Source organism: Gallinula chloropus (genome assembly GCF_964237585.1).
Source record: "Gallinula chloropus genome assembly, chromosome: 1".
Classification (NCBI taxonomy): domain Eukaryota; kingdom Metazoa; phylum Chordata; class Aves; order Gruiformes; family Rallidae; genus Gallinula; species Gallinula chloropus.
Window position 1 is genome coordinate 19,584,783 of NC_140085.1, and position 272,521 is coordinate 19,857,303.

The 272,521-nt window shown below is 53.1% G+C and overlaps 18 protein-coding genes and 1 long non-coding RNA gene across 19 annotated transcripts; 9 read left to right on the forward strand and 10 right to left on the reverse strand.

The window, feature by feature from the left end:
• Nucleotides 1-442: 442 nt before the first annotated feature.
• LOC311189185 lies at nt 443-3,857 on the reverse strand. The gene is made up of 3 exons (XR_014617152.1): nt 3,798-3,857; nt 1,184-1,295; nt 443-613 (listed from the first exon to the last, which is right to left on the reverse strand). It is a non-coding gene; the product is annotated as an uncharacterized lncRNA (long non-coding RNA).
• Nucleotides 3,858-14,211: 10,354 nt separating this feature from the next.
• On the forward strand, nt 14,212-36,811 carry CSNK1E (casein kinase 1 epsilon). Its single transcript, XM_084264665.1, has 11 exons — nt 14,212-14,400; nt 18,483-18,570; nt 24,524-24,634; nt 24,783-24,931; nt 25,632-25,860; nt 31,558-31,728; nt 33,250-33,398; nt 33,895-34,087; nt 34,185-34,324; nt 34,704-34,769; nt 35,297-36,811. The coding sequence occupies exons 2-10, from the start codon at nt 18,495-18,497 to the stop codon at nt 34,734-34,736; spliced, it is 1,251 nt and encodes a 416-aa protein (XP_084120791.1). The 5' UTR covers nt 14,212-14,400; nt 18,483-18,494; the 3' UTR covers nt 34,737-34,769; nt 35,297-36,811.
• Nucleotides 36,812-39,189: 2,378 nt separating this feature from the next.
• On the forward strand, nt 39,190-70,307 carry TMEM184B (transmembrane protein 184B). The gene is made up of 10 exons (XM_084262795.1): nt 39,190-39,501; nt 52,596-52,856; nt 55,333-55,498; nt 59,400-59,490; nt 60,011-60,086; nt 63,148-63,239; nt 63,541-63,710; nt 64,870-65,064; nt 65,970-65,993; nt 67,010-70,307. The coding sequence occupies exons 2-10, from the start codon at nt 52,656-52,658 to the stop codon at nt 67,249-67,251; spliced, it is 1,257 nt and encodes a 418-aa protein (XP_084118921.1). The 5' UTR covers nt 39,190-39,501; nt 52,596-52,655; the 3' UTR covers nt 67,252-70,307.
• A 951-nt stretch (nt 70,308-71,258) lies between these two features.
• MAFF (MAF bZIP transcription factor F) lies at nt 71,259-74,584 on the reverse strand. The gene is made up of 3 exons (XM_084262489.1): nt 74,525-74,584; nt 73,429-73,482; nt 71,259-73,344 (listed from the first exon to the last, which is right to left on the reverse strand). Exons 2-3 carry the CDS (start codon nt 73,462-73,464, stop codon nt 72,931-72,933), a joined length of 450 nt encoding a protein of 149 aa, XP_084118615.1. The 5' UTR covers nt 73,465-73,482; nt 74,525-74,584; the 3' UTR covers nt 71,259-72,930.
• A 948-nt stretch (nt 74,585-75,532) lies between these two features.
• PLA2G6 (phospholipase A2 group VI) lies at nt 75,533-90,663 on the forward strand (the record flags this gene model as incomplete). The annotated part of the gene is made up of 16 exons (XM_084271964.1): nt 75,533-75,741; nt 76,238-76,453; nt 77,253-77,433; nt 78,933-79,120; nt 80,246-80,342; nt 81,302-81,484; nt 81,683-81,791; nt 82,386-82,535; nt 84,155-84,245; nt 84,975-85,138; nt 85,632-85,782; nt 85,926-86,062; nt 86,443-86,597; nt 87,503-87,670; nt 88,786-88,859; nt 89,358-90,663. 16 exons carry the CDS (start codon nt 75,533-75,535, stop codon nt 89,497-89,499), a joined length of 2,415 nt encoding a protein of 804 aa, XP_084128090.1. The 3' UTR covers nt 89,500-90,663.
• A 1,346-nt stretch (nt 90,664-92,009) lies between these two features.
• Nucleotides 92,010-103,352, forward strand: BAIAP2L2 (BAR/IMD domain containing adaptor protein 2 like 2; the record flags this gene model as incomplete). The annotated part of the gene is made up of 14 exons (XM_084279052.1): nt 92,010-92,048; nt 93,120-93,195; nt 93,505-93,591; nt 94,588-94,649; nt 95,183-95,254; nt 95,831-95,947; nt 96,336-96,482; nt 96,935-97,087; nt 97,326-97,464; nt 98,241-98,472; nt 99,401-99,472; nt 99,778-99,955; nt 101,711-101,751; nt 102,521-103,352. The coding sequence occupies 14 exons, from the start codon at nt 92,010-92,012 to the stop codon at nt 102,594-102,596; spliced, it is 1,491 nt and encodes a 496-aa protein (XP_084135178.1). The 3' UTR covers nt 102,597-103,352.
• Nucleotides 103,353-108,986: 5,634 nt separating this feature from the next.
• On the forward strand, nt 108,987-113,861 carry SLC16A8 (solute carrier family 16 member 8; the record flags this gene model as incomplete). Its single annotated transcript, XM_084279151.1, has 4 exons — nt 108,987-109,215; nt 109,670-109,813; nt 110,342-111,205; nt 113,428-113,861. 4 exons carry the CDS (start codon nt 108,987-108,989, stop codon nt 113,820-113,822), a joined length of 1,632 nt encoding a protein of 543 aa, XP_084135277.1. The 3' UTR covers nt 113,823-113,861.
• A 3,976-nt stretch (nt 113,862-117,837) lies between these two features.
• PICK1 (protein interacting with PRKCA 1) lies at nt 117,838-127,563 on the reverse strand (the record flags this gene model as incomplete). Its single annotated transcript, XM_084273747.1, has 12 exons — nt 117,838-118,319; nt 119,050-119,194; nt 120,668-120,718; nt 122,037-122,129; nt 122,888-123,021; nt 123,334-123,396; nt 123,504-123,557; nt 123,979-124,068; nt 125,138-125,204; nt 125,327-125,455; nt 125,939-126,050; nt 127,523-127,563. The coding sequence occupies 12 exons, from the start codon at nt 127,561-127,563 to the stop codon at nt 118,075-118,077; spliced, it is 1,224 nt and encodes a 407-aa protein (XP_084129873.1). The 3' UTR covers nt 117,838-118,074.
• A 27,899-nt stretch (nt 127,564-155,462) lies between these two features.
• On the forward strand, nt 155,463-162,933 carry SOX10 (SRY-box transcription factor 10; the record flags this gene model as incomplete). The annotated part of the gene is made up of 3 exons (XM_084279165.1): nt 155,463-156,124; nt 161,689-161,954; nt 162,218-162,933. Exons 1-3 carry the CDS (start codon nt 155,715-155,717, stop codon nt 162,931-162,933), a joined length of 1,392 nt encoding a protein of 463 aa, XP_084135291.1. The 5' UTR covers nt 155,463-155,714.
• A 4,888-nt stretch (nt 162,934-167,821) lies between these two features.
• POLR2F (RNA polymerase II, I and III subunit F) lies at nt 167,822-171,502 on the reverse strand. Its single transcript, XM_084276091.1, has 5 exons — nt 171,461-171,502; nt 171,304-171,373; nt 171,051-171,181; nt 169,277-169,348; nt 167,822-167,999 (listed from the first exon to the last, which is right to left on the reverse strand). Exons 1-5 carry the CDS (start codon nt 171,478-171,480, stop codon nt 167,909-167,911), a joined length of 384 nt encoding a protein of 127 aa, XP_084132217.1. The 5' UTR covers nt 171,481-171,502; the 3' UTR covers nt 167,822-167,908.
• A 143-nt stretch (nt 171,503-171,645) lies between these two features.
• Nucleotides 171,646-174,838, forward strand: LOC311205173 (UPF0193 protein EVG1; the record flags this gene model as incomplete). Its single annotated transcript, XM_084279486.1, has 6 exons — nt 171,646-171,760; nt 172,085-172,147; nt 172,473-172,658; nt 173,130-173,264; nt 174,329-174,429; nt 174,734-174,838. 6 exons carry the CDS (start codon nt 171,646-171,648, stop codon nt 174,836-174,838), a joined length of 705 nt encoding a protein of 234 aa, XP_084135612.1.
• Nucleotides 174,839-175,781: 943 nt separating this feature from the next.
• MICALL1 (MICAL like 1) lies at nt 175,782-196,055 on the reverse strand (the record flags this gene model as incomplete). The annotated part of the gene is made up of 16 exons (XM_084262979.1): nt 175,782-177,628; nt 177,944-177,990; nt 178,325-178,439; nt 178,801-178,874; nt 179,257-179,347; nt 179,678-179,804; nt 180,132-180,266; nt 180,747-181,225; nt 181,564-181,949; nt 182,593-182,656; nt 183,173-183,753; nt 186,067-186,203; nt 186,912-187,015; nt 188,102-188,243; nt 189,708-189,756; nt 195,910-196,055. 16 exons carry the CDS (start codon nt 196,053-196,055, stop codon nt 177,507-177,509), a joined length of 2,799 nt encoding a protein of 932 aa, XP_084119105.1. The 3' UTR covers nt 175,782-177,506.
• Nucleotides 196,056-199,324: 3,269 nt separating this feature from the next.
• Nucleotides 199,325-209,359, reverse strand: EIF3L (eukaryotic translation initiation factor 3 subunit L). The gene is made up of 13 exons (XM_084270500.1): nt 209,287-209,359; nt 209,158-209,206; nt 208,843-209,053; nt 207,596-207,675; nt 207,250-207,311; nt 206,037-206,106; nt 205,330-205,403; nt 204,199-204,370; nt 203,796-203,950; nt 202,850-203,020; nt 201,380-201,877; nt 200,334-200,414; nt 199,325-199,577 (listed from the first exon to the last, which is right to left on the reverse strand). Exons 1-13 carry the CDS (start codon nt 209,317-209,319, stop codon nt 199,539-199,541), a joined length of 1,695 nt encoding a protein of 564 aa, XP_084126626.1. The 5' UTR covers nt 209,320-209,359; the 3' UTR covers nt 199,325-199,538.
• Nucleotides 209,360-209,753: 394 nt separating this feature from the next.
• On the forward strand, nt 209,754-217,859 carry ANKRD54 (ankyrin repeat domain 54; the record flags this gene model as incomplete). Its single annotated transcript, XM_084270600.1, has 8 exons — nt 209,754-210,000; nt 210,410-210,457; nt 213,360-213,458; nt 213,891-213,962; nt 214,363-214,410; nt 214,534-214,658; nt 215,446-215,553; nt 216,176-217,859. 8 exons carry the CDS (start codon nt 209,754-209,756, stop codon nt 216,248-216,250), a joined length of 822 nt encoding a protein of 273 aa, XP_084126726.1. The 3' UTR covers nt 216,251-217,859.
• A 7,336-nt stretch (nt 217,860-225,195) lies between these two features.
• GALR3 (galanin receptor 3) lies at nt 225,196-227,041 on the reverse strand (the record flags this gene model as incomplete). Its single annotated transcript, XM_084266860.1, has 2 exons — nt 225,196-226,084; nt 226,692-227,041. The coding sequence occupies 2 exons, from the start codon at nt 227,039-227,041 to the stop codon at nt 225,196-225,198; spliced, it is 1,239 nt and encodes a 412-aa protein (XP_084122986.1).
• A 2,615-nt stretch (nt 227,042-229,656) lies between these two features.
• LOC311203292 (noggin-like) lies at nt 229,657-230,492 on the forward strand (the record flags this gene model as incomplete). The annotated part of the gene is made up of 1 exon (XM_084277947.1): nt 229,657-230,492. One exon carries the CDS (start codon nt 229,657-229,659, stop codon nt 230,425-230,427), a length of 771 nt encoding a protein of 256 aa, XP_084134073.1. The 3' UTR covers nt 230,428-230,492.
• Nucleotides 230,493-234,004: 3,512 nt separating this feature from the next.
• On the reverse strand, nt 234,005-239,207 carry GCAT (glycine C-acetyltransferase; the record flags this gene model as incomplete). Its single annotated transcript, XM_084279899.1, has 9 exons — nt 234,005-234,336; nt 234,734-234,855; nt 235,273-235,444; nt 235,833-235,915; nt 236,282-236,436; nt 237,030-237,176; nt 237,668-237,769; nt 238,784-238,914; nt 239,006-239,207. The coding sequence occupies 9 exons, from the start codon at nt 239,205-239,207 to the stop codon at nt 234,185-234,187; spliced, it is 1,266 nt and encodes a 421-aa protein (XP_084136025.1). The 3' UTR covers nt 234,005-234,184.
• Nucleotides 239,208-241,497: 2,290 nt separating this feature from the next.
• On the reverse strand, nt 241,498-242,441 carry H1-0 (H1.0 linker histone). Its single transcript, XM_084277516.1, has one exon. It carries the CDS (start codon nt 242,262-242,264, stop codon nt 241,686-241,688), a length of 579 nt encoding a protein of 192 aa, XP_084133642.1. The 5' UTR covers nt 242,265-242,441; the 3' UTR covers nt 241,498-241,685.
• A 5,563-nt stretch (nt 242,442-248,004) lies between these two features.
• TRIOBP (TRIO and F-actin binding protein) lies at nt 248,005-262,020 on the reverse strand. The gene is made up of 14 exons (XM_084273616.1): nt 261,919-262,020; nt 258,073-258,129; nt 257,666-257,782; nt 257,129-257,218; nt 256,357-256,466; nt 255,374-255,920; nt 254,640-254,750; nt 252,554-252,701; nt 252,044-252,155; nt 251,431-251,590; nt 250,955-251,068; nt 250,586-250,672; nt 249,540-249,703; nt 248,005-248,795 (listed from the first exon to the last, which is right to left on the reverse strand). The coding sequence occupies exons 1-13, from the start codon at nt 261,922-261,924 to the stop codon at nt 249,542-249,544; spliced, it is 1,821 nt and encodes a 606-aa protein (XP_084129742.1). The 5' UTR covers nt 261,925-262,020; the 3' UTR covers nt 248,005-248,795; nt 249,540-249,541.
• Between the last annotated feature and the right edge of the window lie 10,501 nt (nt 262,021-272,521).

Here is a 272,521-nt window from a genome sequence, read left to right on the forward strand (position 1 = left end):
ACTCTCCTCCTGTCGGGCACAGAGTTGGGGCAGGAGCTCATGGATCCTGGTGCCTCTTGGCTTTTCCCATGTATGACTTGATAGGCAGCCTCGTTTTTTCACATGGGTCCCTGTCCCACCTCTCTTCCCCACTGCTAATTAACAAAGGCCCTCCTTCCTTTTATTATTTATTTATTTCCCCCAGGGGGAATAAGCAGGGACTGGTATTGACCCGGCTTTTAATACAGCTTTCAGAGCCGGGTGCCTGCCACTGGCCATGGCAGTGGAAACAAACTAATGGACCGAGAGAGAAGGACTCTGTGCGAGGACACGGGCATCCAGGACACAGACTGGGGTGGTGGCTCCCAGGAGAGGGGGAACCCGCATGGGTGGGCACCCCCTCACAGAGGTACAGGATCCCTCAGAGGCAGATGGCAGCGCTTGGCAGAGATTAAGTGCCCACAGCCTGTTAGCTCTTGGGAGGCTCATCTCCACTGCATGAGTAATCAGGGAGCCCAGGCAAGGATGGTGGGGGCAGCTGAGGTGCATCAGGGCCATGGGCGTGCAGAGCTGGGGTGTTGGGGGGTGGCACACAGGCCATCGCTGCCACTCCATGCTTCAGACGGTGTGATTCCTGGTGGGAAAATGGGAAAAGGTTGCAATAAGGCTAAGGTAACAAGTGGCATGTGGCCACAATGGTATCTCAGCTCCCTCTGTGTGTTTGAAGCTGCTGTTCTTTTCCAGCCACAACTGGCATCATGATGGAGCAGAGAGCAAAGCATTGAATAAAACCCAGTTAAACCCTTGGCATTCACAATAAAGTCAGAAGAAAGCTGGCAAGGCCATCACACTGTTAGAGATGAGAGAGTAGAATCCAAGGGAAAGGCAGGGGAAGAAGAAGAGGCCTGAGGGGCCAGAGGGAAGGAGAAGAACAGACAAAGTGCAAGAGAAGGGAGATGCTGGGTAAACCTCCTACCACAGTTGTGCTTATCTTGCCAAAACAGCACATTCCTTGGGCTCGTGTAGCCCATCTGATGGCACAGTACACAACGGTATGGACATCATCTTCCTGTGCCTGCATGCTCAGCTTACAGAGTACTCGTGCCCAAGCACACACTGCACGTACCTATGTGCACACACCACACTGCAGGCATAACCCATCCTACCTCACAGCTTCATCCCACAAGCACCCAATGACACTTACACAAGTACCACGCCACAGCAGCACCTCTCTCAGCCAGCACCGCTCCCTCTGTAGGCTGGGGACTCCTTTATGCAGCCCACAAAAGGCCACCAGGAGAATCCATGTCAGAAGGCTGTACAGAAGATGGGATATTTTCAAGGAGTCTGCAAACTGACTCTTCAAGCTGTAAACACACCCGATATTTTGGCTTTTGCACATGATATGTGGCAGAGAAGACACCTCTGTTGCACATCAGGCCCCAACATCCACTTCTTCCTCCAGGATCTGATGGAGGGACTGTTTCCCTAAGACCTGCCCCTAACCCTGAGGGGCTGGCAGCCTGCTTTTCAGCAGGAAGACACGGCTTCTCTCTTTATCTGACCACAACCTATATTTTTTTCCTGTCTTACTTCTGAACTATTTCCTTGGCGCATTACTGAAAGCTATTCAAACACCAGGAGGATAATGGGGAGAGGAAGGACTTTTTCCCTATGAATAAGATCCAGGCACTGGTTCAGATCCTCCACCCCATGACAACTAACTACGCCTCTGTCACTCTTCCCAGCTTTCCGATGGATGTTGTTGTTGTTGTTTTAAATGACACTTGAGAAACTTGTTCCATGTTTTATTTTTGGTGACACTTTTGGACAACCCTTTTGAAAAGAAACCGTCGTTGGCACCTTTCAACTCACCCAAAACTCGCTCAGCAAAATATTTCGATACACTTTGCAACTAAAAATATTTACAAGAAACACGATGATAATCTCAAACGGGGAGAAAAAAAAGGGGGTTGGATTTCCGTGATCAGGAAATGGTGCTGAAAACGTCCATGCTGCTGAAAACAACATGTTCTTTGCCAAAGAGCTTGGTTTCATCCAGGTTTTGCCCAGGAGTGGAGCAGGGCACAAGGTGCTGCCCCAGCAGCTGTCTACAGGCTTGTGGTATCTGCGTGGCAAAGTGCCTCCTGGGCTTGCTTTGAGCTTTAAGCAGCCCTTCTTTGCCTTTGCAGGGAGGACCTGAGGTCTCTCCCAGCTTTTGGGCAGGCAGCATGAAGTGGCCACGGTCTCAAGCGTCACAAAAAAGGCTCAAAACCAAAATACTGGAGGGGGGGTGGCGGTGTGTGTGTGTGTGTGTGTGTGTGTGTGTGTGTGTGTGTGTGTGTAAATAAGCCTTACCTTCCCAGGCCATTAAGGGCTTGCTCTTGCCTCCGTGAAGTCAATGGGACTTTTGCCATTGCCTGTGGTAAGAGCAGAGCTGGGCCCTAATGGAGCATCACTATTGGAAAACCCCGCGGGCACCGGCCCTGTGCTCGATCCACAGAGCCAGGACGGGCTATTGCTGGCTGCGCAGGAGGGGGAGAGGAGGAGAGGAGGCTGCTGGGACACTGGGAGCAGGGGGCAGCGTGGGGGCAGCTGGGGCAGCCCCCCTGGGGCGGGGGAAGGGGGACAGGGAAGGGATGGGGAGGAAGGGGACCGGCAGCTTGTCGGTGCATCTGCCTGCGGCACGGTATTCCGCTGCCGGGGGATGCCACCACAGGAGGAGCTGAGGAGGTAGCGGGTTCTTGGAGGGGTTACACAGGCTTTTCCTCCTGCTGTGGTCAGCAGGGCGGGGGTCCTGCCCTCCCCGGACTCGGTATGTTCCTGCCGGCGGGATGCAGCGCAGGGAGGCCGAGTGTCAGGGCACAAACCGGAGGAACCCGGCCGTTGCCCGGCCTCAGAGCACCATCTAGAGATGAAAGCAAGACTGGCATCCCAGCAGGTCCCGGCATCCCCGCGGGTCCCCGCAGGCCTCCGCATACCCACAGGTCCCGGCTCCCCGGGCTGGCCCAGAGGGCCACCGCCGGCCCCGCTGCTGGCGTGACACCGCAGGCCTGAGGCTGGGGCTGGCTCCCCGGGCGGTGCCGGGGGTCAAGGCTGCGGGTCGGGGATGGAAAGGTTCGGTCCGGAGGGAAAGCAGGCTCTGAGAGCACAAGCATCCTCTGCCAGCGCCGCACTCAGAACCTGCGGCAAAGCTCAGCCCGCCCGGCAGACCACAGCTTTCACGAGACGGCCACTGGCTTTGGAGGTAGTTCAGCTATCCACCACCTCTTGGGTTTCTTCTTGGAGAGAAGCTTGCAAAGCTGCTCCTGCCCTGGGAAGTCAGGCAGAGGTGATCTAGGTTTGGAGTCAGGCCCTTTTGTTTGCTGCTTTGCTGCCTGCCTGCTCTCCAGATGATGCTTCACAGCCCTGCCCAGTTACCTGTGCTCAATGTATGAGATTTACACCTCTTTTCTCACTATTCGGTCCCTCGGTGCGGCACACACAACTTAGGGCTGTAGCAGGGTGCTGCTGCCTGTCTTCTACCACAAGCAGCTGGCCAGGACTCTCACAGGCTGGAGAGGGGCATTGAAACTACAGGGATGTGGAGAAATGCCCCACTCAACCGTGTCCTTGCCAGCTTGAGGGCTCTAAGGTAGTGGGCTTGAAATGCCCAGAGAGCTCTTCTGGGAACCAACCTTTTCATATTCCTTGGGGACATTAGATAAGGGCAGCCTGGCTTACACATTGTATAGAGACCCAGCTCCTAGGCTTCTTCCAGGTCCTGGGGAAAGCCATTCCAGCAGAGCAGTCAGCAGGCCATCAGTGTATCTGCTTACCTTTGAAGATGTCCCCTGCAGAAAGAGGTGTCCTGCTGGGATAATGCCTCTGCTTCCTGGGCAGCCTGGGCACCCAGACCCCGAGTGACTGGCTGTAAAAGTCAGGTCAGCATGGAAAGAGGAAACACGTGTTGCTAAGAGGAGCCATGTGATTTCACTGCCCTGAAGCCTTCAAAGAAATTCAGGATGGACACAAAACACCGTCCTGAAATAGTCTGTGAGCCACTGGATATTTGAGCTTTAAAAGGGGTTGGTGGGTTGTTTTTTTTTCAGCATCTGAAATTAGCAGGATTATTTTGGTGCTGGCCCCAGATTTTAAATAGCACGTCTTGAAACCTGGGACCTGGTAATATTCGGGTCCTTGGCTGTAGTGCATTGATAGAGTTGTTTGGATGTCCCAGTGCTACCGTCACTGACAGAGTCAGCTGAAGCCCCATACGATACAAAGCCTTGTTGCAGACGCTGTGTGACCAAGAGAGAAGGAGCCTCAAATTGCTCCTGACAGGTGAATAGATGCTCACCCAGCAACAGACTCTGCGTGTCTGTCAGGACCCAACACAGGCCTGTGCACCACTCCTGGGGTACTGAACAGAGGAGGACGAGCCGACGCAGGAACTCCGGAGAAGACTTTGAAGATATATATATAGAGATATATATATCATGACCTGCAGCCTGCATGTGCTTCTCTCAGGGATGAAATAATGAATCAGTTGTAGAGTGGGTGCGAACACATGACAGGTGATGCAGACCTATAGCAGAACACTTGGTACAACACAGAAGGAGCTGATTAAATGTAAGAGACGCTGAGACATCCTTTAGCTGCGAGCTGCTGGGTTACACCATGTGCCTTTTGCTCTCTGGGACAAAGTTTTGTGCTCACTAGCAACCAGGCTGCTTTGAATAGAGAAACTTATGTGACCCATCTAGCGCTGCACGAGGCTGTGGGAGAAGCAGCGGGAAGCTGTGATGAGAAACAGCTCTGGTGCAGAGTGCTGCAACTGCAGGGAGACTGGCTGTACTCGGGGTACCTGGCTGCACTCGGGGTGCCAGGGGTCAGCAACTGGGAACCCTGGAGTGCCCAAGGAACCAGCAGTTCTTGGCAAGCTGGTGGGGGCTGCTGGGACAGAGCAGCCTGAAGTCGCTGGAAGAGGGAAGTCAGGGTGAGAGCAACCAGCAGCGGTTGCAGCAGGGGAGGTACAAGGTGCCTTGGTGGAGATGTGCTGGCTGGATGAAGCTGCATGCTCCCTGCTGCTCTGTGTGAAACAGCTCTCCTGCAGTGCTCAGATCAATTCACTAGCTCAAAATGCATTGTCAGCTGTGATAATTGAAGAGCAGTCTGTGAAAAACACAGGAATTTCTGAGGGATTGTATTGTTTTTATAATTTATCCCATGGAGAATCCTTCAGAGCCCACAAGTCTTCCATGGCCCTATTGTGCTTGCTCCTGCAGTCACAAGAGAAGAGGCAGATCCTGTTCCATAAAGTCTCCAGGGGGCCATAAGCAGCTGAGAGCAAGGCAAAGTGACTTGCCCAAGATCATGAAGAAATCAGTGTCACAAGGAGGAATTTAACCTGTCACCAGGGGTTTAACCTGTTACCTCTCCGCATAGCCAGGCACAGGGATGTTGCGAACAGTAAATGAACTGTAAATGGTTCCTAGAACAGCTGTCTGCCTGTTCTGCATCCCCCACAGCAGTGAGGCCATGACTATTGTGCCATCATGCCTCCTGTACACAACACCCATCACCTTTGCACCACTGCCTATGACCCCCAAATCACCCCTGATAGGCCAACTTGGATACCCTTGGCTCCCAGACATGCAGATGTGGGAACTGGGAGCCACTGGGCTGCAGTGCTTCTCCCAAAATGTCTTACACTGGGCCTTACAGACACAAACTGGTGCTTCTACATCACACCCAGAAGTGAACAGAAGGTCATGGCAGGCTCCACCCAGCATGTGCTGGGGTCCCTGATGAGCAACAGCAAAGCAGGAATGAAAATCCACAACATCAGTCCTTGCAGAGAATGAGTCCTCAGCTGCCTCTCGCCCTTCGCTGTGTGGGACGGGTGGTGAGATGGCCTTTTGTTAATCGGTGCCCTGTGCCTGGCGTTCAGCTGGCGAGGACAGGCTGTCCCTTCCCGAGAAACCCCTTGCATAAGAATTAAAGAGGAGCTGGGCTGAGATGCTGAACTAATCCACCGGGGCATGCTGGGAAGCTGCGTTTTAAGCCATTCTCCCTGCCCTCCCGGCTCACTGTGCGTTGTTTATCTCTCTTGTCCCTCCCACAGCAGTACGTGAATTATCCTGACTGGGCAAGCCAGTTTCATAACCGCCTGCGCCACATCCCGTCCCCCCACACCCCCCCCGAGTCCGCATGGGAGATGCTCATACATGGGAGGCTTTTTAGCTGCCACTGATTTACACCACTGTGAATAACAAGCCCACGCAAACTCCACTCTTCCCCCTCCCACCTGCACAGTATCTGCACGCTGCACACGCATTTCGCTACTCTGGCCCCATGTTTGCTCCCCTGGCACGCACACACTCTGCATGCTCACACTGCCAGCTCCTTGCAAGCGTGCTTTGCACACGTGGGATGCCCAGTGAGCATCAAAACTGCCACACTTGTCACAGGCATTTGGAGATGCTGCCCCGGCTGCCCCCCGTGCCACCGTGTGCTCCTCACCCATCACCTTGTCCTCCTTCAGCTACACCCTTCACATGAGACGCAAACTTGCAGCTCACCTTTGCCACAGACATACGTGTGGCAAATATGTACCTGGCACATGCCAAGCACACAGCACACACAACTGGGCACTGCACATTACATGGTTGTAGGATAGCTCAGGTTGGAAGAGACCTCAGGACAGCTCTAGTCTTTGGCTCAAAGCAGGGTCAGAAAAGAAGTCACACAAGGGCGCTCAGAGCTTTTTCTGATCTTGTAAACCTCGAAAGGTGGAGACTACACAGCCTGTCTTGGCAAATTTTCCCCGTGCTTGATTGTCCTTGGGAACAGAAAGATATTCCCTGTGTTCAAGCTGGACATCTCTTGTTCCAACTTAACCTTGATGTCTCTCATCCTCCCACGGTGCACCGCTGTGAAGAGCTTGGCTCTGTCTTACACCAAGACTCCCAGGTCCTTTCCCACAGAGTTCTTCTCCATTTGGGAGGTCCCCAGCTCATGCCCTGGACAGGGCCTTTTCCTTCCCATGTGCGGTTGCTCTTGCTGGACTCACAATGCTCCTGCAGGCCTGACTCTCCAGCCTGCTTGTGTGCCTGTGAGGCAGCCCTGCTCTCAGGAGCATTGATGTCTTACCCTTCCACCCAGGTGTCATCTGCAAGCCTGGCAGGAGTGTACCCAATCACCTCTTCCAGGTCATCAATAACCATGTTAAACAGGTCCCAGGACAGGCTGGGTACCAGCAGAGTATAACCTGTTCACCACTACCCCCTGAGCCTGATCAGCCAACCAGGTTTTTTACCCATCTGCTTGCCCACCTATTGAGACTGCAACACCCTGACCTGGACGCAGGAACATTGTGTGGAACAGAGTTGAAAGTCTGCCTGAATTAGAGATAAACAACTTCCACTGCTCTGCTCTCCTCTCACCCACATCTCCAGTTGTTTTATCAGAGAAGGCCATCAGCTTGTTCAAGCATAATGTACCTTTGGTAAATCCACACTGACAGTTGCCAGTCACTTTCTCCTCCTTCACATGCCCAGAAAAGTGTTCCAAGTGGACTCACTCCAGGCTCAGATGAGTCTTACCGGCCTGTATTTCCCAGGATCAACCTTTTGTCCTCTTTTGAATACGAATACAGTATTTGCCTTTCTCCAGTTATGGGGGACCTCCTCTGATCTGCACTTCTGTCTCCACCCTCTCCTCCAACCAGCTTCCCAAACATGAGCCATTCCACAGCTGAATTGCCTCTCATCTGACCTGCCCTGTACTTCATTTGGTCTGACCTGCAAACCTTCCTAACAGGGCTGAACATGGCTTCTCAGTTCTCCATTGCTTTGCTGCCACTTCCTAAGAGAGACAGAGGGAAGGCTGTGCCTCTGAGCCCAAGGGTTGTTTCTCTTCTCTTTGGGCTGCACGTCCTCTCGCTAGAAGCTTTGAGAAGCTCACACTGCTTCCAAAAGCCAACCAGTGTCATGCAGAAAGGGAGAGGGGACCAGAGCCTGATCCCATCCCTCCAGGAAGATGGGACATGGATGCCCAAGCTCATGGCTGTACCACAAAACACGAACATGGGGCAAAAGCCCAATGTGGCCATGGGGCCCAAATGGAGAGAGGGACCAGTTCAGAATCTTTTCTCAAAAAACCAGAGATGATTGCAGTTTCTTAGAGGGAGATATGTTGCTTTCAAGGTGAGGAATCCGCAAGACTTATCAAGGCAGAGGTGGTGCCTCCCCTGCATCCCTGAATCTTATCCAGGCTGTTGGGCCAGGTTCTTCCACCACCCCCTAGGCACTCAGATATTTTGGTGCCCAAGGAGCACTCTGAACGCAGGCAAGGAGAACAAGGTGATATGCCTTCAAGCAAGATCCTGTCAATTCAGCCTCCGGTCCAGCTCTCCCCCCAAGCAATCTTTGCCCTGTCCTGTGGTCCTCTGCTGTGTCTGCTCTGGCCTAGCACAGCTCTGAAGGTGCACCTGAAGAGTCCTGTTTGTTTGGGTTTTTTCCACTTGGTTGTCTTCTTTTTTTTTAAACTAAAGCAAGCCAGCGTGGGCGTAATAAAGAGTCAGTTGCAAACTGGCAGAAGCTGGGAATGCCACAAGGATAAAAAAGGTGAAGTGTATGGAAAAAAGCAATAAAGGCCCTTAATTACAGGTGTGGCCAGAAGCGGCTCCTATTATTAAGGCTGAGGACACTTCCCCTTTTAAGACCCTGTTTTCACTTGCTTTTAACTTTGCCAAATTTTCACCAATGGAGCAGAAAATTTCCAGAGAAAACGTCACTTTCTATAGAAAGTGATCACTTCAGCTTGAACTGGGCGCATCTCTTTAGTGCTTTTTGAAAGCATGAGCCCACCACTTGTTTTCCTGAGCTGGAGGAAGTGTGTGTGTAGATACATATATATATATGTATATGTATATACATATATATGTGGCCCAAGGGATGAAAGCTGTAGATCTTCTGGGCTTTCAGGCAAGAGCTTCACCTTGGGTAAGACATGAGTTTTTCTCTCATGGAGGCTGTGTTTTTGCCAGTTCCATGAAACACTGCTGCTCTCCCCCACCAGTGAAGACAAATTATGTGGTTTTGTTAAACATGGGAAGACAACTTGTAGCTTCACAGCTACAAAGACTTCAGCCTCTGCTAACCTGCCCAACCTCCCCCTTTGCTTCCGAGGCCAGAGTTATGGTGTATGGGCTTTCCTACAGAGGAGTAGGGCTGAGGGAAAATGGGAGGGCTTTCCCCTCTACGGCTGCATCCTGCTGCTCTGTGTCAGGCACCAGGCTGAATCCCTCGAAGCTTTCCTCTGCACTGTGCTCCTGGCCACCTCTCTTTTGGCTTCTGGGAAGCCCGGTGGAGGAAAGCCCCTGATTTGAATAAGGAAAGGATGAAACTCAAAGGGAAAGGACCAAAAATCTGGTGAAAAACTAACTGGAAGCTGCTGGGAGATGCCAGAAAGCAAGGCTGGCAGGGGCAGTGAGACAGGGAATGGCAAGGGCAGGGGAGAGGTGATCAGCAGTGGGAGGCGGAGGGGGTTGGGGGAGTGTGGCTGGGCAGGAGGTAAGGCAGGCAACACTCAAACAATTTAAATCATACAATGGTTTCAGTTGGAAAAGACCTTCAAGATTTTGCTTGCCAGACTGGTACTGTTTAGGCAAGAGTCTGGATCCTAGGGTGCAGTGGGGAAGAAGGGCAAGTGAGGTGGGAGGGTGCAATGGCCAAGCCTGAGGAAAGGAAGCCAAAAGTGGGAAAGCTTGGAGGGGGGAGAGGGAGAACAGCTAAATCAGCTTGTGTTTCTGGGACCAGAGAATTCTCCAGTGCCTGAACAACAGTCTTCTCTGAAGTCTTCTTCCCAGCTCCTACTGCTCCCAGATGCTGCCTGACAGCACGTCTCACCTCTTGCCAGCTCTGCTCTGCTCTTCACCGAGGACAACAGGCCGCTATTTCTCATCACACCAAGGCTGGCTGTACAACTGCCCTTCAATGTCCTCATGCATATGAATTACAGTTGAGTCTTTAATTATGTGGCCGCAGATTTATTTTCCACAGGACACCTGCAGCACACAGGTTAGATGGTGCTCTGGATGAGGCTGGGCTGTGTCATGAAGAAGGAAGGCTCTTTGCAAGGACTCAGCATCATATTTATTGTATTTTTTTTCCCCTGAAAGTGTGAAGGGAAAGGAGTGACTCACTGCTGAGACAGTTGTGTGTTGGCCTGGATCCCTGCCCCTGCCCCGGATTTCCTACCTGATGCTGAGCGAGTCAGTCACAGCAACCTTTTCAGAGGTAGCTATTAGCTATGTTTTATTTATTTTGGCATTTGGCATTGTTTTTAAGCCTTGTGCTATCCTGGGATCCTGATGTCTCATTTGCAGGAGTATTTATTGCTCCCTGCTGCATGTGAATGGGGACTTGCACTTGGCTACAGAAAAGGTTTTAAGATGCAGCGCGCTCTGGCAAAAGGCTCAGAGCAGCATCCCCACCTTGCAGGCTGCGTTTCACCTTTCCTCCAAGAACTCTTAAGTCTTGTCTAAAGCGTTACCCCCTTGCTTGGGATGAGTATTGAGAAGGTAAATCTATTATTATTTGGGAAATACTGAAAAACTGGCGTACGTGTCCCATAAAAAAAAAGACCCTGTGAATTTTAATCTGTTTTTTGAGCAGGGGCTGCATGTTCTGAATAAACTGTGAGTTAATTCTTTGAACAATTCTGCTCTGCTCTGTTGCATGTGTCAAGTCCCAGGTACCTACCTCCTTGGGAGCCTCTGCTCTTGAGCTGCAGGTGGAAAATGTGTTTGTTTTTGCTTCTAATCTGTTCTTGTTCTTGCTGGCCTTGCAGAAGTAGAACCTCAGCACAGAGCTGAAGGGGTTTTTCTGCTTTCTTCCTAATTCCTCACACATTCCTAGCATAGGCTAGTGTCTGTGAAGAGGTGGCTTCGGTCCTCAAAGCTGCATGTTCTTTTCTGGATAGTGGGTGGAACAGGATTCTGCTCACTATGGATCAGGCAGAGCTGCCAAATGCAACCTGGCAGTTCTCTGAGGCCTGCTAGGTCACTGGAGCTCAGCTTTCCCACAAGTTTTGCTAGGTGCTATGAATACCATATCATACATGGTGACATTGGAAGGCCATCCAGCAGTGACACCATGAATAAACAGAGCAACTCTAGCCCTTCATCTCCTTTCCTACCCCAGGGAATGACATGGCAGGCAGTGGTGAGGCCGGATGGATGTGCAGTGCAGGCATGCCCCCTTGGATACATCAGCCCACAAGACTCAGCCCAAGACATGTTGCCATGGCTGCTGCAGTGGGGGCACTGGGGACTGCTCAGGACCTTCCTATGTGAACAGGATAGCAGACAAAGGGTCTGCAAGGAGAGTCACACTGTGTAATCCATCTTCTGCTTGCCTGCCTTCAACAGCAGCTCTCCCTGGATCATCTAGGGATGCTGTGGCCATGTCTGAACCCCGTGAAAAGTAGACATGAGTTGTCCCATGTGTAGCTTCCCTGGTTGCTGAGCTAAGGGGATTGGCTGGAGCCACAAATCCCTACCATGCTCTACACCCAAAGATCCTTCCCAGGCAAACCAGTGAGAAGCAATGAGGTGGGCCTCCTGGGGTCTCATCCTGCCATGGGGTTATGAGTGTGGCTGTGGCTCACTACAGAGGCTGGGAGGTTAGATGGCCTTTCAGGTGCCGCAGTTCAAAAAAAGTCTTAATGTGCCTTTGTTGTTGTGTTCTGGAGCCTAATACAGGGCTAGACCTGAGGGATGTTCATTTGGACAGGTGAACAAAGAGGAAAAGATGCTTTGTGGTTACTGATGCACACCGGTTTGGTAACTGGAGAGGAATGGAGATGACCCAGCACAGATTGTGAGCATAGATTCTGCTTGTCCTTCAAATTTTTTCCCTTCCCAATCTAACCCCAACCTCTCTAGTTGGGGTACTGTTGCTTGTGTTATATATGAGACTTATCCTTTTTTAGACACTTGGGCAGAAGTTAGAGCACTGCCCACCCTGATGGAAACAGAGTCCTTGCAGTACTGGATGCTACACACAGAGCCAAAACCAGCAGCCCCTGGCCCAGGCTCCCTCATATAAATCACTCTATAAGAAGAGGTGTAACTAGGCAATGCTTAGAGAGAAGGTGGGTGTTATTAGATCACATGGTTAGCCAGGCTAACAGCACTAAAAGCTTGATTACAATTCAATTAAGGGAATGTTTCTAATTAAAGACTTCTTATTTTAAGCCCTAAATGATTAAAATAAAGGTAGCTGAAGTGTCCGTACACACATTCTGATTTCATCCCCGAGGGCTGTGTCTATGTTCGGAATTTCTTCAAATTCCCTCCCTCTGCTTCAGCCAGCACAGGGAGAAGACCTGGCGTGGCCACCATCCGCTCAGACCCTGCACCCACCTGCCAGACAGCATCACCCCAAATTCTGCTCCTACCTGCCATGCCAAGAGCCAACTCACTTAGGATCTGATTTGGATCCATCCTTCCAGGAGCCCTCTCTGGCAGATCCCACCCTGTATAGGCCTGCCTCTTGCTGCAGCTGTGAGCAGTATTGGGCTTCAGCAAATTCCCTCTTGGCTGATGTGCATGCACCCAGGGTAGGAGGGCAAGCCCTCGGCCAAATTCAGTAGTGGCTGCACACTTTATTACCTACCTTCCCATCTGTTTGCTGTTATGGAAGGTGTGAAACTACAGAGGTTCAGTGGAGCATGTGTAAGGAAATGTCATTACTACCAAAAATCTCAATTAAATTTTAACTTCTCAGAATGGAGATGAAGTTCTGTGATAAAACTAGCCTGGCAGTGAGAGAAGGAAACAGCACTGTTTCCCAAAGGGTCACATAAATGAGGAACTAATCCCAGGTCTTAATGGCCCATCAACTCAGCATGGGTGCTGACTGCCAGTGGGATTCCTGCCAGTGGGATTTGGAGCGTTGTGGACCACCATCTTGGTACAACTCAAAGCAACAACAGCTTTCTGCACCACTCAGCACTGGCAGGGCAGCAACATCAGCCTTTTGGTGCCCACAGCCCATGCTTATGTCGTGTATTTGGAAGTTGACATGGGGGGATTCTGGCCTAGATGCACGCAGGGGCTGGCCTGGTATGGGACTTCTTGAACTCTCTTTCATAAGGCTTATCTCCTCCACCCTCAGCCTGACCACAGAACTGCAGTTCTTGACTTGGTGATGACTATGCTGAAGCAGCTCCTCCCTAATGAGGCATCCTGGTGCCTGCAAAGCTCGGAAGTGCTCTTGCTCCACAGTTCCCACCAGTGTTCCCTTCCCCTTCTCCCTGCACTGGCCTTCAGCCTCCCCTTGTGCTCCTGCTCCCAGAGCTCACAATGGCCCCTCCTTCCTTCTTCCCATCCAGCCTCCCACCACCCACATCCTGGGAGTCCCAAAACACTTTCCCAGCCTGGTCTCTGCTCCTACATCCCCTGTGCGGGTTTGATACTTCCCATTTGCCTCCTGCCCCCCCAGGTCCAGCTGGCTCTTCCTGAGCTGCTCTGGGGCTCACTGCAGCACATGGTGGTCTCCTGGGTCTCAGACACCCCTGGCTTTGCGCCTACCTGCTGGTGGGCACCCAGTGGGCCTCTGTCCATCCATGTTAGGGTTACATATGGGTGCTGACATTCCCCTGGAGTACCAGGTGCTTCACCCAAGGGGTGTCCCCAACTCCAGAGGGGCACGGACTCAGTAGCCCAGACTGTCTCTGTGGGGTTGGGGTGGCTCTGATGCCTCATGGGCCATCTTGTTGCCCCCTTGCCAGGCATCCACTGCCATCACGATGGGACCCTGCACCCTTGAGTGAGGATCCTCAGGTGAATGAGGGCTGATGGTGCCACTTTGGGGATACCCCACTTTCCCCCCCACTGCAGTGGGGTGCCACAGGTGGGCTGTTGCCCTGCTTTCTCCCACAGTGCCCTGCTGAGGAGAAACTTTCAGCGGGGAGCCCGGCGGGCGCTGAGAGGCAATGTCCCCCCAGACACACCCCATGTGTGTGTGGAGGTGGTAGGCCTCCCCCTCGCCGAGGCTGAGGGGGGAGGCCGGGCGGGAAGGCAGTGGGAACAGCGACGGGCGGCGGCGCCTTTAACGGCGGGCGGAGGAGGAGGAGGAGGGCCGGGGCTGCGCTGGGTGACATCAGTGGGTTTGGCTCCGGGGCTCAATGGAAACTGGGTGAGCGCCGGGCTGTGCTGAGCACACGCCGGCTGGAGGGGACGGCGAGCGGGCGGGAGGCGGCAGGCAGCGCCGCGCCGCGCTGAGCCGAACTGAGCTGAGCGAAGGAGGGACGCGCCGGGCACGGCCGCCACCAGCCCTCCCCAATCCTCCGTCATCCTTCCCGCCGCGGCCGCTTGGCCTCCTGACAGCCGGCGGAGCAGCAGCCCCACACGGTCCCCTTCCCGCCAGGGTGGGTATGGGGGGCGCCCGCCTCCATCTTGGGGCGCAAACCCCGGGGGAAAGGCGGCCCCTCCGGCTCTTTGTGTGCTCGGAGGGAGGGGGAGGGGGCGGGGGAGGGGAGAGCAGGGCGCGATGCGCCGGGCTGGGGGGGGCAGCAGGGGACAAAAGCCCCTTTGTGGGGGCGCTGGGAGGGGGTCGCACCCTCAGGGGTGGCGGATTTTTTTTGGGGGGGCTTCCCCTCTGTTCCCCCTTCTCCGCCTGCCGGGGCCCAGCCTGCCGGCGGGTCCGGAACGAGCGAGGAAGGGGTGCAGTGGGTGCTGTGCCGTTCTCGGTGGGGGGCTGCGGGGGTCCTCGGTGGTGGGGGGACGGCCCCCTGGGTGATTTAACTGCCATCCCTCCCGCTTCACTGATGCTCCTTGTCTCCTTCTCCAGCCCCCCTCGTCGTCTCTTTCGGAGGGGTCTGCGTGTGGGGGTGGGGGTCGGCCCTTCCTTTTGTGCGGGGTGGGGGGCGGTAGGGGCGGGGGTCCGCGGCTGGGAAGTGGGGGGGACGGGGACGAGAAGTTTAGCGCCGTTCCCGGGGGTGGCTGGTTTTTGTTGCCTACCCGGAAAAATAACAGCCCGGGTAAGGCTGTCTGCGCGTAGTGCTCTGCCTGTGAGGGGTGGGGGTGTAAGGGACACACAGATATATTTTTATATATATAATTGTTGGGGTTGTTGTTTCCTCCTGTTTTCCTGTTGTGGCTATTTGTTCCTAAAATACAGCCCGAGTGCTCTGTACGTGGGGCTTCTCTCCCCCTATCTTATTTGCTGCTAGATCCTCTCCTTTTTGTAAGTGTGAAAGGGTCTGAGGGGGGGTTGAGGGGTGTTGATGTTTTGTGTTTCAATCAGTGTGATATTCCCCCCCCAACCCCCCCGCGTTTTCCTTCCCATTTTTAAGCCAGTTCAGATTCTTGTTTTGCCAGCCTCTTCCTTTATTCACACACACACAAAAAACCCCAACCCCGTGTAAAGCCTTTATAGGCAAAGCAGTCCCCGCTCCCCACACTTCCACTGAAAGCCACAGCGGTGCTGGGCTTCGCAGCCTCCATTATGGAGCCATGGGTTTCGTTTCGTGTGGCCTTTGCTAGCCCAGGGCATCTTCCCGCTCCTGAGCCCCTCAGGTGGGGCTGAGGTGGCCTTCCCGTGTGTCTCCCCCCAACCCTGAGATGGTCCCTGCGTCTTCGGTCGCCATCGGTGCTGGCACAGCAGAGTGAGATCAACTCTATCGTGTGTTTATATAATGGCCTTTGTGTCTGTATGTGGGTATTTTATATAAAAGGGGATCGGTGCAAAATGGTGTGTGTGGGGAAGCAGCGCTCGTGGCTGGATAGTAATTTTTATTATTTTTATTTATTATTTTTTTTTTAGGCTGTGTAGTATGTTGTAGGTGTCTGTGTAATGTTGGATGTTCACGTATGCAAGTGCTCATGCAGAGCACACGCTTGCTTTGAGGTTGTATGTGTGTTAATCCCTTATGGAAAACTAAATGGTTTAACTAAATGATCGCCCTGCAGCCCCTGGGAATGCTGGAGAGTGCAGGAAGGGTGGCAGGGCTCCGGGGGGGAGGGGGGGGGGTTAAATCAGCTGGGGGGGGTGTGCAGGGCTGCTTGAATTTTATGAATATAATACAGAGAGAGTATTACACATTTCATATATAATAACACGAATTTGATATGTAAATCTTTCTTTCTTCTTGTAATAGTAGACCTGAAGATCAGATGATCAGAGCGGAAGCTGTAGATGGTGGGGGTATGTGTGTGAAGTAGAAGCAAATGTGGTGGATGTTTGAACTCCTGGAGCAGTTGTTGGGGGGTGGGAAGTGTGTGTCCTGCCCACTCCCCTTACCGTGAATCCAGGCTGTTGCTCTGGCTGTCCTCCACCCAGGTTTTCTTCACACACTTGTGTGTGTGGTGGGGGGGAGATAAGGCAAAATGACAGCTGTGTGAGGCCATGATTTTTCACTCCATTATCCTTCCCGCTTCCACCCCCTCACCCCAGAGCATTTTTTAGATTCCCCTTTGGAGCCTGTTGCTTAATCAGCTAGAAGGGCTGCTGCCTTGTTGTTCGAGAAACCCTTCTTAACCTGGCTCCTGCCTGTCCCGGAGGGGTGGGACCCAATTTAGTCTCGGGACTGTGGTGTTGCAGAGCAGTAACCGCTGTGCCCTGATGCAGAGGGAACCCACTGCTGGTTTGGCCGTGCTTGTCACCGCTGGGAGTTGGACTCGAGTGGGAAGTGCTCGGGATTAGCAGGCCTGAGCAAACATGGCCATGAAGGAAGGAGGTTGGAGAGCCGTCTTCCTGACAGTGGTGTGACGAGTTCCTGGGGACACAGACCTTTGATCGTTTATTGGAGTAGGGAGTGTAGGCAAGTCAGATGCATGTTAATGTGGTTATACAGAACAGCAGGCAGCGGATAAAAATCATGTCTGTTTGCTGCGCCCTCACCCAGGTACGCCTGCCTCCTGGTTCGGTTCCCAAGGCTCTGCCTACATTCCTTGTAGTAAGAAAGTCAGAAATAGCCACAGGGTTTTGTAGACTTTACACGCACAGAAACCCACATGCATAAGTAAATAGTAGGTGAGGGGACTCCACCTCCCAGTGTTTTGTATGTGGCTTCTGGTGACTGGAGCTCTGCTTTCAGGGTTCACAATGTCCCCTGAATGCCTTGATAGGATTATTTCCCTGTATGTCTCTGCAGCCCGTCCATTCCTCTTTCTGTAATCCCATCTCCTGGGGCAGGAGGAGCAGTGCTGGGTTTACAGTGTGCCCAGAATCCTGTAGCTGGGATTATTTTGTGTGTGTGTGTGTGCGCTTGTGTCTCACAAGGCTGTTCCTCCTGTCTTTCTGTCAGTGATGCTTCCTTCCCACTGAGCTCCAGCAAGGGAAAGTTCCTCTCACCTACTTGTGAAAACATGATTCATTCCTCACCTTTCCTGTCCCCAACAGGCTCTGTGTCTGCATTTTGTACGCTAATAATGTGGCATTGCATAAATTAGGAGTGTGGCAAATCCCTCTAAAAGGAGCCGCGCTGGCTGTCTCGAAGAGCCACAGTTCCTAGAACAAGTTGGTGGCTGTGGAAGGGGTGAGGGAAAAGGGGCTGTTAAGAGGGGAACTGTGGTAACTGTGTTTGGCCAAGGTGTTTGCAGTAGAAGCTGAGGTTGCCAGGCAGAACAGACTCTGTGGTCGTGGTCCTTCCACCTAGTTGGTGTTCTGTGGAAGGTGAGTAGGCTAAGCCTGGGCATGTCGATGGGGTATAGCAGGTCAAAGGGTTAGCTAATCACCTCAGGTAAAGGGATGAGGAAAGGCCTCAGCTGCTAAACACAAACAGCTGGCACACCTGGGTAGTCAACAGAGAGGCTCAGGTAGACCAAAGGAGGCTGTGATCCCATCAGCAGAAGTGTGTGGAGATAAGCAAATGGTGTTCCTAGTCAGTGTGTGCCTTGCAGGGTTCAGTTCAGAGAGATGTCTCCTCCCTGTCCCCTGTGCCGGCCCCTGCCTAGGGGCAGTGGAGCAGCTTGCTTCTGGCAGTCTGTCTGTCTCTTGCAGCCCTTGGGTCCTGTGCTTCACCGCCACTGGAGGTGCTGGGCTAGGGCTGGGCCAGAGAGTGCTCCTTCTCTCAGTGTTTCTTACGCCTGTCCCTTCTGATGCCTCCTGAGGTTACTGTTTGTCCTGGTGCCAGGTACTGTAGGTTACAAGGAGCAGTACCATCTCGCTTCAATGACAAGTGATCACCCACTGAAACCTTCTCAGGAGGGATTTCCTGCCCCTCTCCCAGTCTCTGAATAAAATGTTGGCAAAAAGATTCAATCCTCCTTCATTACCATAATGGGAATATGGAAAATGTGCTTGAAAGGGTCGTCTTCCTGCAGTGTTTCTAGCTCATGCTGTCCCTGGACATCCAGGAGATCAGGGGATAGAGGCCATGCAAAAAGTGAAGTGTTTCAAGATTGAAAAATTGTACCCAACCTCTGTGGTGAGGTTTTCTCTGTAGCCTTACGTGTTTCACTTCCTGTTTCTGCTCTGACGCTGTGCTTTCTGCACTTCTTTTCTCAGCACAACCGAACCATGGAGCTTCGAGTGGGGAACAAATACCGGCTGGGCAGAAAGATTGGCAGCGGTTCGTTTGGAGACATTTACCTAGGTGAGTGTGAGTCTCTGTCCTTCCACCTGTGAGGTTGTTTTTCTCAGTTGCGTCACTGTTTTTGGGGTTGTTGTTCTTCCTTGTTGATCTTTGTGGACACCATGTGAGGTTGAAAGTGATGGAGGAAAAAAAAAAAGAGCTTCAAGGAGTCCTGGTAGTTGCTACTGGTCTTCTGATGGCAAAGAAAGTTGGATGAGCTCAGCTTTGCCTTGCAGGTGTTAGAGAGACAGCGATGCTTGATCAGACCAATTTAAATTTGGACTATTCAGGCCATATTTGTCATACACCCTGCTTCAGCCTGCTTGCTTCCTTTTCTTGTGTGTGTGTGTGGTTATAAATTCTGTAAAGACTGGGTGGTGGGAAGGGAAGAGATGGGCATTCCTTCAGGGTAGAAGGACTGAAGTTTTGAGAAGATTGGTAGTGGAAGAAGTGGTCCAGTACCTGTGAGAGAGAGGTCTGAGACCAGGAGGTATAGAACAGGTCGGAGAGGCTGTCCTAGTTGAAGTACTGGGGCCCAGATCTGTTAGATTTGTAATATGATTTAATGTCTGGAATGACCTGAGCTGGGAGCTCAGTGAAGAGAGCCCCTGAGACACTGGGCTTCCGCTTACAACGACAGGTCACTCAGGGAGAAGTTCTTCCAAGCCATCATGCTGATTTGTGGATATGTTCCCTGGTGCTTTTCCTGCTGATGTTTTTATTGGCTCAGGCCATGTGGGGCTGGACTGGCGAGACTACCCAGTGGCCTGATCAATCCCTCCATGAGAAATGGTGTGGCTTTACCTGTCATCTAGTTCTCACCACTACCTGCTTAGCTGTAGTCCTGCAGGCCAGCAGAGTGATTGTCCTCTCCCTTCTTGGTGTTTGCACCCTTTGGGTACTTGCAGATGGCTGTTAATTTGCTCAGTTGAGTTGTATTTTGCTTCCCAGTACACAAACTGCTCCTGGCGCTTGCTGCTCCTTCAGTTTTTCCCAGTTTGTCCATCTGCTGAGCGGCTTGGAGCCTACACAGCATTTGAGGTGTGGTGTTTCCAGTGCTGGGCAGCAAAGGGCTACCCTTGAGTGATCTGTAACGTGATGCCTCTGCATAGACTGCTTTGTGTCTCCTTGGCTTTCCCAATCACCAACACTGTATCTGGTTGCAGAATTGGCCTTAGCACACTGTCAGCTGCATTGTAGGAGATCTCTTCTAGGTTTTGCAATGTCTTCCCATCCCTTCCCAAGTTCCTTTAATTGAATGCCTCTAGTTCAGATCACTTTTCCCTGTGTTTGTAAATCACCTTCTGTTTTCCACCTCTGGCTTTTATCTCCAGTTCCCCCTTGTTTTATTATTCTCTCTTGATTAGTGTTGGCAGCCTCTCTTGATTAAATATCCTGTGGGAATCATCAGTAACAGGCTTTGTTGCCACCTTTATCCAGAGCATGAACAAGGGTGACAAATGATGGATCAGGGATCCCGATTCCACAGTGTGCTGCCTTCATTGCAGCCTAGTCCTGTGTGTCACTCTGGCCAGTTAGTGTCTCAAGTGGCAGTGCCTTCGGTTCCCAGGTGCTAGGAGTTGAGGGGTTGGTTATAGCCTGGACACAGTGTTTTCCACTGATGCTGGGACTTTAAGCCTTACAGAGCCTTTCTAGGACAGTAGAAGTTGTCAGGACCTTGCAAAACATATGGGAAGAGTGTGGAGAAAGGAGATACTGAATGGGGAGGCTTCTGCATCACATAACAGGTCATACATCTGTGCAAAGAGGGCCTAGAAAACATGGGCTGTCATGAAAAGGCTGTGCCCACCTTGTCTGTACCAAAACATGAGAGTCAGAGGAAGCCCCAGTGCCAGAGTGTGGTGAGCACAGCAGGATGCCTCCAACTGCTGAGTTCAACCAAGTTACTTGAATGCAGTATCAAAGCCCTTGTGATGTTCATTGAGGTGCAAGCCAGCATGTTTTGAAGCAGTGATAGCGAGACTTCTTGGAGCCTGGGTGACTCCCCAGCCTGGAGGGATCAGGCATGTAGTCTCTGATGGTGCGTCTGGAGGACGCTTGCACTCGTGCTATCCTCTCACGGTCTGCTCTGCAGACAGAGGGACTCACTCACCAGGACTTCTCTCCTGCACCAATTCACCTTGCAGTTGTCTCTCCTGAAAATGGTGTGGAGATGGAGCAGAGACAGACAAGCCCTAGTTGTCTCTGGTTTGTTCCCAGCTTCTCCCTCTCAGGATCTTAGTGTCCTTTGCCCACTCTGTAACCAGTGGGTGCTCTTTTGGGACTTGCTTGTTGGGTCTTCTGTCAGAAGAAAACTCAAGTTTCCACATGGGCACACACAGAGGATGGACTCCTGTTAATCCTCATTTGAGGCTTAAAGCACAATACCTTGCTTCCACGCTGTACCTCAGGGAATGTGTGGTGGAGGCTTCCCCTGGCCTTGGCTCAGCAGGGTGGGAAGTGAGATCCAGCTGCCCTGCCCTTGGCTATCCAGTCCGGCCTCTAAAAATGCCCACTCAGAGGAGCAAAACCCTGTTTGCAGAGGAATTGCTGAGACTTTGGGGCTGTTGCAGGAGAGGTGCTTTGTCAGAGGTGTTGGCCAAGAGGCAGGGCAGGGTTGCTGGATGTGGTAGGGTTGGGACTGGGGCGTGCTGGTGGGCATGCTGGCAGTGGAGAGCTGTTGAGGGCAGGAGCTGGGGACAGTGGGGCAGACAAAGCATGCTGGGACCTGCGCTGGCTGGGGACAGTTCCTGGTGGCAGGCTCCTCCCTTGCTGGGAGGGGAGTGCCTTCCCTTTGTTTCCTGGCCTGTTAACTCTCTCTCTCCCTATCTGACTTCTTCCATCTGTTCCTAGCCCTCCTTTCTTCCCCCGCCAAGCTGTGAAGAGGGGAGTGGGCGTTGGGGAGAGCTGGGGGGGGCCGTGCCTGTTGGTTTGCCCGATGCTCGGGGAGGGTGGTGGTTATTGTATCAGGCATGCGGCGAGGCTTCCGCTCCAAAAAGATCCTGTTTAGCCGGTGACATCCTCTGTCCCCGGGGCTCCGTTTCAAGCAGCTCGTGATGAATGAGTTGAATTTGTGCAGCCCCCACAGCGAAGCGAGACTGGGGGTGGATGTTAGGAATTATCCCCAATCCTACATGCGTCTCTCGAGTGGCTGGAGCTAGGCAAGGCTCTGCTGCGTTTGTCTGAAGCGTGGTGCTTTCCAGTCTGGAGAGGGAGCAAAGAACTGTTGCTTTTGTACTTGTTTTTTTTTTTTAAAGATGGTGGTTAAAGTGTGAAACAAAGGATCAGAGAGACTCCTTCCTGTGAATTCTGCCCTTGCTTGTGGTAGTCTCTGGGTAGATCTCTAGCCAACAAATGGTGGAAGGAGCAATCGGAAGACATATGGGGGTTTGGAGAGGGGGGTGATCCCAAAGTCATTGGTGAGTGACTCCCCTCCCCCATTAGATCAGATTGGTCCTGCTTTTGCTGTTCTACACCACACAGAAAAAGGGTAGTTTCTCCTTTTTCTAAGAGACTAGTAGCTGTGTTGGGGCAGTGGTGAGTGTGGGGCTGAAGGCCGTGGTGATTTTTTTCAGTGGCTTATTCACATTTTGTAGAATCTTTAAGTTTTCATAATGCTTCTTCCCTCCACCCCCTCGGCTTTTTCCTGCTTTGCATGCTCAGAGATAAGACTCCCCGCCTCTGACAGCCTAGGAGATGGATGCATCATCATCATCTTCCTAAACACACAGGGTAATGTGGAGATGAGAACTCATTCATCTTTCCACTGTTCAACTTTGGGAGGGGGGCTGTGTCAGGCTCATTCGAAATGCTAATGCTACTGCTGCCAGAAGTCAGCAAGACTCATCGTGGCTTGTGTGTCAGCAGATGGGCTAGGAGAGGGGAAAAAATCCCCCCAGGGAACTGACAAGAGAGCTGGTGCAGAGGATTTGGAGGAAAGTCTTCACAAAGGCAGGCGAAAGAGAATGCTAGAAAGCACTCTTATCTATTTAGATGTCCTGGGTGTTTTCATGCTGAGTGAGGGCCAGTGACTGAACACTAATTCAAAAGGTGGATACTAGTTCAGGGCCCCTTTCATGGTCTTTTCTTCCTTGTGCTCTTGATGCTTGTAAGAAGGGTCCTGTGGTGGAGTGAAGGGAATGTACAGACTTGTTTTGTTGGCCAGCAGTTTTAAGTGAAAAATGCCAGCATCTTTCCAGAGGTAACCATTGGACAAATGGCTCTAGATCTTGGGATGGCTTTTTCCCTTTCCCGTCTCCTGGCTGTTGAGCAAAAACCCTTATTAAATTCATGCCAGTGCTCCTCCTTCCCCTCCCTCAGAGCACCCTAAATAATTCCTCTCCCTCCTTACTGTTTACAGCTTTCAAATATTTGCAGACTGTTGTCATGTCCCATTCTTCCTCCCCACCCTTCTTAGTTGTATCTCTTGTCTATGCTACGTATTTAGCTCTTTTAATCTTTCTTAGTAAATCAATCCCTCTAGGCCCCGATTGTTTTTGTTCCACTCTTACAAATTCCTAGCAGCTTGTCTGTCTCGACCTGATGCTGTAGTATCCAGATGACATCTTTTTGCTATGAGGCAGCTCTTGGCTGACTTTGTGTACGAGCCAGAACTCTTCAACAGGAGATGGATCCCCTTAGGATCCAGGGGGAGAAAGGGATCTGGTTGTGGGAATGTTTCCTCATTCTTTTTTTGGTCCCTGGCTCTGAAGCTGTGTGTGTGAAAGAAGATGGATGGAAAGATCCGTCTGCAGCTGTCCTTGTGGACTCTGGGAGCCTTAACATGGGGATCAGGAGACACAAGTCAGCTAGACCTACCAAAACCAGCTGTGGGATATCTACAAAACATCACCTTTGACTCCAGCTCATGTTTGGCTTGCACATTATGGAATAGCTTAGTTTATGATGGTGTTCATAAGCTGCTCATGATTAGAGCTGCGCTCTGATTTGTGTTTGAGTGGAACTCTTAATAGTTCCTGATAGGAGGAAGGGCTTCTGTGCATGCGAGACAGGCATGGGAGTGGGGGCAGAGAGAAAGCAAGTCCTGAGTGTCGTTCCCGTGACCTGTGTACAGATCTTCAGTCTTTCCATTTTAGGATGATGTGAAACATCTGGAATCCTCTTTGGTAGTACGAGAGAAAGACCAGCCTGTTTGGCCTTTGACAGTGTGCTTTGGGACCAGAGTGCTGGCTTTCCTGGCTGGCAGCTCAGTTGTTTGCAGAAAGCAGCGCGTGGGGTGGTGGTTTTGTGTCCTCACAGACTATCTAGCAATACCTTCAACAAAGGCGCCTGAGCAGCTTCATTCAGTAATGGGTTCGGTTTATTTCTTCATGCTTCTAATTTAGGATATAACAAATGTTTCTGTGTTGGCAAAAGATAAAGGTATTATTAAAGCCCTCAGGAGAGGGAGAAGCTGAAGGTTTGGGAATTGTCTGTATTGAGCAGGTCAGGGCTGTGGAGAAACCAGAGGTAGCTGGGAATGTTAGCAATGTCTCCTCCTGAACTAATTGTCTCTGTTGAAACGATGTACCTGAGGTAACCAGTAATTTTGCTCAGGAAGAGGTACTCCATATCGCTGCCTGGGGGACTAGCTTGGGTTCAGGGGCTAGGTGTATGATCAGGGACAGCTAAAACTTCCACTCAGTTTAGGTACTGCTGAGACATGCAGGTTGACCTCCCAAAGTCTGGCACTTCTTGACATAACGAGGCAGTTAACACATCGTAGGGCTTTTGTTGCAGCTTGTCTGGAGGATCAGAGCTGGTTTCCTATTCATGTGCCTTCCTCTGGGCTTGCCTTTGCAAATGGTGGTGCTGGAAACTCTGTATGGAGTTGAAGTGGCTGAATATAATTTCTGTCACAGAGGATAAATTTCAGAGCAAATCTTAAGGTCTTGGCATCTGTACAGGTCTTGTTTAAAGTGTTTAGCTTCACTGAATCTCACGCAGTTTTCATTTCACCCTCCTTTCTATGCAGGAGCCAATATTGCAACTGGTGAAGAAGTGGCCATCAAACTGGAATGTGTCAAAACCAAGCATCCTCAGCTCCACATTGAAAGCAAGTTCTACAAGATGATGCAGGGAGGAGGTGAGATGGAGATGGGGGTGTGGTTGAAGAAGGAAATTATTCTGGAGGGCCTTAGAAAAGAAATAATTTGGGTTTGGGTATGATCTTCTCACCAGGGGATGCAGCAGTTTTCCTCTGTTCTGTGGGCTTAATCTCTTTCTTTTCCCAGTGGGTATCCCTTCCATTAAGTGGTGCGGAGCAGAGGGGGACTATAACGTGATGGTGATGGAACTCTTGGGGCCCAGCCTGGAAGATCTCTTCAACTTCTGTTCCCGCAAATTTAGTCTCAAGACAGTTCTGCTCCTGGCAGACCAGATGGTGAGTTTCCTCAGAAGCATTTGTGCCTGCTCTCCTTTTCCATGCCCCCTTTTTGTTTGTTTGTTTGTTTATTTGTTCTCCCCCTCCCATCCCCTTTGCTAAAGAATTGTTATATCCCAGGCTTTTTTCCTTTGGTAGCAAGTAGCTGTTGGGTTTCTATTTCTTGATGAAGCTGAAGGCCTCTGGAGCCCCAGGCATTGCTGGCTTTTTCTGATCTCCTTCCTTCTCCTGCTGCTCACCCAGTGTTAGTGCTGCATGCAGAGATGCTTTTGTCTGCGTAATGAATTATTGGCATTGCTATTTATCTCAACTGCCTATGCCCTGGTTTTAAGACCCTCAGCTGTTCTGGACCCTCTCCTTTCCCAGTCTGGCTGAGTTTGAAAGTTGTCTGGTGTCAATGCTGAAGCTCAAAGTTTCAGGATGTACAAACTTGCTTCCCATCCTTCCCTACGGTGCTAATGGTAACCTCCCCAGATTGAGGGCTGGGCTGGTGTGCAGGGTTGAATTCCATCTCCAGATCCCTCTGCTTCTAGAAGGTGACTTAATGGCTGTCATCTCTCTCATTCTCTGCAAACTGTCCCTTTCCCTGCTTTGACAGGCCAGTGTTCTGGACAGGGTACTGGTTGTAGCAGATGCAATTATGTTCATTTTACTACTTGCTTGACCCACTATTTATTTATTCATTCATTCCTCTCTCCAGATCAGCCGTATTGAATACATTCATTCCAAGAACTTCATCCATCGGGATGTAAAGCCAGACAACTTCCTTATGGGCCTCGGCAAAAAAGGCAACCTGGTGTACATCATTGATTTTGGTTTGGCCAAGAAGTACCGAGACGCCCGGACCCACCAGCACATCCCTTACCGGGAAAACAAGAATCTGACTGGCACAGCCCGTTACGCCTCTATCAACACCCACCTGGGAATTGGTGAGCCTGCTGTGGCCCCTTGGTGGGGCTTTCAGGGGGGAGGTGGTGTGTCCCCAGGAGGAGGGGCTCGGGTTCTCTGCCTGGCTCTGCTGCTGACCTGCCTTGAGATGGTGGGCAAACAACCATCAGCGCCTGTGTTCCCTCCCCTGCCTTTTGTGGCACTGGGCTCTGAAGGCAGAAATTGTCTTCTGCTGTGTGTGTGTGCTGCTCAGTACAGTGGGGCCCAATTTCAGCAGGAAGGCTGTGACCTCCCTGACGTTACTGCTGCTAAACTCTGCCTTGCACAGAGTTTTGCAGGGTGATTAGATGCCTCTCAAGGAGATGTTTGCAGGCACCGAGCCTTTGGAGTTACCTACAATTGGAAGCTCTCTTCCAGACTCCAGAGTGCCTTCCTCAGTGATTACTCCGTAGCGCTGAGAGCTGGAGGATACAGGCCCACTGCATTATGGTCATTGCCCACCACTGAGGACAGGGACAACCATGTGCTGGAAATAATAGAAGAAACTGAAACTGGAGGAGGCTTCCTGCTACCTGGACATTGAGGTTTTGTGATTGAGAATATGCTGTCAGAGGTCTTCAAAGTATGTGTGTGTCTTTGAACCACACTGCCCTGTTTACCCTTGGGAGAGATTCAGGGAGGTAGGATTCTGTCCTTAGTGCCTCTTTAGGGATAAAAGAGTGGAAAGGGTGCTGAGAGTTCAGCCATGTCTTGCACTAGTGATGGGCAGCATCCCAGGTTCTGTAGATATCTTGCACAAGTTAGTATCCTCCTAAAGTCACACAAACTCTTGTCCTGAGAGTGGCCCCTTGATGCATAGCACCTTGTTTCTGAGGAACAGAGATGAAAACCTCTTGCAATTTTCTCTTCTGTTCCCTGACCAGATACTTCTCTCTAGTTTGTAACCTCTCACCCCTTCTTGGGCTAAACTTGGTCTGTTCACAGTGTGAGAGTTTCATAATTACCATGGGGTCCATTCTGACTGGCTGACCAGGCTGACCTGGTCCTGTTACTGGTTGCCAAATCCAAGGAGCAGAAGCACTGCAGCTGCCCTGTGGGCAGACCCAGGGAGACAGCTCCTGTGCTCACAGCTCAGTTTGTATCTGGGAGATCATCTCCTGAGATGCATAAGCGAGGAGTTTGAAAATAAGAGTAGGGAACGCAAACCTTTTAAACTAACAACTTCCACAAGATTTTATGTCCTCGTTCTTCCAAGGGATAGCTTTCTGTTCTCCCTTCTTGCAGATAGTTTCTCAGAAATCTGGAGATTTGACCTGCAGAAAATAAAGCAGTTTCCCACTGTCTTCCTTGTTTAATACTGCAACTGTAGGGTGAAAATGCTTTATATTGAAGTGGGGGGTGTTGTGTGTTGAGAGTGGACTGTGATCTCCTGACCTCTTCCATGTAGTAAAAATAGTTCTTGTAGAGCTCTCTGACTTGGTCTTCTGTATTTTGGTTTGACCTGCTTATATATAACTGACTCTCCATTGAATTCTCAGTCAAGATTTCCACAGCCATGGTAACTGCCACGAGGAGACATGCACAAAATAATTCACGCTGCTATGTCTGTCGATTCTTTTGTGTGTGCCCACTCTGTCTGAACTGATCACAGGAGGCTAAAATGTCTGCCTGTGGGGTGGTGGGTGGTTGGGTTGGTTCTCTTTTCTGAAGGACGTTGTTATTCATCTCACCCCAACTTAGCCCTTTACTACTGGCGCTTGTCTTGTCTATCAGGGTGAACAAACAACGTCTGAACACTAATCCAAGGGCGAAACTGCATGTGCCATCGATCTGAGCGCAGCCGTTGCTCCCTTCGTGCCCTTTGCTTGGGGAAAGTCTGGGCGTGTTACTCTGCGCAACAGGTCTCGGGTGTATTATCTCCACGTTGCAGGTAGTTCCCTGAATGGCATAAAGGTTACATGACTTGCCTGGAGGAAAGGGGATGGGGGCGTCAGGGTTGCAGCTGGAGTTCCTGTTTCTCCAGACCTTGCCACAGGGTGTATGACAGACACGTTTGTGAGGTAGCAGCATTGCCATGGGAACCGTCACTCGGAATTTTGTGACTTTTCAGAGACTAAATTCTCTGTCTTAATGTTACATTAATGCAGTTTAGGGAGAGGGAAGGAACCAGGTGCTGGGGTATTGGTGTGACAGGAATAGCAAATGAATAAATGCCTTTATTTGAATGTGCAAGCTCAGGGTTGGGCATTCCGATGTCTGGAGGAAACGCATTCTTTTCCCAGTCACTGGGAGAAAAAGTAGGAGGCGAGATTGGGGAAGGGTTTCCACAGCTGGAGGCTTGCTCTTGGGGGACTTGTTGGACTGTGCAAGCTTTGGTTCATGCATTCCAGTGAGTTTTCACATACTCTGGGGATGAGAGTCCCTTGCACCCTTTGGAGCTTGTAAATTCTGAAATAGATGCCCAGGGGTGCCCAGGAGACAGTCTTGGAAGAAGTCTGGTGGGCTCTGTCTAGATAACAACAGGCTGAGGGCAGGGAGGGAAGCTCCTCCCCAGACATGTGTCCTAGATGGCATCGGTGAAGTTCTTCTGCTTGTCCTGCCCTCTGTCATCCCTTCCAGATTTTTGTGTTTTTAAAGGCTTTTGCTATGCAGTGGGGAGAGAAAGGGGAAGTGTAGTCCCAGTGTGTGCAAAAACAGATCAGTGTGTAATCAGGAAGGCATTGCTTGGTTACGGCTGCTTGCAGCTGGGCTGGCTCCAGTGAAGACAGATGATTTCTACAGAGTCTTGCGTGGAAGCAGCGTTGTTTTTGATAGGACCACGGTGGGGGGAAGCACTGTCTTGGGGGACCAGGGGACACTTCAGGCACAAAGAAAGTTTTGTCATGAACCTTGTGTCCAGTGCAACCAGTCCTCAGTCTCCTGTCTTTGCCCAAGCATGCCTTCCCAGGTAAACTCGCCATCCTGCTACTCATTCCTGACTAAGCTCCTTCTGAGGACCCTGCTTTGGGGAGGGAGTGTGTGACGATGTGGGCTGGCTGGGAACCTCCCTGGGAGTGGGAGGGAACTGGCAGGAGATTGCTTGCAGAGTGGGTTGGGTTTGAGAGGTCATACTGGGTTGTGTGGGAAGGCAACCTTGCGTCTTCTGTGGAAGGGATTCTGTGGGTGAGGGAGGAAAGGATGAGTGTTTCGTAAAAGAGGAGCAGTCCCCCATGTACTGTAGGAGACCTGAGAAGCTGAAATAAAATGGAGAGAGGAAGTGTGCTGTGGCGTCACAGGTCATGACTGTAACCCTGCTTCTGGACTGACTTGCTCTTGGCACACAGTCACGTCACTTGTGTTCCTCTCTGTCTTTTCAAACTGTAAAGGGAGATTTCTTCCCCATGTCCCAGGGATGCTGCAGGAGTTAACCAATGATTGTCAAGTGTCTGAGTGTGGAAAGTGGTGATAATAAATAATGTTTCTTTGGTCTGTAGAGGTGAACTTTTTTCCTAACTCTAATCACTCTGCTCTTACTATAGTCTGCTAAGATGTTGTATACCAACATCCTCAGGATACTAGATAACAAGTTGGGGGGGTGAATAATTGGAGATGTGCAATAGTAACTGAAGATGAAACAAAGAAACAGGATTTAGGAACTGTTGCTCTTCACCATAATCCAAAGTTTGCTTTGGGATCTTCTAGCTAGGGTTACAGGTAGAAGACAGAGGACGTTTTGAGGTAGCACAATGTTTCAAGGTAGCGTGACAACTGTGACCCATCAAGTTCGTGTTTCATGCTCCTCATAGATTTGAATCTCACTGGAATTAAGTGGGCTACAGTGACCACGTGAACCTGAGATACTGGACGTTGGGGATGCAATGCAATCAGACACTTATCATTCAGCATTTTAATAATTAGGTGTTATGCTTGCAGTTGTTTTTCCTTGATGGTGTTGCTGAGTTAAGGCACAGTTAAGGTGTGTTTGCATGCATGTAATAGATACTACTGAGCTGCCCAGTTCGGTTTTGTAACCCCTTTCATTGCCTCTGGTAAGGGCTTGTAGCATCCCCCACTGACTTCAGGCTCCCTAACCTCAAGTCTCTAATTCTGTCCATCCCCAAATCACTAGGACTGTGCCTAAGCATACGTTTGCTGCCTCTCCTGTTCTGGCTGGGGTTGGTGGCTGTGCTTGAAGCTGCTGTGCTTAGTGCAGGTGGAAGTTGTGTGGTGCAGCCTGCACTAAGCAGTGTGGAGTTCAAGTAAGATTTTGGAGGAAAGATCCCATAAAAGACTGATTTGCTCGTTCAGTAGGTTTCTCTGGTTCCTGTGCTGCCTTTTCCCACTCCTCTGAGTGATATCACCACATTCTGGACAGGGAACCCACAGCTACAGGTTTTAAAGCTACAGCATGGCTAAATCAAGGGTTGGCAGATTGCAGGATTGAGGTTACCTTCACCTCCTGTGCTTCCAGGCCCTGGATTTGCATTCTGACTCCATTTCCACATGCCTTCTGTCTTAGGATAGAGGTCACTATCGAATATTGTTTAGTTTTATTTATTTGATATGCATGGTGTGTGATTATGTCCCTCTGAGAGAACATGTATCCCAACCTTAGGCGAAATGCAACGCTCTGGGGTTTCTCTTCCCTGCTCCCTCCGTAGCACCTAAGCGTCCCTCAGCCAGTCATGTAGTTATCTTTGGCAGCAGCCTGATAAGATTAGAAAGCATTAGCCCCTTTAAAGTGGGCAACTTGAGGCAGTGAGTTAGTGAGGTAAAAAAAAAACAAACCAGCTTTTATTTCTGCATGCTTAAAGTGAGATGCTTCAGGGGTCTGCAGGGCTGCTTTCTGCTTCGCTTCTGTGGAGGAACACGGTGCTTATGGCCTTTCATGTGCTTTGACCCAAACTTGAAATGGCTTGGCCATTCTAGAGAACAAGTTCAGTGTGGAATGGTTTTGTTTGGGAAACAATTTTTTTTGTTTTGTTTTGTAAATAAATGTCTGATAGCAGGCCCTTACAGTGCCATAGTAAGGGTGACCCTTATTCTGACCAGAGTTGGTAGTGATGCCAATTACACAGTCATTCCCCATTTGGACTGAAGCCTTCTGGTCAAAGTATATCTCTACTTCTCTATTCATTCTTCTTTCCTTCATAGCTTGAAAAATGCTACCAATCCAGAAAGATCTTTGCACAGTATTACGTTAGGCTTCTCTAAACTATCAACAAAGTGGTTTACTGCAGGAAGAGGTCACTAGTTCCTCATTTCTGCTGTGTGTAAAGAGTATCAGCAGCTTAATAAGAAAATGTGCTTGAAAGGGTTGTGTTGAGCTTACTTCTGTTAGCTCTGTCTTTCTGTGACTACCTCTGTCATGACTAATCCCCAGGGTGAAGTATCATTCTGGGTGGAGAAGTGTAGGTGCCCTTCCCCTGGGACTGTGTCACTGCATCACTTCTCAAGCTGTTGGATTCTTGTGTGAATTAAGGCTTGTCCAAGTGAGGAGGTAGTCAGAGTAATTATTCATTTATGAAGTGGGTTGGGCTGTACAGGGAGAGGAGGGATGCTTTAACTCTTGCAGCGTGAACATGCCCACAGGAATTTCTAGTGCAATGGCTCCTACAAGTTTGCCTACCCATAGAAATCTACCAAAGAAGAGAGAGAAGTTGTTTCTTTTGTTCCGTGTTCACCTCAAAAGCTGTGTGATTGCCAAAGCAGTTTTGGTTGCTGCTCACTCCTTGCCCCTTTGTAACTTCTTCTCGCAGAACAAAGTCGCCGTGATGACCTGGAGAGCCTGGGCTACGTGCTCATGTATTTCAACCTGGGCTCGCTGCCCTGGCAGGGCCTCAAGGCTGCCACCAAGCGCCAAAAGTACGAGAGGATCAGCGAGAAAAAGATGTCAACGCCCATCGAGGTGCTCTGCAAAGGGTACCCTTGTAAGTGCTCTGATCTTGATGGCTGTCTTGTCTGATGGCTCGCTCTCCTGCTGAAACCCCCTGGAGTTTTAAGTCCCCAAGGGTAGTGCCCCGTACCCCCAGACCAGTCTGTGCTGGTGACACCACTGATGAGAAGGATAAGGGACTGGTGGTGATACAGTTCTGGTTCAGAAGTGGGAAATGTGTTGTTTGTGGAGAGTCGAGCCTTGTGTTTGTAAGGGCATGAGAGTGCTGAGAGGGATCTTTAGGACCGCAGAGACAATCTGGAAGGGGGTGGGCCTTGAGGTGAGAAGGTGTGCTATGAGACTAAGTAACAAAGATGATGGCATACTGTGGTGAATCCTAGATGTAACTAGGCAATGAAGTAGCCTTTGTAGGTAGATGTAGTTCTTTGTAGGTAAATGTGGAATAATGTATCTGAGAGGAGAGAGCAGGCTTGATTCTCATGTCATATGCAGAATAGTAGGCTCTGAGTTGAGCAGTGCCCTTCAACAGTGAGCTGTTGCAGTTAGAATACATGGTTCTGTGAAAGTATCAACTTTGCTTTTAGTGGCTACTGAGGAAAGTGGATCAGGTATTTAGAATTACTAGGAAAGAAAAGAAGCTCAGTGTCCATAAAGCTATTGACTGCTTGTACCTTGCATGCCATTCTGCAGCTCTGGTTTATCACAATATTTCAGAAAGGATGTTGCAAAACTGGGCATCAAGAGGGTGATCAGAGGTGAGGGGATTTCTATACAAGCAACAAATTTACTGGAACTTGGAAATGAGATTATTGGAGAGATAAGAAGTCTACACTCTCGCTGTGCCTCCAGAAGCCTGGATGGGAACTGATTATTTGGTGACCCCAGCTCTTGTATTAGAAGAGAAACAAAGGTGGTTCCTGCTAGCTTCAAAACAAAGCGATATGGTTCTTCACACAGCCAGTAGTAGACCTGTGGAACTCGTTCCTGGATGATGTTGTGGATACTTAAAGCTTACAAGAGTTCAAGGAGAGATTGGACATCTGTGTGGAAGAGAGATCCACCGAGGGTTACTAAATAATTAGAAACCACATCCAAATCAGGAAGTTCCAGAGCTGACAGTAGGTGGAAGCTGGGCTGATGTCAGTGAATGTGTCAGACATGCTTGCCCTGGCCTTTCTTATGAGTAGGTGTCTAATTCTAGGTACTGTTTCAGACAGGCTACTGAACTAGGAAGACCTCAGGTGTGAGCTCAGCTTCCCAAAGCTCACTTCCATCTTTTCTTTAGGCCTGCATTCTCACTCCCCTTCAGCAGGCTCTGTGATTCGCTACCTCTTCCTTGGAGAAGCAGCCAGAAAAAAAAGATGCATGAGCACTTCCTCTTGTGTCCGTAGGGATGTGATTGTCTTTGTGGCCAAAGCACTACAACTGTCAGGCTCTGTTTTCATTACACAGCCCTGGTCCAGCACGCTGCTGCTGGAAGGCTGTAGCAGTTCTGTGGTGAGACCAGGGGGGCTGGGTGGTGTTCAATACTCAACTGCTTTTCTGCTCCCTCCAGCTGAGTTCTCGACGTACCTCAACTTTTGCCGCTCACTGAGGTTTGATGACAAACCTGACTACTCGTACTTGCGACAGCTCTTCCGCAACCTCTTCCACCGCCAAGGCTTCTCCTATGACTATGTCTTTGACTGGAACATGCTTAAATTTGTGAGTGTGGGGAAAGGGCCAGAAGGACAGGGGTTGATTCTTATCGCGCGGATGAGAGGAAGGCTGGAAACCACTTGCCATTTGTACTTAGCCATGGTGAGCAGCTTGAGAAAGGGGACCAAGCAGAGTGAAAAGAGGCAGAGTGGTTTGGTGGTGCTGTTGTAGTAGTGACTGTGTCTGATGGAGCACGTGTGTCAACAGATTTGTAGTTCTAGGTAGGTAGAGATAATTTTTCAGGAGAGACACCTATGTCTGAAGGTGGGACACAGATGTGGATTGCAGTAACAGCTGTACTACCACATACTTTCTTCACTCATTCTTCATGTAAGAGAATGAGATCCCCTCTGGGTGGAGTGGAAGATGGTGGGTGGAGAAAATGTTTTGAGGGTGGAGCTCTGCTTTCTTAGCTGATGGAGCACTGTGCGTTTTCTGCCCGGGGCTGCTGCTGTCTCTCCTGCCTGATAACCACACTCCACATGGGGGTTTCTCTCCTCAGGGAGCAGCCCGAAACCCTGAGGATATGGACCGGGAGCGGCGAGAGCATGAGCGAGAAGAGAGGATGGGGCAACTCCGGGGTTCAGCCACACGAGCACTGCCCCCTGGCCCACCTGCTGGAGCCACTGCCAACCGTCTGCGCAATGTCACTGAGCCCTTGGCCTCCACCCCCACCTCCCGAATCCAACAGTCCGGTGAGTGGGGTGGGAGGGCTGGAGGAGGGTGCCATCCCTGTTGTTGGCTGGAAACCAAAACCTATTGACTGATATTCTTGTTTCCCTGCCCTGATAGGAAACACGTCTCCCAGAGCAATCTCAAGAGTGGACAGGGAGCGGAAGGTCAGCATGAGGTTACACCGAGGAGCTCCTGCCAATGTCTCCTCATCTGACCTCACAGGGCGGCAAGAAGTGTCACGGATTTCAGCATCACAGGTGAGTCGCTGCTGTGATGTTCATGGCCTTGGCCTGGATGTTCCAGAAGGACTATGGACCCCACAGCAGTTTTTACCCAACCTGCTGGAGCTGACATGAGCCTAAAGCTTATAGTGTGGTGAGGGGAGTGATACCGAGTTACGGCTTTGCTCTTCAGTTACATATTTTCTGGAAGCCATGCTCCATGCTGTTGTCTTAGCTCTGCTTTGTTTGGCGTAAGCCATCAGCTGGTTGTCTTCCAGACTGCAGTGGTTTGGGGAAGTGGAACAGTAAACTCTCCTGTGGGGCAATATCCTGAGAGAAGCACTCAGCCTCTGTGTTTTGGTGTCCTTTGTGCCTTTTTCTCCCACTCCATCCCTTACCTATCCTTCTTTTGTAGACAAGTGTGCCATTCGATCACCTTGGGAAGTGAGGAGCAATTGCCACTGGACCAGTGTTTGCTTAGGTGAGCTTATCCTTGCACCAGGGCTCCCCCAGGGAGGGAATTGATAACATCAGGGATTAGGTTAAAGCTCTGATGTTGCTGTGGGGGATCTGTACAGTTTCCTTTCCCTTCACGTTACTTTGGGCTGGGGTTTTGGTTTCAGAGGGAAAAGTGTAAGGCTGGCTGCCAAAGCCTTAGGGGAATGGATTATCTTGGGTGTGAAGGTAGCTTCCCTTTCTCCAGCAGGGTAGGGAAGGTGGAGAAGGTGCTGGGCCAGGGAGCCATTTCCTTAGTCCCTGAAGAATACTTTTCTGATAGCATGACAGTGTTGGGGAGGAGGGTGCTGAGCATGAAATGCAGTGTGTGAGAGTTTGCACAGCTATCGAGTGCCTCTTCTAGAGGGAACAACAGTAGCTGGACAAGGGGTGTCAGGAGCATCGAAGAAAGGGCTGATTTGTTTTGATACTCTCTAGTTGGCATTGAAAGTGCTGGGAAGAGCCTTTTCTCTTAATGTCCTCTTCCCTTGTTCTCTTTTTATTTCTTTCCAGTGTCTTCACTGTATTTTTCTTTTAAAAAACAAAAAACCCAAAACCAAACAAAAACCTAAAAAAAAAAGATTTTAAAAAATAAAAAAAGAAAAAAAAAAAACCCACCCCAACAAACCCTGACAGAATTTCTTTTGCCAATGACGAGGAGCCGAGCTGTGCCCCGCGCTGCTGCGAGCCGTGTGAGAGGGCCACCTGCGTCCCCCGGCGTGAGCGCCTCCGAGAAGCCGACGATGCGGGAGCTGCGTGGGAACACCTCCGCTGCCCCCCCACCCTGGCCCTACCATTGCCCCCACTGGCTACCCCCAGCTCCCTCCTGACTCCCTGCTCCTGGTTTTGGTTTCTCTCTATATATTTTTCTCCCCCTCCCGTTACTCTTGGATATCTTCTGCTTTTTCTTCTTGTTCATTTTCAGATCAGATGGTTTCTAGCCATAGAAACTTTAACTTTGCTCTCCTTTTTTTTCTGAGGGCAGGGGATGGGGGAGGGTGGTATTTCATTTAGGTTTTTTTGGTGGGGTTTTATTATTATTTTTTTTTTCAGGAGCCTTGTGGGCCAGGAGGGAATCAGATTCCAGCCGTGTTTGCTGGTAGAAGTCTGATTTTTATTATTATAACAGAATTTATTTTCTCAAGCATTAGATGAATTTTAAGCTGTGAGGGGAATTGTGGCAATGGCCTAATCGTTGACTCGGGCTTCCTTTCCTTGGGTGGCTTCTCTGTGGGTTTTGTGTTGTTTGGGCTGTCAGGAGAAGTGACAGACTTCCCTGATCTGAGTGGTCCTCACGCGCCAAGGGATCTCTACGGAGAGGCACCTGGTCCCATGGAGGATGGGAACGCTGGAGCTGAAATACAGGGAGATAAGAACTCCCTTCCTATCCCTGCAGCGGGGTCTATTTTTCATCTGGCTGTGCGTGTTTTTTCTATTTTTTATTTTTTAATTAAAACTTGTTTTAATTCCTGCGGAGAGAGTGTGGGACTTGAGGAGAAGAGAGGGACACACAGAAACTGGAGTTTGTTCTTTCGGAGCGATGGCTCTTGCTCTCTCCTTCCCTCATGCAACCCCAAGTAAAATCCACCATACATGCACAACCCCTTCCTGCCCTCTCCCCCCGTCTCCCCCCCCTCTCCCCCCCACTTTAGTTGTTTTTAAATATAATTTAGGAATACTCAAGCTGCTTTGTGGCACTTGGGGCTTTGAAACACAATGATCACCACTGCGACCTATGGCCTGTAGCAGACACACTGTCACTGTAGTGTGGAGCCGATGGGTTGTTGGCAGGGCGGGGAGGGTGGGGTTAGTCTCTGTTTTGTTTGTTTTTATCCTTTCTATTTAACACTTTATTTTTCCTCCCTATTTTTTTCCTAATTTATTTACCCCTCTTACTGTCTCTCTCTTTTTTTTAATTAAAGAGCAAAACTTTTTATTACTTTGTAATTTAAAAAAACAAAAAAAAACCTGAAGAACTTTGGGGGGGGATTTTGTACTTTTTTCCTGTGTAAATATTGGACTTTTTTGAGCTTTATCGTGGTTGTTAATTTGAAGTAATAAAGTAGAAAATGATAAAGTGATGCCAGCATCTGTCATTCCTTCTTTCCTTGTCATCCTTGCTGGGAGTGACGCCTTACACGCAGGAAGCGCTGTCTTGTAACCAAAACTGTTCCCGAGTTCCAGGAAAGAGTTTGATCAGAATTACTGGGAAAAAAAGGCACAGGGCTGGAGCGCCTAAAAATAAATCTGAGTTGATCTCTGCAGTCGCATCCTTGGAACAGCCAGAGAGCTTTGTGGAATCCAATTGAGGATCTCGGTTCCTGGATTTGAGCCTCCAGTGTCTTGTGCATCTGGCCTTTAGGAGGAGCGGGATGGGACCTTTCCCCTGTTGCACTCAGCATGACAGGTGGACCCTTGTTTTTGTATTTTCTTGCTTTCTTTTTTATCCTCGATCTTAAATACCAGAGGAAGGGGAAGGAAGAGGGGTCTGAGCAGCAGCCCTGAGCATGTCTCAGCCGTGCTGTGCCTGATGCAAATGTGCTGAACTCCCTTTAAAGTGGCACCTGCTGCTTTGGTACCTGTCGGTGCTCTTTGTTTGGGTTTCTCCTCCTTGGGGTGTCTGACCTGTGGCACTACATCACTACATTTTATTACTGATTTAGAAATAAATCGCTGCTGCTACAGTCACGGTTCCCTGTGTTATGGGGATGAGAGGCCTATTTCTTGTAGGCCGTATATAACTCCTGAAATTGATTTTTAAGGAACTCCTGCTGGGAATAAATGATGGATCTTGGTGACTTTGCAAATTCCTTCCAAGCCTGTTCTGTTTCCCTGATGCATGGGGCTTCCAGCTCCTCCGATAAGAGGCGGGGAGGGGTGTGTGTGTGTGGGGGGGGGTGGCAGGAAGAGAAATTCAGGGGTGTTGAGTGTTGTCCTGTTGCCTCTATCCTGTGTTGGTCCTGCCTCTATTTTGTGTGGTTTTTTAGGGATTTGGTTTGAAATTGGGTTCTTCCCGCCCCACCCTCTTCCCCCTCCTCCCCCCACCCATTCCACATCTTGCTTCCTGGGAGGAAGAGGAGTGCTGCCTCCATAGAAGACAACACCCATCTCCATGCGGTGCCTCCCGGTGGTATGGTGGAGGCAGCAGAGCCCTGGTCTATCTGGGATCAGGACACCTCCCTAGCTTTGGGAGCATTGTTTTAGGAGTGAAATGCTTCGCCTTGTTCCTGTGGGAGAGGGGGTAGCAGGTCTGGGGGTACATATCTCTCTCAAAAGATGAGGGCAAGCGCCCCTTGAAAGGAGGAGAGTCTCAGGTGGGCTATTGGCTGCTTGTGCTCCTTGGTGCGAGTGGTTCACTTGTGTACTAAAAGGCCTGGCTTTGGTGTTTTGTTTGTTTCAGGGTTTTTTTTGGGGGGTGATGTGGTGTTTTTTGTGGGATTTTTTTCTTCAGATCGACGGTCCCTTGTTGTGGCTTGAATGGAGGCCCGGCCCTGCTTTCCACCACCTCCCTGTGCTCCTTCCCACGACGGTTCTGGCCCGGCGGCAGAGGTGGAAACCTGCCTGGAGGCTCCTCCTGCCCTCAACCGGCCGGGGGCGGTGGGTTGGGGAGTCACTGAGGCACAGGCAGCCCTGAGTACCCAGCTGAAGGGAGCGCGGCCAGGGCTGAGGCAGCAGCCCCCGCATTAGCGCGCTGCTGGGCGTCCACGGCTCCCGCTTTCCTCGCCGCGCCGCTGCCTCTTTAAGAGCCGGGCGGTTACGTCACCCCCTATTCCCCCTGCCCCGCCCGCCCGGCGCGAGGAGGGGGCGGGGCGTGCCTTGCCGAGCGCAGGCGCGGAGGGCCGGGGTGGGCCCGGCGTCGCCATGGGCTCCTGAGGCCCTCAGCGCCTCCGCGCCGGTGCCGGCGCCCGCCCGCCCGCGGGGCAGCGGGGCAGGGCCCGACCCGACCCCTCCCCTCCTCACCCCACCGGGCTGGGCCGAGGCGACCGGAGCCGAGGCCCGCCCGCCGGGAGGTAAGACGTGGCGGGGGCGGTTGTGGGCGCGCGGAGCGGGCCCGGGGGGGCCGCGCTGGCGGCGGGGGCGCAGGGGCGCTCGGTGAGGGTCCCGCAAACTCCCCTTACGCTCCGCAGCGGCGGGGCGGGGCGCGACCGCCGCTTCTTGCGCCCCCGCTAATCCCCTCTCCTCCTCCGCCTGTTCCCCGGTGCAGCCCGCGCACGATCCATTCCCCCCCCCTCCCCCCCCCGCTTCTCGCCCCGCGACTGCCGCCGTTCCCCCTCCGCGCACAGCCTGTCCCACCGCGCACACTCCCCCTGCGTGGCCTCCGTGCACACACGCGCACGCACCCCCGGCGCCTTCCCAGCAGCTCCCAGTGCAGCCCCCGCAGTCCTCCCCCCCTCCCGGTATAGCCCACACAGTTCCCCCCCTCCCTCCCCCCGACATCTCCCTGCTGCAGCCCGGCGTCCCACACACGCGTGTCCCCAGCGCAGCCCGTTCCCTCCTTCCCTGCTGTAAGGCTTTTCGGCAGCAACGGGTGGGTGTCACGCCTGCAAGGGCGAGTGTGGCCCCGGGCAGGCTGCCGCCACAGTAGACCCCGGCAGGGCGGTGGGTGCCGGGTTTGCGTTCGCTGTGCCTCCTCTGGTTCAGACAGAAGGACGGACGGACAGACAGGCGCCACATATACGTGCGTGGGAAGGCTGTGGCTGTGTGCTCCTGTATCGCAGGTGGGTTACGATGGGTCTTGTTTGGATGCTCGCGGTGGCTTGAAATTTCAGTTGCTCTGTTAAGGGCTAATTCGGTCTTGGCAACGTGTAGCGGAAGGAGGGCTTTGGAAGAACACGTGTGTGACTGGTTTCTGAGGAATTGTGATCCAGGAAGGGGACTGGAGGGGTTTCAGGGACAGCTCTGTGAAAGCTGCCTGGAACACTGTGAAGCTGTGAAGAATGGGAGGAGGAGGAGCAGTGGGATGTCTGGAGGAAATACTGAAGATGGTTCCTGCTTACAGAAAGTTTGAAACTGTTCTTGCTACATAAGGAACTCGAATAAAAGTAATGATTGAAGACATGGACAGGCTTCCCCAGAGAGAAGACTGTTTATCTCTGTTGAAGAGAAAAATAGAAGGCATTGATCAATAATAGAGCGAAGGCTAACAGGATGAATAGAATGTCTATCTCCTATCCTGCAAGAAAAAGAGAACAATCAATGAAAATGTAATAAAGCATACATCCCGCTGGCAAAGGCTTGTTTGTTTGGTTTTTTAGAACACAACAGTTAACTGTTCCTATGAGTTTGTGTTTCTGGAAGCTACCCTTGAGTATAAGAGTTTAGCAGCTTCCCTAAAAGGAATGGGAGATTTCTCTAGAAATGTTCATGTTATTTAGGTTTCTAATGCTAAAAAGTTTGTATTTTTATGGTACTTTTGGAAAAAATAAGCTCTCCCACTTTTAGGATGTTTCCTAAGGTAGAAACAATAAGGCTTTAGGGAGAGCTTTTCTTGTGGTGAAGGTATTCCACAAAGGCCTACTTCAGGGTTTTTTTCACCATTGTCCCCAGGAAAAATGGGCTTCTAATCTGCTCTGGTCTAGTGGAGCAGTTTTTAAGTCCTTAATACCATCGTTGTTATGGTTGCGCCGCAGACCTTAAGCGGCATGTATGCCTGCAGCAGGTGGCTACCTCTGCATCGGGAGCCAAAGCGATGTGGTCTGGCTGTAAAATGGTTGGGGAAGCACTGCTGCTGGAGTGAGCGTTTCTAACCGCTTCAGCGGTGTGGGGAAATGAGTTTCTTTGTGTCCTGCCCAGGTCTCCACAATCAGTTCGGAGCTCTGAACGGGTTGTGTTTGGAAATGTGGGGCAAAGGGAAGAAGGTCTCTTAATCACTTGGGCATCCTTTGTACTTGTTTGTCAGTCTCCTTGGGACACGTGGCAGTTGGAAGGGGAAGATTCTCAGACATGCACAAGCTGGTCAGAAAATAAAGCTCAGCGTGACTAGGTGGTTTGGCGTAACGAAAGCGTTCTGAGCTGGCTGGTTTCTGGCAATTTGACAGAACCTGGCTAGAAATCCACCTTGTTCTCTGTCAGATAGTTCCCCTGTTTGCTGGTAGTGGGCTGGGAGATGAGTGTTTGCAGTTCTGGGATTAGGGTTCTTCTTGTGGATAAAGGAAGGGTGAGTTGTTTGGGGTGGTGGGATTTTTTCCTAAGTCAGTTAGAAAGTTAATTTAATTATATCTTCTCCCCTCAATGCGAGTCCCTTTCTCTACCCAGTTCTACTGCTGAGTTAAATAAAACATCTGAGAATCAAGATTTGACTTAAGACAACAACCTTTTTATTTCCGCGTGATGGAACTTACCCTTCATCCCTGCTCCCCTCCTGTTTGGAGTCTGTGTTTAATTGGCTTATGTCTGCAGCGATGGAGATGAGCTCTTGCCTGCTCCTGCTAGCAGAAGTGCCCGTTTCCTTTTTTTCCAGCAGCTCAAAGGGTATCTTTGAGCTCTTGCAGCAGAGGCTGGTGGGAGCAGTGAATTTCTCAGGGGACGTTTGTTGCTTGGCCCTGGCTGCTTCAAGAGCCTGGTGTGTTTTTTGAAGAATTGAAGGCTGAGGCAAAATATGAAGTTGCAAATCAGACGTGTTGATTCTGAAGGGCTGCTGCTGTGACCAGTTTTCACAGCGTTTTCAGACTAAAATTGAGGAAGACAAGGTTGTAAAGGAGTGGTGAATGTACAGGTTGGGCTGTCTGCAGAAGCAAGAGAACAGTACAGCCGCAGAGGGAAATTGCTCTTAACCTTTGCACAGTAGAGCTTTCCTCATAGGCAGCCGCTGCTAGCTTTCTGCTTCACAGAGCTGCTGTGTGGCACTGAACAGCCAGTGCTGGGGGCAGGAGCTTCTCTCTGCTTTGGAGCTTGTGACTGATTGCACTCGCCGAGGCCTTGGGAAGTGGAGGTGTAGAGAAGAGCGTGGTGTTTGGGCTTTATGTGCTGACTTGCCTGTCTGTTTGCTTGAAGTGTGTGTGTTGTGTGTGCTGTTGGTCTTTCTTCCCAAAGTCTATGGGGTTTGCTTTCCTGTGGTGGAAGAGCTGTTTCCTGCCAAGGTGCTACACCCTAAGAGAACGCTTGGGACTCTGAAAGCTGTTTCATGCTGTGATAAGATGGATTAAAGCACTTAGTCAACATAACTGTCGAGTATGATAGCATTTGGACTGGAAACACCCTTCTGAAAAAGTGTTTGGTGGTGTTTTGTGAGTTGTTTTTTTAACTTTTCCCCCTGGTCGGACTTCCTTAGGAGAGAGCAACTGGACCTGTGTTCAGAGCAGCAATTCCCCAGGAAGGTTTTGGAGGTGAAAGTCTGCCAGCAAGCTGCAGACACCCTCCAGGAATCTCACCTCAGAGTCTTCCTCCTTCTAGGAAGAGGCAAGGTACTGGAGTACTTGCTTATAGCCAGGTCCTCTCTAGTCTTTCAAAGTCAGCTCAGTCTCTGTGGTGTTTTGGTTTGTGATGGTGTGATGTGTCTGTAAAGGCAACAGAGCAAGCTGTGTCAAGGGAAAATGCAGCGTACAGACAGGAACTGTGCTGTACCTTGGTGTGACCAGGTCGTTTTACCCCCCACACACACTTCCCTCTGGGGCATAATTTACACCAAACCAGAAGAGGAAATAACTTACGTGCCCTACCTGCAGCACTGAATGTCCTCTAACTCATAGAGTACCTGATACATATCTCCCCACCATCAAGTCTGTCTCTGGATTGAAAGGATGGGGATACTGCTGTTATCATCTTACAGTCCCAGTGCCTGGGAGTCTGATGATGCTGAAAGGATCAGCTGTTTGAAAAGGGTGTATCATGGCGAGTGACCAGGAGCATAGGGAGATGTGTCATGGCCTCAGACTTTTTTGTGTCTAACCCAAAAGCGTTCCTCTCTGCCTGGGCGTGTGGTACATCTGGCCCATGATCAACTCTGTGGCAGAAAGGTAAAAAAAAGCTCTCTCTGGTTCAGCAAAGAAAATTACTTGCAACATGTTATCTAGTGCAGCAGTGAGGCTTTGAGATGAAATAATACCTTTAAAAGCTGACCTTGCCAGGCTGTTGTTCCCTCCCCAGGCTGTGAAACATGACATCGATGCTATTGGAGGCTGCTGAGCTGACTGCTTGGGAGCCTGCAGTTGCCTGGTCACCTCCAGTTCAGGTAGAGCCCAGGCAGCAGCAGTGTAAGTAGCTGTGCCCCTGCCCAGGTCACTTAAAACAAACCTGGACAAGCTCGTCACCTGAGGCAGCAGGTTAGGAGAGAGTGAATTTCTCTTCACCACTCATCACATCTTGTCTCCTTGTTGCCAGTTTTGCTGGGAAGGACTGGATAAGTGTTTGGTCCTTGAAGCTCCTTGAAGCTGCTTCTCACATAGGAGCTGGGAGTGACCTTTCTCTTCCAAACTCTTCTGACTTTCAGACTTTTCTTTCCCTCTCCCAATGACTCTGTGTTGGCACTGATTTTATAGCAGAGTTTTAAGCTAGAAATTATTCATATAAATTTCTGTTTGGGCAACTTCACCCAACTGGATAATTTAATGTTACAATCTGTGGGTTGAAGTTTGGGGTTTTGTTCATTTTAAGTACGTACTCTCTCAGGTGTATGCTTGGTGTGCCCCTTTCTCTACAGAGAAAAATATGCATTGCTGTTGCTGACTTCTGGGATAGAGAAGAGGGGTTTCATAATCCCCTTGAACTGTGATTTAGTAGCTGTTGTCATCCACCTGCTCCTAACAGTATCAGCAACATCTCTGCAAACCTCTGTGATCAGCTTCAGGCCCGAGTCAGGAAAAGGTGAGCAGCTTCTAGCTGCTCCTGTGTCATACATAGCCTTGGGCAAGGATTTCCCCCCTGATGCCCTCTCTACTTGCTGTGCTTTAGCCAGCAAGGGTGAGAATGGTGTTTTCCCCCAGCATTCCTCTCTGTCTGTGAGCTTCCAGAGGTAACTTCCTGTAAGGCCAGTGTTGTGTCTGGCTCATTCTTTATCAAGCAGAGCTGGGACACTGATATATCCAGACCTTGGCGTTTTTGTGTGGGGAGGAACTCTCCTCTCCCAGGAGTCCAGGAATTCAAAGCTCCTGATTCTGCTTTTAGAAGTCTGTAGCTGTAGGATTGTTTTTTTTTTTTTGATGGAATAGCAGTGCAGGAGAGAAGTATGGAGGGAGTCAGTGTTGAACAGGAGGAATGAAATTAGGAGTTGATGATTTTGGGAATTAATAAGAGGATGGGTGTATCTTACGTCCAGAGTTAAAAAAAAACCCTAAAAGCCCAAACCAACCCAAAGCTAAACAGTTCAGATGTAATTCTGGCAGTAACAGAACGGCTTCATAGTGAGTGGCTTTGGGTGCTTTGTTGAGAGTCACCGTTTTGACTTCTGCAGTGCTCATCACGGCTGCATATTTGCATGAGAGAATGATTGCTGGGGAAGTCAGATGTGCCATCTCCCTCATGTGCATCACTGCATGGTTTGTGATAAGATGTCTGGCATTTTCCAGCACATTTACTTGCTAAATTTAAGTACAGATCTGATCTGATAGATTCTGTGTGGAGAAGTATGCTCTGGTATCAAAACCCTCTCCCTTCATGTGGGACTGCTACGAGTTCTGTGGCTTTTGATCCTGCTGTGGAGTTTGACTTAGAGTAACCATACACCCTGTGCCAACTTTAAATCTGTTGTTTCCTCCATCTTGGCACTTGGAAGTGGGGAAGGATGAATGCAAGTGCTGGTGGTGAAGTACGTGAGGATTTGGAAAATGAAATGCAAACTTCCGCTGTTGTGCCCTACGCAAGTGTTTACAACACATCCTTTTTCTCATCATCTCCTTCCCCTCTGCTGGTTGCAGAACATCTTTGTAGTCCCTCTGTGTTTCTCTCCTGGGAGCAGAGAGCTTGACTGGTGCATGTGGAATTGGGGCCGCTGGGCATATGGAAAAAGGACACAGGGCATGTGTGCTTGATCCTGCTCTCAAAGGAGAGACTGGAAGGTTGTGGAACATCCCTTCTCCTCCTCTCCCTCCCACTTTCTCTTTTTCCTATCCCCTTCCAAAAAAGGGACTGGATGTTGGATGTTGACCTATAGCAGTGTGGGTCAGTCCACACACATGAAAAAAGAGGAGGATGGGGGAGGAGGGCTGCACGAGTACAGCGAGACAACAGAAATTAATAGAGCAGAAGAAAACTCTGGAAAGAAGAGTGCACAGTTCAGGGTAAAAGGGTTTTATTGTTGATTCCAAGTTTTTAAATGGAGACAGGAAGCTGCTGTCTGACTGTATGGGTTAGCAAAATGGATGGGGGCTGTGTAAGCTGGAAGTGGAGAAGATTTTTGTGGTGTTCCCAGTGTTTAATTTCCTTAAAACAAGAAAAGAAGCTGCGTGGCCTTGTTGAAGGTTGAATTGTTTGTGCGTGCGGTGTGCTCTTACGTGCGCGTAGGCGTCGGATCATCTCTTGAATATGGCTTAGTGGGTGTGTACATCATTGCCCTGCAGTTTGGTCCTCTCGGGTGCCCAACTCCTCTACCTTCTGCTTCTGGCTAATGGTCTTCCTGCTCCGCTCATGCTGATGCTACTGGTTTTGTGTGTCTCGGTGACACTTCTCTCTTTGTTTCACTGACTGTACTGACAGCTGTTTAGGAAATTGTGACCAGGCAAAACCTCTTCAGCATTCAGACTGCTTACACCTCTGGAGAAATAACACTGTGAAGAGCTGTATTTGGATCTGAATTTGTTGTGCAGAGAGGGGAGTCATGCGTTCAGCTGGTGCAAACACAGCAGTTGTAGATTCGATCACTGCACGCTTTTGTAAGTCTCGTCCAATGGCCATCTTCTAGCTGAGCATGTTACTGCTCACGTGTGTTTGGGGTTATGTATGGGTGCATGTGTATGAAGGGTGTGCTGTGGGGTGATTGTCACAGACTTGAGGTTAATAAAGCTTTGCCCAGCGTGAAGAGTAAAATCTAACCAGTGTAGCTCATTCAAAGTTGCACGCTGGGTCACGTACTTAACTGACAGGCTGTTTCAGGAATGCTACCAGAGAGCTTAAAAATGCTCTGTTGGGACCTTTCCATGTCTCGCATAGCTAACTTAGCTAGATGCTGCCCCAGAGAGCAAAGGCAAATTAAGAAGTAATAAATTTAAAAGCATTTGATTTTTTTTCTTTAATGGCTATCACTGATTGGAGCTGCACCAGCGGCTCTCTTACTGTGTGGCATTGTGTTACCTTGCCCTGGCTCTCTTCATCCTCCTTTTCCTACTTTTTGCCAGATCAGCTGGTGATGCAGTATATACCTAGCACAATGGAAAGAGCTGATCCCAGTTGGCAATTTTAGGCGTTCTTAGAATTTAAAATCATCTAAAATAAACCTTGAACCATTTTCTTGTGTGTTCTTTTACACCTTATAAGTCTAAGGGCTGTTCTGAAAACCATAAAGCTCCTGCTTTCAGTAAGGTAAAGCTCTGGCTTGTATCCTGTTAGATGCAGAAAATACAGACTTTAAATCACCTGCTACACGGCACTTCTGCTTTGATCTGCTGGGGTCCAGAATAAGGATAATTTAATGGAGAAACTCTTGGGGTAATAAGAAGTGAAAGGGGAGTGGAACATGGTTTTGTGGTATTTTAACAGCAACAAAAATCAGCATGGTGGGTATTTGAAACTCCACTGAGTGTGGTGCAGGTTTTAAGGAGGAGCAGTTTCTTGCCTTGGAGCTTTCTGGGAGAACCTTGCAGCCAGGTCATGCTTGTTTTGTTGGATTGTCTTGTACAGCAGAAGGAGGCTTAGCAGTTAAGACTCTTTCATGGGATAGCTTTGTGTATCATTCTTTGCTCTCTCAGCAGTTTAGAAATGAAATACTTCTAGCCTTGGAGGAGATGATCTATTTTAAAAACACAGATTGTGTTTGCAGATGGCAGAGAACGGCTTCAAAGTCATGTCATTCGGGGTTCCTTTCCTACTGACATCAGGGCAAAGCGCCTGTGCTGTCACCGGGCTGAGCGGGTCTTGCTCTGAGCAGACAGCCCGCTCCTCCTTTAGTAGGCTCTGTGATTGAATACGTGTTCAGAAGTACCCTGTGGGACTGAAGGACCAAGCCCAAACATTTTTCCCCTCCTTTGACACAGCTTTTGTTGTGTCAGAAATGGGAGTTACATGTTTATCTTCAAGCTCCTCCTTGGTGGTGACATTTTCCATGCCTTCATGCAAGCCAAAAATTAAGTGCCACGTCCCTTCTGTTTACTGCTCTGAGTTTAACATGGCAGCTTCTTCCACTGAAAATAGAGACAGAAGGCCTCTGTTTCCAAAAGATACGGGAATGACAATCTGCCTCTGATGGAGAATTACAGTGCTGCTGTTTTTCTGTGGATGCAGGTCCTGCAGACACATCCCCATCAGCTCTGCTCTGGTGTGGGGTTTGTAGCAGAGCCAGTCCCCACACAATTTGGAGCCCCTTCCCTATCACAGAATCTCAGTACTGATGCGTTGTGCCTCTGGGTTTTTATCAGGATAGTTATCTTGGTATTAATAGCACCTACTTTGCTTTATTTTCTTCTCTCCTCCTTGCATTGAGAATAGACTGTGATAGTGCTGAAGCGCCTTTCAGAACTGTTAGGTAAATTTAATCTGATCAGTGTTTAAGTTAATGCTTTACCAGTGCAAGGTCCTTTCTTGCTCTAGTGTGTGGAACTTGTAATAGCATCTGGGCAGTGACACATAACAGCGGGATGGGGTTGTCATCTCTGTCTTTCACATTTGGGGTTGTTAGCTGCAGACCTGAGCAGCGCTCAAAGCTTCATGTACAATCCATACAGGAATTGTTAGGGCTGATCCAAGTTTCCTGTGGAAATACACCTAAACCCACATCCACAAAGTGTTTACCCAGATGTACTTTTCCACATGTGTGTTTTCAGTTTCTAGAGTTTGGTGGTTTTCCTTGGCTCTCTTGTTCTCCTGGTGCTATTTGGGATGTGCTGTATTGTAGGTTACCTCCGGGGGGAGCAAGATAGTCAGCTGGAGATGGGTAGAGCTTCAAGAGTGAAATCTGGAAGTGTTGAAATAGTTTCCTTTGATATATTTAGGAGAGCCCTCTGGAGAAGAAGAATAAGTGTGCAAGTAACATTACTCTCCTTTGAAATGGAAGTGATGAGGTGTAGGTAAAGGAGATGGGCAGAGGAAACAGGAGATGGCAGAAGAGAGAAAACTCTTGTGTGTGTGTTGGGTTAGTCTGGACCGTGTTGTGTTGGTAATTCAGGTTTCTGAATGCCCTTGATTTGCCATATGGTAATGTCAAGTGCCTTCCTCATGGTTTGGTGCCTTGCAGTGCTGGGAGCCGCATGGGCAGAGAACAAAAATGATAGTTGTCCCAAGGACCTTAAACTGCACAAGAAACGAGAGGTATGGCCAGCTGGGAGGAGCACACGGCAAAGACATCATGGCCAGCAGCCTGAGCGTTGTCAGGTCATTGCACAGCTAGAGTAGGAGTGGGACAGTGGAGAGAATAGCGAGGTGGCTATGAAATAGGTTTGTGGCTGTTGGAAAGAACCTTTCCCTGGGGCATGGGAGGAGGCAGGAAGGTGTGTATTGTGGCCCTGACATGGGCTGTGATGGAGGTGGGTGTCCAAGAAACAAGTCTGGAAACACATTCACTGTGCCAGGTAAGAGGGATGCTGCTTACACCAGGGTGCTGGATCTGTAGCTTGCCAAGGCAGCGTGTTCACTGCTGTGATGTGTTCCCAGGGACTACCTTTGCTGGAAGCCTTTCTGAGGATGTGTTGGACTTGCATCCCATTACATGGTGGGGAAAAGGCATCTCAGAAACAAGGCCGGCTAAGGCAGGTGGTTGCTGTAGTCAGTCCTCACGTTGCTGTTTTTGACAAGGCAAAAGAGGAGCAAGTGGACTATGACCTGCTGATAGTGAATGAGCTGAAATCCACTCACCTGGTTAAGGCTCCGATCATCTGTGCTGTTATCTATTTCTTAACTATAGCACAGAGTTTCTCTTTCAGTTTCAGCTCCTTCCATACAGTAGACTTCCATAGTAGTTTTGTGCACTGCCTCTACCTGTCACTAGAAACGGTGTATGGGACTCCAGAGGATTAGAAGGGATAATTTGGAAGGTATGATGTTAATATTGCAGATTTGGGAGTACGTTGTTCCTTTCTGCTTCATTGGTAAGGAGAACGTGCTGCAAACTGATGTTTACACCAGTAAAAAATATAAACTGCCTAAAAAGTTGTCATCATGGGCAGCTCTGAGGAACAGGGGTGTTCTCATGGGTGAGATGGATTGGGGATTGGGGTAGGAGAAGTGGAGCCCTGGTTAAGAAAGTCTGTGTACCTTCTCTCAGAACACAGTGATGGAAAGAGTTAATAATTTCAGTGACTGTGTGAGTTAAAGGGGAGTAGGTGAAGAATGATGAGTCATGATGTCATTAATGGCTGTTGATGTATAATCACAAGGGGGCAGTGTTAAGGTTACGTACACAACTTGAACTTGGAAGTGTCCTTGCTTCTGAACATGTAGCCCTTGACACGTCAGAGTGCTTGTTGATCACTTTTTGCTGCTTCAGCTTCTTTAAAAATGAGTGTGGAGAAGAGTGGGAATTCCCTCTCTGATCTTCAGTTCTGCTGGTGTTACATTTGGGTCTGTGCTGTTGGTGCAGCTTGAGCGTGGAGCTCCAGGTCCCATCCCTTCAGCCACTGGTGGTCTGCAGTGACAATCCTTTACTCCTTGAACTTTAGGAAGGGCTTAGCAGCTTCCTCTCTTGCATAGCTTCCAAAGTGCACTGGGATGTGCAGGATCTCAGCTGGCTGGACTTTATTTAGAGCTTGGTTAACCACAGGTGCATCTGCTCTGATTTCATTTTAGATGTGCCCTTTGTGAGCTGAGAGGAAGCACTCTCAGCACTGTGAGTGCTCAGTTGCTGTAGAAATCCATTTCTTCTCAAAGCAATATAAAATTTGCTACCTTGAGACATCCCTATCCAGCCTTCCTCTCCCTGAAGTTTGTAGGTGTAGTATAGGGGTGTGTGTGTACCCTTTGAAACTCAAAGCTTAGCAGCTATATTTCCTGTACTGAGCAGGACTAGAAAGGAATTACCCCTCAGTACATGCAGTTATGGAAAGCCATAACTCAGACCAGGGATATTTTGGAGAAAGAATGACTGGAAAGAATGAAGAAAAGCCAAATTTAGCGATTATTTAGTAAATTAAACCGTAACAGTTGTGCAGCTCCCTCTGTAGTAAGATAATACCTGCTTAAACAAATCTGGGTATTTCCCAGGATTTGCATTTGTTCTCTTCCCCCTATGGATAAAGCAGAAATGCAGTGGGATGTGGCATAAGTAACATCAGAGGGCTGCACACTGATGGTGCAAACAAGTGTTTTGCAAAAGCATGTGGTGGAGGAGCAGTTTGTGTGCCTTCGTGCACCTGTGGAAATGATTTGCTCGTGGCCATCTGCTTTTACTGGGTGCCTGTTCCTGGATTCATGCTGTGGCTTCAGGTGAAGCACGGCTGGGGCCATTTGTCTGTGGATGTATGATCTGTTTCATGTTCTGCTGTGGCCTGTCACTCAACAACAGACACGTCCTTCCCTGCTGCAGCTGTGAACTCTGGTGATGCATCCTTGACAATCTGCATCGGTGGATAAGGAACTGGGTGGTCAACAGCTCAGTGTCCATGTGGAGATCTGTGGCAAGTGGTGTTCCACAGGGGTCAGCACTGGGACCAGTGCTGTTCGCTGTCTTTGTTGGTGACGTGGACAGTGGGATTGAGTGGATGCTCAGCAAGTTTGCCAACAGTACCAAGCTGCGTGATGAGGTTGACACACTGAGGGAAGGGATGCCATTCAGAGGGACCTTGAGAGGCTGGAGAGATGGGCCCATGCAAACTGCATGAAGTTCAGCAAGGCCAAGTGCAAGGTCCTGCATGTGGGTTGGTGCGATCCCAAGCACAACTACAGGCTGGGCAGAGAATGGGTTGAGAGCAGCCCTGAGGAGAAGGACTTGGGGGTGCTCATTGATGACAAGCTCAACGTGAGCTGGCAGTGTGTGCTAGCAGCTCAGAAGGCCAACTGTGTCCTGAGGCACATCAAGAATAGTGTGGCCAGCAGGTCGAGGGAGGTGATTTGGGCAGAATCACTCCACTCTGGTTTTGTGAAACCCACCTGGAGCACTGCATCCAGCTCTGGGGTCCCCAGTACAGGAAAGATGTAGAGCTGTTGGAGTGAGACCGGAGGAGGCCACAAAGGTAATTGAGGGCCTGGAGCACCTTGCCAGTGAAGACAGGGTGTGAGAGTTGGGCTTGATCAGTCTAGATAAGAGAAGGCTCTGGGGTGACCTAAGTGCAGTGTACTAATACTTAAAGGGGTCCTACAGAAAAGTGGTAGAGGGACTGTTCACCAGGGGATGTAGTGATAGGACAAGGGGCAATGGCTTTAAGCTGGAAGAGGGAAGGTTTAGGTTAGATGTTAGGAAGAAATTATTTATTATGAGGGTGGTGAGGCACTGGAACAGGCTGCCCAGAGACACCCCATCACTGGAGGTGTTTAAGGCCAGGTTACATGGGGCTTTGGGCAACCTGGTTTAGTGAGGATGTCCCTGCCCATGGCAGGATGGGTTTGGAACTAGGTGATCTTTGAGGTCCCTTCCAACTCAAAGCACTCTATGATTCTATGACCTTTCCATAGCTCTTCCCATCAGCTGATTTTAAAAGGCCTGTGTAAGAACTACGTCTCTGCTTTTTTCTTTTTTATAGTTATATAGTATATGGGCATCCCAAAAACTAGTAGGAGGTTATCAGAAAGAGGCATTATTATGGTTTTCCTCTTGGTAACCATATCTTTGCTACAACTGCATCAGAAGCAGCTCTTCTAGTGGATAGAACCAGTGGCTGCTGGCTTGTGATCTTGGTTTAAGTGGAGTATCTACCTCCAGTCCAGAGGTCACATTACAGCCTGCTTACAACCAATTTGAAAATAATAACTCCATTAGGTCTTAGACCTTCAAAAATTTGTTCCATAGATAAAAAACAGTTTTTCATCTAGAAAATGACCAGTGATCATGCTGCTTTGAAATGTTGCATCTCCTTGTGTTCTGGGTGTGTTTTCGTGGGTCAGCTGGCTTTTAAAAGCCATTTGGGTTAAATTCACATAATGTAGAAACCAATGTTAAGTTAGTAGTATTAGTGACAGGCTGGCTAAGTGTACCATGCCATACGATGTTTGATGTAAGCCTCACTTTTGTACTCTCCTTTCTAGCAAGGAGAGCTTTCAGTGCATGTCCTTCCAACGAAGGTGCTTTAGGCTGAGTGTAGTTTTCAGAATGGCAGTAAGAGAGGTGGGGGTTGCTTGCTGGAGGAATAAGAATACCTTTTCTTTCTTCCCTGCTGCGCCATGACACTTTGTGGGGCAGGTTCTTGTTGCCTACTGCTGCTTGTTCTGCTGCCTTGCAGATGAAACCAAAAGACTAAGACTCTGGCTTTGTGTGACAGGGCAGAAGAGCCATTGCTTTTGTGGAAAGTAGAGCTGTGAACTTAGGTGTGCCTGGGTGAACGCTGTGTCCAGCTTGTTCTGAAATAGATTTATTGCAGAAGTTTCATCTTCTTGGGGAGGCTGTGTTGTGAGTCGTGGAGAGGTTTGCTGGTACCGCGTTATTCGTTGCGTCAAGTGGGGTGGCAGTGGCAGACTTATCCAGGTCCTGTTCGTAAAGCATGTGAGCAGCCTGGTGAAAGGCATGTGAGAGGTGCAATGTACTGTTACGCTCCTGAGGCCTTTCAGCTGGGTTCAATTCCTTCTTCGTTCTTTTCTTTGACAGGTCTTGGCCTGTGGGCAGCTCTTTAGCAATCTGAACTGGAACCTCACACCAAAAGGCACCATGATAGTGATGACTGATGTCACTGCAGCCCCCAGATTGGGGTCAACTGCCACCACTCCAGCTGTGGCTCCCAATTTCTCCTGGATGCCAGAGGACGGCAGTCCCACAGCTGTGGAGCAGCCAATATTCCTCATGACCACTGCTGCTCAGGCCATCTCAGGTTTCTTTGTGTGGACAGCTTTGCTCATCACCTGCCATCAGGTAAACACTGTCACTCGTACTTCTCATCCTTTTCTTCTCCCCACACGGAGTAACGTGTGATTCCCTGGCATATCTCTGTCAGATAAAACTGAGTTAATGGGGGTTTGCAGGCTCTGGAGTGGTACCCAGACCTCTTCTTTGGGGTCTGATATATTGTGCTGATGAAGGTGTCAAGTTTTATACAAAGGGCTTGTTTCGCCCAGGTTCAGAGCGTCTCCATAGTATGAATGGAGAGGAAGCAAGCTCTTCACAGCCAGCAGGTGTAAAACATCTGGCCATCTCTCAAGCATTTGCAGAAAGGTGTGTTATCTCAAGCCATCCTTTCCCAGGTCTTGTAGCTGAATCCAGCCATTTTGTTATTGTGTCGGCTGTTAGCTAAATAATCACAGTCATCTGTTGTTTGACATACCTCCTTTGATCTCCTGGGCCAGTGGATTCCACGGGCTGAACTCAGCTGCGGAAAGGAGTAGCAGGAAATGGTTTATTTTCATTTTTTCTCCTCCCCTCTTTCTGGGGCAGGTGCCCTGGGAGCCAGAACAAGTCAAACCCTGCATCCTGTTCTGTACCTCTCTTTCATGCGGTTGTCATGTGAACTGGAAAACACAGTGGGGAAACGCAAGCCCTGTTATTTATCAACCTGTGTTTTGTACCTGTTGGTCTGTAGATTCCAGAGTGATGACTAGGATCCAGAAAACTACAGCCTATTGATGGAATACAGGGGCTAGTGAAGTTCAGAAATGAATTAGTCACCGATGAATAAGAGTAACACCTGCAGTTTCACCGGCTTGGGTAACAATTACAAGTACTGAGGATCCTCCTGTTTCGGAGTGCAAATTGATTGCCTACTGGGGGGCAGGAAGGAATCTTTCCTCTGCAGTGTAGCATTGCACAGTTAGGCATTAATGGCCTTGTCCAAAGAAAGCAGAGGAGGTCAGGGCCAGAGAGGCGCTGTTGATTGAAACACGCTGTTGTCCTGTTACAGGGCAGCAGTCCTGTGCTCTCATAGGCGCACAGGTTGCAGGGCTCTTGTGACATCCCAAGGGCAAAGCTTAGAGTCATCTGAACTCCAGTGTCAGCTGTCCCTGTGCTGGGTGAGGTGTGTCACTGGGATTGTCACTAGGAAAAAATATCCCTAAGGTTTTTTAGCTTATTTTCAACATGTTCTCCTCTGGAAATGGGGCTTTTTTGAGCTCTGTGTGGGATAGGGAGAGGAAACAGAAATGTTTTGAGCCCTTCAGTCGATTTTGACCATATCTGGCCAAGAGGCAGGGAGAGAGGAGCAACAGGCAGCTGTAGAGAGCCAATCCTCTATCTCTTCTGGTGGAGAAGCGAGAGCATTGTGTACGCTTTGCTAGACCTTGGAGAGAGCTCACAGCACTCCCAAATAAATGTAGGGTGAAACATCAGACAAATGCTTGTGCCTCCTAAGGCACCAAAGCGGTCAGTCACAAGGCATGCACATAACAAACTAGCTGTTATTAATCCTAGCAGTTGGGCAGCAGCTCGGCCAGGGCTGTCGTAGGAAGGCCTTGCCTTCGGAGAACATGCCCTCTGCTGGCTCCATGGCCAACAGAGCCTCCCTGTAGCTTGTGCCGAAGCTCTGGCTCTGTTATTAGGCCGTGACAGGAGTGGTGCTCATCTTCAGGGTGTGCTTGCAGTCAGTGTTTGTCCCAGAAGGTGGGTACTCTGTGAAAAAGCATCTTAGGTGTGAGAGTTAATGACGGCTATCAAACTGAGCAGTGGGATTGGGGAGGGTGGAGGCATTGCAGCCCCCTCAGCCAGTGACTTGGGGGGTTGGCATGTGTGCAGGCAGCCAGGCAAAACAACTGGTGTGGCTGCCTGGTTCCTTTGAACGCGGTGCATGAGCTCGGTGCTCGTTTGATGGCTGATGCTTCTTGGCCATGCTGTCACTGATGTGCAGGGTGGCTCTTTCTGAGCAGATGGGCTGTGGCTTCTCAGCTCTTGGCAGTGCTGTGAAGGACTCCCTTAGGTTGTTTCAGGTCTTGAAAGCATCCAGAACTGCCAAGAGAGTGAGAACGTTTGCAGTGAGCATGTGCTTCAGTGTATGCGCCTTCCCTCTTCAGTGAAGAGCAGCCCGCAGTGTTATGAATGTTAACTACTAAACACAGGATAGCAGGAATGTGGGAATGATAATTCGGGAAAAGGGTCTGAACAAAAGAATACGGGCAAGGGGATGATAATAACAGAACATTAATGGCCTGTAAGAAAGTAGATTAGAAATGTTTCTGCTTCCTTTTCCTCCTCCTTCCCCGTCTGCAAACTAAGGGATGCTGTATGGATGCCACAAGATAACTGATGAGGTTTTTTAATGCTTGGCACCTTGAGGCTGCTGGAGGCAATCAAGAGGTGATTTACTGAGTTTGTTTTCCCTGGCCCAGTTGTCTCTGCAGTTCCACTTTCTCCTCTCTACTCCATGTACCGCTGACCCTGGTGTCTCCCCTCTCTGTCCTCACAGATCTACATGCATCTTCGCTGCTACAGCTGCCCCAACGAGCAGCGCTACATTGTTCGGATCCTCTTCATTGTGCCCATTTACGCCTTTGACTCGTGGCTCAGTCTCCTCTTCTTCACCAATGACCAGTACTATGTTTACTTTGGCACAGTGCGGGACTGCTATGAAGGTAAGGAGGGGGAGGTGGGAAGTCTCTGTCCTGAGAAGATTTTTGCTTCTGGCTGAGAACATGGAGAAAGCATCTCTGTCACTTACTGAGACAGAGTTTTACGATGTGCTTGACTGGTTGACCGTGGCTTGCTCACTACCTGAAAAATAGTCATAGGATGGTTTGTGTTGGGAAGGACCTTTATAGATTATCTAGTCCAACTTCACTGCCATGGGCCAGGATATCATATTGCTCAAAGCCATGTCCAACCTGGCCTTCTCCCTTGCTGCCCCGTCCAACCTGGCCTTCTTCCTTTCTGGCTTTTGAGCATGAAAAGAACTGTTGAGCCTTCCCTCCAGAATTCTGTAGAGACCAAGCGTATGATTTTCTTGGGTCCTTTGTTTCAGGAAGGCATAAAGCAAAAAATCTGATTCTAGCTGGGTGTTTAAAGCAAAGCATAGGTTAGTGTTGTGGTTCTTGGAACAACACTTACTTAGCAGCCAGACACTCGCTTTGTCTTGTTTTCCTGGTGCAGTTTGTTAGTGATACTGTTCTTGTGGTCCCATCCCATGGCCACTTGTGTGATCTTGCAGGGTAGCACAGCCACCACATGCTGGCGTTGGTGAGGTGTGAAGTGCTTTGGAGTCCTGCAGGAGAGATGAGTTACTGATTGCTTACTGGTCTGGTTATCTGCTGCAGCTTTTCCATTATCTGCTGCAGATGATACCACCAGCATTTTATGGGAGGGAAACAGTTACTCTACTAATCTGAATTTCCCTCCTGATCTCACCCAGGAAGGAGCCTTCTACCCATCCAGCAGGAGAAACTGCACTTTAGCAGTGTATTATTGAGGACAGTTTATTGCAAAACCCTCATTAAATCTGAACTTGCTGGTGCAGTTGTTTTGGTGAGATCTGCATTGCAGAGAGGTGCCCCTGGCCATGTGAACAAGTTAATCAGATGAAGGGACCAGCAGCCCTCCTTCACATCCACGACAATGCTCTGAGATGCAGCAGCAGATGGTGAACGCACGCACGTGATTCAGAAGGTGTCTTTGTTTGGGCCTGGAGTTTTTTCCTTCCCCTCCCTGCATGCGTGTGTTGGTCTAGCAGGAAGCCTGCTGCTCTGTGAAGCTCCTCTCCTAGCAACAGCCAGCATCCCTCTGTCTCACTTGCTTGGGGAGTTTGCAAACATCCGAGCATCTGCTTGGAAGGCAGCCCATGCTCCAGAGTTCACCTCAGCACACTGGGCTGTACAGAAAGGCTTCAGGCTGAGGTGAAAACACCTTTGGTCAGCAGGTTCTCTCCCCTGCTTTTTCTGGGGACCACTTAAAACCAGCTTTTTTGTTCTCTGCCTTCCCTTCCACAGTGTAATTTCATTTTTGGGAAGGTATTAGGTTTCAAAATGGGGGGAGCTCTGTTAGGGAATGGAGGAGAAGGCCCTGTTAATAACTTTTAAAAGCTGTCTTGGGCCATTTATGGGCTGCATCTCATAGTGTTGGTTAGGATGAGCATATTTTGGCATTGCTTTTTCATGGGACTGCTTCTGTACAAACCTGGGTGTCAGCAGCACTGACACAAGTAGACTCTTTTTTTATGTTGATGTCATGAGCATCAATGTGGATCAGAAATGTGAGAAGAATTCTTTTGCTGGTTTGTTGAGCTTTGATAGTGTCCTGGTTTCAGCTGGGATTGTTAAACTTTCTCCCTAGCAGCTGGTGCAGTGCTGTGGTTTGGATTTAGGATGAGAATAATGTTGATAACACGTGGATGTTTCAGTTGTTTCCAAGCAGTCAAAGACTTTTCAGCTTCTCATACTGTCAGTGAGAAGGTGGAGGTGCCCGAGAAGCCAGGAGGGGACACAGGACAGCTTATCTAACTGACCAAAGTTGATCCAACTGACCACTGCACACCATGTGATGTCATGTCCAGTATATACCTGGGGCAGTTGGCAGGGAGGTTTTGTGGCTCAGGTGCTAGCTGCACATAGGCACTGGGTGGTGAGCAGTTGTGCTGTGCATCACTTGCTTTGTATATTTTTATTCTTATTATCGTTATTAATCGTTATTATTCTTTTTTTGTCAATTAAACAGTCTTCATCTCAACCTATGAGTTTTACCTTTTTCTTTACAATTCTCCCCACCATCCCATTGGCTGTGGCAGGGAGTGAGCGGGTGGTTATATGGCTGTTTTAGCTGTCTGCTGGGTTAAACCAAGACAGCTCTCAAGCTCCCATTTCTTTTGGGGATGGACTGGCAGATAGTTCTCCCTCCTTTTTTTTTTTTCCCCTCTTTTATTTTCTTCTTCTGATGTCATCTCTTCCTTAGTGCTTGTGGAATGGGCAGCTAGTATTGTAATGACCACATCAGAGGGCAGGGGTCACTGGAGGACAATAGGAAGAGCTCAGCTTTTCTTCATCAGGATGCTGGGAGCTGTCAGCTAAGTTGCAGGCAAATTGCAAGCAAAAGAGGTTACCACAGTGATTTAAATACGTTTTCTGCGGTTGGTGTTTTCTGTCCTAATTAAGACTTTCACAAAATCATTGCTGTGTGAACATACCCAACTTTGTTTAATAACAAGGATTATGGATAGAATAACAATATCCCAATTACATGCATAGAAGCAGGTATACCACTGGCTTTTATGTGCTGTAGTATTCTTGCCAGCTAGGTGCATCTACAACCCATAAATATAATGTCTTAAGACTGTGAGTGTTTTGGGGAGGGTTGAGTACCTCTTTTCCAGGGCATAGTTTGGATGCTTGTAGAAGAATTAGACCTGATCTTTGTCTCTGACTTTAGAAGTCCATCCACGTGGGAAAATTGGTCTAATAACTGGCTGCTTGGAGAGGCCATCATCTTAGCACTGTACCTTATTAGGCTTTTGTTCCTATTTCAAAGTTTCTCAAGACTTCTGTTTCCATCCCAAGTCATTTCCTCTTTGTATTACGTCAGTGCTGTGGGCCAAAACCAGGATTTGGGTAGCTGACATTCCAGGGAATGTCCAGGTACAGACTATCTAGAAAATAACATTGAAAGAAGGGTTACGTTGTCTGTCACTTTGCCCAGTGGCAAGTGTAGGGCTACAGTCCTTGCCCTAAAAATCTCACAACTGCATGAGGGTCTGACAGCGATTACTAGAAGTCAAGAGGGTGGCGGGCCGGCAGGGCACCTACAGGCTTACTCCATGCACAGTTAAGTGGGTTTTGGATCCCAGGAGAAGGAAACATGTCTAGTTATGATGAGAGTCCTCCCTCAGTGTCTTCATCTTGGTTCATATGTATTGGCCAAACTGAGCCTTGAGGAGAATTGAAATAGGGATGAGTATCAGCAGCCAGTCTGAGAAGACTCTGTCATCTGTACCGGGCTGCAGGCGAAGGCAGAAGGGGGGTGGTCCAAGGAGTGGCTGTTCAGTATGCAGGAAATTTTGGCCTTCTGAGGAAATGAATCACAGATCCTCAGTTGTTAAAACCCCTCTGTTTCTCCAATTCTTACCTTGGAGAGAGAAACTGGGTTCGTCACCTAAAAGGTTAAATGTGGGAGATAAGATACGGTTGATGGATCCGAGAGAACTTTTCCAAATGATGTAGTACTGGTGTAATGTCCTGGAATAACGCACAGGAACCCGGTAAAGAATGGCATCGTTCAGATGCCAAGTAAAACAGGCTCACCACGGTTTTAAATGGTCCTGTGACCCTTTTGGCATGAGTCATGGAACTGGCCTGAGACCTTGGCCAAACTCCAGTTCGGATGGTCTTGTGAGTGCTGAGGTAGGATGATAAATGCAGTGAAAATAATCTGGAGTGCTTTGAAGGGGAAGATGCTGCGTAAGCAGTCCCTGCTAATGTTTGGTCTGTTGCCTGTACTCTTGGTCCTTGCACCTGTTTTGAAGTTGGTTGTCATTTTACTCTGATGTTTTTGCAGCCTTTGTAATATACAACTTTCTCAGCCTCTGCTATGAGTACTTGGGAGGAGAGAGCTCCATCATGTCTGAGATCAGAGGGAAAACAATTGAGTGAGTATTTGTTTTGCTTACAGCATGACACTCTCTTCATCCTCCTGTGACCATCTATCATGCCTCTCACCCTGCCCCGAAAAACTGTGTCAGGTTGCAAATGCCCACTGGGACTGGGCAGCATGGATGTTGATGGTTTATCAGTACCCTGCTCTGAGACAGATTGGGCTGATCACATCCTCTTAGGCAAGCTGGACTTACCCACATCTTTTCTGGACACCTATCTACTCCTTTGTTTTATTTCTAATTCCCTTCTCCTCCTTTAAATCTTTTCTGTCTTTGGGTGGTTGTGTGTGCTTCTTGTAGGATCTGTTTCTCTCCATGTAGTAGAGGGGAAGTTTGGAATGTGGAGTCAGGTTGTTGTTTTAAACATGTCTCTGAAAGGGTATGGCCATAACTGGTTGGAGAAAGCATTGGTCCAGCAACTTTACTACAGAGAGGTAGACAAAGTGAGTAGGAATCTTGCACTGTAGCCCAGATCTCACTTCTCAACCTTGTCATCTTGTCATGGCTCTTTCAGGTCCAGCTGTGTATATGGGACTTGCTGCCTATGGGGAAAGACCTATTCTATCGGATTCCTGAGGTTCTGCAAACAGGTATGGTCTGGAGGAACTGTGACTGTGCTGTCCTCTAGAAATGAATGAAGTGTGTGTGGGTAGCAGTGGTGCCCTTTGCTGCTGAACTTCTGAGATGAGCACTCCTTTGAGGGGGGTTACAATATCGTTTTGAGAAGCTTCCAGAGAAGGATGCGTGTTTCAGGGTTGGTTTGTTTGCTTGTTTTGAATGATAGTAACATTTTCTACTCAGCCTTGCATCAGGAAGGTCTTGGCAGAAGACCAAATTAATCTCCTGGATCTGATGTTAGCCCTGGGAAGAAATTCTGATTTCCTACATCCTTTCTGGATTGCAGAGGTCACAACTTTAAGAAACTGATGGCTATCTCTTGGTGCAGACACCCCACAGTTGCGTAACAGCCCCCTGAATTCCCAGTGCTGCTGTTGTGGTTTGGAGTTGAGGAGGGGGTGGAGGTTAAGCGTGACACAACGTTTTGTGGGAGGAACAGAATATTGCTCATCATGCGTGTGTGTGTCTGTGCTGAACTGGGTATGTCGAGGTGGGGGGAATGGGGCAGATGGAGACCTCGATACGGCTCCCGTCTGCTCCTCCCAGGTCAGTCACCTCTGGCTGCTGCGAAGCAGCAGGTGGGTTTCACGGCTTCACTCACTCACTGAAACGAACACATCAAGAAGCAGGTCTGGTTCTTTGAAAGGGTTCACAGTAATTCCAGTCACTGGGTCTAGATACCTGCCCTGGCTTCTCTTTCATGTTGTGTCCCACCTGCTGTGTTTTAACATTATGCAAAAACACCAGAGGTACAGTGGAGCCTCGTAGTAATATCCCATGTTAATTTCTACAACATAATCAGCCTTTTTAAAAGGACTGTATCTTTCTTCTCTGTTTCTCTGTATTCTATTTCTTCTTCATGGCTTTCCTGTTTTATCCCTGAGACTTTATTTTCTAAGCTGCTCCCACTGTGCTGTGTCTCCTGTTTCTCTTGGTCTTCATTTGTACACCCCTTGTTTGATTCGATGTGTTGTCTATTCTTTTTGCTCTTAATGATACCTTTTACCTTTTAAATAAGTTGTAAGCAAACATAGCACTCATCAAGAGGCATGAGTGTTGGAGAAGTAATTTCCCTTAGACCTCTTGTTTCTCATGTCCCACAGCCTCAGGCAGTTGGCTCCACGTGGGTTGCACCTGTCTGTGTTTGGGAAGGTTTTCCACAACAATGAAAACTAGAAGCACTTTGGGGGTCGTGGGAAGGATTCTGACTGCTTCCACAAATCCTCAGCTCACTTGGTAACTCAGGCTTAGGTGGCTATTTTCCTTTGGCTTTGCTGCTGTCTGGCAGCAGTTCTTCTAGGCGGGTCTGCCCTCTGCAAACTGCTAACTCTGCTGTGGAAATTGTGAGGGAGGTGTCTTGCAAAGGGATGTTTAAGTGCTTCCGTCCTTCTTGGCTCAAGCTTAAATGTTGCCTTGGTGAGAAATCTTGGGCACTGAGACTCACTTTCTAGTACTTCTAGACTTCCAGGATTGCTGAGGAAGACCTTTCAAGGCTAATTCATGGGAAGATTGGTGCAAAAGGGCAGCAGAGCACATCTCAGTGCTGATCTGTACGGTATCCACCATTGTGATGATCAGGAGGAGGAATAAATTGGGAGGAGCACTTTGCCCATTTTATCCTGGCTCTCAGCATCTCCAGCGCTCCTGTTGCCTCCCAACACCGTGTGCCCATTTTCTGCTCTTTCTACCTCCTTTCATCCTAAAGGAACCTGTAATCATTCCTCCTTTCCACCTTCACCCCCACCCCAAGCTGTTCTCAGGCAAGTGCCTGCTGTGGGTCAGTCTTGTTGCCTGAGGCCCTCCAGCAGTCGGCTGATGTGCTGGTGGCTGTGGTGTAAAATCTGGAGAGTTTGTTTCCTTACAGATGTCTCGATCTAGACTCTGTCTCGCAGATGGGTCACACACCATCCATATGCTTCCTGTGTGTGGTAGCATCTTCTAGGGAAGCAACTAAAAATAGGATGTGGTGGTTTGGATTGCAGGGAAATGGTTAAAACATCCCCAGATTGGAAGGAGGGGAAACTCGGAGGACGCAGTTGTTTACCAATTAGCTTGACCTTTTCCAGTTCACATATTTACAGTGACTCACTAACTGGCATGTGCTGGGGTTTTTAATCTCCTTGAAGTCTTATGACCACTAACAAATTGCTTCGTATCCAAAGCAATTATTCCTGTTTGGTTTTCCCTTCTTTACATACACGGCCCTCCCCACGTGTGCGCAGCTCAGTACCTGCCCAGGCGCTTCCAGGCTCCTTCAGGGAGACCTGATAGACATTTTTGGGGTCACAACCCTCCACTCTCTTAGGACATATCTAGAAACACGACAAATGGGGTGGTTTTGAGAGAGGAATCATCCCGATAGGATTAGTGATTTGTACTGGAAGAATGGATAGAGCTGATCCCAAGTGACACAGAGCCTTTGGGGAGGTTCAGTCAGCATTTTGTAAGTGACAACAGAGCAGCTCTTAGCTTCTGTCTGGCAACACACAGCGCTGTGCAGACAAAATGCCTTCATATGATGGCAGTTCTCAAAGCTCATCCTCAGAGAACTGGCTTCCCCTCCTATCCAGGGGACCTTCTTGCCTAGCTTTATGGTAACTATGGGTCAGAGTTTCCTTCCCTTCCCCAGTATCCCTTTCTTAGACCTGCTGTGTCCATACCGTAGCGCAGTGTGGGGTTTGTTGTTGTTTGTTTGACATGCTGTTACCGTGCGTAAATGTGCTGCAGTGCAGCCTGTGAAAGAGAGCTCTGGAAGAGGGTATCTGATCAGCTTCTAGGAGCAACCTACAGAGACATTTTTCTTCCCATTCTGGACAAGTAGACAGCACACTTCTGAATCTCCTCTATCTCCTTTTTTGGTGCCGTAGTCCTCAAGCACAACTGATGAGCAAATGGCAGGGTCAGTGTCCTTGTTGTGACTGGACTGTGCTACCTTACTTTGTTGTTCCAGTGGATGCTCCATTGTGGTGCTGGTTTGGGAACTTGACCTCCTGCACCTCCTGCCTCCTCATTGCTCCCCTCTTGTTCCTGTAGGCTACCTTGCAGTTCTGTGTGGTGAAGCCCCTCATGGCGATCAGCACAGTCATCCTTCAGGCCTTCGGCAAGTACCAGGATGGTGACTTTGAGTAAGTTTGTTTTTCTAGCACACAAGTCTTGGCTGTCCCTTCTCTGCCTGGCTGTGCTTATGGTCCCTGTGTGTCCTGAGCCACGGGAATAGACAGGGGGGCAACACGTACTTAATATGCATATGAGAAAAGGGCAGGGGTAAGGCTGTGGGTTTCAGGTTTTTCCTACTTTGGTTTAGGAGAGGGAATGGGACAGAGAGACAGGAAAGGAGCAGAGTCTTAGAACTCCCCCATGACAATGGCAAGGGGTAAAAAGATCATGCTGAAAACTCAGGTATTCATACATATCTTCTTTTTTCAGTGTAACCAGTGGCTACCTCTATGTGACGATCATCTACAACATCTCTGTCAGCCTGGCACTGTACGCCCTTTTCCTCTTCTACTTCGCCACACGCGACCTGCTCAGTCCCTATAGTCCAGTCCTCAAGTTCTTCATGGTGAAGTCTGTCATCTTCCTGTCCTTCTGGCAAGGTGAGCTGCCTTTCCCTTCCCTTGGTAGGCACGAAGCTCTCTGTAGGGGCTCAGACATTAGAGTTGATGGAGCAGATGCTGATTAACAGCCAGAATGTCTTTCTGTGTAATTTTTATGTGTTTATAATCTTTCATTGTTTTTCTCTGGGAAACTTGTTTTGCTCGTTTTCACCTTTGTTTCTGTGCTTCTGAATCCCCACTGTCCGTTTGTGTGTGTGCACAAGGTTTGGATGAAGAGTCTTTTGTATTCCTGGAACAATCCTAAAGCACAAGCTGCCAACGTTTTATCTGCACGCTGCCATCTTATTGATTAAAGTGGCACATCTGCAATTTTTCAGGGTTTGGTTTGGTTGTTTTCAGTGTTCTATAAATAAAATTGTAATGGTGTGCCTGTGATTCATGTAAGCAGCAAGCTGGCTGCACGCCATGTGTGCTGCCACAGAGCCACCAGAGCCGAAGGATGTTCAGAATACGTGCGCACGATGCAGAGGCGCATTCAGGAAGCCGAAATTCCACCTGAGCTTCTTACTCACTGGCTCTGAGCGTTTCCCTGGTCAACGCCCTACTTAGGTTTACTGAGCTGCACTTCAAAGGCTAATTGAGTAGGAACTTAGGTGGAATTTAGGCTGTTGGAGTGTGGCCCATCCTCCCTGTCTACAGACAAACTAATAAGCTGTCTGGGTTATCATCTTCAGCCATCTGGTCACACGCTTTCTGCCTTCTCTGGTATTTTTCAGCCACCTGGCTATGGGCAGGGAGAAACATCTTCCTTGGAATGGTGTGTCAAAACCAATTTCCACTTAAATGAAAAGCTGTTTCTTCAGTTTTTGCTCTAGCTAGTGGAAATGCTGAGATCACAGAAATATCTGACTGCCTCTTGCCCTTTGGACTTGCTTGTAGTTCCACAGATTATGCGTCACTTGAGAACAGCAGAGGGTCAGTGTTTGAACATTCTTTGCTTAAACATATTTGTCTCATTCGTTGCTCCTTTCCCTGTTACACAGGTGAGCATAGATGGGTGTATCCAGTGGGCTTTGTTTGTAGCTCCTGTGTTAAACAGGTTTACATCTAGGCTATACAGCAAAGCTCTTTTCCTTCCTTACAGCTAGCATGTGATCATGTTTTCTGCACATTTACCTGAGCTTGTTGCTTTGTTTAGGGATGCTGTTGGCCATCTTGGAAAAGTGCGGTGCCATCCCCAAAATCCACTCTGCCAACGTGTCTGTGGGTGAAGGCACAGTAGCTGCTGGGTATCAGGACTTCATCATTTGCGTGGAGATGTTCTTTGCAGCCGTCGCGCTGCGCCATGCCTTCACGTACAAGGTCTACATGGACAAGAGGCTCGATGCCCAAGGTAGGAAACATGCCAGCGCATACGGCGTGTCTGTTTGGTAGTGAGCCTGGGTGGAGGCTGGTCCTGTGGCAACCAACACACTGATATGACTCCCAACCTGAATGTTTGGAAAACATCACATCCCCTCCTCCGTGGTGTCTGCGCGGAGTCATTGTGCAATGGCTCTGCAGGGCAGAAACCTTGCCTGAATTGCATCGTTCCCTTTTCAGTTCCCCAGTATGCCACCCACGACAGCTTGTTGCAGACCTGAGGGCTGCAAGAAGTTGCATCCTTTTAGTAGAGTGGGTTTGTCCTCCTTCCTGTCTCCCCAAAGGGGAACTCCATTGCTCCAGATTGTGCAACAGACTGAAGGCAGGAGGGACAGTGCCTGTAACATGCTCTGTTTTGAGTCTGGCTCAGGAGGATGAGGCTGTGCTTTGGCAATATGTTTGGCTTGGAGGAGGGTCTTCCCGTAATGACTTTGTGAGGGCTAGGCTCCTAAAAAGCTTGTTCTGGGGAAGAGGGAGGTGGATGTTACCTCTGGGAAAAGGGGATTCTCGTGCTGGGTCTATGCATGAAGTACATTCAGTGTTCTCCAGATAAAGGAGTTCCATCCTGCTCGGGGGGAGTCTGTGCTGAGGTGTGGGAAGACAGAGTAGCCCTTGGTCAGTGGTCACATAGATGATCCCTCCACCTGAGCCAGTCCCAATTTTGGAAAGACACAGCAGGGAAGATCTGTGGGTGTTGAAAGGGTGAAACTGTGGGTCAGTACAGTGGGAGGTGTTTTGGTGGTGGGTCTTGTTCAGTTCTTGTCATTTCCCCTCTCTCTTCTCTCTCTTTTTTTTTTCTTTATTTCTTTCTTTCTCTGTCTCTCTCTCCTCTCCCTTTTATCTCTCCCTTGCTTTGGCCACTGGTCCCTGATGCAGCTGTTCCATCATATGGGCCATACGGTAGGTACAGCATGCTCTGTGTGTTTGTCTCCGTTGGTTGGGATGTTGTTCTGTCCTGCTTCCCAGCCTGCCTGCTGCCTGTTCTGTCCCTTGTGCCCCCTTCCATGTAGGTCGGCTGCCTCACACAGCTGCTTTAGGGTGGTCTGGGTTGCAGGTTGTAAAACTGTCTCATGGCAGTGATGTAACACTTGGTTTCAGAGTGTCTCTGTCAGGACTGTATGAATCTCTCCCCAGAGTTGCCCAGTCTCTCAAAGAAGATGGTTTCTCACCCCAGTCTCCCTTGGCTTTTGCAGTGGCCACAGGTGGTCAGTGTTGTTTGGTGAGCTCATCCCAGGGCTGAGCAGAGCCAGAAGCCCACGCTGGAAGTGGAACTTAGATGCCATGAGAAATGGCAGCTCCTAAAAGGACACACAGCCACTGCCTGTGCTCAGCCCTTGGGTGGGACAGTTTTCCAGCTGTTGCTTCCTTCACAGTATCACTGTGACACCCCTGGGGTGGTTCTGCTTCTGGTACTGCCTGTTCCCCTCCTTTCCCTTGCTTCTCACTTCTATGATTTCTTTCCTGTGGGCACTTTGATACCGCCTGTCCGTCTAATTCCCCATGAATGGGAATGTTGAATGCTACTTCTCCTGTGTTTTTAGAATTCCCTTAGTTTTTTGTCTGCTGAAGCCCTTTAATGGAGCATCTCCCTACCTGACTGCCTTTGTATGGCCCAGCCAGCGCAGGTAGTGTGTCATGTAGATTGTCACTTTGGGTATGTCCCAGTCTCCTGGCGTGTCCCCCGTTTGGTGCTCAGCTGGATTTACTTGGCTATCAGTGGCTGGATTTAGGAGCACTGCTGGTAAAACTTGACACCATGTGTGTGACATTTCCTCAACAGCTGCTAAAGGAAGTCTGTAAAGTAACTTCCACAGGATCTAGGAGTGCATGTTCCCTGTTCTCCTTACCCTCGAGTCAAGGGGTGTGGGGGAAGGCAGCGGTATTCCTCACTTGTCCCTCCCCGTTTTACCCAACAGGGCGCTGTGCTCCCATGAAGAGCATCTCCAGCAGCCTCAAGGAGACCATGAACCCCCACGACATTGTCCAAGATGCGATCCACAACTTCTCCCCAGCCTACCAGCAGTACACCCAGCAGTCCACACTGGAGCATGGTCCACCCTGGCGCAACGGCAGTCACGTTATCTCACGCTCTCACAGCTGCTCGGGTGCCCGTGACAATGAGAAGACCCTCTTGCTGAGCTCTGATGATGAATTCTAGGAGGGGAGACTGCCAGCACAGGCTGGCATTTCCCTCCTTTGGTGGTTTTGGGTTTGTTTTATTTTTTTTTTATTTATTGAAGCAGAAACACTCGAGTCATATCGCTCCCTAGAGAGTGCAGATTGCAGAAATGGGCACTTCTCACTCACTAGCTTTTGTGGGTATGGACACAATGAGCAGTGTGGAGGTGGGGGTGGCCAGGACTCCATCCTCGAACCCGTTCCTTACAGCAACAATGGACTGAAATTAACTGAAGCAAAACTCCAGGGTTTGGAGCTCTGGCCTCCCAGACCTGCTCCGTATGATGTGGAGCATGACTGGCCAGAGCTTGGAGTTGTGGCCAAAAACGTTGTGGGGTTTGTTTTTAATAACTGGACAAGTCGACTGCTCTGTATTCCTCTTCCCAAATGGTTGATGTAGGCACAGTTTTCTCCCCCAGCTCCCTGGTACTAACATCTCCATGATCCTTGGGAAATGGGGTTAGGAAGCAGCGATAAGCATTCCTGAGGGCCAGACCAGAGGCTGGTCTCTCTAGCCATTGCCTTGAATGCTTAGTAAGGAACATCTGCCCCAGGCTCCTAGGCACCTGGTTGCGCAGTCCTGTACTTGAGTGAGCAAGGGGGAAAAGGACAGGACTTTTCTGTTCCTCTGCTCCCTGCATCCCTCCTGCTCCCCATCAAAGCCGATGCTTGTTGAAGCTCAGCAGGGATGGAATTGCTGTCCCACAAGGGTGAGGCTTCCTAATCACCAGGTGGCCGAGCTTCCCATCTCCCCTGCATTCCTGTGGTGAGAAGCATCGCTGGAGCATCTGCCTCCTGTTAAGAAAGCTGAGAACTGGCTGTGATAGGTGCTGGAAGTGTGTAGTGCTCTGACCCTTTCATTCCTCTTTGGGAAAGGAAGATATGTAAACACTAAAAAACTTTACTTCTTTTTTTTCTGTCCCCCACGGACACAGCTGCCTCTCCCAAAGGTGTGGATTGCACCAGGTAGCTGCCAGCACAGGTCCTGGTCTCTCACAGGTAGCTCTCCTGTGCTTGTCCTCTCTGACTTCCCCTGCCAGCTGCATAGGCTTTGCCCTTGGGCTGGAGCATTCAGGGAGGGATGTTGCACTCCCCTCCTTTGGTTTCTTTTTTATCTCCATAGCTGTTCTGGGCCAAACTGGAGCAGACTTGAAACACGCCAGGTTGAAATCGTCCCTCAGTTTCCCAGGCAGCAGTTGCTGCCACACGTTTCACAGACCCCGCAGCAGCTGTGATGCTGTCAAGGGTGGAGCCAGCAGGCATGGGAGTGGGAGAAGCTTCCCCTTGCTTTTAGTGGGTTTTGGATTGGCCCCTGGGTACTTACTGGAGCCAAAATAAAAATGATTCCTCTGTAGGTCTGTCCAGGGACCACAAAATGCCTCTTGCTTGCTTAAAATTGCGTAGAGGGGAGTGGGAGCACACTCAAATGCCACAGATGAGATTCCCCCGAGCAGGAAGCAAAATGGAAGAGGTTGGAGCAAGCTGCTGTGCTCTTGGTGGTAGTTTCTCTCTTCCTGCCCTGCCTGATACCTACTCTGCTGTCAGCAGACCTGTGTGTTTCCAGGTTGCCCCTCATTGCTCTGCTGGGAGAGCTGGGGTCTGGTTTACTGCCTGGAGATGATCTCTCTGCTTGTATCCTTATCTCCATGCTGGCTCATTCACTTTGCTCAGGAGCGACTGTGAGTGAAGGGCACCTCGTTTCCTCAGCACCCCTGCCTGAAGTGGGGGTCAGGCCTGGGGGGAAAAGGGCTTGAAGAGAGGTGGCGTTGCTCCCTGCCATGAGGATGAGGACAGTGGGAGAGGGCAAAGCAGGTGGGAGCAACAGGGCCGACTCTTGAGGGAGCTGTAGGCAGGGTCAGTGGATCCAGCAGCGTCCCTGTAGCTGGATTTCCCTGTTTGTGCACATCCTGCAATGCCCTGCAGTTGGTTACTGCTTTCCCTAAATCTGTTGCTGCTTAATTGGACATGCAGACACTATCTGCCAGGCTTTGTGTGGGCTTGGTGTGAAAGCTTCCCTTTTCTTCATGCGATAAGCCACCCGGAACGCAGGACTGCAGATTGAACAGGCTTTCCTTCCATCTTCCATGGCTTTGATTAATAGTCCTTTAGCACGGGGTATTTACATTGAGCTCCCCCCTCTCTCTTAGGCAAGTGGGGCACGGGACATGATCCCTTCCTCCTCCTCCTTTGCATTTTCAGGCCTTGATGGTGTCCTGGTGTCACTTAATTGGTGGCTGTCTCCAGTCTTCATTGCATTGTGTGGCCGAGGTCTGACATCCCTGGGCTTGCCCTGCTGAACTCAAAGATGATCCAGGCTCGGGGAGGTGTTTTTTTAAAGATTATTCTGAACTATATGCTGCATATATATGCTGTGCAGAGGATCTGGGTATTCTCAAAGCTTCCTGTATGTAGTGGTTTAAAGTATAATCCTTTTGCACTAGCTGCCTTTGGAAAAGCCTGATGAAGAACTAGCGCCCAAACAACAGCCAGCTGCCATGTGTTACAATTTTATATTTATATATATCTATATTTTTAACACCACACAAAATCATCTCTGAGCTTCCTGTTCTCCCTCAACAGGTAAGTGCCAGAGCAAGAACTGGCTCTGAAGCTGCTCTGGCTTGGAGAAACAAATAAGAGACCTGGAGCTTGAGACCGAGGAGGCCAAGGCATCCGTGGTCATGCAGGTCTGCTTGTGGTAGCCCAGGGCCCCAACCAACATGTTGGTTCCAGGAGCAGGCCCTTGGAGCTACTCTCCCTCACCTGCTTCCCCTCTCCTTCCTTCCTTCCTTCCTTTTTGTTTACCATGTAACATACCCATGGGATTTGTTTATTATTTTTCCACCTAGAGTAGTTCTTTGTATATAAACGACTGAAAAAAAAAATGTATGATAAATAAGACAGAGTCACCTAGTTTTGTACCTATCGTGTTGAACTGATGTGAGCTCAGCGATAAGCCGCTCTCTATTTTGGTCTTTGTGACGTTATACTCCGCAGAAATGAGCAAATATGACGACAAATAAAAATATAGAGATAATATAGATTGTACTTCAGCTGCCTCTGCGTGGTGCTGTCTGCGTCACTTCTCCGAACTGCTGGGAGGTTTTGCTCAGCGCTGAGGCTCCGTGGGTCAGCGGGTCTCGGCCGCGTAGTCCTTGGGAAGAACGCTTCACGCTGTCTGCGTAGGCCGGAGCTGACAAGAAGCAGCAGTACAGCAGCCTGGGGACAAGATATGGCTGAGGCCCCAGGGCAGGACCAAAACCTATTTGCCAACATCCTGGAGTAGAAGGGAGTCCTGATCTTGAGGGAGAAAGGGGGCTGCTTTCGCTGGCACAGGGCCCAGCAGCTCAGGGCTTTCCTTCCACACGCGACCTGGGACAGTTTGCAGCAGCAAGAGGGAATGTGGATATTAAACCCAGCCCCACAATGGGAGCGCTGCTGGGAGGCTGGGACCTGCCCTGCTTATCCATTCCACCTCGGTTCCAAGGAAGGGTGGCTTTTCCCTGTGGTGAGGAGGTCAGACCTCACCTCTGGGTAAGGCACCAACCCCGCTTCCTTCCTCTTAACCTACCACCCACAGCCCCAAGCTCCCTGCATTTCTCCTCACTGTTGCCCAGCCTGGCATTGAGGTCACTCAGCAGGGAAGTTTTTTGGTAGAGCTACCCTGATTGAAGCTGCCTCCTCTCCCACAACCCATCTGAGGGTAGCCTGAAGGGACATTTCCTAGCACAAAGTATTATCTTTCCTAGGAAGAACATACTCGGCCCAGCTCCTGAGAAGCAAGTGTATGTGTGGGGGTGATGTTAACCATTAATCTTGGAATAAAATAAACATCTATGTTCTAGAAAGCCATGAGCTGTCCCCATCCTAGCTTTCTGGGGCATGTTCTTGAATATGTCCTGCAGCAAAGCTAGAGGGAACTGGAAAACTTGGTCTCTCTGAGACCCAGCTCTCCTGAAGTTAAAGAATGACCAAAGATACTCTGGCTGTGGAAAAAAAGAACTTGCTTTATTTGTAAAGTCTACAAAATACAGAGGAGTTGGGTAGGACACATACTGTAAGTCAGAAAATAAATAAGTATTTTTTTGCTCTATATAAGTATAAGATAAAATGTGATTTGCATATATAAAATATAAAGTACGGCTCTGTACCAACATCCTGGCTGTGCCGAGAGGCGGAATGGCAAAGAGGACGTGAAAATAACTTATGTTCGTGCAATAAATAAACACAAGAGGAGTTCTGGGGGGTGGGGTGGGGTGGTAACCGCAGTGCCCCTTCCGTGAGCACGGGGCACCTCTCTCCAGGGAGGGGTGGAGGCTGCAGCCGAGGGCGGCTGGCGTGGCAATACCCAGGCAGGGGCAGAAAGGGGGGGAGGAAGGGGAGTGGGGGAGGATCATCTACAGCAGTAGATGCCAAGAGGGATCTGACTCCTGTTACCTGCCCTGTGCTGCCTGTGTTAAGCAAAACCAACTCTTCTCCAGCTTCTCAGCCTGCTGAAGAGCCGGTTGTCCCACACAGGTATCCAAGCTGGAGGAAAAACAAAGGGAGGAGCCTACCTGCCTGCCGGGTGGCTCCCAGGAGCAGGGATGCTCTCCACCCCTGCTTCCAGCCTCCTGCACCTCCACCCCTCTCTCTGCCTCCACAACGCTGACTCTCAGGGCCAGGAGCACCCTTCCCTGGACCTTGTAGGCGGAGGGGCACCAGGGAAGGCTTGGCGGGGCTGTAGGAGCCGGCCTGCACTGCCTGCACCGAGTAAAACTGTTTATCTCTGCTCCAGCTGCCTCCACTTCCTTCCTGCCAGCGCTGCTGCATTTCAGACACCCGGCCAGGCCCAAGTGTCCCATAGGCAGGAAGAGGCGTGAAGGATGTGTGTGATGGAGAGAGATAAAACAGCACCACTGCTTCTCCCCTTTGCATATGACAGCCCAGGCTGACCTGCTCGCATTCCCCAGCTCTCCCATGCCTGAAGGTCCCTCCTCCATCACCTCTGGGCTTCCCCAGTGCTGCAGGCTGCCACAGCACTCTTCCCATTCTGCTCATCCTGACCAGGCACCCTCCTGCTGCCACTTTCTCTTCCCCTCTGACCTGCCACCTTCCCTCACCATCTCCAGCCTCAGAGGCTCCAGCCATGCTGCCACCTGCCTCCCTGCTCCAGCCATGGTCCAAGTTGCAGGGCCAATGCCAACGCCCCTCTCCATCGTATCCCTTCTGCTCCACACCACAAAACCTCTCTCCCCATTTCCCTCCCTGGCACATGCCCCTGGGAATGCCTGGCCCACACTCATCTCCCCTGTGCCCTCCCCCAAAAAACAGAGGCACTCCTGGGGTTTTCCTGCCAGCTTGGAGCCACGGGATGCTTCCCCACTGTAGCGTGCATGGCCTTGCCCTCCTGCCTGCATCCCTCAGGGTGAGGGGTGCCTAGCCAGGGGGGCTGCAGCAGGGGATGGAACAGAATCAGAGGGGAGGGCGCTGCAGGGCTTTGGGGGGCACCAGTGGGGTCCTGTCCTCTGTCCCAGCACCCACACTGTGGCAGCTCTCCCTATATGGAAGATTTCAGGCACAGGTGCCAGTGGGAAGGAGGTCAGGGAGGGTACAGGAAGGATTCGTGGGGGAAGGCACCCCAGGAGGGTCATGCCCAGCCGGGGGACAGAGGCCGACACTAGGAGTAGGCGGCCTGGTTAGCTCCAGACTTGACGATGGTGATGACGCTGGCGGTGGCCACCTTGGCAGACGGCCCGTGGGCAGCCACAGTGCGGGCGAAGCCCTGCAGGGCCTCGTACTTGCCACGGAGGGTGTCGAGCTCCAGGCGCATGGCAGCGTTCTCCCGGGCCAGCTTGTCCACCTCCCACTCCAGCTCCATCTTCTGCTTCTGCAGCTCTTCCTTCTGACAGACGCGCTTCACCCGGCAGCTGGCAGCGTAACCCCGGTTCTTCAGCGTCCGCCGGCGCTGCTTCAGCCTTGCCACCTCCTCCTTGGAGAGGCCCCGCAGGTGATGGTTGAGCTCCCGTACCGACAGCCCCATCAGCTCCTCATCCGACAGCAGCGGCGTGTTCTCCCCCAGCTCCCGCTTCACCTGTCGGAGAAAGGGGCGGTCACCCGGGACCCCCAAAACCACACCCCTGCCTCCCTAACCCCCTCGGGTCCTGACGGTGCTCACCTTCAGGGCCTTGCTGGAGAGCCCGTCCGCAGCCATTCTTGCCTCGCGCTGGCCCTGCCGAGCGGCCAGGAGAAAAGCCGGTTACTGCTGGCCCCCTGCCCGGTGCCCACGTCCCCCCCCCGCCGGCCGCCTGACTCATCCCTACTCCTTTAAAAAAAGTACGTAGCAATAATAATAACGATAATAATAGCATTAATGACTGCAAAAAATAACCACAAAGGGAAGGCTGGGCCTCCCATCCCTCCTTCATCCCACCCCGAGCCGGCCGGGATGCTGCTCTGCCCCGGGGACCCAAAACACCCCAGCTGCCTTGCCCCGGGGACGGGACCCGGGCGAGACCCGCCCGCGGCCGAACAGAAAGTAAAAGCAGCTTCTCCGCGGGCAGGGAGGGGGCGAAGCCGCTCGGCCGGGACCCGCGCGGAGGGGTCGCCGCACCGGCCCCGCACCCGGCGGGTGGGGACACGGCGGCTCCCGGGACAAGGTCCGGCTGCCCGCAAGCGCCGGGAATGAAGGGTCGGGGAGCGCGGGCGGGCGAGAAGCGGCCTCCCCGTGATTCAGCAGCCCGGGGTGGGGGGAAGCCTCCGAAGCGGCGCCTGTCCCCTCACCGGCAGCCGGTCCCTCCCCGTCCCGAGGCTCGGGGAGGGGGGAAGAGGCCGGGAGCCCGGGCTGCAGCCCAGCAGCCTTCCTCCTCCGCCAGCAGAACCCCCTCAGAGGGCGAGGGGGGCCGGGCCGGGCGAGCCCCGCGGGGTGGCGGCGGACTGGAGGGGACGGTGGGGAAGGTGGAGACGGGGCGGCTGGAAGCTGATGCAATCCAGGCCGAGGAGCCGCGCCGGAGCCGGGGAAGCGGCGGCGGCTTCCTCCGGGCGGCGGCCGGGGCTCGGGAGGGAAGCGCGGCCGGGCCCGAACGGGCACACCCACCCCTTCCCCATCCCCATCCCCATCCCGGCCCCGGTCCCCGCGCCCGGCGGCGGCAGAGCGGCCTCCAGCCAGCGCCGGCCCCGCCGCCCCGTCCCCCGGCCGCGCCACGGGAGGCGAAGCCAGAGCGGACGGGGCGTCCCGGCGGGTCTCTTACCCCCCCAGCCCGGCCGGCACTCACCGGGAGGCTGCGCTGATCCCCGCGGGGCCGCTGCCGGCTCGGGCGGCGCCTCCAGCCCCGCTCCCCGATTACTCACCCGCGGATTCTTTTCATTCATAAAAACACAGTCATGCGGTGACGTCACCACCCCGCCCCCCGCCGCCACCACGCAGGGCGGCCCCTGCCCTTAAAGGGGCCGCTGCCCTTAAAGGGGCCGGAACCCCGGCCCCGCCCTACGCGCTGCCAGAGGGTTTAACGCACCGGGGGGGGGGAACTCCGACACGCTGCGAACCCGGCGTGTTCCCGCAGGCGGGAGTACCGCGCGCCCGGGGCACGGCCACACCGGCGGCGGGACGCACGCAGCTCAACGGGGCGCTGCCGCTTTAAGGCGAGCGCCCCTTCACAAAGATGGCGTCCTCCGCGTTTCCGCCCTCCTCAGGGATGGCGGTGGGTGTGACGCAGCGGCGCTCGCGGCGTTCCCCCCGCCCAAATCGCCCCTCCTCGGGCGCGGCGCCGCTGATTGGCCCGTCCCGGGGGGCGGGACGGCGCGGGGGTTTGGCGCGCAGGACGCCGGGGTCCCGTCGTGCTTTGCGGGCGCCGCCGCACCCCGGGCCCGGGTACGCCAAGCCGGGGACCCACCCCCACCCCCGGCCCCGTCCCGCTGGGTCCCGCTCCGCCCCTCGCTCCGCCCCCCGGCTCCTCGCGGCGCGGACCGGCGGCAGCGCGCCGGGGCTGGCTGCACGGGAGGGGGGCGGGGGGTGTCCCTCCGGGGTCGTGGAGCGGAGGGCGGCGTGAGGCACTGAGGGGAAGCGGAGGCCCTTCCGGGAAGGGGCCGCAGGTGCTGGACTCTCCTCCCGCGCCGCGCGTCAGCCCGGCGCCTTTCCGTTCCCCTTTCCCGGCGCCTTTCCGTTCCCCTTTCCCGGCGCCGGGTGCCGAGCTGAGGGACGGGCCGGGCCGGCCAGAGCGGAGCCTGTGTCCAGGTGTCTCTGAGGAGGAGGCGGCGGCTCGGCCGCCCGCACTCGCAGGAGGATGCAGTTCTTCGGCCGGCTGGTGCACACCATCAACAGCGTCACGCAGATCTTCACGAACCCGTACCGGGTGAAGGAAGTGCCGGCTGCCGAGTACGCCGCGCACACCTGTCTGAGGAAGGAAGGCAGGGTGGCCCTGTACAAGAACGGCCCGGCTCGTTCGTGGGATTGCCTGCTGGTGAACCCCCAGAACCCCAGCGTCGCTTTCAGGTAAGTGACAGGCCTTCAGCAGCCGCGGCTGGAAAGTGGAGCTGAAGACCGGGAATCTCTCCTCTGGGGACTGCGGTGCTTCGCGGCTGCGGACACGGGGTGGTTCATCTGCGTTCAATCAGCAGATGTGCTCTTGGGGAGGGGGAGGTCCTTGTGTGTGGGGGGATCCTCTTAAGTTACCATTGCATCGCTGCAAAAACAGCCAGCTGGGAAACAGGGATTTGGGGCAGAACATCCACAGGAGCCTCTGCTCCTACCCATTGCTGCTTTATCATCTGGAGCACAGGATACGGCAGCCTAAATGTTAACGTTCCTTGGGAAGGGAAAATGCCCTCTGCTAGTGAAGCAGGTTCCCATCTTCTCTTGGAACAAGTGTGAGGAGGAATAGGGAAGTCCCCAGTGCTAGTGTCTGGAGAAGAGCTGTTTCTCTCTCAGATATGTGGGCCAGAGGCTGTTTCTTTGAGCAGGACCAACACTGTCTTTGCCTTTCCTTCAGGCTCTTCCAACTTGACAATGAAGCAGATGCCCTGGTGCGTTTTGAGCAGTACGCTGGGCAGCTGCGCCCCTTCTACGAGAGCTCACTCCAGCCTCTGTCGCTGGAGGACCTCCAGCAGCTCAGCGACTGCTTCCGCAACCACCCCACCTGGTCCTCAGCGCACGTTGCGGTGGAAATCGGCCGTCGTGAGAACTTCCGGCACAACCACATTCTGAGGCAAGGGGTTGGGAGGGGTCTCCAGTTGATCTGGTGCTGGGAATGAGCTTGGGGGGTCAGGCTAGGCCAAATTTGGGTATCCTGGCTTGTTGGGCCACAGCAACGGCCAGCTGCTTGAGGGACCTCGACACCTGTGGCAAGGTTGAGTTTGAAAATGCTGGCCTTGGTGTGTCTTGGGACTGACAGATGTGGTAGCAGAGGGGGTCCACTGGCCACTGTGTAAGCATATGGGTGGGCTTTCAGCCTGCCGCTGGGCACGTTAAAGCCTGGAGCGCTGGTGGTTGAGCTAAAGGCTTGAACTGTTGCTAGAGGCGCTCTTAAAAACTTTGTGGAGCTGCTTTTCATAAGGGGTTGTAGCTGACTTAGCCGTGAGAGAGGAGGTGTGGTAGGACCCTCTTTCTGGAAACAGTTTTTTGCCACCAGCTCTTACCCTCTTTCCATAGGGAGGATTGTTTAGGATAGCAGTGTCTAGGGAGGAGTTAAGGGACCAGGGGAGTAAGTGCCGGGTTGCAGACTGTAACCGGTCTCCTGCCTTCATTTGGGCAGGGGGAGCTGCTCCCAGATTGAGGGAGGAAGGGGCTGCCTGTCAGGGAGAGGGTCCATGGCAGGGCTGCTTGGTGGCCCTTAGACTTCTTCCCTGGCAGGAGGCCAGGCTTCCATGAACCGACCTCCTGGTTCACACCAGCTGGGTCTGTTGCAGAAGCGGAAGGTAGCTTTGGATGGTAGTGGCTCCCAGGGCAGCTGCACATCCTTGTCTTCACGGCCCTTCCTTGGCCTCACGATGACTCATCTCTTGCAGATGCGTGAACAGCACGGACAGTGAGGATGGCTGCACCCCCTTGCACCTGGCGTGCCGCAAGGGAGACATGGAGTGCCTGCTGGAGCTGCTGGATTGCCACGCGCGCGTGGACGTCACTGACAGGAACGGGGAGACCGTTTTCCACTATGCTGTGCGAGGGAACAGCCCCCAGATCATTGAGGTGGGAATGAGCTGAAAGCTGGGGGGGGGTGGGACTAGAATGAGTCCTCTATGGGAAATAACTGCATATAGGGGAGGAGAAAGTCAGTTCCCTCTGCTGCAATGTGGAGTTATCCTTAAGATTGACTTCCGCCTTTCTTTCCCCATCACTGGTGCTGTTTCCCGTAAGCAGGCTCCACATTCCAGCCTGTGGTGGAGCAAGGCAATAGCAAGTATCCTCAGAAAGTGCCCTTCTTGCTCTCTGCATCAGGCCTTCATCCCATCGTTCCTCAGAGCCTCGGCTGTCCCTTCTCCAGCTCCTCCCCGCAGGGTATTTGGCTCTGGGCAGACTGTTGCCATGGGGGTGTGTGTTGCCCACAGACTGAAGGACAGTTTGGAGCCGCCCTGGGCTCTCCTAAGCGGCAGCAACAGTTTGAACCGGGCGGCCTTGCACAGGGGAGGGCGATTGTAGCCTCGAGGCAGAGACACTCTGCAGCCGGCGGTGTCCTCGATTGCTGAGTGCTGGGCAGAGTGACAGGGTTCATAAAGGTGTGCGTGGCCTTCCACCGTGGTGGTTCTCAGGTCTGCCTGCTCCCCAGCACCCAGTGCGAGCACAAGACCAGCTCTTTCGTGTGGCTGCACGCCCCGCTTTTGCCCAATACCTGTTGTGACAGCATTCCCTCTGCCTGCCAGGCTGTGCTGGAGTTTCTTAATGTCTGATGGGGGAGAGGTGACTCTCAGGGCTTGCCACGCTGTGAAGCAAGGCAGATAGGACCTTTGTATTAAAAATATGTCCTCTTCCTTTATTTCTCTGATGGCAGCAACTTGGCTTGTTGTTACAGAACTATTCCCGGGTCTGATACATCTCCTGTTTGTTTCTTTTTTTCCTCTGGGTTTCTTGCTAAACCAGAGAATAGAAATCCTAAATTCCCACTTCCCTTGTGTGCACCAGGGCTTGCAGGGTTTCCCCAGCACAGCGGTGGGATATTTGTGTGAAACAAACTGGTCAGCGGGTAACAGGCCTAAAATTTACGGGGAGAATAAGAAAGTTCCTTTAAATGTGTATATTTCAAACAGAATCCTGTTTGTATGTGAAAGCAGTGTTGGAGTTGCTGGGGAGGTTGAGCTCCAGCCTGCTGACCAGCCATGGTAACTGGTGGGTCTGCAGCAGGAGGGGACGGTACTGTTTTCAGTTCGTGCTCTCGTTCCATTGGGCTGAGCGTGGCTGAGGCAGTGGGAGTCGGCTGGGCTGTGTTGTTCAAGGTGGTGCGAGCTCTTTTTTGGCTGAGGGGTGTCTTGGAAGCACCAGGTCGAAAGAAGAGGATAGAGAGAGCAGCAATAAACCCTTTGGAGAGAGAAAACAAGGAGTGCTTCTGTAGCTACTGTGTTGGAAGCAGAGGTGGGGAGGACGGGCAGTAGCATTGTGAGGAATCTGGTGCTCCAGAGTCTGTCCTTGGAGCTCAGGAAGAGAGACGGTGCTCTTCCCTGTCTGTTTGTTTATCTGTTGTCTCCTTTTCCCAGGTCCTGGGCAGAACTCCAACTACTGGCTTGGACCATGTGAGCCATGAAGGGCTGACAGCTCTGCATCTTGCGTGTCAGCTGGGCAAAGAGGACATGGTCCGGTCTCTGCTGAAATGCCGTGCCAGCTGCAGCGTCGTGGGGACGCTGGGCTACCCCATCCACACAGCACTCAAGTTCTCTCAGAAGGGGTAAGTAACTGCTTGAGCTGCTAGAACAGGGCACTGCTGTGTCACTGAGTTGGCAAAAGATTGGGTAAGTGCTGGTGTGGAAAAGAAATACTTTCAAAGGAAAAAAATAGTCATTTTCCCCCAAATTTATCTCTCTGTATTATTTAGTATCAGACATCAAGAGAAAGACACAGTTTGATTTTTTTTTTAAACAAAATGTGAAATACTTTTTCTCAGGAGGAGCTGCGAGAAGACTATTTCCTGATGCTTAAAGAGTATTAATTGCTGTACCTCTGTCTTTGCTGTGGTGCTAATAAGGTCTCATTTCAAAGTGTAGTTATTCCCATCTGCTGTGAGCTGAAAGCACTCCTGACCCGTAAAAACATGCTCTGGATCTGAACCAGAAGAGACACGGTGCTTATGCCCAGTTTTGTTTTCCCTGGAGAAGTTTGATTCTCTTTCTGTGTGCTTTGTAATACTTCATTTTCCTGGCATGAGCTCTATGATTAGGGCTCCTGGGTTAATGCTAGCTGCTGCTAGCTGATTTTTCAGCATTCTGAAAAGTGCTTTTCAACATTCGGAACACGTTCACAAGCCAAAAGTGCACTTGGGTCCAGTGGGGCGCGGTCTCTTGTATGTGTTTTATCTGGTGCTGTCTCAGAGTGGAGAGCAGACGCTTGTTTCCAGAGTTACACCCCCACACTATGTAGGCACTAGTCTGTTCCCAACAGGTGTGGGTTTGCCTCCATAGAGAAGCACACGGATTCTTAATTTTGGCAAGTATTTCATTATTTCCATTTTATCCCCACATTTCCACAGAGAGAGAGGGAGAAGAGAAGAATTTCTCTTGGGATTTTGAGTTTCCAGAAATGCCACATTTGTGTATTCTGGAAGAACCTAAGTGTTGCTCTGTAACTTGGAATTGGGAAGGGATTCTCCTGCTGCTTGTATGCTTCCTGGTACACCCTTCCCGTCTAAAAAGAGCAAAACAAAACTGCAGCTGAGGAAGTTGCAGGTGCTGCAGAGAGCCTGCTGCTGCTGAGGGGTTTCCTGAAAGGCCCGGAGTGGGAGGCAGATGCTAATGTGAGTGGAGGTCTTGAGTCAAGACAGCAGCCACCCATCTCTTTGTCTCCTTTTCTCTGCCAGGTGTGCACAGGCCATCCTCGAGGCAGATGCCAGCCAGGTTCGCTCCAAGGACCCGCGCTATGAAGCCACTCCATTGCACTGGGCAAAGAAGGCAGAGGTAAACAAGACCAGTCCATGGCAAGGACCTGTCCTGCCACCTAGCACCCAGTTACTCCTCCTGCTGCTGACCTCTGCCTTTCCCGAGTGCATGTGCAGAGCCCTGGGAGTGCCGAAGCCCAGCCAGCAGCCCGGTGTTTGATTCTCTTTGCCCTCTGCTGATCAGGGCTGTTTTGCCATGGGGGGACAGAGCAGTAGAGCCTTGCAGTGCTCTACTGCCGGGCTCATCCCTAGTGTGTCATGCTTGGCTGTGAACCTGCCAGCTTGTCCCTTTCCCCTTTTTGTTGGGGAGATTGGAGCAGCGTCACCGCTACCTCTGGGGGGAGCTCTCCTCTCATGACTGACAGTTTCACGGAAGGAAGCAGATTGATGCCTTGAAAGCTCTAGGGGGAGTGTGAGGTAGGCAGAGGGGGGTGGTATGTGCGTTACGGCCTATCTTCTGCCAGGGATGGGCAGATCAGTGGTGTGATAGGCTGTGCCAGAGGACCGGCACGCTGCTCAATGCTGCTCCTTGCGAGCAGAGGTTGTTCCTATGGCAGGACTTTTCTCTTGTGCAGTATCACAACCCCCTCAGAAATGTCCTCTGAAGTTTCAGAGCAGACCTAAATCTGCTTGGCTTATAAAGAGAAGATCAAAATGCAAACTTTCTCCCTCCAGCCAGCAAGGATTCTGGCCTGAGCAGGAACTGCTTTTCCTCCATTTCTCTCAGCCAGTTGCTACACTTGCTTGTAAGTCCCAGAAGGTCCAGCAAGATTGTGAAACCACCACGTAGTTCTCTGGTAAAAGACAGAGAAACCCCATCTCCAGTGCTTGGAACAATGTGGCTGGCATCAGCCAGCCAGCTGTGTCCAGGCTAAGGGTCCTGCCTCTTCCCCTGCTTTGCCTGCCATGAGAACTGGGTTGTTTGAGCACCCGGGCACTTGTCCTCAAGGTCTCTTGTCTCTTCGTGACCCGGCACAGATGACACGGCTCCTGCTTGAGTACGGCTCCGAGGTGAATGTGCCCAGCCGCACAGCTGACATGGCTCTGCACATCGCGGTGAAGAGGGGGCGCTTGGACTGCGCCATGGTGCTGCTGACACACGGCGCCCACACCAACGCCCGGGGTCAGGATGGCAACACGCCGCTGCACCTGGCCATGAAGGTGAGTTGTCTGCAGAGGCTGCTGGGAAGGAGAGAGGATTTTCTTGAAGGATTGAGGCAAGGGCAGGCTCCTTTGAACTTCTCTCTCTTGTCTTTCATGGGGTGATCTCTTGCGGGTGCTTTGGCTAATGAGGAGGGAGATCATGAGAGATCATGTCACCAAGAGGAGCATGGCTCTTGACTGAGCTTTCTCCCCTAGCATGACCACCTGGATATGATCAAGGCGATTGTCGTGTTTGGAGGAGATGTCGAGATCCCAAATGATTTCGGGGAGACACCGGGGCTGTTGGCAGCCAGGAGCAGCAAAGGTGAGGGAGCATGTCAGCAGCTTTACAGGGTGAACCTGGCATCCTGTCTCCCTGTGGTGGCCAAAACAGTGTCCTGTGAAGAGGTGAAAGCACACCGAGCACGGGTGATGCTTCTCTGCCATGCTTTCCCAGCTTCTAGTTGCTCTTAGAGCAGGCATTTCCTGAGCTAGTGGCATAGGCTTTGTATTAATAGCCCTTGATGAATTTCTCCTTTGTGAGACAGAGATGCAAGAGGACATGTTTGCACACACTCTCCTCCTTTCAAGCCACCATGCCTGGTGCTGCAGGCTCGCGGTGGGATGACATGGTGCTGCTGAACCACCCAGGCATAAGCAGACACGGGCAGTTCTTCAGTGGTGAAAAGCACATGGTGTACACGTGTGAAGCTGCACAGTGTTTGGGTGCCCTTGCTGTGCACAAGTCCTGCTGCCTGGTGTCAGGGGAAAGATACCTGGGACATGCTTTCCCCTCCCCCAGGTCATCCCCCAGTTTTTGTGAGGGTTGGGGCTACTGTGGATTCAGCAGAGCCCGTCCCCCTGGGTGTGTGTGCGCTGATTCTCTTTCTGATCTGTGACCTCCCCTTCGTCACCTAAGGTGCGAACCGGAAAGTGCTCTTAGACCTGCTGCAAACTGTAGGGACCGAACGCTGCCACCCACCCAACCCCGACTCCCCAAGCCTGGCACCATCTGCCACCTCCTTCCTGGAAGGCCAAACTTCCTCACGGAGCAGCCTCAACAGCTTAGGTAAAGCCTTCCCAGGCCCTCCCTCACGCTCCTCCTCTCTTGCTTCACAGCACTGTCTCAGATCTCTTCTTCAGATGGGCCGTGCTCTGGGGACTGTCCCTGGCTCTCAGTTCCTGCTGGCTCTGTCCTCGCTCAGCTGGTGCAGGATCCCATCTCCTTTCTGGTTTTCCTGTGTGTGTGCTCTAAACTTTGATTTTATCCACCCAACGCAGCACAGCTCGGTGGGGAGGGATGGGAAGGCTGATTCCCTCACCCCTCTGGAAGAGGCACGGGGCTTAGTTGCCTGCATGCACTTTATCCTCTGGTCATGTACAGAAGGGGAGGCACTTTCTGCTCTGCTTTGAGGATCTCCTGGTGTCATGCTGGGAACAAGGAAATTGGAAGCATTGCTTGTTCAGATCCTGGAGGCCAGCAGCTGGGACAGGGGAGGGATGAAGCCAAAGAATAAGCAACGCTGGTCACAGGGTTTTGGAAGAACCTCCCTTAAGACATGATTGTATCGTAGCTTGTGCTCTTTATTGCCCAGACATTGTGAATAAGCCTGTGGGTACAGTCTAAGGGCTGGGCTTTCCTCCTCTGGAGAGCTTTGGAACTTGGGCAGCAACAGCATGAGGGGTTATGGAGAGGGCAGTGGGTGAGCTGGCTGGGAGGAAGGCTCTGACCCTTGTGAGAGGGAACATGCAGGCAGATCGCAGCCACTTCCCCTCGCTGGTGGTTTTCTTTGCAAAGACCATCCCATGGGACTAGAGGAACCTCTCCCACACCAGACCCTGGGGTATGTCTGTGTCACCGTAAGTCTCACTGCCTGGTGACACCAGGACTTTCTGCTCACCATGGCCTCCCCCCAGTTTCAGCTCTGATGCAGTAACAGAGCAAGGCTTTTTTGTTGCTGTTGTGGACTCTGGCCCTTGAAGAAACTTATTCCTTGTCATCCACAGGCATCTTGTGGTCTGGGTGCTGGTGGAGTATTTAACTTCTCTCCCCATGTTCTTTCTTCTTTTGGTTTCACAGGCTGGCTTCTCACCTAGGCTGGATTGGTGCTCCGCACCCAGGGTGGCCTGGGTGTACATCAGCTGAGGGGTAATGACAAGCCACCTTGTCCCCACAACTCTCCTGCCTAGGTTACCTCACAGGAGTAGATTTAGGTTTTATCTTACAGCTTGCAGTAAACTGCATAGTGGGCACACTGCTAGGCTCTGCCTTCTGTCTCGCTTACTGTCCTCATCATCTGCTTCTACAAATCCTTTGTCTGCCAGCATGTCTCCAGCTGCCTGCTCTAAAGGACGAGGTTTCTCCTCCTTGGTGGAGTTTTATCTGAGAGGGGAACCTGGTGGCTGTGGGTGAGATGGTTGGTGTCTCCTGCAGTGAGCTTTGTCAGCTGGGGAGTTGGTTGTTCTCTGTGTGATTATGGTGGAAATCATTTGCTGCAGGGGTGGGAGGTTTGGGTACCCTGGCCAGACCTGTCGGGGGTGGAGAGAAAGGAGGAAGAGTCACTGAAGGTTTGCTAATTTATTAAAAATGATTTGGTTGACTGCTGTCTCCGAGGCATGTATCAGAGGGTTCAGGTAGCAATGTGGTTTCTAATTCTTTTTCCCTTTTACATGTTCACGGCCTTCTAGGGTACAAGGACCTTCTGTATGTTTCTACGGCACTCGGACAGTTGTTGAAGGCACCAGATGTTGTGGACTCACCCTGTGTGGGTAGAAAAAAGTAAGTGGGGAATAGCTTCTGTCTAGGCTTCCATGCAACTGGAAGATGGAATCTGTGTGTGAATTCTGCCTGCACCCTCAGAGATGACATTATTTACTCTCCATTGATGTTGCCGTTTTTGCCAGAACCTTTTGACAAATCTGTTCCCATAAACGTCCCCCTCCTGTTCCTGCCTGCAGCCCCGGGGCTGCACTGCACCCCGAACTAGCAGGTGAAACTCCTGCTGTGTCCCTCCCTTCTGCTGCTGGGCACAAACCTGCTGGCTTTGGGACTTCCCCATCTCCGCACGCTGCCCTGACGCTCACCCAGCTCCTTTGCCAGGCTGTGCACTGCCCTGGCAGTGCCTGCACCTCGCCTTGCTTGGAGCAGAGGGAGGGCGGCACCGCGGTGCTGCCAGCGGGAGCTCCGGGCTGTCCGCTGGCGGTTCACCGCGCAGCCGGTGTTACCGCCTACGCGGGAACGTGGGCGCGGTCTCGGCCGTGGAGCTCAGAGATGGATGGGTGTAAGAACAAGTGGTGCTGCACCAGCTCTGACAGGTGTCTCTGGCCGTGTCTGATCTGATGTGCACCTGAGGAAACGCCGCTGGGTGTGTTTGTTGGCTGATTACACTGTCCGCAGCGGTGGTCTTGTTACTGGCCTAGTTTCCCATCCCCAGGGCCACGGTGCCACACGGCACGCTGCAATTTGTAAGCTGTCCCCCAGCTCCCAGTCACCTGTGTCTGTCTCCAGTCACGACCGCCTCCTGTGCCTGGATGGAGGAGGGATCCGGGGTCTGGTGCTCATCCAGCTCCTCCTGGCTATCGAAAAGGCTGCGGGCCGCCCTGTTCGTGAGATTTTTGACTGGATCGCGGGGACCAGCACTGGGGGCATCTTGGCCTTGGCTATTGTACATGGTGAGGACAGTGCAAATAACAGGCCTCTGTGGGGTCAAGTGCTGCGCTGTGGGGAGCAGATGTGGGGTGGGGGCTGGCTCTCTGGGGCTCTGCTGAAGGAGGGGAGGGAATATTTGCTAATGAAGAAAGCCTAGGCCTGGCTTTGCGCTTGCTTCTTGCATGAGCTGGCCTTGAGCAGCATTCTGGGTTTTGGGAGGCACGTGGTGGCAGAATGCAGGGTTCTCTTCTCCCTGCTCACTCCATGTGGGGTTTTACTGCAGGGTGATGGGCGCTTCCTGGTAGTGGGAGTCTGTGCTCTGAGCTTGCCCTTCCTCTTTAATCCTTCTCAGTAGTGCTGCTGAGGTCCGAGCAGTTGACTGGCATCCTGGGAAGGGGATGGGATTGGGAGTGACCCCTCCCATCTCCCTCTGGTCCTGGAAGGCCCCAGCTCTGATGTGCTGTTTGTTCTGCTTTCCCTTTCTGCCACCTGCTGCTCCTGCTGTTGCCTCTCCAGGGAAGTCCATGGACTACATGCGCTGCCTGTACTTCCGCATGAAGGACATGGTGTTCCGGGGGTCTCGGCCCTATGAGTCGGAACCCCTGGATGAGTTCTTGAAGAAGGAATTTGGGGAAAACACCAAAATGACAGATGTTCAAAGACCCAAGTAAGTCCTGCCTGGTGCTGTGCTCGTTGATGCTCAGCCTCACCTTAGAGCAGACCTGGAGAGCCATGATGTACTGGCTATTGTAGCCCTAAGCACAGGGTTTTTTCTGTTTACTCTTCACTGTGTCACATCCTCTCCCCCAGGGTTATGGTGACAGGGACGTTGTGCGACCGGCAGCCAGCTGAGCTCCACCTTTTCCGGAATTACCCTATACCAGAGACCAAAACCTCCACTGAATACAAGACAAGTGCATCTTTCAAACCGCTCACACAGCCAGAAGGTAAATGCTGGCATGCAGCCGCCCAGCTGGTTGGAGGGGAGGGGGCCATCCCTCAGAGACAGACTTCCTGTTCTTCCTCCTCTTGCTCTGAAAATTGGGGCGTCCCAATAACGGTTCCTCCCTGTTCTCAACTTGTAGCTTGGTCCTATTGATGGTTCCCTTTTCTCCCCTCTCCTCCCTTGGCTTCTCTTGTGCCAGGAGCAGGAGGTGGGTGGCAAGGGGTCTGATAGAGGAGTCCTGCATACAGCCAGTACCTTTCCCTGGGCTCTCCAGAGTCTCCTGGGACCGCAAGCCCTCCTGCGCTGTGTTGGTGAAGATGGGGGTGCCTCTTGCACACAGGACAGTTGCTGCAGATACTGTATGTGTTCTTCTCCCTCCAGACCAACTTGTATGGCGTGCTGCCCGCAGCAGCGGGGCGGCTCCCACCTATTTCCGCCCGATAGGCCGCTTTTTGGATGGTGGGCTGCTAGCCAACAACCCCACCCTTGATGCCATGGCAGAAATCCACGAGTACAACAAGACGCTGACCAAGAAGGTGAAATCCTGGCCCTGACTGGTCACTGGGGCTTTACTGGCTCTATTGAGCCTCCCTTGAAGGGGAAGAGGGTTTGGGTAAACAAATCAGAAGGGAGTGTGGGGAGGGGGCTGCATGTTGGGAATGGTTGGGAATGGTGGCTCTTCTGACAAGGGTATGAGATGGGCAGGCAGCCCCATCAGCCTGTCCTTGCTACTTTGAGCAAGAGTGATTGAGTTGATGGCAGCGTGTGGCCCTTGGCATGGCTCTTCAGGGCCTTTTTCACAGAATCACAAGGTTGGAAAAGACTTTTGAAGATCATAAAGTCCAACCATTCCCATCCTAAGCTAAAACATATCCCTAAGTACCTCATCAACCCTTTTTTTGAGCGCATCCAGGAAAGGTGACTCAACCACATCCCTGGGCAGCCTGTTCCAGGCCCTGACAACTCTTTCAGTAAAACTTTTTTTCTAATCTAAATCTGCCCTGGCACAGCTTCTTGCCATTTCTGCCCAAAAATAATGGTAGAAGGCAATGGTAGGGCACTCTGCCAGGCAGAAGGGTGAAAGCGGCCTGTGGTGTGGAAAGTTCCTCAGATAACTACTGGCAGCTACTGTTCCCTGTAGTAGGAAAGGGGAGGTGTGTTTCCAAAAGGACTGATAGGAGTGGGACCATTTCACAGCCGTTTGGTCCTAGGACTGGACTCATGATTCCATGGGTTTGGGTGCAGCCAAGGGTGTGTAAGGGACCAAACAGGGCAACTGTTGGAGTCAGGAGGATTGTTCCTGGCAGGGGGGAGGATGGGGGAAGGAAAAGGCTACTTAGCCTTTAGCCTTGGCTTTCAGAGCTTTCCCCAAGACTGCTGAGAGATCCAGGCTCTGCTGTAAGCATTGGTCCTCACAAACAAATGTTCTGTTTGTCCACAGGGTCGGAGGCAGGAAGTAAGAAAACTGGGGTTGGTGGTTTCCCTGGGGACAGGGAAGCCTCCACAGGTCCCAGTGAGCTCTGTGGATGTTTTCCGCCCCTCCAACCCTTGGGAGCTGGCAAAGACTGTCTTTGGGGCCAGGGAGCTTGGCAAGATGGTGGTGGATTGTGTGAGTACTGGGAGAAGGGGGTGGGGGAAGAGCCGTGGAGCTGGGAGGGAGCCAGGGAGGGAGCAAAGGTTTCCAGTCTTTAGCTTCTTCCTTTTGAAGGAAAATTGTATTTCTGTGTAACTGCTCCAACCATGTAGTCCATGTAGTGGGCAACCTGAGATCTGGAGGAGCACAGCCTGCTCCTGGTCAGGTGTTCAAGTGCCAAGGGAGGCGCAGTTCCTGCTGCTGTAAGGAATTATGGTGTGAGAGAGCTGAGGGCTGTTATGCTGGTCAGGAACATTCACAGATGTGAGTCCATGAAACTCAGTATCTTTCTAGGCAACATTTATTACTATCTGAGCAACCTGGACCAAACAAATCACATCTCAGAAGACAGCAGTTCATTTTTCTTTGGAAAAGCTTCGTTATCCCCACTGGGGAAATGAGGAAATGCCAGAGAAGTAGGAGTAGCACTAACAAAAGCAGTAGTTCAGAGCTGTGGTTAGGAGTGTGCAATAGGCAGATGCTCTTGGATGCTTCAGAAAGCAGCTCGTTAAATGTACGTGAAAACGCTCCAGATGAATGAAAGCCAGAAAGATCAGAAAGGTTTTGACTATAATCTTAATTCTGACACTTTATCTCCTCTTAGCTTCCTAAAGCCAGAAAATCCCTGGAGAGGTCCTTTTGCTTTGTTTTATTTCAGTGCTCACAGGGCAGCTGTCCCAGGATAGCCCAGAAGACCTGCAGTAAGCACAGGCTCTGCTAGTACTGGGCTTGGACAGAAACAGAGAGATGAAATCCTCAGGAGGCTGTGATTCAGATCTTCCTGGGGTTTCTTTACGGGACTCCACTTGGTGCTGTGATGGATGGAGGATCTGTAGGGTGCAATTCCTTGTATCCCAGTGATCCAGCAGTACTGTTCTTACATTTAAAAAAAACCCCCAACCAACCACACAACCCAGAGACCCAAACAGAAAGCCAACCCCGCTCTTGATGGTGAGCCTTGCAATCCAGGATGCAGTGGCTCCTGGTTTTCCCTCTGCAGCGTCTGCAAGTTGGACTTTGTTCCCGGGGAGCCTTGTGGGCAGGGGGAGCGCGTGTGGCAGGCTCTGACTGCGTGCCTGTTCCTCCTGCAGTGCACTGACGCAGATGGCCCAGCTGTGGATCGCGCCAGGGCCTGGTGCGAGATGACGGATGTCCCGTATTTCCGGTAGGAGCTTCCTTGCCGCTCTCTGCACAGACTATTTTTAGCCCTCTCACTCCAGACCTGGCTGTGGCATGCGTCATCCCAAATCGTGTCCCCTCCAGCGGCATGCCTGCCCAGACCTGTCCCCCCTGCCCCTTCCTCTCATGCAGCAGTGACATGGCAGAGCTGATGTCGGCTGATGCACCGAGCACACCTTGTCTGGGGTGGTTAGCGGGGGCTCGGGGGATGCTCGAGGTCCTTGGGGGTGCGGATCCTGCCCTGTGCCACCACACACAGCGTGCTCTCAGCCTTGGGTGGTGTGGTGCTGAACTGAGTCTCAGCCTTGAGTGTGGCTGTGGTTGAAGGAGAGGGAAGGTCTCTGCTCCACACGCCTGGTAGATGAAGGGAGGTGAATGCCCAGGATGGTGGGAGCCACTTGGCACGAGTCTTGTGCTCAGCGCGCTCGCTGCCTTGGCGCGCTCGTGCATGCGCCCAGCTGGTGATGCCTCTTGTTGTACGTAGGCTCAGCCCGCAGCTGCACACGGAGGTGATGTTGGATGAGGTGAACGACACCGTGCTGGTGAACGCGCTCTGGGACACTCAGCTCTACATCTACCAGCAGCGGGAGCAGTTTGAGCAGCTGGTGCAGCATCTCTGCCGATGACTGACGCGGAGGTTCCTGTGCAGCACCCTGGTGACAAGGAGCAGTGGGCGCTGAAGCGGCTGGATCTGCCCTTCAACCAAGTTGTTGAGGTGGGGGAGGGGCAACTACTACTACTAACAAGGAATTAATGTTATTTAATAGACAACGGTCCACATACACATGTATTCCAGGGCACTGCCAGGTACTCCCAGGCAGCCGTGACGTGCTGACAGATACCTCTGTACTGCAGCCCAATCTCTGGGGCTGCACTCGGTTTTGCTGCCCTCCTACCTGCCCATACAGCCCTTCCCAAAATGCAGCCCCCCACCTACCTGTCCTGAGCTGTACAGCCCTTCCCAGAACCAAGCCCCCCACCAACCTCTCCTGAGCTGTAGCAGCTGGAGTCCGTCTCCTGTCCGCGCACTGACAAAGCACCATGCACCTTCCTGCATCACAGAATGGGCCGAGGCCAGGGAAAGCTTCAGGGAAAGTCTCAAGGATGACATGGCCTGCTGGGGCTGAGCTGTTTCAGAGGCTGTGGTGTGGGGAAAAGGGATTATTCTTCCTTCAGCACACACAGTTTGAAGAGGAGCAGAAATGCTGCAACTTTCCAGGGTAGATACGGTGCAGAACGTTGTGACTGGCCTTGGAGGAAAAGGGAACCTTTGCTGAGCCAATTGTTTTCTGTAGCACCTTCCCCTTTCTCCTCCAAGACAGGCTGGCAACGCAGGTACTGACTGTGCTCGGGGTGGGAGCAGAGCCCCCCTCCTTTTGTGCCCCCTGATTTGCCAAGCTACTCTTGGCACAAGGACTGAGACATAGGAGCCTGTCTTTAATTGTGGCAAACTCCAGCCGTGGCTTGGTAGAGAGATCATTTCTCTTAGTTCTTAACATGGAATTGGAGTGCTCTGAGATAAGTTCCCACCAAAGAAGCTGACCCTCTGACAATTTGGATTTGCTTTATTGGTTTATTTTTTTGCTGTTGGAAGTTCCACTGTGAATGCTGCTCAGTGTTTCTGCAGTAATTTTTGTGTGTATTTATGAATCTATTTGGAGAAGTTTTGAGGAATAACCTGAAAAACTGAATTCTTTATCACTTGCTTTTGACTGGATGGCCTGCTGTTGTGAACAGTGCTGCTACACAAAACTAACATGACCGAAATAAAGAGAGGTTTGGATTCGGCAGCCTATCGTGGCCTTGTCTCTCGCCATCCTGCAAGGCTCCAGAGGGCTTCTGAGCTTGCAGCCCCCGAGTTTGTTACATGTAAACGGGGATAGGGGGTGACACCTTTTGTTTGGGCTGAAGAGGTGAATGGGCTGTCCCTGCAGCCATCCCTGGGAGCACATGGGGGGTGGGAGAGGCCCGCTGGCCACAGCACTGCACACAGGGCTGGTCAGCTGCAGCCACCACAGATGCTTTGTGCTCGCTCCCATGTGAGAATCCTCTTGGAGCTGGTTTGGCCTAAAAAGGGGAATGCTAAAACCTCTTGGGACATGAGATGGGCTTTGGCTTTGGTGTCCTCAGGTGGTACCCAGACAAAGTAACTGCTGCCGGCCTGCTGGAGCTGGTGCCACTGGTACTCAGGGGACACTGCTGGCAGGAGCCTGGGTGCTCCATCACAAACAGGGCTGAAAAGGGATTATCCACCTTCTGCTCTTCCCTTTCACAAACGAGGGTGTGCAATTAAGGGTTGGAGTTTTCTTAACATGGAGTAAAGGCTTTACTGCATAACGGTGGGGCTTTCCTTCCCATGGGAAAGCACAAGGCTGTGCCTTGGGATGGAGAGAACATGCACTTCTCTGCCCCTGCCTCCCACTCTACCCCTCCATAACCCTGCCCCACGTGCAGGGACTTTCTAGTGATGCTGTGCTCGGGCCACGCGTGCAGGCAGGGAGAAGAGGAGGGTTTGGGCACAAGCTGTGGAGTCCCATTGCAGGGGGGATGCTAAAATCCAGGGGGCTGAGGCCTGGGGTGGGGTAGTAGTGGCAGCGAAGAGGTGAAACCCTTTTTGAGCTTGCTTGACACGTTTGGGGTTTTTTTCCCCCCTCTGCCCTTTGCTGCCACGATCAGAACCTGACAGGGATCTCCTGACACGGGGGAGCCTGTGTGGAGAGGCCTGAAGATGCTCTGCCAGCGCAGCGAGGCCGAGCCAGCGAGCTGTAAGGCGGTTGCTCTGGCAGGTGGCTGGCTCCGCAGGTGTCCGAGCAGGCAGAGCTGGGTACCGAGCCGCAATCAATAATTCAAGGAGGCAGTCACATGCCCTTGCTGGCTGTTGCAGGATTCCTCTCTCTCCAGAGTCCGGTTACTTCCAGAGATCAAGTTCCAGCCTCTTGGCTAGTGAATTATTAAGCTCCAGCAGCGCTCCAGTCCCTTTGTACCACGTCTGTGCCTTCCTGCTGTCCTGACTTGCCACTGACGGGCTCTGTCCATCCAGCCGGCTGTGCAGAAGGAGAGTCCTCTGGGCCAGCGTAGCACCTCGTGCTCTCCTTCACTCCTTGCTTCTGTGTGGGAGAGTGAAGAGGCTCTGGAGATGGACCTGTCCTACAGATCCACCATCTCCATCTATAAGGTGAGTACCAACAGCAGAGGCTGCTCCTGTCTGCTTGGGTGGGAGGAAAAGAGTGGTTTTCTGCCAAGGGCTCCACTGAAGACTGACAGCAAGAGCTAGATACGTCCCTGGGCTGAACTGCAGCAGCTCCTGTGAGATCTGGGCTGTGTTTGAGAGCAGGCAGCTGGCAGTAGAGTGGGGGTGGTGTGGGTCTTAAGGCAGATCCAGGAAGGAACTGGGCAACCAGGGTGATTTGCACACAGAGCATGTTTACGAAGGGTGACGTGCCTTGGTGGCCGGTGGGAAGCTGGAGCTGTCAGCTGTTTTCTCCTTTGCTGGAAAGACCATACTGCTCTCATGGATGCTTCCCTACATACACCCGTGCCACACCAAGGCAGCGAGTGCTGGGAAGAGGAGGAATTGCTTATTCCAGGCTCTGTGCTTCTCTGCTGTAGGCAGTAAGTTCCTTTGATGCATACAGCAGGTAAGAGCGAGAGGCTGGTCTGGTGCAGCCCGTCCCTTCTCTTAGCAAACTGCCAAATCTGGCAGTGCACCAAATCCTGGCCAGAATCATGGAATCACAGGGTTGGAAAAGATCTTTAAGACATCGAGTCCAACCGTTCCTGTCCTGTGCTAAACTGTATCTCTTAAGTATTCCATCTATTTTTTTTTTAAATACATCCAGAGGTGGTGACTCAACCACCTCCCTGGGCAGGAAACAGTCATGTTCACACCTGGATAATAAGTGGTGGGCTTCACCCCAGCAAGCTCAGGGCCGAGGGAAAAGGCTGCTCAGGTCTCATTGCTGTTAGTCCTCTGTCTGCAGCGGGTGTGGGGCCTTGGGAAGAAGCCATTTTTAGGGGACCACTCAGCTCTGCAGCCAGCTGCGTTGTCCTCTGGCATTGCTCAGAGTGGCTGAAGGTCCTGGATTTCTGGGATTCAGGAACATCATCACAGCCATCCTGTGTGGTGGCTGGGAGAGCTCTCTGCATCCCTGCTGCACCCACCCAGAGAGCAGCAGGAGGGTCTCACCCTGCTGAGGTCTCAGAAGCAGGGGGAAGCTGGCGCTAACGTGCTTCTGCCTGGCCACAGAGTATCCTGGAGCAGTTCAACCCTGCGCTGGAGAACCTGGTGTACCTGGGGAACAACTACCTGCGGGCCTTCCATGGTGAGTGGGGTCCCACAGCTACAGGGCTCCAGAACATGCTTCTCATGTCCTGGGCATCTGCTGGGACAAGGCTGCTGGTGTCCCCTCCCCTCCGATGTGTCCTGAGCTGCTCTTAAGCCTTCTGCTCCAGGACCTACTATTGTTGCTAGGCACAGGTGGGGAGAGACGGGGTGTCTTTGCCTGTAGATGAGGTGCCAGGGGGTGGCTGTCCCGTGCCCTGCTTGCTGGGGCTGGTGAGAGGGGAGGCAGTCTGCATCCTTACTTTACCTTACCTTACCTTACCTCCCCTCTGCTCCCCTCTCCTCACAGCACTATCCAAAGCAGCTGAAGTGTATTTTAAGGCAATTGAGAAGATTGGGGAGCAAGCACTGCAGAGTTCTACCTCACACATGCTGGGTAAGGCTCTCACACTCACCATCCTCTGTCTTGTGATGAGTTTTGTCTTCCCACTTGGCTGGTCCCCTTCTAGGTACTGGAGGAAGACACCTTCTCTAGCTGGTGTCTCAGTGTGAGGCCTTGTCCAGGCAGTGAGAGACAAATTTGTTGTGTAGCCTTGGGTATCCCTCAAGGCCCCAGCGCTCTTTCCTGCTGGGGCATCCCCCCTGAGACTTGAACTTTTCATCTTGGAGGCACCATTTTACTCCTCCTTGCAGGTATGAGGGAAAAGCTGGAGAGCATGGTCTGACCACAGCTGATGGGGTGTTGTCTTCCCAGGCCTGCTGCCAGCTGCAATGGCAGCTCAGAGCTGAGGGGCTTACACTCAGCTGCTCAAGTAATTCTGCAGCCTGATGACACCTGCTGAAAGTATGTTCAGGGAACTGCCCTCCTGCTAAATGGTTTAGTAAGCAGCTTCCAGCAGCTGTGTCCCTTCTGTAGAGTCCTACCCCTTCTGCTCCCTGTCACCAGGCTTTTCCTTACCTTCCATAATACCAACGCTGGTGAAGCTGGACTGTGCGCAGCATCAGTGATGGGTTCCAAAGCTGCTTTTCCATAGGACAGCCAGAACCATGCACTGCAGCTGAGGTGCTGCTGGGGTTAGAAATGGGGCTTGCAGGGGCTATAGCAGAGCAGAAACCCAGCACCCAAAGCCTGTGGCAGTGCTGAGGCTGCCAGCTGGCACCTGGGGCTGTACCAGAGTACAGGTCTGGCAGCTTCATGGGCTGGAGCAACCCCGTGCTGGCAGTGCCCGGGGAGTGATGGTGGAGCTGAACCCTGGGGAGGAAGACTACCAGCCCCTCTCAGGGTGCAGAGAGCAGTGTGTTGTGATATCTGTTGGACTTTCACACCCATATATCATCAGCCTGAGTTGCACGCTGCTGGTGGCTGCCTCCTGGGGCACACCAGGAAACAGCCATGGGATTTTTCCACCCTCTCCTGTCTCTTTCCCTGAAGGTGAAATTCTGATGCAGATGTCCGACACGCAGAGACTCCTCAGCTCTGATTTGGAGGTTGTGGTGAGTGGTTTTCCCCAGGGGTGGTGCAGGTTGGGACAAAAGGGACTTCCTTAACCACAGCCTGCCAGCATTTGCCCAATTTTCCCCATCTCTTGCCCTCCCACCAGCCTGCTGGCAGGTCCCTGCTATCCCTGCTGCATGTGACAGAGCTGCCATGCCCAGAGCCTGCCTGGTGGTCAGTGTTCTGTGCCACTGGTGCACTGTCACCACCTCTCCACAACGCCTGGCTCTGAAGATACAGTGAGGCCACCCTCTCTTTCCCTGGGTGGCAGTGGTGGGACAGGAGCAGAGGGGACGCAAGCTCTGCCCAACACTGCTGTTTGCACCCATGATGAAGTCTGAGGGTTACCAGTCGGGTGGGTGCTGAGAGCTGACCCCGAAGCTGCAGGGCTGCTCCATGGTAGCCGTGACGTGCCCATTTCTGTATGGGGTCCCAGTGGCTCCAGGGGGTTGATGAGCCGCCCCTCACTGCAGCGCGTGTAACACCCTGTATGGCAAAGCGACAAGGGTGATGACTCCTTCACCTCTTTCAGGCCCAGACCTTCCACGTGGACCTGCTGCAGCACATGGAGAGGAACAGCAAAATGGATGTACAATTCATCAGTGTGAGTGATGAACTCCCTTCTCAGCCCTTCTCGTTTCCCTCTCCTCTCCACCCCAGGGCTTTTCCTTGAGCACTTCAGGTGTTTCCTTGACTTTCCTCAGCAGGAGTTAGGGGGGCTCATCTTCACCATCATAGACCCCTAGTTTGGCTGATGATGGAGGGCTAAAGAGGGCAGGCTACTGTTTTGTGCTGTGAGACTCACCAAATGCTTTAATGGGGCTGAGAGACTTGGTGTCCCAAAAGCTGAGTTCCCAGCTTCTGTGTGGGTGTGGGTCTTGTGCTGCTGTGGCCGAGCTGGCCATACTGGTGGCTAGTGTCACAGAGAAAGATGGAGACTTGGTCCCAGTGCCAGGGCAGCTGGGTGCCAGTTCTTGTTCCTGAGACCTTGAAGTTCATCAGGACTTTAGGACCTTCCAAAATTAGGAGAAAGGTAAAGAAAGACTTTTATAAAAAGCCCAGGTGAAGTCTGATTTCAGGGGGTCTCAGATGTTCAACGACCCGTTAGAGCAGGACCATTGCTGCATCACAGTGTGACTGGGTCTCTGTGTCCTCACCAAGCCTGATTTCTCCTTGTCAGGAGAGCCAGAAGCAGTATGAGCTGGAGTACCAGCGCAGAATCACCAACCTGGATAAATGCACAGCAGAGCTGTGGAGAATGGAGAGGGCCCGTGATAAAAATGCCCGGGAGATGAAGGTGAGTGGTGATGGCAGGAAGGGGAGTTGGAAAAAGAACCAAATGATTTCTCTGGAGCCAGGGCTCAGCAACCCTGTCCTTCCTTAAAAGCCAGGGGGATGTCCCAAATGTTCAAAGGCAACAGGCTTGTCTGGAAAGGAGGAAACTCCTTTCCTGCAGGCTATGGCTGATTTGTGGTGCTCCTGCCGAGCCCTGTCCTCACTTAGCAAGTCTCAGCATGCAAGGACTTAATCCCTGGCACTCTGCTCATCTCCTCTGCAATGCTCTAGCACTTCAAGTGGGCACTGGGAAGCTGGTAGACATGATGACCTGCTTTAACCCTTCCCTTGCCATGTGTGAACCAGGTTTGCACTGACCCCTTCCAATCCCTCTTTCCCCTGTGGCCCAGGAGAACGTGATGCGCCTGCGCTCGGAGATGCAGGCATTCGTCTCTGAGAGCCAGAGGGAGGCTGAGCTGGAGGAGAAACGCCGCTACCGCTTCCTGGCTGAAAAGCACCAGATGCTTTACAACACCCTCCTTCAGTTTTACAGCAGGGTACAGCCTTGGTGTGCTGGGGAGCGGAGCTAGGACAGCCTGGCTGGAGGTGGGGGCCATGCCGGCAGAAGGGAGCCAGGGCTGAGCCCACCCTTGGGAGATGGCAGTGTCTGTGCATGGGCTGGGCAGGGAACTATTTCATTGCCTGCTGTGGGGTCCAGGCTGAGTGGGCTGGGCTGGGCTGGGAGAGCGTGGCCAGGGGCGAGGATGGTGCCAACATGGGGTTAGTTGGGTCTCTGAGGGGTGGGAGAGGGAAGGGCAATGTAGGCATTCATGGCAGGATCGTGGGGTCTGTGCTGGGGGTGCCATCCTAAAAATTCACTCCTGCAGAGTGATTCCCACAAACGTAGTTGTGGGAGGACCGGCTCCCTGACCTAATGCATGTGGCAGCCCTCGGCTCCCTCTGTAGCTGTTCCACCCTGCCCATCACTGCCTCTTCTCTCTCTCCTCAGGCCCGGGGCATGATCCAGACCAAGGCTCCACAGTGGAAGGAGCAGCTGGAGGCCAGTCGCAACCCCCCAAACAGCCACTCGCAAGGTCTTCTCACAGCCTCTCATGGCCAGGGGTATCCTTCAGGACGGCTCACCCCCACCCACCTTGAGATGGTGAGGAGCCCTTGGCAATGGCAAGGCTGCAGGTGCCTCTTTCATGCTGCAGGGCACCTGCAGCCTTGGCCAGCCACAGTACTTGCTGTGTCCTTATTGGCCAAGATGAAGGGAAGTGTATTTATGGGCTGCAGTGGGGGAATGTGTGGGGTTTGGCTTTCTGAGAGGGACTTGGTATCTCAGAGCATCTCCTGCTTGGTGCAGCCCCTGTGGATTCATCCTCCTTTCTTTCCAGCAGCCCCAGAGACCCCTTGGAGACTTTGGTTCTCCCATGACTGGCAGTAGAGCGAGCATCTTCTCTCCGGAGCCTCCAGAAATGAGACTGTCTCCTCAAGCAGAGCCCTCCAGGCGACCACTGCGGAGGACACCATCAGCCAGTATGATCCATGTCTGGGAGAAACACTGTGGAGAAACACAGTGGTTGGGCCCCACTGGGAACATGATTAAGTTTGGGGAGGGACTACCACTCTATCAGATCACTGGTCCTCAGCCACACCCCTGAGCATGGTAGGAGGACAGTGCATATGGGAGCTGGGACAGGCAAGGCTGAACGAAGCATCAGGTAAACACAACCTCCAGAGCAAAGTCCACCCAGGACAAGGCCAGGTGTCCTGGCTGGCTGTGTGGGGAACGAAACCCCATAGCTGTGCAATTTTTCAAGGCTCCTTGAACCACGAGGGCTGGTTCTTACATTTTGGTGATGCACCTTCCCCTGCACTACCAGATTAAATACTACTGTGCCCTGCAAACCCCAGCCTTGTGTCTCACCTGCTTTTCTGTCCTGAAACATTTCAACTTCAAGTGTTAAAAAAAAAAGAAAAGGCAGGAGGAGAAGAAAATGACTCAAATTTTCAGTTGCTCGAGCAGGGTTGGGAAGAGGGACAGTCATTTAGCAGGCAGTGTCTGTGTCCTGTCCATCTGGCCAAAGAAGACACAGTGCAAAGCAAGTGTTTTCAGCTTGAGGTGATTTTTCTCCTGGTGAGATGAATGGTTTGCCCTTTTCCATGCTACACCTTGCTCCCTGTGCAGAGGAAGGCCATCTACTCCTCTAGGATAACTACCTGGCTGGGGAAGCGCTGGTCCCTTTGAGGCAGTGTGGGTGTTGCAGGAAGATGCTGGACTCCAGCCAGACCTCTCTGATGCCTCCCTGCAGGTTTGCTCCCTACGGGCCGCACATCCCGTTCAGGTTCTTTTGGTGAGGCCAGCAGCAGCAGCAGCAGCGAAGGCAGGAGGAAGGGTGGCATGGTGAGAGTACAGGCTATCGTGCCCCACACAACCGGCACCAACCGGACCCTCCTACGGTTTGACCCCGGGGATGTCATCACGGTGCTGAAGCCGGACGCCCAGAACGGCTGGTTGTACGGCAAGCTGGAGAGCTCATCCACGTAGGTGACTGGTGCTGCGAACTGGCCTGCTGCATGCTTGTCGGGTCTGGAGCTGGGAGGCTGAAGCCCTCCCTTCCTGCGTTGGCCCTGGACACCGTGTCTCACCCACCATCTGGGTGGGACATCACCATGTCCCCAGCCATACGCTGTGCCTTTAGCATGGATGCTCTCTAAGTGGAGAAGATGTGGCGGGGCAAGTGTGAGTGTGCATCAGCTTGCCTGAGAAAGCTCCAGGGGGCTGGGGGTGGAAGGGCCAGGGATGTGGTGGCCCCCTCCCCGCTTGCATGACTGAGTGACCCCTGTTATGGGACCCAGCTCAGGGCTGTGAACTACTGGAGTTACCTGAGAGGCCTGGCATTTCTCAGCTGCCACCACAGCCTCCAGCACAGTCAGGGCATGGAAACTGCTGCACCCTGCACTTACTGAATTACTCCCTGTGGTGTTGCTGGCCAGCACCTGCGTGCAAAGCCTGCCCGGTCCACAGGGCATCCCCGCACCAGGCTCTGCAGCACAGCTCCCACTCAGGTGTGAGATAAGCAAGAGCGGTGCCTTTCTTTTGGGGGGGTTTTCTGGGGTGGAGCTGCTTTGCCCTGAGGAGAAAGGATTACTGCAGCTTCTTTGTGTGCTGGCCTTGGCTTCCTTGTGATTGTGCTGAGGGCGTCTGTTCCTGGATTGCTCCAGCATTCCTTCCGGGAACAGGGATTTTGCACGGCCTCTGAGATAAGCGAGTCCTGCCCCAAGCTCAAAGACCATCTTGCAATAACCCCATGCGCCACCAAGGCATGAAAGATGTGCAGAAAGCTTGTCACGTGTGGATGATGTGTTGATGTGTGGGATGGGTGTAGACCAAGGGTGCTGGGCAGCTGGATCTGAAGAACCACAAACCATGGCTGCCTGGAGCTAATTAATCTCTGTTCCTGTGCCCTAGGTGTGGCTGGTTCCCTGAAGCTTATGTCAAGCCTCTGGAGAATGCTAGAGAGGTGGAGGAGCCAACCACCAGGTAACAGGAGAGCATTTGGCCAGGCGGGAGCCGGAGCAGCTCCTCATAGGTCACAAACACCAGTGGGCTACCTGTTTGGGGTGTGCCCCATGGAGAGCTGCAGTGCTCCTATGCTGGACCATCTGCTGAGAGCCTTGCTGTGCCCTGAGCAGCAGTCTCACCCTAGGTGGCTCTCCTAACTTGTGCAGTATCTTCTCCAAGGAGTTTGTAACTGGGCCAGTCCAGTTTTCCCCAAAGACATCCCACAGATACATATTGTGGCTGTTCCTTCTTCTTTCACCTCACTGTCTTCTCCTCTTGCTTAGGTCCTTCCCACTGCGAAGCAGTCACAGTATGGATGACATCCTGGACCGTCCCAGCACTCCCTCCAGCAATTACTGGCCTGCTGCTGCCCAGCCCAGTTTGCCGAACCCACCTCCCCTCCCAGTGGGTGTTATCAGTCACCAGAGTGGGGTGGCCACCCCAGTCAATTCTGTCTCCAAGGTGAGTGTGGGAGCAGTGACCAGGGTGTATGTGGAGTGAGCCACATCCTTCTAGCAGTGCTGACTTTCATCCTCCAAGGCATGCCTTTTCTGCATTGGCCTCTTGAGAAACACCTTCCACATGTTGGTCTCTGATCTCCTCTCTTCCTGAGCTAAGGGGTTTTGTTAGCACTGGCCTTTGTCACCCAGTCTGTTCCCATGTCACCATGTCCTGGTGGCCCCTGCCACCAGGGGCCTTGTGTGTGCAGATCCTTAGTGCCTGGCTTCCCTCCGTTGAGGGACTGCTTTTCTGCCACTGCCCTTGTCATTTCTCTCTCTTTTTGCTCACCAGGGGCCCTTCAGTTCAGTCCTTTCCTCCATGACCTCCCAGCCTGATTTCTGGTGGCTCCAGGGCAACACCTCTTTCTGCTAATAGTAGGACCATGGAGTGATCAGGCTGGGCTGAGGGTGGGTGACCAGCTAACAGAGATGCCATCCTTCTTCTCCCTTCAGAGAATGGAGAGGAGTTTTGTAGGGCTCTTCTTGTCAGTTCAGGCAAGGATTGGGTTAAAGTCACATCTGGGTAGAGGAAAGGCTAGGGACAAAGGCTGAGGGTGCAGCCATTTTGGAGAGCTTTAGGGTGAGTTCTGTTAAGCCCATGGTTATGGCTCCACTTACCCACTGCTTCCAGCTGTGGGGAATTGTTGAGAATAGTTTAAGATGAGGGCCTGGGAGAGGGAAGGGCAGTGCTGCCTGTGGGGCATTTACTTGCTCAGTCACAGGAAGCTGGGAAACCTCATTTCTGGTCTCTGGTTCCAGGCCAGTGCGCAGTTCCAAGCAACCAGATGGCTCAAAGGGCTGAAAAAGTAACATTTAATTACTCTTTTTTCCCTTCATGTCCTGCCCTGTGGTTTCAGGGAGCCTCAGGCTGCACAAGGGAACAGGCCCTGCAGCCTCCCTCCCCATTCGGGTTTCCATCTGGTCCCAAGTTTAAGGTGGAAGGATAGACCTGGAATTGAGTAATGAAGCATGCTGAACACTTTGAGTACCATGGCAGAGAAACTGAGCCTCGTTGGAAGTCTGGAAAATCTCAGCCTTGCTCTAAACTTCTGCCCAAGACATCCTCCAGTTGAGCCAGCAGCAAACAGGTGCCTGTTTGACTCCCCAGCCAGAGCAGATAGCCACAGATGGCTTTCTAAGGGCTGCCACCAGCTACAGAAACTGATGTACTTCAGCAGGACAGATGTCACTGATCCTTTGTTATCTGCTGGCCACAGATAGGACAGGGACCACAGGGTGGTTGGCTCCACATTTAAGCAGAATCTGCTGTAGGGCAGAGTGCAACACTACAGCTCTTGAGGGTGATAAATTCCTTGCCAGGGTGTGTGGGCAATGTGAGGGGGCATCTCTGGCTGTGCTGGCAGGGTGCAGTGTAGCTCACTGTTGCTGTTTGCTGTGCTCTTCAGACATTACGCTTTGGGGGCCTGAGGCTTCTCCGTTCTTCCTGGAGACAACGGGAGGTGTGCTAGGGGAACAGGGAACCTGAGCTGTAGGACAGCCCCCACCACAGAAATCAGGGTGTCATCTACAGTGATGACTTATGCAAAGTCTGAATGAATGAGGAGTCGGTGCCCCATTACTAGGGCTTGGGCTTCTAATTCACTCCAGGGTTTTGTAAAATCTTCCTCCGTGTGTGCGGTGTCTCCTGCCCCACTTTTGTCTCAGCATTCCCCTCCCCACCCCACGCTGCTCACTGCTGCCTTTCTTTTCACTGCAGAAATCGGGAGTGTTTGACCAGCCCCCTGCACTCTTCCCACGGTGAGTGAGGTGTGGAGCTGTGCTCTGGAATCCTCAGATGGGGGAGGGGGGCATTAGTATAATGCAGGTATTATGTAATCTTTTGGTTTATCAAATGGGGGAGGAATGGAGAAATGTCTGGAGGAAAGCAATGCACAACCCATCTTCCAGGGCAGGAGATGGGCCCACAGAGGTGGGTTATTCTGGCTAACTGGGAGGGTTCTCTCCTACCTCTGGTAATATGAGTTAGAACCTGAGCACGCTGAGCAGATGGCCAGGCTTGTGTGCTCCTTCTAATCCGTCCTGGAAGAACCACAATAGCAGCTCACAGCCTGAGCATGGAGCTACATGATCTGTGCAGCTCTGCTTGCTTGGAAAGAGCTGAGGGATGTGGCTTTTAGCTTTGATGAGTCAGGTCTCGGGAGATGAGACATGCCATAAATCCTCGCTTTCCTTTCCCCTGTAGCCAGGTTGGTGTCTCCATGTTTCTGCCATGGTGCTGTGGCCTCTGCTCCCAGGCTTCTTGTTTGGAGTGTCAGGGGCCACAAGTGTAGAGTGCTATCACACAGGACAGCCTTATGCTAGTGTCCCTTTGTCACCTGATGGAAGAGGGAGGGTGAGATGCCCTGTGGAGAGCCCCGGGGAACCTGCAGCAGGATGTGATAAGGAGAGAGAAAACATGCTCAGCAGAAACCTTGTCCATACAGGTGGCTGTGTGGCATGACTAAATAGCCTTTTGTCAGCGAGTCCCTCATTTCCTCATGGCTGCCCGTTTCCTTTCTCCTTCCAGAGGTACCAACCCCTTTGCTACAGTCAAGCTGCGTCCCACAGTCACCAACGACCGCTCAGCACCCATCATCCGATGAAGTGGGGCTGCGGATGGTGGAGAATTTCACTGGGAAGGGGGAGACATACAAGTGATGGGCTGCGACCCCCAGCTGAGCAGCAACCTAGTGCTGCCACTCACCTTTCCCCTCCCTCCCCTCCGGGCCGTGGGGACTCACCTCGCCTGGCTATCTGGCGTGCTTTAGCCCATAGCAGATCCTTGCTGCTTTCTTTGGATTGCCCCCTGCCCCCCCCCCTGCCCTTACCCCCCGCCGCCGTGTGATGTTCCTGTACTTAAGTGGGAGAAGTCTGGTGTGTTATGGATGCTGGTGGCCTAGGAGAGGGGATGCTGCAGTCTGGGAGACGGAGGGACAGATGGGTTAGATCACCTGCAGCATGGGGCAGTGCTAGCAGGATGAGGAGGGTGAAGCCTTGCTAAGCCCTACTGTGGGCAGAGAATGACACTCGCCGAACAATCCCTTTGCAACCTGAAAATCGAACCCCAAAGGGAGGAGGCCATGAGAAGGCTTCCAGGGATGTGGTCCCAGCCCATGGGGTCTGCAGCTCTCTGCCCTCAGCCCCCTTGGGCATTTGTCCATTTGTAGCAGCATCTGCCCCTTCTCACCCCCAGCGCAGCCCCTTCCCTTGCTGGGCAGCTCTGGGGCAAGGTGGGGGCAGGTGCCAGTGCCCAGCGCTGCTGCCCTGCTCCTTCGCCTGTTGTCCTGTGGAAAAATAATTTGGTTTGTTTTGTTTGTAAATAAAATGAAGAGTGCCACTTCCCAGTGGCTGAGACATCACCTTGGTCAGAGGATGCATGGGGGGAAGATGTGGGGACCCTGACAGCACTGGGGCCATGATGGCTGCCTGTGGTTGGGTGTTGAGTGCCATGGCTCTGGTGAGGGCCCAGGGTCTCAGGGCAGACATGGAGGGTACCAGGAGGGCTGTGTGACCCACTGCCAGCCACCCTCGTCCCCCCCAGCCATCCTGCCACTGGAGGGCAGCAAGCCCCCATCTCCTGCCTGCCATGCCGGACAGGGATGGCCAGGGAGGACAAGGACTGGTGGCCATCTTCTCTCCCAGGCTGGGAGCCCTGGGGGTGCCCCGGGGCTGCTCGGTATGTGTGGGGGACAGACTCCCCTGGGGTCTGTGGGTGCCCCACCATCCTGGCCCCACTATCCGGGCCCAAAGGGAGAGGCGGCAAGGGAGGGACGTGAGCAACAGCCAGGGCTTTAGCCGATTAGCCTTATTAATAGAAATTAAACCCCAGCTGCGAGTGCTGCAAAGCCCCCGCAGCCCCCCCGCCCAGCCGCCAGGAAGGTGCAGCAGTGGGGGTTGAGGGGCTTTGGGGATTTACAGCCTGGGCCTTTCCCTCCCTACTCCCTGAAATCTCACCTGGGGTGGACTCCATCCCCCTCCCTGGAAGTTAAACAGGTTCACCTCCAGAGGAGCCAGAGACTGGCCCATCCCCTGTGCCCACCAGACGCCCTTCTGGGTGGACCCACTGAGGGGGTTTGTTCTGGGGGGGTTGGGTTAGTGAGCTGCTGGGGTGGGCTGGGTCTGGTCCTTTGAGCTACAGACAGCAGTGAGAAGACAACAGACAGTCCACCTCATCTTCCCTCTCTGCTTGGGCACATGCCCTGCAGAGCCATGCCCGTGCTTCTCTGTCCTGGCCAGAGGCCGAGGAAGCAGTGGGGGTGGGGTGTGAGGGCATCAAAAGCAGCCCCTTCTCCCATAGTGAAGAGTGGACCTATGCCTTCCTCCTCCATTGCCCTCCTCACTGGCATCATCCCTCCTGGCTGGGTCCTTCAACAGCACCCCCGCCCTCACCCTGATTCCTTCTGCCTCGGTCTCCAAATCTGCCCCCTGCCAGCCTGCCCCACTCTGCTGGGGGAACGTTGAGGAGCCCCTAGGCAGCAGGATTACCGGGGGATTCGGGCCGTGGCAGGCAGCCACCTCCTCCCCATTGGCTGGGAAAGCCTCTTAAAAGTGGAGAAGTGCTTTCTGCCCGCTCAGCACCCGCTGGTCTCTGCAGACCTGAAACCATAAGCAGCTGCTGACCCACATCCACACTGGGAGTGCCGTGGGGCACTACCTGCATCCGCAGGAGGCAAAGAGGTCCCCCATGCGGAGCATCCCCCTGGATCAGCCACGGGCAGCTTTCCTGGGCAGCACTGGAGCTGGAGAAAACAGGTTGAGAGAGGAATTAGCTCTCTAGAGAGGACATAGTTGCCCCAAAAGAAGGAGCAGGACACAAGAGACTGCTTAGCAGGTGCTGGGTTCCTGCAGGCATCACCCGGCTGACGGTGTGCCCACCATGGAGCAAAGAGCCAGCAGAACAATCTAACCGGGTGCCCTCATCCGGAGCCGGGAAGTGCCAGCTGGAGGGAGAAGAGAGTGCTGTGGACGGGTCTGCTCAGTCCTCGGAGGCTCAGCTCGTGCTCAGGAGGTCGTCACTTCACTGTGCAGGTCAGTGGCACGGAGGGATGCTTGTGTCCTGGCACCAGCTGCCAACAGGACAGCTCATCCCAGGCCTGTACTTGTTTAATTCTCTAACAAATTCTTTCCCAGGTGTTGTCAGTGGGCTGGGGAGGCTGGTGGCACCAGTCATGGCCCTTGCATTTAATAAACAGACAGCCCCCCTACTCCCCATCTGTACCGTGTGGAGGCACTAGGAGCCATCCTAGCATTGGTGTGGACCCTCCTGGACGCGTAACACCTGGCACAGCAGGGCTGAGCTGGGTGTCATCCAGCACCAGCTGCTCTGTGCTCTGTGTGCGTCCAAAGTCTGGTAGGCACGGCTGAACCTGCTGCAGCCTTCACCCTCCCAGACTGGGCTTGTGACTTCTGATATCAGCACAGGTCTTCTCCTGGTGCTCACTTGCAGTTGCCACTGCAGCCGTGCCTGCTCCTGGTTCACCTGGGTGTGACGCACGGGGAAGGGCAGGTGCCCATGCTGATGAGCTTTTAGGTGCATGTGAACTCACTAGTGGTATTTTTACCTGTGAATAAAGCTCCTTAGCTGAGGAGAAAATAATAGCAAGCTGTAGAGCATGTGGAGGCAGATGAAGGGTACATGGTGTGTCCACTGCATGCAGCCATGAGCAGAAGCACTGCTGTACGTGCCGTGGTGTTAGGAACAAGGCAGCTCTGTACTGCCTGGCTCAGAGCTAGGATAAATCTCCACCAGAGCTGTGCTGTAACATACCAGCCTTGGAGACATCTCTGCAGTTGAGTTCCTCTGGTGTGCTTCATGTTTTACAGCCAACAGTTAGCTGCAAGTCCCTTCAAGCCTTGCTGTACTGTTATGTAGCACCAAGCAAGCGGCTCCTGCAGATGTACCCATCCAGCCCAGGCTCAACCAGTACCAATGGATATTTGTCTTACATGCTGTTCAAAATCAGGCACTGTTGTTTCATCAGTGATAGGTGATGCTACAGAAATCTCCAGTGAGTGTGCCACAGATGGACAAATGCTTTCTTGCTAGGAAGCTGGAGGCAAAAAACAGATGGTGTGCTGGTTTGATTGATGCTTTTGATTTGTGGTGCAAAATGAGAAGATGAAAAGTGAGGCTGGGAGAGGGGCTTGGATGAAAAGGCTCAGCGTGTGTTTGGTGTCAGTTGCTCTTGTTTGAGGTAGCTCTGTGCAGCAGATGGTGCCGTGGTGGAGCACAGGCAGTGATGGAGAAACTGTTGTGCTTTTACAGTGGGTCACCTTTTGCACAGCTGTACCTAGCTTGTCAGTCAGGGGAAGGTGGGAAAGGAGCAGCAGACGGGTAAGGGCAGAGGCTGAATATGAGCCAGCAGTGTGCTCGGGCAGCCAAGAAGGCCAATGGCATCTTGGCTTGTATCAAAAACAGTGTGGCCAGTAGGTCTAGGGAGGTATTTGTGCCCCTGTACTCGGCATTGGTGAGGCCACACCTTGAGTACTGTGTGCAGTTCTGGGCTCTCCACCATAAGAAGGACATTGAGGTCCTTGAGCAAGTGCAGAGAAGGGCAACCAGGCTGGTGAAGGGGCTGGAGGGCAAATCCTATGAGGAGCGGCTGAGGGAGCCTGGAGAAGAGGAGGCTGAGGGGAGACCTTATCACCACCTACAACTACCTGAAGGGAGGTTGTAGAGAGGTGGGCGATGGTCTCTTCAGCCAGGTGACAGGAGATAGAACAAGGGGCAATGGCATGAAGCTGTGCCAGTGCAGGTTTAGATTGGATATTGAAAAAAATTTTTTACTGGAATCATTGTCAGGGCCTGGAACAGGCTGCCCAGGGAGGGGGGTTGAGTCACCATCCCTGGATGTGTTCAAAAAAAGGGTTGATGAGGTACTTAGGAGTATGGTTTAGCATAGGATGGGAATGGTTGGACTTGATGATCTTCAAAGGTCTCTTCCAACCTTGAGATTCTGTGAAGTCTGCTCAGTCTATCCAGACACCACCAGAAAGGGTGTGAGGGCAGGGAGGTGTCTCCAGAAGGTGTAACAAATCTTTCTTCCTTGCCCTGATTCTTTGCTTTGAAAACTTCTTTGTAGGACCCTGTTCCCAGTTCATACCTCTGGCTCCAAGACCTGGCTGGGGTGGCGAGGCTGTGCCGGCCTCAGTGGTTCAGCCTGGGACCTGTTAGGATATGGCTGTCCAGAAGAACAGCTGCCCCATTTCACACTCAGAGCCAGGTCCTGCTCCCTTTCTTCATGGCTGGCAGGGTCCTGAACATTTGGGGGTCTCTGCTGCAGGTCCTCGTGGCAGTGGCAGACACCTGAGTGCTGCCATGAACAAACCCTCCAGTGTCTTTTAGGAGCAAAAGACACCTCACGTTGGTGCACAGTGGGTGCCATGTCCCTTGCAGAGGGGCCTAGTGGATCTATCTTAAAAGTTCCTCCTCCAGCATCCCCTAAACTACTGTTTCAGATCTCTCTCAGAGCAATTCCCACCCATATTTCCAGCCTTGACTTTGCATGCTGAATCTCCCGCAGCCTGAGAAAGTCAATCACTCTTCTGTAAGATACAGGGGTGTCATGGGGTAGGACCACCTCTTGCCAAGTGAGGGCCCTTTACCTGGGCTCTGCCACAACTTGTGACATCCATGCTTTTACCTGGAGGATTTGCACTTTTTTAACCTGCAAAACAACAGTAGCACCATGAGAATCAGGTCAAGTCATGCCCATTGCTTGGATGGCATGGAGGAGAGGGACTTTCTTGAGAAACACCCAGATCCAAAGCTCCCAAGTGTGTCCTGTCCATAGGTGTGTCCTTATCCCCTCAGCAGTCCCCAGTCAGCATGTGACTGCAGGCATTTCCCATGCCTGCCAGTGCCAAGGAATGGGGACATTGCCACCATCTCATAGTCCTTCAGCCAAGGGAGCTGGGAGAAGACCCAGCAGGGTGGTGATATGACAAACCAGACCTGGCAAAGCCCCGCTCAGGCATGGAGAAAGAACCTTCTAATGCCTGTCCGATGCTACTTGGAAGCATCTATAACCAAAGGCAGCCATACTTTAGCATGCAGGTGTGAAAAGAAGCCAGGCTGACCAAGAAACTGAGGCCACTGGTGCTGGAAGGGGTACAGCAGAGGCCTGGTGTCTAGGGGAGAAATGAGAAAAACATACCCACAGCAGCCAACTGGAGCAAAATTCCTGGGCAGCTTAACAGCCCCGAGAGCAACTCACAAGACAGCCCCTCTAATTCCCTCCTTCTCCCCCCTTAGGCTTTGTTCCGGCCCCTCTGTGCAGGTACAGAGCCCTAATCTCTCTGGCATGCGAATAACCACCACCATCAGTTTGCTGGGCTCTCCCCCTTCACCCATTTTCCAAGTCTGGGCCCTCTTGGCAGGGAAGGGAGGGGAAGGAAGGGAGAGGGCTGTCCACAGAGGCCTCTGGGAGTGAAGCACAGCAGGCTTAATAGCTCTCCTGTGCCCCAGTGCTGGAGGGAGGCTTCTTTAGCAGGGCAAGTCCTGGAGGGCTCCCAGCTGGAACAGACAGCGAGGAGAGAGGCACAAAGGAAGATCTTTGGGGCTAAGCAGGGTTCACGTTCCTGGCCCTCACCTGGCAGCAGCCTGCAGGCAAGGCTGGATGTGGAGCAAGTCAAGCTGGGAGCTGTGACTGTGCTTGGTTGCATCTGACCATGGGTTATGGAGCTGTTGCCTGTCCCAAGCTCATGGGAACCTTTGAAGCTCTGCCCAGCCGTGGTTTGGCCTCACACCCTGAAGCAATCCCACCTTGCCTGGCAGGGTGAAGATGCAGAGAGATTATATTGTTCCCCAGTGAAGTGCTTGGAGCTTGGACATGGCCATGGAGAGAAAACTTGTAGTAAAGGTTTGCCTGCTGTTGCTCTTCTCTTCTCGAAGTGCCTCGAGATTATTTTTTTTTCTCTCTCTTTCTCTCTACCTCTCTCTCTCTCTGTTGCCCTACTGCTCCTGGTCTGCCTTTCCCCTCCCAGGCTAGACAATGGGGAGAGCTGACCCAGAGGAAGGGCATCTCCCAGCTCCTGTGAAGCCCCCAGATGGTGGCTGGGGCTGGATCGTGCTCTTTGGCTGCTTTGTGATCACTGGCTTCTCCTATGCCTTCCCGAAAGCCGTCAGTGTCTACTTCAAGGAGCTCATGAAAGATTTCCACGTGGGCTACAGTGACACAGCCTGGATCTCCTCCATCATGCTGGCCATGCTCTATGGGACAGGTGATGCTTGGATGTGCTTCCCCCTCTTCCACTTCTGCCTTTCCCTGCCCTGCTACAGGCCCAGACCATGGGGTCTCCTAATGCTTACTAGCACAGTCATGAACAAACATGCCAAGTACAGCTGTCCCACCACATCTCTTCTGTCCTGCATTTCATGTCCCTGTTTCCTCTGCCCCAGGAGACCTCCGTGGTCACCCCACCTGCCTCTCAGTTGATACAGGGTTTGCTCCCACTGCTGAAGTGCTGCCTCTACCACAGCAAGTTTCTCTTGTTCCCAGGGAACAGGGGGCTGAAGGCAGGGCGAAGCAGAGGTCTCCACATCGCAGCCTCTCTCCCTTGGCTGGGCTGTCATTAGTGTTTCCTCTTCCCTGGGTGCTCTGCTTGGGCTGCTGCCCCTTCCCAGTTGTCCTGTCTCCTTCTTGTCTCCTACTCTGTCTCCTCTGCTTCCTTCCAGGACCAGTATGCAGCATCATGGTGAACCAGTTTGGCTGCCGGCCTGTCATGCTCATTGGCGGGCTGCTGGCCTCCTCTGGGATGATCCTGGCATCTTTCACCACCAATATCATTGAGCTTTATCTGACAGCTGGAGTACTGACAGGTGAGAGCCCCAGGAGTTGGGGTGAGGAGGGGTACAGGCTTACCTCAAGAAGAGCCAAGACCATGTTCTATCTCCCTCTAGCACTGCCATGTCTGGCATCAGGTCTCCCCTCACCTATTTGCAGGGGCTCACAGAAGGCTGTGCTGTGTCTAAAAATGCAGGGCCTCTGGTTGAGGGGAGAGGGACAGAAGAATCATAAGTGATGCTCAGTGATCATGGCAGCTGGGGTGGCATCAGTATATAGCAGTAGAGGGGAGAGGCAAAGTTCCTGTTTAAAGCACAGGTCCTGTCTAAACACACGTAACATCACCTGATCCAAATACACTTCAGGTGGACAGGCTGGTTTAGCACCTCTTCTCTGGGGACAGCCCACCAACACAAAGGAGCAGAGGCTTGTGAGCAACACATGAATTCCAGCATGGGGCTTCAGCACTAGGATAGTCTGAGGGGAGTTTTCAGCTTGTTGCAAACCACACCTCATGTTCTTGCACTCCCTGTCTCCCTCTGGGCTCTCTCACCCTCATGTAGGTCTGGGTATGGCACTGAACTTCCAGCCCTCACTGATCATGCTGGGCACCTACTTCGACAAGCGTCGGCCTCTTGCCAACGGACTGGCTGCAGCTGGGAGCCCTGTCTTCCTTTCCTCCCTCTCCCCACTGGGGCAAGTGCTGCTGGAGAAGTTTGGTTGGCGAGGAGGGTTCCTCATCATGGGGGGCCTTCTGCTTAACTGTTGCACTTGTGGGGCAGTCATGAGACCCCTGGATATGGGCATGAAGCGGAAGATGGAGAAAGCTCAGGACAAATACGAAGCCAAGGAGATGCTGCCCATAGGAGGGAAATCAGAGGAGGGAATTAGCACTGCTGATGGAACCAAGAAGGCTAAGAAAGCCAAGAAGAAGCCCAAGAAAGGAAAGAAGCTTCTGGATTTTAGCATCTTTTCCAACCGAGGGTTTATCATTTACACTATTTCAAAGTTCATCCTGGTCTTGGGTCTCTTCGTGCCCCCGATATTGCTGGTCAACTACGCTAAGGACACAGGTGTACCAGACACAGAGGCTGCGTTCCTGCTCTCCATCATTGGCTTCATCGACATCTTTGCCCGCCCTGCCTGCGGCATGGTGGCAGGGCTGAAGTGGGTCCGCCCTCACGTGGCTTACCTGTTCAGCTTCGCGATGCTCTTCAACGGCCTGACCGACATCTGCAGCGCCAGGGCCAGCAATTACACAGGGCTGGTCATCTTCTGCGTCTTTTTTGGCATCTCCTATGGCATGGTGGGGGCACTGCAGTTCGAGGTTCTGATGGCCATTGTTGGCTCCCAGAAGTTCTCCAGTGCCATCGGGCTGGTCCTACTTATTGAGGCTTTTGCTGTGCTCATTGGTCCACCCTCTGCAGGTAGGTCTCTAGCTGCAAAACAGGCGATTCGCTTGGCTGCTGTTCCATGGCGTTGCAGGTGTGGGACATGGGCTTGGTACTTCAAGGAGGACCCTATTTCTCAGCTTCAAATTTCTCCTGGAAGCTGAGATCTCCAGTGAGAGCTCCCAGTCTCCCTCCATGCACCACAACACCGAATCTGGGCAGGGGCAGAATATGAAAAGTGATACTTTTCTCTCTGCTTTGCTTAGAGACCTGAGTGATGGCAGCCATACAGAGCTGTCCAGAGTAGCATGACTTCCACTGTCCCTCAGCCCTGATCAGTGGCACTTCCCTCTCTTTCATGCTGGGAACCAGGTCTCTGCCTTCACTGCCAACGTTGCATAAAATCCTGTTCCGTTTAGGGTCAGGCACATGCTGCAGGCAAACCTTTGAGAGCAGCACAAGGCGAGGGTCTTTCAAGTTCTACTTGATGTCCATGGCCCCTTGATGGGTGCTGGGAGTAACGATCTCAATTTCTGTTGGCCCCAAGGCACAGGCATTTTGATGCCAATCATGTCAAAACAGTTTGTAGAGCCACCTGATGTGCTTGCTGTTATTTTGCTGTTACTTCAGACACTCGCAGCTTCTCAACCAGTCTGGTCCAGGCCACAGTCCCTGGTAAGGTCCATACCCCACAGACAGACCATAAACAAGCTGTTGAACTGGGAGAGACCCTTCACCCAAGAGATCAGTGTAGGTGACCATTAAGTGTCTGATCAAGGCTGAGAAAGCCAAATCAGCCAAAGGCTTATTTACAAATGAATTGGAGGTCCCCATGTACGTGATTTGCGAGGAGGAGTCAGACAAAGGGCAAATCCCTAGGCAGGAACCACTCGGTTGTGTTCCACACTCCCTTTCTTCAGCTGGGCTAAAGCCCATCCATGATCTCTGTGTGAATCCCCTTTCACCTAGTACATGCCACCAGTTAGGTGTAAAACCCACTGTCATCAACTCAACCCTGCTCTCAGGTGAAAATTAGTGGCCAAGAGAAGCCCCTCTTGGTGCTAACAATAATTCATGCCCTGCCTTACAACCTGTGGGGCAGCCAGCAGTTCCCCGGCCAGGGAGGGTCAAGAAATGTGTGTATTGGAGGCAGCTGCAGAGAGAACATGGCAGCAGAGGGGGATTTAACAGTGGGTGGCGATGGGGATATCCCTTAGCCCTCCAGATGTGCCACGGGACTGTGCACATGCACAGTGACAGGCAGATGGTGCAGGGTCACCAGAGAATGGGAGGTGTGTGTGGGGGGCAAGTCGTGGTTCCCACCTCCCCCTCTCCCTGGGACATGGCTGCTGCAGGACTCCCCCTGATATAGGAAGCTTGAGTGTGCTGATAAACCCGATGGGTCGGAGTTGGGGGAGCAGCGCTCGGCTGGGAGAAGGGGGTTGAACAAAGTGGCTTTGTTTGGGGTAATCCTCCTGAGCTGCTTCCCCCTCCGTGGGGCTGAGGGGGTTTGGCACAGGATAAGCCGCGCACACGCGTGCACACAGGCTCCTCACTCCCCGTCCGGCTTGGGTGAACAGGGGCACATTCACCCACCAAAGAATCCACCACGTGCTTCCCATGACTGCTCCAGGAGCACCTCAGTGTGCCTGGAGCCCGGTCTCAGGCCATCCACCATAGTACAGCATGGACTGCACAGTCAGGAGCCGAGATGAAGCCTCCAGTCATCACAGCCCCATCCCAGCTCAGTGGTGCCTTCCTGACTGCGGCAGGGTGGCTGCTCAGGCTCCCCAGCACCAAGAGCTGGGAACCCTCCTCCCTTGCCAGCCCTGCTGCATTCAGAAGATGCAGTGAAAACAGCTCTTTGTGAGAGACCATCAGTGCAGCACAGCCAAAAGGGTTTCTCTGCCAAAGAAATGTTTCTTGTCCCCCTATGAATGTTCTCCTGACAGGGTAGCTAAAGAAATAGCAACGGCTTCCCAAATTTAGTTCTTTTCTGAGACAAGTCCTCAGAGGCTAGTTTCATTGTGGCAAGATGATGGCCCACTATGATGCAAGCCCCTAACATCAGTGTATCAATAGTAAACATTCAGCTCTGTCCAAACAAGGGAAAGCACCAAACCCACACGGTCACAGTACTTTCCTGGTGGCACAGTGTGGCTTTTGTCCTGGCTGATGTTTAGATATTGAGGTGCTGCCTGTGTGTGCAGGAGCATGTAGGCTGAGGGTAACGTTCTCATTTCTTCTCCAACCTTCAGGCCGTTTGGTTGATGCTCTCAAGAACTATGAGGTGATCTTCTACCTGGCAGGCTCGGAGGTGGTGCTCTCTGCTCTCTTCCTGGCCATGGCCACCTACTGTTGCTTGAACCGAGGGAAGAAGAAGGAGCCTCCTCTGGAGAAGAACCTCTCGGCAGGTGGTGGAAGCGACACTGAGGAAGCGGAATCTGATGTGCAGGAAGCCGAAGAGCACAGCAGTGACAACCACCAGCCGGCCCACAGCACCGACAACACCGTGGTGGCAGCCAGCGAGGAGGCCAACCATGTGTCAGAGGAGCAGAGCGGGGAGGGAGGCGGGTGTCCCGAGGGGGACGGGGAGGTGTTGGCACGAGATGGCTGCAATGCTGACCAGACGGTGGAGAGGGACAGTTTTTAGCTGGGGCAGAGGAAGAGGGATGTATAAAACTGGCCTTGTTTGCACGCAGCTCAGCGTGGGAGGGTAGGTGGGATATGGGGTGGAGAAAGATGAGACAGCAACAGATGTAAGGAGTAAGAGGAAGAAGTATAAGAATAGCTGGTCCTTCTGTACATACATCCACATACCTACCCAGTGATACGTCTGCTTGCATCCTGTGCCCACGCTGGTACGACGCAAGCTCAGAGCAGCCCAAGCACCAAAAAGAAACAAAATAATAATCTTCTTTCCTCACTTCCAAACCAGCCCTGGAAAAAGTCTTTTGAAGAGGCTGCCAAGGACTCTCCTTTTCCTTCTGCATTGTCACAATACAGAACACAAACAATTAGAGACTCTTTGTAATCAGATCTGGTAAGCTTTGGTCTGGTGTAAGTGTTTCCTCCGCCCCACTTCCGTGGTCGGGATAGCGCCAGGCTAGCTGGCAGTAGGCTTAGTAGGTGGTGGCATTCATAGCTATCACCTGGGCCTCCTCCAGCTGCAGCCAGCACGCAGGTGGACACTGTGTCCTCTGCAACACCTCCCCTTGGGCTCTGCCAAACCGGTGGGACACTGGCTCTGACCGCCTCTCAAGCATCCTCTGTGGGTGGTAAAGCTGGGGCTGGGGCGTGCGACTCTGCTTTGCCACGCAGGGAAGCGCTGGGCTGGGGTGCGAAAAGAAGAAGCCTGAGGAGGACTAATGCTGTTAGGTGAGTGGCTGGCCAGGAGAAGGAGCCTCACCAGCAGGAGAGCTGTCTAGGCTGAAGGGAGTCCTGCTGACATGCGGAGGGAACAACTTAGCCCCCATGGTGGTGAGAGTTTCAGTGCAGGTAAATAACCAGGCCCCAAGCAATTATCCAGTCAGCAGGAACGACACCAGACGCGTGTCTATTTTCCTTTTAAACAGAGAAAACCCTCTTACGTAAAGGAATCAAAGGTAAGGCAGAAGGACAAGCTGCAGCCCCTGGGTGCCACTAACGAGGGTATCAGAGCACGTGGTAAGGCAGGCGTGACCCCCTCACCCCCGCTGCAGCAGTGGATTTCTAGATTGAGAGAGGACAACCTTCCCTGGCATGCTTAAACCACTCCTAATCTGCTTTAGGGCTGGATCTTTTATAAACACCCCTGGCCAAAGCCCTTTCTTCCGTTTCCCTGAACTGCTTCACCTCAGAGGCCCTGGGGGAACCTGTGACTATAGCGAGGGATCAGAAACTAAACGGAGGGATACAGGGAAGGCAGCTCCTGGGACCATCAAAACAGGTGTTTCATTCCAGACTGGATTGACTATGACTTAACTGCTAATGGGCAAAGCCTGCAGGGCCCGTGAAGCCTTTTTAACCCCGCAGGGGAGCAGAGACCTGAAAGAGAGTTTCATTCAAGATGCTGTCAAACAAAGAGTGCTAAATGATAAGCAAAGCACAGCTGCTGAAGAATGTTTCTTTGAGAAGAGACACAAGAATTGGAAATTGGAGGGGAGAAGGTAAAGCCCATGGGGCTGTGCCCTGACCCGCCGTGGCGAACACCACTGTTGTTAGCTCTGTAAGCCAGTCATAGCGCTGGCTTGGGGCTTTTTCCTATTCAAACCCATCCCAGATCAGACTAAGCACCATGATAAACCCCAGATGTAAAGTTCTGGGAGAACGAGAAGCAGCAGCAAGGGTGACTGATCCCTGCAGGCATTCACTCACTGCTCCATAAACTTGTTCTCTTCCCCCAAGGTAGGAGCACTGTATCTGGTCTGCTCCACCAAGTTGCTCTGCAGCTCTTTCCCCAGCAACCCCAAGCCCCTGTTCCCTAGGGCTGGGTTTCCATTGTCCACTGACACCACCTCCAAGCAGCAGCTCACAACCTTCCAGAGGTCCAAGGTCCACAGTGTGAAAACAACTGCCCTCGTCAGCACCAGGCAGGTTGCTGGAACAAGGTCCCCTCTGTTTTCCCCGACACCCATCAACATTTCCCACTAAGCCTCCGGCCCTTAAATCTCATTTCACAAAAGCACATAAGAGCCTGAAGATACCCAGCCCTCTTCCTTCCCCTCCACCAGTCAGGTGGCAAAAAACCTGGCCAGGCTGCCTTCCACCCGGTGTTGCTGGCTTTCAGGCAGCCTCCGAGGAAGCATTTGCTCTGTTCCTCTTAACTGCTCCGTATTTTGGCACAACAAACAGCTCTGAAAGAGGATCAGGGACTTAAGCATCAGCTCAAGCTTGTGATGCAGTAGCTGAGCTGTGTGGAGAAGCTGGCCCTGGAGGGGTACAAGGATGCCACCAGGCAGGACTGAGGCAGCTGGTGGCTTTGCAAGGCTGGTGTCCCCTGGGAAGATGCAGGGAAACTGGCATTACATGGAGGATTGGTCTTGCTGCAGCATTTATAAGTTTCCTCCTCTGGAAACCCATCCTGCAGCGACCACTGCAGCTTGTGAGCAAGGGAAGAAAAGGCCAGCACATGACACCCATCTTCTCATCATTACATTTTAAGATTAAAACCAACAGAGGATGAAGAAAACCCAAGTAGTACAGGAAATGAAATGTCACGTTTTCCTTTATTAGAGACAGTAGTCAGTACATCAGAGTCTGTTTAAGTCTTGAGCAGCTTGACGGTGGATGGCTTTCTTCCAGGCACCCACAGAGATGATGAAACTCCAAAAGCAAATCAAAACCAAAACAAAGCAAACATCTCAATCATAAATTAATGCCCTCAGATAACTTCTCTCACTACCACTAGAATGTAATGACTGAGAAGTCAGACCCCTTGCCTCTGAGAAGCACACAAGTCCCGGCTGTTGTGCTGCCTGCTCAGCGAGAAAGTGCCACCTGCATGTGGAGTCAGCCCACAGGGATGGAGGGAGAAAAGAAAAGGAAGGAGGAAAGAAGTGGCCTCACCTTGGTTTTTCTTCCCCTCCTTCCCTTGCGCTGAGAAAAGGGATGTAGCTGCTGCTTCTGGCTGGCCCAGAGGCAGCCCAAAGCTGTTGTGTAGAGAGGAACACAGGGGGTGGCATGCTTCGCACTAAAAAAACATCTGAAAGCCTCTGGCTCCGGCCCTTGGCTTCCTCTCCCCTCTCTCCTTTGAGGATGGGTTACCTCCCCTGTGGTTCTGAAGTGGCTCCTCCTGGTGCCTGCACAAGGAGAGTGCGCAGCACTGGCTGCACGCCCTCCCTCGAGGAGCACATTTGGTTATTGTGCACCGCAAGGAGCCGTAAGAGAGGAGAACGATGGAAAGGAAACACATGTAGCTTTGCTGTTACGCTGGGAAGCTGTCTGCCCCGGACAGGTAACGTTCCCTTCAGCATCTCTGCCGAGTAGGAGCGCTGTGCTCCTTCCTGCACCAGGTCCCTCCTTCCCACAGGGAAGGGCAGAGCCACCTCCTGCAGGATTCTAGCCCCGGGGTATAGCTATAGAGTGTGCAGGGAGCTGTGCAAGAAGAACTCAGGAACTATGGAGAGGGTGGTAGCCAGGGAAAGAGACTGCCATATCTTTGCAAGAGGGTTGCAGCACCTCAGTGTGCCAGGCAACTACTTCCAGCAGCCCCTGCTTTGAGAGCTGCACCCACCCCCCTGGCTTTGGGGTGATCAGGTCACAGGCACCACCACTGGTTCAGGGCATCAGTTTGGACTTGCTCTGGTTTCTTAACAATGGTGGTGCCGGGAACCAGGGGCTGTGGGAGCAATCATTGTACAAAAATTGGTCCTGCAGCCTTTGGGGACAGATGGAAGAAACAGAGGAAGCTTAAAACAGGCTAGAGAACAGGAAGCTGGAAGACAGCGAGCAGTGAGGTGAAGAAAATGCTGGTGCTAACACCTTCCCTTAGCATAAGGGGTGGGCAGGAGGGGCTGTTCTTGCCATTTGCAATCGTCTCCAGAAGTTTAACCGGCTTCTACTTTGGGCCAGAGGGGAGCAATGCATCCCACTTGCTCAGCAGCATCCTGTCTGCACACAGAGCCACGTGGCAGTGCAGTAGGAGATGTTCCTCCCCCACACCTCAGTACCCGAGCTGGGCAGCAGAAGTCTGTGGAGGAAAAAGGAGTATCCAGGCAAACACGCAAGGGGAGAGAGAGGAAAGCAGAGGTTGGTCCCAATCCAACCAGCTACCCCCACCCAAAGCAGAGGAGGAATCCCAGGCTGGACACACACAGTCACGGAGGATCAATCGCCACGTGAAATACATGTTTTTCTACCAGTCTGCAGAGTCTCTGTGGCCCCGCTGGCACACTCAGGCATCGTCAAAGAGCTTTTCCCCACACTCAGGCATCGTCAATGAGCTTTTCCCCATTGGCGTCTTCTTTCCCGCTTCCCTCCCTCTCGCTTCCTCCTTCTTCGTCTTCCGCCCCATCCGTGTACGTGTCCTTCTGCCCGTAGCTGAGCGTGGTGCGCGCAAGGTCCACCTCAATGGGAAAGACGTCTGCATCCCGCAGCACGGCGTAGCAGTCGTCGTAGTACTTGGACATCGTGGAGACAAAACGCTGGAGCTGGAACACGATGTCTTGCACTGTAGTGGAGACAAGTTGAGAACAAAACAGGCTAAAACCCCTTTCACAGAATCACAGAATGCTTTGGGTTGGAAAGGACCTCAAAGATCATCTAGTTCTAACCCCCCTGCCATGGGCAGGGACACTTTCACTAGACCAGCTTGCCCAAAGCCCCATCCAACCTGGCCTTAAACACCTCCAGGAACGGGGCTTCCACAACCTCTCTGGGAAGCCTGTTCCAGTGCCTCACCACCCTCAGAGTAAAGAATTTCTTCCTAATGTCTAACCTAAACCTTCCCTCTTCCAGCTTAAAGCCATTGATTGCCCCTTGCCCTATCACTACATTCCCTGGTGAACAGCCCCTCTCCCACTTTCCTGTAGGACCCCTTTAAATATTGGTACAAGACAATTAGGTCACCCCAGAGCCTTCTCTTAGCTAGACTGAACAAGCCCAACTCTCGCAGCCTGTCTTCCTCGGCGAGGTGCTCCAGGCCCTTGATCATCTTTGTGGCCTCCTCTGGATTTGCTCCAACAGCTCTACGTCTTTCCTAACAGCGTGATCAAGCCTCCCCCGCCAGAATTAGATACAGTCTCCTACACATTAATCCCTCTTGGCCCCGAGGGGATGTCTTGGGCACAGCCACAGAAGGGTTCAGCAAAGACTTTCAAGCTGAGATGAAGGAGAAACACGAAGGCCCACGCCATGTCTGCAAGACCCCTTCAGCTGCTGGATGCAGCAGCAGTACTCACCATGTTTCTGGTCCAGGAGCTCTATTTTCTCCAGCACATCCTTCCTCATCTTGGCAAAGCGCGTGCGAGCCTCCTGCCGGCAGCGCAGGATAAGGCGGTACTCGTAGTTCCCAGTGCTGACCCGGTAGAGGGGTTCACCCAGAGCCTGCAAAACACAGCCCCGTTTTAGACTCCCACAACAGAGCTTGTACACAGTTTCCCCACCAATGTGGACTCAAAATGACTGTGAGTTATTACAGCCCTCACAAGCTCACTGGAACTGGAGTCAGGAAGCACGAAACACAAGGAACACTGAGCCACGTCAACAACTGGCAGTCAGTGGCGCCGTTCCGAAGCCAAACACACCCCCACCACTGCTACTAAGCAAAGACAGGAGGATGGGCACCTTTCAGTGCAGCGTGGAGAAGCAGAATGGCTTCTAATCTGAGCTATTACAGCAGGCACTATGTACAAACAAGTCGAGCATCTGAGGGATATATTCATTTCTATCAGCCACACAAAAACATCTGCCCTCCTCTGGGAGCTTCTTCAGCCTATGCTGACATATTATACACAGCTAACACAGGGAACCTCGTGGCATCTACAGCCACTGAGACACAATGCTGCAAATCATTGTGGAGGGACCTATGCACTGTCCCCCAAAATACTTTTGAGAGAAAGAGATTAAGTCTGCCAGGAAAAGAGTGTTCATCTCTTGCACCTCTAAATGTTACACATATAAGAATCCATTTTACTGACTGCAGCTTGGTGATGCACGCTGCATATGCCAAAACCCAAAGATGTTACTCTGCTGTGCAAGGCTGGGATGCTTTCCTTCCATTTAGCAGGAAAGATGTAATTAAATGTTGTGTTAGGAAAGTCCCATTCCCTCCTGGCACTGGGATCTAGGTATTCCAAGGATTAAGGAGATCTTAGAGCTAGATTTCCAAAACCCCTGCTCTGAGATCAATACCCAGGATAAAACAAGATCTTACTTTTATGCAGGGACATTCAGCATGTAGGGGACACTATTAGTTGTCTTAAACAGAGCAGTTAAGGATTACAGTTGTAAAACCCCAAGACAGCAAACTGCTACTGGAGTAAGTTGCCAGATGTTTGTTTGTTTGTGTTTTTTTAAGGCTTGATTTTAAATTACTTATTTTTACCAAAGAAAAAACAAATCCAAACCCCAAAAACCTGTTGAGAGCCTTTAATCGACTCTCCTCAGCTACAAAAGCAGCTTTCATGTGCATTTTTCTAGAGAAGGTAAACCTCTATTTCTCAGAAACCGTTCCAGAATTAATGATAAGCTGTGCACCACACACAAGTGGCATCTGTGAAGATAACACCTTAATCCTCCTTACACAAGCTAATATTACTTAAACACTGAGACAGGCAACCACCAAGCAAACAAGCTTTGGAAGAGGTGTCTGGTCCCTCTGCTATTCCACAGCACCAGTGATTCATGACAGTTACTGGCAGCTGTTTCCTAGGCAGCATTTAGGGATCTCCAGTTTCTAAAATGTTAAGAATAAATGTGTGTAATTCCTGGGATGCATTCACTAGTTTGGATACACACAAGCACAGAAGCTGCAGAAACAGAGGATGCAGTTGTCACTGCAGCAGTACCGGTACTCACAATGCAGCTGTACTCTTCATCGTCCATCTCTTTGACTTTCAGGCAGTAGGACTTTGCAGGATTTAAAATAAATAACAATAATTGGGAAGAAAAAAAAAAACAAAACAAGAAGGAAATATTAACAATTAGAAGCAATTTCATCATCACCCACAGCCACAGGGTTGTACCATTTCAAGCCTTCCTTCAATCACAGAACATTAGGAGTTGGAGGGGACCTCAAATGATCATCTAATCCAACCCCCTTGCCAGAGCAGGGTCACCCAGACTAAATCACACAGGAACACATCCAGGTGGGTTCCGAATGTCTCCAGAGGAGACTCCACAACCTCTCTGGGCAGTCTGTTCCAGTGCTCTGTCACCCTCACAGTGAAAAAGTTTCTCCTTATATTCACGTGGAACTTCATAAGCTCCAGCTTGCACCCACTGCCCCTTGTCCTGTCACTGGCCATTACTGAGAAGAGCCTGGCTCAATCCTCCTGACTCTCATCCTTTACATATTTATAAACATTAATAAGCTCACCCCCCAGTCTCCTCTTCTCCAAGCTAAATAGGCCCAGCTCCCTCATAAGGAAGGTGTTCTACTCCAACACTGCTGCTAGACACTGGGAAAAGCACAGTGGGGTGAGAGATGGGGAGAGCAAACAGTTGGGGAGAAGGTGCTGCATTACAAGAGTAAACACCTTAGACAAGTATAACCTAGTTAGAGAAAAATGCTGTGTTCATTTACTGTTTGGGAACATACAGTACCAGGAAAGCATGAGGAAGAAATAAATAAAGAGGAAAACCAATCAATTTTGGGAAGGATTGATGTGGGCAGAGATGCCACCATATTCACTTGTTGTAGAGCTGCAACTCTGAACCAGTGAAAAGGAATAGATGCCCGCAGCTACAGAAGAGAGGCACTTAAGAACCCCACCCTTTTTGGGTGCAGCTAACAAGGAGTAGTGAAGCAGAGAATGAGAAAAACAGGGGTGGTCTCAATGAAAGCAAATACAACTTGATAGTTTGTTACTTGGCTAAAGAAAGATAGACTATCTAAAACTATATGGGGAATACTGTGCGGAGAGCTATTTAGTGGAGATCAAGAGCCTAAGTTGCATGGGAACTCTTTAATAATAAATCAGGAAATTAATTTTGTCACATAGAAAATATGTCATCTGGTTCTGGGCAATCTTTCTAGGTTAAAAGCAGGTGTCTGAATGAGCAATTTGGTAGTAGGAAAAGAACTGGAAAAAATACTGCATTCTTGCATGGATTGTGGAAGGATGGATGGTACATACAGGGTCTGTGTGACCTTCAGGCTGATTCTGTGGAATTTAGTTTCAACTGGCACTAAAAAAATAAAAACCAAAACAACCAAGCAGCTCACCAAATACTCAAACTTGACATCCAGGTATTTTTTGATAGTCAACCTTGTGTCAGGAATGGCTTTATTCAGGTACGTATTCAGGTCAGTAAGCATCTGCAAGGGAAACATCCTGTTGCTGCATGTAAGACCGAAAAGCATGACCACAATTCATCCAGTGCAACCTCCTGCCCAGCACAGGTCATGAGACTGCCTCGAGTTAACTCTTTTTTTTAAACTCCAGCATAATCAGAACAAAATGTACAATCTCGACTCGGAATTGCTGTGGTTAGAACGTTCATGTCACTGGCAAGCAGTCCCAGTGTTAGAAATGCACGCCTTGCTTCTAGCTGAACTCCTTTCCACTCATCTTGTTTCATTTTCAGCTGGTCCTGGAAACTTCTCTCCTGATTCAAAAGCCCACGACACAACGTTATCCATCCAACATGGAACTGAAAGTGGTGCCCAAATCAACACGTCAACCTCCTGTTGCTAAACGAGCGGACAGATTCCCTGGAGACTCACTCCAATACACTGACTGAAATCCTTAAATTGCTCCCAGACTGCTTATCTGAACTCTGTTAAATTTAGTGGCAGCTTTTAATTGTGGGTTCCAGTATCAGGGAAAGGGCTGTAAGGATTGCATCAACCCCTTCAGCCCCAAAGGAAAAGGAGAGGAACACATTCATGTGCAGAAGTCCAAGGGACGAGATATATTCACTATGTTACCTCCTAGGTTCTTTATGAAGATTTCCCTGACAGAAAGCAAAGACTGTTCTTCCCTGATTTATAAGGCCACCCTCAAGGATATGCTTTTGTCTTTCTAGATTCCCCTCTTCTCCAGACCCTTTACTTCTACAGTTACATCTCTTTACCGGCTTAATTGTTTTCAGAAGGTGAATCCCAAACTTCTCAATGTTGCGATGGGCATCAGCAAATTTCACAAAGGCTTCGCTGGCAGCTGGCTGTGGCTCCCGTACACCAATGACAGAGAAAACATCTCCAAATGCTGGATGAGGGAAATACAAACAGATGAAAGAAGAGGAGAAGAATCCTGACTCTAGTATTAAAACTCCTTCTGATAACCTTGCAGTTAGCTGGGGAAGTACCCTACATATTGCCCTCTAAGGCTGTTAGGGCATTTCTTCAATGTCTCATGTGACAGCACCATGACAGCTAATGCTAGGAGAACAGCCCTTCCCAGCTCATGTCTGCAACGCTTTGTTTTCTTTCAGTGAGGGAATCACACACTAAACCACTGACTAAAGCTCCTGAAACCAGAGGTCTAAGATTTCTGCTGCCTTCACTCAAGATTCTTTACCTCTGTGTGTCTGGGATAGCTCAAAGAAGGCCCTCAGAAGACTCTTGGTGTGCTCTGTCAAGCCTGTGACGGGAGGCAGAAAAAACCTTGAAGTCATTTCACTGTAACATAATGGGGGCATCATTCCTTCCTTCCTTCCCATCTGGTGTCTGACAGAAGACACAGTGTACCTTTGTATAACTCCGCGGTCCTCTCCAGCTCCTCTAATCTCTTCACTAGTCCATCTAGAAGGAAACAGTAATTAAAACACAGAATTACAACAGTCAAGTCCATGACATTGTTAAGACACGACTGCCTGAAAAAACACCAGTTTCGTATCTTTGCTTCAAATTTCTCTCACCTCTTAACGCCCAGGTTTAGGCCCAATGTGGGGAGCTTTTAAAATAACTCCAACTAGTTTTACAGTGTGGTGTCACCATCTATCAGCATTCACTAAGTGGGTCCCCATTTCAAATTAATTTGACTGTAGCTAACACGTAAGTGGCCCCAGTGACAGGACAGGGACTCAGGAAGGGCAGAGGCAATCACAACAGTGAGGTACAGCGGAAGGGAAGTGTTATGAAGGAAAACTGTAAGTATAAAACACTGGGAAGCATGAGAGGGTAAGGGTTCCCTTAAGAAAACGTCCTCCTGGACAATACTTACCATTGCACAGTATGGCTCGGCTCAATCCCAGGGCATCCGCTGTCCCGGAGCTCATGTTCTCTACCAGGCGATGCTTTACCTTCTTCAGTACTAAAGGCCAAGAGAGAGTTGCAAACTGGGATCAGGGTCATTTCTGTGAGCATAAAAAGCACACTGGCACACCTCAGCACTTTCTCAGGCATTGCATAAACTGGCCAGTCTAAACTGAACCTGCCATTACTTGAACTGAAGTCAGGAGATGAGGCTGGAAGCAAGACAAACAGGATTTAATGCTCACAGTTATCCCCTTGCTTACTTTTATCTTTTGGATCTCAGTTAAACTCTTTTGTCACCTCTTGATGGAATGAATTTCTGTAGTTGGTGGTCATACCCTGCAAATTACTGGGAACAATTATGCCCTCTTTGGAATCAGATGACTCAGCTACATTTATTTAGAGGCGAACTTGCAGGGATGCCAAGTGCCTGCAGCTCCCAAGAGCTCAGCTGAAGCCCGAGTGTTCAGCATCTCTGGAAAATGCCACGTTGTCACCACACTTCTATTTCCCCAGAAATCCATCCCAGTCTCCACCATTTCCCCATGAACTCATTAGCACCTTAACCACCATGAAAAGAAATGAAAGCAAAAAGTCTAGATTTGTGGGTTTTAGGAAAGTGAGAAAGGCAGACCATGTAATGGAGAGAGCTCTGCAGGCTGAGTTCAAAACACACTTTGTTTTAGAAATAAAGCCCCTCCTCCCCAATTTATGGTTGTACAAAACTCAGTGTAGATACGTGTTTCATCACTGTTATCCAAGCCAAGAGACTGCAAACAGTGTTTTTTGATAGAGGCATTTCTGTGTACAGCTGGAAATCTCCATGGATCAGAGTAATTTACGTGTATTAAAGATATTACCTAGTTTGAGTTTAATCATACATGCTAGATGTAGCACAGAGAAACAAGCCTCCCACAACAGTCAGGCTTTAATTTAACTGCCAAGACTATTTCAAGAAGTCAGAGAAGGGTTTTTAAAACCTGTAATTCTCTTTGTCGGTGTCCATCTGAAAATGACTGAGTTAAGACAGACAACAGACCCAGAATCTTACTTTGGTTTTAGCTAGGACCAGTCTTTCACCCTTCCACATGACTTGAACACCCTAAGGAGAAAGAAACCAGTCTTACCGATATCCAAAGACTTGCCCTGCTTTGGGTCAGCCTGAAGCTTGTTGTAGTGAATCGTCACTTCTCCCTGTGGAAAGAGCAAATCCAAAACTGCTGTGCTCAGAGCAAGTAGCAGTGGCTGCTTTTACCAACAAACAGTAAAATGTAAACCAGGACCCAGAAGCTCCAGTGGCCCCTCCTACCTCTCACCTTTACCATCTGTATCATCTTGGCCACCTCCACCTTGGTCTTCCCTTTGATGGACTTCCCGTTCACGCCTGTGATCTCATCACCAGCGGCTACGGTGCCGTCTAAGGCTGCGGGAGTGTTATCGAATACCTGGGGGAGAGGAGAGAAAGCACAGGTGGGCTGGAATCCAGAGGAAGAGAAGGGTGAATGCAGGGCTGAAGAACAAAACCAGGGACAACTGCACTCCTCCTACTTAACCCGGTTGTATTTTGCTCGTGGTGAAGCCGCAGTTTTTCCCCTTTTCTACCTAAGAGGTGGGATGATCACCTTGTTCTCTCAGGAAGTTCTTGCCTCCAGGACATACCTCCTCAAGCACTGGATTTCTTGATGTTAAGAATGTTGCTCTGTTCCCCTGTGAATTCTAACTTGCCCTCCAAGGAGAAGGCTAATTTCAGAAGCCTTAATTCCCCCAGACCTACTAGGTACTAGGATAAAGAAATCACATTCACTGGAAGGTAAGATGATGCCTCCCTCCCACTTTAAGACAAACAAATAGCTCAGGGCTCTCCACACTTCCCATCTCTCTGGCCAACACTGTTTTACGACGATGATTGTTCCACTGCGAGTGCCCACCTGGACAATGTAGAGACAGGGGCAGTACTGTGCTCCTCCCCCAATGCTGATCCCGATCAGGTTCTGAGAGTCCTTCTTCAGGGTCACTGTCCCAGGTACAGTGGGGATCCCCCTAGAATGGGAAAGGCTGAATGAGCAGCTGAATGTGGTGGGCAGAGCTGCACGTGTCCGAAACAACTCTGGTGTCCGATACAAACTGAAAAGATAATGGGCACTGCACATCCGAGCTCCTCGCGTGGCCTCTGCCACAGAGTCTATCGGCACGGGCCAGCAGAAAGACCTTCTGGGCTCTCTCTTTTGATACTGCATGCAAGGATTAGAGGTGGGGGAGACACCCTCACCCATCACTGGGCACTGAGGAAACATTACCATATTTTAGAGAGTGCTTTATCTGCTCTTCCTGCTGGAGCAAGAGGAAAACTTTCGCAGCATAAATAAGGTGCAAGACAAGTGCTCCGTGTAAAATCCATTCCTAGTCTCATCAAACCTTTTATTGCTCAGAAAATGCCAATGTTGTTCTTACAGACCTAAGGAGCCCAGAGTTTCTCTCCACTTATTGTAGAATTGCAGACTGGTTTGGGCTCGAAGGGACCTCAGACAACATCAAGTTCCAACCTCTTGCCATGGGCAGGGACACCCTCCACTAGCCCGGATTGCCCAAAGCCCCATCCAGCCTGGCCTTGAACGCTGCCAGGGAGGGGGCAGCCACAGCTTCTCTGGACAGCCTGTGCCAGGGCCTCACCACCTTCATGCAGGACATTTTTTTCCTTTCTATTTATTCTAAATCTCCCCTCCTTCAGCTTGAGGCCATTAATCCTCATCCCATCACTATCTGACATTGTAAACAGACCCTCCCTGGCTCTCCTGTAGGCCCCTTCAGGCACTGGAAGACTGCAATAAGGTCTCCCTGGAGCCTTTTCTAATCCAGGCTGAACAAGCCCAAGTCTCTCAGCCTGTTTTCACAGGGAGGTGCTCCAGCTCTCTGATCATCTTTGTGTCCTCCTCTGGACTTGCTCCAACAGCTCCATGTCCTTCTTGTGCTGGGGACCCCTGAACTGAACACAACGTACTCTAGGTGAGGTCTCAAGAGAGCGGAGGGGAGAATCACCTCCCTTGATGTATGCTGGTCATGCTGGTTTTGATGCAGCCCAGGATACAGTTGGCTTTCTGGACTGCAAATGCACACTGCTGAGCCATGTTGAGCTTCTCATCAACCAACACCCCCAAGTCCTCCTCAGGGCTGCTCTCAATCCATACTTTTTCCTGCCTCTTATTAGCTTTCCTTCACCATAAATGTTTGGGTTTTTTTCTTCTAAGGTCACTAATTTACAGAAGTTTTGCTGGCACTGCTCTACAATCAGAAACACAGGGCAATCACTGGGGAGCAACAGAAAGCATTCTCTTTTGCTCGCCAGCATAGCGACACCTCGTCCTCAGTCCCCAGAAGGAGCAAGAAATCAGGAATGAGGAGCAAGTCTGACCCCTCAGTACACAGCACCAGGAGCAGGTCAATTCATCTGTTCCTATTAGGCCTTGCCCGCAACGACTGTTTCTATGATTAGCAAACCCAAGTAAAATACTCACAGCTTATCTTCCTCGATATCATAGTCCAAATCTGCAAACATGGTTTTGGTTAAGTGGAGCCTGTTCACCTGAAACTGCTTTTTCCAAACTCCCTGGGAAGAAAGAACAGGATAAACCCCAATAAACCAGTGATCATCCTAGAGAGCTGCAGAGAATCGACCTGTCACCCTTGTCAATCCCTTGGGTTTGGGGTTTTTTTTGGTCTCCGTTCTTGCATCAAAGATGAAAAACATGTCAAGTCTCTCTGATTCTCTGCTCTGAAGGAGACAAGAGAAAGTCCTCGAGTGTGAACACTGCAGGTTTCAAAATCCACATAGGTGCAGGGGTTCCAAAGCATGGTCCATTCTGGGCAGCTGCCCACCGACCTGCCCAGCCCCACGGCCACTAGAGACATGGAGCTTTATTCTCTGCGCCCGTTAAACATCTCTGTTCCGTCCCTCAGAACAAGCTACGGCACCTTCTGCCATTTACCTTTTACGGGAAGGCCACGCAAAGCCTTCTGCACCCCACTTGCACGAAAAGCCCCGTTATTCCCCCCGCACCAACCCGCCTCTCCCAATTCGCTATTGGATTTCCCACACCAATGGGCGCGTTGGGCTTCCCTCAGCCTTCGGCAGCCCCAAAGACACGCTGCCGCTAACCCAGTCGCGGCGGCAGCCCCCCAGGGGGCCACCCCCACCGGCTGCCGACGCGGGGAGGGCCTCGCCGACAGCCCGCCGTGCCGTGTCCCTCCCGGCGGTGGCCGCCTCTCCCGCCCGCTCACCGGGCTGGGCCTCGGGGCGAGGCCTCGGCACGGAAGGCTCCGCGTTGCGGCCTGCCGGCGGGGTCTCGACGGCCACAGAGCCAAGAGGGGAGGATGGGGGCCCCCGGGGAGCACGACCCCCGGCCCCTCCTTCCCTCGCCGAAACCGCCGCCGGGCCGAGCGCGGGGCGGCGACGCTGAGGGGCGGAGGGGGGGAGGACGCGAGGGGGCCCCGAGGCTCACCGGAAGCGGCCGCCCGGCACGCGGCCCCCGCCGCCCGGCGCTGTCAGCCGCCGACACGTCGCCGCCGGGGCCAACCCGGAAGCAGCAGCCGAGCGCCCGGAGAGACCCCGCCCCCTCCGCCAGCGCCGCTGCCGCGTCGCGTCGCCATGGGGACGGGGACGGGGATCCGCGGGGGCGGGATCAGTTCGCTCCGCAACCATCTTGAGAGCGGCGCGGAGCCGGCGGGCTCAGGCGTGCGGCGCCCCCGGGCTCGTCTCGGCCCTCCGGTGTGGGCGGTTCGGGGAGCTGCCCTTGGGAGCTACTGCTCTCCGGGTGTGCCGTGCGTGTCCCCTCCCTGCCCCGAGGCCTCCGGACCCCTCCAGGCACCCCAGCGTGTAGAGGGAGGGCTGGGCTGTGCGGTGGGGCGAGGCCTGCGGCCTCCAGCCCAGGCCTTGGGTTTCGGGGTGCCTCAGGACACCAGGAGGCGGAGCTTTGGGGCGGAGGCCGCAGCTGAGGAAGAGGAGGGGCACAGCTGAGTCGAACAGGTGTAAAGCTTTGGCAGAACAGCAGCAGGCGGCTTGTCCTGCCACTGTTACCGGTGGCTCTCGGCCCTCGAGTCACCAAGAGGGGCACCCGCAGCCTGCCCACCTCGAGGAAAAGGTGCTGGTTTGGCATGTGGAAGAACAGAGCTGTTACCCACAGCAGGAGTCAGACCTGCCAGTGGTCCCAAGAAAGGGCTTGCATTAGGCGTACTAGTGAAGCAACAGAACATCACTTCATTACATGTGTCTGGCAAAAGTGGTTGTCCCAGTGCAGTAGGCACACCTGTGGCCAGAGTTTTCAGCATTTTGTACCCTATTCCTGTCCAAAATCAATGAATTAGGTACTTCCAAGGTTTACAGGCTCAAATGAGGTGCCTTCTTCACAACAGTATGTAATACAGATTGCACACTGCATGTCTGGCAGGTCCCTGCTTCCCCTTGGTGTAGAAAATAATACTCAGGAGCTTACTAAGCAAATTGCAGCATCTTTCTAAGTTATTGTTCATCTTCCATACCCTTAACTGTATTTGTAATTAATAATTACGTTAACATTTAGATTAATCTTTTTAGATTAATTGATTTTTGTATTGTCGGGGCCCATTAAAGCCAACTAGGGATCCTCTGGCTTGCCTTTATCTTACTGCTAGGCAGCTGAGTGGTGCTCCCCCTTATCTTATGCCATTACATATCTTCATTGATACTTGTCCTGTAGCTTTCTTTTACCTGTAAGACTTAGCTTGGGCCCCAGCCTCCCAAAAGACCACCTCAGTCCCCGGCAAATGATTCTGGGTGAGGCAACCCGAGTCCTCTGCTCCCCAAGTCAGCATAGAAGAGCACCACACCCATTCCACAGTTTGCAAAAGCAACATTCCCCAGCATTTTCCACGAAGGTGACGTGCCCTGTACAAACACAGCCAGTGCAGGGAGCGTTCCAGAAGGCCATTTTGCGAATGCGAACACATCCCAGACTGGTGATTCAGATGGCAGCAGGGACACAAAAAGCCTTGAAACTGGTTGGCACAATCCCCCGTACTGCTGGCAGGCCAGCGGTGGCCTGGGGAAGCGGTGATTTGGAAGCCAGTCAGCACAGCTGTATGCAAAACCACCGCGCTGCCATGTGCATGTCAGGATCACCAAGCTTCTGCGCGGTTTGCTCCTCTAATGTGTGTGTGGGGGGGAGGTGTGTAGTGGTTAGGTGTTCAAATGACTTTTCTGCCTCCATCAAAAGAACACCATCACTGGGAAAATGCTTTCATTTCACAGAAGAACGTGGTCGCCTGTTACATAATGTGTCATCTCTTCCAGCTGCTGCCGGCTTCTGAGCAGTTCTGGGCTGCCAAACCTGACTTATTGATGCAGATCAAAAAAAGATTTTGCTCTTTGAATTGAAAACTCCTCCGTGACCAGGAACAAGGACTGGTCGATGCCAGTGACCTCTCTTGCTGGCTAGGAGGGTGGCTAGTGTTTGCAGTGTGCCGCCCCATGAACCTCTTGACTGCACACATCAAAATGCTGGCTGAAGCCACCCACCACGCTGGAGTACAAGGGCAAGAGTGTGTTGTTAGAAATCACTTTGAAGTCCTGGGTCTAAGAGGTGATTTATTTATGAAAGGGAAGCTGACTGAGAAATGCAGTCCTTCAGGTGCCTTCCTCTGAAGAGACTGACACCCTGACCCTAGATGCTGATGAGTGTTTTACATCAAGGAGTGCCCAAGAATTGATGAGCCAGGCCTTGATCTCTACACGTGAGGAGCTCACTGGGGCTCAGCAGTACGATGGCACTTGACTGCAGCTGGGGAAGATACAGATAAGACAGAGCCAGTCTCCTCCCAAGGCTTTCGCACAGCAAAAGCTGAGAGGCAAAGGTCACATGTTGTAGCATGGAAAGTCCAGTTAGATAAAAGGAAAAATAAAAATGCTGTAAGGGTGTGGTAGTGCTGTTTGCAGCAGCCCAGAGAGGCGGTAAAAGTGTGACAGATTCTGTGATGCTGTGATCCTGAGAGACACCCTGCCACATTTGGAAACATTTTGCTGGGTAATTCTCTTTCAAATTCTTGGATCAAAACAACTGCCCGTAACTTTCTCCTTCTTAAATACTCCCTGGTATAAAAAAGACAGGGATCTCCTGGAAAGAGTCCAGCAGAGGGCTACAAAGAGGATTAAAGGCCTGGAGCTTCTCCCCTATGAGGAAAGGCTGAATGAACTGGGGCTGTTCAGCCTTGAGGCTGAGAGGGGATCTTATTAATGATTATAAATATCTTAAGATAAGGCTCTTTTCAGTTGTCTGTGGAGACAAGACAAAGGGCAGTAGCCTCAAGTTGGAGCACAGGAAGTTCCGCACCAGCATGCAGAACTTTTTCATGGGGAGGGTGACAGAGCCCTGGGACAGGCTGCCCAGGGGGGTTATGGAGTCTCCATTCAAGACCTGTCTGGAGCCTACCTGTGCGATCTGTCCTAAGGAACCTGCTTTGGCAGGAGGTTGGACCTCTCTCGAGGTCCCTTCCAACCCCTACAAGTGCTGTGAATCTGTGATTCTGTTAAATGCTTTTCTTTTTTGAATAAAAAATTGTCTCTTTGTCCTCCTCAGAGCATACAACTTCGCTACCGACAACGGGGAGTACACACATTTGGGATAGAGTGGCATTGCCCCCTGCGAGCTGGGCACTGCCCGACACAGAGGAAACCTCGCGTAACCCTCCCTGACCTTAGGGGCGTGGGAGCCCCACGCTGTCCCTCGCTTTGTGGCCGTGGGCTTTGCAGGGTCACCCCGGGAGGAGGGGACCACCAGGCCGGCCAGCTGGGCTTCGTTTCTAAGCGGGGAGCTCCATCGTGTGGGCGCTGCTGAGAACTCCTGCTGCAGGAGGGGAGCCTGGGTTCAGGCGTACCGGCCTTGCAGCGGTGGGATAGTTCTAATTTACGGCTTGGACAGCGCTTGCATAACGTAAATCATTGCTCAAAGCTTTGTCCGTGGCTGGACCTCACTTCTCCTGGGTATAGCGCTGCTGCTAGAGAGGCAAGGGAAGAAAAAAGGGGAGATGAGTTTCTCCTGTTGGCTCCTGATATGAGGAAGAAAGACATGAGACCGAACTGGCCCAGGGTAAAACAACCAGCAGCAGGCCTGCTGCTCCTGACAAGGCCAAAACCTGTAGCTCCGGTGTGCTTTTGGGCCACCCCAGCGATGGGTGCGCACTGTGTGTGTCCTTCAGTATGTCCCTGAAGTATATCAGTCTGTATGCCTGTGCTGACTGACCCTGCCTTCTGTGTACAGTCGCTCCAACGTGTCCAAGATTGATGGGGTTCTCTCAGCATGGGATGGAGAAGGAATATCTGCATGGGCCCCAAAGCCGTGTCTGTCTTAATATCAGAAATCCAGCCCATCGACTCCTCCCAAAGGGAAAAAGGAATGAATTACCGATTAATATTTTTTTTAAAAAGCTGGCCAATGTGTAAAGCAACCTCAGGAAGCTGTTCATTTTCAAGACCAGATCTGATTCCTCACTGTGCCAGAATTTGAAATGCAAAAAAGTGAGCTCAGTGCTTGCAGTCTGCCCATACAGCTCGGATCAAGAGGGCTCAGTTTGCAAGTACAGACAGTTTTCCACCCCCAAATAGACAACCCATGGAAACTCAGCCTGGGCTCTGAGAGTCAAACTCCCTTCTGCTTGTCTTTCATCATGTGTAATAAGGAGCCTGCAAGCAGATCACACGTTGCATGACCGGTTAGCTTCTTGGCACTCAAATGCTGTTGCCTGTGCTGGGCCTGTGCTGAGTCTCGTGTTTCTGGCTGCATTTCTGCCACTGTTGTCAGCGTCAACATGACTAACACTGAGCTAACATCCTCCCCAACTGCTGTCCCTTGAGCCACGTTGTCTGTTTTGGGGGACAGCCCATGTATTCCCTGCCCATTGCTCCTCACTCTGCCTACCCGGTCCCTGCCCCACTTCTTCTGAGTGCTCCAGATGCCTTCACATGGTGCAAGTGGGAGAGGGAGGTGGTGGTGGCCCCATTCAGGTAGAATAGGGGACAGTCATACTCAAGGGTGGTTTGTCACACTGCGGGGTGGGTGTTTGCTGTTAGCACCTGCATCCTGGAGCTACCAAATCTGAGAGGAAGGGGTGAGAAGCATTGTTTCCCAATCTGTACATCTTGTTGGTGCTGTATTCACGTTCTTCCCAGAATGAGATGTACCTTCACCTCATTGAGTTGATAAGCTGGAGAGATGTTTCCCCATGGGGGCACCAAGACCTGAGTGCTTGCCCGATAGAATTTCAGCAGAACTGAACATTGCTGCCCTTTGGAGTTCAGGCTGACTTAGTTTGGATGGTGAAATGTCACATTTTTGGGTTAAAAAGCAGTAGTTTTGTGCATTGACTAATTTTTACTTTGTTTTACTACTTTTTTTTTTTTTGACTGGGTGTTTTACTCGCCCTTCCCCTGAAATTTCCTGAATTTAGGGTTATCAGAAACTTATACAGAGGGAAGAAGCTTACCCCCCTTGACTTTTCCCCCACAGATTTCTCCTCCTGGTCAAGACGATAGATCTCAGGAGCGTCTGTTCTTACCTACCACTAATACACTGCTCAGTGCTGAGCCTCAAAAGGTTCAGCAGTAACCTATATGAAAACATTACATGCAAAGGCAGTATTTGCAACCTGAAAAAAAGCCAAACCCAGCCATCTGAAGCCTAATGTGTCTTCTGCAGGTGGAAAGCACAAGCCCTGGCTCGGCTGATTGTTTTTAATCTATAAAGGCAACTTTCAGCCTTTTCCACACCCGGGGCATGACCACATGCTATTGCACAGCCCAGGAGGACTGACAGGCTGGTGAGGTGCTATCAAACCTTGTGGTCCTTGGGTTGAGCCCTTGGTGTGGAACAGCGTCTGAGCATATGAGAGACCACATCTCATGAGCAATGGCAGGATGGAGGGTGGGAAACAAGCAGAGACTTGCCCTCATTATGCGTGGGTCTAACATGCCCAATTACCCCATCCTCTCCTCACCTCTGAGATGTAAAAGGCTCTTGTTGAGAGTGGTCATAATTCACGGTGAACACCCTGCCTCCCCCTTACTCCCTTCACACCCGCTGCTCTCCATTTTCCTTCCAGAAAAAAATGTGTCTTTGATGAAATGAAATGGCTCAGTCAAAGAACCCCTCAAATGGTTGGGGACCCCTGCACTTGGCCACCCTTGCCCACTTCCCAGCTCTATTTCTGGCCGAGTTTGGAGTTTAAGTGGACTGACCTTGTGCCCTGACTGCCCCGGGGGTCAGTGATGAAAGCGGATGGAGGCTTCACAGTCAGGTCTCTTGTGTGTGACTCTTTTGTTCCCGGGACAGGGGTGTGCAGTGCCTGGGACAGTGCTTAATTGTTCGGGGGCACTGCTTTACCCGTCATGCCCTTCCCCGGGTGGCCCCAGCTCTTCTTGCTCATGCGTGGGAGGGAGGCAGCTTCCCCACTTGGGGTGGGGAGGAGGAAGCGGAGTCTGAGTTTCTCGACATCATTTCTGGCTGTTTATCAGTCTGTGTAATAAACGTTGTGGAGTGCCAGAAAACCAGGAAAAAAAATAAAATTTAAAAAAAAAATTAAAAAAGGGACTTCCTGGCATTGCACAACTCCTGTCTGCCACTGGGTGCATCCTCCCTTGTCCTGCCATACAGGCAAGAGCAACATCACCTTTCCCTGGCCAGCTCCTGGGTCCATGCGCTGTGCTCCATGGGATGCACCCTGCCTCCAGGAACTCCCTCTGCCCTTCCGCAGGTGTTTGAGAAGGAAAGCCCGACGTGTCAGGCCTGAGGCACTGGGCTTAGCCCAAGTGGAGGTGATGGGTTCCCACCAGCAAGTGCAGAAGCTCTGGAGTAGGGCACATCAACAAAGCTGGGTGGTATTGCAGGGGGTCAAGCACAGGGCTGGAGATACTGAGGCTTCTGGAAAGCTCAATGCTGGACAACCTGTGTGCGTGATGCTAAAGAGTTGAAGGTTTACAAATGTCCATAACAGAGGTAGGTCAGCAGAGCTCAGCAGAAGCATGTGGGAAGCCTTGTGCCACTCGATACCTCTTTGGCTGCCCCCTCAGAATCTTTCTTTTCTCAGCAAGTCCTTCCTGTGCCGTACATCTTCATTGCAGCTGGAAGCTGGGGCAGAAGCCTCCACATCAAGCCCTCCCCTTTGCCGCTTTGGGGAGTGACTGTGCAGAAGGAAATGGATAAAAGGAGCAGAGGGTCAGGGTTTAATTACCCCATTGTGTGCAGAGACGAGTGATGGACAGAGACTGTCAGTGGGTCAACGATTAGCTGCCATGGAGCAGACAGAGGAGGGGGGAAACGTGATGAGCCCCCGGGACAGACCAGTGTCAGGAGATCTGTGGGACATGGAGAAGGCAGCTTGTAATAGGCAACACTTTTTCCTTTAGTTGCTCCCCTAGTCCTTAGTCCCTCTCTTTGTCCCTGTGGGCTCAAAAGCCTCATCTAGGGCCTGTCTGCTTCACTGGCCAGGGCCAGGGGTTGTGGGCTAGCAGGTCTCCTGGGGGAATGAAGAAAGTGGGACTTCTACCAGCTATGCTGAGCTCTTGCCTCCCTGTGGGAAAACAGTAAGGAAGGGTGGAGGAAGGGAAGGAAGGAAGAATGGAAGGAGGAAAGTACAGGAGGGAAGGAAGGGAAGAAGGCTGAAGGAAGTGGCTGCTGGCAGGTGAGTTGTAATACACACACAGTGCTCCTCTGTGCAGGCGTGAAGGTCTCCTGCAGAGAGATCAGCCCAACCAAAGTGGAAGCCTGGTGCCTGTCTCCAGCCCCACAGCCTTAACCACTGCCTCCTTTGGACATGGCCAAATGCCTCAGGTAATAAATCTCTCTCCCCGTTGCATTCCTGGCATTGATGGGCTCTGAGGCTGTAAGATACCAGGGTTATTCTCTTGGCAGATTTGTTGACCTGGTTTTGTGCAAGGAGAATGCAAAAGTAACAAGTTTCAGTAAGTCCTACTCCTTCCGCTCCCAACCCCAGAGGTACCCCCCTCCTTTCCTTCTCACACTCATACCAAGCCCTTGTTCCACATCCCACCACATTGCCCCTGAGCCCAGCCTCCCTTTCCTACATCCTCAGAAACTCACTCCACTCTTATCCCTGCCCCTGACCCCTGCCATACCATACAATGTCACACCTAACTTTCTTCCCCTAGTACTATCACCCTTGGTCTCAAGACTCCTCTGTCTTTTCCTTTTCTCTAGAATCCCCCTACACACCTTTTTTTTGGATTACAACCTTTATTTTCTAACTGTTCACAGTTGTCCTGCAAGATCCTGCTTCCCATGTCCCCCTTCCTACCATTCCTGCCCTTTCCCTTTCTTGCCTTTACTCAGTCATCCTTTACCGCTCTTTCCTGTCCCCTTCACCCCTCATCTCCCAGGGTTGTTTGCATGAATCGTCTCTGGAATCATGAGATCACTGTTTTTTTCTGTCTCTTGTCAGTGGGAACATCACATTAAGGAGCGTGGATAAGTGACCGGGGGCCATTGGGGTGACTCTGGCACCCCCTCTCCCCACCCTCCCTACCCTCTCTTCTTCTCTATCAAAGGAAGCTTTGTTGTCCAAAAGCAGAAAGAGAAAAGCAGATAAAAAGGCAGAACATGTGATCTCATTGGCTTTATTTAGCCATCCAGCTATCCCTCCTCTCTTTCCTTGATTCATCCAAAATTATCTAAGTAAGAATCCACAATCCATCCTTGGGCATCTCATCTGTGAAAGAGATGGTGGTAGATTCTTTTTTCCAAAGAGACTTTAACAGCTGACCTCTTGGTCTTCACGGGGTGCAGGATGACCCTGGCAGGGCTCTCCAGGCAGTGTAACGTGTCTGACTGCAGTCGTCTCTGCTGCGGGGCTGTGGGGTCCCACCCTGTGAAGGGGAATTCACTGCTGCTAAGTAGGGTTTTCTAAGAGGACCCAGCAGTGCATTGCTTCATTGGGGGCACTGCTTGGTGGGGAGCTCTGTGCTTGTAGTGTTAAGATACACCACGTTCGAATTCATGGGTTTCTGGACCTGCCAGAGACTTGCTTTTTTGTCACCAGGGTAAAATTCTTCACCTTGGGGTGCTTCAGTTGTCCTTTGTGATGGGGATGATCCATGTTTACGTAGGCTGACTGTACCGTCCTGGCGAGCACCTGGCAGGGCAGAGCGACTGTGGGAGCAGTGGGGCGCAGCTGGGATGGCAGTAAGGACCTCTGTGTTTCGTTGGGATTCATTTAGATATTATCAAGCCAGGAGGCAGGAAGAGGATTATTATATATTCGTTAATTGTTACATATGAGATGGGTTTGGTGCTTTCCAATGAAAGCTGCTCTGCACGTGGTTTCGAAACAGATACGATGGACTTAGCACAAGTCTTTATTGTGGGCACAGTCACACGAATACACAGAGCTGGTCAGTGCACCGTTTTCATGATGTTTTAACCAGCTTGGTTAAAATCCACCAGACAAGAAGTCCTTCTAATGTGGGAATATAATGGCCCTTTTATCTCTATAGTCCATTCCCCTTATCCACAGGAATAAAAATTCCCCAGATAACTCTTACATCCACAGCTTCGTATGCATGTGTGCAGGAAGTCTCTGAGGCTGAAATGTAACGATTTCTTTTCAAGGACCTTCCAAAATACTTAAGGCACTGAAAAGAAGGAGAGTGCAGAAAGCTTGGGAGATGGAGCCAGCAGCATATGCCGTGTTCACCTAGAGCATGACACGGATTGAAATGGACTTGAGGCACAGGGTAGCCGGAGGAGTGAAGAGGGTCAGTGGAGAGGAGAAGAGGAGCGGAAAGGCAGAAGCAGCAAGATTTCTGTCAGGTGAGACTGAAGAGTTCGATTTTCTTGCCGAAAGCAGTTTCACCAAAGCATATATCCAAGTGCTCTAAAAGGTAGGGAGGTGGTAATTTGGCTGGGGAATGGTTTCTGTCACGGAAGGGTCACTGCGGAAATCGCAGTGACTTGAGCATCATGTGAACTTTTACGTATCTATGAATGTACGTGTGAAGTGACTCAGTGAAACAGCATGTGCAAGGAGACTATAGCTGGAAGGATGACTGTGGGAATGCCTGAGGTGTAATTTCAATGGGGTGTGGGAAGACATGATGTCCGTGGAGATTTGCCACAGCTTTTCTGTGGTAGGAGATAATGCACAAGACGATTTACAGCAATGGCGCGGAGGAACTGTACAACATCACAACGGAGCCAACAAAGAGCGTTGTCTCCAGCTCACGAACAGCTGAATCAGGAAATGTGGAGGCAAGAAAGTGACTTTTTTTGTGTGTGCTTCCCATGTGTTTTATAATAAAGGCAGAGATCCTATAAAAATCTAGTCCCATTGAAGCTGCCACTGGACTCCTGCCAGCTCCGGGTCCCTATCATTTGATTTTCCTGAAACAGGCACCATGACTCCATTCACAAGACATTTCCATTAGCATGTTGGGCTGATTCAACTTATATCCTGCCCTGTTGTGTCTGACTCATTTTTCCCCATCTCTAGGAGAAGCCTGAGGGAAGGCACAGGGCCCTTCACATAGATGCTCAAGGTCTCTATCAAATAATAGCTGAAGAAATATTTGCCATGACCGCGCTATGGTCATTTTTTGCCATTCCTTAGTCACTTGGCAGCCAATGGAGGGAAGAGGCGAGAGCAGGGTGGGGGAGAGTATATGAGACAGAGGGACAAGAACAAAAGATTCTTTTGTGGTACAGAGAGAGAGAAAAGGGAAAGCATCACCAAATGCCCAGAAGCCATGTTTGTAACAAGAGACCTATTCTCTCAGCTACTTGGAAAACAACTTGGAGTAAAAGGCCCTGGTTGAATTAACCCTTCATGGAGGCAATTTACTGAGCGTGTAGGGAAGAGGCATGGCCATGGGAGGCGTAATGTGTGCGGTGAGGTAGTGGCGCTGTCTCTTGGTCAATTTAATGCAAGGATTGGTTGTCTGGGAAGAGGAAGTAGGGATGACGTTGTGTGGTTTGACCGTATCAGTTTTAAAATGTCAGATGTCCTTTCTTCATAGAATCTTTGGGTTTGGCAAAGATCACTGGAGGGGTTTTTGCAGCATATGAGGTGATGTCTCTTTTCCATTGGCATGTTTTCTAAGGAAGCTGGAACCTAGGGCTGAGGAGAGAGAAAGGAAAGGAAAACACAACCCCCAAAATATATGTTTTACTGCAGCATAATCTTGTCCCATCACAGCACCTGCGAATTCAGTTCCTATTGTTGGCCTTCAAAACTGTTCTCACACGTTGCATCTCTCTTGCTTATGTCTTAGGCCTTCTTTTGGCCAAGAAAATTTTACTGGAGTTAGGGGTTCTCTATACAAATGAATTGAAGGTAGGCTAAATTCTGCAGAGAAGCAACAGGCTTTATTTCATTACAAACGCTCTCCCTTAGCCTCTTCCTTGCCTTTTCTAAGGAAGCTTCCTTTTACTGAGTAGATCTTTGGGTGAAAAAGGACTTCTACCCAAAGAAAGAGAATCTGTACCTATTTGAAGATCAAATATGGGACATCAGCATATGCCAGGTCAGTTGGTATCTGAGCTTGCTTCTGGGTGCTTTACAAATTAAAAGAAGTGAGACAGCCATATCTGAAATAAAAGCTTTTTCTCCCTGTGACAGTCCAGAAGGGACAGCATCCTGCCTCTGGAGCCTCTTCACAGGCAGGCAAAGGGAAGCAAAGAGCAGTTTGGAAATGGGAAGACGGTCCTTTCAGCCTCACCAGGACAGGAGCAGCGTCCAACCATCATGGGTCACCCATCCCCCTTGGGTCGATGGCGCAAATGGGGAGGATGCAGCGGGTGCCCACGGAGCCCACAGTCAGGTGGGCTGCTGAGCGGATGCGGGAGGCACACAGCATTACAACTGTGCTTTCGTAAGTAAGCAGTCACATGGGGCTCGTGCGCCTGTGTTACAGCAGCGCTTTGAAAACAACCAGGAAAATCATGTGGCAACAGAAGACTGCGGGCTCCCGGCCCTCCCCCACTCCCTAAACGTCTCTCTCCCTTTCTTCTCTCTGCCTTACTGAGATGGGAACCACAAAGGCTGGAGCTGAATTTTGTTCCCACTAACCTCATCCTGAGCTTTGGGGTGTTTGTGTTGGCACTTGGTCTTGATCCCCAATACCCTGTGCCACTCAGGCTACCTGTGCTGTGCCATGGCCCCTGCAGTCCTAGCAGGGAAATGTTCAAGTTCAGGCTCCAAGAGGGATTGAAGGACATTTACCCAGCACAGACGTTAAGTACAGTTAAACCCATTGCTCAATGGTATTTTCACTATTGCAGCTCTTGTGTCCAAGCAGAAATCAGTTTTTTTCTTGGCACTCTGGTTTTAATGCCTGACTGGCACTTACTGGAGTCACTTGTGAGGTCAGAAGAGCAAGTTCTGGAGCTCGAAATGCAGTTTGGAAACTAAGAAACTTGAAGTTCTCCACTGCTCCCTCATGCAACTCATTCACAGCAGCACAGCAAGGCAGGAGTCTCAGAGCATTAAGACCTCGTCCAAGTTAAGAGCAAGAGGTGTTCTGCGTAGAACACTTGCCACCACACTATCAGGAAATGCATGTCTCTCCACCTTGGCCCCACTAACAGCCTCCTATTGAAACCAAGTTCTTACGTGGGTATGGGTGGCTACCAACCTTGAGGAGTACAAAGAGCACAGTCAGGTAGGAGCTGAGGGATTTAGTTAGCTGTTCCAGGTGAAGCTCAAACTGTCCCACTGTCCTAGCACTTGGGTGGTGTTGCTGATTACACCTTCTTCTATTGTATGTACCTCCAGCTATCATTTCTTCCAAGCTGGACATTCCTAGCTTAGAAGCTCAGGATATTAGTCTCCAGTCCACAAGACCTTCACCTTTTCCTGCATTACACATTCCCTCAAATGCGCTTCTGCTGCTGCTGACTGTAATCTCACCTCTCTTTTCCTCTCCTTCCCTCCTCTTCTCTCTTTCTCCATCTGTTCTTAAAGATGGAAGACATTTAAAGCAAGGTCTTTTTTTCTTTTTTTTCCAAGCTCCATCTGGATTGTAGTCAAGAGGATCTGCTGGAGGCAAAACAATAAGGCTCAAGGTGTGGAGAGAACTGAAGAATGAGCACATCTGTATTGGTGTGATCCACAGGGCATTTCATGGGGACCAGTGCTGTTGACCTGTTTGAGATAAAGTGCCACAAGCTCTTAAAGCTGTGGTGGCTTCTGACATTTTTACCTGAAAACACATTTGAAGTGTCTCAGAACTGAGCTGCTGTTGCCTTGCAGCTGGAACATATAGGTTCACCCCCTTACTGGGTACAACTTTGGGATGCTTTGAGCCCAAGTGCCACCTCTTGGGAACAGTGCAGGCCCTGCATCTCCTCAGCGTTGCACCCTGCACGTTTTGGTTTGAAAGGGAGAGGAGTCTCAGCCATTACACCCCAGGTCATGCTACACAGAGACTAGAGGAGACTCTGAGTGCAACGGGACCAGCTAGACTATGCCAGTCCCTTAATGGAGCGTGGCTTGAATCTGGTCAGAATGGCCTGGGTGTGGCTGGTTTGGGCTGGGTTACGCTGGATTTGATCCATCGGAGCCACATGTAGATGGACTGAGCGCAATCTGAATGCAGGTTTGAGATGGCAGCCTGGGAGAGGCATGTTCTAGGTAGGGTAGACTCGACTGGGCTAGCTGCCCTGGGCATTGAATTTGGAGCTGGAAATGGGACTGGTTTCAACTGAGTTGATATTTACAGTGGGTGGGAGTGGGCTGATGGGAAGAGTTTGCTGCTGAAATGGGTTGAGTGACTTCACTGTGGCTTGTTTAGAAGCCTCATTTTGCTTATACCAGAACCTGCCACCGCCCTTCGCTGGACCAGCTTCCCATGGACAGGAAAATGGTTATTCAGCAAGCACTGAAATGGAATCCCCAAAAGGCTGGTGAAAACCTTTAGTTCCTCAGTGTCCAGCTGCTCCAGGCCACCTTGTTCTCCCACAGCGAGTGGTTCATGTCAGCACATCTTCTTCCCAGTCTGGTCCACCAGGTCAAATCTGTTCATCACGCAACATCCTAGCCCTAAAAAGCCAAATCCTGCTGGCTGAGACCTCCCCCAACCAGGGACAGATACCGGTGTTTGAAGGGAGGAAATAGGACCTGAAAACCCTACACGTGACTTGCTTTGTAATGACTAGGCTCCCTGACAGCACAAAACACTGTGCAGTCTAACACAGGGTGTGTAATGCCACAGCGGAACTTACTGAGGGGATAAAATACTCAACTTGGACACAGGGATAAGCCTGGAATAAAAGAAAATTTCAACTGGTTCCAAATAAATGGTGTCTCAACATAAAATACTGTTACCTGGATGATTTGGCAAGTCAATCTAGGTGACAGTGCTGCCAAATCCCTTCCCTCCCCACTTGTTCTGCCTCTGCTTTTAAAAAACAGGAAGAAATGTGTAGCACTGGGTAGGAGATGGTGTGGTCCAGGGGGAGAAGCAGAGCCCCATCTCCTTACCCAGCTAGCAGAGAGTGGAGCAGGAGAGCAGCGGGTAGCACAGTGCTGTACAGCTGCAGGGCTGCTCACAACAGGGCAGAGCTCCCGGAGAATGTCCTCTTTGTTCCCTGCCTTTAAAGGGTAAGAGAAACACTTATGCATGGCAAATTAGCCCAAAAATGTATTTCTCTAAAACACCCGATTGTCTGGCCAGCTCTGCAGCTGCAGGGAAGTTCCAGGGAGAGAAGGGGGAGGCGGCGGGAAGGAGGGAGGCAGGGAAGGAGGATTTTGATGGCTGGGGGAGGAAGGCAAGATGATTGTGCGAATGAGGGAGAAATTCTCATGCCTCGATTCAAACAGAGCTGACCAGTGAGCGAGGGGTCCCCTGGCAGAGGGGCCACGTTGGTGGCCAGGGGACTATGGATGCTGTGCGGTCTCCCAAGGGGGGAGGGAGAAGAGGGGACACAAGACAGCTGTGCCCCGCACAGCGCGGGAGCAGGCACTGGTGCGGGGGGCAGTGCTGGGGAGTCCTGCTGCCCGGCAGGTTCAGCTGTGCCATCTGGGCTGGGATGCTCGGCGGGCCGTGCCATGCTCCTCTAGTCACCGTGTCGCACAGCCTGGGGGGCGACGGCTGCGACTCCTCGCCTGCTTCAGAGCGAAACGTGCAGGGTGCAGCTTCTGGGGAGGTGAGGGGCCCACGCTGTTCCCAAGAGCTGGCACTTAGGTTTAGAACATCCCAAATGAACCTCCCGATTAGGAACTTGAGCTGGCCTTGTTACAAAATTCCAGCCTGGCGCTGTACTCATTTTAAAACTCCCAGGCCATTGCTGGCAGACAAATGATTCCTTGAACTTCTCTGGGATTTGGAGATCAAAACCCAGCAACTTCTCAACAACTGCTCAGACTGTGAAGTTCATGGCAAGTGCCACAGGCCTGTTCCTGCCCAGGAAATGCCTGGAGTAGTCAGGCCCAACATTAGCGCAGCTGAGACCTCCAGTGTCCTAGGAGTGTCTCCTACGATGTCTGGGATGAGATTATGTCCTCTTCATGTGCATTCTAAGAATTTATTTTATTTTCTGTAAGCTGCTGGAGCGGAAGGTGAGGTGCTCCCTGCTGCAGACTGCAGTGCCTTTGCAGGCACGGCCTTGAAGGAATCTGGCTGCTCCTCATAACCACCCACTGAATGCTCTTGAGGAGACATCTGTGGTGTGATCCACATGCTGCTCTTAGGCGAAGAAGCTCAGGCTAGACTTTTCCTTCAAGGACACTCAGGCATGCACTTGCCTGTTATGAATCCAGGTTCCAGTGCTCTGTCCTTTCTGTGATGTGACATGACTCTGTTTCCAGGTTGTTACTAAACTGACTGTGTGACCAGATTTTTCCAAGGAGAACCTTATAACTTTCCAGGTTTGTAATACAGAAGTTCTGCGAACTGCCCTCTCACTGGATTGGGGCAAGGGAAGGACTGGTGGACCTGGATGTTTTATCTGCAGAAGCAGTGATGCTGACTGCTGGTGTGAATTATTCATTCTTTCTTGTCAGAGGTTAGATGGAGATACTTCGAAGGACACTGGGTGTAGAGGTCCCGGCTGCATATGGAGCAGTGTCTGACTGGAGGAAGCCAGCATTAGGTTGAGGATTTCCTACAGTGCTGAATCAGATCAGGCTGGTGTTGGGGAAGGAGTGTGATGGGCAGAGGAGGAGGTGGGGAGCTGAGCTGTTCATTAAATGGGAAGTTGTGGTCAACTGTATAATCCTGTGATCACTACCTGGCTCATCTCTGTGTGGCCACTGGGATGGTTCACGCTCTCACTGTATGCTTACATGGGAGAAGAAGATCTGAAGGTATTAGCTTTAATCAACTCAAATTTTTCTTAGCTTTGGTGCACTTCATTTTCCAGTCAGGTTCAAAGAAGTCCCTCTGCTTACATTGTCACAGACCCCTTTGATAAGGGACAGTCTGTCCTGTCCCTTCTTCTCCTCCCTTCTCCTTCTGCAGCTTCAGACCTTCACTGCCCTGCCACTCAGCTCCTCACATGTCCCTTCAGAAACACCCTGAGCTGCAGCCTCACAAAGATGTGTGGCTGCGTTACATGAGTATAAAACTCTAGCTTTTAAAGCCACCAAACTACAGCTGTGCCAATGCTGGGTTTTAAGCCTGACCTTCAGGTAGAGGGTGGTGCAGATTGATGGCAGGCTTGCCATGAATCCTAAGATCACTCCTGGCAAGGTGGGACTCAGGGAAACTAAGGATCTAGGCACACCCTGGCACTTCGGGGAGACCCCAAGCCCTCCTGGGGATGGCAAAGATGTGGCAGCATCTGAGGGTAGGAATGACTAGTACCAGGCAAGCATTTATTGGTAAATAACTTGCCAAGAAATGGGTCTTCACGGGAATGAAACCAGTTGCAGATCCAGACCTAGTTCAACAAATACTTTTGGCTGGAAAGCAAGTGTGGGAAGGGGATTTTTAAAATAACAACACATTTCATTTCAAGACAATCTTCCTGAATTATTCTGTTTTCTAAATGCCAAAATGTTGTGAATGGACATTTTCAAAGGGAATTTTTGACATTTCTCTTCAAACCAGCATTTTGCATTTAAAATTTGACCCCGGCTGAAAGATGAGAGGTCAAACACAAGAACATAGTAACTGCAAAACAAAACCTGCTTCAAGTGCAGCAGAATCTTTCAGTCTCTGGGTTACACCATTTGAAATAATAATAATAAAACCAACCCAGTAAAAAAAGCTCCTCAGCAGAGCTCCTGTGCATGTCCAGATCAACACTTCCCTACGCAACACCTCTGAGGTGACGCTGATGCTGGAGTAGAAACAGCTGGTGCGGTTGGGATAAAACCAGCCAGGCAGTGTCTGAGGTGAACCTGAAAATGCCCTTGAGCACCCCAGACAGAATTTCACTCTTCCCTTGGTAAATGTCACTGTGATCTCGTAAGGCTGTATACGGTGGGATGTGCATCTTTTAGGGATGCTTGCATCTCTTCAGCTCCATGGGTAGCAACAGGCAGAGCGATGACAAGCAAAGCCCCTGGGGCTCTGGTGGGTTTATCTACATTGTCACCTAGCTTTAGGCAAGGTGGCGATCAAAGTGCCCTTATCTTCCAGCACTGTCCCACTGATCCCTATGAACCCCAGTGGAGCTTTCCACAGGTATGTGTCCATAGGCAGCTCCAGGGGAAAAAAATCCTAGCATTAAGCAAGGTCTAGGTACCAGAAAATCTCTGCTGATTTTGGATGGGGCCCTGGTACTTCCCATGCCTGTGTAGGCTGGGGGATGGTGACCCAGTGGGATGAAGGACACTGATTTGAGAAGATGCTGTTACCCTGCTACTGCCTCTTCTGCACAAAGGCAGGTTGAGACTTGAGGGATATGAAGAATAGCCCGCCTCTCCCTTCCCCTCAGCCCCTCACGCCCACCACCCCACCCCATCCTCTCCATGGTGCACACATGGTCCCCACTGCCATGAATAGAGTTGGCACGGGTGGGCCCAGCCTGAGCCGCTGGGCCTCACGACTCCCAACCTCGATGAGCAGCATAAAGGCACAGAGCAGCCCCGTCGCGGCTCCGTCCCGACCCATCCTCCCCAGCTGCAAGAGCATCCGCTGCAGGCCCCGACCAGCCATTCTCACCAAGTCCTTCTGTGCCGTTTGTCTTTCTCTCCCCATCTCACTCCCCCAACCCCCCCCACCCCCGCCCCCCCAACCGCCCCAGCCTCTCTTTTGGGTTTGTTTTTTTTTTATTTAATCCCCTTTTTTCGAACATATCATTACAGGAGCAACAAAAAAGATGGGACAATACAGCCATTGATAAACTGCTCTCCTCTTCCCATCCTGGTCCCCCCCACTCCCTCCCTCCCCTCCTCTGGTGCGTGCCAACACTCTTTCCACCCGCCCAGGGCTGGAGCCAGCGCCAAACAACCTCTGCTAATAAACAAGAGGAACCAGATAAACCAGGAACACAATAGAGGGATTTGTTGCACTTTAGTGATGGTGGGAACAATGTCAACTCCGTGGCGCAGCTGCATGGACCCCCTCCCATCCTCTCCCCCCACTGCCTTGCGCCCCCCGCGCACTCGCAGCCCAACACTGTGATTTATGAAAGGCCAAAGGTCACTGTGCATTAAAGGGCTCCTTTCTTGCATCATTTATTAACCCCTCTATGACAAGGGGTGTTCATTGTGGCAGTGGTGGTGGCGGTGGTACGGGGAGCGGGGAGGGGGTGGAGGAATCCACCCTGGCAGCATCGCGTGTCTCTCGGAAGATGCTGAGATGCAGAGCTACTGCTTAAACCTGGCTTTGCACTGACCTGGTGTGTGCAGTGAGGAGGAAGAGCTTTGATGAGATGTGCTTCAGCCACCAAAAGCAACTTGTGTGTTCCAGAAGAGCTCTGTTCCCATTTCACACAGGTCACAGGTCTGCCCGACCCGCACTCGCTGCTAGGTTGGTGTTGCAGCCATGCATACACCTCAGGCTGACCCAAAGGGTTGCCCTGAAGATTCCATAGTGATATGGTAGAGTTGATCATGGTGCATCACCAGAGCCTTGGGTGACCTTGTGCCACCAGATGTGGTCACACGGGCCACCAGCAATGCAGCTGGGCAGCAAGGAGGTGAGTTGGTCATAGAGCAGAATGGGCCACTCTAAGGTCCCCTTTTCAGGCTAGTAGAGATGTGGCCAAAATCTCTGTCTCCCCAGAGCTGGTTGCCATTACCAGCAGTGCTGCAGTGTCACCGTGCAGCACCTTCAAGCCTCCCTGTGCAGCCATGGAGTGACACAGAAGTGCCAGCACACTAAGTCACTGTCCTGATCTTTTGCACCTGAAATTACAGTGACCAAAGTCTGACTGGGCAAGATGATGCAGCAGCAAAGGCTTCAGCACTGAACTTTGTGGTCCCTTGAGCTACAGCCCCATGTCCCCGGCTGTGCTTGAGGGGCCCGTGGAGACCCTCTCCATCAGCAGTCTTGATTAGGAGAGCAAACCCCATGGCTGTCAAGGACTGGGGGTGGTGGGGGAGCCCTGGAGAAGGGTTGTTTGCTGGAGTTCATGTCCAGTGTGGGGGCAGGGGGTTGTGCTGGCGCCTGGTTGCCTGGTCCTTCCCTCCTGGCTCAGCAGAGGGGAGACTGTGGTGTTGACATGTTGGGACATCTTTCCCCCAGGACAGAGATGGGTAGCAAGACACAAGCTTAGGAGCTGGTGGTAGCCCTTTCAGTAGGTTGTGTGAGCCCCTGCACAGGGCAGAGGGGACACAGAGGTTGGGGTGAAGGGGAAGACAGTCCTGCGACTCAAATACCAGTCTGTAACGCTGGTTACCAGCCGAACTGCTCCTGCCCTGTCTCTGGTGCCTCGGCCTCAGGCCGTGCTCCCTCTCTCGCTCTCCCTTGCATTCCTCCGGGAGCTGATCAGGGCTTGAATGACACCCCAGATGACTCTTTGCTATTAATTCCTGCGAACAGAAAGGGCTCCTTGTTCTCCCAGTCCTACTCTCTGGAGGAATTACAGGGGCCAAGGCAGCAGGCTGAAGCCTTCCCGACTTAACCCTTCCCCCGGCTCCCCAGGAGCCTCCCTGCAGCCAGAGGACTGGCAGAGGTGAAGATCTCTCCTGGAGCCACTGCAGCCACTGTTGATCAAGCCCACTGGGGTCACCCAGCACTGCTACAACCATGGGTCCTGTTGGGAGAGTCCTTTTTTCTGGTTGTTCTGCCCAGTCTTGCACAATTACCACACTCTTCCCTCTGGGCACCTCTGTCATGCAGACAGGGAGCACCCAGCTCTCTCCATTACATTGCACTGGATGTCAGGCTCCACCCGAGAAAAGGCAACACCGATCCCCTTCTCCCAACTCCTTTAGCACTTGCTTTTTGGCATCTGCTTTTTGGATATGCACCTGGCCTCTGTGGCAGGAGATGAGGGGGTTAACAGCCACTGAAGCTCTGTGCCACCCGTCAAAGCAGGTAGCAGACAGACATGCCTGCCCCACTCCTCTTTGATCTTCCCAGAGTGGAGTAATGCAGGAAAATTGTTCCATTTACCCACTGCGAGTTCTCCTCATGCCCTTGACACATTGGACTGACCAAGATGACAGTCCAGGAGATGCCTGGGGTCTTTGTGATGCTCAGAGGTGATTCTCCCCTGTCCTTTCTGTGAGATTTGCCCTATGCTTCCTCTCCAAAGCAGCTGGCACTGTAATCCACTGCTCTAGGGAAAAAAAAATGCCACATGTGACGTCTCCTTCTCACCCACATCAAGGCACATGCACCAGTGGCAGCAGTGGCATGGTTTCCTGAACTTGCAACAGCCCTCACTGTGCTTTGGAGAGGCAACAGGGTTTCTCCTGCTCCAGAGCTGGGTGGGACTCCGCAACCACATCCCAGTCCCCAAAGAGCTTCCCAAGGATTACCATCCCATCTGTGGGGTGACAGAAGCGCAGGGCCACGCACCAATCAGCATTGCCCAAGCTGTGTTCCATGGGCAGTGATTAACCCAGAGGAGAGCAACCATCAAGATGTTTCTTTTGCAGGACACTGGGTCTGGCAGAGAGACAAACAGCTTGGCCAAGCAGTAAACAACTCCAGGCATTGCATGTCTCTCGTCTCCTCTGGTACCCCATGACAAAAATTACTGCACACCCCCTGCAGCTAACTGTCCCGTAACCACACGGACGTGGTGTGGTGCTGCCAAAACCCAGGCAGGGCTGCAGGCAGCTCTTTGGTTTTCGTGAGGGACCCACATCACTTTCTTCCTCCTCGAGCTTCCTCACGGGTAGCCAGTTCGCTGATGCCCGTGACTGGAAGCAAAGAGGCATCTGGGAAGGTCTAGGACGAATATTGGGAGCTTCAGCCAAAAATGGTGAGGGGTGATGAAGACCAGAGCCCAGCAGTGGTTCCTGTGCCCAGGTTCCTGTTGGGAGGACACCTACAGCATAAGGCAAATTGAAGAGCTCTTTGGAAATCACAGCTGCCATGGCATCACGGGGGGGTAACACAAATGGGGGCTTTGGGGCACCTCTGCTTCTCTTGATTGTGGAAAGGCCTTGAAAATGACCTGCACACTGTGAGTCTGGGAGGGCAGTCATGACATCGGATCAAGGAGGAATTTGAAGATAAGGGCATGAGGAAGTGGTGAAGACGGGGCTGGGCTTCGGTGCTCCAGCAAAGGGTAAGGCCTGGTCTTGATCTCTCCCAGGCTGCCATCAATCGTGTCCCATGATGTCTCAAGGGTGAGATAAGCTGCAGACCCATAGATTTTCCAAATGTTATGGTGGCCTCTCCTTTTGCTCCTCCCTGCTTTTCCTTGGAGCATCACGCTCAAGAAATCTTCAAATAAAAAGAATAGTTGTTTGAAGCCTTGATATTTTTTCCCAATTCTTTCATAACTTCCTGTGTGGATGGTTCAAATGGTCACCTGGACATTCTCTCACCAGCCTCCACTTCCCCCCAGGGCTATGTAACCAGCTTCCCAGGTACTTTATGGTCATGGTAATGAGATGTGATGGGGCCCCATGGCATCTCCACACCAAAGGGGACATGTGGCCCTCACTGAGGATGTTGCATGTACTCTTTCTGACCAGGACAGAGGGACTTCCAGCATGCGTCAGCTGTTTTTGCCATCCACTACCTTCCCATGACTGCATTGCCTGGTCCTCTCCCTTTCTTCTCTTTGGGCCACCATGGGATTGAGCAAATCCATTCAGATCTCCCCACACCACATCTTGGGCAGGAAGACATCTTTCCAGCAGGAAGGATATTCCCGCCCCCCTCTTCCTCAGCAATCCTTCTGCATCCCCCTCCCTGGCACAATGTTGGGATGGTCTCCCCTGTCCGTCCTGCAGCATCATGGGGGAGTTGTGGCTACTGCAAACCCACACCAGCCTGCCTGGGCAAGGAGGTAACAGGGGCAAGACCCCCTCCCGCCCCCAAATCCCAAACCTTACCCCCCACCCCCACCCTTTCTGTCCCTCATTGCCTTGCAAGCCCACCTCGATGGGAAGGGGGCATCTTCCAGCAGCGAGGCGGTGGCCCATGCTCGTCCATCCCAGTGTCCATCCCCATCCAGGCCACCGCTGCCGCCTCAGCTCTTCTCAGCCTGGGTCTCCTCTCCTGGCTTCGGGTCTGGAGCAAGCTGGACGCTCTTAAAAAGCTTCTCGTGTGCGCGCGCGCGCGTGTGCTCATCACGTGACTGGTGTTCACCTGTGCCCCACACAAAGGCAGCGCACTGTCTGAGGCCCAAACAAGAAAGGCGGCACGGGAAGGGGGGGGGGTGTTGGGAAAACTGAAGGGGCCGTTGAGCGAGCGGGCGGGCGCGGGAGAAAACCCTTATCAAACTCCCAATTCATGGGTCTCCCTTTCCCTCAGCACACTGCCAGTATTGTCTGGCTGGGGGGTGTGTGTGTGTGTGTGTATTTTTTCAAATGTCTGTGTTGCCCCCCCACCCCCCCTCACTCCCTGGCTCTGACGCTGTTTTACTCTATGGAAAGATTTCACAGGGAACCCCTCCCATTTTCCCAGGCGGTCCTGGGACAATACCAGTGCTGTGCCCCTGAGCTGGGCAGGGGACAAAAGCTGGCCCTGGCTCTCATGCTAAGGATGCTGCTGCTCCTCTCTGCGAACACGCTCTCCCCTCTTACTCCACCCCTGCCATGGGTGCAGAGGATGTGTGTCCCTAGATGTATACACTGCGGAGAAGGAGTGGGAACCTGCTGTATGAGCATTTCCCCAGGGACCAGTCACTGGGAGGATGTGCATTTAGAAAGACAGTGTTAGCTGCTGCAGCCAGCGGTGGCTTTTGGAGGGTCCTTGTGTCCAAAAAGGGGTCCTGCTGGACACTGGAGAAAGAGATATGCCGTCTCAGTTATTCCTGAAGTGGGGTGGTCTCTCCTCCTGCCCCTCAGCCTTCACACCTTAACTGAAGAGAAGGCATCACATCTCACCCCACTGCAGCCGAGGCAAATTTTCCACAGTTTGCTCTCCTGCCTCCACCTCTCTGCAGAACCAAAGAAGAGAAGACACACAGACAGAAGAGACTTGGAAAAAGATACACGAGCATGCACCTGCAGTGGGTGCTGTCAGGAGGGGCTGGAAACGGGGGAAGAGATGTTAGCAACAGTAGGCAGGGCCAAAGGAGATGAAAAGCAAGAACTGGGGAAAGGCAGAATGAAGGGGAAAAACCCAACCTTACCCTGCCATTTAAAGATGAGGAGACATGGGGATTACAGATTGAAGGAACTGTGTGGCTGGTGCACAGTCCTTTGAGGATGTCCCTGTGTATGGTTCAGTTGCCCATAGCTCTTCCAAAAAGGCACAAACAGGACTTACCTCCCAACTGGAGGGTGTCAGCAGCCCCTGACAGGGATGGTGAACAGTAGAACAAACACTTGTCCAGAGCCCTGTGGGTTACTGAAATCCCTCCTGGGATTGATCCCTTTCTTGCCCCATTTGGGACTGGTGGGTCAGAAACTCTTGTGTTCACCCAGACCCTGTGGGCATGCATGACAATGTGAGCCCCACCACTCACTGTCTTGCTGGGGTGAAGCACCACCTTATTCTCTCTGGAGAGCCTGCTAAGAAGCTGCTGTGTTTGGGGTGTGAGCTGAGCAGGCTGTGAAGTGCCTGGAAGCTCCTTTCAGTGCCTGGAAGGGCTCCAGATTGGGGATCTTCTCCATCAAAGGTCTAGCAGGACCCCCAGCCTCTCCCTCCCTACCACCTTGTTCCCAGTGTGACATCCTTCCTCCTTGCCCTGAATGGAGGATGGATAGAGCCAAGGGAACAAGCAGGGTAGTGTTTCTCAGTGGTGGCTATCTCCCCATGAGACAGGAGACCAACCCTCCCTTCCCTCCAGCTCTCCAGTGCTTCACATGCAGGGTTCCTGAAGCTTGAGGATGACCCCCTTGGCTGGGTGAAAATGTCATGAGCCCCACAGCATCACTGACTCTGCATCTAGCAGGCTGTGGACATCTTTTCATGGCCCCCAGCAAAGAAGTGGCCTTGCCCCATTCATTTTCATTGGTTTTCTGCTGGATGGAGGGTAAACTTCTGAACTGCTCCCCTTTGTGCCGCGAGACCCTTCTTGTGACAACCATAGCCCTACTCTGGATCCAGGATCTCTCTTGGTGACAGAATTTGTCCATAATATAAAACTTGAAGCTCACCAGCTACTGCTTTGGTAGAGGAAGCAGGGTCTCAATGCTGGTTTGCTAGGATCTCCATACAGTTCTCTTGGCATTCAAGAGAAAGGAAGCCACTCTGCTTCATGTGAAGGAGAGTATCTGAGCCCTTCTTTTCCTGGAGCAGGAAAAGAAGCTGAAGTGGATAAAGGTTGAACATGATTCCTTGAGAGCTTTTTTCAAAGGGTTCAAGACTGTGCCACAGGGACACCTTAAATACCTCTGCCTCTTAGATGCCAGTGTCATGTAGCCATTCCCCCTCAGCTCCATTCAGTAAATACTGCACTCTGGTGAGATTTTCTCTGCCTTTAGATTCGCTAAATCTCCCATTTTCAAATTTAAAACCGTTTCCCCTTGTCCTAATGCTATATACCCCCATGAACAGTTCTTCCCCAGCTTTCTATAGGTACCTTTCAGGTACTGGAAGGCTGCTACAAGGTCCCCCCCAGAGTCTTCTCTTCTCCAAGCTGAACAAGCCCAGCTCTCTCAGCCTGTCTTCATAGGAGAGGTGCTCCAGCTCTCTGATCATTTTTGTGGCCCTCCTCTGGACACAGTCCAACAGGTCCATGTCCTTCATCTCTCTGTATTTTCTGCCTTAGCACTGATGCATCTTCAGGTTGGCTCTCCAGCGAGGAGCTGGGGCAGGAGCTAGATTTGCCTCATTGTTAACTGAGGAGGAACTGGGAGGATCATTAGATTTTTCATGGATAACCTCTCATGGTTACAGGCTGGTGTTAGTCTATATCAGCCTCAGTGACAAGGGAACTGAAGAAGCCAAATACCAGAGGCATCTGGGAAGGAAAGCAAGCTAGAAAAGTGAAGGTGTGATGGAGAACATCCGAACCCATTGAGTACTGACATCCTCTACATATCACAGTGCAAAAGCAGCAAGAATAAGGGTGAGTGTGAGAGTCCTTCTCATTGGGAGACCCCCTCTTTCCTCATGAGAGACCCCACATTTGCCTTTGGGAGCAATTCAGCATGTTGGAGGAAGTAGAGCCTGCTTCTTCTGGCAAGACCCCACAGGGACGAACATGCTGTGGCAGGTCCATCCCTAGGGCGCAAAACCTAAGGTGGTTCAAACTGGTATCCACTGTCCAGCAGTGTGGTATAACCCTGGACCTGATGTTCTCCGTTTTCAGGACACTTCTGTCCTCCTGCATGTCCTTCCCCACACACAGACCCAGATCTGAATGAGGGTAACCTTTTGGCAGTGTCTTGACCCCATGGTCACACGGCAGCTTGTTGCAGCACACCAGGGTTCCCATGAGACTCTGTGACAGAGACCAGGGACTCACTGGGCACATGGGGGGCACCAGACTCCACAGGAGCAGCTGCAGAAAGGAGGGGGGACCCCAGCCCCAGTGTGCATGCCCACCTCCCCAAGCCACTCCAGCCTCTCCAAACTCCCTGGGGTTGAATCCTCCAGCAGCATCTCTGGGGTGCTCACGCTGTTCCAAGAGCAGCCCAACACTGGGGGCTCTCACAAAGAAGCTGGCACCAGGGAAAAGCAGGGGATGCGCCGGCAGCTGAGGTGGGGTGGGGGGCTGCCCATGTCCCCTCCCCGCCATCCCCGACCGTCCGTATTCTGGCTCTGAGGAGTGCTTGGCTCCACCTTCCACCCTTCCCTCCCCCGGTGCTAAGCAGCAATCCAGCTAGAGACATCCAGCGGGGTATTAGTAAAACCAAGCCTCCCTCCAGGAATGGCACTCGCCTGAGAGCCTCCCCGCGCCGTGCGCCCCGACGCCGCCGGGGCTGGGAGGGAGACAGGGGGGCCGTTGGGATACAAATCACAGCCCTCGCAGGATCTGCCCGGCACACCCGCCAGCAACGTAAGTTTTCCTACCTGCGCTCGCTCGCGCACACACACCTCCGCGCGCGCTTCCCCCCTACTTTCTCTTACTTGTTTGGATTTCCCCAGCGAGGGTCCGTGCCACCCTCTGAAACGGGACAGACAGCAGCCTCTGCTCCGTGGGGGCTCCTTTTCAGCTAAGCCAGAGGATTGCTTTTCTAGCACTTTTTTTTCCCCCTTTTTTAAATGTCTTTTTTTTTTTCTTCTTTTTTTTTTTGAATTTCTGGCGGGGGGATAGGGAGGCCTTTCTTTTCAGAGACTTTCCAAGTGTGGGACTGCTGCGCGGTGACAGGGACTTTTAGAGGTGACTGCAGACAGGAGAGAGGAGGAGTGTGTGAGGAAGGCAACCCAAAGCCTTGGCTCTGCTCAAATTTAAACTTGGTGTGTGTCTGCATCTGCATGTATACATACATGAATGCAAAGATCTATACGCATATGCATACTTATGCAGGCAGGTGGGGGGTGTGTGGATGCATTTTAAGTCATGAGCTGCAAGAGGAGTGTGAGGGATGGGGGTGTCCCCACAGAGGCATTTTCGCACAGCCGGGATTGGGGTTTCTGGGTGCAGCTCCAGGCTCTGGGCTAGTTCCCTGCCCAGCTGTGACACCCGCTCAGCCTCCCCAGTAGCTGGGAGATGCCCCCTTTCTGGTTTATCAATACTGTGCCGGCGGTCCCGCTCCCACACCTTCCCCTGGGTGCCGTGCTGGCATTTCATCCACGTCTTCAAAAGACAGGGGCACATCCCCACACAAGTTTTGTGGCTGACATCCCCGTCCCACTTCCCACAGGGAGCTGCACCCGGACAGGATGGTTCACGTCTGTCTCCTCTCAGGTCCCCAACCACCCTTACCCTCTTGCCGCAGGCCTCTCCGCACGTCAGCTCCAGACGACTGCAGAGATAGGGAGCAATATCGCCGTTAATCAGGGGCCCCGACCCATCCCCACCCCCATCGATCACGGGTTTTGCGGTGTGCACGGCAATTGCTTTGCTTGTGCTTTTATTGAGCGGCCCCTGTCTCGTGGTCAGCTCTTTGGAGATCTTGGAGTCCCTCTCAGATTTGGTGGTTGCTTCTCTTTTTCTTCCCCCCCCCCCCCCTTTCCTTTCTTTCCTTTGTTTTTGTCTTCCTCCCTCCCTTCCCCAGTGAGGAGGACACCAAGGAGGGAGAAAAAGCTCGGAAGTGACAATGGCTGACGAACAAGATCTTTCAGAGGTGGAGATGAGCCCGGTGGGCTCTGAAGACCACCACTGCCTCTCGCCAGGACCCTCCATGGCGTCGGATAACTCCCCACACCTCGCTGGCTCCGGGAATGGGGAGATGGGGAAGGTCAAGAAGGAACAGCAAGACTCGGAGGCGGATGATGACAAGTTCCCGGTGTGCATCCGTGAGGCGGTCAGCCAGGTGCTGAGTGGCTATGACTGGACCCTGGTACCCATGCCCGTCCGGGTCAATGGAAGTAACAAGAGCAAACCCCATGTCAAGCGGCCCATGAACGCCTTCATGGTCTGGGCACAGGCTGCCCGGAGGAAATTGGCCGACCAGTATCCGCACCTCCACAATGCCGAGCTCAGTAAGACCTTGGGGAAGCTCTGGAGGTAAGAGTGGGTGGGCACATGGGGAATGTGAGGGCTGGGGGTCTGGGGGTGTCCTGGAAAGGACTCTGCGGTCATGCAAAAGGATGAAGAATATAGCAGGATGAAAGTGGTGTCCCTTGAGGGGACTTCTTTCCTTGTGGGAAGCCCCCTTGCAGGAGTTACAGTTGGTGGCTGGGGCAAGAAGTGGTGGTTGGCTGTAGTGAAGGCTTCCTCAGCAGAGCTCACCTCCCTCGTGGGCAGCAGCCCTCTCCGCATGTTTCTCACTAACTTGCCCTGATGTTCCCAGCCAGGACTCATCCTGGTCCTCTCCTGCCTGACTGCCAGGGGAGATCTTGTTTTCTTGACTCACCCTCTCTGTTGGGCCAACTTGAACATGTCTCCTCTCCAAGTGCACCAGCAGGAACCAGGCTGAGCCCCATTCACTGGTGGCTGCCTCAAGCCTGTTTGAACCTTGTTGGGATCCCAGTGCCAAGAGAGGTTATTTTCCCTGCAGTGCTACAGAGCAAGTAGGAAACCAAGTTATGGCCGAGGAGGAAGGTCCAGGAGAAGGAAGCCGGGTGTTTGGAGCTTCACACTCATCCTTCCCAGGATGGTCCTGGTTTTATCAGGCCATGCAGGTGCAGTGATATGGACAAGGAGAGACCTCACTAGAAAGCAGGGCTGAGACTTAGCCAAAAGGAAGAGACCTGCAACAGTCCCAGCCTTAGCAGGCTCAGACTAGCCCCACCTCCCTTTGCCCTTCATTCTCGCCAGCACATGCACTCTTGTGCTTCTATCCCCACCAATTTGCTGTGCTCATTTTCATTTTGGCCTTGTGCAGTTCCCCAGGTCCTTTATGTATCCTCCCCAACCCACTCCTCCTTCCTCAGGCTGACCAGCGGGCTGCCGCCATTGACCGTGGGCGTGCAGAGAGCTGTGGTGCCCAAGCCGTGTGCGGCAGGCTGGCTGTGCCGCTTCTGTCCCACCTGACAGTCTCTACTGGTAACTCCACCAGCCTGCTATAAACACTGCCACAGGTCCCCAGCAATGTCCTCCCCCTCGCCATGCACCAACCACCCCAACCCAAGGTGCGTGTAAACAGGCCCTCTCATCCTCCTGCCTGCCCTGACGGTGTTCTGTGGAGGAAGCCCTCAACCTCGAGTGAGCCAAGAGACATTTTTCCAAGCAGAAGAAAAACACACCCTGTCCAGCAGCTGATGCCAGGGTCTCATCCAGGCTTCAAACCTTCTTTGCTCATAAGAAACTGAGCCCTTGTGCATTACCTTCTCCCTCTGCTACATCAGCTTGTTTACCCTGACCTGTCAGTGTCTAGTGTAACCCCAGCAAGGGGATTTCTTTGGGAAGTTGAAGTCTGAGTGCGACTCTGGATGTCCCACCTGCCAGTCTTTGCTCTCCGCTGCCTTCCCTTCCCTTTACCACGGCACTTGCTCCCGTTGCAGTGTCTGCTTGCCAGCCTCTGTATTGTAAAGCTGTGTTGGAAGGGGGGTGGGGGTAGGGGGAACCCACCTTTTTTGTTCCCAAAGTGTCACTTTAAGCTATGGTTCCTTTATTGCAAAATATTGCCAGATTTTAGAGCACTGGCCTCCCTCCGACACTGCATTTCCCTTGAAAACGCAGTGGAGCCGTGAAGCCCTCCATAGATACCCTATTCGGGGCACAGGGAGACAGCCCCCAGCCTGTGGCCCCATCCATGTACCTGACTGCCGCCCTGCTCCCAGGGCACGGCTCTGGCCGCTGGCTGCATGGGACTTGGAGCAGGGGGACACTGCCACTGGATGATGGTCAAGGTCTCCAGTTGTTCCTTAGGGCACCCTGTAGCCAGAAAGAGAAGCTTGCAGGATCGGGCCTGGGGTTGTTGTGTGCTTCTGGTTTTGCCAGCTGGCTGCTTTGCTTGAACGTCTCCTCTCCGAGTGTCCCAGGTGCCGGCTGCTGGAACCATACAACAGAGCAAGCTGGGTTATGGGTGCAGCTGGTGTCTGGCCTGGGTAGGACCATGTGCATCTGTCTTTCTGTGAGGCTGGGGGCAGAGGTGCATCCCACAGAACTCCAGGGGAGTGTCCAAAAGGTTGCCGGGACAGTAGCCCCGAGCCTCACCTTCCAGCCACAGTATGGCTGGGTCTCCCTCCACTGAGGTTCCCACTGCCCTCATCTACGCCGTCCTCTTACGTGTAGGTGCAGTCATGAGCAGCTCGGTTTTGCTCTGGATGCTTAGTCTCAAACATTTGATGAGGGTTCTTGCAAAAGACCCAGGCTGTTTGCACATCCCCACCCTTACAAGGGGGCCACCCAAACCCTACAGCCTACATCACTAGTTGCTTTGGGAAATACGGACAACTTGTATTTCCATGTGGGCTGCTCTGAGCTTATACAGGTAAAGGGCACGTTAGGCAGAGAGGAATGCTGGTGAGCATGGAGACTGCCTGCAGACCACCGTTAAACCAAGCATGTCCCTGGAGATCAGCACTGGGAGGGTACAGCAGAGGCTGGGAATGTTGAAAGGCAGCTAGCAGATGGGGCGATAACCCCTGTGCCATCCCACATGCTCCTCTGCAAAACGGGCTGCAATAGCCTGGGCTTTTTTTTTTAAGCTTGGCATTTGCTCTGTGCCACCACCATGTCCTCCACAGGCCCTCGTTGGGAAAGGCTCCCTCCCTCCCCAGTTGGGAAGGGCAGCGGATGTGCTGTGCTACCTACCAAGTGCAGAGCTGGGGGTCTTGTGGCCCCATCCACCTTCCCCGGTCTCTACCCGCAGAGGGTGCGTGAGGAGAGCAGCCGACAAACCAATGCACTAAAAAAAGGAGGATTTCTACGCTTGACTTGTTGTTCTCTCCTGGGAGGGGACAGGGAGCAGCTCTCAAATGGAAGCTGCCGGCTGAAAATGTCGGCATGACTCTCAGCCAAGGAAGAAGGGGCGCAAGGCTCGCTAATGAGGAGTGAGGGGACCCTGTGGAGGGATCTTTGCACTGGGGTGGCAGCGCCCAGGGAATAGGGTCATGCCCAAAAAATCCAGGGTCGTGGATGTGTAGGAGAGCCTGCCCAGCTGCTTGCTGCTCTTGCATCAGTCCCAATGCCCAACACCATCACCGCACTGACTCATCGGCAGCTGAGTGCCGGTGCAGGGTCAGGTCTCTGCCCACTGGCACACAGCGCGGTGCAATGCCAGGTGGCACGGGGGGAGGCTGCAAGAGGTGGTCAGAAAGATTTTACCCCATCTTTCTCCTTCCAGAGCAGGGCACTGAATGCTTGCCCCTCTCCCCTTGGCTCGGGGGTGAGCGTTCGGTGTCTGGGAGGGCGGTGAGGGCTCGGTTAAGCCCCATGAAGGGCTTTGCTCTGTGATCCATAACTTCTCTGCTCGTGCGAGATTCCTTTGCATTATGGCCGGGGAGTGTGGGGGGCAGGAGGGGGAGGGCAGGAAGCAAGTGAAATCCAAATCCCCCCAAATCTCCTGGCCTTTGCCTGCTCGCACCAGTTTCACTTTGCTAAAGCCGATTTGAGCTCTGATCCCAGTGGGAGGGAGGAGGGAGCAGGCGGCCTTGGAAAGGAGAAGGCAAAGATGTGGGGAGCGGACTTGCTGCTGTCCTGCCAGTGGCACTGCCCATGGGCTGCTGTCAGGGGGAGAGGAGGTGAGGCATAGCTCAGAGGGCAGGGATCTGACTTCTGCATAGCCTAAGCAGCTCTGGGTCACGCCATCTACAAGATGCATCCAGGGCACTGAGCTTCAGTCTCCACAGGAAGCTCTGCCCTGAGCTCCCAGTGCAGCACACCATGCACATCAAAGCTGGCTGTGCAGCCTACAGCCCTCTCCCCCGAGAGGTGCCTGTGCAGAAAGAGACCTTTCATTCCCAACCACAGCATCTTACTATCTTTAGCAGCATCTGGGCTGGGAGTGCAGGGGTGCCTGAGCCGTGCTCTGGGACGTGTGAGCATGGTGTATGGCAGTGGGAGGGAGACAGGAAAGCTGGTCTTGGATTCACGGTGGTTCAGTTGCTTTAATCTCTGGGATTAAGGCAGTGGAGGAATGCGGTGTGCGGCCGCGACCTGCTCAGGCTGCCAGGAGTGAACCCAGGTCAGCACCGTAATGGGCTCCAGCCCATTCCACCCACATTCTGGCTGCTGGCTGGGGGGAAAGCACAAGGAGCGGGGGAAAAGGGGGTGCTTAGGAACCAATCCGTTACTTTCTGGAAACCCCTTCTCCGCCCCCCCCAACCCCCACAGTTTCATCTGTGTCCTCCGTGAGCCATGCCTTACCTGTGGTTTTTCAGGCCTTTGTATTTTCCTTGTTTTTTCCTGTATTTTCCTACAGTTTAACAGAACTGGACCCATTTTACTGCTAAGGGATCTGGGGGTACCAAGGTGCTGGCACAAACCCATTCCCAGGCAGTTGTTCTGTTGGGAGGGAAAAGTGCAGACATCCCAAAAATGGACTCTTTTTGCCATTTGGGAGCCCTGCCCTTTCTAATGGCTGCTGGAGTTGCAAGTCACAGGAACAGTGGTCACTTTTGAGAGCCCTGGTTTCTGGCTGGAAGCAGGGTGACCTTGAGTCACAGCAATATTTGAGGGGAAAATCATAAAATGAAACTGAAGTGCTTCCAACCGAGGGGGTGCCGCAAAAGGCTTGAGCAATGGGGCTGATCTCATCTTCAGGCGCTCTGACCCACCCTGTCCACATGTTTCACGATTTCCTCGGAAGAGCCTATCCTCACTAGAGCAGTCTATGATCTGGCAGGAGTACAGAGAAAGAGCTTACATTTCTGCAGTGTCTTTCATCCAGCGACCAAAGCTCATCTATTTCAACAAGCATAGCAACATTGCAGCTGAATTTTTTACAACTGCTTGGCTAAGTTCAAGAAGGGCTGGTCCTTTGTGTTTCATGCCTTATGCATTATCCATGTCCAAGGTGAGCAAGAGCTCCAGGGATACCAGAATACATTGTTTCCCCCTTTGAAATTTTCTTTAATTCCTTTCTAGGATATTGGGAAATGCTTAAAGGCCCAGCAAGCTCCATGCAGCAGCATGGGTGCTGTGGAGCCAACACCAACTGTGCCATTTGTAGAGCCTTGGAGAACTTGGAGCAGAGCCTATGGAAGGGTGGGAGGTTAAACTGGAATAAATAGAGTCTGGGGAAGAGCAGGAGACATGCAGGAGGCAGCACTACAGATAGCAAGGGTGTGCCACGCCGCATCCGTCTGAAGGATGATCCCAACTGCTCTTAATTTGCCCAAAGTCTTTGAAAGCAGCTTGTCCAGCCTTGTTTTGCATGGCTATGAAAAGCTGCACTTTGGCCACGGGCAATCTAAGAGAGGGTCTTGAACTCACTGAGGTGAGAAGCATCACGCAGCTGGGGAAGGGGGACCCAGAGCTGGCACCAACCAGTGTCAGGGCTTAGTTATTAACAAGGAGGAGAAAAACATCGCTGTCCCCACTTGAAACACTTCCAAGATTTCCCTGTTGTTCTGGGAAATACCCTCAGTGAGGCACCACCCTGACACTGTGCATTGGTGGTTGATTTTCTGACGTACCTGTCCCTCTCCTTCCCCTGTCCTTTACCACCTCGGCTTCTGCAGGCTGTTGAACGAGAGTGACAAGCGGCCCTTTATCGAAGAGGCGGAGCGGCTGAGGATGCAGCACAAGAAGGACCATCCTGATTACAAGTACCAGCCCCGACGGCGGAAAAATGGCAAAGCCACGCAGGGCGAGGGTGAAGGCCAGGTGGAGGGGGAGGCTGGCGGGGCTGCCGCCATCCAGGCCCACTACAAGAACGCCCACCTGGATCACAGGCATCCCGGTGAAGGGTCGCCCATGTCTGACGGACATCCAGAACACTCCTCAGGTGAGTTGCAGGTCTCCAAGGACCTGCCAACAGGTTACAGCCAACTCAGAGGCACAAAACAGACCAGCTGTCACAGGGAAAGCTTTAGCGATGTGGCTCACGCCTTACTCCTGACCCAGCAAACTCTGCTGGAGGCAGCAGTATAGGGACATGCCTGCGTTCACGGGGACACACGCATTCCTCTGGTCAGGTGAAGCCCAGGCATACAGCAGTAACTCACCTCTTTTCTCTCTTTCCTCCTCAAAATGTTTTTCACATTGCAGGTCAGAGCCATGGGCCCCCCACACCTCCCACCACCCCTAAGACTGAGCTGCAGGCAGGCAAAGCCGACTCCAAACGTGAAGGGCGTTCCCTGGGAGAAGGGGGAAAGCCACACATTGACTTTGGCAATGTGGACATTGGGGAGATCAGCCACGAAGTGATGTCCAACATGGAGACCTTTGACGTGAATGAATTTGACCAATACCTGCCACCCAACGGACACGCCGGCCACCCAGGCCATGTTGGGGGCTATGCAGCAGCGGCGGCTGCTGGCTACGGCCTTGGGAGCGCCCTGGCTGCTGCCAGCGGACACTCTGCCTGGATCTCGAAGCAGCATGGAGTCTCCTTGTCCACTGCTACCTCATCGGTGGTGGACTCCAAGGCCCAGGTGAAAACGGAGGGGTCTGCTCCTGGAGGTCATTACACCGACCAGCCCTCCACCTCCCAGATAGCTTACACATCCCTGAGTCTGCCCCACTACGGTTCGGCCTTCCCCTCCATCTCCAGGCCACAGTTTGACTACCCGGACCACCAGCCCTCAGGACCCTACTACAGCCATTCCACCCAAGCCTCTGGCCTCTACTCTGCCTTCTCCTATATGGGACCTTCCCAACGTCCCCTTTACACCGCCATCTCTGACCCTGCACCCTCCGTGCCACAGTCCCATAGCCCCACACATTGGGAACAGCCCGTCTATACGACTCTCTCCAGACCATAGGGAACAGGGAACGGTGACCGAAGCAGCGATGGAAAGGCTCCAAAGAATCAGCATGGGCAGAAGAGCCTCCGAACTCCGAGGTCACTCAGTGCCACCCAGCCACCAGAAATCACTGAGTACACAGAAGTGCCTTTCTTGACCCCGGCTATCGCTGGCTCACCCGCCTTCGGGAAGGTTTTTTGTCCTTTCGCCCTTTACCAATTCCACGCAGGCCACGCGACTCGCTTGCGACACCTTATCTGCCTTCTAGATGAGGAGGATTCTAGACATGGAGTGACTGGTCCGTGGTGGGTGCACCCTGTACTGTACATTGAGAGAAACTGCCCATTCCTTCCCCTCCCCAAATTGGTCCAGGTAGTTAGCAAGTGCTTCCAACAGGCCACAATGGTCAACACTTTGTCACCTGCTGCAGGTGAAGGGTGGTTGCTCAGCCTTGGTGACCATGTTATGGGAGGAGTGGTGCAGAGGATGGCACAGCTGGCTTCTTTGTGATCAGCGTCGTGCAGCGGTCCTGCCTAAGATTCTCACATGCATGAATCTTGAGCCCTGCTGGAAGACCAACCTATGCTTGCTTCCCTGCTGATTTCCACAGCTGCATACTTGCTTTCTCCCCGCCTCTTCCCTCCGTCCTGTGTTTAATCCCACACTCTTTCCTGCATGGAGATTTTCAGGCTTGCCTGGACAACACACAGGACTCAGGAACCGCACTGTCCGTCTCGGTGTTACTCACACGACAGCCTGTGTGCGCATGCGTGTTCACGTGTGGAGGTGCAGGAGAGGTGGGGAAGAACCAGCGAGTCATTTAGGTGCTGTGGGTGAATCCCCCTTTCTAACAATTACTCCATACTGTTCATTTATGTCTGGCATTTCTGGCATCTCAGTCTTTTCTAACCTCTTCAGTACCCCAAACAGCCTCTGGGCAAACTTGGTCCTTGCTCTTCTGTGTCCGAACTGTGCCTGAGGCACCAAGAAAGCTACAACGAACTTGCCAACACCTGGAGTTGATCCCAATACACTCTTTGAAGCCCTACTCCAAGCTCAAGCTGAAGGGGTGTGCATCCCTGTTTGTTTGCTCATCATGTCTTCCAGTCAGTCAACACCTCCCTCCTACCTAGGCTGAGGATGGAAGGATACTCCTGCAGCTTAAAGCAAGGTAGATATGCACTCAGTCGTGGGTGAGTGTAAAGAAGCCTGTGTAGGTGCAGAGGAATTTGTTTTCCCCTTTGGGTTTCAAACTGGAAGTGACCAGCTCTCACAGTCAGATCAACCTCCTCTTTACAGCCCAACACCTGAGGACAGCCTGCTTACTTCTTCCTCACCTCCAGGACTGGGGTGGTTTGTCATGCCAGGGAGTGAACTGGCACAAAAGTTGCTGCAGGAAAAGATGACTCCAGGCAATGGATTGCAGAGACACGTTGTGGGATCTTCCAATGGGTATTCCAGTCTAGAAAGATAAAATACTTGTGGCCAAACGTGGACTGTGATCAGTGCCCTTGTAACCCTCTGCTGATATGACTGCCAGATGCCTTTCCTGCCTCCCTTAGCTATGGATGACTTCTCCTTGTGGTGTCTGAAAAGATCATGTAGAATGTTTGCTCCTTGTACGCATGTAACCTCTTTCAGCCCTGTCCTCTTATTTATGCGAGTAGCACCTTCCTCCCGCCCCTCCCCTTCCCCAGCCTCTCTGCTGTCCTAGCACCATTAACTCTGCATTAAATATATGGAATAATAAACTTAAAAGTTTCATTTTCACGTGTCTGGGTTTTTTCGACCGTTTTCCTGCACATCTCTTGGTTTCCACCCCCCACACACACACAGTAAGAGTACGATGGGTCACACCACCACGGCACGGATCCTATGTGCAGCCTTCCTCTGCCCATCACAAGGAGGACACAGCCAGAACTCGGCCTGGCTTACTGGATTCCTTCACACAGGTGACACTCTCCTCGTGTTCACACCCCAGCTCCATCGCTTCTTCGGTGAGCGGGGTAGTAGCACCGGTTTCTGCTCCCCAGCTCCACGTGCACTTAAAAGCAGCGCCGTTTCACACGGGCTTCACCCAAGAATTTCTCAGTGGGGTTGTTAACACCCTCCAGAATGGGAGTGTGGGGTTTCTCATCTCAGTTCCTCATCAATGGGTGGCAGATGATGTACCTTGAGAAAGAAACCTTCTCCACATACACAAACCCCTGTGTTTTGGAAGCAACCCCTAGTTTCTCTGCAGGAACTCAAGCCCCTGGACTTGGGCCTTCCACAAGCAAGGACCTAAATACAAACACTCCCACACGGACCATACACTCAAGAATAGATGTGTACACCTTCTTACTTGTTGAAGCAGACATCCTGCAGTAGCAAGGACATCCTGGGTGTAGTCAGGTCCCGAGAGGCTATCTATCTGAAGGTGTTTGGAAAGAAAACAGAGCAGATTTCAGTCTGCTTCCAAACATCTCCCAAGGCCAATGGTAGCAGGTGAGGATCCCAATTAACACAGAGACTCCACAATTACAAATTGATTCCAAAGGGTCTCAGCGCTGACACATGTGATTGATCAGTGAGTTTGTGTTTACTACACCCTTTATGGCTGAGTACAGTAAGCAGGATGCCCAGGGACATGGAACACGTTCAAAGCTTTTTAGAACTCACAGCACTATTTGGATGAAGCCCTATTTAGGGCCAAGAGCATCAGCAGCAGAATGGCTTAATGGATCTAACAATGGTGGTGCCAGCTAAAGAGCCCCGTGCAGAACAGGACAGTGGCCATTCACTGGAGTGAATTACAGGCTGTGGGAAGAATCCAGGAGGGAACAACTGCACTGCTGAGCATGTCAGGAGCATGTGCAGGGAAGAAAGGAAACAACAATAGAGTTAGGGGTAGGAAAGCTGATCACAGGGTGAGAGAAGGGACATGGTGTAGATGATCAGAGAAGCAGGAAAAGTTCTTAACCACGCGCAAGTGGCTTCTCCAGCTCTTCAAAAAGCAAATTAAGAAAGTGAGTGGGACTCTGCCTCAACTACTCTCTAGTGGAAGAGGATGCCTCTTCTCATCTAGGGGGGTCCTCACAACTAAGACAGGACTGAGAACGCTGCTGGTAACAGAGGGGTTAACTGCTCCTCCTGCAGCCTAGCAAGAGCTAGCCCAAGCATCCTTCCCTCTCCCTTTAATCGTATCTGATACAGATGCAAGGCTGGGGAGGGGAGGCTGGTGGGGAACAAAGAAGCCATTTAAAAAAATGAAAAAAAAAGGACAAGAAAACGACTCCCTCGCTCCATGGCGGACGCCAAAACGGCTGCACAAAGGCACCATTTCAGGGCTGAAATTTCACCGCACCAACGTGATTAAAGGATTCCATGGAGGGTGGGGGGAGAAGGCTGAAGGCCACAGCACTGCAAATTAACCTTTTCTTGGTAAGGATGGCCCGGACCAGGAAGCAGTTGTGTTCCTCACCATCAACCCGCTTCCCACACCTGCAAGCGTCTCCACGTTCCCCTTCACCTGTCGCTTTGCCCAGGGACTCATTGAGCTCTTGTATTTTTGGCTCCAAAGCCAGCCCCTCCTGTCCACACCATCAGAGGAAGGATGGACTGGAGCTTTTCCTGGGAGCAGTAAGAGAATGACATTCATGGTTGGTTATATGAGCTGAGCTCCCAGGCAGGTGGATATAAACTCCCTTTGGGAGGTGGACGCTCATGTGCAGGCACCGACCACACACACACAGCATAGAGGAGCACAAGCTTTAGGACAAACTACTTGGAAATAATCTTCCTGGAGCAGCCTGAAGAGAAAAAAATAAACCTAAAGCAGAAACAATAGGTGAGGTGCACCTTTCTCCTTCTCTTAAAAACCAACAAAACCCCCCACAACCCCCAAAATTCCAGGAGCACTTTTAACAAGGTAATTGAGAAGACTCGGGGTGTTCTGCCCGAGAGGTCAGATCTTCCTTATGCAGAACCACCTCGGAGCACACAGATCAGGAAGTGAAAGGCAGGTAGTGGCCAGCTGGAAGTCCTTACAGACCAGAACACCTCCACTAGACTCGAGCACATAACCCCCCCTGCACACCAGCGGCGAGAGCACGGGTACCTGAAGGGGACAAATGACCCATCTTTCATCAGGCTGCAGATGAAAGGCACACCAGGGTTTGGTTACTGCTGTGTGCTCTAAGAACCAGCACGAGTACATAGGAGATAGATGGCTGGGGAGCACTCACACCCCCACCAGTCCCACCGTGTGCCAGGGAACAGCTGTACGAGGAGCAAGCGCGGCAACAACTTAAAACTGCCAAGCTGGTGGGACTGCAAGTGGCTGTCGTGCTTCCGGCTGGGGCAGTGCCACTGAAAGGGGATCCCCAGTTCTGATAAGCAGCAGGGGCAGAGAAACAATAGGTGATTTGATGAGAGCTGCTCTACGATACTCCTGAGAAGCCCCACAGCTAGAGAGGAAATTGGGGGTTTCCACAGCAACCTGCTCAGGGCACAAAGGCCCAACTGTCTGGGGGCAAGCAGTGGAGGTGTCTCAGCACTCCCATTTTAAGAAGGGACGGGGTGGAGGGCTGGTCTTTATGAAGCCAAAGCACCTGCAAGAGCATTTTTGCACAGTACAACGTGTAATTGGCTACCAGTCCTACAGCCAGGGAGGAGCAGCGCTGGAGGAGGAAGTCGTTGCTGCACTCTTTAGCCAAGCGAAAAGGCAGCGTCTTCACAGCAGGGAAAAGAGCTGCAAGAAAAGCCTGTCACTGGGTCCCAGATCTTACTAACACAGCCCCTGACACAGAGAGCAGGAGTCATGACCAAGCTGGTAGAGACAAGAAAGTCATGTAGGTCTGTAGGGCACGTAGGACTGGAAGAGGAGGTGTGAGGAAAACAAAGAACACGTTTAACTTAAACTGGGGAGGTTTATAATTTATTTACAGGAATATAGACAAAAATAGAAACATCTCTGGAGAAGGAAAGCTGCAAAACAGTGGCTGGAGGCTGATCAGTCTGTGATAATTAGCTCATCCACACCCCAGTCTTCATAGCTCCCATCTGGTAGGTAACGGCGGATGATTATGGGGATCTTGCGCGCTCTGAAAGGAGGAGAGAGAAGTGAACGAGAATGCCAGAGCCTTCACTGCACCCCTTCACTGCACCCCTTCACTGCACCCCTTCAGAGGGCAATGAGAACCCAGGTGCTCTGTGGCTTCAGTAAGCTCATCAGGTTTAACAGAGAGATCTGTGTAGCACCAGTGGTTCGGTGTAATACGGTACAGGAAACTCCTAACAGCCTCATCTCTTGTAGGTGCAAAGCACGTGAGGACCCTTAAACTAAAAACAACCAGAGACCTACAGAGGGTCAGTCCTCTGTTACTGCTGCAGGGATTGAGCCCTGTGATCTGAACCCCTGTGATCTGAACCCCTGTGACATCACCAACCACCGAAACAGGTATGGGGTGAGGGAATCAAGGTACTTGAGGAACGACCCACGTTTGTGTTTGATGGAAGAGTTTTCCACACAACACACTGCAAAAGTCACAGAATTCTGAAAACCTTCAGGATAAACTGGTATTTACAGAGCGTTCTGCACCCTGAGAGCACCAGACACATTCTAAGGAGGACATGTGAAATAGGGGCTACTCAGGTGCAGAAACGTGGCACAGCTGAGGTGGATCTGCAACCAGTGCTCCCAATTAGAAAGCAAGAAAATGCTGAACACAATTTCACTTAATGGAGGCTGATTTAAGTCAGCAGAATGGAATCAGACAGTCTGGAATCTAACTAGAGCATCAGGTTTCAGCCATATCAGACTTGAAAGGTAATACAGCTTCTTTAATGCTCACGTGCCAGGGGGTTGTTTGTTCCAGGAGCAAAGCAGCTCCCTCGTGCCAAGACTCACAACCGAATTTTGGCACAGAACAGGATGTCCCTATCCTCTGCCATACCCCAACTTACTTTTTTGAGCTTAACACTCAGGCAGTGACCAGAGGTGACTGAGACTGAGCTTGGAATCCGACAGGAACGCGACCTGTCAGGGCACTCCTGAGCATCAGCACTCTGCACGAGCAATTGCGGAGAAGTCCCAGGGTGAACAGGGGGAAGGGAACTGCAGCGCTCAGCTGCCCAGGGAGGTGGTGGAGTCTCCTTCTCTGGAGATACTCAAGACCCACCTGGACACCTGAGTGATCTGTCCTAGGGAGCTGCTTTGGCAGGGGGGTTGGACCCGATGATCTCTTGAGGTCCCTTCCAACCCCTACAGTTCTATGATTCTATGATTCTATTCTGGAATCAGCTGCTAAATGCTGGGACAAGGAGAGGACCACTGGCTTTATGGAAATCCATAAGCTCACCTCCAAAGCCTGGGACTTACTTGAGCTCCTTCATGGCAATCAGCAAGGGGTCTGTCTCTCCTTCCAACTCCACCATGACAGGTGCACACATCCTGGGACAGAACATCAATGGTCATTCGAGCAAACGCAGAGGGAGGGCACCCTTCTGCTGACCAGCCAATGCTTGTGGGCTGCTCAGACCCTCACCCTTCTAGTCACCTTCTGCTGTACTTCAGTGTGAGAAAAAGGGGGTGGAGGTTACATTAATCTAACAGAGAGGGTGGAGACACTGTAAAATGAGCATGCTTCTACACCTCCAGTGCATCTTTTGCATTTGGATTTGCTCACACCTTCCAGGCTTTCTATGGGGGGAAGCAAGGGGCTGGATTTATGATGCACTCTACCTCTGGGAAGAAAAAAAACCCCAATAATTACAAAAACACCCAGCATTTTGCAGGAGGGTGTAACCCCAGAGCAAACACAGGTGATGATCTCCACCCATCGGGCAGCAGCAGCAAAAGGAGGTTCACGTTATGCATGGGTAAGGCCACTGGGGGCTGCTGCTGGCCTGGGCTCAGCACCAAAGGCACAACACCGAGGTGAGGCAGAACCAGGCGCCAGTGTGTTTTGGCTGAAAGGCCTGGCACGGGCCCATCTTGCCTCCCCCTTTTCCCCTGGCCTTCCACCAACTGAAAGAACAGGCATAAAGTAGCTCTGCAGAGTGGAGACTCCACAGAGCACAGCATGGAGACAGCAAAGCCATGATTAAGGAAAGAGCTGATCACCACCTACGAACTTCCACACAGTGGGGAAGAGACGTTATTTTGAGGGTGGGTATAACCCAGGTGAAACTCAGCTATGTGCTTCCAGACAGCCCTAGCCACAGCCAAATAATCTCACTCATACAGCAGCTTTTCTAACAGCACACAAGTTTTTGATATGTATTATTAAAGCCAGTCTAGACAGTTAAATGAATGATGCTGAGAGCAGCCAGCCTCAACAGCAGTTAAAACAGGATTTAAGTTTTATTACCTATTAAGAAATGAGACCCTACTATTCCAAATACTTTACAAAACTTACAGCTTGCCATGATGCAACTGCACTCCAACAAGCCTTCAGGTTGGTTACTCCATCCCCAACCCCTACAGCCCTGTGGTATCAACTTAAGGCATTCTGGGGCATCCTTCCCTCCAGCACTGGCTTTTGCAAGCCAGTTCTGAGCTTCTCAGCTCACACTGGCTCCCTCATGAGAGTCAGAAGCCAGAGCCTGAAGTTAACGGCCTCAAGTTGGAGCACAGGAAGTTCTGCACCAATATCCAGAACTTTTTCACAGTGAGGGTGACAGAGCACTGGGACAGGCTGCCCAGGGGGGTGTGGAGTCTCCTCCTCTGGAGATATTCAAGACCCATCTGGACACTGACCTGTGTGACCTGTGCTAGGGAACCTGCTCTGGCAGGGGGGTTGGACCTGATCATATCTGGAGGTCCCTTCCAACCCTTACAGTTCTGTGAATCTGTGAGCCAGCTTGTCACAATCCCCACCCTTTTTGCCCGTGACCTAGGAAAGTTCATTGCAGCTACTCAAAGTTCATTGCAGTACCACAGCCTCAGCCAAGGAGAGATACAGAGACTTCAGACGCAACTGAGAGCTCCGTGGTCCTGTGCTTTTCAGTGCTGACCAAAATGGTGATCTGCAAGCTCAGCAATCATGTAAGAGATTACACAGAACCCAGGAGCTTTTAAGAAAGGAGGGAAGCAGCTTTCACTGGGAAGGGAGAGCTGTGGCGATGCTCAGGGTACAGGGTGAAGTACTCACGCTATCTGGAGGGCACGAGTGCCCAGGACTCTGGCTCGCTCATATTTGGTCATGTAGGGAGTAGTGATCCGCTTCTGGTTCGCCTGCTGCCGCTCTCCCGAGGGGAGGATCTCCACGTTCTCCTGTCCCTCCTGGGAGAAGCAGAGCAGTGCTACCCCGCGGCCGCGGCCCCCAGCCGCTGGGGGAGCCCCCAGGGCCTCCCCACCCGCCGCCGGCCGTGAGCAGCGGCAGGGCCTGCCCGCGGGGCACCCACCTCCTCCGCGTTCTCCAGGTCCTCCAGGCCCTCATCCTCCTCCACGTCGTCGAAGTCATCCCCGTCAAAGCTGCGGGAGGGACACGCACGTTACGGGCCGGGCGAGGCAGCCCCCGGGCCGCGGTGCGCCCCCCGCCCCAGCCAGCCCCGCACTCACTTGTCCTCGTTGTCAGACATGTTGCCTCCCCAGCGCCTGCCTGCCCGCCGGAAGTAGGAACCACTTCCGGGTGTCCGCCGTGCCGCCGCCGGAAGTGCCCCGGCGCCGCCGTTGCCAGGGCGACGCGCCGCCGCGCCGTGTCTCCCCTGGTTCCTCCGTCTCCTCCCGGGGCACCGCCTGTCGCCATGGAGACCTCATCGCCCGCTGCGGCCGAGCCCGGCGGGGTGCCGGGCCGCGGCGGGAGGAAGGCCGCCGCCGGGCCGGGCCGGTACAGCTCGGGGACGCGGGACCTGCTGCGAGGTAACGGGGCAGCGGGGCGGGGGCTCGGCACCCCGTAACCCCTGCGCCGCCGGGATCCGTCCCGTCCTGCCCTCATAACGGCCGCCGGTGGGAGGAGCCCCCCCAGCTGCCTCCCGTGCCTTGCTTGCCCCGGAGCGCAGCGTCCCACCGCGGTTCCCCCGGGCGGGAGCGGAGAGACCGGACGGGCTCGGTGCTGGTGGTGCCAGCCCGGCTGGAACCTTCTAAACCCGCACCTTCCCCTTTGGGTTTGGATTGGAGGAGGGGGAGGGTGCGCCCCGAGGCGCGTTCCCCAGCTTGTCTTCACCCACGTGCCATGTTTTCCAGTGATGATGGAGGAGTCCAAGCTGACACGATTCCAGAGGCGACACCTGATGGACTGTGTGAATCGTGAGTGACAGCCTTGCTGTTGTTCTGCTCATCAAGAGATGAGGGCATTCGCCTGCAGCCTGCTTGGGTGGGCAAGTGTTTTATGTGGGAATGTACAGGGTGAGGTGTCCCAAGGGTCACCCAGGGCACAAGACGCAGTGGTGTGACTTGAACCACAGCCTGTCTCACGGCCACCAACCAGGGTGAGATATGTGTAGTGCCTGGGGCCGTCACCTGTGGTGCTTCAGTGGATCAATGGGCACATCTTCTGCTGGTGGGAGCCTGTGACCATCCACGCAGGCTCCTTTCCCGCCTGACTTACCGACATTTTTGATTTGTTCCCTAGGAGGAGATACCCTTCCCCTCCAGTGCCACCCCACATCCAGCAAAGAGCCCGCACCCGCAGCGCCTGCTTTCTCCCCAGCAGTCTGTCAGCCCAGCAGGCTTTCAGCTAAACCACATCTCCGACCTGCCAAGGTCTGCCAGGCAGGAGACGCCTACACCCGAGAGAGGTTCAGGCCACAGGCAAGGCGTAAGTCAGCAAACACCACCAAGAAATGAACCATGCTGCCCAGTCCCTCTCTTCCCCTTACGTCCATCTCCTGTCTGCAGTCTCAGTATCTTAATTGCTCTTCATCCTCACATTTTCTGTCTTCAGAGATGATTTAAAGAGTGATCTGTGAGGGAACATCTGCTCTAAGTGCTCACTGACTTCTGCCTGCTTGCTAGGAGGGTGACAGGTGATAGGGACTAACACAGTCCTTCCATAATAAGGGAGCACTATGTGACTTTCTATCTTACAAATGTGACTCAAACTTCTGATGTCAATTTGGTTGGCTCTTCACCATGGGTATGTCTGTGTGGTGCTTGCACAGTTCAGCCTGGAGATGGGCTGTCATCACATCACACTTCCCCTGGCATCGTTAGCAGGGAAGCGATGTGGCCAGGCTCCTCCCTGAGGACACAGGCTGATAATTATATTTTTCCCCTTTGACACTCACAGGAGATTTGGAAAAGGAGAAACAAAGGCTCCAAAACATCTTAGCAACAGGGAAGGATGTGGTGGAGCACAAGGTGCAGCAGACGTTGGTTCAGACAGAGGAAGAGGAGATACCTGAGCCTGACCGGTTTGAAGAGTGTATGTCTCTACCTACCCTGGAGAGAGGCAGGCGGGACACTGGCTCCCTCAAGGGCTGGGGTGGCAGGCATGTTGCTGGTAACCTGAAGCCAGTCGTGGGAGGAGGCACAAAGCCCAGTTTCCAAGAGAAAAGTGTTGCTGCTGTGATGCTGTGATCCAGCAGGCCTCACAGAGCTTATACTGCAGAGGGTTGCTGGCAGATCGAAGCACAAAATGAGCTCTGCTGGCAGGGGAACCCTGTAGGGATGCCCGGGGTGACCTGGGCAGGACGCCCAGGTACTGTGGGTCCTTTTTCCAGCCAGTGTAACTCCACAGAGACTAGGAGGCTTGCCAGCCTGACCACGCTTTGGGCTCTGTTTTCTTTCACTCCAAGATCAGAGCAGTTATGCTAGCAAAGCTTAAACGTTGAGCAGAAACTTTGATGGACTGCAGAACAGTCCAGCACATCAAACCCCCGCCTCACACCTCTCTGTGCTTGAATCTTCAATGTGTGTGAAGACCCCAGCCAGCCCTTTGCTAGCTAGAGCAGCACAAAGATGGACAACACTAGAATAACGTGAGCAGAAGGGGTGCTAAGGAGGCTGAGGGGTGAGACCTTATCACTGCCTGCAATTACCTGAAAGGAAGTTGTAGAGCGGTGGGCAATGGTCTCTTCAGCCAGGTGACAGGAGATAGGACAAGGGGAAGTGGCACAAAGCTGCACCAGGGCAGGTTCAGATTAGATGTTAGGAAAAAAATTGTCAATGAAAGTATTGTCAGGGCCTGGAACAGGCTGCCCAGGGAGGGGGCTGAGTCACCTTCCCTGGATGGGTTTAAAAAAGGGTAGATCAGGTATTTAGGGATATGGTTTAGCATAGGTCAGGAACAGTTGGACTTGATGATCTTAAAGGTCTTTTCCAAACTTGTGATTCTGTGATGAGTGTTAACAGCAGACATCACCCTGTCCCTGGCAGGACCGCTGTGCAAGCAGAGCTAGAAAATCAGGGATTCAGATCGCGACAGAAATATGTTTCCCTGCCTTTTGGCTGAATCCTGTTCCCACAGTGTTCTCTCTTATCCATCAGTGGTGAATGAAGTTCAGGAAAGGAAGGAGTTTCTGGCAGAGATGGAAGCTCTAGGACAGGGCAAGAAGTATCGAAGGATTATCCTCACTGAAATCTCACAGGTATGTGAGGGCCCTGGTAACACTGTCGGTGCAGCGCGTGGAGGGAATCCTTAGTGTCAGAAACCTTAAAACAGAGTCTCCCTCTGTGATCTGAGTGGGGAATGAAAAAGGTAGAGTGTTTCCCTTCATGGCATGGGACAGACACGAATTTAGGGAAAAAGGAATAGAGGCTTTCAGCCTTTTTTCCATATCTGCATGTAACTTAATCTGGGAAATAGAAGCTTCGTTCTTAGGATTGGCAAAAGAAGAAAAAAACAGCTGCCACCATTCCCCCCCCTCGGCCCTTCCCCTTTGTGTTTTGCAGAAAATGCGCGAGATGGAGATCATTGACAAGAAGAAAAGTGAGGAAATGAGAGAGATCATGACAAAAGACATCCCTGGTGGGAACAAATCCGATCCCCGTGACTAGGCCAAAGGGAGAAAACCCAGAAGCGCAGTTTGTTCCCACCTCTTCTTCCCAGACTCTTGGCACTGGAGTCTCAACGGCTGCTCTGTGCCTGTGCCCGGAGAGGGGGCAGCACCACCTGCTGCCTACAGCCAGAAGGCAAAACCAGTTTGTGCTTATCTGGGAACAGAAGAAAGCTGTTGTAAAATCCTACCCACGTATCAGATCCCTTCTCGTTCCACAGTATTAAGAGAGATGAAAACACACAGCAGCGGCTACCCAAACACGAGGAAGCAGAGCCTTGGTTTGCCTGTGCAGTGCCTCGGAGCACAGCAACACACCGATAAGAGAGTCAGTCCTTTCCATCCACCCCGAGGACACCACAATGCACAATGAGAACACACGGGTTGCCACTCACACCTGTGACCCGCTCCTGTCCCCACACCCCTGGGAATGGCTGTGCTGGCAGATGGCAGGGAGGAAGATGTGGCCTTACACAAATGAGCCTCCAGCATTACTGTGGGTCAGCACAATTGCGCGCAGCAGCAAGCTTCACAGCAGCAGCGGGCAGGCGCTCGGGAGCTCTGCCACGCTGGGAAGGGAGAGGGGATTTCAGCCCAGCACATACTGCTCTCTGCTCTGGTTTTGTTGTTCCCTGAGAGCAGGGCATGCGCAATGGCTGTCTGCTTCCCATGGAGCCTGGAAACAAACAGCTGTTCGCTCATCTCATGCATACCCCAACTGCTGTCCTCTAGCAGCCTGGAGCACAACACCCTGCTATTCCTTCATAAATCCCAGCATAAAATCTGCCTCCCAGTTTCCTTAAGGTCCCATCATCTGCTTCTCAGCAATACTCGTCAGCTGCTGCCCAGAGGCAGCCAGCACGGCCTGCCCCAGCCAGCATGCCCTGCCCCGGCCAGCGCGAGAAGGAGAAGCCGAAGCCGCAGCCGGTTTTTCAATCCAACGTTTCTTTTATTTCTTTCAGGTGAATGGAAGTCACGGAGTTAGTAGGGTATCGTTTACAAGTCAGAGTTCTGACCGGGCACGGGGCCAAGGGGTGTCAGGCTGCAGCAATCCCGATGGCCTTTGGCAACAGTGACATGACTGCAGGCTCTAAAGCGGATTTGTTTCTCCTCGGAGAAAAATTGTGCTTTAGGATCTCCCCTCCCACTGCTCCTCATCAGCCTGCCGGGGTACAGCAAGAGTGGGACGTCGAGACTGGCGTGGGGCTGAGCTTGCCCTCTCCCCGACATGCTGGGACTGAGGAGGGGGGCTCCGGTCCCCTGGGTTTTGGGAAACGAGTCCCTTTCCAGAATGCTACACCCACCACCTTGCAAGGCACTGCTCCGAGAGTGATTTGGCTAAAGCCTGTTGGGTTTTTAGAGGGACTGCAGCAGTTTGCTCGGGGCTGGTTACATCTGGTTTGCTCAGGAGAAGGCATGACAGACAGATGACCAACCAAACACCCATCACGCTCTAATTCAGACCGATCCAAGGATTTAATAAATAGCTCCTCGCCGTGGAGGAGAAGGCAGGAAACAAAAATGGAAGGAAGAAGGGATAGTTGGAACAACACTGCCCCCTCATTCCCTCCTCCAATGTACACACACGCACACACATGACAAATAAAATAAGGGGCTTTTAAAAGGTTTAGGGCAGGTTTGAGCTCATCTAGTAAAGGAGGTGTAAAAAATAACCAGCCTACCCCCGGCCACTTTTAAAGTATACAGGGATGAAGCTGCGTCAAGGTCAGTTGTGCCAGTGCCTCTTCCCCAGCCACTCAAGAGTGGCACAGGTGAGCAGGCGCACGAGCTTAGTGCCCCTTGCCAGCACTCAGTCAGTCTTAAGATTTTCTGCCTTGCCTGGAAAAATAATGTTCCTCCCTCCCCCTGAAAGGCAGCAGAGTCAGTGGTGTTTAGCAGCAGTGGGGGTAAGATGTCCTGAGTAGGGTGTGCGAGCTGCATCCTAGCAGCTGTACACCGTCCCCTTGGGTCCTCTCAGCCCTGTAACGGAGCCCACCCAGCCCTGGCGCTCGCAGGAGGGGACAGCTCAAAATAAATAGGGCACCGGTTATTTTTTTGGCTGTGGCCCTAGAGCCTTGTGATGCGGGAGTGTTTTCTTAACATTTTAGTTTAGGCCAGTAAAACCCAAAGAATCCTGATTCTAATGCCAAAGTTTTCTCCTGAAGTTAAAAACGGGACAGAAGGGGGACAAGAGCGGGCAGGCAGGGAAGGACAGGCAGGCCCTGTCCCCTCCTGGCAGAGGTCAGAGGCACGTGGAACTGTCACAGTTAGGGTGGGAGAAGGGATGGGGGGCAGTTAGTGCAAGTTTTCCCACAAACACCAAACTCCTTGGCTTGCTTCTCAGTTAATAACGAGAACACGCACTGGGGTAATATATCCAAAAAGCGAACCCATCTTCTCCCCACCCCGTTCGCAAGGCTTCACAGAAGGGACAGTCAGGCTCCTCCGCAGCCTTGGGAAGGGAAGCGCTTTGGTTGGACCCCCTCACTCCAAGCAGAGGGCTGGTGTCTCCCGGGACGGCAGCTCAGGCAGCAGGGGAGGGAGTGGGGCCAGAGGTGAGGGGAGCAGAGAGAGACAAGTACCCCCCTCCTGGCAGCCATCCCAGCCAGCTGCAGAGAGGCCAGGGCATTTGGGCAGCACACCCCTCCCACTGCTGGTGTTCCCCTGCTCTAGCTTTTCTCCTTGGGCGACTTACTCTTGGAGTCATGCTTGTTGCCCAGCAGCTTAAGCACCTTCATGGGCTTGAATTTGCCTTTCTTCTTGCTCTCAGTCTCTGTCTCCTTGTGAAATTCTGGAGTTGGAAAGGGAGGTTGTTACTGTGGGATGCTGGTAGTTGTTCACACACACACACCCCACAACAGAGGCAGGGGTGAGAGCTGTGAATCACAGCCTTCCACTGCATGCACCCTTCTTCCTGTGGTAACGGGGCGGGTGCAAGCACAGCTGTGCCCCAAACTCTAACAGCCTTTCAGGAAAGGCTCCAGAGTCTACACAGAATAGATTCAGTCTCTCCCCCTGCACATCATTTCATGACTGGCTTATGCTGCCCCTTGCTGAGGTCAACAGTGAAATCATCACTCCAAAAGCCTTCCTGAATGTTTCTTACCTTTCCTTTTAATCATGGCTTCCAACATTTTATCCTCCTCCTCTTCTCTGAAAGAAAGAGTGGGAAATAGGTCAGCAATTCAGCCCTGAGAACAGCTGCTGTATTGTTTAAGGCTAGAGAGCCTCCTACTTCTAAGCCATGCAGGGGCAGATCCATCACCGGCTCGTGAGCATTTGCTACCAGCAGGATAAATCCCACGTGCTGTGAGTACTGCCCCATGTTTCCCACACAGGGCATTCAAACAGACAAGAACTGGGAAGCCTGGGAAATATCTCAGCAGCAAGGACAACTTGGGACACCCCCACGAGCTGTTTGTGTGGCGCTGAGTCAGACAGGCTGCACCCTTCCCCTCTTCCCCAGCCCGCCCCACTCCTTGCTCACCTCTGCCGGTCCTCATCCAGGCAGTTCACAATGGCGTTCCTCTGCTCAATGATGGTCACCAGCTCCTGCATCAGCACCTTCTCCCTCCCTCGGTCCTCCTCGGTCCAGTCCTTCTCTACCCAGCCAAACCCCGAGGAAGGACAGGCAATTAAATGGCTGGAGGAGCTCTGAAATTCAGAGCTTTGGGGCAGAGATCCCCAAGCAGGATCCCCTGCTACTCTGCCATGCTGCAGGGCAGTTGGGCTCGCAGTGCTGTGGAGACAGAGCCTAGAAGGTGCCATCCCACAGGGACAAAAGGAACAAGAGCCCCTGCATGAGGCTGGGGCACACAGTGAGATGGGACAGCAGCTCTAAAGCAAGCCGATCACGCTGGCGTCCCTAGAGATCGGTCTCGATTCACCTGAGACCCAGCTACACAGAGGGGAACTGACACCAGGAGAAAAATGGAGGCAACCACACCCAGAGCGATGCTTTACCTGGCTTGTTGAGGAGGCAACGCAGTTCATACTCCACGTCCGACTGCCGCTGTTCCAGGTTCTGCTGCTTGAAGCTGCAAGGGAAGAAGGCACTGTCAGGAACCAGGGCAAAGCTCCACAGAGGCAGAACATCATCCCAAACTATGGGGTGAGTTTGGAAAGAGCCACCAAGATAGTGGTTTTCTCTTGCACAGCCAAAGGGCCAGGGAGCGTCAGCAGGGGCCAGCCCTGGCTGCTCCCAAGTCTTCCTGAAGGAGATGCTGCATGGGCTCTGGTGATTTGCTGTGGGTCTCTCCAAGCGTGTTTAGATACATTTGTCCATTTGCCCTCTTCCCCTCCCTTCTCCAGGCAAGGAGGCCGTGCCAGGCTCTCCCCTGGAAGCACAACTTTAGGAGGGCTGAGACACAGCTCCCTGGCAAGAGGGTCAGTGCTACCCACACGCCTGCATACACTTACATGTAGATGAGCTCTGATTCGTGACGCACCAGCATGTGCTTCTCATGGATGAGTTTGAACCAGTCCACCAGCAGGCTGTCCTCAGGGCTGTCTGCCAAGCAAAGGGACAATTCAGAGCCGGTCCCAGCCCTGCAGGATCTCACCAAACCAGGAGAGGGGCACTGGCCTAGAGCAAACCTGACCTCAGCCTGTTCCTGAGCCCCAGAGAGGCCTTATCTCTTCTCCCACTTGTTTCCACTCCAGGGACATCTCCATGTCCAGGGTAGGGCTGTGATCATTCTTGAGGCCCAGCACAGTTCCCTGTGCTCTTCCAACCCCAGGATCAACAGGAAGTCACGCTGCTATCTCCTTGGGTGCACAAAAGGTAACCCTACCTAGAGTCAGTCCTGCCCTATGCCCACAGAGACCTCACCCCTCATACCATTCTCAGCACTGCGAAGTTTTTCCTCCAAAGCCACCCCACGGTGCTCCAGCTGGTCCAGCTGGTGCTCGATGGCGTCCATCTCCCCATAAATGTCTTCCTCAGGGATGTATTGATCTGTCTGCACCTGCCAAGCAGCAAGGTAGAGACTTTCATTACCATCAACCTCCAGTTCCAGGTGTAACCCTAAGGCTGGTCAGTGCTAATGGAGGCGGGGGGACAACAGACCACTCCACCTAAGTGTGGATCTGAAATCCCCACCCCACTCTGCAGCCAAGGGAGACCATGTTGCCACCATCAATGGGGTCTAGCTTTGACACCATCCTCCCCAACCAGATCCCCCTGCTGCAGTCCCTACCACCACACATGCATCAGGGTGCACGCATACAGCCATGGCCCTGGGGGACAGTACAGGGCCAGCTCTTCAACCCCCTGCTCCCCAGGACACTTTTACCTTGCGTTTGATCAGTGGGAAGCCGTGCCCCGGTGCAGGAGGACGCACTGGCTTGGAGCCCTTGGAAGGTTTCTTAGCGGAAGGGGAGGCGGCAGGTGACGGCTTACGGTTGAAGGGATTCTCTTTGCAGGAAGACTGGAGAGTGGGGACAAAAGCAGACAAAAGAGTGTCCAGGGAAGGAATGTAGCATCTCAACAGCTGGGACTGAGCAGACAGGGCAGCCCTAGGGTTTGTCCTGGTTTCTCCTGCCCCACACCCTCCTAGAGGAAGAGCAAAGGACTGATCTCCACTGGCAGCCGAGCCACTGGGCAATACACAGCCGTGCTCCTCTTTGGCATCAGTCCCCCAGCTTTTCTCTACTGAGCACGCTGAGTTATTTTCTTTCACAGTTCCCTTCCTATTTGCTCTGAGCACATGACATCCTGCCTCTTCTCTAGCACGTGGGGTAGGCTGAGTACAAGTAGAGCCACCACCGAGCAAGCACATGCCTGAGGTTTGCTTTCATGGGGTCACACACCAGACCTACCTAAAGAGACAAGCCTGGACTCACTGTGGCAAAGTGATGGACAGGGAAGAAAAGCCCCAATTCGGATGGGAGGAAGGTCACCATCTCACCTTTAGCTGTGGCTTGGGTGATGAGGGTGTCTTAGGGCTTCCTGCACCCCCATCTGAAGCCAAGAGGATGGGCGTAGGGCTAGCCCCAGCAGGAGGCTTGGGCGGCAGACGGCTGGGGCTGGTCTTCAAGCTGCTGGTGGAGATGCTCTTGCTGGCGTGAGGGGTGCTGGGCTGCACCTCCCCACTGAAGCTGGCCAGCTCACTGGAGGAGGAGAAGGAGGAGTTGGTGGAGAGGCTGGCCAGGGCAGCAGGGCTTTCACTGGATGAGACGCTGGCCAATGGTGTGTCAGCACTAGAGGTCTTGGTGGCCGTGGGTGTGTGGACAGTGGGCTCAGAGGAGCTTTTAGGCACTGAGGTCTCTTCGGTGTCACCCAGCACTTTGGCTGAACTCTCTGAGTTGATGCTCTCGAGGCTGAGGGCTGGAGATGGGGTGGAAGATGACGGCTCAGAGTGCGACAGCCTGGAGATGGGGTGGTGGGCTGCAAAGCAAAGGGAGAGCTCAGGGAGGAACCCGGGGACAGCCAGGAAAGAAAGGGAGAGCAGTACATACTGGAGGCAGAGGTGAATGCAAAGGGAACCAGGTGTCTGTCTGTCTGTCTTCAGAGAAGACAGAAGGAACCATCCACCATAAAGGTCTGGCCTGCAAATGCTGTGCTCCGTCAGGTGAGAGGACATGGCTAGTACAAGTCCCAGCACAACCATCACTACATAAAGGCCTGGCCTGCCAGGGTGATGCAGAGATGCCCAGGAAGGGGAAGTCTCCAAGGGCCTGAACAGGGTTTGTGGGGGAGGGATAAGGGATTTGGGGGAAGCTCACCGAGAGGGGAAGCACTGGGGGCTCGCGGAGCTGGCCGCTTCTTCGCCTTTGGGCTGCTGGTGGGAGTGATGCCGTACCAGGGGTGGAGAGGCTTGGCAGCAGTCTCGCTCTGCTCTTGCTCAGGTGTGCTCTTTTGGGTGGCAGCACTCTCCTCTCCTTCCTCATCTTCCTCCTCAAAGGGGTTGTACGATTTGGGCTCTGTTGCATCAGACCTGGTCTCCTCACTCCTGGCTTTACCCACCTCCTCCCCATCCTCCTCCTCTGAAGTCCTACTCAGAGTCTCTTGGCTGCCGCCCAGGGGTGGAGGGGGAGCTGGCTTCTTCTTGGGCTCTGCTTGCACTAAGGCCATCCATGGTGGGTCCTTGGCTCTTGTAACAGCTGCAGCACTGGGAGAGAGAGATCCACATAGCAGGGAGCAGAGACAAGCTCGGATGGTGAAGCACATGAGAGGGACTCAGCCCTCAGGGAAAATGAGGGATGGAGCAGGATGTAGCAGGAGCTCTCTCATCCAAGGATGGTCCCAGTCTCCCCCAGACACAGTCTCGTTCTCTGTGGACAAACCTATGGGCCTGAGGGAAGCTCAGCCTGCCGGACGCCTGCTGGGCCCAGGAGTTTGGGTTTTGAATACTACAGCCTCCACCTGCTAAGCAGTGGTAAAGGCTGAGCCTTAGGGGCACAGCCGTTCTCCCCACCTCGAAGCTGTTCCTACAACCAGCTCTGGGCCCCAGGCTGTAGATGGAGGGGGAGTCGAGATCAGATACCTCTGTGGTGACACTCCCTTCCCACACTTCACAGGGCTCTTTGTCACCTTATCTCAGGTGTGGACTTTATCATCAGGTATGGACAAACACCATGAGCCTGACCGTACTGGGATAGCACCCAAGAGGGAAGGGAAGGGATGTGATCATAGCCTCCATCCTCCTAGGAGCAGGGGCTGATGGAGGTGGGAGAGAAGACCACAGCCAAGCTGTCCCCACAGCTCCATCTCACTGTGGGGTTTGCAGGTGATCTGTGAATAGAAGGACGTACCGATCAGAGGAGCAGGGTCTCCCTCGGGGTTTTGGGACAGGGGGGCTGAGTTCAGGTACCCTACCTAGAAAGACACAGGGTCAGACTGTCACAACACCAAAAGGACATGAAGAAAGAGGTTAGATCAACATGAGGCTCCCCTTACACGTCACCCCACGGGAGGCTGGCTATCCCCACTCTCTGAAGACCCCACAGTATTTCTCCCACAGTTGGTGCAGTCAACTGCAAATATCCCCCTTTGCCTTTTTCTCCACCCTGGCCTGGGAGCTGCACCTGGAAAACTGACACATCCCTTTGTCCCCACACCTGTAAACCGGACTAGCACTGCCACCTTCCCTCCACACTGGCAGCACCCCCTGGAGAGCTCTAGAGAAATATTAAGGAGCTGGCAGGGGTGCCACCTAGCACTGCTCTCTCCCTGCTACGGGGGCGGCTGGCAATTGAAGGCACAGTGCCTGAGCCTGATGAGGCACAAGGGCGTCGGCTGCAGAGAAGGAGCAAAGCTCATCCCATCTGCAGCCGACCAGCTGGGCTGCTGGGGAGATGGAGGGTAATCCCTGCCACCACGGCGCTGCCTTACCGTTCACCATGCCAGGCCCACACTCGCTGCCCTCGCCCGGCAGAGTAGACCTGGGCCGGGGCACAGGGTGAGACGTCGGAGGGGAGAGCGCTGATGCATCTGCAGCCCTCCTGGGCGCAGGGGTGGGCCGCGCGTCTCTGAGCCGTCCGTCCAGCGAGCCGGCTTTCTCCTGGGTGAGCACTGCGGGCTTGCTGGGGAGGGGAGGTCTGGGGGGAGTCTGGGAGACAGGCGCTCCGCTGCCTACATGAGCAGGGGGCATCGCTGTCTCTGCTTTGCTGGCTGTGCTGTCCTTCTCCACTGGGCCAGCTAGTCCCTCTGCGGGCATCGGGATCTCTGCCACGCTCTCCAGGGAGTCTCCGTCGTCCTTCCCCACTTCTGCTCCTGCAGCGAGGGCATCCTCACCCACGCTGCCAGCCCCAGTTTCAGTTCTCAGCTCTGGTGACAGTCGGGCTGGGCTCGGCCTCCTCTCTGCCTTCCCACTCATGGCCATTTTACCACGATGCTGTGTGCAGACAAAAGTCCCTGCCTCTGACCCGGGCTTGTATGACCCTGGGAGCAGCGTGCTGGAGCACTCCTTACACCTGCCAAGGAGAAGAGAGAGCCCCATGAGATGGGCAGTGCCATCCTGCCCTTCAGGGCAGGCAACGCACCCAGGACATCCTTGTAAGGCTGTAGAGCTAGTTCCCACCCTGCTACTAAATCTTAGCGTGGTCTTGAAGGAAAGGGAAGGAACAGAGAAGTGTCACCATGCCACCATATGGAGCCATGGGAGGTCACAACTCAAATACCGTGTGCATTTGGGTTCCTCCAATTTGAAAATGATTTAATTAATGTGTAAGGGCAACAGTTGGCACTGGGATACAGCATGGATTTTTCTACTGGAAAATTAGAAACACAGAGTTTTCCTGGAAAAGATGCAGCTGACAGGGAAAGGGAGAAAGAGCTACAGGATCACAGGTGGCCCAAAGAGAGTGATCAACCATTTACAGACACGAAACAGGGAGCATCAACTGGAGTCAGGGAGCACTGGTTCAGAACCAACTCAGAGAGGCCACAGGCTGCCTTGCAGGGGTTGAGGATCTGGGCAGGTGAAAGAACCATCAGACACATTTGTGGAGGAAAAAAAATTAAAACAGGACTCCCCAAACTCTGGGTATTAAATAAAACAACACCACTTCCAACTTGGTAAATCCCTGTGCTGGAAGCTTGAAGAGCAGCCAGGAGAAGCAGCATCCAAGCCTAGACTGGTGTCACACACCCCCTCACTGTGCTGACCATGTCCCCAGCAGGGCCATGGCATTTGGCTGGAGAGACAAGAAGAGGGAACGATGCAGTATGGCCGCCCCTATACTCTGCCTTGCCTGCTGCAGCTGGTGGCTTCCCTGTCCTTTGCCATCTGCCACATCTCCTTGGATCATCCACTCTATCCCCACAGAGCCTTTGAATCCTCCCTAATGAAGCCCTCCAGGTGCAAGCGTCATGCACAGCACTGGCACCCAAGTCAGCCCTTTTCCACCTGGGAAAGGAGGCAGATAGCACACATGAAAGACAGCCAAGGGCAAGGGGCTGATCCAGCACTCCCATGAACATCCAGCTTGTTCTTTCTTGTCTGAAAGAAAGAACTGCCTGCAGCAGCTGGTGGCCCTACATGGCAAGGAGGTAATTTTGGTGAGGAATTCTGCTCTGGGTGTCCAGTTGACTGGGATTTCCTTTGAAATTTAGAGCAGAAGTATGAGGACACAGGGGCTCTAGAGCAAAAGGGTATGATGAAATCAAGACATGGCAAGTTTGGACAAGGGGAGAGAGAATTTTGTTTTGGGTTTATCTCCATCAAACTACAGAAAACTTCCACAGGACATTCCCAGTCAAACAGCACCCAGGAATCCGCAGGGAAAGAAAACAAACAAACAAAAGAGAAGCATAAGGAGGCAAAACACTCAGGACATTGCTGCTCAGTGTGAAGAGCCACAAGCTGTGCCAAGGCAGATGTGCACCTCTCCAATTCCTGGCCCATAAGCAGTGCTGCCCCTGCACCCCAAAGGTCCTGATTTTGCCCCAGCTGCAGATGTGAAGCTTGACTGGCCCCAGCTCAGCTCTCCTCCTGCAATGCTGTTTCTATGACACATCCCATCTGGCTTCAGCAGGGACTGTTTATACAGGTGCAGGAGGCCTCTCCTACCTTCCCAGTGGCTCAATATTTCTGGCCTCAGATGCCAGCTGCCCACTTGCCAGCTCTTGTCCCGTGGCCCACAGGAGAGATCTCATCCCTTCATCATCAGAGCAGGGAAAGCAAAGGGAAATGACTTCACAGGTGCTGCAGGTAAGAACCTGCACCCAGGGAGTAACCACAGAGCTGCTGACATCTAAACCCTCATTCCTCAGCCTGGCAAGCCTGCAGCTCTCCACACGCTCTCCCAAGAGCTCACCACCACCCCAGGCAGCGTGGGAGCCTGTATATCCAGTTGAGGACATTGAGTGGAGATGGAAGGAGGACTGTAGGATGATGTCCTTCCTGTCTTAGACCTCATTGGAAGCAGTGGGGTGGGGGGCAGTTCTGGGCAGGCAGGTGGTAAAGAGGCAGCAGAGCATCCCGGCTGATGGATGCAGGAGAAGCACAAGGGGCTGGGATCCCAATAAATGAAGCAGGAAAGTGCAAGAGAGAAGGGGAGGCAGAGAGTAGAGGATAGAGGAGGCAAGCAGCATGGGGCTGGGCACAACCTCTAGGACAGGGGGCTGACAGGCAAACAGACCCTCTTCTGTATCATTTGAGGCACTGTCATTGATGCTCCATGGTTGCCCAAGGACAGGGACACACAAAGACAGGGTGCAGCTGGCCACGGACCTCCAGTTTGCCAGGGAGAGCAGCTGCCCCACCAGGCCTGGCCATGACATACCTAAAGCACTGGCGGTGGTAGAGCTTGCCCTCGGCCAGATAGCGCTGGACCAGATGGACGTGCTGCTGGCAGGCTGCGCAGGTGCTGCTGAGCGTGGTGCGCTGGGACCGCTCCGACTGGTCCGAGGGGGCATCGTCCTGAGACATGATGCATGGGGAGCTTAGGAGGGGGCCCATGAGCTGCTCCCCAGCCCGTGGCTCCTCCGGAGCAACGGCTCCCCGTGCAAGACCCATTGCTGAGTGCTTGTGGCACAGCTCAAGGGCTGACAGCGCACAGAACAGCTGCCCCTGAGTCCAGACACAGACAGGCTGCCTCTTCCCAAATTAGAAGGGGGCACTCCATAAAGTGCCACACCCCTATCTATCTAGGGCTGAAGAGCTGTGGAAGGGACTAATCTAAACCCCAGGCAGCAGGGAGCTGCAAGAGGAACCCCCTCTCTTTGGAAAATAAGCCACCTCAGACATCTGCAAAATATCTGAAATAAAGGGACAAGAAAGAGAAAAGCACCTTCCCTGCTCTTCCAGTCCCACATTCCCGCTCTTTCCTCATCTACAGGGTTATCTTCCCATAGGAAGGAGGGTGCTTGTGCCCTGGGTGGCTCAAGGAAGTGTCTGGCACCCATCTATCCCTGAAGAAATTTCAGTTCATAAACTCCTAAGGAGAAATCATTCTCTCAGCTGGGTCCCTCGAGGCACCAAAATCCCATACACCCTTCCCACCCCAAGACACACAAGTAGCCCCCTCCAAAGATCCATCCCACTGTGACGGGCTCTCTCCCATTTCCTAACCCACAGCGCAGGGAGCACCGCTGCCCCAGGCTGGCTTTGAGTTAAGAAATTAGGTACCTGTGGTGCTGGGGGACTCTCGACTGCAGCCACGGGCTTCTTGTGAGAGAGCAGAGGAGGCGAGGAGACAGCAGCTGGGCGCTTCATAGGCGGAGGGACTCTGGCTGGAGGCAGAAGGGAAGATCAGGCTCTGAGGAACGGTGACTCACACCACCCGTGTGGGGGAAGGGGAGGGGAAAAATAATATAGAATCATCTAGCCTTGTGACATGGGATGGGACTTGCTGCTCCCAACACTTCAGTGCCTATTTTAGGTGGAAGAGACAAACACAATCTAATAATGGGTTGGCTGCGAGGCTGCCAGAGAGCCTGGCCCTCCTTGGATCCCTTCCTGTGGCTGAGGGACACTGGCCTCTCACTGTGATTTGATTTACTCATCAAATGCTGCTTGGCTTCCTTGTAATCAACTCTCTAAGCAACGCTCACAGCCCAGAGCACCCTGGGCAGCTGCTGATGTATTGTTGTGACCCACTGGGCCACAGGGCTTCCGGGCTGTCAGCAGGTCAGTGAAGCATCTGTGAAGCCTGTCAGGGCTGGCACTCACACCAGGACCCAGTGGGAGGAGTCGTCGGGGAGGCCAGCATCACTGGAGCACACATACGCACACAGAAGAGATTTATCTGATGTGGTGGCTGGAGAGCAGAGCAGAGTCCCCACCCAGCAGGGATGTGCTGGAAGAGCTGTCTCAGAGCAGCTCTCAGCTCAGGTTGCAGTTGCGAGGACAGATGAGCTAATCTGAGACAGGCCACTCCGGCTCCCCTGCCTCCATCCTCTGCTGGCTTTACACTTTCTACACTCACAGATGCTGCAGCAGGCAGGCTGCCTGGGTAGCTTTCTCCCATGCTAGTGGGTTAAAGCAGATCACAAATGGGTCTGACGAGCACCAAGGTGGTGGCCCAACCCAAGCAGCAGGAATGCGCGCGAGGGAGGAGACACAAGGCTTCCCTCTTTCAGCAGCCTGAGCTGTGAAATCACTCCCCACCTCTTGTGAAACCACATCCTACTCCACTCCTTGTTCCAGGCCTTCCTCACCAGCACCAGCAAGATCCAGTCAGATACTACCCACTCCTCTCCCCAACAAAAACACATGGCTCCCATTTGCCACAGGAAGGAGCAAGCACAAGGTAACGCTGGGTTTCCCATGCTCAACTGGGGGCAAACTGGAAGCCAGAGGGGTGGGAGGACACTCACCTTGGCTGGGGTTGTTGAAATGGTTGTAATACTGAGACACGTAGGTCATGATGCTGAGGCAGTCGGGGACTTTCATGGAGACCATGTCATTGGGATCCAGCAGGGCCGGGATGCCCAGCTCCCGCTCTGCCAATTCGAACGCCTGCAGAACAGCGAGAGGCGTTAAGCACTGAAAACTGATGGTGCCTCAAAAATACAGAGAAATCCAGCTGCAAGGACCCCTGGATGGCACCACTGATGTACAGAGGCTCCCAGCTTAACTGGAAAGGTGGCATCAGAAGCAAGGGAACAAGCTGCTGCAGCTGCCCTTTCCTCCAAGACATTTCATCTGCCTGTGCCTCTGCAGCTCCCATCTGAGGAGTGCTGGCACTCGGCTGCTGCCCTGGGACAGGGCAGGTAACTCTCAGGTCTCAGTTTTCACTGGAGAAAAAAGCCAGTGCATTTTCAACCCGTGACATGGGCACACCACCAGTGTCCTGACACAAGAGCCTGGCAGAGCCTTGGCTGGCACCATGAAGTGCCATGGGCTGGCAGACACTTCCAGTGACACAACCAAACACCAGCTCTACTGAGCAATGTCGCTGGCCACCCCAAAAACTTGCCCCACAGAAACACTGCCTCTACCCATCCTTTCATGCTCCTAGGTGCCACATCTTCCCCTCCCACAGCTAACGTAGCTTTTCTGGCTCAACAGCCAGCAGCATGCCATGCACAAGCCACTTCAGTACTTCTCTGCATCTCAGCAAGTAGAAATGACAAGGACATTGTGACAAATAGCACGTCTCCTACAACTGCACACACAGCGACTTGAAAGGAAGGAATGAGGAAGGAAAATAGCTGTTTGGGAGCTTCCCACTTTGCAGTGTGTGTGGATTACTGGATATACACTGGCTCTCCCACTGTTGTGGCAAGGGCAGAGTACCTGCATTGATCTCCAAGGAAGGAGGGATATGAGAACACTGCAGGGACTGAAGAGAATCGGGAGGGGATGAGAAAGAGCGCTAATCCTGAAAACCCAAATGACCTCGCTCAACTTGTCTTGGGAAGGTGATGGTCTATGTCTCCCCACAGACTATTAGATGGAGCCTGCAACAATTAGGTCTTTCAGAAAGTAATAAAAAACCCCACAACAAAGCCAGGATATTACTGCTCTGTCCTACCCCTAACCCCTGGAGTTGGGCATCTCCCCATCCCCCACTGCCTGCTTCTGCTGTTGGTTCCAGCTGTCCCAAGCAGGAGGACAGCACTGCAAACCAGCCTAGGTCCAGCACGAACTCCTTCTTTGCTTATGCCTGGAGCAAAACTAGCTTCCTGCTTCCACTGCCTGCACCTCTGAACAGCTGAGGGCAATAAGATATTGCACCATTTTAATCTTCACCTTAGATGTTGTCTTTGGCAACTATCAGGATAACCATCTTCTCTTCAGTACAGACTGGAAGCTGATGTTTCAGACTCCCCTATGTTTCCAGAGAAGCTCCTGCCTGTTACTTGCAAACACAGATTTTTTTCCTTACACCCTCACTACCGTCGCAGAGTCCTGCAAGAGCTCCACCAAGTCATTCTCACGTCCCTCCTCCCTCCTGTGCCGTGCATAACGGGGACTTACCAAGCGGTTATTCTCATAGACATCATCCTTGGAGAGAGAATCAAAGTCTCTGAAATGAGAAAGCACAAAAAAAGCCACATGAGGTGCAGAAGAAAAGTGCCCCAAGGGCACGACACGCAAGTTCTCAGGACAAACTTAAAATAACTCAACATGCAAGACCCTAGATAAACAAAACCTTGGCAGAGCAGATTTCAGGTTGTAAAGGGACAGAGGAACCAAAGGGAAACTGCGATTAAAAAAAGAAACCATGGCCCCAGCGGGTAGTGACCAGGAAATTTAAATGTCATTCTCATCTCTCATTACCTGCTGCTTCTGCCCTCGTGATTAAAGGCTGCAGGAATACCAGGGCCATGTTCCGAATAGCACTGTGCACTGCTGTGCTGAAGGATGCACGACATCACCCCAAACCTACCACTCCAAGGCCACCAGCACAACAGCGGGATGAGGACAGGAAAGCAGGTCCCCCACCTCAAGAGAAAGAACTGCCTGCACTGGATCTCTCCCTCCTACAAGAGTCCTTAGACAAACCTCCCTGTGCCACCTTAAGCCATTTGAGATGACCCCCAGGATTTGGGATGACACAAGAAGTTCTGAACTGCACTTCCATCCTCGCTTGCCCCCCAACACTCACAGTACACAGCAAACCACCCCAGCCACAGCTCGTGCAGTGAGGCAGCTTGCTGAACGTGAGGTGCCCAGGGCACAGAGAGGAACCCCGGCAGTTCCCAACCCTGGCGCATTGCGGCATTTCACTTGGTCCCCGGGATCCCTCTGGGGGATTGAATCAGCCCAGCCACAGGGATTGAGTCAGAGGAGCAGTGGAGAGAGGGTTAAAACAGCATGCAGGTTTTTAGTAGAGGGGAAGAAACACAGGAAGGAGACAGCTATTCCTTTTGCATGTGTGTGTGGGTATAATGTGTGAAAACAGCATCATGCTAAACTGACTACAGCCTCTTCCTGCCAAGGATCTCAGCTTTGTCACCAAAAAACCCTCACGCAGCATCTTGGTACGCCCACAACCTGGATTCCCAGAGGGGATACAGGCCAGAGAGGTTTAGGGTCAGGTGAAGCCCAATGGCCCAGACAGAGGTGCCAAAGCTTGGAAGACCAACCAGAAAGATAATTAGACACTGTGCAGGACTCAGGCGAGATGGTGATTCTTCAGCCATGTGCTGGCAGAGAGGGGCTACGGAAGCTTCTCTTCCTCCACCCCCCTTTGCATTTTATTGCCTTTTCCTGTACTACTGACCCGACCCACAGCGGCGCCGCACCGCAGGGCAACCAGCCCCTTCTCGAAGCCCCTCGCACGGCTCTCCCAGTGCGGCAGAGGAAGTCCGGGATGTGCTCAGGAAGATTTTCCCAGCTGCCTGCACCGCTGTAAAATTACACTTCCTCCGTTCAAAAGCGAGAGGCTGCTGGTGCCACTTCCTCCCCGACAACCGAGGCTGCCGGCGCTCGCTGCAGCGGCAGCAGATGCGGCCGGCGCACGGGAGCCGGGCTGGGTGTTCAGCACCTTGCTGAAAGCTCGTGTGAACACACACCCAGAACTCAGCCTGGGCACAGTACTGCAACAGCCCATCTCTGCACGCTGGTGAGAAAAGGTCTTGGCTTTGATGTGAAAACCAGTGCCTTTTTTGTATTTATGCCTAGTCCCCATCAGGAGATGTTTCTACCCTAAGTCTTTATTTTATTATTTATTTTTTCCTAGAGAACTCCTTTAACCTTGTTGCTTTAAGGGTTGGGGTTTTTTTTCCCTTTTAAAGAAAAATACCAGCTTGGGAACACAGAAGTGATGACAGCAAAGTTGATTTATCAACTGTCCTCCAAAGAAAGTGAAGGTCGTGAATGAATGCCCTGACTTTCAGGATAGGGGAGTGCTGTGGCTGGAAGCTCAAAGGCTCCTTTGGTGGCCTGGGTTGAGGAGTATTTTTTGACAGACAAAACACCGTGTCCATCCCGCTCTGCCCCAGCGAGCCAAAGCTGCTTCTTGCAAACCAAGGCAAATCTGCTTGGGAAGGCAGATGCCAGCAGAGAGGACGTGAAACTCAGGAGATCATGGGGGGCTACCAAGCAGGAAGGGAATAGTTTTTTTCCACTAATGCAGGATGTCAGACTCTCAGCTTTTACCCAAGATACTGAAGTCCATCCGTACGAGGCCCCAGGGATTGCAGTTTGCTCAGTCCCAGGCAGGGCCACACCGATCTCCCGTTGCCCTCAACACGAGCACTCCCACATGCCGCTCTGCCGCGTGGCATCCCTGCAGCTCCCTGTACCAATACGCAAGGACCACAGTCTCTCAGGCTCAGAGGAAAGTCACCCCAGCCTTTCCCCTCTATAAGCTGCCTCCTCTGTACAAAGACCAGGGCTTGCCATGTTGCAGCTCTGTGACATGTGGCTGCATGTCACATTATTTCCTTGCCCTGATCTCAGCAGCCTTTCACCCAGCTCTCCTCAGGCTCCTCCTGACGGCATAGCAGGCCAAGGCATCAGACGTAAGAACAGGCAAGATTCTCTCTGTCCCTGTTGAACAACTGTCTCGACTCAGCAAAACCCAGTGTCACAGCATATCCTGGAGCAGGATTTCCATGCAAATAACATCCCAAGCGATTAGCTAATTAGATGCATACAGAGCCACTGAGCACTCCAGGGTTTAGGGCAGCTGCCAGGGAGCTCGGCAGACCCAGGGAAGGGGGAAGGGTGTGCCGTGCAGCTAAAACCAGAGCAAATTCCTGGATGCCTCAAATATAAATCATGAGCACTTTCATGGCAATGCTGCATAATAAGCCCTTCAGCGTTCCAGGTCTTGTCAGGGAAATGCAGGCAGTACATGGGGAGGAACGAATGAGATTTGTGATCCTGCCTGTAACCAAACCCGCAGCTCTAGGGAAACAGAACAGCGTTTCTAACGTGTGGCTCTGTCTTTTTTCCTCGAGCCTCCATCTCTCTTGGCATTCCAATGGCATGTGCCACGCTCTCTTGTTCTCAGCCCCGAATGCCAAGAACCTCCCCTGAGCTCTGGGGAGGCCACACAGCCTGGAACGCTGAGAGATGCTTTCTGGTCTGCTAAGCTGCAGCAAATGCCTTGTAAACACTCATTTCATGCTTTAGATTTCTAAAGCACTGAGCTAACAAACTCATTAATCCCCACAGCCCACTGTCAAGTTGCCCTGGATGCTTCCAGTTTACATGACAAGGGAAAAGAAGAGATTAAACGCCTCCTCTCGACATCACACAGCCAGCAACACAGGCAGAGGCTAAATCCAAGTTTCTTGGTTCCCCCAGAGGGAGAGAGGCAGTGAAACCAAGCAAGGTGTGGACCGTAGCGGAGCCATGGTCAGGGACTTTGAGCTTCATGATTCAACACACAGGCCTGGCAGGTATGCACCTCACCCCGATGGTCAGTTCAAGACATTTATCCAGATCCAGTACACACCGAGATGTCAGTTTACTTTCATTAAAGAACCCACAAAACCCCAACCCTCTGATGTTTCCAAGAGCTCTGCAAGAGTTGCTCCAAACTTTTCCAGGGGACATCACTCTGATGTCACCTGCCTTATCCCAAGGCGATTGTGCTCAAATTGGGGGTCATGCAGAAAACTGTCCTTGGCTGTGCTCACTCATACAGCCTTTCACGACAGCCTCTCCCCTGGCGTGTCACCTACCAGCGCAGCAGGGCTCCAGGAGAGCACACAGGCAGGGTCTGACAGCCGGAACAGAACAACACTCACCACAGCAGCAGCAGCAAAACACCCCAAAGGCCCGGAGGATCAGGGTGCCACATAGGTAGAGAGCTCCAGCTCAGCTCTTGTACGGATGCGCTCATTCCTCCCCTCTGCATCCCAAGGGGAAGCCAGGAGGAAGCAGAAAAGCAGCTGAGGACAGAACTTCAGCCTGCGGGGAGCAGCGCAGCCGTCCCACGTGCACCGGGAGACCCTCGCACAAACGAGGGCCATGCAAGGTCAGAATCGTGCTCACAGATCCCTGCCAGGCCCCGTGCCCGGGCTGGCTGAAAGCACGTTAGAAGAAAAGAAGGGCAACCACTTTTCCTTTGCTGTCAGGAGATTTACTGCCTCTGATCCGATCTTTCTGCTTCCAAATCGGGACAGGCTGAAGAAGCTGGAATCAGATGAAATGATGCTACTCTCCTGACCACCCTCTGAAAATCCTTCTACAACATGCCATGTCCTTGTAAGGCCCTGGGCTTTGCCTCTACAACTCGGCTCATGCAGAGGACCTGGAAGCACTTAGTTAGGACATCTGCCAGGAGCAGATTTAAGCCCACTGACAACTTAAGAACGGCTGCTGCTTAATGGAATGGTAAATATGGTTAATGGGAAAGCATCAGGTGGTTTTAGTGGTGTTTATCGTAAGTTTTTGCTGGTCCTCTGCTTTTCAGTTCCCAGTTACTGTGCCGATTACAAACTAAGTAAAAAACCTCAGTCACACAGTAATTGCAAGTGTTCCTGGCTTAATTTGTCTCTTCCCCTCCAGCAGCCTGACGACTGCGAGTGTTTTCAGAGGCTCTACCTGAGCTGGGCAGACCACGCAGCTCCCTCAAAACCCAGAGTGATGCAAAGCCACTGTACATCTCAGCTCCCAAACACCACACTGAGGGTTTTGTAGCAACCACAGCAAGCAGCAGTTTGGTTTCTAACCTACCTGTTCAGCTTCTGCCCATAAGAACACAGGCCTGCTCTGCCCTATCATGAACACCTCAGGCTCCACAGCAGAGTCACTGTCAAATCTCTGCCTGCTAGAGGTTACCATTGTAACAACAGGCCATACTGAGGCCAGCTCGGAAAAGAGGATTTGGTCAATTCAGGCAACCTCAGAGGAAGAGCCACCAGCCCCAAAACTGAACGTGACAGGAGATGGATGCACCACTGAGCTTTGCTGGCAGGTGAGAAGTATGTGCACACCAGAGGCACAGCGCGTCAGGGCGATGCCTACCTGTGCTGCAAGGGCTGCTGAAGATTAGAGCAGACAGGAGGCGTATTCCCAGCAGCGCTGGGGCACGCAGGGTTACCATGGCAGGTCGGGGCAGATTCCTTCCAGCAGCTCAGCCAGTTTCTCCAGCCCGACATCGTGACCCCAGGCAATCCCAAACTCACTGGCTGCCTCTTTAAACTCATATTCCCCCTCAGAGCCACCCTTGGAAAACGGGGGTGGACAGAAGAAACTCAACCTACTCCAAGCCACTTGCTGGGGGAGGTCAGCAGGGCTCTATATCCCTGCTGGTAGGTCCTACCCTCAGTTTTCACTCCATCATCCATGGAAAACAAGCTGCAAGAAACAATCTGGTCCATGTCTGCATGCTTCAGAGTGGCTGCCTCTGGCGGCTGGGAATGTCCCTGTGCTGGGCAAGACTCTGGTCCCTGGGAACTGGGAATGCCCACCTGGTGCAGAGGTGTAATACCCCCCACAGCCAGCTGCCAGCGCCATGCCTGCTTCCTGGCAGGTGCTGCTCCCAGTGCCATGCCCACTCCACTCCCAGTGCCATGCCTGCTCCCTGGCAGGAACTGCTCCCAGTGCCATGCCCACTCCACTCCCAGCGCCATGCCTGTTCCCTGGCAGGCAGGAACTGCTCCCAGTGCCATGCCCACTCCACTCCCAGCGCCATGCCTGCTCCCTGGCAGGCAGGCACTGCTCCCAGTGCCATGCCCACTCCTGGGCAGGCGCAGCTCCCAGCAGGGCACACAGCAGCGCAGCGACTTGAGGCCGAAGCCAGCCCCTTCCATGCTCTCCCTGGCCTCAAACCACCTGACTCCTGCCAACCCTGATAGGCTGAAGGGTCAGAAGGTCACTCAAACACAGCAGCATCCTTCGGCCCCGTACCCACCCATGTCAGAAGGCGACAGAGCCATGGCTGTGCTCTCTGCCCCTGCACCCACCACGTCCGTGCAGAGGGAAACGCCGACCCTCCCCGCCAGCCAGTCCAGAGCCGTCTCCTCCGGCACATCCTTCACCCCCAGCTCCCTGCGCACCCCCGCCCGCCCCAGAAGCCCCCGCAACAGCGGCAAAGGGGCACGGACAGCTCAGCCCGCCCAGCAGCGGGGCTCCCGGCGCCCTCTTCCCTCCTTTCCTCCCTCCCCGCGGAGAGCGCGGACCGGCGCCGGGCCCCAGGACGGGCGGCCCGCTCGGCGCGGCGGACGAGGCGAGGCCGGTGCCGCGCGGCCTGCACCGCCACCGCGGTCGCACTCACAGGAGGTCGGGCCGGTGCCGGTGGAGGATGGCGCAGAAGGCCAGGCCATCGCGGAAGGAAGAGCTGAGGTCGCGGATCTCCACGCCGCGGTACCCCTCGCACTGCCGGCGGCACCAGGCTTGCAGGGCGCCCCGCGGGCCCGACATGGGGGCGGCCACACTGACTCCTGCCGCCGCCGCGGCCGCCGCGATCCCAGGGGCGGGGCCGGGCGGTGAGGGGAGGCCTCCCAGGGGCGGGGCCGGGGCAGCCCGACACCTCCTCCCCTTGCCCGGCGAGCCGACGGTACCTGCCCGCTGCCCTCGACGGGGCGGAGGGCCGCGTAACACGGGAAGGGCTGGGAAACGGGTGGCAGTGGCACCCTGGGCGGGAAGGGGAGCGCAACGCTCCCGGGAGCGGGGCCTTCCCGCAGGCTGGGAAATAGAGCCGCTCTTTGGCTTCCCCCTCTCTGAATTCTCAGAGGAAAAAAGCTGAAGGAAGTCTGCAGCCTCTTTCCCCTCTCATTCCCTGAAGGAGCAGCGGGACTGGCAGCACTTCCCAGGACTGAACTCAAGTTCAACTTCAGCCACACATCTGGATCCTGGTCAGGCAGCAGCGGTGCTAGGGTTGTGAATTGTGGCAGCAGAGGACAGGACTGTGGAGTATGTATAGGCGGCTCCCAGGGGAGACACGGGGCCAGGGAGGGCCTTGAAGATAAGGACATTTAGAAGCACAGGCAACGCTTCACAGGAAGCCCTGGAAGAAGTGGAGGAAGGGTGCAATACAATCTCAGGAACCTGCGACATGAAGATGGATTGTCATGAGAGCTGGCTCGCATGCTAGCCTGATGGTCTGACAAGGCAGGGCGAGGAGCACACTATTAAACATCAGGGTTTCGTGCGAAACACTTGTTTCACTTGCAGTTAGGCAAAGGGAAGGGCAATAGCTACACCTCTGTGGAATACTGATCCATCACACAGATGGTGAGCTTACTGCTAGCAGTCCCAAATCAGTAGGCATCCCCTCTCTCCATTTGTTTTTTTACAGGCTCTACAATACTCCCCAATCAGATCTCATGCTTAACACCCTCCTTCCTCTATTCTGCTGCTTCATTCTGTCACTCCGTGGCCCCAGAGCTGCAACAAGTGAAAAATAAAATTCTCTCTGTGAATGGCTCACACAACCTCCCCCCACCTGAGCCATGTATAAATCCCTGGAAAAGCTACTGTGTACAGAAGAGGAAATTATGCATTGTCTTAGTTGACAGAGCTGGCTGCTCAGCATCCCCCAGAACTGCCTGACAGCTTCTTCCTGACACATCCTAAGGGAGAGCAGGATCATGACTGTTTCCTTAGCAGTCTTTTCCAGGGTCCATAATCACACTCACTCCCTTCACGACTGTAGGTAGAGACATGGAGCAGATAACCCTGTGCTGCAGTTCCCCTGATAAAACCATTTTGACCAGAATTGCCTGAGAACACTTCCACTAACCAAACCCTGCTGCAACAGGCCAGGCTGGAGCTCTAACAAACCCACACCCGCCTCTGCACAGAGCATCTCTCCAGCAGCCACGGGGCTCTGTTGACGCTGCTGAACGCCCTGCATTCCTCCAGCTTCAAGCAGTGCCAGGCACCGTGACTCGCTGAGCCCATCTTTCCACCCTGTGAGAGAGCTGCAAGCTCTTCCTGGCTTCGTTCCACCAAGTGCCAGTCCCGCTCAGTTAACCTTCAGCAGCCCCTCACACAAGGCCTGGAGCCAGGCAGATGGCCTCTGTGCATCCTCTGGTAGCCGTTCCGGCAGACGCAAACACAAACAGCAGCACGTTCACATACCTGAGAACAGCCTGTAACAGCTGGAGCATTTCAGAGGACACATATATGCTTTAGAAATCCAATTCCAACACGCCAATCAGAGATTTAGACCAAATCCCAGTAGCATGTTGGATTCCTTTGCTATGCTATGAACTGATGACTGAGATCCCACCCTGCCAGAGGGTCTCCTGTTGTATACCACATATGTCTTGGCACATGCTCTAGGAAATATTTAGACTCTGGATTACAAGGAAGTAGGAGGAGAGCTGCTGTTGACAGTTATGCTCACCATGCTGCTGTTGGTAAATATATACAAGCAAAAGAGCCAGTCCTACAAACAAAAAGCAGATTCTCTTGGCATGAACCCGGCTCCCGTGGGGTGTTGCAATGCAGTGGCATCTTAGTCCTTTTATGTCTTGATTTGGCTGCCTCAAACCCTCCAGAACCAGTTGTAGTAAGTTCTAAGTGTGACAAAATGCTAACAGCAGCAGCTAGGCAGCCAATAGCATTTGCCCATTTAACCCCACACTGCACTGACTTACCCTGCCTGCCTGAGCTGTGCAGCTTTGTGATGGGCAATGCAGTTTGCCAGGACACTGAAAGAAAACTTGTCCCTCATTCAAACACAGCATACAATGCAGCTAAGGCTGATCATCCCTGACTTCTGACCAGAATCACAAACAAAACCAGGCTGAATGCCAGGACCCCTCTCAGTGCAAAGGAATGAGAGGGAGAGGTATGTCAGAGAGGCAGGTGGTATACATGAAGCACGCTTTGTGTGGATTTCCTATGACACCACACAGGTTTGTTTTTTTTTCTCTTGCACCTGTTTCTACCACTCAAAGACCAAACTATTTAAAGGCAGCAAAAGGAGACAGGGTGTGGAGGGCAGATGAGATGCGATTTCATTCTTTGCATTCTCTTCCCCAGTATTTACAGGCCCTTGTAAAGGGCTAGTTTTCAACTCATTTTTCTCTTTCAAGGCCCTGCAAGTTTGCCTTGAAGAACCCAAAGTGGTTGGGAAAACTAGCATTTAAAGGGGGGTTTATTAATTAAACACCCTCAGGGAGTTTTCTGGAGAAAACTCCATTAGGGGTCAGGACTTGGGCATCACTTGTGCTGAAATAAAACACAGCCTCCAGCAAGGACATCTCATCAGATGACCAAAGTTAATATTGGTTGAATGTTTACAAAAGTTCTCCACCTTCCTTTAAAAACCTGTCAATCCACTCTGGAGCATTTCTACTTCACAGCAACTCAAAAAAAAAAGAAAAAAAAAAGAAAAAGGGGTAAGAAAGCAAAAACACAACCTCCCAGGGCAGCAGCTACAACTCAGGTTTATTCAATGCATGGGGCAACAGCTAGAAGGAACAATATTAGCTTGCATCTTTTTCCATCTCCTATGGAAACTCTGTGCAACAGCTAATTTTCTCCCTGTTAATCAGTTCCACAGCCTTCCCTGTTCACTGTGCACAGTGCCATCAGACCATGGAAGGAGATCTGCTCCCCACTGCTACCTGCAACAGCATGGACCAAAGACTGCACAAGGCAACAGCAGCTCTCCATGTCTCCAAATGCAATTATATTCCTCAGCAGAGGTAAAATAAATGAATACATCAGATACTGAATGCTCACCAGGAAAAATCCACTAATTTATTAGATGTCTTGTCCTTCACAGGACAGTTTGAGCCATAGGGGCCTTCTTATTTAAGTATAAAAACCTTCAGAGCCACAGCACATTCCAGAAACACCAGAACCCTGAGCTCTCCTCCTTCACCATGATGGAAATAATCTCTCCCACCCACTTTTCTGCCTAGGCCGATCACTGCATCCACAGAAGTTTTAGGGTCTCTGGCCCATCTTCTTCAGGGTTCGATTCAGCTGGAATTATAGAAAGCAAAGGTCAGAAACATACACAGTGATTGACATAAACTACTGTTCCCCTCAGCAGCCTCCATCCAATGCCTCCACTCCTCCCACTCCAAGTCACTGACAGAGAGCTCTTGCGCAAGTGCAGCAGTGTGCAAAACAGAAGGGGAACTAATAAAACCCCCTCCTCCCCTCCAAGACAGTAGAGGAAGATGTGGGGAGAAGAAAGGGTGCAAATTCCTAGCAGTAGCATCACAACCCTGTATTGCTCAAGTCCCCACAACTCAGGATTTTGCTGCCTAAGGTTTCCTGTCAGAGGCTGCTGCGCACGGGGAAAGTGGAGCAGTGACAGCACGTCACCTCCTGGCTGAGCACAATGCTCAAATTATCTGTGCTCTGGGAACCTCCAAGGCCACTTTCAAGAGCCATAGTGACAACAGCAGAGACATCATTTCAGTTGTGCTACCGGCCAGACCACCACAGTTGTCTAGGGACAATGGAGTCAGTGCCCCTGGACAGTAAAACCCTCCCTCTTTTTCCACTGCGGCTCAAATGAGCACTTCTCACACACAAACATACCGTTCCTCAAAGGCCAGCAGCTGCTGCTGAAGCCACCTGCCTTTGCCCAGTGCCTTGCAGAGCCAGGGCTCGCCCCAGCAAGGTATCACACAGCTGTCCTGCACAAGCATGGCTCCTCCAGGGCCTGCACAGCACAATGCTTGCCCAACTCCTCCTACAGAGCCAGACAGCTCTCCCTCCGGGCCTCACCTCCTCAAATTTGTGGATCTGGCGGATGAAGAAGTCCCCATAGCGTCGAGCAACCTTTGTGTCCGCGATATGGATCATGTCCTGGGGAGGGAACAGCATGAAGTCAGGAAAAGGACTCGGCTAGCAGGGAGACAGCAAGCACTGCCAAAAGAGAAGAACACCCTAAGGGGCTTCACTCCCTGAAGCATCACCCATACCTGACCTGTGCTAGTCCCACAGAAACCATTCAGTTCTCCATGAGCTGTCTTCCCTATGCGTTCACCTGGCATGGGTCCCAAATCCACACTGTATTCACTTCCCACATTCTTGCACATTCCACTTATTTTTGTCTCTCTTTGCAGCAGTTTGACAGTCCCAACCCCAATTCGTGCCCCACTTCCTTCTAACAGCAGCTATGAGCCATGCCACCTGCTGCCAGGAGAGCAAGGCTGAGACAGCGTGAGACCTTGCAGAACAAGGTGTGCTTCACAAACCAGTCAGGGGCAACCTGTTCTCCTTCCTAGTTAGAAACTTAATGGCTACTGCTATCTTCTTTGAAAATTAAGTCCTAAAAGACTATTTGCTATGCTTCCTGCTGCCTGGAGCTCCAGTAGCAGGATGGTGACAGGACCATACCTTGTGTTTCAATTCCTCCTGGAGCAGAGCTAAATGCTGCTCCAGTGAAAAACGGACCTGTAATATGACCAAGCAAGACCTCTGCTTTGTCAGTCAAAAGAGACACGTGGGGGAGACCTACAAAACTGACAATCCCAGCTGCCACGCTCACAGCAGTATGTTACCCTGCTGCCACCTCCCGAGAACACTGACAAACGGTTCCTCTGTCCTGGGAAAGATGCTTTCAGACCTTTGTTTTCTGGGTACAATGACTGCCAAAGCTGCCTGTGACAACCCATCACTGTTCATCCACTGACAATCCTATTAAGCAGGGGTACAACTTCCCTCTACGTAGCCAACGTTTCCCACAGACTGAAGCAAAAACAGCCGCTGCCACTTCCAGAAGTCCCTGGATGAAGGAATTTCATAGCCAGCAAGGGGCAGATACCAACCTTGTCAATATAGAAGTCGACCTCAGATGCAGACTGGAACTCCCCATCCAGGGCAGATATGCCACTGGTCCATACCAGGTTCTTCATCTTGTGCTTGAAGACAAGAAGCTGGATACGGAACTCCTGCTCCGTGAGGTCTAAGAAGCCAGCCAGCTTGGCCACGGGCATGGTGGTGTAGAGCTTGAGGAAGCTACGGATGGTGGAGAGCTGGGCCTGCTGCTGAACTTCATCAGCAAAGACCTTGAGCTGCTGCAGGAAGGGCTCCTTGTGGTAGTTGGGATGCACGTTGTCATAATTGGGCACCACAGGGGAGAGGAACTTGGGGCAAGCGTAACTGAAGAGCTCCTCGTAGACTTGCGCGTCACCCTTCTGCATGCGCAGCATCTTGTCCCCGTACTTCTCTCGCAGCTGCAGGTGGATGCTCTCGTCTATGCGCATGGGGTACATGGTGAGGGCGATGGCCAGGAGCGCGTGCATCTGCTCATTCTGCTTGTTAATCTGAGACAGAGAGGAGAACCTGTTAGCTTGTCGACGTGCTCAGCAGGAGATGAGGTTTTCAGAGACAGACCCAGAACGCTCATGGTCCTCACACTCAAGAGGGACAGCACAAAGCAGCAGCATCTCCAGGCAAAGCAGAGAGATGCATGCTGTATCGATGCTCTCAGCAATGAAAAAGAGGGCTGGAGAAGAGGAAAGTACAGAGTGAAAGTATCCAGAGCTGTACAGATCCTGGCTGGCCAGAAGCAGGTGTGACTGCTTTGGTGCAAAAAAGCCCAGAGAAGCGAAGGCAGACTGTTAACAACCATCTCCTGGCAAGGGGCGGTTATGAGGGAGGCCAGTGAAGACTGAGAAGGAAGACTTACGTGAGCATGGGAGGAAATGGACAGCTGCATGGCTGAAACACACATATAAAGTTTTTGAAGTGTGGTGGAATTAAAAACAGCAGGATTTGCCTACACAGAGTTAGAAATGAATCATAAGGATAAAAAGGAGACAGAAGCAGCAGGGGGTAAAAGAGGCACCAGAGACCTCTTAGGTGGAAAGAGAAAGGGGCTTTTTTTCAGCCATGCTGTATTAGAAGCTTGTGAATGATTATCTGATAATGGAAATATATCCGGTAACAGCAGTAACGTGAAATGTAGGACTGGAGAGGTACAAGACTGACTTTGAAGAAGCATCAACAAGAATATAATTAGCAGCTGATATCATTAACAACATTGCCTAGAGACTGCAGATCCAGCTGAGGTCACTGTACCACACAAGCAAAGGAACCAGTCACACAGTAAATCAAAAATACTGCCACACATGGCAAAGGAATTCAAAGGATCCCCAGGCAGCACCATCGCAGTAGTCCACGAAAGTAAGGCTGGACTATTAGATGTAGGTTATTGGATGATACAGAAGGTGCAGGATAGAAGACAGCAGCTTTGTCTTTTGGGAAGTCTAGGCTAGGCCTATTCTGTCTCTTACCATCTCATACTTGTAGGTTGTCCTCTGAAACATGCTTTTGGTTCTCTGGATATAGAGGAGGATGTTGGCAAAGACACGGATGGCATCCTGGTAGCGCCGCATCATAAGGTATGCAAAGCCCACGTAGTAATAGGTGGTGACCTGGCACTCGGGCACTCGGGAGTACATGCTCTGAGAAGGAAGGATCAACAAGCTCTGTTAGAGGGGAGATGATCACCTTCGATCCAAACAGGTCATTACCCAGAACGCAGCCAGCTCCGCTTTCACTCCCATCCCAAATACCGAGAGGGTTAAATTCAGGATACCTCATTTCCCACCCATCCCTGTAGCAGCTTCCTCACTGCTTATTAGATCACCCCATTTCTTGTTTTCCACTTCCAGCTTCCTGCAAGCAGAGGATTCCTGCACTGTGCCTAATATTGCTTTGCTCAGTTTCCTTTCCCCCTACTCTGCTCCACGTCCCGTGCCAGACATCACATACTTAGATCTGTGCCAAGCCCGTGGCACAGCTGGACTTGTCAGCCACTGATCCTACAGGCAGCACCCACCCAATCCTAGGGCAAAAACACGCAAGGTGGGAGCGGGCACAGTGGGGATGAGAGTCAAAAATAAAAGCAGCCACTGACTGAGGTGGGAACAACATGTTCAGCTTAGCTACCACTGCACTATAGCTTACTGCTCAAATAATATTCCCTGTAACAAAACGGCCTTGCACAACACAGCAATCACCTAGAAAACCCCAAAGCATTTGTGTTACAACAGCATCAGGCATTACAGGGCTTGACTGAATGCCAAAGCTCCTGCTGTGTTCCACGACAAACTCCTGGCAATGACAGCCACAAACCGCTCCTCAGCTGGAAGATTCACTGCAGTGGTTTTTCACCAGCACATTTGAGCAGAGGCATTTGGAGAACTGCAACAGAGGGTTTAAAACATGTTGTATTACCTTCTTGTTGAGCTCAATGTTCTCCAGAACCTTGATTGCTTGGTAGTAATCCCCCAGCAGAGAGTGCAGACGCAGCAGCCCAACAAGGCTGAAATATCCCAGCATTTTGTAGAGAGAGTGGCGACCATATTCACCAGCCACGCTTTCAGGGTCACCTAGGAAAAGAAACCAGTAAGGAACCACGGTGCTTTCCTCCAAGGAAGCAAGCTCCCCCTTCAACACCTCCATGTTTACAAGCAAAGGGAGCAGTGTCTCAACTTCAATCACCAGCACTTCCCACCTAAGGCCAACAGAACCTCTCCCAGTCAATCTGTCCACTGATTAGGGTCTGACCCAGCTCCCAGACAATCAAAGCAGGTCAGCACGGGCACCAGTCTTGCCCAGCAGTGCTCTGCTAGCTCACCTCCGCTTGTATAGACCTCCAGCTGCCGGTTGATATTGGATTTGTCCACCAGAGAGTGCAGCACATTAAGGACACTGTGCACGTTCCAGATCTTGGGGTTGGAACGAAGGAAATCAATTTCCTCCTCAGACTTTTTGGCTGTCTTGCAGCGGTACTGGCTGAAAGACTGGAACTACAGGAAAAAGCAGAGGTTCAATGAGGAGCAGCCAGTTTGGAGACATTCAGCCAAGTGCACTAAGCTTACAAGTTGATCACACAAATGGTTTACAATAAGCAACAAGTCACATGAAAAAAGGGTTCATCTGAAATCACATGGCAATCAAAATAGCAAATTAAATACACAATACAAAGCACCTAGGGAAGAGATGATACGGTGCAGACAAGAGGCCAACAGACAGGATAAAGCAGAGAAGGATCTCTTAAGACAATTTAAAGCCAGCAACTAAACACAAATTTCCTGTCTGAACAGGCAGTAGAGAGAACGTCTGAGTGACACGATGCGCCTGCATACACACACACACATCTTTTTCTATATATGCACACATCCCTTTCCATCCTGTAGCTTGGCAAGGCTGCACTTGAGCAATTCCAGGCAGCTTTATAATAAAAAGCTACAGAAAAAAGTAAACTACAGAGAAGAAAACAACATTTGAGATTTGCACTGCTGCACTCAGAACACCAAGCAGAAAAACAGACCACTGATTATTTCAGATCAGGTCATCAACCTCTCCCCGTCAGCACAAAGGCCCTACTGGCTAAGAAATGCAGAATGAAGGTAAAGCCATCGCACAGAACACTATAGTCATACAGTCTTTGTGATGACAGCAGACTTTAGTCAGGCTGCTTTGCATAAATCAGGCAGAAATGAAGGGAGGTTAAAAAATAATAATCCCCTACGCAGCAACTGAAACAGGAATATCAACAGAAATCTGGAGTCCACTTAAAAGTCCATATGTTTACAACTACTTCATCTACCTGGTGACCCAGGAGTAACAGTGCTCACTGGAGTTTTTTTGGCCTGCAATGGTATCCTAGCTATGAAAATCAGAGAGGAGGAGATGGAAAATTTATAGCACTAACGGAGGCAACACCTCGCTCCCAAAAACGGCCCAGTCTTACAGTCATATATACCTGGTATATGAATTCATCGATGATATCCCAGAGCCACTGGTTGGGCAGCTCCAGAGGAGCTGGGCCATCAGCATCTGCAGAAGATCAGTAACAAATGAGATCATTAATACCTCGAGCAAGAACAGTGGCAGAACCAAAGGAATTAAAGAACACAACAATTTCCCAAATGGGAGATGAAGCAGCAGTTGAGTGAAGCTTTCAGAGTGGCAGGGATGAGGAGCTTTAGCTACCTCAACTGCCTTCCTTTTCAAAGCATCTGAGTGTGCACAGGGTTCATATCTAGAGTGTGACTGCTCAGCTGCGGTGATTCTCAGAAGCTGCACACAGATTGCAGGGGTTGAGCCTGACCCAACTACTCTCCACAAGAAGTCCAGCAGGGAGTCACAAACACCAAGATTTGCTCTGAGTGGAGTCAATAGCAGTAAGCAGCTGTGAAACACCAGGCTTTCTCTACCTTAAATTTTGCTTTTTAATAAAGACAGGCAAAGCAACTCTCAGCAGGACAGAAAGCTACAGAAGTTTTGTTCTTTGCAGTATCTTAGAAAGCACTGGAAACTATTTGTGCATTTGTGTAGCTAAATGCAAGCATGTAAAATGCTCTTTGTTCAACGAGACCAATAAGCAAACATGCTCCAGTTCTTCTGACCCTTTCTGCAGTTCTGTCCCCTCCAACATTCACAAAGCAGAAATGAATTGCAGCAACTCACTGAGGATGTAGTTGAAGAGATTGCAGTAGTTGTAATAGGATTCAAATCTCTGTTCCAGCGTGGGTCCTCCCTGCAACAAGAAGTTAGTACAGCCTGTTTAGTTTCAAGCATGGCAGGAGTGAGTTTATGGGTGACAATGCATGAATCAATACCCACAGCCGCTGAGGGTCTGTTTCAGAAATGTTAGAGCTGATACTCAACCAAGACACCCCACTGGCACCACCCAAAAAACCTGTAGCTGTATTGCTGCTGTCCCATGAACTAGGGCTAGCTTTTCATGTGCAGGTGGCTTCTCACAGGAGGAATGAATATTCAAACCTTCTGTAAATAGCACACATTCGTTCCTTGTCCCCCTCTCTGCTGTCCAAGCTCAAGAGTTTCCTATTGCCTTCAACAGGTTTCCTTCCTTCTCCCTTCATGAGAGGCCTTAAGTAAATCAACAATTCTGCTTCTAGTCAGTATTTGTAAAGACCAGTAAACACAGTAAGGAATCACTCTTCCTAGAATGATCACCACCTAGAGATGCTCTAGGGCATCTGAGAACCACTAACAGCTCAGCTTGTGAAACCAGTCTCTCCTGTTAAAGCTTGATTCAGGCTAATAGAGCAGCCTTTTTCAAGTGCCCTTTTCTCCACCCCCCAGTTCACACTGAACTGCAGCTATTACTATAATGCATCCTCCTCTCATGACACCCCCCCTCACCCAACCTGCTAATCTGAGGAGCCAACTAAGAGACACAAAGAACACACAAAACCAACTAACCTGTCCTGCAATTACAGCTCTACCAAGAAAATTCAGTTCCCTCCCAAAAAACCCTCCCTTGCTTCTTTCCTAACTGGCTAACCACTACATGTGGTGTCAGGAACGAACTTCTGCAAAATAGCCAGCTGAAAACTCAGAACAGGCTTTCTTAGTCACACAGCTGCCAGGGAAACTGGCACACTCATTGCAACCAAACTTGAGGAGGCAGCCAACGAGCTTCAGAAAGACAATTGAGTCCTTTTGGCAATCGGTGAATCCTTACTAAATTAGCAAAAAGCAAGAATTTTAAGCTTCTCTAAAGCAACTGGACTTACAGGACATAAATCTATCAAATCCCATCTCGCAGAAATTACTGAATCACAGATGCTGGAGTAGCAGCAAAACTTGGCAAGTATCACAGCACAGAGGAGACAACACACAACCAGCAGGAAGACAGAAGAGAAACACTCACGCTGACTTTGGCGTAGATGTGCCTGTAATACAGCTCCTTGTACAGGATGAGGAAAACAGCATCTGGAAAAGATGACAGAGCTGGGTATTAACAAGCCACCAGGCCTGGGCAACTGGATTTATCAGATACACCAGCAGTGCTCCTCCTGCCTCAGTAATAAAAGGAGATGCAAAAGGACACTTACTCCTGCTGTTTTGACTCCTTGCCAGGCATCTACCAAAGGTGTTGCCAGAGCAAACTATGACTCAAGCAGCAGCAACACTGTCCATCCACCTGGCTTATTTGTGTACCAAAATAATTTGCCTCCTTCTTTTTCTGACAAGCAAAGAGAAATGAAAAGACTTACCGTTTCCAACCTGAGGGGCAATGGCCTCTGCCTCTGGCCATGGGGTATTCTTAAAAAACCTTTCTGTCAGCTTTGTCCAGCTGAAAAACAGACACACATGTGGTATTAGAAGCCATTTCTCAATACGAGAGCGCTGGGGTTAGAGATGACAATATAGAAGCCTTGCACTTGCTGAAAGTAGAATACCACCACCATCCCCTTTTAGTAAGCCCAGTGTTGAAGCAAAGAATGAGAATGGTAAACTAAGCAAAGTCTTCAATTTATCCCTGAAGCATGTAATGCTTGAGCATGTTACTTTCACATTCCCTTTCTGGTAAGTACCACAGCTACAAGCTGGAGTTGGAGGACTTGCAGGGAACAGACACAATTACACCTCGCAGCTTTCTGCCTAACTAGCACTACTGAGGTCACCTTATGCTGCCTTCATACCTGTCAGGCATAGAACTCACATTTTCTTTCAGACAGGTCCCAGCTCACACAGACTTATGTCAGGCTAATGGCCTGGCAATATCTGCTCTTCTTCCCCAACTTGGTGTATTTCAGAGACAGCCCAAGCTTGGAACAAGAGAGCCCTTCCTTTCAAGGATGGGTGTTCTGGTTTCAGATAGGATAGAGCTAATTTTCTTTCTAGCAACCTGGTGTAATGGTGTCTGGGGGTTAAAATTAGAGCAGTGCTGGTAACACCCTGATATTTCAGTTGTAGCCAAGCAATCGGGGACTTTTCAGTTGTTCATTCTGCCCTGATAATGAGAAGGCGAGGCGGGGGGAGGAGGGAGTGATGGGGGGACACCCAGAAAGCTGAGAGGGAACATAGGTGACCCAAACTGGCCAAAAAGAGTATTCCATGCCAATTACATCATGATCAGCATATTTGAGGGGGGGAAGGGGAGGGGGGCGGTGCACGGCTACAGGACACATGGTTTTTGGAGATGGTCTAGCTTTGGGACAGCTCTGAGCTGTATGGCCTGAGCTGTGCAGTTCAGTGAGAAACTGCATTGTGTGTCACCAGTGTCATATATTTTTGCTATAAAAGTTCTATTATTGCTATTTCTTTCCCTGCTGCCCCAGTAAACCATCCTTATCTCAACCCATGAGGTTTGCCTTTGTTTTTCTTCTCCTTTTCCCCTTCCCCTCCCACCCCAAATCAAGTGGCTGCGCAGTGCCCAGCTCCCGGCTGGGAGAACCGTGACTGAGTTACACTTCCACAGCGGTGGTATCCCACTCTCTAGGGATGGGGGGCGTTGTACCTGTTTTCATAGATGTCCTGGATCTCGTACACCTTCTGGTCAATGACGTCGCTGGAAACACGGCTGGCCTGGAGCTCGTACACCTTCTGGTCAATGAGGTCTGACACCGTCTTGTGAAAATACTGAATGAAGTTTTTGATCACTTCGGGGATCACCTGGTAGGTCTGCTGCTCGTACTGGCGCTCGTAGGCCAGGTCCTGCTTCGGGTCTCCTGCGGGGAAAGAGAAGCGGTGAGGCGGCCGCCCCAGGGCCCCGCCGGGCCCCGCAGCCCCAGCCGGGTTCCAGCAGGCCCGAGAGGCCGCGGCCCGCGCTCACCCGTGTGCATATCATAGTCGTTGGAGTAGGCGTAGGGGTCGTAGGCGGCCTGTGGAGAGAGGGAGAAGCCAGTTACCGGGACGGGACGGGACGGGACCGGGACCCTCCCGGCTGCCCCGCGCCGCTCACCTCGTTGTCGTAGTCCTCCCCGGGGTAGGCCATGGCGGCGGCGCGGCGCGGAAAGGCCTCCGGGCAGCAACGCGAGCCCGGCGCGGAGAGCGCAGGAAGAAGGGGCGGGACTAAGGGCGGGGCCAGGGCCGGTGGACCGGAAATATTTGGGCGGCGGAGTGGGACCGCGCTCTTCTACTGGTGGAAACAACTGCCTGTCCTCGGTCTGCTGAGCTGCCGTGGGGTGGTGCGGCCTGCGGCCTGCCCCTGCTCTGATTGGACAGCGTGTTTGCCCGTCAGTCCTTCCCGGGCACTGCCGCTGCCTCTCCCTTCGCCTTCCCTCTCCCTCGACGTCCCCATTGGCTGTACCCTCCGGGCCACGGCAGCTCCGATTGGCCGAGGGGACACGGGCCGCCCTGTTGCCATAGAGACCGTCTTCTCCGCTCTCCCCCCTCGCTGTGGCTTGGCCCTGCCTGGCCCGTGAGAGGATGGAGGGCGGCGGCGGTGCCGCAGCGGTGCCGCGGCCGGAGCCGGAGCCGGAGCCGGAGCCAGAGCCGGAGTCAGAGTCGGAGTCGGCGGCTGGGCTGATGCTGGGGCCGGCGGCGGGTGCCCCTCTGGGCTATCTGCACGTCCTGTGGCAGCGGGAGGAGCCCGCGGGCAAGATTCCGGCCCGACGCCTGCGCAGGGCCGCCCGCCTCCACCGCCGCCTGGGGCCTACGGGCAAGGAGACCCACGGTGAGCGGAGGGCGACGGGGAGCGCCTGTCCCTGGGACGGCCCGCCAGCCCCTCGGGGAGCAGCCGTGCCGCCGGCCACGCCTCGGCGGGGCGGGGAGGCCGAGCTTCCATCTTCCCGCGTACGGGGCCTCGGGATGGGTGTCGGATCAGCTCGGTGGGCGGCTTGGGAAGGCACCCTCGCCTCTGCTAGGGCAGGAAGCCCGTACGAGCCGGAGGGCCCATGGCCGACCTCAGGAGGAGACAGAGAGAGCCCGTTTGGCACCTCGGATCTCCTGCTTCCTCTGGGTCGAGCCAGCACCGGTGTGGTTTGGACCTTGCACCTGGGCTCGAGCGTCACTATGGGATGTTGGGTTAGGGAATGACTCCTTTAACCTCTGTGCTTTGCAGTGATTGCTTTCTTTCTCTGTAGCTCTGAAAAGGCTGCGGGAAGCTGCCAATAGCAACGACTTGGACACAGGTAAGACTTCTGTCAGCCCTACTGAAGACCTTTTCCTGGGAGGGTGGTTTTGTCGAGGACTTTTCTTTAAGGGTGTAGACAGTTTGCAGGCACGATGCTTTAGATGCTGCAGGTCTAGAAACTGCTTTTCTGGAGCCTTGTTTCATTCTCTGAGCAGAGTGAGGCTGATTATAACATTTACTTTTTCACTGCATCTGGTTCACAGTGTCAGTTTTCCAGCTGCCTCAAGCTAAATCAGGACTGCACTGCCTTGGTATGCAACTCTGGCCCAACTGTAAGCAGCAAGAGAGTAGTGTTTTTGTAAGGTGGAAAATTATGCTTATCTAAGCCATAAACTGTGCAACAAGACAGTGTGACCCTGTAGATCAGAACCAGGACTCTGCCTGTCATGATGACTTCACCTCTACTCTGCCCTGGTCAGGCCCCACCTGGAGTATTGTGTCCAGTTCTGGGCTCCCTGGTATAAAAAAGGCAGGGATCTCCTTGAGAGAGTCCAGAGGAGGGCTATGAAGATCATTAAAATACTGGAGCATCTTTCCTACGAGGAAAGGCTGAATGAACTGGGGCTGTTCAGCCTTGAGAAAAAAAGACTGAGGGTGGATCTTGTTAATGTTTATAAATACCCCAAGTGTGGGACACAGGGGGAAATAGCCAGCCTCTTTTCTATGGTCTGTGGAGACAGGAGAAGGGGCAATGGCCTCAAGTTGGAGCACAGGAAGTTCTGCACCAATGTGCAAAAGAACTTTTTCACAGTGAGGGTGACAGAGCCCTGGGACAGGCTGCCAAGGGAGGTTGTGGAGCCTCCTTCTCTGGAGGCATTCAAGACCCGTCTGGACGCCTGTCTGTGCAACCTGTCCTAGGGAACCTGCTCTGGCAGGGGGGTTGGACTCTGAGAATGATCTCTGGAGGTCCCTTCCAACCCCTACGATTCTGTGATTTACAAAAGGCTTCTGGCCTATCTGTGACTCCCTTTACCTCCCTATACTGTAGATCAGGTGGGGGTTGATATGATGTGTTCAGCACCAAGTGTATCAGGACAGCGGTTTGTCTGGTATGCTTCACCCTTTGCTCCACAATCCACCTTGTTTCATGAACTGATGAATAAAGTTCTTCTGTGAGCTCTGTCAGTGCAGAAAGGCTTGGTTGGCTTCAGTCACCAAACCAAGAGAAAGTATGAAGGAATGAGGCTTTATGAAAGCCTTCATTTCATTCCATCTTTGAGTTTTACACCTGTACTTGATACACTGGTTACAATCCTGCTGTGTTTTATGTACTCTGCAACTTGAGGGAGTCTCTGATGATGAATTTATTCTTCAACAAGTAAAAGTCTTTGCTGTTTCCTGTGGTGGCACTGGGTGAGAGAGGTTATGTCATTTCCTATTGGCTTCAGGGAAAGACTAGGCAAAGCATTCCTTCACTGATGACACTGTCAGTCTCCCCATCTTACCTAGTATCAAATATCCCCCCTTAATGCCATTTCCACCTTTCCATAGAACCGTAGAATTGTCTTGGTTGGAAGGGACCCTTTAGATCAAGTGCAGCCATCACCCTAACCTGCCATCCACCACTAAACCATGTCCCTCAGCACCACATCTAACCATCTTTTAAATACCTCCAGGGATGGAGATGCCACCACTTCCCCAGGCAGCCTGTTCCAATGCCTGACAACCCTCTCTGTGAAGAAGTTTTTCCTAATATCCAATCTAAACCTCCCCTGATTAAGTGTTCCTTAAAGCACTCAAAGAAGAAATTAAAATGTGACTACAGTTCCATCTCAGGAAGCTGAGGAGAACAGTGACTTTCATTGGTCTGAGCTAGCTAGTTTCTTGTCTCAGTGTTGGCCCTTCTTTACTCTTGCAGGACATGCTGCTAAAGATCTCAAAATGTAGCAAATCCATCAGCTTTATTTTACACACCAAGGACTATACCAGGATAATCTCAAAACAACAGGAGTAACAGCCCCTACAGTTGCCATTTCACATGTTGCTGTAGGTGCTACTTTTGTATCCCTAGGCTCTCCAGCTTTGGCTGGACTCTGTGCCTGCCATACTAGTTCCTCTGTCTTTCTGTGAGCTGTTTTTTTCCTCCTTAAACGAGAAAATTAGGTAGTTCAGGTTAACACAAAGTGCCAGTGGTGGCACTGAAGAAGTGGCTGGGTGGAAAAGCAGGGGGAACAAGTGCAGTTAGACGATGGGATGGCTGCTCGGGCTGTTCACCAGCTCACTTCAGTACATCCTCTCCTCAGGGTGTGTTTGCGCTGCTCTGGGCAGGTTGTTCTGCTCACCTGCCTGTTCCCAAACAGTACCCAGTATTTGCATGGCAAACCTCGAGGGTTTCAGATGAGCCTAGGAAGGGGCATATTCAGAACTGGTGTGAAAAGCTGGCTTTTCTCACTGCCAGTGGTTGTGCTGTGAAACATCTTGCCACAGGACCCTGTTGATGTGAAAAGATTAAACAGATGCAGAAAATGACCGTGCAAATCTACGGAGAAAACCCATGGAGGGGTAGTAAGCACAGGATGCTGACACTAGCTTGGGAACTGCTTGACATGCAGCTGGCTGTGAGAATTAGCCCCACATCATTCCTGTCTTTTTAATACTGTTCTGTAGGCATTTGTTGCTGATTGTCCTTGGAACTTGAAAGTTTGGCAAGATGGTTTATTAGCCTTACCCATTACAGCTACTGGCTTATCTTTTATGGCAGTGCATGGAAGCTGGTGAGGGCTGTAACAGGGCAGAGGACAATCTGCCTAGGCTGGTTCTGCTGAGCCAGGAAGCTGGCTGGAGCTGGTTCAAATGCAGTTGATGTGACAGCTGGCAGGGCGTGTATCTAACCACAGAAGAGTGGGGTGCCCCTCCAGCTTACCCCCTCTCTTCTCTTCTCTTCTCTTTGGCGCTGCCAGTGCAGCAACTCCTGGAGGACGGGACTGACCCCTGTGCTGCGGATGACAAAGGCCGGACAGCCCTGCACTTTGCCTCCTGCAACGGCAACGATCACATTGGTGAGTGGGGAGGGCGAGTCGTGTCACCCAGCTTCTCTGTGGCACACATTCCAAAGGGCACTGGTTTTGGTTCAGCACGTGACAGAGGTTGCTGCATTCTGGCAAAGTTGCCAGCTGAACTGTGGCTCCAGAGCTTGTCATTCTCCCTTTGCTGAAGGAGGAGCGGCAGCTCCCAGCTCTAGGGCTGTACTGGTGCAGAAGGTTGTCCGTAGTCCCAGTTCTTTCCCTAAAGGGAGCCCAGGGACAGTGGCACTGCCTGGCTTTGTGCTGGGTCCTTCTGCTTTGCTGTGCAAACCTCCATCCCGTTTCTGGGGGGAAGCTGATGAGCTGAACAGAAGCATCCCTAAGGCAGTCTGGTGCCTGCCACCCGTGTGGGCCTGACGCGTGGGACAGAGGGAAGGGACTGACATGACGTTCTTTCCCTGTTCCCAGTGCAACTGCTCCTGGACCATGGGGCTGACCCAAACCAGAGAGATGGCCTGGGAAACACTCCCTTACACCTGGGTAAGTGCCACACAGATCAGCTTTGCATGCAGAGATGAGGTGAACACTGCCTTGCTGTTTCTTTCCCCTCTACCTTCCTCTTTCCTGTGCATCACAGCATGCAGTTCCAGCTTTAAGGACTTAGGAGGGACTGCATTTTGTTAGCTCTCCTCCTCATGAAGGTTTAAGGGTTGGAGGTAGAGAAAATCCATTTCCTTCCCTCTTCCAGCCCCATAGAGCATGACATTTGTTCCAGAGAGAATACTTAGGCTTGAGCATGAGGTTACCCTTAAAAGTTGGGCTGTTCCTCTTTCTCATGGCAGAGAGCTGTTTGGGAAGTGGCAAGCTCTACACTTGAGCAGAAACTTCTCCATTGCCTGCTAGTACTTCTGAGTTGTATGTCCTGTGTTTCCCTCCCCAGCTGCCTGCACGAACCATGTTCCTGTCATCACCACGCTGCTGCGCGGAGGTAACATTTCCTCTGTAACAATTACAACCTGTCCCTTTCCTGCCCTGCCCTGTTGATATTCCCTGGGGACACTAAGTCTTGAAGACAGTTCTCACGTTCTGTCCTTGCTCGTGCATCTTGCAGGGGCCAGAGTTGATGCCTTGGACCGAGCTGGAAGAACCCCGCTGCACCTTGCTAAATCAAAGCTCAACATCCTGCAGGAAGGACTTTCCCACAGCCTGGAGGCCGTACGCCTTGAAGTGAAACAGGTAAAAGAAACAGTCCTGTGATTTGGGGAGGCCCCTGGCAGTCTCCTGCATTCTTCATTTGACTACCTGCCTGTAGCTCTTAGGTGCTGTGGGGAGACTTCGACTTTTCCTTTCTATTTTCAGAGACCTTCCCTTTTCCCAACTGCTGCTCTGAATTTTTGCAGGACCTCTCCTGACTCTGGTAGGCCAAGGATGCAATGAATGGCTTCATTCTCAGGCTGTAGCTGTCTTTTCTTCAACCACCATGTAAGACACGTGCCTTGTGGCAGGAGAGGGACCACAGCGTGGGGCTGTAACCCTGGCATACTCTGCATTCCTAGCACAGCCTGCCCTGCTCTGCTCTGGAGGCGTGGGATAGGAAAGCGGTCACAGGGTGGCATCATAGATGCAGGAGGTGTGGGCCTCTCCAGGACCTGTAAAGAAGCCACAAGGATTTTCTTCCTCAGTGCACAAGCACATCTTGCTGGAGTGGGAAGTCACACTCCTCACAGTGAGAGAAGCTAGCTGACCATAAAGAAAAGGTTGATGCTCTCAGGGCTAGACCCTATGTTGCTTCAGCTGGGCTTACCTCTCTTCTCTGTTCTTAAATCAAGCACGAGGATCATGACTAGCTCATCTATGGCTGATCAGCACCCCTGGTGACTCACTGGGCTCGGATGCTGCCATTAGCAGTCTCCTGTTCATCTCTCTGTGCTTGGCAATTTAACTGTCAATTATTGCTCCCTGTAAACACTTCCCAGCCTGGTGCAGCCACCTGATGTTTGCCTCCTGTGCCTGTCGGTTTCAGATTATCCAGATGCTGCGGGAATACCTGGACCGTCTCGGGAGGCATGAGCAAAAGGAACAGCTGGATGACCTCTGCTCCAGGTTACAGATGACTAGCACAAAGGAGCAGGTAGGCAGCGTTGAGCTACTGTGACTCACATATTTGTGCTGTGGCTTCTGTATGTAGGAGAATGCAACTGCATGAGCAAAGTGACGCTGAAGACAGGGTTAGGGAAGTGTTCTTGCTCACTCTGGTTAAAGTGGCTGTTACGTGATGACTCGTGGTACTCCTCCAGGTTGGAATTCAAAACGCCAAAAGCATCTCTGTGCTTGGCAGCTCAGCAGAGGAACTGAAGATCAGATAGGCTGGAGGGCTCAGGCGTTTTAAGGCACACCCACACAGGGTTGTAGGGCCTGTTTGGGGGTTTTCCTACAAAAGATTGGCCCTTAGAAACAGGCAATACCATTGCTGAGTTCTGGATAATGCAGCAACACTCTTGTGTTACAAGGACTGGATAAATCCCATGAGGTGGAAGTCAAGCATTGACCCCCTATGGAATGGGGAGAAGTTTGATTGTGGGGACAGGAGCCCTTCTGTGCAATTGTGGGACCAAAGGGATGGATCCTGCCCTAGTTGAAGCTGATTGTGGGCATTGCTGGCATTCCTAGTGCAAGGGTGGTCCCTGCTGTGAGGGGGTTTGTTTTGTGCACGACTGCGTTCCTCTGCCTAACAGCCAACTGTATTCTGTCAGGTGGATGAGGTTACAGACCTCCTGGCCAGCTTCACATCACTCAGCTTGCAGATGCAGAAGATGGAGAAGAGGTAATGGGTTTCCAAATAATTTTCCTGACGCAGCAGGAGAAGCCTTGGAGAGAGGAAGAGGAAGCTGAAGCTTGCTTCCCAGATCGCTGAGTAAACATCGCTGCCAGTGGCTGTTCCGGCCAGACCTGCTCTCTGGTGGTGCTCAGACTGTCCCCGTGGGCGCTGCCACAGCTGCCTCCCAGGGAAGCAGCAGGCTTTGGACAAGAGTGCTGCAGCTGAGACTTTTGGAAAAAAACCCCACCTGCTCTTTTTTGGATGGACTGGTGCTGGAGAGGATACCCCTTCCAGAGATAATCTGCCTTCTCCTAAGTGCTTCACCTCCATGCAGGTGGTGGCTGGTGCCACACACAATCACCAGCCCTGACTAGTGCGCTCAGCAGCTGGCCAGCACCAGAGGAATACTTGGCGCCTCTGGCCACCTCGTCAGTACTGGATTTCCGGGGGGAGAAAGCAGATGCCTCAGACAACAGAAGGCTTTGTGCTGTGAGAAGAACACGCACTTAATTCTGCATGCTTAGCAGCTGAGCAAACATACTGCCTTGAGAAGCACACACCAAGGCTTAATCCTAATCTTCCTCAGAGCCCGTGGCCAGAGAGCAGAGAATCTGGTTACAAGTGGGATACAAAGCGTTTAATCACTAGTCTAACAGCTTTCACTGGCCCTGTTTTTTAAATCACTGCTGCAAGTTAGTGCTTAAATACTTCAGTGAAACACTTGCAGAAGTAGCGGGTGGTGAGCGAGCAGGTCAGAGCTGCGGGAAGGTTTGGGGCATGACTTAGTCCTAGCACAGTTTTAGGTGGACATTTACATCTTGCCAAAAAAAACCCCTCTGCCACAACCGGCTTTGACTTTTCTGATTACTGTCAGTCTCAGGCAAGAGGTCTGGTTGCGACAGGAGGTGCTGTATATCCGGTCGCATTGCTGGGACAGGGTGGGGGTGGGTTTATGGCTTTCTCAGCAGCACCAAGCCCAGAGCTGGCCTCTCCTGTGTTTCTTGCTTGTCATGGAGAAGTGCTGCTGCTGGACCTTGAGTGCAGCGTGAGGAACGAATTACGACCTCTGCTGGGAGCCTGAAGTGGTGTAGCTGTGAAGGATGCAAGGAGTTGCCCTTGCTAATCTCTTGCCTCTGCCCCACAGTGGTTAGTAATGAAGAAGTAGAAAGCTTTGTTTTGGAGCAGGGATCCATAAATCTTGTTGGTAGGGCAAAAAGAACAGTAGCAATCTCAGTTCCGACCTGTATGCCAAACCTATGTGACACAGTACGCTGGCAGCAGGATTCCATAGCCTGGGAATCGCTGCTTTGGAAGCGTTCATTCATAGGATTCAGCTTAACGTGCAACAGCCACAGAGTGGACCATTCTTCAAAGACCTTCAGGTCAGCATGTTCCCGAATATCTGGCCTCTTGTCCAGGAAGAGTCTTAGTGGACCTCCTTGTTCGAAGGATGCTGGAGGCGGTGGCTGGGACTAACGTTCTTGTGGCTGGGCTGGAGCTGTCACTGTGAATACTGATGCTTTGCTGGGATGTGCTGGATGGGAAGGACACCGAGGGCAGGGGAGACAATCTGACCTTTTTGTATTCCGAACTTCAATAAAATCCTGTCAGCCTTTTCAGACTCCTTGGCCAGGTTCTCTTCTTTCAGAGAGGCTTGTTCCTCTTTCTTTATGCATGCTCCAGGCCTCAGGCACAGCGCCAGGCTTGGTAACTGCTACTGCCAAACCCAGGACTGAAATTAGAAGTGATGAAGCCAAGTTGTTTGGCTTCAAATGCTGGTCTGTGTGCAGATCGAAGTACACGGTTGCTGACTCACCTTGTGGTTTTGACTCCCACAGCCAAGAAATGGAAACTTTAAATCTAGCTAGTTGCAGTGAAACAGTACAAATAGAGGAGAGAAAATCTCATTGGGGTTTGTTCAAGCTGGAAGGTGGGATGTTTTGTGAAGAGGAGAAGCAGCCTTGCCCAGTCTGCAATCCTGCTTGAGTATGGAGCTGGTGTGGAGAAGGCAGCTGACCTTGTGCCTTGCCCTGTGTCAGGTAAAATGGCTGTGCTGTGAGAGACAGCAAGAGGACGAGGGGCTGTGGGGGTCATTTGGGCAGGGTGGAGAATTTCCAGGGTGGTCTCTGTGTGAGGAGAGGGTGACCTTTGTGTCCAGTCTTGACTCATCTTGCTTCTTCCCATCTTCGCAGCCTGGTCTTGGTGTCTGCGTACATCTGTCCGTCACCACTTCTGCACTCAACAGCCTTGTTGCTGAGGAGACCATTAAGGTGCTTGAAGAGCAGGCGGCTGAAACCTTCTTTATTGCTGCAGTTGGTTGCTGACGTCTGCTAACTAGCCGCAGCGTGGAAGCTTTCCTCCAGACCAGGAATACACCTCGCTGGGACTCGGAGCAAAGCTTTTAGGCTGAGCACACGTGATGTTGTTGTCCACAGCTCCTCAGGCCTTTGTCTTGCCTGGCATGGAGTTATGACAGCTCCTGACTGTAAGCTCCGAGCGGAGAGGTGGTGGGAGCCGCAGCCACCCGGGAGTGTTTGCTTTGCGTCTCTCGCAGCACTGCTCCCTCCATGCGCTGGCAATTCCCTGGGGACCCATGCAGTGAGCTCAAGCAAATAAACAGAGCAGGTTTGTAGGGAGTTTCATGCTGCTTTAGCAGTAATACCAGATAAGAGCAAAGGGAATCTGATCTTTGGGGTGCAGGGGGAAAGTGTCATGTAGGAATGGCCACAGTCAGTCCCGCTTTTCTGCCTCAGGGTTGAAGCACTGGGCTGCTGAGAGCCATGTCATGTGCTTGGCACTGGACTGAGAAAAGTTTTAGGTTTCTCTGTGCTGGCTTGTCATGCCAAAGCCTTGATTACCCTGCTGTGCTCAGCAGCTCTATCCCAAAGCAGTTAGGTGCTGGGACGGGAAAGACAGAAAGAAAAAAGGTTCCAGGGAAGGGGGAGAATGTTGTTTCACCCTGGGCGGAGAGCTGCTCACTGGCACTGTCTGGCCTAGAGTCTTCAGCCTCTCTCATCAGCTTCTCCTCCTGCCCGTGCACCCTGGGCCATGGATTTCCCTTTGCAACCTGTAGGTGTGACGCTGGTGGCAGCTTTCTGCATCTCGATGAGGTTCTGCTGCAGTAACAGAGAGTGGAAACAACAGCACAGGTTTCCTCCTGCTATTTATTTTGCCATTAAACTCACTCCAGCCTCCTCATTTTCCTTGTGCTACACCATCAAATATACTTTCCAGGTCCCTTCGTGAGCGGTGGTGCATCCCCCTCCTCAGGGCTCCAGTGCCAACCAGGACTTGACCCAAGGCCCTGCTTCCCCCTCACCACTACCTGGCCTTCAAATACACTCCATTTCCTCTCCTCATTCAAGGCACAGCTCTGCGGTGACATGCTGAATCCCCAGCCATGGAACCCAGCAGCAACCTCCTCGGCTCTGCAGCTGCTGCTGTGCTGAGACAGACAACGAAAACCAGCCACGTCAAAGATCTGGCTCATCTAAGCCAGGCCAGAATGAAAACCTGCTTGTGTCTCACTGAGGGCCTGGGGCAGGAGCCCCAGCCCTGAACAAAGCCTCCCAGCAAAGCTGGGCCTTACTACGAAAAAGGCTTTTCTCTGATGCAGCCGCTCACCCATGCAAGTGAATGCAAAGCACACGCAGTATGTGCAGGCATCAAGAATCTGTTCCACTCCTCAGCAGCTGAAATAATTAAACTCCAGGGTATCAAGCCAACACTGAACTCCATTACTTCTTCCACCTTTTCCTTTCTATCAGACTCCAAATCCATCATTGTAATTACCTGCTAAAGAAGCCCCATGAAGCATCTCTGGCAATCCTCCCACCCTTTCATCTGTTTCCTCCACTCGTTCCCTGAGCAGACAGATCTTCTCCGTCATGGAAGGATACTTGCAGAAAGGTGCTGGCTTCGTGCACTACGCCTGGGCAGCGTGGGAGAGGAGCCTTGGGCAGCTCGGGGCCCATGAGGCAGTGAGGTGGAAGAGCCAACAGTTTTGATCAGGAAGCTGATAAAGGAGATTGGGCTTTTCTGAAAGCTCTGAGAGAAGAGAACACGTTGTTGGATGAATTAAAATAGTCAGCTGGCAACCTGCTAAGACTGGCCATTGCTTAGGAACCATCATCTAAACCCCAAAACAAATGAAGTGCCCTGAATGCCCGTCACACCATTACCTCTCTGGCCAGCCAGACTGTCTTGCTTGATGTTAGGTTTGCAGTGCCAACTGCTAGCCTCAAAGCCCTGACCTGCCCTTGCCTCTCCCTTTCCCACTGTCCCATGCCAGCTCCTGGCACGGCTGTGCTCAGCAGGTGTGGCAAACCGGCCTCTGCAGGTTTAAAGCTCAGCTTGGCAGCCCAAGAGATGACACGTAGGAAAGAAAATATAAGCAAGGAGTCATTAATTAAGGTGAGAAGCTGAGAGCAGAGACTGCAGAATGATAATCAGTCTGGAGGGGAGGCTGCGTGGAAAGCGGCAATCAAGCTCCTTCGGTTTTAATTAAAGCTGGCTTTATATCAAGGACATAATACCCTTTCTTCACTTCTACCTTTGAGCTGTGAAACCAGTTGTGGCATGTATGCTGTTACTGGGCAGGCAGGAATTCTCTCTGGGCTCCAGAGCCTCTTGAAGCCAGGCTCAGCATCTGCCCTTGCCATGCTAAACACACCTTCTCCCCCCAGTTTTCTTGCTGTCTTCTCTGTCCTGTTTTATTTAGGCTTCATCCTGACGTGCAGCAGTCCTGACCCTGCTCCCTTTGCAGGGTGGAACCAGGAGAAATGGAATCAGAGGCTATCACCAGCCCAGCTGCAAGTGGACAAGAACAGGCAGCATCCAGCTGTGCTACATCGCTGCTCCTGACCACCATTCCCTTCTCACTCTGATGCTTTGGGCTGTGAAGCGGGCCCTCGCCCCCCGAAATGACAAAAGATACCCATGTCACCCGGCGGCTGCTTGTGGCATCGCGTGCAAGAGGCGGCTGCAGGAAGGTAGGCAAAGGCCTGGGCTGCAGAGGAGCAGCAGCCGCTGCAGAGGAAGGGAGGTGGGGAAATCAGAGGCGAGCATTGGAGATGAGGGAGGCTCAAGATACAGAAAGCAACATCAAACACTTGAGTGGGAAAAGAACAATAATTCCCAGCGCAGCACTTCGGCTGGCCTCCGCGTGAGGAAAGAGGTGTCCTTGGAGCTGAGCTCTAGTGAGGTGTGCAGCAGCTTCAGCGGGGGTTAGAAATACCACATCGCCTGGGAATTTTGAGAGCAGGCAGGACAAAGCAATAAGGGAAGATTTACACAAGCAGAAGCAGGACACAAAGAGAAAATAAGGCTGGGGGGGGGGGGGGGAGGAGGGGCTCATGGCTCTGCTCATGCACACTGCAGCTCTGCAAGCACTTTGCTGCCTGACTGTCCCCAACCCTGCTGTACAACGCCTACAGCACTGAGAGGCCAAAGCCCCTTTGCTTTGGATACGGCCTCCACCTGCCTCACTGAGGTCCCACAGTGCATGGGGACAAGTGGAGACACCAATAGCTTCCGCAGCCTGCACGGGGCTCAGAACACCACCACCACCAAGGATGCACAGCCCCCAACAGCTTTGTGTTTGCCGCAGCATCACGCTGGCAATCAGGTCCCTACAGTCAGCAGGCTGGCAGACAGTGCTGCTTCTCTTCTGGCTGAGGGTCTGCAGCGCTGGCTCCCTCATTGCTCTAATTAGCTAGAAAGCAAGCAGTGTGGTCCCTTCAGATTTCTGGAGATGGCTGTAGCACCCAGTCACACAGAATCACAGGTTAGGAGTTGGAAGGAACCTCGAAAGATCATCTAATCCAAACCCCCTTCCAGAGCAGGATCACCTGGACTCAATCACACAGGAACACATCCAGGCTGTTTTGAATGTTTCCAGAGAAGGAGACTCCACAACCTCTCTGGGCAGCCTGTTCCAGTGCTCTGTCACCCCCACAGTGAAAAAGTTCCTCCTTATATTCACATAGAACTTCCTATGCCCCAGCTTGCACCCATTGCCCCTTGTCCTATCATTGGACTATCAGTGAGAAGAGCCTGGCTCCATTCCCCTGACTCTTGCCCTTTACATATTTATAAACACGAATAAGGTCACCCCTCAGTCTTCTCCAAGCTAAACAGGCCCAGCTCCCTCAGCCTCTCCTCATAAGGAAGGTGTTACACTCCCTTAGTCATCTTGGTGGCCCTGCACTAGACTCTTTCAAGTAGTTCCCTGTCCTTCTTGAACTGAGGGGCCCAGAACTGGACACAGTATTCCAGGTGTGGTCTCACCAGGGCAGAGTGGAGGGGCAGAAGGACCTCTCTTGACCTACTAACCACACCCTTTCTAATACACCCCAGGATGCCATAGGCATTCTTAGCCACAAGGGTCCACCTGGACACCCAGCTCCTTCCATGAGCTGGTCCCTCTCCTTCCTCAGGGCTTGCCTGGCCAGCAAAAGCAGTCCCATTCCCCTCTCCCAGTCTCTTGCTTGACTCAAGCAAGACCCAAGAGTTCGTGTCCCCATGGTGAAGCTGTCTCATCTCCTGCAGAGAATGTCCACAGGTAGCTGCGATTACCTGTGACACACTTACTCCTCACCCCAGAGAAGCCAAGTATCCCTCTCTGTCCCTCCCCTCTCTCCACTCATGTCACAACTACGTGACAGAACTGGAGCTGTTTGCAGTGAGCCTGGGCCCAGCTCTGCCAGGCGTTGCAGCAACGCAAACCCCACCGTGTCCATCCTCCCCTGAGCACCAGGCTGATCAAAGGCTTTGCTTTTGCTTTTCTGGGCTTCTCCAGCAGCCTGATGATGCAGAAAAATACTGGAGGAAGCTGGTGTGCTGAGCACTGCTCATCTCAGCTCTGGAGCAGTGTGACACTCCTGGGGCAAGGAGAAGGCTCCTACCAAAATATGAGTGTTCTGCCAGCATATTGCATGCCCCCTTGTCCTCCCTTGTACCCTCTGCTCCTAGCCCTTCACTTCACCCTGCCTTCTCACTGTCATCTTCTGTCCCTGTGATGGCTCCCGCCACACATTTAACATTTATTTTACCCCCCATCCATCCTCTCACCATCCTTCCTTTTCCCTCGCTCTGCTTCTGTCTCCCCCTCTCCAATGATCCAGCAGCACTGGATCCATGTTGAACCCCCCACTTTGCTGCCTTTGCACTCTTCTGCAGTGTCTGCCCAGTCAAGTAGAAGAACCGATGCCCTGCTAGGGACTTGGGAGCACCAGACTGTGGTCAGACGGCTCATACGGCCCCCACCCCCAAACACAGAGCCCCATGCTGGGCAGAGAGTGTACCCAGCGCACAGCAAACACAGCAGGTAAATTAATTCACTGGTGTTTATTCAGATCCATCAGGGGAGAAATTCCAGTGATCTCTGTGCCACCACGCCATCCCCGCGGCACTCCCCATACTTGCCCAGTCAGGCTATGGGTGCGCCTGGCCCTGCCCGGAGGTGTCATGGAGCTGCTACCACAGCTAAGAGCTTCTCCGTGGCTGCTCGGGGCAGCAGGGGACAGAGCAGGGGTAAGTTCTGCAGTCCCACACAAATCCTATAGCTGTGGCCATCTTGGAAGGTGTCCTGACCCACTGAGCGGTGTTGGGCTCACACTCTCCTAGAGACCCTCTCCATCAGGCAGAAGGGAGCACTGAGGAGAGAGGATCGAACTAAGTGCACATGGATGGGTCTGTTTCTTCTTCATCTCACCACAACTGTCACCTGGCTCCACAGCTCATTTTGAAGCTTGGCTTCTTTCTTCTGCTTTGGTGACAGCCATCAATTCACTCACCATCACGTGGAGAAAAACAACCACACACATGGAGCTAATATCAATAATGTCACTGCTCAGAGAGCAACAGGTCCTCCAGCCCGAGAAGGAAGAGATGAAACTCTGAGCAGCACAATGAGATCAAAGAGGAGGCAGCAATCCCTCAGGAATTTGCAAAAGGCAAACAGAAAGTAAGCAGAGGGCTGGATCAGGTGGAACAACGTGCTAGAAGGAGGAGTTACCAGGTTTGTTTAGGAAGAACTGGGGATGGCCATCAGGAAATACTTCTGAACTGCAAGGGGCATTAGGAAGTGGGACAGTGTCCTGCAGGATCTGCTTGCAAGAAGTAAACACAGGAGGGACATTCTCCAGCAAGTGCTTCTGGCGGGTCAGGGTGGAGGGAAGAGACTGGACAAAAGGTCCTTTCTTCCCTTGAACTTCAGAGAAACCACAGGTGCAGAGAGGAGGCACGCAGAGATGTTGCCACACAGGACTTTCCAATCTTCACCTGCTGTGACATAAATCATTTGAGTGTGCTTAGTGACTGCCACAAAGTTTGCATCATCGAGCTGTGGGCACAGACATACAACTTCCTTGCCATGACTCAGTGTGGCAAAGGCCCTCTGGTCTGGATGGACTAGGGAAAGGGATGGAGATGGACTAGAGCTGTTCCTGGACCACAGGAAAAGGACACGTGGGCAGGGGGCAGTGTTTTACCACTCAGGGCTGGGCACAGCTCCCCAGCACTGCCAGGGAGAGAGGCTGCCACACTCTCTCCACCCTTCCCACCCATGCTCCAATGTGCCCCTAACAGCCTGGATTTCCTACCAGGATCTTTGAATTTTGCTTGTCTCCCTCTCAGAGTTTCAAGGCATTGCACAAAATCAGGGAGTAAGGGAGCTGGAAAACAGAGACCTTAAAACGTGTTGCAAGAACGCAGCACCCAGGTCACCTGGCATCACATTAACGTGCGTCCCCACTCTGCAGTGGTGGATTGTGCCATTCCTGCATGAATGCTGCTGCCCAGTGAGTGAAGGTGAGTGGGGACAATGGGTTAACCAGTGCCTTAGAAGGTTTTGTTGGCTCTACTGTGTCCGTTACCCTCTGCCCCCCCACCATTCTACCCATTTGGGAATGGAGTCATTACTCACAGGCTGGAAAACAGGCTTCTTCACTTTCCTCACCTGTAATGAAGAGTCAGAAACTCCTCAGCTCCTCTTGGAGGGGTCACAGCTAGGGGATGGCCTGGTGGTGCCAAACTCTGCTCTTCTAGCAGCTCCTTCTGCACAGAGACCATGGCATCTTGTAGCTGGTGAGTCCATGCTCTGGCATCACAGCTGGCACCTTCAGGGTCCCTCTTCCTGGTGTTCTCCTCTGGAACGTGGGTCACTTCAGTGTTACCTCCGCAGAGACCTCTGGTGCCATTGGTGAAACCTTCGCCCACATTGACCGCATGGACTTTCTTTCCAGCTTTCTTCTTCTTCTTCCTGGCCTTGTTCTGGAGGAAGAGGCAGGTGAAGACCTGCTTGAAGCGCTTGCGGAAATGCTTGGAGATGAGGGCGTAAACGATGGGGTTGAGGCAGGAGTTGGCGTATGAAAGGCAGTGCGAAGCCAGGCGGCAAGCGTACGTAGCTTGGTTGAAGGGGAAGTGACCGAACCAGAAGCATAGGATGACCAGGTGGTGGGGCAGCCAGCAGAGGCAGAACAGGATGGCCACAGCCACAATCATCTTGGTGACCTTACGCTTGGCCTTCCGGGACTCTGAGATCCTTTCTATGGGGTCTACAGAGGTCCACAGGAACTTGATGGTCCTGGCATATGCCAGGCTCACCACGGTCACAGGCAGGAGGTATCCAAAGACAAAAGTGAGGATGTCCAGAATTTTTCGACGCTGGTCCTCCCAGATGGGGACACAGATGGGCACCCTGTGGTAATGGACAATCTGGTAGTAACTGAGGTAAGGCCCTGCAAAGAGCAGCGACAGCGACCAGATCACTACGATGGCCACTCCTGCATTTCGAGAGGTACGGAGATCCCGGGACTTCAGTGGATAGCGAATGGCCAGGTACCTGGTGAGGAGGGGACAGAGAAGAGAACAAACACAACATGGGTGAGATGTTGTCCTTGTTGTCCTGCCCTGAGGAGCTGCCATCTGTGCACCTCTTCCCACACAGCCACCCATCTCTTGCCCTTCCCTCTTGTAACCCCACTGAGGCTTACAGTGAATTCATATAGAGATCAGGGTCATCTCAAGAGTGGGTCTGAGACCTCTGTTGCCCACTCTGCTGTGCTAGCTCAGGAAAGGCAGGCAGCATGCCTCTTAAAGAGAAGGATGGGAGCAGGCCCCAGAGGGCTGCTGCCTTCTCTAGTGCATTGCTGCCCTGGCGTCTTGCAGTTCCTGGTTTTGCATGGTGGACACCAAACCTCAGCCTGTGCCTACGTTCCTCCTTCCTAAGCAAGGGCTGAGTAACCAGGCCAAGAGGTGGGCTTGGTGCTGGAAGAGGCCACAGGAAGATAGGGAGGCTAGTTCTACTAGCCCTGGCTCTGAGGAGATCCTACTTGCTCCACACAGGACACACAATGGGGTCGAGACTGGCCTTTTTCCCACTCTTTAGCTCAAGGGTGGCAAATACGTTCCCTCTGAGCTGAGGGACTCAAAGGGGAGGGGACACCTGCCTGTCAACAGAGACAGCGGCCAGGGTGAAGCTGCTGGCATACATGGTGAGGTAGATCAGGAAATGCACAGCCTTGCAGGCAAAGGCCCCAAAGAGCCACCCATCCAGGGTGTAAATGGTGGCCTGGAAAGGGACACAGCAGACAATGAAGCACAGGTCAGCAACGGCCAGGTTAAGGATGAAGAGGTTGGTGGTATTGTACTTGACTTGGCCGTTTCGCAGCAGCACAGCCAGCACCAGACAGTTCCCCACAGTGCCCAGGAGGAAGATGAGGGTGAAGATCACAGGCACGATAATCCCTGCAGCTCGTAGCTCTGGGCTGTCAGAAGAGGTGTTCCAGCCTGCTGGCATCTCCCCATCTGACTGCAGGGACCTGCAAGGGGAGAGAGAGAGATGCAGCATTTGTGCATGGCCGCAGGCAAGTGGGTGCTGCTTGGCGTTGGCCACGGTGCCCACCAGAACTCTAGCCCTGAGTTGCCTGATCCCAGCCTTTGTCTGACACCCTCATTCCTCCCAGAGATGCCCATCCCAACCAGCTGGTTAAATGATGACATCAAGATTCTCATGACATTACTGGCAAGAATGCTGTTGGGACCAGTCAGCCCACATCCGCCTGGCTCAAGTGAAGCCAAAGCCCCTTTCTCCTGCCCACCACAGCACCTCCTGTGGTCCCAGCACCCTGAAGGACCCCCTGACCGCCCCTACATTTCTCCTACAATCCCAAAGCCACTAAACCTCTCAGGATCGCTCGCTTTGCAAGTCTAAATCCTGGTTGGTGTTCTGCAAGGCTCAGCAAGGCACGCGAGGCCACACGGACTGCGAGTCGTTCTGGCATCCTCACCCCAGGGCTGTGCCACCTCTGGCAGCAGGGACCTGGCACCTGGATGACACCCCACAGCAGCAGCACCCCACCACGCTCTGGCTCCAAGGGAGATCCTTAAGGTGGGACCACACGGAGCTGGCTGACCCTTGCCCCCTTGGCAGTGATTCTGCTCCACAGGGGAGAGGTAGCTGAGGGCAGCTCCTCCTGATGCGGAGAGATGGTCATGAGCTGGATGGTGGCAGCTAGGAGAGAATGGGGGGAGCCCTCAGCACTGCCTGAAACACAGCCTGACGATGCTTATGAAGGACTGCAGTTATTACTGCAGCTCAAGGTATTGTGATTTGCAGCAAAACTTCCTCCAGCCCTGAGTAACACTGCGCCCAGGTGGGCAGTGCCAACAGCCTATCTCCTAACGAGTCTTCCCCGTGTTGTGCTATCATTAGAACAAATTGTCCTTCGCTGAGCAGCAACCAAGAGGGAAAGATACCGTTATCTAGCAACTGTTGACATGCAATTAACTGGTTTTTGGGTCGTGCGAGCTCCTTCGCCCCACGGTCCCTCAATCCCTTGGCTCACACCACCTCTTCTTCCCAGCAGCCCCTGTATTCCAATTAAAGGTCATCCCTGCCTCCCCAGCGCTGCAGTCCCCTCTGTCCTACTGGTAACTATCTGGCTCCTCCATCCTGTCCCATGGGATCTCCTCGCTTGAGCAGAGCACCCCAGTCACCCTCAGGGCATGCATGAACTTGAAGCAGGGCATCCCTGGGCACTGTCCTGTCCCTGCTCAGGGAACCCGAGGCTGCTCCTCGCTTGGGAAGCCAGCAGAAGCCAGCACTCACCTCTGTGTGGAAGGGCCTTGGAGAGCGTGGACGTCTGCTCAAGGGGTACCTCTGGTCCAGCCCAAGCACTGGCAGTGAGGAAGACACAGGCCACCGAAGAGTTTGTCCAGGCAGTGCTGTCACCCCTGCCCAGTGCTGCTCCTGCCTGCCGCCAGCTCTGCTCTCTCTTCTGGCTCCCACACTCGTCTCCCTCCTTCTGGAGCTCCTCTCCTCTCTCTCTGTCTCCCCCCTTTTCCCTCCCTCTGCTCTTGCTGCTGATCCATTGATCTCTGTTTTTTTTTCCCCTCTCCCTGAGGTTGGGTTTGCAGTTAACTCCTCTCTGCCCAGCCTTCCTGCGGGCTCAGCTGCTCCCCGCTCCAACAAAAGGGCACGGCAGAGGAAAAGCCTGTGGCTCTCTGGTGGGAGAGGGAGGATGGAGGGGGGCAGAACCCCAGGGACACCGGTGGGTCTTGTGGGCACCCCCTGACACCAGGTGTTTGAGATGTGCTGCCCAACACCTCCAGGAACATGAATGTTCCTCCACAGGGAGCCTGGCCCCTGCCCTGTCCTTGGGGATATGAATCTAACCCCTGTGGAGCGTGAGCAATGAACTGCTATTACTAGCTGTTACTAATTGTTAGTAGCACGGCCCAGGGCAGATCAAGGCTCTCTCACAACGTCTGGCCCGGTGTGGGGAAGGACGTGAAAGCAGTTTTCGGTTCCCATCCAGCCCAGATCCACCCTCCACCAGCACTGCTGGGGCACTGTAGCGTGGGGAGGGAGGACAAGCCATCCAGGGAGGCCATCTCCGGAGGTTCAACCCCCGCACTGCTGCCCAGGTCCGCATGTGCTGATGTGCTGAGAAGGCAGCAGGGGCCCGTACAGCCCTCCTGCCCTGCACCACGTCCGCCTCGGCGTCAGGACCTGTGCCCTGCCGACTTCCAGGTGTCCAGAGGCCAAGTGCGGCTTGGTGGTCCTTTTCCAGCAAGATCCCAGGGCTGCCAGCTTCCCTTCACTGGGAAGGTCCTGGGTGCCTCTTCCATCGATGGGGTAGGATGTGGTGGTGCAGGTGCTGGCCCCTTCCCCTCCGCGGCGGCCCCGGGGCCCCGCCGGCAGCAACCCTTGGCCTGGCAGGAGGGATGCAGCAGCCTCCCCTCCCCGCCTGCCCCTGCGGCGGGAGGAGCGGGGTGTCCCCGACGGCTCGCTATCAGCCGCCGTAACGAGGGGAAAGGGGAAGGCCGTGCCTCGGGGCGCGGCGCTAAGCCGGGGGATGCGGCACAGCAGGAGCCCGCAGCCCAGCACAGCCCGCCGCCGCGCCGCTCGCCATGCAGGGGCCACACCGCGGCTGCCGCCGCCTCCTCCTCCTCCTCTGCCTGCTCCCACCGATGGGTGCCCTGGCCCCGCCGATGCCGCCTCCGGAGGAACCCCGGGAACTCCCGCCGCCGTCCGGCACCTCCGACCCCGCCGCCCACCTGCTGCGCGGCCGCCCCTCGGCCCCGGTGCGACCCTACAGCCTCTCGCTCTCCCCCGAGGACTACCGGTACTCGCCCAAGCCCCGGCACCTGCGGCCCGGGCGGCTGCGCCGGCTGCTGGGCGCAGCCTTCGACCCCTTCTGGATGGCGACCGAGGAGCCCCGGGGCCGCAACGGCAGCGTCCCGGAGGAGAACCTGGAGTCCCTGAGCCGGGACCTGGCCGAGAGCGCCGGGCGCTACCGCCGCAAGCTGTGGCGGGAGACGGAGGGGCTGGAGCTGCCGGCCCTGCTGCCCCCCGGCCCGGCGCTGCCCCCCGAGCTGCCGGAGGTCCTGGCTCGCCGCCTGCGGCAGTGGCTGGTGGAGCGGGCCGCCTGCCGCCTCACCTCCGCCTGGGTCGACCTGGGGCCGGTCTTCTGGCCGCGCTGGGTGCGCCACACCGGCTGCGAGACCGGCCCCCCCGGCTGCTCCTGGCCCCCCGGCATGAGCTGCCGCCCCGCGCAGCTCACCCACATCAAGCTGCTGGCCTGGCACTGCTGGGCCCCGCGGCCCCCCGGCCCCCCGCACTGCGCCTGGCGCCAGATCCCGTACCCGGTCGTGGCTGCCTGCAAATGCTCCTGCCGATGAGGGAGGGGGCTGCGGAGAGGACGTGTCGTGTCGTACCCCCGGCCCCCCACCCCCGACTCCTGTTCTTGTAGCCAGACGGCCTGAAGAAGCAAGCGGCTGCCCGGACCCACCTCTGGGGCCAGGGAGCCGGGGGTATAGCCCCCAGGATAGCCCCCAACTCGGAGAAATAAACCTCCAGAAAGGAAGCAGGGAAGGCTGCGGGCATTGCTGTTTCTTGCCGGAGCCCCTGGGTGGTGGGATAGGGGGGTTGCTTCTGCTTTGCCCCTCGCTCACCCACGCAGGAGGCATTAGCAGAGGCCCTTGTGTGGTGTTGTATCTCCAGCACAGGATGTGGGATAGGAAAATCCTGGCACCTGATGGCAGGTTCAGGTCTGTTTGCATCAGTCCCAGCAGGCTCAGTCTGATCCAGAGCATCTCTGCCTGCTCGAGCAGGGCTGCAGGCATGGAGAAAGGACGGGGGGCTGCTGGTGGAAAGGGGCGGGGGGAGGTAGGTTGCACCTCATGGTGGAAACTACAGTGTGAATAGGGGCTGGGAGGTGTCAGCAGGAAGGGGGGCAGGTTTGGGGCTGCAGTGGGGTGGCCCAGTGAGTGTTATTCAGCTGGGCGGGAGAAAGAAGTTGGGGGGAAGCAACAGTGACTGGGGACTGGGAGCAGCCATGGGGATGGGTGTGTATGGAGAAGGGATGGGATGGGATGGGATGGGATGGGATGGGATGGGATGGGATGGGATGGGATGGGATGGGATGGGATGGGATGGGATGGGAGACTCCACTACTTGGAGGTAAAATGGGAAAGACGTGGGGATCCCACACCTATCCCATGTGGTGTGGTGGCTTGGGACCAGGAGGACCTGGCAGATCACCACACAGGATGTGGAGTGCATCTGGGGTGGGAACTGCATCCTCAAAAAAAGGCTCTGCCCCTACATCCCACCCAGCGCTAAGTCCTCTGCTTTCTGGGCTAAAAGCTGCAAAGAGCTGCAGATCAGCCTAAGGTTGGGAAGCCTTGAAGAAATAAAGAGCGGGAGGCTTTGCGTGGGAATGTAACATTACCACAGCACCTGCAGTTGATGGGCGCTGCATTATTCATTTCCAGCGTGCCACTGCCTGACCCTCCTGCCTTCCCCAGGCTCCGGCACTCCCGGCGCCACTGTGCAAACCGCAGTCTGCTGCAGAGCTCGGCCTTGAAACAGGCGGAGCGGCAGCGACAACCAGGGGGTCGGCTGCTGAGGAGCCCAGGAGAGATGGAAGGGAGGAGGACAGGGCGCCTGGCGAGGAGAGGAGGAGGAGGAGAGAGCGCGTGTGTGCAAGCAAGAACAAGTGTGTGCATCACCAGGGAGGGTAGCTGCTGCTGTGCCTGAGCACGGAGAGGCCTGTATGACTGCTCGCCCATTGAGGGGGGTGGGACTTGAAAGCTGGGGCAGGGTTAAACTGCTTGGGGTGGTTGCCCTGAGCAGAACGGGGACATGAGCAGGGCTCCCCGCAGCAGCCCCGGGGAGAGGTGGGGGCCTGGGCTGGGCACCAGTGTGAGGGCTGGTGTGCAACGGAGGAGTGAAAGCCGTGGGGAGCAAAGGGGTACCTGCACATCAGGCTCCAAACAGCAGTGATTCAGTGGAGGGACTCGCTTCCCTCTGCATCGGAGCCCACATGGCCGAGTCTTCATCTCTTGCAGGTTGCAAGAGGGGCCTGAGCACAGCCCCCTGCCCTTTCCCCCTGCCTGAAATATTGTCCATTAATAGGAGGGGTGGGGAGGGGGTAGAGCTTGCAGCAGCACAAGGGCCTGGCACCACCAGAGGGGACTTATGATCCTTACCGGCAGGCTGAGCTCAGGGCCCTGCGGAGATTGGTGCACATTTACAGCACTGGGTGCTCTAAAAAGGCAGCAGCCCTGTGGAAACTGCATTTCTCCTCTGCCCTCTGCGTCCTGTAAAGCCCTGCAACCCTGGATTAACTTCTGTGTCCTTCTGACCCAAACCCAGCTCTGGTTTGGGTCAGACATGTTACCGCCCCGTAGCTCACTCCCTGAGGGTAGGTTTTTGGGGCAGGTCTTTGCCAGCATGAGGCAGTACTCCGACACCCAAGCACTGCACACCCTTATTAGAAGATGTTGTGCTGGAAACCAGCCCTGAGGAAAAGGAATACTTGTGGATGAGAAACTGGAAATGACTGCAATGTGCATCTGCAGCCCAGAAGGCCAACCGCAGATTGAGAAAGGTGATTCTACCTCTGGAGAATCCCCACCTGGAGCACCGTGTCCAGCTTTGGAGCCCTCAACACAAGAAGGACATGGACCTGTTTGAGTGTGTCCAGAGGAGGGCCACAAAAATGAGCAGAGAGCTGGAGCACCTCTGCTATGAAAACAGGCTGAGAGAGTTGGGCTTGTTCAGCTTGGAGAAGAGAAGGCTCTGGGGGGACCTTATAGCAGCCTGCCAGTACCTGAAAGGTGCCTGTAAGCAAGCCAGGGAAGAACTGTTCAGGAGGGCAACTGTTCACGTAGCAATAGGCTGGGGGGTAATGGTTTTAAACTAGAAAAGGTGAGATTTAGGTTGGATATTAGGAAAAAGCTCTTCAATATGAGGGTGGTAGGCCACTGGCACAGGTTGCTCAGAGAGATGGTGGAGACCCCATCCCTGGAGTTATTCAAGGTCAGCCTTGATGGGACTCTGAGTGACCTGATCTAGTGAAGATGTCCCTGCTCACTGCAGGGGGTTGGACTAGGTGACCATTAAAGGTCCCTTCCAACCCAACACATTCTATGAGTCTATGATTTCAGCTGGAGCCTGTCTCTGGCTGCGGGCAGCTGGTACTTGGTTCAGCACGTGGACAGACAGCAGGACACACACGAGTTCTCATCTGCAGCAAAACCGATGCAAACAAAGCAATCCTGAGGACCCACTTGTTCCTCCTGTTTGAGTGCTAAATCTCTATCCCAGCGTGGCTTGGAGGAACCAATCCAGCAATCCCAGCCTGTGGTGTGTTCTCTGCTGTGTGAAAATTGCAGTTGATGGAGGGAAATTGCAAGTTTCCATCACCAGCTCTGCTCCTGGCCTCAGCCCCAGGCAGACGCAAGCCCTCTGACAATGCTGCTGGCTACTGCCTTCTCTAGCTTCCCGCTGCTTGACAACCTTTCTGGGCCAAGATGCAGCTCCCAGGGCAGGTTCAGGAGCACCATGGTGACAGGCAAAGCCTTAGAGCCATCCCTGGGGGCCAAGCAAGCCTCACATGCAACACCCAAGGGTAGGAAGGGGAGAATGGAAGACAGGAGCTTAGGCCAGCCCGTGCTCTTCTCAAACCAGCTGCTGGTGGCACAGGTTGCCAAGGGCTTGGGAACTTCCCCCCTGCCTTGCTGGGGAATTACAGCAGGAGTGATGCTGCTGTGCCCACAGGAGAGGTGGAAGAAGCAGATGACCTTGGGTGTACCAGCAACCGTCAGTGGGGGAAAGTGGGAGCTGTGGCACTTCAGTGCCCACACTGAGGCTTCCAGGAAGACCCAGCAGAGTGTCCAGTCACAGCACAAGAACATGGGGTGGGCTGCAGCTCCCAGATGAGAAAACAAGAGCTGGACAAGTATCTGCTGCACTGCAGGACACCTTTAATGACAGAAGAGCTGGTTGCCAGTGTCACTGCCAGCTCGGTGCAACAGCCACAGCTTCCTGCAGGCCGCCGTGTCTTGAGGACTGGTGCTGCTCAAGCCTTTTCCCCCCAGCACAGGCACTTGGTCGTGAGCAGAGAGGGCGCTGGAGGTGTTTGGTGGCCTCTCAAGGCAGCGCTCCGTGTTTCCGTCCCACCTGGGTGAAAGCTTCCACGCAGCGGTCGATGTCCTCGTCGCTGTGCACGGCCGAGATCTGGACCCGGATCCGGGCCTTTCCCTTGGGGACCACGGGGTAGCTGAACCCAATGACATAAATTCCTGGGGAGGAAACACACGCAGAGTTGGGACTGGCTGGAAAGGGAGGAGGCTGAGGTGGTACTAGGGGACAGAAAGGCGTTTGGATCCTCCCTCTCCTCTTAAAAACTGTTTCCAGGCTTTGGGGCTTTCAAATGGCATCTGCTCCCAGGCATGGAAATGAGGGTTAGGGCCAGTGGTGGGCCAGGACAAGAGGGTTGATGTAGCCACCACCCCGAAAAGAGAAAGGAGGTGAAGCCAGAAACGTCTGGGGAGACCGGAACATTTGCAGATGGAGGGTACAGAAAGAACAGATTTCATGCAGGAACATTCTGTAGCAAAAGGACAGTGATGGGACCACCACTGACTGTCCCTTCCCTCCAGGTATGTGTCTGCACCCAGGGCTCCCTCCACCGTTCACCTCTGTTCAGCATGTCCTCAGCCATCACTGCAGCCAGCCGGGCATCCCCGAGCATGACCGGACAGATGGGGTGGTCTTTCCCTGAGATGGTGAAACCAGCTGCAGTCATCTTGCTTCTAAACCTGGTGAAGAGAACAGAAGGATGAGTGGAACCTGGCCACCCCTGTCCTTGGGGACTGCTCCTTGCTTTCCCCTGGGACCCCTGGACACGGGGGTTGGGGGGGGGGTGGGGTGGTTCTACTCTTATACAGGGAAGGGATTTCTTTTTTCAGAGTGATGTCCTGACATTTCCTGCTCAGCTTCAGGGACCTGCAGCTGCTGGAGGGGCAGATGTGTCCCAGTGTGCAGAGCATCCAGTTGTGACACATCTTTCTGTCACACTTAGGCACATCCTGTGGTCTCCCCTGAGCGCCCCTTGGACGTGGCCTGCCAGTTGCCATCCCAGCTATCACTGGGGGCGAGTGGGGAATAAACACCGGCACACAACTTGTTCCCAAAGAACCAATCCCTCTGCTCCTGCCCCAACACGGCCCACTCACCGTTGGGTCTTGGCAGCCATGGACTGTGCGATGGCATTGCTCTCCATGAGGAGGTCCAGGGCCTTGGACGCACAGCCCACCACAGCGGGGGGCAGGCTGTTGGAGAAGAGGTACGGGCGGGAACGCTGGCGGAGCAAGTCAATGAGGGGTTTGGGGCCAGTTGTGTACCCTCCTGCAGATGGAGGACAGAGACATGGACAAGATATTCCCAGGGTGACCTGTTCAGAGGGGTGTCCCTCAATAGAGCCAACCTGTCACCTACAGCAGGAATTTCAGTACAAGCCAGGCCTAAAAAAAGAAAAAATCCCAGCTGATGCCTTCTACCAACAGTTTTCCTCTTGACCACAAAGGCAAATCCATGGGGAAGATGACAGCAGAAGGAGCACGTGGCAGGACTTCCCTTGACCCTGCTGCAGGGTCCCAAACTGGGCCACAGGCCACCAGTAGAAAAGGAAAACATGCATTTGTTGTTCTGTCATTAGGCAGGGGAAGGAAACGTCAAAATGATGCTGTGGAGCTCTTTAGAGTGTGGAGAGCCTTGGACCTGCAAATGCCTTTACCTGCAGCTCCTCCAAGAGCTTTTCCCAGGGTGGAGTTGATGATGGTGACTTTGTCCATCACTCCCAGGAGCTCATCAGTCCCCCTGTAGAAGAAGGAATGTCCATTATCAGCTGTGCCAGCATGTACCAGTGAAGCTGCTCTACACTGATGCCTCAAGGGAAAGAAAGCACCCCAGGGAAGGAAGATTACCAAACCGACCATCCAATGACTCCTTCCTTATGAAGACTTAAATTTGAGAAAGCTCAGTACAACTACAGGGTCTGAAATATATTAAAGCTGAGCATGACCGGGGGGAGGGCTGAACCAAAGGTGGAGTGCAAAGCCTTCAAGAAATGGCGGCTCCAGGAGTCTCTGGACAAAACCTTGCCAGTCATTGCCACCTCTGGCCTTGCCTCAGGGGTAGCTGGGAACGGGGGAGGGGAGAAGCAGGAGGGAAACAGCCCCTTACCGGCCATTGGGTCCCAGAAAGCCTGTGGCATGGCATTCATCAATGAAGACCAGAGCATCATACTTCTGAGCCAGCTGGCAGATCTCCCTCAGGGGTGCGATGTCCCCATCCATGGAGAAGGCACCGTCAGTGGCCACCAGTCGCAGACGATGTTTCTGTGGGAGGGAGAGTAGCATCCCCATAGGTGAAGGTGTCATCCTGCGGAGAGGGGCTGGCAAAGGAGACCAGGACACAGCCCTGGACCTTATCACCACCTACAACTACCTGAAGGGAGGCTGTAGAGAGGTGGGCGATGGTCTCTTCAGCCAGGTGACAGGTGATAGGACAAGGGGAAATGGCACAAAGCTGCACCAGGGCAGGTTCAGATTAGATGTTAGGAAAAAAATTGTCACTGAAAGTGTTGTCAGGGCCTGGAACAGGCTGCCCAGGGAGGGGGCTGAGTCACCATCCCTGGATGGGTTTAAAAAAGGGTAGATGAGGTACTTAGGGATATGGTTTAGCATGGGACAGGAATGGTTGGACTTGATGATCTTAAAGGTCTTTTCCAACCTTGTGATTCTGTGATTCTGTGATTACATGCAGCCTGCTGCTTCCCACCTTGCCTGCCTTCACCTGCCTGTGCTGACACAGAAGTGATGCCTGTTGCGTGGGGAAAGACGCAGCCAAACGAGCACCCTCGCGTTGCTGGGTGCAGTGGAGCACCCCTCCCTTCCTCCCTCCCTCCCTCCCTCCCTCCCTGCCTCCCTACCTGTGCATCCTGCAGCTTGGCCTCCAGGTCCTGCATGTCCATGTGCTTGTAGCGGTACTTGTTAGCCTTGCACAGGCGGATCCCGTCGATGATGGAGGCATGGTTCAGCTCATCCGACAGCACCGCGTCCTCCGGGGTCAGCAGGGCCTGGGCACACCAAAGGGGAAGGCTCACCCTTGGCTCCAGGGCGCCACCTGACCGAAACCTTCCAGCTGCTTTCAGTGCGGAGGACAAGGCTGCCTGTGCAGCTGCCACGTCGCTTCTGGCACCAGTAAACTTTCCTCTTTCCTTCCCAGCCAACTTATCCCTCGATTCCTTAGACTAAGCTCTTGCCTGTGGCTTCTCAGCTCAAAAACTCCCTCCCCTTCCCTAGCCAGCCTGGGGGATCACCTTCCAGGGGAAGGACTGACCTCCCAGGAAATGGGAGCCCTCCCCAAAAGCTGGAGCTGGCTGGGGACAAGGTAGCTGCAGGCCAATTAAATAGCAACCCAGTCCAAAGGCACCACGTTAGGGTTCTCCACCACCAGTCACTGCCATCTTCTCTGTGTCACAGAGGTCACATCAGAGCCACTGGAAGGCAATGGCAGCGGTGTCACTGTCACCTCTTTTCTCCACAACACAAGGAAAGCCCAACGCACCTCAAAGATACCAGCATTGGCATCAAAGCAGCTGGCGTAGAGAATGGCATCTTCCCTCTGGTGGAAACGTGCGATCTTCTCCTCCAGGTCCTTGTGTATGCTCTAAAGAGAAAAGAGGGGTGAGTGTGATGGTGGGGCAGCACAAGTTCTTGCTTGCCTGCCGCTGTCAGGCGCTGACTGCAAGGCAAAGCAGCAGCCAGGTTTTTATGGAGAAGAGGTGTGTGCGCGTGGGAGAAGTCAGCTGTGTTCAGAAAGTGTTTGCAGACACGGCCCTAAAATGCGGTTATGGGTTCGGAGGCCAAAAGCACAGTGGGGAGACTCCAAGCTCCCACCCATGGGGAGCAGCTCCGAGTTCTCCCTGCACTTCACCAGCCAGGGCTCTGAAAGGGCTCCAGTGGGGATAAACTAGGGTGGGTTTGACAGAGCTGTATTGAGTCTGGCTCGCTGTAATTCTGCCCCTTATGGGGGTGAAGAAGCCATTCAGTGTCTGAACTCAGAGTGGTGTTTCATTTCTTTGCTCTCTGAGGAGCTGCAATGGTTGAAGTTGGCGTCTTTCCAGAGCTTTGGCTACCAGGGATTCAGAAGGGTTTTTTTTTTTTCCCCTTCCAGCCGGCCACGTGTACCTCAGTGCTGTGCACGTACGTGACTCTGAGCAGAGCCCCTGAAAAAGGCCCCCCTGGAGCAGGGGATTCACAGATTCACAGCACTGTAGGGGTTGGAAGGGACCTCCAGAGATGATCAGGTCCAACCCCCCTGCCAAAGCAGCTCCCTAGGACATATCACTCAGATAGGCGTCCAGATGAGTCTTGAATACCTCCAGAGAAGGAGACTCCACCACCTCCCTGGGCAGCCTGTCCCAGTGCTCCCTCACCCTCACCGGGAAGAAGTTCTTCCGCATATCAGTGCAGAACTTCCTATGCTCCAACCTGAGGCCATCGCCCCTCAGGCCATTACCCCCACAGACCACTGAGAAGAGGCTGGCTATTTCCCCCTGTCTCCCACATTTAAGACATTTATAAACATCCATCAGATCGCCTCTCAGTCTTCTTTTCCCAAGGCTGAACAGCCCCAGTTCACCCAGCCTGTTACGCTGGATGCTGCCCCGGTGCCTGGTACCTGGGTACCGCAGATGAAGCGGACAGAGCTGAGCCCAGCACCAAACTTCTCGAGGGCTTCCACTGCAGCGCGGATCACCTCAGGGTGGCTGGAAAGCCCCAGGTAGTTATTCGCACAGAAGTTGAGGATCCCTGCGGGAAGAGAGAGAGAAGCACGGGCATCGCACCGGGGAAGGAAGCCCCCTCCCTCCCCCTCCCATCCCCTCCCCTCCCCGGTACTCACCGGCTCCGCCGCCGGCCAAACGGAGGTGGGGACCTTGCCGGGAAGCGATGATCCGCTCGCTCTTCCATGTGCCGGCGCCTCGGATATCTTCCAGCTCGCTCTCCAGCCGCCGCCGGAGATCAGCCGCCGCCGTTCCCGAAGCGAACCGGGGGACCCCGGCGCCGCCGCCCCGCAGCACCCGCACCGCCGCCCCGCGCCACATCCTCCCAAACCCCGCCCCCGGCGGGCACGGGGGCGGCCCCCCGGCAACCAATTAGCTGCCCGGGCCCCGCCTCCCTGCCCGTCGAGGGGGGGGCTCGGGGAAGCCAATTGGCTGCTGGGGCCCCCGCCCCCTGCCCGACGGGGTGGGGGCTGGGGGGAGCGTCGCCGTGGCCCCGCGTTCCCCCCGTCCCCCCCGCCCCTTTCCCTGCCGGGTGTCTGCAGGGTGGGGGGAGTCGGGACGCGAGGTTCTGTCCTAAGGGGTTTAGGTACCCCGGAAGCGGGTGATTTGGTATCCCTGGGGGCGGAGGGGTTTGGGGGAGCCCCATCAGAATCACTATGTTGGAGAAGACATTTAAGATCGAGTCCAACCCTACCCGTCCTCTACTAAACCACATCCCTGAGCACCTCGTCTGCCCGCCTTTTAAATACATCCAGGGTCGGTGACTCAATCCCCTCCCCGGGCAGCCTGTGTCAGTGCCCACCCAACAGCCCTTTCAGTGAAGAACTTATTCTAATGTCTAACCTGACCCTGCCCTGGCACAGCTTGAGGCTGTTCCCCCTTGTCCTTTCACATCGCTTGGGTGAAGAGACCAACACCCACCTCTCTACACCCTCCTTTCAGGTAATTGCAGGCGGTGATAAGGCCTCCCCTCAGCCTCCTCCGAAGAGAACTGTTGTTGGGGCATACACTAGGGCCAGAGGGATTTTGGAGCAACAGGCACACTTGAAGATCAACAAGCCCAGGAGCATTAAGTGCTCCCACCTAAAGGACTTAGGTCCTCAAGTACAGGTGACCTGGATCCTCACATCTAGGTGGTTTGTGGATGCCTATCACAGAGGATAATGAACCGAGGGTCTATAGGATCTGGGTGCATCCAGTTGAGGTGACCAAGGGTTTTTTGGCGTGGCAGGTTTAGGACCTACCAGCTGAATGAGATCAGGATACCCGAGACCAAGGATTTCGAGTGCCTTTGGCCACAAGGCTTTGTGACTGACAGACCCACCAGGTTTAGACACAGAGTCCAGCTGGATCAGCTGTCTCCATCCTCCACTAAAGCTGGTTTGGGATCCTGTGGCCAAAGTGATTTAGACCCCTCATGTTCAGGAGGATTATGCACCAAGCTCTTGAAAGGGTCTTCAGCCTAGGTGGTCTGGGAGCCTCTGGTCCAAGGGTCTTAGGAACTAAAGTCCAAATGGATTAGGTGCCTCCAGGCCAAGAGTTTCAGTACCCTGAACTACATTACTTGGAATCCTCAATGGTTTATAAGGTTCAGGCACCATCTTCCTGAACCAGCAGATCTGGGACCCACCATTTGGGAGGATTCCAGGCCCATGGGATTTGAGCATAGCAAGCCCAAGGGGACTAGGCACCCACAGGTCCCGGGGATTTCAGAGCTCTTGGTCCATCTGGCTGGAGATCCTGACATCCAAGGAGTACAGTCTCTAACCGAGGAAAATTAGGCACCTCCGGCCTGAGACTCAGACCCTGCTGAGCAATAGGGATGGCCCACAGGCTCCCTGCCAGCCCTGGCTGTCAGGACCGCCCAGCTCTGTCTGGGGCGGGGCTCTGGTAAGGGCCAGGCATGCTCTGGAGTCATGCTAACATCAATCCCTCCACTCCCCCGGTGATGGCCAGCATCCTGCCTCACCCTGCCCTGGCTGCCCACCCCAGCCTGCCTGCAGAGCTGCCCACTGCCCTGTGCCAGCCTGTTCCTCCCCAGGGAGCAAAGGTGCTCATAGCCATGTTTGCCCCGTTTACCCAGGGATCACCCCCTTGCTGGACACATCCAACCCCTTGAAAACAAATGTGGACAGACCCTGGCCCTGCTCCACCTTCTCCTCCATCCCACCCCCGCCCAAATTGTCCCTGACACCACCCAGCTGTGTCAAGGTGGCATGGCAGGCAGGCGGGCAGCCACATCGCCCAGCCGGCCAGGTGGTTATCTCCAGCACCAGCCAGACCTCACACCCAGCCTCGGCGCGATGGCTGGGAGCCAGGTTGGTGGAGGAGGGATCAGGGAGCCCCTTTTCCTCCTCCCTGTGAAGCCTACAGCTCGTGCCGTATGTTCCCGCTTCCCCTCCGGCACAGGCAGTCTTTGCCTGGCCCCAGCGAACACCCAACTCCCCCAGGAGCTGGGGCAGGAGCAGGAACTGAAGTCCTGCATGGCCTCAGCAGACACACGGAGTCACCATCACTCCCAACACACAACAAGCAGCCCAGTGTTAAAAGAACCCAATAAACACACACGAGAGACTTCTGAGACAGCAAAATAAACACCCAGACAAGGAACTCATACAAACTGGAACACTCCCTAGCAAAGATGTTCCTTTTTTGTTTCATTAACTGCTTTGGGTTAGGTATTTCCAGACAGGAATAGATGAATTCTTTATAAAATGCAATAGAAAGGGGTAAAAATAAAGGCATTTAAAGCTATTTACAGAAATTAACGGGGAGAGCACTGAAAGACCTTTAGGCTTCTCACTTCTTCTTGGGTGATTTCCGGGCGCTGGACTTGGCTTTGGGTTTCGACCGCTTTGCCTTCTTGGGCTTGGACGCCTTCAGTGACTTGGACTTAAAAGTCTTTGTCGTCTTGGCTTTCTTCGGGCTGGCCCTCGACTTCTTCCTGACTTTCCTGGCAGCAGATTTGGGCTTCTTCACCGGTGACCTGGCTTTCCTGGGCCTGGCCGCTTTCCGGGGCGACGTGGATTTCCTGGCCACCTTCTTCCTCTTCTTGGCCGGGGACTTCTTCGCCTTGTCGGCCTTGGCCAGGCGGAAAGAGCCGGAGGCACCGACCCCTTTGGTCTGTTTGAGGACGCCGGCAGCGAGCAGGCGCCGGATGGAGAGCTTGATCTGGACGTCAGCGTGCTGGCCCACCTTGTAGTGGCTCTTCACGTACTTCTGGATGGACTGGCGGGAGGAGCCGCCGCGGCTCTTGTCGGCCCGGATGGCTGCTTTGATCATGTCCGAGTAGGTGGGGTGGGCGGCCGGCCGCCGCGCTGCCCGGGCACGCTTGACTTTGGTGGCCGGAGACATGGCCGGGATGGGGCTCTCCGTCATGGTCAGCGCTTCGCCCCCCGCGACGCCCTGCTGCTCCTTCAGAGTGGGAAGCCTGGCCCGGGACCACCGCTCCTGGGCAAAGGAGTGGAGGGTGCCAACCGCAGCAGAGCCCGGCGCTGGCGCTGGCGCTGCCCCTGCTCCTGCTGCCCCTGCTCCCGGTGCTGCCGCTGCCGCTGCTCCGCCGCCGCTGCTGCACCGCGGCCGCCGCAGGCGCCCTTTAAAGCCGCGGGGCGGACCGCGGGGAGGACTGCCCCGCGCGCGCCACCCGCCCGCCCGCCGGTGTCCCCGTGTGTCCCCCGCCCCGCCCCGGCCTGCCCGGCCCGGCCCGGCCCGGCGGGCTGGGACAGGGGGGGACGCTGGGCACAGGGAGGAGCACTTGGAGGGGACACTGGGAGATAGGAGGGACACTGGGGGGGATGAGGAAGAGTGTTTGGGGGACACCGGGTGGGGACAGTGGGGGACAAGGAGGAGCACTTGGGGTGACACTGAGTGGGGACAAGAGGGGCATGGGGGGGGGGACAAGGAGGAGCACTTAGGGACACCGGGCAGACATGGAAGGATGGGGCAGGGACACTCAGAGCAACATCAGGGCACATGGAGGGACACTGAGGGAGATGCTGAGGGTCAGGGAGGGATGTCTGGGGAGACACAAGGAGGAACGTGGGGAGAAACATCAGAGGATGAGGAGGGACACTGGGGAGAACATTACGGGGACAAGGTGGGACACTGGAAGAGACACTGGAGGAAGACACCAAAGAGAAATGGGGGAGCACTGTGCTCAAAACAGGCTCAGCAGCAGCAGCCCACTGCCCTATGTCCCTGCCCCCCACCCCCTCAGCCCCCTTCTGCTCCCCACCAGGTGCTTTGGGGACATCAGCTCACCCTCACATGTGTGTGGCAGGGGTCACAAAGAGCAGGCTGTCCCCCTTCTGCAGGGGGACATGAGTCTTTGTGAGAGGATGGAGAGGGGATGTAGAACGGCGGCAATTGAGCACCCTTCCCCAGCTGGGGGAGCGGTCGGCTGCTCCTGGGAGATTAAATGTAGCCACTATCATAATCTTGCCCTTCAGATGATGTTTTTACCCTTTATTTCTTAAAAACACATGGGTGCAGCTGCCTGGCGCCCGCCAACACACTGCATGGCACTTGGAGGGGAGCCCTGGCACCTTCAAATTTCCCCGCGCTTCAGCAGGGAGTGAAAATACACGGTGAGCCCCTTTCTGCAACCTCCACATGCCCTGGATGCCCAGCGGTGTGAAAACCACCAGCCAGGGACACTCAGAAGTGTAGACAGAAAACCACACATAGATACACAAATACATATATATTAAAATATATATAAAATGTATATTTTATATATATTTTATAAATATAAATATATAGATAGAAATAGAAATAGAAAAATAATACAAATAAAACATTTAAAAGAAATAAAAACAGATAGTAGGGATAGGAATAGGAATAGGAATAGGAATAGGAATAGGAATAGGAATAGGAGTAGGAGTAGGAATAGAATTTGATGCCTAAGATGCAGCTTCAAATTCTGGGGGCATCAAATTCTATTGCTCTGTCCTGAGAGGACACACAGCCCCTTGTACTCTTGGGTCGGTGGTGGGAGCACATCCCGCTGGGGACATCCCTTTGTGCCTCTCTCTCCTTGGTGCTGCTCATTCATTTTGGGGAGCAGGAGAGGTTTGCAGCACCCGCAAACCACTTGTTTTTATTAAGATCAAAGGGGATCCTAATTACAGAGGGGAATAACCAGCTTCCCCTCTCGCCTGAGTTTGTGGGCTTGGTTGGGGTTGGGGTGGGTTTTTTTGCTTAAAGACTAAACATCCCATACGGAGCTTGTAGGGGTGAGCACTGGTGGTCTCTGTACAACTCTTGGACCAGCCAAAGGACCTCTCCTAAACCGCCATCGCTGGCTGCCAGCACGTAGGCAGCCCGGGCGGGCACAGATAAGGCACCATCTGTTTTTCTTTGCATCCAAATATTTAACCGTCAGAAGTGGCTGGTCTGTACGCTGGCCTCTGAGGGTAGACAAGGGGTGTGTATGGGGGGGGAGGGGGGATATGGGGGGGTGTAAGCACCAGTCCCGAGCCCCCAGATTTGGCACATCGCCATGGGCTGACCGCAGAGCCTCCAGCCTTAAAAACCAGGCAGCTATTATCGGGGCAGCGCAGCAGCAGGGGCGCAATGGTGGGTGGGGGGAAGGCAGGGAAAGGGGAGGACAGGAGCTTTACCTTACTTTTGCCAGCTGAAAAATAGGGGTCTAATCTCAGCCAGTCACCTGGGCAGCTCTTGTAGCCGAGGGGGGGCTGCACATCTCCCGCCGGCGGGTATTGCTGCTGGCGGGCAAACACCCTCCCCCCCACACACATGGGGGTTCTGACCCTTGTGTCCAGAATAGCTCCTTAATTTTTAGCCAGTTAAAATAGGGGGGAGACCCTGTGCCCTCAGGGATGCGACTCAGTGGAGGGAAGGCATATGGGTGGGTCCAGCTCATCAGGCTGCTGCTGGCCTTGGACGGAGGGGCGAGGGGGAGATACAGGTCAAGGTAACCCCAAAGCAGCCCACTTGATACTGGACGGCACCCTGTGAACCCTGCAGTGTTACAGAATTGTGGGGGTTGGAAGGGACCTCCAGAGCTCATTGGGTCCAACCCCTGTGCCAAAGCAGGTTCCCTAGGACAGGTTGCACAGGTAGGTGTCCAGATGGGTCTTGGATGTCTCCAGAGAAGGAGACTCCACAGCCCTCCTGGGCAGCCTGTTCCACTGACACATCCTTAGCATGTGCTGGCCAGGACTGAGAAGGGTTTTCCTGCCCCTGGTGAGATGCCAGGGCTGGACGTGGGACACAAATGCTGCAGGACAATGCAAGCCCAGCTGCTTCTGCTAAGTGGGGTCCAGCACCACCAGCACCCCACCACAAGCAGCATGGGGGGGGGCTCATCCAGAAATAAAAAATATTCCCCTGGGCTGCCCAGTCACCCGTGGCCAGCTTGGGCTCATCCTTGTGTGGGTTACCCCCTGCAACTCCTTTTCTCCTCAAGAAGAGCTGCCTAACCGCCCTGAGCCTCCTGTGCCTCCCATTTCTGGCGTTAGGTGGCAGAGGTTGGAAAACAATCCTCCAGTGAACCCCAGAGCCTGACAGGGGAACCTATCCCTAATCCCGTTTAGCTTCCCTCCCTCCCGACGCTGTGTTCATCCAGATCCCAAAGGGATTTACACACTTCCAGCTGAGGATTTCATCTCACACGGTCAAACTGTGGCCGTCACGGATGTGCTAGAGACTGGCTGTGCTCCAGACTGGCTGTGGATGGCTGTTCACTGGCATTTGAGTGCACGGGGGCACTTCTGGCACCTAACGCTGGGCTCAACAAATAATTTTACCTGGTTCCCCTTTCCAGAGAGGCCCAGAATCCCCAGCAGTGGCACTTGGCTCTACTGACAGTGCTTGTTTTGGTGATGAAACAGGGAAATTGGCCGATTTTCCAGCTGTGTTCCTGAAAGCTTCAGTCCCGAGCCAGTGGGCAATGCAGCCCCGTCAGTCTGGCACGAAGCTGCTTGGCCTGGCAGCTGCTCACGGCAGAATGGGCACAGCAGAAGGGGTATGGGCATGGCAGAAGGGGCACAGCAGAAGGGGTATGGCTTCCAGCTCCTGGACCAGTTACCACTGTTTGAGGATTGCCTAGCTGTTTAAGGGCAAGCTCCTTACGTGAGCCAGGCTGCTGGTGCCACATGGCTGCAGGTTTGCCCTGTGATGGAGGCTGGGACATTTCTCACCACCACAACCCAGCTGAGAGCAAGCGGACGGGGCACAGACATCGCTTCGAGATGCTTTTTGGGCTCTGCCAGCCATTGCACCGGTTACTCACAGGCATTTCAGTCATCTCTCCCCACCCGCCCCGCTGCCCTGCACCCGGGAGATAGCAGTGCAGAGATGACGGAGCAGCCATATCGCCCCGCTGCAGGGGAGATGGGGGCCGCCCGATTAACGCCCTACCAGTTTGGGAGGCAGCGGTCCCCCGTCATGCCGGGATGACGGGACAGTCCTGCCCAGCCAGTGGCTGATCTGGAGACACAGCGCCTCAAGGAGGGGCAGCTCGACCGCCTGTCAGGCACTCGCACATTTTGCCCACGCTCACACGATGTGTTTATCGGGGTCAGCAGCCCCCAGCCAGGAAGCGGGAAAAAAACCCACCCCGACACACCACCGTGCTGAGAAAACAACCCAAACAAACACGAGATACCCAACCCCTCGGGCAGTCTGCACCTGCAGCCTGCGGTTCAACCCTCACTCACCCTCCGGTGTCCCACTTTTGGGGGTTTCCTCTCCCAGGAGTAGGTACGACCACACAGGCTGTTGTTTCAGTGGTTGTTTGTTCTAAAGCCCACGTGCACACACCCCAGCCTGCAACACCGTGCCCCAAACCCCTCTTTGTTTCCTCTTTTCTTGGTCTCTACGGATCCCCCATGGCAAGACCAAGCCCTGCAGCCTGGAGGTACTCAACCAGAGCTGCTCCATCACCTCTTGCCTTCCTTCCCATCTCATACCCCAGTGTGCCAATCGCTCAGCCCCATCCCAAACTTCATGGCAACAGCCATGTCCTGCTGGGAAGCAGAGGGAAAACACCTTGGGCAGCACAGGGGCAGGAGGGTTTCTAGGCCAGAGGCAGGATGCCGAAAACACCTTGGGCAGCACAGGGGCCCAAGGGTTTCTAGGCCAGAGGCAGGATGCCAAGCACTGCAAGAGCAAGCCCTGGCTCTGCTGGGGTGCAACTGGGATCTGGCTGCTGAGCTCAGTGCGTGGCCTCTTGCACCACTGGCTGAGTTGCCCAAGGGCCTCCTGCACGTGACAAAAGCCTGCAACCCCCTTTCACTGGAATTTGTGGCTTATGAAGTGTCTCACTTCACTTTACCTAAGCAAGGCAGCCCCAGCAGCCGTGCCCATAGAGGAGGGGATCTGTATTGACCTGCACCCCTCTTGTCCCAGGGGCCACTGAGACCACAGTGAGTTTATCATACGCTGACAAAGGCTTGTTGCTGTAACTCTCCTTGTTGTGGCTGTCACCAGATCCTTAAACCCTGCTCCCATCCCCCTGTCTCCCAGTTCTCCACTCCCCCAGCCAACACATCCATTGCCTCTGCCTGAAGGTCCTCCTCGAGCCCTTCACCTTCCCCTTTTCAGACAGCCCTGGGACAACCCCACACTTAGGGCTCTTCACTGCCAGCAGTATCTCTGCAGAGCCAACAGTTTACACTGGGATGGGGCTGAATTAGAAGGGGGCACCCCCAGGTCCTCCATCCTGTCAAAAAAGCAACATCCTTCACTGGAAAACTAGGAGGAGAAAAGCATTTGAGATGTCCCTGATCCCCCCCCCCAGGATCTATATATATTTACTTGTCCAGTAACCTGCTGTGCTGTGTGGACCCCCACTGCCAACACAGCCCAGGCTGTGGGGTCAGGGACCACATGGGATTTTTGGAGTGTCATGAAGCAGATTATTCCCCCCCACCCCCAAAGCCCAAGGTGCAGAAGACAGCAGGATAACAGCACTGCAGGGCTCCTCTAGCTCTCTAGGCACAAGTGCTCCTGCTACTTTTCCTCCCTGAATCCAGAGGGAGGGAACTGAGGGGTCAGGATGTCCCCGCATCACCCAGGAACATGGAAAAACGACACCCCACCCTTCACACTGGGTTAGGGAAACATTCCCCTCAACAAACACATTTTTCTCAGCGAAAGGGGGAGATTTTATTAAGTTAAAAGTTGAAGGCTGGAGCAGAGCAGCTGCCACCTTGGGGCAGGGGGAGGGGATGAGGGTTGGCTCGGTGCAGTGGCAGCCTCACAGCTCTTCCCCGGAAAGGAGAAGCCCCGTGGATCTGGGATCCTGCCAGTTGGGGTTCCTGAAGGAGCCAAAGGACAGTCACGGAGAGAGCTTGATCATGTGGACTCTTGCCAAGGTCTCCTCTTTCCAAAGGTCCAGGCAAGTGTGTCCAGGGCAGACTACCCCGGCGGCTCCCTCCTATGGCTTGTGTGTCTTCTCTGCAGGTCCCTGGGGGTGGCACGGGGAGGGAGGGGGAGCATGGTCCTCGCCGTACATCCCAGGGAGGCCGTGGAGACAAGTGGAAGAGAAGGAATATGTGCAGAAGGTGGCTGTGTGGCTGGGAACAACAGGGGTGGGGAAGGGGGGAAAACTGGATTCTTTTCCAGGTTAGAAAATGCTGGTGATGTAGTAAAAGTTTTCCCTGTCCTCTTCCCCTTCTTCTAAGGGGAAAAAACTCCTCCATAAAATATAATTTTCACATATAAAATCCTGAAGAAGGTGCATGTAAGGAGCCAGTCCAAACAACGTGCTCAGGTACGCAGACAAAAGGGGTTCATCAAAAAGCTTTGGAAGGGGGAGGGAGGAGGCTGGGGGTGCATGGGATTCCTCGCCAAGGTGGTAATGGATAGGATTCAACCTCCCCCTCCCCATGAGTAAGGAATGGAGCAAAATACAAAACAAGAACAGATAAACGAGGAGCAAACCTAGAGAGAGACAAAACCAGAAACAGTTTAGAATGACTCCCACTGAGCACAGCAATGCCACCCCCCTCCTGCTCTCCCTGGAGATGGCTGTCTAACACCCACAGACACACTCATCTCAGTGCCCACCAGCCAGTGCTGGCAGAGCAGGGTGACCCCAATCCCAACAGCCACAGCACGTGAGCAAGCAGCAGCAGCACTCTGGACAACGGGATGCCCTTGTTCCTGTCACCCTGCTTCCCTCCCCAGCCACAGCAGGGATGCCTGTGGGTGAGTGTGGGAGGAGGGCTGGGTCTAGCCAGGGCTGCTTTGATGTAGGACTAAAGCTTCCACACTGCAACAGGGAAACCACTTCAAAGGCAAATGCAGCAGCAGCACCACCACCTATGCAGATATTGTGTAACTGCCCCCTGTGCTGTCACTGGAGGCACGGGGTGAAGGCCGGCACGTGGCTGGCTCTCACCTCCAGCCTGGATGAGCAGCACTTGGTGCTGGCTGCAGAAGCATCAACAGCAGCATGGCGAGAAGGGGGCTGGGCACCTTGGGAAAACATCAGGGACAACAGGAGGGCCAGTGGTGCAGGATGACAGGATGCAAGCAGCAGAGAAGGAAGAGTTTAAGCCTGAAGTTTCAGCATGAGTGGAGCAGTAGAAAGTGGCAGCTTCCATCCCCCTGCCAGAGCAGGGCGCCGGTCTCAGCCACCTGCAGCCAGAGGGGACGTCACCGTGCTTGCCGACGGGTGCTCACCGTTACTTGCCGACGCTGTTGCACAGCGACTCCTTCTCCTGCAGAGCCGCCATGGCCAGGCGCAGGTGCTCCTTCAGCTGCTCAATCTCTCGCTCCGAGCGCACCTTAATGTGATTCAGCTCTGCATACACGTCTTGGTATTTCCCTGAGGCAAATCTCTTATCCTGCCAGGGGAGGGAGAGGGGTTAGCAGGTATAGGGCTGGCACTGACAGGGTGGGGGGGCAACAAAATGAGCCCAGCAGCAGAAAGACCAGCAGGTGATAAGCCAGCCCCAGGTTTGAAGCCCATCCCGATCTGGGCCACGCAGAAATCATTCAGAAGAGTGTGGAGGTACTGCTTTCCAAACCCTGGGATGGGGAGGAAGGCAGGGTCACTGGTCCCACCGTAGTGGGGATCTGCAGTGTCAAGTCGAGGAGTTTAACGTCAGCATTAGTGTGGCTTGTGTGCATCTGGGTCAGCCTTAGGGGAAAAATAAACCCCACCAGAGATGCAGGCCACTGAAAGGGCGGGTCCCAGCCACTTATGTAACAAGGTTGTGAGAAAGTTAGTTATAAACTCCTGGAACATCACTGAATCTCAAAGCCTCTTTCAGGTTACCCTTTGGCAGGGGTCTCTGAAAATCCCTCTGAAGGAGCCGCTGCCAGCGGAGGGAGCAGCACACCCAGCAACTATGCCCAAGGAAACATGTCCATGCAGCGAGGGGACAACTAGGGGACAGAAAGGGCAGCTGGGGAAGTAGAGTGCTGGGCAGGCTTCATCCAGGCTTCCCACCCAGGAAAGGGCTCCTGACTTGTCCATGCCTCCATGTATATGCAAGTCTCTGTGACATTTCCCTTGCACAGCACAAGCCAACACCAGCCCATGCTGTTCGGAGCACGCCGCTGCCACGTGCTCGGGAGAGAGCAGGGGTGAGGAACACAGGTGACAAGAGTGCTTGGCCTTAGCATCCCACCAAGCCCAGCCCAACCCTGCTGACAAGGAGCCCTGGTGCTGCCCTCCCTCCTCTCTCCCACTGTTTTCCCAACGGCTCCCAGAAAGCACCAACCTTTTGCATCATATGCAGCTCCTCCCGGAGGCACTGCACCTCTTTCTTTAGGTACTGGAGCTCGTTCTCCTTCACTCGCAGCAGCACCTGGGCCAGGCAGGGGGAAGAGGAACCAGAGGTGACTCAAGAGCCACCGCCTCGGAAAGGCTGGCGGCCCTGGCGCAAGCGCGGCAGCGGTAAAGGAAGGAAGGACCAGGAGGGCCGGGGCAGGAAGCGGCGTGAGCGCCCCAGGAGAGCAGCGGAGGGGAAGCTTGCGTGTACCTCCTTCCTGCAGCAGCCCTGCTGCTCCATCCGGGCACCCCCCTCCTACGTGCTCCAAGCCAAAACTGCCATGAGGAGGAGACCCGGGGCCCAGTGCGACCCTCATACCTCTAGCTCGCAGGAGCTCCGCTCGTTGTTGTGCGGAGAGCGGTCCCCGGAGCTGCGCGATGTAATGAAGCTTCGCAGCTTCCCGATCTCCTCCGAGAGGCGAGTCTGCAGCTCCTACGGGAAAAGCCAGGTGACGTCAGAGTAGCCACGGCACAGACCTCTCTGCTGCCCTGACCTTGCCATCTTCGTGCCAGCCCTACTCCAGCATAGAGATCTTCTCGTAACCCCCTGCCCATAGGTGACAGCAGCACCTACAACCAGCAGAAGAGAAGAGACTCGCCGGTTTTACCAGCACAGTTCAGACAGGCCCATCTACAGCCTCTTTTTTTTTTTTTCTTTTTTTTCTTTCTGATGATAAAAATCTCAGAAGGGAAGAAATGTGACCAAATAGGGGAGTTTTAACAGAGTGGGGGGGTGCTGTGTGAGGGAGGAATGTGCTCTGTGGTCTCTGCTGGCAGGGAAAGACGTTCTCTTGCCTGGTTTTTCCGGAGGAGCTCCTTCCCCTCCTGCTGACAGCGCTGCAGCGTCTGCTCCCGCTCCTCTGCCTTCCGGGTGAGCTCCTCAATTTCCAGGCATTTTTGGGAGTACTGCTCGGAAAGCACCTGCAGCTCCCGCTTCAGGGAATCCACATCCAACCTGCCAGAGGCACCAGCTCATCACTGCCCACAACCTGGGCTGGCCCCTGTCCACCAGCATCACCATCTCCTTGCCCCCTGGCACAGGCAGCACGCCAGTCATCGGCACAGAATAATGTCCCCCAGGGAACAAGGCTCCAGTTCCCAGCCTCCCCCAAACAGGCATGGTGCTCCTAGGAGCTTCAAGCCATGCAGAAGGAATGGAGAAGCTTTCCATGAAGATGACAGAGGGAAGAAGTGATGGAGAAAACAGAGGTGCCAGAGGGAAAATAGCCAAGTAGGGGATAAACCTCCCTGCCCTACAGCTCCAGCAGCCCTGGGCACCCACAATCCCAGAGAGGGAGCAGGGGAGGCGGCAGCAGGGACAGCTAGGGGCTATGGCTGCAGATGAGGCACAGTAACCAGCACAAGGCAGCAGCAGCAGGCAATGGGAGCAGGAGAAATGGTTTCTTACTGGTGCTGTTTCTGGAGGGCATCTGAGATGGAGCTGCACTGCTGGAAGCTTCGTGTCCTGCCCAGCTCCTTATTCATCTCCTCCCGGTGGGCTTTCTTTAGTGCCTCGATGGCTGCAGAGGGCAACAACAGGAGAGAGGGGTTCAGGTTGTGCCAGCTCTGGCACATCTGGGGAAACTGTGCCAGGGAACCAGCCAAGCTCCTGCTGCTGCAGTCTTTCCAGGTTCCCTCTCCATCCCTTCTGCCCTTGGGGCATCCCCCACCTTCTCCACTCCAGCATCACCCTAATGCACCAAGCACTGCCAAGGAGACTAACAGGGCAGCGTGGGAGCTCTTTGCCACATCTGTCAGCCCTGCCTGCCCACAAGAAGGTGCCAAGCATCAGCATCACACAAGCAGGGTCAGCACCGAGGCTCCAGCTAACTGGGATGACTGATTTCTCGTAAAAGACATTTGGGAGAGGTGGGAGGGACCTTCCCAAGCAGGGGCACAGCTTGGTGTCTGCTCCTACCTGCTGCTGTTGCTGCAGCTTCCTCTGCCAGGAGTCGCTCCTTCTCCTGCCGCAGCCGTTCCAGCTCCCGCTGGTGGTGCCTCTGGAGCTCCTCCATCACTTGCTGGTGGGCCGACTCCATCTCGGCCAGGCTGCGCTCACAGGCCTCCTGCCATGCAGCAGAAAGGAGGGGTAAGAGACCAGGAAGGCAAGAGGAAGGGCTTGAGCTGGGACAGGCACCTGGCCGGGCTGATGTTTGCCCTTCCAAACCTCACCCAAGCCCAGGGCCATTCTGAGACACGTGAGACCGCTTCCCAGGAGGGTCTTTTCCTTCTGAAAGTGAGGTGGCACTCCTCACCACACACAACCATTTGACTGGGCCACACACCCTTGCAACCCCTTTCAAGCTTTGCAGAAGTAGAAACATTCCTCTTGCTCTTCTTAAAACTGAAGCAGCAAGACAGGAATGTCCTTCTTTGGTCCAAGAGCTGGAAATAATGTCCCCGAGACCCCCATCCAGACCCTCCACCAGGCTGCACTGCCTGTCTGGTGGAGACCAACAGCAGGAATCGCAGCTCGCTATCTGCCTTTTAAATGAAGCAGCATCCCCTGGAATCAATGAAAACTGAGCCTGGTCTCCTGAAAAGTGACACCCTGCACTGCCCTGCGGCCCAACAGAGGCTGCCAAAGTGCCCTCCCCAAAGCCTGATGGTCAGGGATTTTCCTCACACAGCTCGCCCTCCTTTCTGAGGGCTCTGCGACCAAGGGGATGGCTCTTTCAACACTGAGAGCTGTGGTTAGCTGGGGTTACAGCAAAGCAAAATGGTTCCCACCTCGGAGCTACGACTCTGCTCTCCCTCCAGACACCAGAAGCACCAGCCCCTGGCCCATCAGGAAGGATTTGTTCCCCATCAAACCACGTCAGAGAACCAGCCAGGAAGACATCATGTTCCCCAACAGCCCCTTGCTGTCTCATTCCAGCCCTAGTACTAAGGCGAAGGCTGATATAAAGGGTGCTGCAACATGTAGTGGGAATGCAAGTCCTTGCTGGCTGCTCCTCCCTGCTGAGGTCAGGAAGCTGAGAAGCTTCACAAAACGTTCAAGGGAGATTAAAAGTTTGGTGATCTGGCTGTGAACCCTGGCAGAGAGAGAGAGAGAGAGAGAAAGAGAGAGAGGGGGGGAGAGAGAGAGAGAGAGAGAGAGAGAGAGAAGGAGCCCTTTGATGCAAAAAATGCTGGCCTTCTGAGTTATGAGTAAGATAAGGTGTTATTCCTCCCCACTTCTTTCACTATTTTTTGCCCATGAAGAGGCCTATGAGCTGCAAATATTAAATCAAGATGCCAGAGGGACGGGTGGGTGGCTGGGCACCACAAGTCTTGTGGGTTTCTTTATCTGGGCTAGGTCACCTGCTGCAACAGGCTTCACCAGCCCCGATTTCCTTCTCCCCCAGCATCTTTCAACGTGTAGGCCACGTCCTGAAATCCCCACAGCATGGCGGAACGGCAGCCTCTCCACAAGGAAATCCCTGTGGGATGTGACCCTGCCTGCTTTAGAGGAGTCTAAGTGGGAGGAAAATAAATAGAGAAGGAAGAAACGAACTGCTCTGCAGGCTGCCCCATGTGCCGTCCCAGCAAGCAGACAGGCTGTGCTGTCAAAGTGACCTTCAGGCCTCAGGCAGCTCTGGCAGTGACAGGAGCTGCCCAGGGCCTGAGGGATGGCTTTTAACAAGGGATTTGGGAGCCCCTGTTCACAAGAACCATGTGTGGCGAGCTGCAAACCGTTGGGAATGTCGGCAGGAAGCTGATGACCCACTCCTGAGTCAGGACAGCTCAGTGTCCCCAGCCCAGGCCAGCATTGTGCCCACAGACAGAGCAGGGCACAGATCCTGCACCTCTCCCCTTACTCTCCTCCTCCTCATTTATACTCTGGCCCCTTTAAGGCCAGTCAACTCGCACCAGCCTTTATGTAATTAACATTGATTACCAGCAGGTCCAATTAGGGTCACCATGGCAACCCAATGATTAGGTTGGCAATAAGCAGAGTCCTGGCATTTCCCAGTTTGGCACTGGGAGTGACCCCTGAGTCCCGTGTCCAGTGCCTTGCTCACCTGTGAGATGTAGCCCCGGGGCACGTGGCCATCTCCCTGGGATTTCATTGCCTCCCGAAGGCTCTCATTTTGGGCCAGGCAGGACTCCAGCTGCGCCCGCAGCGACTGGACCTGTGCCAGGGATGGGAGAGAGATGCTCAGCCAGGGGTAGGGAAGTGCCACAACCCGACCAACGTGCCGCATCTCAACATGGGGCTTGGAGATGGGGAAGATGAAGCACAGCCAACAGCAATATCTGCTTCCCACAGGAATGGCAGCAGGCCAAGGGACCAAACCGGCAAAGCCAGCCCCAGCCTCGTAAGCAGACAAGGAGCAGATAAGTCATCCCAACTTCCAGAGGTGGATCTGTGCTGGAGAAACCACCGTTGCATGCATTGCTGGGACAACACACAAGTGCACAGCTCATTTCAAAGGCTGGCAGGTGAAGTGCTTGCAGGCTTGGGAACAGCCAGAGAGGCTGCAGAGGTACTCCTGAGAAACACAGGCTACATGTAAGCAGTGCCACCAACTAACTTATCCTGGACCAAAACATAGCCTGGGAACCTCTCCAGGTGTGTGAGAGCAGATCTCCAGCCTCCCATTACTCGGTTACAAAAGCTCCCATGCACTCAAGGGGTGGCAAACGGAGCCGGAAAGCACAAACACTTCCCTGCACCTCTTGCCTTGCTCTTCCACAGCCTCCTGCTGTCAGGGACCACACTAAGGGGCCATCAGAATCCCAGGGATGCTCTTACCTCCTTTTTCAGTGCCTCGTTGGTGTCCCCATGTCCCCCCTTGCTCTGGTTCAGCAGTGCTGTTAAGGGCACCCGCCGTGACTCCTTCAAGGGCAGGCGTTCCAGCTCCAGCCACTTCTTCTCTATCTCCTCATTCAGCTGAATCCTCTGGTCCTCTGAAAGCGGGGGAGCGGGGAGGTCCTGCTCCCCCGCCTTGCGGGAAGAGCCATCGCTATTCGGGACTCTGCCGTCGGGGGTCTCGAACCACTTCCGCCTCTCCTCCGAACGCACGGCCAGATCTCGCTCCAGCTCCTCGTGCTTGGGAGTTCGGTCGGAGATCCTCAAGCTCCCTCTCGTCCTCTGCAGGGAGCCCTGACTCCCGGGGTCCTGCGGCAATGGAGACAGCTCCACATAGTCAAAAGCATGGCGCTGCCCATCTGCCTTCCAGTGACTGCTCTTTGAGTTCCCCTCGGAGCCCAAGCCTGGTCGTTGCTGCTCCTCTGTCCGGAGTGAGCCCTTCTGGGGGACACAGTTACGGAAGGAGTTCTCCTTATCGCAGTCAGAGAGCCTGAAACCAGAGCAGCAGCAAGTAAAGGAGTGGCATTGTGTGGGAAAGGATGCTGACAGAGGCACCATCAACCCCCCCCCAAGGCTCAGCCCAGCCTTACAAAACACTACCCTGAGTGCAGAGCTGGGCCTGTAGCAACCCCAACCCTCAGGGAAACCCATGGGGCAGGGAGGATATGCCCCAGTTACAGCCATGCTGGTGGAGGAACCAGGCTAAACTGATGTGGGGAGGCAAAAAAAAAAGACCGAGTGCAAGAGCCGGAGCCATCAGCCTTGCCACTGGAGGGTGTCTCCAGGCCATGTTCAGGAGGAGTGGAGGAGGGCAGGGATGATTTGAGAGCAGCCACATTTCCAGAGGGACCTTCCCAGTACCTGTCTGCTAGGGGAGAGGGTGAGCAAGAGGGGGAAGAGGAGAAGTGGTGCCAAGTAGCTCTTACTTGGTGACGTCTGGTGCGCTGACTGGGCGCACGTTCTTCCTCAAGGCCTCAATCCAGTTGCGCCGGATGCCTGAGGTCATCGCTGACAGAGTGAAGACAGCATCCTTTGTCTACACCCGGGAGGACACAGAGGTTCTGTCAGCACTTGGCAGAGGTGCAGGCACCTCCCACTCACTCCTAGAGACCCCCAAGCACCTGCTCACATGGGTGGCAGTGCTAGAGAGGCTACTCCAAGCAATGGCAAAAGAAACTTTGCTGGCACACTAGCCAAGCATGAGACAGGGGTATCAGTGCTGGGGTACAGCAGCAGGCCACAGAGAAACCCAGAGCGTGAAGTGCCCAGCCCTGCACACCCATAGAAACAGCGATTTTTGTGCCACCTGCTGCTGCTACAGCGAGAAGCAGAGGACAGGATTGTATTGGGGCCAGATCCAGGGTACAGGTTGTTACTCAGAGCACGGTCAGCTAGACTACGCTGAGATCTGCAGCACTTGCCACCCCCGTCTATGGCTTTAGAGAAGCTGCCTCAGCCAGCAGGTCAAGTAAACACTCCTGGTGTTTAGCGTTGCTCCTGGGCAGTCTCCTCCTTCCTTTGCAGGCAGGCAGCACTCGTGTCCCTGAGCACTGCCACCCACCTGCCACCAACCAGCCTCACCAGGCCGCCATACTGGCACAAGCCTTGCCCGGCTTGCCTCTCAGTATCCCAGTACAGGGAGGGAGCCTGCATTCCCACCCCATGTCCCTGGGTGTCCGTGCAGTGCCAGACACTCACGTGTATCTGGAAGCCGTAGTTGCGCTGCACCGCAAACTCCGTCACGTCTGTGCAGGACCGGAGGTCGATTTCTCCGTCAAGGTCATCAGCCTGCAAGCACAGCCACCCTCCGGGACGTCAGTGCAAAGCCAGCTTTGACAAAGCCCCCGTCACCCGCCAGTACCCTAACCAAAGCACAGACCACCTCTGCCTTCACCCCACCGCTCTCTCTGGGAGCCAGTCTCAGCTACCCAGCACAGCGTGGCCTCTTTTAATTCAAGGAGCAGCCAGCAGTGTGGATGGAGAGCGTTGGAGATGCCCAGCCACGGGACCAGTCCCTCAACTTCTGCCACCGACAGCCCCCTGAGGCTCCACCACCCTGCCAGACACCTGTCCTCTCTGGCACCCCTTGGCCAAGGGCAGCTTGCCACCTCCAATGCCTTTCGGGACAGGATGTTGCCGCTTCTCCCTGGAGCATGTTGGTCATGCCAGGCCCTTGCTCCTCTCCTCCCTGGCCAGGAAGGAAGAGAGGGCTGGAGAGCAGCTGGCCGCGCTTACCTCCTCCGCGTTCGAGTCCCGGTAATACCTCAGGCTCGAGTCGGTCAGCACGAACCAATGTTTCTTCCACTGCAGGCGACCGGGCAGGGGGAGGGAAGGGAAAAGACAGGAGGGAAATGGATAGGCAGTTACCAGGGGAAACGTGGGAACAGGGAGGGACACTCTGTGCCGTGACCTCTTGGCCTTCTCTTCCCCCTCCTCCATGTCCCTTCCAGCTCCCCCCTGCACCCCTCAGCTGGGAGAGGGGCGATGGTTGAACCTTCACGGCCCCACGCAGAGCAAGGCACCGCCACTAAAGGCTTCCTTCCCGCTGTCTTTCCCAGTGGGAGCGACCTCAGTTGGCTGCTCACTGGGGGATCTCTAGCAGCAGGGGCTGGGGAAGAGGCAGACCCCCATCTCAGGCTTACCTCTCCTGGCTCATCCAGGATGGACATCCATCCTTTCTTGAAATTGAGGAGATCCGGCTGGAGAAAAAAGGACAAGACAGAGGGTTACTGCCTGGGAGTGACCCAGGAAAAGGCTTTTCACCCCAGGGTGTGCAAGGTGAGTCCCCACTGTGAGCACAACAGTGGGAAAGCCTGGCATCACTTTTTTAGGAAACTCATGGGGGTGTAGGACCCGGTGGTGAAGGGGGACTGGATTTAGCTCTCAGTAGCAGCAGTTGTTCCTGTAAGAGGGAGCAGGAGATAAGGAAAGAGGTTTAAAAAAAAAATTAAAGGAAACTACTCAGCAAGGAGGTTTCCACAAGGTGCCTCAGAGGTATTTATTCAGAGAGGGGGGAGGAAGAGGCAGGGAGAGCAGGCAAACGGAAGTGCTCCACTGTCACGGACAGGGCTTCCCTTAGAGGTGGAGGCAAAGTTGCAAAGAACCAGACACACGTTGTCCAAACCCTGGCTGTTTGTGCCCCAGAGCTACATCCCTCTGGTAACTCCACCACTGATCATTTATTAAAGACAGAAGTATCTCTCTCCCAACAGCCCTCACTACGAACGAACAGGAGGCAACTCAACAGCTGTGAAAACATGCTGCCTTTAAATAATGTGCCCCAGGGTAGAGATGAAATCATAGTCAGAACCAGCGCGAGACTCGACCCTCTGCAAGACACTGGGGGCTCCTTTCTTACCGCCCAGCTCTTTCTCTGCTCCGTCCTGCTGCAGAGCATGCCCTCTGCCCAGCCTCAGCCACAGCTACCGAACACGCAGATGGAAGAGTTTCACCCAGATGACACCATGCTAGAAAGACGTTTCCCCCCTTTCCCTGCCTCCTCCTAACCTCACACCACCAGTGCGGCATCCCAACCAGTTTATCTCCTTCCCAAGGTGAAGTGCCCGAGAGCTGACTCAGGGGAACCACTCTCCCTGGCTTTGCTGTCAGCAAAACAGGCTGGAGCTGGTCCCTCCTCCCAACCCTGCTGACTCTGGAGAAGTTGCACCACCAAATAATTCAGCCCAACGCCTCTTCTCCCCAGGAAGCCAATTTGTAAATCTGCCTCTTCTTCTGGGACAGAACCGGGGGGGGAGGGATGGTGCTGGAGACGCGACAGTGCCAGATGGACCTCTCAGTGGTATGCACCACACTTCCCAGTCCAGGGGAAGCCACCAGCAGTCCCCATGTGCCACAATCACCACTCAAGACTGAGCTGGCAAGATGGTATGCCAACAGCCACCCCACAACCCCCAAATAAGCCCAGCGGCCAGCTGCGGCTGCCCCACAAGTCCAGGTCCCTGGCCACCTACGTGCTTTCATCTGCTTGAGGTTACACCCAAGGTTACGGGGTGGCATGAGCCTAATACGTACCGGCCCACCCTGATCTGGCTACTGGTTTGAGCAGGCATGGGGATGCCTGCCAAGGGGAGGGTCACCAGCTGCTACAGCTTCAGGCCTGGCCAGGAGTGTCTGACAGTGGCCTCAAGCTGCTCAGGAAGGCAGGCAGGCAAGGAAACCCAAGTAAAAGGGCACAGGGGGCTCCCACACCTCACCTGCCACAGAGGTGATGGGCGCAGCCAGAGGCTGGGAGACAAGGGGGATGTGCGCATCCCCACCCCTATGAACCCAGGCGTCCCACTGGCTCTGCTGCTGCCCTGAAATGAATTCCTTCCCCATGGCAGGAGCTCCACCCTTTTTCCCGTTATCCCTTCCAATCCAGTGACTTCAGCTCCGGCTCTGAACTGGGAGCGGCAGGAGGGAAGGAAAGGAGGCGAAACGTCAAAGCACAACCTTCCCCCCCTCCCGGGACGCATGTGTGCTCGGCAGAAGAGAGCCAGGCAGGCTCCATGGAGGTGGAAAAATGCTACAGGGAGAGAGGGAGTGAAAGGATTCCCAGCTGGGGCTGCTGTACAGATCAGCTGGGGCTCCTCTTTATGAAGATTTGCAATCCTGTAGCATTAGGTGCTGAAATAAAGAACGTCAATGGAATATATGCTACTGAAAAAAACAGCACAGAGCCCTGCCAGAACCGCTGCCACCACGTGCTGCCCTGTTAGTGCCCCCAGTGCAATGCCAAGGCTGGAAAATAACCCTGGAGGGCTTCTCCCAAGCAGGAGAATTGCAGAGGCCTCCTGTTTTCCCTGCCAGCAGATCTGCAGCTCTGGAATTGGCTTTGAAAAGGGCCGGTACCATAGGACGAGGCATCAACTGATGCACAAAGTAGTTAAAGCCACTTTTCTCCCCTTGCCCCCAACCAAATCCAGCTTCCTCATCTGGATTAAAAAGCTCAGGATACTGGCAGAGAAGAGAGCAAGGTTCAGACCGAAGCCTCTGTCCAGAGGAAATGGCCTGGCAGTGGGAGGAGGAAATGTCCAGGAAATCCAAATCACTGGGAGAGATCCGGATGCGGGAGATGCAAGGATGCGGCAGGATGCACCCCCAGCAAAACGCACCGCCCTCCAGCACAGCTGGGGCTGCTGGTGGTGAGGCTTCAGCTAGGCAAGTGGCAGCAGCAATTCCACCCAGTTGCATCTGTACCCACCAGAGTGAGATGTTCAGCCCCACAGCTGGCTAGGAAAGACATGGGAGGGGATCCCGGGGACAGAGGTGAGGTCTGGAAGGACTAGCTTACAACAGCAGTTTAAGGAGAGGTGGCTGCCTGCTCTAGCTGAAGGAGGGCAACAAGGGAGGTGATAACAGCCTGCAAGTATCTGAAGAATGTAAACACCAAAGAAGGAAAGGGGATGGGTGTGAGCAAAGGAATGGCTTCTGAGTGGTACAGGGGCACTGGGATGGAGGAGCAGAGAAGAGGCTGGGGCAGGCTAAGAAAGCTTGGTATTTGAGGGAAGGGATGGTCAGGTGCACTCCTTCTAATGCTAGCCTCTGCCACTGCCACGTCTCCTGCTCTTCCCACTCCTAAAAGCTCCTCAGAACCCCAGATCCTGGAGCGCTGCTTCCTCACACGTCCAAGAGATGGTGCGAGGCGCTCTCGGCTTCTCGGAAAGCGCAACGTCTCCTCCAAAAAGGGAACCTGCTCCACAAGGCGCAGGCCCCGGGCCAAAACGCGAAGCAAAGCCAATCCAGCTCAGTTTGGTGGAAGCAAAGCCACTCCCAGGCTGGTGCACACATGCGGCTCCTGAATCCGTACACACAAAGCAAGCGGTTGACAGGCTCTCCCTTTCCCACAGCCCCCGTGTGAAACGCCCGCGGGCCCGGCCCGGCCTGTCATCTCCATTACCCCAATCTGCTCAGCAGCCTTCCTTTCGGGGACCAGGCTGGCAAACATCCGCACTGAGGAAGGTTCGCCCCAGGGGTGGGATGCTCCCTGCCCCAAAAAACCACATCTTGCTTCCCACGGGGAGCAGGAGCTCCCCACGCCCAGGGGGATGCAGATTTCACATCCGACTGCGGTCTTCCATGCAGTGAGCTCGGCAGGCCTCAGCTGAGTCCCCGCTTACCTATTTCTCTGGAGGTTGGGTGGTGCCCGCCGCAAACGAAGCGGCTCTACCGAGCAGCCCCGGGAGCCCTGGGAGGGAGCGATGGGGGAGGCAAGGAGGCACCAAGCCGCAGCAGCAGCCTCTGACACCCGGCAGGGCCAGAGTCCCCTGGGAAGCAGTGGTGAGCAGGGAGGGGAGAGACCCCGGGGAGGCGGTGGCTGGCAGCTGCGGGGGCCCCTCCGTCCCTTCCCAACCTCACAGGGTCCCGGCGGGCACCCCCAAAGCCCGGACGAGAAGCAGGAGAGATACTGGCTGGAGGACCGCCGCCACCCACAACACCCCACCCTCTCCCCCCCAAATCCCGAACGCTGCGGGACGGTCCCGACTCACCGTCATGGCGGGGGTGCCGCGGCCGGCGGCGGGGCCGGGGCCGGGGTCGCGGCGGGAGCGGGCGCTGCTAGCAGCCAGGGCGGCGGGGCGGCTTCAGCAGCGGGGCGGCTTCCGCGGCCCCACCATGCCCGCTCCGCCGCCCGCCCCGCGCTCCCCGCCCGCCTTTTTCCCTTCAAATTAAATAAGTTAAAAAAAAAAAGGGGGGGGGGGGGGGGGGAGGGAAGGAGGAAAAATAAAAAAAAAAAAAGAAAAAGAAAAAAAAACCACCCCAAAAAACTTTTCTTTCCTTCCCCCAAACTTCCTGGGAGGGCCGGGCAGGCCAATGGCAGCCAGCCGCCGCCGCCCCGCCCGCCCGCAGCCAATGGAGCCGCCGGGCCGCACGGAAAGGAGGGCCGGGGCGGGGGGGAGCGGGCGGCCCCCGGGCGAGGGGCGGTGCGGGACGGGACGGAACGGGGAGGCCGGTGGGGCTGAACCGCGTCCACTTCCCTCCCCTCTAGTCCCAGGTAAAGTTGAAGCCGGAGGAGGGACGAGCTGCCGGGGGAGGGGCCGGGCTCAGCCAGGCAGGGGGTTTCCTTCAGGCGGGAGCGGGTGGCTGTTCACAGGCAAGGGACTTTCGGCAGCGTGTGCACCCAGCCGAGCCCTCAGCTAAGGTTTCAATCCCCCGGCCGCCCAAATGAACCCCTAAAGCAACAATGTGCAATCTTGGCAGAGGTCCGGGGAGGCCCCCGGTGCTGCCAGAAAGCCGGCTGGCATCGGGAAGGGGAATTACTAGGGGGTCCCAAAGGAAACGGGGCAGGGGGCTGCACATGCAGAAATGCCGGGCTCCAGTGTGCAGTTCCCCCAAGGACACGCTTCTCGCCGCAAGGCAAGCGGAGGTGCCTGGCCCAGAGCTCAGTGCTGAAGAAACCTCGGGCAGGTGGGGTGAAGCAGGGGGAGCTCGGGGCTTTGGGCTCCTCTGTGGCCTGGGGCAGGGAAGAGATGTCACCCATTTCTAGTCTTAAAAGCCTCTGGGAGCCTCCTGGCCGGCCAAGGTTTGTCCTTGTGTAAAGCAGAACGCAGGCCCTAGCAGGGAACAACCTGGCCAAGACAACTGACGGGCACGGCTGCCAGCTACATGGGCTCCAGGGACACTTTCTGCAGCCCTCTAAAGCTGCTCGGTTTTGGTATCCCAAGAACGCCAACACAATCAACCGTATCTTCTTTCATGCCACTAAAGCCTACTTCATCCCTGTAAAACCCTTGGTGCCATCATAGCACTGGGCAATAATAAAGGGAAGGAAAGCAGCTACAACTCAGATTTTAGTCTTAGGTCTACTGCTTGCTCCTCTCTGGCTTTTTTTTTTTTAAAAAAAAAAAAAAAGCTCTGTGCCTCAGTTTCCCCACCTAAGAAATGGGTGAAGGATGAAGAGAGGTGTTAGTCAGTGAACATGGTGCCCAGGGCGGGTCACAGGATGGCAGCACCATGCTGAGCCAGCTCAGATCAAGAACTGGAGATCCAGAGGCTGCCCACAGTAGCCTCCAGAGAAGGAAAGCTGCCCTTCCTCACTGTTCCCAGGGCCTGGTCCCTACCTTGTTGCGCTTCTCACTGGCATTCAAACGTGTCTGCGGGCTTCCCGAAGAGCCGGTGCTGCTTTGTGGTGGGAAGGCACCTCCACCCAGCTGGGGCTGCAGAGGGAGAAAGCAGGAGCTGAAGCCATGGGCATTTAGTCCTCACCTCAGTTTCCTAGATCTGAGCACCCACCTCCCAGCGCTGGTCAGAGGGAGAAGTGTTCTCCCTCCTAGTGCTAGGCAGGCAGCATGGCTCCACTGGAGAAACAGAATCCAGGGGAGACAGATTGGGCAGAATTGCAACCCAGTGGACCCACCCGCTCTGTGTTTGCTAGTTTGATGCCTGGTGGGGTCCCCCATCACCTCTGGCTCCTGCCATACTCACAGGGTAAATGAGAAGCCTCTTGTTCTCCCAGTCACTTTCCAATGGCTTCTCTGGGTTGTTTGTGTTTCTGGTGTGCTCAGGACCCTTCCAGTCATCTTCTAGCTGCTGTGCAGGACTCTCAGGCCTTTTCCAGCTGTCATCTGGCCGTAGTCTTACATCCAGACACCTAGCAGGGCTTTTCCAGTCCCTTTCCAGCTGACGCATCAAGTCCGCATGGCACACAGGCTTCTCCTGGCGCTTACAGTCTTTCTCCCATGCCTGCGTTTGGTGGGCATCGCCCCAACCCCTCCAGTCCTTTTCCAGTGGTCGTGTTGGGCTCGTGGGGCACAGGGGCTTGCCTCGGCCCTTTGAGTCATTGCCTGTGCCCTTCCCAGCGTGGGAGGGGGGCAGCTTTTCCCTCAGGCTCTGCCAGCCCCATTCGCATGGCTTCCGGGGCCTCCCGACATTGGGTGGCTCCCCTATCTTCACCCGTTGCCTCTCTGCCCCCCGCACTGGGCTGGGAGGGGAGATCTCCTTTTGGCTTCTCCACGTGCTCTCTGTGCATCTGCCAGGACTGAGGGACCGCAGCGGCGGCACTGCCCGGCTTGGCCCGCTGTGATCTGAGCCCTTCCCAAGGCCCACAGGGTGCAGGGAGTCCCCTCGGCTCTTCTTCTCTGGTGCTTGCCCCGTACCCCCAGTCTGCCAGGTGGCTCGGCCCCTTTCTGAGTTCAGGGGGCGGCTGGGCTCCCCTCGGCTCCTCCAGCTTTTCTCTGAGCACCAGGAAGGGTTTGCAGTCTCCCCTGCCCTCCTCTCCGACCGGTGGGACGGGCTTGCAGAGCGGGGGCTCCGGGTGCCCCTCTGCAGCAGCCAGCTTGGGCTGGCAGGGCGCGAGGGGTCCCCCCGGCTCCTACTGACCTTCTCGGGGAGCCGAGCTGGGCTGGGAGAACGCAGGTGCTCCTTGGGGTCTCTGCTGCGCTGCTCAAGGTGCCAGGAGAGCCGCTGACCCTAGGGACACAGGGGAGAGAGAGCAGAGAGTCCTCTTAGAAACAAGTAAATGCTGGCAAGAGGAAACACGATGGCAGCTTTCTGGGTTAAATAACTCCCCTGATGGCAATTGCATCCCCATGCACAGAGGCAGCTCGTACTGAAGAGAAGCCTCTTGCACCCAGAGGGTGTCAGAAGTCCCAGTCCACATCAATGGGAGGGTTGTGAATAGAGAGAAGGGGAAGCAAAGGAATGGAAGAGAAGCACATGGCAGAAGTAGAGGAAAATGCATCAGGGAAAAGCACCCCAGCTTGGGGAGTCGGGATGGGGTCCTGTAGCACATCCAAGCCTTACCTCCCTGGGCAGGCTGGGGCTGGACTGCCTGCGTACTAGGCAGCCTTTGCTGGGTGGCACTGGGGTCTTGCCATCAAGCCGGTCCACGCGACCTTCCTCCAGGGCCTGGAAGGCCTCCAGGGTCTCTGATTTCCTGTGGGCATGCACAATATGTCCAGCTGCCTCAGCTCGGAGGCAGAGCCCCTGCAGACCCTGCTCCACCTGAGCCTGATCCGCACCCCTCTACTTGCCCTAAACACTGCGTTCACTGCAGCCTCTCCCTGTCCCCATCACTTCAACCACCGCAGCTTCCATGTCCTGCTGCCTCACCCATACCTTCTTCACACTATGCCTTAAGCTTCCCTCCATCTGGTCCTTCACATCACATCCATCGGCACAGGATACTCCCCTGGTTCCTGTTTATGTTCCCTCCGGACCTGTACCACCAATACTGGAGCCACTCCTGCTTTTCCAGCCAAGACCCAACCAGCACTGGATAATTCTCAGCAGCTCCCATCCTTTCCTGAGCAGTTTCTACAGTGGACTCCTGATCCCTTGGGAAGCACTGATGCTGGGAGTGGGAACCACCTCTTTCCTTCCCACCTTCCATGGCTTGCTCTGCTCCTTAGCATGTCCTGCAGCTTCCAGGATGTGGCTGTGTGGATAGGGATGGTGGGCTGCTCCCTCTATGTCCCGCAGCTTCACTCCACCTTTCCAATGTCCTCAGCTGCCTGTGTGTTGCAGTGGGTGAGGTCCCCAGGCCAGGAGGCGCTGAGCCTAAACCCAATCCTTGCTTTAAGGGAAATTTAAGCATAGCTGAAAGCTGAGCTTTGCCATCTAGCCCTGTTCTCTCCCTGAGGCACGATGAGGTGCCCAGCACAGGAGGGCAATCCCCCACCTCTGAGGAGACCCGTTGCTTCTCACCTGCGTTCGCAGCCAAAAATCTTCTCCACCTCCACCCGGCCGGGGCTGAGCGTGCGGGAGCTGCAGCGGTCGACAGCATCCCGCTGGCCGAGGCGCCTGGGCTTGGGCAGGTCTGCCAGGACCGTGTACTCCTGCCTCTCCAGCCCGTGCCGCCCCTCCACGCCACTGCTGCTGGGGTGCCCACGGGGCTCCCGAATCTGGGAGCCAGCGAGGTGTCCACTGCCACCCAACAAGTCACTGCGGGCTGGTGTGGAGCCGGTGGCAGCACGTGGTGGGGTGGATGCCCAAGGAGGGTCAGTTTTCCGGCGCTCCAGGGAGAAATAGCCGCTCTCTATGCGGTGCTTTGGCCAGCTCTCCTTGGGCTTCTGGCTGGCGGGACGACGCTCTGGGACGGGGAGAAGGCCGTTACTGGGGAAGGCACGAGCGACGCGGGATGCCACCACGTCCACGGCAAAGCAGGTCTTCGGAGGAGAGCTAGAAACGGTCCAGGAGGGCAGAGATAAAACCCAGACTCCCTCCAGGCAGGGTGGGAGTGCTGGGACACAGCACAGCAAGCCAAAGGCATGCCAAACCATGCACACAGAGAGCACCCAGGAGACCCATGGTTCATGGTCAGCACACACAGAGATGCCAAGAGATGCCGTCTCCTGGACTTGGGGCCTCATCCCTTTGCATGGTGCCCACAGAGGTGTTGGGTCAAGAACTGGGTAAAGAGATGTTAAATCTAAATAGAGATCTGCCATGAACTTCAGAGACCCCAGGGTGGAAAGCAAACCAGAAGTAGGATCTCACATAGGAGTAAACCAAGTGTACCTGCTTTCAGTGGGCAGATTTCTTGCCTAAAGTCCTGTGCCTCAGTTCTCACCCAGGATCCAGAGGGAACAGGCTGAACCCACATAGGTCTGTCTGCCTGTGGGGCTCGCTGCCGCACCTCCTCCTTGTGGCCTGCATAGCTGATCATGTCCCGTTTGCCCGATCCCAAAGTGGTGTCCCACAACCGGGTCATTTCCCCATCCTGGGCAACAAGATAGGGCAGATCTCTGCAATGGGGACCAGTAGCTTTTGTGGGCTGGAAGGAGTTAAGATTATACATGAGAAGTTACGGCTCCTTCAGCCCGAAGCTGCTGGTAAAAAGGAACCAGGAGAGGAGCTTGGTGAGCACGAGATGACCCCAGCCCAACATCAGTGGTCATGGCAAGACACAATGTAGGGAAACCACAAGCAAATCTCATGTGCTCTTTAGGAGGAGAGCCTCCTTTGTGGGGACTAAGGGTCTCAGCTGATTGTGCCCCCTGTATCTCAGGACCTTCTGAATGTGCCCAGCAGAAGTGGCACTGAAGGGCCAAAATGGCAGGGCAGACCAAAACAACCCAAACCACGAGAGATCCCCATCTCACCCTGGCAAGCGCGGAGTTGGCTTCGGCACAGGCGCTGGGGTTGGTGCCGGTTTCTCTGTGCTCACCCTCAGCTCCGGGGCCGAGCGGGGGATATCCCCTGCTCTCGTGCCAGCTGTGGGGCAGGGAGAGAGGACAGCTGGTGGTCAGCACAGCCCGCAGAGCTCAGGGGCAGGTGGCAATGCCGGCAGCCCAAGGCACACCAGCTCTCTCTCCACTGGGTGGGCAGGGGATGGCAGAACCCATCCTGAGACCACCAGCCTTTGCTTGAGAGGCAGTGAGGAGGAAGGAGACTCTTTTGGTGGCCCCCTGACCTCTCCTAGGACAACCAAGAGGAACCTGGTTAGAGGGTGTGGTGTGGGGGCTGTTCAGCCCTTTTTCCCAGGCACCAGTGTGCAGAGCATCAGGGAGAAGGCATCTCACTTCCCTTGCTTGGCTTCCCACTCCCCTCCACCCCCCCTCCATTATTCCCACCCAGGGCGCTGGTTGGAGCAGCACAGCTCCCAGCTGGTACTCACCACTCCGTTCCCTCCGCCGGGCCCACGCACACGTACACCTCACACTGGGGGGCTAAAATGTGGAGGGCATCCCAGGGCCCACCTGGGTCTGTGTCGCTGCTGGCATCGTGCGCTGCAAGCTCCACGGCATGCTCCTGTGAGGAAGAAGGGGATGCAATGGTGCCGCCGACATGTTGAGGATGAGGAGGAAGGCTGCTCTTCAGAAACGCCTGCTGCTTCTGCCTCCTCTGAGGGCAGCCTGGCCTCTGGAGCTCTTGGTGCCTCTCCCAGCCCACTGTTGATGTTTTTCTCCTGTTTCAGGAGGCCAGAGAGGCCCAGCACGCTCCTATTTAATGCTGAATTCCGCAAGCATCCCAGAGATAGTAGGTGTGGATGAAGGCTGAGGAAATCACCACCCCCCCCTACTGCGCTGGTGCTGATGCTGTTGGCAGCCGCTCTCCCTCGCCACCCAGATAGCCTGGGGAGAGGCAATGGAGCCAAGGAGGAGGGAGATTTTTGCAGTGAAGGCTGTAGGCCCAGCCCCTGCCTCTCTCTATCAGGGCTTGTAGCATCCTCCCCGGCCCTGTTACCTGCGGGGCTTACAAGCAGCAGTGGGGGAAGCTCCGGGGAGCTGGCTGTCGGTGCTGTTTTCCCTCCAGCATCTCACCCACGCCAGGATTCACTCAGAGGTGACAGCTCTGAGCAGATCACAGGCGAAGGGCTGAGGTAACCTTAGAGGGCCTGGGGGCAGGGGGAGAGAGGGAGAGGGCGAGAAAGAGAGGGAGGCTCATTACTATTTCATTATCCCAGGCCAGTTGCTCCTGGAGGACGGCGAACAACACGAAACCCTCCGTGAACATGAAACCAGCTGTCGCCCAGTCGGAGGCAGCTGAGCAGCTTGGGCGTCCAGCCCCGTCCCGAAGGACCGTGTTGGATCGAGGTATCCAGAGCTCAAAGTCTTCTAAGATTTATCACCCTCCTGCCTTCCCCCCCAGGAACAGCTTGCTGCAGCTCCCCAGGGATAGGACTCAGCCCCAGCCCTAAACTAAACCCCGGGGGGCCACAAGGACACGCGGGACTGTATTTTATGTAAGGCAGGCTGTAAATGCCATGAGGCATCAGACAGAGATTAACCCAGGGTGGGTCCCTGCTCTTTGGTCCTCGTAGTTTGCATCCAGGACACCCTTGCTTTGCCTTCCAGGCTCTATTCCCAGCTCAGGTCTGGGCACAAAGGATGGATTCCTATTCCTGGGAAGACTCACTGCCCATGCAGCCTTTCCCCAAAGACACCTGGGAAAGCCTTTGTGTTAGAGATTTCCATCTCTATAAAAGCACATGGAGCCCGGAGGTGGAACAAAGGGGCCCTTAATGAAGTATTTGTAGCCTCCAGGTGTGATGGAGGAGCTCACCTGGGCAGCCTGCTGATGATCCCCTGCAGCTCTGAAACAGTGCTGGCACAGGCTCTTTGCAAATATGTTGGCTTCAAAGTTCATGCAGGGCACGTCATCTACCGAGCCAGACATTGTCCATAGCAGGGACGATGATCTTTGGCTGACGGGCTGCTGGCAGGGGGCATCCAGGAGGAAAAGGAGGAAGGAACAGCAGCAGACCACAGCTTTTGGTTTCCCAACCTCAGGCTCCTGTGGAAGCAGGAATGTTATTCCCAGACTGAATTTTGCTGCTCTCAGCTGGCAATGCTGGAATCAAAGGGCATCCAGGTGCAATCCATACAATCAGTGCAATCCATATAACTACAGAAAACAAAAGGGTATGCTCTGGCAGGGACCTTTCAGAAGGGAGTACTGCACCCCATCCTCAAATAACTGCTGACACCCTACAGTTTGGGAGTCCCTGCAAACAGAGAGAATGATGCTCATATCCTGCTGTTTTGTTGATGGGAATTTTCTTTCTTCAGGCTCTCTTAAAAGACAAAAAAATGAAACCTTTCTTCTTGACTACTTGGCTATAAAGGGATAACTAGAAGGAGCGTAGGAAATTTGGTAAACCCACCAAGACTTTTCCTAAACTTGTCGATTCAACTAAAATTTGTGAGACCCATAGGACAGTCGACTGCCAAGCTGTGAAGGGCAAAAAGCACTGCTAGCACAACAGCTGGGCTCCACACTTCTGTCCTGGCTCTTCACAAGCCACCATCACCTCCTCTGTCCCGCAGGGTTTGAGTGCAAGTCCTTTGAGGATCTGATCCATGCTGAGGGCTCCACTTAATTTGTCCGGAGGAAACACCAACAGGAGGACAGGAAATCGGTGTGGGATGAGTCCAGCATCCCTGATGTGAACACACCGCTGCTCCCCTAAACATTAACACCTGAGTCAGAGCAGCTGATGAAGGTAATGGATGCTCCCCAAAAACCACGTGTCAATGCCAAAACCAAGCTACAACTTCTGTTTGCCAGTACACTTCTTTGCAGCACAGCAAGTTGCACTAGTGGCAGCCTTGCAGCCTCCATCCTCCCACCAAGGCAAGTTTTCTTGGTTCCTTCACACCAAGAGCAGAGAAGAGCCTATGCACTCCCCTGCCAGGAGTGCAGCACAAAACACCCCACCACCGCTGCCCACCCCTGCCCACAGCGTGCCTCCCATGCCTGGAGCCCCTGGCCCTCCACTGCTTGACAGGCAAATCATTGCTCCCCACATCCCTCGGGGCCTGCTGCCAGAACAGCACTGTGACCCCCAAAGCATCCGGCATCCCAAGTGCCCCCCCCCGCCCCAGTACCTCGGCTTCCCTACGGCTCCCAGCACTTCGGCGCCCGCCGAGCTCCCCCTCAATGAAGCTCGCCGTGGGAACCGCGGGGAGCGAGGCCCCGCCTCTCCCCCTCCCATTGGCTGTCACCGAGCAGTGATTTGAATATCGCGCTCTGAGTGGCCGGCGGGGGCGTGGGGCTCTGGCGTTCGTGGGTGCCGGCACCCACGTGGCGGTGGCAGCGGACGGCTGATCGATGGATCGATCGACCCGGCTCGGCCGGGCCAGGCGGCCCCGGGGCTGGGGGAAGGCTGAGCCTGGGGAGGGGGCACCGGGCTGCGGCTCGTCGCCCCGCCTTCTCCCTGCCCTCTGCTGCATTTCCCCCGGGACCACCCCACCGCCCACCGGGGGCCCGGCCCAGGGCTGCCCCAAGGCATCCCCCCAGGAGCTGGGTAACCCGAACCCTAAACACGTGCGCAGCACCAGACTCATCCGCAAACACCGAGACAGACAAACGTCACCGTGTGTCCCCAGCACAGCGCCAACGGGGGGTCACCCCGACCCACAGCACTCCTCAGAGACGTTCACCTAACCCGGGCTTTACCTGCCAAGCCCAAGCCCTGCCAAGCCTCGCTCCTCCTGCTGAAACGTGCTTAGCATCTGTCCTCCACTGTCCCTGCGATGATTCAACTTCCTTCTCTCACTTCCTTCCCTTCCTCCTCCCGGTGAGCACTCAAAAAAGAGAAAAAAAAGAAGAAAAAAGCTTAATGTCACTTTTTGTTTACCCGTTGAAGGCAGACTGCAAATCACTCCCCAACCCTGCCCCTCCCAAATGACCCCAGTTATTCAGCTCCTTTACAGTATCACAGAATCACTGGGCTGGAAAAGACCTTTGAGATCATCGAGTCCAACCGTACCTGTCCTCTAATAAACCACATCCCTGAGCACCTTGTTTGCCCATCTTTTAAATACATCCAGGGTCGGTGACTCAATCCCCTCCCTGGGCAGCCTGTGCCAGTGCCCAACAGCCCTTTTGGTCTAACTTGACCCTGTCCTGGCACAGCTTGAGGCCCTTCTCCCTTGTCCTGTCACCTGTCACTTGAGCAAAGAGACCGACACCCACCTCTCTAAACCCTCCTTTCAGGTAATTGTTGGTGGTGATCAGGTCTCCCCTTCAGCCTCCTCTTCTCCAGGCTGAACAACCCCAGTTCCCTCAGCCGTTCCTCATAATGTTGCTCTCCAGCCCCTTCACCAGCCTGGTTGCCCTTCTCTGGACACACTACAGGAGCCTCAATGTCTCTTTTTAGTCCCCAAAAGTTCTTGTCACTCTCCCAGGCACTTTTTTCCCTAGTTCCTAAGCAGCAGTGGGACTGTACTGGCACAGCCTTGAGCTGGATATGCTCCTTTAGAGCGATAAATACAGCGTGCTGATCATCCCTCAGCTCCTGCACACGCAGCAGCCATGCCCCCTTTGTCCTGTGCTCCTGCTTCTCCCCAGCCACCTGACCGATTTGGCTCCAGCTCCGGCTCTGATCCTCTGTAATCCCAGCTATATTTCTGTGCACGCATGTGTGGGGAATCGCTGTCTGGCCGGTGGAATCCACCATGCATGGCAAGCCCGGCGTGGCAGCTTGTGTCAAAGCCCTGCAGTTCACCCTGAGAGCCCTCGGCACAGGCGTGGGTAACGCACAGGTGCCCGAGGTGCCCTCGCTGCAGAGCCAAGCGTGAAAACCACGTGCACGGGCTGGGGAAGGGGGTCAGGGGGGAGCACACAGGGAGCTCTGGCTTCTGTTCTTCCTTTATGGAGTGGTGGCTGCGCTGGCACGTTGAGTTTTAGGAGTACAGAAGCAGCTTCCTC

Bases quoted from the DNA above. Each gene is read 5' to 3' on its own strand.
- EIF3L (XM_084270500.1), bottom strand. From the start codon at position 209,319: ATGGCCTACCCCGGGGAGGACTACGACAACGAG. The intron at 203,951-204,198 runs GTGAGCTAGCAG...TTCTTTTCCTAG, and splicing joins GGAGGTCTATACAAGCGGAG to GTGACCCTGAAAGCGTGGCT. The intron at 203,021-203,795 runs GTAATACAACAT...CTTCCTTCTCAG, and splicing joins ACATTGAGCTCAACAAGAAG to AGCATGTACTCCCGAGTGCC.
- TRIOBP (XM_084273616.1), bottom strand. The intron at 252,156-252,553 runs GTAGGAGCAGAC...TGCCCTCTGCAG, and splicing joins AGCTGCAGCAACAGCAGCAG to CCATCGAGGCACTAAAGAAA. The intron at 251,591-252,043 runs GTAAGAAACCAT...TGCCTCTGGCAG, and splicing joins GCCCTCCAGAAACAGCACCA to GTTGGATGTGGATTCCCTGA.
- CSNK1E (XM_084264665.1), top strand. From the start codon at position 18,495: ATGGAGCTTCGAGTGGGGAACAAATACCGGCTGGGCAGAAAGATTGGC. The intron at 18,571-24,523 runs GTGAGTGTGAGT...CTTTCTATGCAG, and splicing joins GTTTGGAGACATTTACCTAG to GAGCCAATATTGCAACTGGT. The intron at 34,088-34,184 runs GTGAGTGGGGTG...CTGCCCTGATAG, and splicing joins CTCCCGAATCCAACAGTCCG to GAAACACGTCTCCCAGAGCA.
- MAFF (XM_084262489.1), bottom strand. From the start codon at position 73,464: ATGGCTGCGGACGGGCTCTCCAGCAAGGCCCTGAAG. The intron at 73,345-73,428 runs GTGAGCACCGTC...TTTCTCCGACAG, and splicing joins TCTCCAGCAAGGCCCTGAAG to GTGAAGCGGGAGCTGGGGGA.
- TMEM184B (XM_084262795.1), top strand. From the start codon at position 52,656: ATGATAGTGATGACTGATGTCACTGCAGCCCCCAGATTGGGGTCAACT. The intron at 63,711-64,869 runs GTGAGCTGCCTT...TGCTTTGTTTAG, and splicing joins CTTCCTGTCCTTCTGGCAAG to GGATGCTGTTGGCCATCTTG. The intron at 65,994-67,009 runs GTAGGTACAGCA...TTTACCCAACAG, and splicing joins TCCATCATATGGGCCATACG to GGCGCTGTGCTCCCATGAAG.
- H1-0 (XM_084277516.1), bottom strand. From the start codon at position 242,264: ATGACGGAGAGCCCCATCCCGGCCATGTCTCCGGCCACCAAAGTCAAG.
- POLR2F (XM_084276091.1), bottom strand. From the start codon at position 171,480: ATGTCTGACAACGAGGACAA. The intron at 171,182-171,303 runs GTGGGTGCCCCG...TGCTTCTCCCAG, and splicing joins ACCTGGAGAACGCGGAGGAG to GAGGGACAGGAGAACGTGGA. The intron at 168,000-169,276 runs GTAAGTCCCAGG...TCCTCCTTTCAG, and splicing joins ATTGCCATGAAGGAGCTCAA to AGCGCGCAAGATCCCCATAA.